Source organism: Mustela erminea, chromosome 18, assembly GCF_009829155.1.
Source record: "Mustela erminea isolate mMusErm1 chromosome 18, mMusErm1.Pri, whole genome shotgun sequence".
Lineage (NCBI taxonomy): Eukaryota > Metazoa > Chordata > Mammalia > Carnivora > Mustelidae > Mustela > Mustela erminea.
The window spans coordinates 47,937,287-48,181,079 of NC_045631.1; the positions used below are offsets into that span (position 1 = coordinate 47,937,287).

The 243,793-nt window shown below is 41.8% G+C and overlaps 3 protein-coding genes and 1 non-coding gene across 23 annotated transcripts; 2 read left to right on the forward strand and 2 right to left on the reverse strand.

The window, feature by feature from the left end:
- Window positions 1-31,956: 31,956 nt before the first annotated feature.
- KPNA2 (karyopherin subunit alpha 2) lies at window positions 31,957-42,245 on the reverse strand. Of its 2 annotated transcripts, XM_032321667.1 has the most exons (12): window positions 42,089-42,245; window positions 40,872-40,974; window positions 40,680-40,777; window positions 40,393-40,530; window positions 37,807-37,895; window positions 36,738-37,006; window positions 36,183-36,277; window positions 35,817-36,080; window positions 35,388-35,621; window positions 34,964-35,146; window positions 32,913-33,062; window positions 31,957-32,310 (listed from the first exon to the last, which is right to left on the reverse strand). In XM_032321667.1, the coding sequence occupies exons 2-12, from the start codon at window positions 40,909-40,911 to the stop codon at window positions 32,218-32,220; spliced, it is 1,653 nt and encodes a 550-aa protein (XP_032177558.1). In that variant the 5' UTR covers window positions 40,912-40,974; window positions 42,089-42,245; the 3' UTR covers window positions 31,957-32,217. The 2 variants fall into 2 exon arrangements, with proteins under 2 accessions (XP_032177558.1, XP_032177559.1); XM_032321668.1 differs by lacking the exon at window positions 40,872-40,974 and having other exon boundaries at window positions 42,089-42,230.
- A 4,205-nt stretch (window positions 42,246-46,450) lies between these two features.
- On the forward strand, window positions 46,451-46,523 carry TRNAR-CCG. The gene has a single exon. It is a non-coding gene; the product is annotated as a tRNA-Arg (tRNA).
- Window positions 46,524-64,047: 17,524 nt separating this feature from the next.
- C18H17orf58 (chromosome 18 C17orf58 homolog) lies at window positions 64,048-69,466 on the forward strand. 6 transcript variants are annotated; one of them, XM_032321929.1, is made up of 5 exons: window positions 64,048-64,377; window positions 64,489-64,588; window positions 66,904-67,446; window positions 67,698-67,962; window positions 68,502-68,659. In XM_032321929.1, exons 1-5 carry the CDS (start codon window positions 64,366-64,368, stop codon window positions 68,536-68,538), a joined length of 957 nt encoding a protein of 318 aa, XP_032177820.1. In that variant the 5' UTR covers window positions 64,048-64,365; the 3' UTR covers window positions 68,539-68,659. The 6 variants fall into 6 exon arrangements, with proteins under 6 accessions (XP_032177820.1, XP_032177817.1, XP_032177818.1 ...); XM_032321926.1 differs by having other exon boundaries at window positions 64,200-64,377; window positions 67,698-67,889; window positions 68,502-69,466; XM_032321927.1 differs by having other exon boundaries at window positions 64,200-64,368; window positions 67,698-67,889; window positions 68,502-69,466.
- Window positions 69,467-72,406: 2,940 nt separating this feature from the next.
- BPTF (bromodomain PHD finger transcription factor) lies at window positions 72,407-232,600 on the reverse strand. Of its 14 annotated transcripts, none has more exons than XM_032321914.1 (32): window positions 231,738-232,600; window positions 187,089-187,911; window positions 172,037-172,260; window positions 164,445-164,651; window positions 163,717-163,905; window positions 150,687-150,875; window positions 145,875-146,062; window positions 143,174-143,529; window positions 142,502-142,633; window positions 131,316-131,445; window positions 130,267-130,405; window positions 126,812-126,991; window positions 123,486-125,796; window positions 118,981-119,105; window positions 117,424-117,552; window positions 114,448-114,598; window positions 114,098-114,140; window positions 111,658-111,904; window positions 111,138-111,299; window positions 110,769-110,920; window positions 109,761-109,869; window positions 104,106-104,323; window positions 101,135-101,360; window positions 99,510-100,423; window positions 97,822-97,904; window positions 97,289-97,514; window positions 91,709-92,037; window positions 88,723-88,896; window positions 87,506-87,698; window positions 86,547-86,631; window positions 79,988-80,174; window positions 72,407-74,554 (listed from the first exon to the last, which is right to left on the reverse strand). In XM_032321914.1, exons 1-32 carry the CDS (start codon window positions 232,372-232,374, stop codon window positions 74,518-74,520), a joined length of 9,495 nt encoding a protein of 3,164 aa, XP_032177805.1. In that variant the 5' UTR covers window positions 232,375-232,600; the 3' UTR covers window positions 72,407-74,517. The 14 variants fall into 14 exon arrangements, with proteins under 14 accessions (XP_032177805.1, XP_032177803.1, XP_032177814.1 ...); XM_032321912.1 differs by having other exon boundaries at window positions 101,138-101,360; window positions 114,017-114,140; XM_032321923.1 differs by having other exon boundaries at window positions 99,936-100,423; window positions 114,017-114,140.
- Between the last annotated feature and the right edge of the window lie 11,193 nt (window positions 232,601-243,793).

Here is a 243,793-nt window from a genome sequence, read left to right on the forward strand (position 1 = left end):
TCTTTTTTTGGAGGGGGGAGGAGCAGAGGGAGAAGGAGAGAGATCATCTCAAGCCCAGCACCGAGCCTGACTCAAGGCTCAATCTCACGACCCTGAGATCATGATCTGAGCTGAAATCAAGAGTTGGACCCTTAACTGAAGGAGCCACCCAGGTACCCCTGGAAGTTTATACTTCTTAATCCCCCTCACCAATATCATCATCTTCCCACCCCCTTTGTCCTCTGGCAACCACCCCTCTGTTCTCGGAATTTATGAGTCTATTTCTGGTGGGATTTTTGTTGTTGTTGTTTACAGAAAAACTTTTCCCCCCATGCCCATCAGTAAAGAAACTTAGAAGCAGGAGTCAATATAGATGATCTTTACTGTTTTGCCTTCGGGCTCCACCAGCTACGTGTCTCCCATCTTAATCTAGTCCAGGAGGCTTTCCTTATCTTGATAAGCTACAGAATGTCGTGCTGGTCCATCACATTGGTGAGCTGTACACAGTAATCAACCCAGATAGCTCAGTAAGCCACATGCCTCTGACGGGGTAGAAGAGGAACCCCACAGATGCTCAAAGCCTGCCATACTGGGAAGGGTTTAGGATCCAACAGAACAAGTCTTCCAAAGTAAGAGACAAGTTGTTGCGCTTTGCTTTGCCCACCCCATGAAGAAAAAGGAGCAACCCCGGTGGGCTGAACTTCTGAATATTGGAGGTGGCATAAATCACATGTGGGCATACTCTCCTGGGTGACCAGCAAGGCTGCTGGTGTTGATGGGGACTGGAGGAAGAAGGGGCTCTGTGGCAGTCCAGGCCACCATCCATAATGCCCGGCCTTTGGGTGTTTTGACCCACCCCACCTAATGCCACCAGAAGTGCCTCTGGCCAACGCAGATACTGGAAGGAGTGCTGACAAGGCCCGACAAAAGAATGATATTATATGTGCTGCCAAAGCGAGCACGACCGACAAAAGAATGATACATTGGAGAAGGTCATGTACTCATTGACCAATAAATCATCCTCCATTTGAAAAGCAGGTCCTGTTTTGTTCCCGGGCCCATGTACGGGCTGACCAGCTGACCACAGCACACCAGATGACATGAACAGCAGCTTCCCAGCGTCCTGTTACAAAATGCAGTTGGTATATCTGGGTCCAGGCCTGAGATGATCCAGAAGGCACAGGCAAGCCCTACAAGCAGGTGACCAAGAGCTCCTACTGCTCCTCCCTCACTCCCTCTACCAGCACCTACAGACTCAGGGCAATTTCCTCATGACCTGTTAGCAGTGGAGGAAGAAGAACCAGTAGTCCTGGTTTCTGGCTGAGTCAGGGGAGCAGGCTGACATCAGCAGGAAGCAGAGGACCCAGCGCAGCATCCCGCCCAAGCACGGCCCTGCACCAGGGTGGAGAAAGACAACCTTCCCGGGGGGCTGAACTGCAGATCAAATACGTGGTTGTCCACTTTGTGCGGAATGGAGCATGGCGTGTGGTACAAATCCACGCTGACTCACTGGCGGTGGCTGATGGGTTGGCTGGCTGGTCAGGGGGCTTGGAAAGAACAAGACTAGAAAACTGGGGACAAGGAGATTCTGGAGGAGAGAAAGATGTGGATGGACCCTTGGAATGGGCTTCGCATGTGAAGCCATCCATGTCCCACATGTGTGCCCGTAAACGAGGTAGACAGAATGACTCATCCCATGGGATTCATTTGGGCTCTTTTCCCGAGCGTCCCAGGGCTTTCTGACTAGACCATAGCCAAAGGGCTAGAGGCCAAAGGGCTGACAAAGCTGTGGCAGCTGGGCTGGTGACCACGCATGGGCTCAACAACATCCATGTCCCCTTCCCCAACACATTGATCTGGCTACTGCCCCTGCTAAGGAAGGGCCCCTTCTGCTAGCAGAGGTCAACCCTGACCTTCCGACACAGCATCGTTTCCAGGGCGGAGGGACCAGCCAGCCACCTGACAATGTGTTAATGACATGGGCCTCGTGGACAGAGCTGTGCTTTGTCCTCACAGGAGCAGGTGCCCATTCCGGGTCCAGAGGATCTTCCCTGCTCGTGGTTCCTCTGCCAGCACCATCCTCTGTGGATCTACGAAGAGTTTATCCATCTCTACCTACAACACACAAGGGCGTCTCCAAGCAAGGCATCCTTGTAAGAGGCTCACATCCATGGAATTCACTGGCCTTAACACACGTCCCACTGCCCAGCAGCAACTGGCTTGGGGGAGGGTAGAACAGCCTGCTGAAGGCTCAGTTACAGGTCAGCTAGGAGACAACGCCTGCAGGGTTAGAGTGTTGCCTACAGGATGTGATTTTTAGCTTTAAAATCTACCAGATGACTACAGTTAACACTGCTGTCTAGTACATTTGAAAGTTGTTTAGGGGCACCTGAGTGGCTCTGTCAGTTAAGCGTCTGCCTTCGGCTCAGGTCACGATCTCATGGTCCTGGAATGGAGTTCTGCTGCACGGGGCTCCCTCCTCAGCAGGGAGTCTGCTTCTCCCTCTCTCTGTGCTGCTCCCCCTACTTGTGCTTTCGCACTTTCTCTCTCTCAAATAAACAAATTCAAAATGTTTTTGAAGTTGTTTAAAAAGTAGATCCAGGGGCACCTGGGTGTCTCAGTCAGGTGAGCACCAGACTCTTGGTTTCGGCTCAGGTCATGATCTCAGGGTCATGAGATTGAGCCCCAAGTCAGGGCTCTGTGCACAGCAGGGAGTCTGCTTGAGATTCCCTCTTACAGCTCCTCCCCTTACGTTCTCCTCTCTCTGTACAAATAAATAAATCTTAAAAAAAAAAAAAAAAAAGTAGACCCAAAGAGTTTTCATCACTAGAAAAAAAAACTTTTTTGCTTTTTTTTTTTGGTATCTATATGAGATGGTGGGTGTTAACACACTTATGGTGGTGACCAGTTCCCAATGTCTAACTAAGTCATTTTGCTGCACTCCTTCAATGCATACAGGGCAACACTAGCTCTAAGATACTTAAGCATAAATCCAACAAAATACATTGAAAAGCTCTGTGGAGGAAAAAAATCACCAACCACTATTGAAGGACATAAGAAGACCTATATCTAGAACTGGTTCAGAGATAGGAAGACTCAAAATTGTAAAGATGCCATTCCCCCCCACCCAAATTAATTTAAAATCTATAATGCAACTTCAACAAAAATCCAAATAGATTTTCTTCCTTTTTTAAAAAAGATTTTATTCATTATTTATTTTTTATTATTGTTTATTATTTATTTATTTTTTATTATTTATTGGAGAGAGAGAGAGAGCACAAGTAGGGGGAGCGGCAGGCAGAAAGAGAGGGAGAAGCAGGCGCCCCACTGAGCAGGCAGCCCGATGCAGGGCTCGATCTCAGCACCCTGGGATCATGACCTGAGCCGAAGGCAGATGTTTAACCAACTGAACCACCCAAGTGCTCCCCAAATAGGTTTTCTTATTGAATTTCATAAAGAAAAAGGGCTAAGAAATATCTGAAGAACAAAGTAGCAGCAACTGCCCTTCCAAATACTGTCATACTATTATGATAAAGACAACATGGTGTTTGTGCACAGAGAAGCAGAGATTAAGGGAACAAATGGAAGAGAGAGGCCAGGAACTGCCCATGCCATACGAAAACAATATACAGCAGAGGGGACATTACAAATACTGGACTATTCAAAAGTGGGGCTGGCAGGATCAGTTACCCACGTGGGAGAAAAGAGTTAGATCCTCCCTGCATAGTATACACAAAAATAAATTCTAGATGGATTGGAGACCTACCTGTGAAAGCAAAACTTGAAAACTTTAGAAAAAAATAGGATTATTTTTATAACATTGGGTAGAAGATTTCTCAACTAAGACACAAATAGGAGAAACTATAAAATTTAAAAAAAGAAAAAACCTTCTGTACCAAAAGAAAGAAAATAAGAAAGGAAAATAAAAGATTGTATTCACAGAGGGAAAAAAAAAAAACCCACAGACTTTAGGATTCATTTTCAGAAGATATAAAGGACTCCTATAAATGCAAGAAGAAATGACAAACAACCCGAGGAGAAAATGGGGGAAGGGATTCTTTTTTTAAAGATTTTATTTATTTATTTGACAGAGAGAGAGATCACAAGTAGGCAGAGAGGCAGGCAGAGAGAGAGAGGAGGCAGCAGGCTCCCTGCTGAGCAGAGAGCCCAATGTGGGACTCGATCCCAGGACCCTGAGATCATGACCTGAGCTGAAGGCAGCGGCTCAACCCACTGAGCCACCCAGGAGCCCGGGGGGGAAGGGATTTTAACAGGAAACCCAGAGAATGGTCAAAGACATGTGGAAAGAATCCCTAGACTCATTTACGGGGAAACGCAGATTGAAACAGCCCTGAGAGACCACTTGACATCTTTCAGGTTAGCAGGAACTTAAAAGCCTGGCGGGGAACACAGAAGTCCTCACACACTTGCCCTGAAAGGGATAAATGAGAATGCCCACTGCCACTCTGTCTTGTAAGAGCAAAAAGCTGCAAACGACTTAAATACTCATTCAGCTGTAGACTGGGTAAATAAATTGTAGTAGAAAAAACATACAAGAGCTTAAAAAAAAAGAAGAAGAAGAACTAGAGCTACATATATCACTAGGGAAAAAATTCAAAAGCATGAATTGCAAGCATGTTGAAACATAATACATATACATTGTAATTTTTTAAAAAGATTTTACTTATTTATTTGGCAGAGAAAGAAACAGCAAGAGAGAGGAAACAGAAGCAGAGAGAGTGGGAGAGGGAGAAGCAGGCTCCTTGCAGAACACGGAGCCTGACGCGAGGCTTGATCCCGGGACCCAGGGATCATGATCTGAGCCGAAGGCAGATGCCCAGTGCCCGACGACTGAGCCACCCAGGTGCCCCTACCCATTGTCATTTAAATAGAGTTAATAAATAACCTAAACATCAACTCTAGATATTATTTGCAGATGTTGTACATGTTGTAAAATTATGAGGACATCCTAAATATTCAGGAGAGTAGTTTCTCTAGAGAAAAGAACAAGACTGGTGAGGGTTATGCAACAGGAATAACAGTGGGAAACTCTCTCTGTAATGCTTCATTTCTTCAAAAATAAGCAATAACACAGAAGCAAATATGGCAAAATATTAAAAGTTGCTCAAATAGATGATGGGTGCAAAAGAGGCTATATGTATTAAATTCTCAACTTTTGCTTGATATATTCTACAATTAACAAAACGGAGGGACACCTGGGTGGCTCAGTTGGTTAAGCATCCGACTCTTGATTTTGGCTCAAGACATGATCTAAGGGTCATGGGATCGAGCCTCACATCAGGATCTGTGCTGGACAGGGAGTCTGCTTGTCCGTCTCCCTCTGCTCCTCCCCTTAATCTCTCTCTGAAATAGTTTTTTTTTTTAAATCTGTCCTCATACAAACCTGTACACAAATGCTCATAGCAGCATTATTCATAACAGTCATAAAAGCAGAGAAGGCCCAAATGCCCATCCGCTGATGAGTAGATAAACAAAATATGCTCTATCCATGGTCCCTGCTACAGCATGAATGAGCCTAGAGAGCCTTATGCGAAGTGAAAGGAGCCCAGACATGACAGACCACCTAGGACATGACCCCATTTGTATGAAACATACAGAATAGGGAAAGCCATAGACACAGAGAGCACATCGTGGGGGGCTCTCTATGGCTGGGGAGGAGGGGGAAATGGGGAGAGACTGCTGGTGGGTATGGTGTTTCTTTCTGGAGTGATGAAATGTTCTGAAATTAGACAGGGGTAGTAGCTGCCAAACTCTGAATAATACTGAATAATACAAACTCTGAATATACTAGAAGAATTGAATCATACATTTTTAAAGGGTCAATTTTATGGTGCATGAATTACACTTCAGTCAAATCCACACAAACACACACACTCGTGCACTGGTGCGCGCACACACACACGCCACACACGCAATGAAGGTGTGGCCAGCTCCACCTTAACACACACTCCCGGCCCCCACCCCAGAGGAGGTTCAGGACGGTGTACGGGAGCATGACTCGGAGACTGCTCAGATGCTTGTCTTCCCATGATGACCACGGAGCCCTGTGTCAGAAATCCAGTTCTGCCGGCTGCTGTGTGGCGTCAAGAGTGTTTACCTCTTTATCCTATAGCCAAGCAAAACACATGCTTGATTGCCGAGAACAACTGAGCTCTGGAGTGAATGGGAGGCTCCTTTATATTTGAGACCTGCATAATTGCTTCACATTGACTTAGAAGACAGCCATCATCACGGCACCATAACCGATCCTTGGGTGTGCAATCATTTCTGCTCCTTTTGCAAAGAGATATGAATACGGGTCGTATTTCAAATAACTAAAATATGTGTAAACAAAAATCGGTGACTTTTATACAGGCATTCATTTATTTACCCAACTAACAAACAGATGCACCTAACGAATGAGCCCCCACTACTTGCCAGGCACTGTTCTAGGCACTAGGGAGACAAGAAGAACAAAATAGAAAAAGCCCCTACTCTATCGGAGATTACGTTCCAGTCACAGAGACCAAAAATGAGCATAGAGCGTAGAAGGCAGATGGTGACAAATGCTGCATTGACAAGGAAAGCAGGCCCAGGGGATCAAGGGTCTGGTTCGCAGGTAGGACATTCACAGTAGGGTTCTCTGAGAAGGAGACACCGAAGCAGAGATCCAGAGCAGGGAAGGGGGAGCCAGTAACACGCTCTGCATACACCAAACAAACGTAAATATCCAGAGGTGGGAACAAGCTGGGGGTACGGGGTGGAGCCAGAGCAGAGAGAACGAAGAAGAGGTGAGTAGAACACGCGCTGGGGAAGACGCGAGATACCAGCCATGCCTAGATGTCCGCACTGGCATAAACACAAAGTGAGATGGGAGGCCCATGCAGGGTTCCAGGCGGGGAAACCAGACGTTCTGCTTTGTGTTAAGAGGCCTACTGTGCAGGGACGGGGGTACAGGGGTGCGCAGGAATGGAGAGGGAGACACAGCCTTCCGTGTATAAACACAGATGACGATCAGATGAGCCACTCTCCGTGCAGCTCCCTCCAAAGAACATGTCACTTTCAATTCTCCCTTACAGTTCGGATTATTATAACGGGGATGCATTAATTTGGAAGTTAGAATAAAGATGTTTTCAAAGGTAACCTCTCGGGGCACCTAGAGCACTTGGTTAAGTGTTCGAATTGATTTCAGCTCAGAGCATGCTCTTAGAAGGTGAGATCAAGCCCCATGTCAGGCCCTGTGCCGGTCAGGGAGCCTGTTTAAGAGTCTCCCTCTCCCTGCGCTCATGCATGCTCTCTCTCTCTCTTAAAAAAAAGGAGTGAGGGGGGCTGCCTGGGTGGCTCAGTGGGTTAAGCCTCTGCCTTCAGCTCAGGTCATGATCTCAGGGTCATAAGTAGATTGAATCTACTTAACACTAAAATGCAGTGTGTTAAAATTGTAGTGGTAGGTGGGGCACCAGGGTGGCCCAGTCAGTCAGGAGCCTGGCTCTTGCTTTCAGCTCACAGAGGGAGCTCAGATCCATCGCCCTCTTCTCCAGGAAAAAGAAAAAAAGCCTCAAAGACACCTGTCTCTGACTTACGTGTATACAGACTCCAAAGGACACATGGTCATACGTGCTGTGCACAGAGATTTTTCTCGCAGGCTCTAAGATGATATTTCTCAAAGGAAGGAGCTCGGAGCTTCCTTGTTGATGAATTTTTCTTTATTTTATTGAAGAGCCTCGGCTGTTTCCTGACGGTGCACACACCGAGCCTCGGGCCCCAGCCGGGCTGACCACGAGCCAGACCCAGAGTAAGCTTCATCCCACGCTTCCTGTTGAGTCCGGCAGCCGGAGCTTCCCGGTGACCCTTCCCTGCACCCAGCTGATTCAAAGGCCTGGCAAGACCCAGTGCCAGCCAAGAAAATCGGAGGCAGCCAGGTTTGTTATTTCAAACCTCTAACGCTGCAGACCCTGTATTTGGCCAAGAAACCCGAAAGTTGAGATGAGGATACAGGAAATGCCATGATTAGAACTCAAGGGGCAGGGCGCCTGGGTGGCTCAGTCGGTTGAGCCTCGAACTCTTGGTTTTGGCTCAAATCAGGACCTCAGGCTTGTGGGATTGAGTCCTGCGTCAGGCTCTCAGCACAGAGTCTGCTTGGGATTCTCTCCCTCTGCCTCTGCTCCCTGCCCCCCGCCCACACGCTCTTCCCCCAAAGAAATACATAAATAACTTTGAAAAAAAAGAAAAAAGAATTCAAGTGGGCAAAAATCCCCGTGTGCCCAGCTTTCCAAATGTCAGCCCAATTTCAAAGTCAACTAATCTAGTTGATACAGTAAAATCATAAAAATGATGAACATTAGGAATGTAAAATGGCACACAATTATTCTAGAAAACAACTTGGCAGTTTCTTCTACAGTTAACCATACACTTCCTACAAGACCCAGAATTGCCCTCCTGGGTATTGATCCCAGAAAAATGAAAATTCACATTTATTCAAAATTCTGGATAACAGTATTTACTGCAGATGTATTTTTAATAGTCACATATTAGGGTTCTCCAGAGAAAAGGAACCAATAGGATATATGTAGGTCTATATTGATTACAAGGAACTGACTCACGTGATCATGGAGGCCGGAAGTCCCAAAATCTGCAGTCCGTGGGCTGGAAACCAAAGAGAATCAAACGTGTAATTCCAGTCTGAGTCCAAAGTCCTGAAAGCCAGAGAGAGATGATATTTTAGTTTGAGTCTGAAGGAAGGAAAATACTGATATCCCACCTCAAGGCAGTCCAAAGAAATTCTCCCTAATTTAGGGTAGAGCCAGACTTTTTTTTTTCTTTTCTCTTAAGGCCGTCATTTGCTTGGATGAGGACCACCCTCATAGGGAGAGCAGTCTGCTCTACTCAGCCAATTTATTTATTTATTTGTTTATTAAGTAAAGAATTATTTATTTATTTGAGAGAGAGAGAAGGAGCACAAACGGGAGGGGCAGAGGGAGAGAGAGAGTCTCAAGCAGACTCCCCACTGAGTGTGGACCCAGACAAGGGGCTCGATCCCAGGACCCTGAGATCACGACCTGAGCTGAAACCAATAGTTGGGCACCCAACCAACCACACCACCCAGGCGCCCTCAATTGATTGATTTAAATGTTAACTCATGGGGCACCTGGCTGACTAGGTCGGTCAGAAAAATACGCAACTAAACCTTGGGGTCATGAGTTCGAGCCCCATGTTTGGTGGAGAGATTATTTAAAAATAAATAAATAAATAAACTCTAAACTCATCCTGAAATACCCTCAGAAAAATCCAGGATAACATTTGGCCAAGTATCTGGGCAACCTGTGGCCGAGTCAAGCTGACATACAAAATTAACCACCACAGGGTGCCTGGGTGGCTAAGTTGGTTAGGCGACTGCCTTCAGTTCAGGTCATAATCCTGGAGTCCTGGGATCGAGTCCCACATCGGTTTCCCTGCTCAGTGGGGAGTCTGCTTCTCCCTCTGACCCTCTCCCCTCTCATGCCCTCTCTCTCAAATAAATGAATCAAATCTTTTTAAAAAATAAAATAAAAAATAAAAATAAAAATAAAATTAACCACCACAAGTCAGAAACCAGAAACAAGTCAAATGTTCTTCAACAGGTAAACAGATAAAACAAACTGTGGTATATCCATACAATGAAATATTACTCAGCAATAAAGAGGAATGGGCTGTTGCTGCTTGGGACAGCTTGAGTGGATGTCAGGGCTTTCTGCTGAGTGAAAAAAGCCAATCTCAAAAGGTTACGTGGAGGTGAGGGCTATGTTCACTTGGGGTGTGCTAACTTCAGAATGTATACATGTGTCAAATCATCACCTTGTAGGCCTTAAAACATACAATTTTTAAAATGATTTTATTTATCTATCTGACAGAGGGAGAGATCACAAGTAGGCAGAGAGGCAGGCAGAGAGTGGCGGGGAAGCAGGCTCCCTGTGGAGCAGAGAGCCCAATGTGGGGCTTGATCCCAGGACCCTGAGATCATGACCTGAGTGGAAGCAGAGGCTTAACTCACTGAATCATGCAGGTGCCCCAGCAATTTTCATTTGTTTATTGTACTTCTATAAAGCTGTGGGGTGGTTAGAAATAAGATTAGACCCTGTTCAAAGCCATTTTTGCCCCTTTTTGCCTGGTATTGATACACATTTTTAAAATAGCTCCTTTTTTTTTTGCAATAATAATAGTAATATATGTTGATTGCAAAAAAAAAAAGGGGGGTTACATGCTATTTGATTTTTGAAGTGACAGAATTATAGTGTCAGACAATCAATCAGTGGTTGCCAGGGGCTCGGGTTGGGAGAGGGTGTGACTAGGAAGGGGTGAAACAAAGAGTTTATTTTTTGAAGATTTTATCTTTTTATGTATTTGTCAGAGAAAGAGAGAGAGTGCACAGCAAGGGGAGTGGCAGGCAGAGGGAGAAGCAGGCTCCCCACTGAGCAAGAAGCCGGATGCGGGACTCGATTCCAGGACCCTGGGATCATGACCTGAGCCGAAGGCAGACGCCCAACAGACTGAGCCACCCAAGCGTCCCAAACAAATGGTTTCTTAGTAGTGATGGAACAGTTTTGTATCCAAATTGTGGGATATTTACTTGACTCTGCACATGTGATAAAATTTCATAGAATTATATATCAACAAAACAAAAAACAAACAAACAAAAGAGTGTATTTAAAAAAAAAAAAGTCTGTTTGCTGAGTACCATGTTCCAAACCAAAGTCTTGGAACCTCATGTACATAATACTGGATATTGACAACAACCTTGTGATTAAAAGCCATGGCCCCCATTTGAAAGAGGAGCACACAGACACCTGAGGAGGGTAATTAGCTACACACAGTCACAGAGCAGGGAAGTGGCAAAACCAAGACTTCAACCAAATCTGACTCCAAGACTTCCGCTCCTTCCCTGCCTCGTGAACCCTCTGAATACACAAACTCCAAAGCATGGAGCCTCCGTCGCTCACACGCTAGGCCAATCTAGCCCCGATGTCACCTCACACCACAGCTGGGTGCCCTGCACTTGTCCCTCTCACACGCTCTGATTCTCTCACAGCTGTGGCGGGGTCCCGACATAAACACAGAAAAAGAGGAAACACATAAACAGAGAAGCTGTTGGAGAGAGGCAGAAAAAATTAGCAGAGAGATGAAGCCCCATTAAAAGTCAATCACAGGGGGCGCCTGGGTGGCTCAGTGGGTTAAAGCCTCTGCCTTCCACTCAGGTCGTGATCCTAGAGTCCTGGGATCAAGCCCCGTGTCGGGCTCCCTGCTCAGAGCCCGCTTCTGCGCACCCCCCCACACCTGCCTCTCTGCCTGCTTGTGATTTCTGTCTGTCAAATAAATGTCAAATAAATAAATACAATCTTTAAAAAAAAAAAAAAAGTCAACCACAGGACAAGTCCAGACCAACAGATGGCTGGGCCCAGGGTCCCAGAGTAAAGAAAGCAGCTTTTCCCTATAAACCTCCCTTGAATTTAGAGGGTGACTTCAAGGATATGTGTGCTAGGAGGCGCCACTTCAACACTCCCGCATCAACAGGATTTATCTTAGCAGGGACTTTTCCATACAGTTCTAGAATCACCAGGGAAGATGCTGTTGATCTTGGAGTCCAGGACAGAACGTGGTCTGGGTCAAGGGCTCAGTCAGTGTAGCATGAATGAATAAAGTGCAAGAATGTACCAGAATTGTGGACTCAGACGTCTTACAAGCCCAGGCAGACGATACACATGAATGGGGCTGGGGGGATGGTAATGTAGGGGAGGGCAAGGAAGAGAGTAAACGGGCGCACGTGTCCACATTTGAAAGCGGCAGCCACTCTTCAGCCCTGACCATCTGCTGCCATGTAGGAATGTTGGCCACATCTGATTTTCCAAGAGAGGCCCAAATCCAGCTCTTACGGTGAGCTCCTGATTTTTTCATGTTGTGAACTAATTTTAAACTTTTTAATTAAGTGAGGGCCAGACAAATCACATATGCTGGTTGACCGCTGCCCGGAGGACATGTTCGGAACGTTCACTCTGAACGTTCAGGCTGTTTCAGAGTTTCTAAAGCAGGGATTTTGTTGATAACTGCAAGGCACAGAGCTCAAGAGCAGGCAAAGGGAAGCCAGCGTCACCAACATCCATAAGCTAATTCCCTTCGACCGCCTCTTCTGTAAGCGACACCCGGAGAGGCCCAGAGAACAGGCAGGACCTCTGGAGGGGGGCTGCGGACACACATGACCACATGACTGCTAGCTGGTTTGGTTATAGGATTCTTGTATAACCTGAACCCTCGTGAAAAATGCATCCTTTTTGAATTATCAGACTATTTCCATCCCGGTGCTAGAGGCACAAAGACCAGACAATCTCATCTAATGGACAAAAGATGGTCTCGCCAGATCTATTTGAAGAGGAGCGCTCGTTGCTGCTTGCACAAGACAGAGGGAATTTAAGACAAGACTGGACAGAGTCCTGGGGAAGAGGCCACGGGTGGTGAATCAGCCCTGGCCTGAGGACCTCATATGGATGTAAAGTCTCCCCACCGTCCACCCTTGACTTGAACACCAGGGGCCTTTTGTCATCTCCTACACTGGCCAGTTCTTCCTCTCAAATTCAGGAAATCGGCACAAGGCTCAGAGACCAGCCCAGCTTCTAATCCTCCCTCATCGGTGACAGCGTTGGAAACTCAGTTTCCCCATTTTTAAAGGTAATCAGCACACGGTGGCATCACGCTCCCCTTCACGTGATTGAACGGAAAGGGCACTTTATCTCTTTGGTATTCCTCCCCCAAATCTATATCCCCGGTTTAGTCATGAGAAAATATCAAATGAGCTCAAATTGAGGAACATTATACAAAATAGCAGAGTATACTCTTCAAAATTATATCAAGATGGGGGGGCGCCTGGGTGGCTCAGTGGGTTAAGCCTCTGCCTTCGGCTCAGGTCATGATCCCGGAGTCCTGGGATCAAGCCCCACATCGGGCTCTCTGCTCGGCGGGGAGCCTGCTTCCCTCTCTCTCTCTCTCTGCCTGCCTCTCTATCTACTTGTGATCTCTCTCCGTCAAATAAATAAACAAAAAATCTTAAAAAAAATAAAAAGTATATCAAGATGGGTGCCTGGGTGGCTCAGTGGGTTGAGCTGCTGCCTTTGGCTCAGGTCGTGATCTCAGGGTCCTGGGATCGAGACCCGCATCGGGCTCTCTGCTCAGCAGGGAGCCTGCTTCCTCCTCTCTCTCTCTCTCTCTGCCTGCCTCTCTGCCTACTTGTGATTTCTCTCTGTCAAATAAATAAATAAAATCTTTTTTTAAAAAAAGTATATCAAGATACAGAAACACAAGGATTGACTCAGAAACTGTCACAGGTTGGAGGAGACTGGACAACTCTGTGCAAGATGGTATCCTGGATTGGATCCTGTGATGGAAAAAGGCCAGTGGTAGTCTCATATGAGAACTGAATGAAGTCTGTGTCATTTAGTTTAAAAATCATGGGACTGGGGTGCTTGGGTGGCTTAGTCATTGAGCGTCCGACTCTTGATTTCGGCTCAGGTCATGATCTCAGGGTCGTGAGATCAAGCCCCGAGTTTGGTTCCACACCGGGCATGGAGCCTGCTTTGGATTCTCTCTCTCCTTCTCCCTTTGCCCCTCCCATGCTGTTCTCTCTCTCAAATAAATAAATAAATCTTTAAAATGATGGGACTAATAGCTTTTCTTTATATCCCTTTCCCCTTCTCCTTCCTTTCTGGAACAATTCAATCCAAAACCTTAGGTGAGACAGAGCTAGGTAGGTGTCCCTCGTGGAAGGGGGTGGGGAGCCCTGGTGACCCTGAGTGGGTGCCCACACAGTGTGCAGGTGGCCTGACATTTGGATTCAGAGCCCGAGAAGGGTAGGAAGACTGTCCATGCAGGTACAGCCTGGAGTAGAGAGCCAGAGCCCACGCGGGGAGGGGAAATCCTCACTGTCCAAGAACAGGGTTCTAAATACGGAAAGGGAAGAAGACTGGGACAAAGCCTGTGGTGTTGGATGGAAATCAGACACAATGGTGTGAACTCATATTGGTGGGAAGTCTTTCAGTATATAGAGATAGAAAAGGAATTATAGAGATGGGCATTTACTAGAGTTTTTGCAAGATGAGGAGATCTGGGAAGGGATGGTGGAGAGAGTGATACAAGTGAAGGTTCTTAATGCCCTTGAAGATGGGTAAGATGGTCAACTTCATGTTCTGAGCATTTTACCGTAATGTGTTTAAATAAGTAGATGTCAATATACCTGGTTCTGATTGTCTGTATGTCATGTTGTATGTGTTCTGCTGTGTCTGGACGTGTATACACACCTACATTCCCTCATTTTCTCCCCCAAGAGGAAAAGAGAGGACTCACCCTGGTACCAATGACCACACCCAGCACTGAGATCTCAACTCCGCACTAAAATGAACCGGGTCCTTGGAGGAATGACTGGTTTCCCAGGGCTGGGACAGGAAAAGCATGAGATGAGCCTAGAACATCTTGTGCTAGAAAGCTCAGAGAATGACAGGTCTGGCAAAAGGACACAGCAATTAGCTTGAGGGCTCCTACTGGCCACACGGGGAATAATTATCAAAATCTGTAATGACAGTAACAGATTACAACCTCCCCGAATCCACGAGCACATACAGACACGACATTTCTTGGCCGAGATCAAGAGAAGGTAAGGGAGCCCTGGGGAGAAGGACACTCACTCTTATTTTCCTTTTTCCTATTTTTTTTTTTAAGTGTTGAGTGGAAAGGACATGACACATAGAGCAAACTAGAGGCCCAGAAAATTCCTAGAGAGACTGTCCAAGACATATGGACTTTTGAGATCTGTCCAGTGTCATTTCCTGTTGGTGGGGAGGGAAGAGGCAGGGGTGCCATGAGGAATGAAACGGGGCGGGGGGGTTGCAAGGAGCAGGAGGGAGGAAAGGGGGCTGGGCTATCAACCGCTGCTTCCAGTGAGCCCCCTCCCCAGATGCTGCGGGGCTGGGGGGCCGGGTGGTCAGGGGCCTCCAGGAGTGGCCTCTGCCCTGCAGAGTGGAGGTGCCCCACATCTGGTTCACATTGTCGGGTAAAAGCAAATGGGTTTCTGAGCTGGAAGGAGCCCAGCAGACTTGGCCAAGCCCTGCTGCTTGGACACCAGGGCACAGCATCACCCCTTCCACGGGTCACCGGGCCTGGCCAGCTCCCAAGGGCCTGCAGAGGGGACGTGGTTGGAAGGAGGCCATCTTCTCTGCTTAGAACCACATTATCTGGGCCCAGCTCTGCCTAATGTACAAAACAGCCGTGGGTCCAGAGGGGCTGGTTCTGGGACGTGCAGATGACTCACTTCAGGCCTGGAATGAGGCTGGAGCTCCACACACACCAGATGTAACCACCCCACCCACGCGGATTGTTTGTTCTTCTCATGGTGCCTCCCTTGGCTGGGAAGAGACAACTGATGGCTGGGGAATCTTAAGCAACTTTACTAACTTCTCTGAGACCCAATTGCCCCACCTGTAAAATGGGAACAATGATTTCTTCCTCACAAGGCCATGGTTAGCCAATGAGAGTCACTGAATGAAAAGCAGAGTCAGCTCCAGAAAGTTCTTGACCGAAGCCTGCGACTCCTGTTGGTCATTTGGATATCAGGCTCAGCTCTTCGATTGGATACTAAAAGTCTTGGGGGATGGGGGGGTCAGTTATTTTTCTTGCTGGCTTTGTACCCCCATCCCTGGCAGTATTAAGCAGGGGACTGACAGAGGACAATTCACTTTCCAGTTTCGCTATTTGGTGGCTGTGTGACTCTAGGAAGCTTCCTCAACCTCTCTGAAACTCCATTTCTTTCTCTCTAGAGGTGGAATCCTTGCCCCTGCCTCCCAGGTGTTTGAGGGAATTGAGAGAGGTAATGCATGTCAGGGGATGTTTGCGGTGTCTACGAGTTTCCTTCCCACGCTCATTTAAAAGCCTCAAAAAACAGTGTTGGCTTGAAGGGACGCACCTCAGGGAAGCAGCTTTTAAAACTGTCAGCTCCATTGGGGCTCCTGTGTGGCTCAGCGGGTTAATCTCTATGCCTTCACTCAGGTCATGATCCCGGAGTCCTGGGATTGAGCCCCAGATCGGGCTCTCTGCTCAGTGGGGAGCCTGCTTCCTCCTCTCTCTCTCTGCCTGCCTCTCTGCCCACTTGTGATCTGTCTGTCAAATAAATAAATAAAATCTTAAAAAAAAACAAATCAAGAAAACAAAAACTGTCAGTTCCAGTCCCTCCTCTGCCCAGCATTAGATCTTTCCTGGAAAAGATCTAATGGATCTGAAGAGTGCTGATTCATTCTGGGGAGAGTTCTGAGGCCCAACATCCCGGCTAGTAGCCCTCAGCTTCCCCGCCCCGCCTCCCTATTGGTGCTCTCCCACTAAAGAAAGGACATGGCTTCTTCACCGGAGGCCACCAGCTTGCTCTTCCCCACACCCTCCTGGGTGTCCACGGGGAGCCACCCAGCTCTGCTGGGCACGCTTGTCCATTGCAGAGCCCACACCAGGAGCCAGGTCTGCAGAGCCAAAGAGTCTGGGCTCTGGGACATCACCTCCCTTGGTCCTTTGGAGAAGCTGAAACCGAAGAAGCCGGCTGCCCCTTGGCGGATCACATGACCTCCTTGTGCCTTCATTTTCGCATCTGTAAAAATGGACCCCACCCACCTCATAGAGTGTGATGAGGCTTTTCTGAGAGGTTCAAGTATATAAGGGCTGTACTCGGTGCAGCAGAAATGCCGAGTGAATGTCCACCATTAGGAATATTAGCTCTCATTTGGAATCCCTCCAGCCTTAAAAACTTCCTGCTAAGCAGCTGAGAGGTTGCCAGGATTCAAGGTCAACCTTGATCTACCCAGGCTACCGGGGAAGAGAGAGGATTTCTCTCACTTCTTTCACAAGTCCACTCTGAACAACCAGCCAACCTGTAGATGGAACCATGATCCAATCAGGTAATTAAGCCTTAATTCCTCTCCTCCGATCCCCCAGAGCCCACCACGCCTAATTAGCCTTCTCCTTCTTCCCAAATGTTACCAATCACCCACTTAATCACCAGCCATGATCTAACTCTCCCCTCACCCCTACTTGGACCGTACTCAATGTGATCAACACTGAAAGGTTTCACTTTAAGGTCTTTTTCTGAAACCTTGAACAACAGCAGCGACCAAAACAAAAGCAGAAAAAGTAGCCTTCTCACCTCTGTGAAATCCTAAATTTAAAAAGATAAAATTGGGGGCACCTGGGTGGCTCAGTGGGTTAAGCCTCTGCCTTCAGCTCAGGTCATGCATGATCTCAGGGTCCTGGGATCGATTCCCGCATCGGGCTCTCTGCTCGGCGGAGAGCCTGCTTCCTCCTCTCTGCCTGCCTCTCTGCCTACTTGTGATCTCTGTCAAATAAATAAATAAAATATTTTTTAAAAAGATAAAATTGATATGTAATTTAATATATCATATTATACCATAACTATATTACATATAACAAGACAATTATATAAATTGTGTGTGTGTTTGTGTACACTCAACAAGGGCTAAGATGAATGCTTGTCACACTCAAGAGTGAAATGGAACAAATTATACATCCTTTGCCTGACAAGGAAGCTAGAAGAACATTGTGGAGGATCATGACGATTCTGAAGCCATTCTTGAGAACTGCTTCATGACCAGAAAGGGATGTGACCGTAGGTGAGGACTGGGGACAGGCTCTTTGAGTAACTATTTGGAGCTTTTGGGGTTAAAGCATTTTGCACAGCCTTAAAAATATTGCACTCTCAAAAACAAAACAAAACCAAAAAATGCCTATCTATGCATCGACCTATCTGCATTTTTTTTGCCCCCACCTTAAACTCCTGCTTTTTTTAAACTAATTGAGAGCTTACTTGTTAAGCTATTTAGCTCATTCACCCTTAAAACATCCTTCAGGTTTAGATGGTAGTTTCCTCCCATTTTGCTGAGTTGGAAAGTGAGGCACAGAGCAGTTAAGTAACTTTCAGGAGGTCACACAGCTCTTAAGTACTAGAGTCAGATTCCAAACTCCAACCTTCAGCATTCAGAGGCCACACTTTTAACCACTGAGCTCTACTGCCTCCCTGTGGTGGTTTTTCCAGCTGGGTGGAAGCCCGGGGCTTTCCACAAACACCTCCCTCTGCTGTAACGCACAGAGCTCAGCACTTCCCATGTTGTTTTAAACAGCCAGCCCCACGCCCTGTATCTACATTCAAAATATTAACCCCACCATGAGGGGGGGGAAAAAAAAACGCATGTTTTTAACCAAAAACTTCTATTTTCTCTGATTGTAGACCATTATAAGAACTGCGTTTTTTTCCCCTCACTTCCTATGTAAAACCAAAAGAATTCATTGTCAACTCATGGTGCATCTTTAGAGGTCCTGGGGGTTGAGCCCATTTGGAGGAATGTGGTGACACGTGGCGTGGTTTGGGGGTCCGGATCGCTTTCACAGCCCGATCTGGAACCCTGGGGTAGGTGACATACCGGAAGTTTGAGAAATGCCGTTGCTCCTCACCTTGGTGTTCTAGATGTTTCAGGCGGCAGGGAGGTGGGTTTATTTTTTTCCTGTTAAAACTTTCAAAGCTCAGAGCTCAAGTGTCTGGCCTCAGAGGCTGGTTTCGGGCTGTGGTGAGTGAGGTGTGGGGTGGCGGCGGGTCCTGGCAGGCGGGGGGGTTCGAGCCCTCTGATGGGATGAGGATCTGTAGCCTCTTTAATTCGAGAATTAGGACAGAGCTGATGGGGTCTGGGCGGGATTGAGGTTGAATTTGAGGCCTGATGGGGCATTCGGTTCCTCGCTCTTTACTAAGTGGTGTGGAGAGGGGACAGTGACAGAAGAGTCTGAGAAGAGGACGAAGGAGAGGGCAGGGAAGATGACCCACAGCGGGGAAACTGAGGCCCAGAATAAGTGCCAGGACAAGGGCAGGTGGGCTTGCAAAAAAGGAAAATAAAATTATTAAAAGGACAGAGACACCTGTTACCTTTTGCAAACATGTCTGCCTCGGAATCCAGGCTTTCCAGAGGCAAAAGAGGGCCCGACAAGGGTGATAATGGCCAAGCTCCCCGAGGCAGTCCCTGGGTGTCCCGCAGGCCTCCGGTCCCCTCGCCTACAGCAAGCCCTCTGCCCCTCGCAGCAGCCCCTGGGCCGGGACCACTGGCTGTGTTAACAGGTTGGCACAGAGCGTTCCAGGGAGGGTGAGTGACCCACCCAAGGTCCCAGCATGTAGGTGATCCCGCCGGGGCCCCAAGGCTGTCGCTTCCAGCCCCTGCACCCGACACCAGACGCCCTCCCGGCTGCCAGTGCTGGGAATTCGCACCCTGCAGGGCGGGCTCCCTGACCAATGCGTGCCTTCCCTTCATTACTCCCCAAAACACACACACACACACACACACACACTCTCTCTTTCTCTCTCTCTCTCTCTCTCCAACCTGCATCAGAAAGTGATATGAGCAAGAACTAATCCTTTTTGTGTTACGTCACTGAGATTTTTTTTTTTTTTTAAGATTTTATTTATCTATTTGCAGAGGGAGACACAGGGAGAGAGGGAACTCGGGCAGGGGGAGTGGAAGACGGAGAAGCAGGCTTCCCGCTGAGCAGGGAGCCGGATGCGGGGCTCGATCCCAGGACCCTGAGATCATGACCTGAGCCGAAGGCAGACACTTAACAACCGAGACACCCAGGTGCCCAAGCCAATGAGATTTTTTAATTTGGCCTATAAATAAGACTTTTCCTGGGGTGCCGGGTGGCACAGCTGGTTAAGCATCTGCCTTTGACTCAGGTCATGATCCCAGGGTCCTGGGATCAAGCCCCGGGTTGGGCTCCTTGCTCAGTGCGGAGTCTGCTTCTCCCTCTACCTGCCACTCCCCCTGCTTGTGCTCTCTCTCTTTCAAATAAATAAATACAATGTTAAAAAAAATAAAAATAAATTTTAAACAAGTCTTTTTCTAATAAGAGAAGGAGTAAATAGTATTGCAAAACAAAATGAAGAAAAGAGTGATTAGGGAAAGGGGTGATGTGATGGAAGGCCTTTGGAACAGGTAACATTTGAGGCAAAACCTAATGAATAGAAGAAATGAGCTATAGGAAGATATGAGCAGAGACTCCTGCAGGAATAGGAAACAGCATGAGCAAAGATCCTGTGGCAGCAACAAGGTTGGACAGTGTGAGGACTAGAAATGAGGCCAGTAGAGCTAGAGCAGAGTGAGCTTGGGAAAGTATGTGAGAAGAGGGAGTAGACATGCATACCAGATGGGTGCTACAGGCTGTAGTGAGTTTTATTCTAAGTGTGATAGAAAGCCATGGAAAGTATTAAACAGTGGATATGGTGCGATTTTTGCTTTAAAAAGATCCCTCTGGGGGCGCCTAGTGACTTAGTGGGTTAAGGGTCTGACCCTTGATTTCCCCATAGCTCCTTGTGATTTCCTAGGCCTCTTAGCTCAGATTACAGAATGAATGAACCACCACCTCGAGAAGGTGACCCAAGGATTTAAGGCATTCAGCTCATCTCCCTACTGCCCACTGCCCTTATGAAAGCCCGAAGGCTTGCAGTGTAGGTCGCTGTCCCCTCGAGGTGGGCAGAGGAGTGTATACCAGCCCAGTGTAATGGCCCTGCATGGGAAGTTGGCCATGACGGGTCAAGAGCCCAGGTTGTGGGTGGCAACCATTCTCCCCAGACACATCATTCCGCCTCCCAGCAAGGCCACCCTGTGCAGGGTTGGGCAGAGGGGGCAGTCTGTGCACGGGGCACTCCATCAATGCCTTACTACCAAATGGAAAACCAGGGTTCCAAGAAGTCTTCATTTTTCAGAAGCAAAACTATGTGCTTCCTGGTTGAGAATGAACAATGTTCACCTCCTAAAATTCTACATGCAGAGCGCTCAGAATAATCTGGAGAGAAGAAAAGGACCTACCTGCTGTAAAGAAAGTCAACCACAGTAGTGTTGGGCTTTTTTTTTTCAATTTTTAATCTTGAATTAATTCTAAATTTAGAAGAGTAATACAAGACCATTTTTCCACATTAGTGCAGATTATATATGTATATAATTTATATATATAATTTTATATACTACACATAACATATATAGCATATAGGCATGCTATATATGAATATATAATTTGTGATGTGGAGACCAAAGGTAAAAGGAATCCAGAAAAAATTAAATTTCTTTTGCAGCCCATTGACAAGTCCTTGAGACAAGTCCTCAAGGACCTAAGTTGCCTCATGTTAGTACATTGCTGGAGGCAAAAGACAACCTTAGCTTAACATTAACCTGACCTCCAGGATCCTATAAACATCCTTCTGGAAACCTGCTTTATCTCTTACCCCCCAAGATACGTGTTGGCAATCATCCTCCAAGCATATACATCTGAAGGGTCTCATGACTAAGGTTTTACTAGACTGTAGTAAATGACATTTTCTTAACAACACCTAGACCCTCGAGGTCCTGGAAACCTTGCTTCCAGATTCCTTAGAGACTTAGGCTATCCCTGACCCCCTCCCAACTTGAAAGCATATAATGGGCTCTTTCTGCCCAGGAGTCCTGCCCCTGTGCTTTAATCAAAACACCCAAGAATTTTTTTTTGACCATTGGCTTCCAAACCCCAACATTTTACATCAATTCACATGTTTATATTTATAATTTTTTAAAGATTTAAAAAGTAATCTCTACACTGAACATGGGGCTCAAACTCATAACCCTGAGATCAAGAGTCACGTGTTCTACCAACTAAACTAACCAGGCACCCCATATATATTCATAATTTCAACATTTTTCCTCTGAATTACTTTAGGGTGCAAGATGCACATTCCTTTATCCCTAAACACTGCCATGTTGTCTCCTAAGGGAAGAAGACTTTTCTTTCTTTTTTTTTTTTAAAGATTTTATTTATTTATTTGACAGAGATAACAAGTAGGCAGAGAGGCAGGCAGAGAAAGAGGGGCGGGGTGGCGGGGGGAGCAGGCTCCCTGGTGAGCAGAGAGCCCGATGCGGCGCTTGATCCCAGGACCAAGGATCCCAGGATCATGACCTGAGCCCAAGGCAGAGGCTTTAACCCACTGAGCCACCCAGGCACCCAAGAAGACTTTTCTATACAACAACAGTACAATTTCCAAACAAGAGATGTAACACTAATATTATCTAACATAGAGTCCATATTCAAATTTTGCTAATTGCCTCAATAATCTCTTCCCTGTCATTTTTTTTCCTCAGTCAAGAATCCAATCCCAGATCATGGACTACATTCAGTTGTTGTTACGGGTTGAATCATTTCTCCCCCAAAATGTCATGGAGGACCTCAGCACATGGCTTCATCCGGAGAGGGGGGTCTTACAAAAGCGATCAAGTTAAAATGAAGTCATTAGAGTGGGCACAGGTCCAGTCTGACCGGTTGTCATTATGGAAAGGGACAGTCGGATGCAGAGAATGCACAGAGGGAAGCCGACGTGAAGAGACACGGGGAGAAGACAGCCATCTACTGTCACCATCTCCAGGCCGGAGACGTTCTCGAGAGCGCCGGCCTCAGAAGGAGCGATCTCACCCCTGATCTCACATCTGTAGCCTCCAGAACGGAGACAACACATTTCTGTTGCTGAAGCCACTGGTTAGTGGCGACGGGTTACAGCAGCCTGAGAAACAAACACAGCTGTCAGGCCACCTTGAGGAGCCTGTTTGTCTTGATTAACCATAGCAGGTGACCCACCGGGACAGCCACCCAGGGAAAGAGCTCCTTCTCCAAGGCACCACTGGCTGCCTCGCTTTCAGAGTGAGTTTTCGGAGTCCACGGCACCCGTGAGATGAGATCTAGGTGGACTTTCTCCTTTTCAAGGTCTACCGGGGGCGTGAGGCGGGCCAGCGCCCAGAGCTGGGCACCAGGACTCGCCGGGGTGGCGGGACTCCAGTCCTGGCCACCAGGACTTGGAGGAGGAAGCCAAGGCGGGGCGGGTGGCAAGGGGAAGGGGAGGCTGCATGGGGGTGTCCAGGGGGCTCCCCAGTGAGGTTAGAGTTTCCTAGGGGTTCCCCCCAAGAAAAAACAGCTTTTAAGTTAAGGAAAGTTTGAATTGAAGTTCCTTGGTATTTTTCTATTGTCTGAGCATAGAAAAATACCAAGGAACTTCAATTCAAACTTTCCTTAACGACTGTGGCCTTGTCCTGCTGACGGCTGGACAAACGGCCACGGTCTGGGGTCTCCCCGGCAGTAGGACCGTGAGGAGGGAGGAAACAGGAAACAAACAGGTGCTCGAGGAACGGCCCTGCCGGAGGAAAGGAACGCCTCCCTCCCCTCACGGAAGGGAAAACAGGACCTCCGAGCTCGGGGACCCCCGGGGAACTCTGCAAAAAATGGTTCCTCTTTCGGAAGGACCACGCACTAGAGGCACAATGTGTCTGATTGCCAGGAAACGTTCGGAGCGGTGACAGGGGTGTCTCCAACACCCCACGGCTTAGGAGAATGTCATCACCTGCAGATGCATCTAGAACAGGGCTGAGCCGGCAACCCATGGTGCTCCCAGGAGCTTGGATCCTAATTTGAATGGGCTAAAAGGTCACCAACATAAGATTTAGGGCTGAGAGAGGGGACACAAGCCGACGCCAAATCACTCTTAAACCTGAGACCAGAGGTTTTCAATCTCAGCCCTACTGATGTTTTGGACCAGATAATTTCTTTATGGTGGGGGTCTGTTCTGCACGTTACGAGATCAAACATCCTTGACCTCTCCCCAGTAAGATGCCGGCATCATTGCTCTCCCCGAGATGTGACAATCAAGAATGTCTCACGACTGTCAAACGTTCCCTTGAGGGGCAAAATTGCCCTTGATTGAGAACTGTTCCTTTAGATTTAGAAAAACATTTAAGATCTATTTATTTGAGGGGCGCCTGGGTGGTTCAGTGGGTTAAGGCTCTGCTTTCGGCTTGGTTCGTGATCTCAGAGTCTTGGGATTGAGCCCTTCATCGGGCTCTCTGCTCAGTGGGGAACCTGCTTCCCTCTCTCTCTCTCTGCCTGCCTCTCTGCTTACTTGTGATCTCTGTCAAATAAATAAAATCTTTAAAAAATGTTTTTACTTATTTGAGACAGAGACAGAGAGAGAGAGAGAGCATGAGCAGGGGAAGAGGGAGGCAGAGGGAGAGAGAGAGAGAATCCTCAAGCAGACCCCCTCCCGCCCACTGAGTGCAGAGCCCAACACGGGGCTCCATCTCACGACCCTGAGATCAGGACTGGAGCCACTTAATCTTCTGAGCCACAACTAGACAAAAATTAAATCTTCGACTTGCTAATTTTTTTTTGCAATTACCTGGAATCTAGCTCAAAAGTCTTAATGACCCCATTGAAACCCCAGTATCTGAACCCCACTGGATGTGGCAAAAAAGCAAGTGAAAGGGCAGTTCATGACGCGGCGTCGGACTTGCTTTCTCCTTGCAGTGTCGGTGACCTCAGTCGGTCAGCTTCGCTCGCTGCCTCCGTTTGCAAACTGCTGTGTGCCTGCCGGACGGGCCTAAATGGCCGGTCCACCTCAGAGCTGGCTGTGGGTCCTAACGGCCAGGAGCCCTCTCCGGGGTCTTTCCAAGCTTCATTTAGGGCTTATTTGTAAAGTCCCTTACAAAGTTCAGGCCCAGATGCTCTGGGAAGTCCAAGTGATGAGGATTCTTGCCACCCTCTTAAAAAGAACATTCCTGAGTGGAAAGGCTGCGGCAGGAGCCAGAGCAGGACGTTCCAGGAGGGGGGGCGTGTGGGCAGGTCGCAAAGGAGTCTTCGAGAAGGGCATCGGAGACCATAAAGAAAGGGAGTTAAGACTCTCCAACTTAGCTGGGCCTCCTCCTATTCTCTAGATCAGGAAATTACGTCAAGTGTTTCCCGAACAGCTGAAGTCTGTTCGAAACCTGCTGGCATTCTCCACATTACCTCCAGGAAGCAGACGCTGAAGAATTTCTTTGCAGCAAGAAACTTCGTGACCACTGCTTGCCCGTTGTCACCTGGGCAATGGCTGCTCACTCTGGGAAGGGAAGACTGGGGCCTTCTTAGCTCATTTGGATGTCCTGTTCAGTGTCCTAAAGGATATATCCTAAAGATGGGGCACCTGGGTGGCTCAGTGGGTTAAAGCCTCTGCCTTTGGCTCAGGTCATGATCTCAGGGTCCTGGGATCGAGCCCCGTATCGGGCTCTCTGCTTAGCGGGGAGCCTGCTTCCCCCTCTCTCTCTGCCTGCCTCTCTGCCTACTTGTGATCTCTCTCTGTCAAATAAATAAATAAAGTCTTAAAAAAAAAAAAAGAAAAAGAAAAGAAAAAAGAGTGCTCTTCTGGTTGGGGGGGGGGGTGTGAGACAGAGACAGAGAAGGTGAAGAACATTCTTTGCCAAGTAATTTAGCCATGTCAGCAACAGCTTGCTAGTTACCTACTTATCCTCACTTAATCTTCAGGTGGGGTAAGGTTGAGGTCAGGCTCTTCTGTTTTAGGCACCGTTCTAGAACACGCAACCGAGGGAAAGTGAGAGCCACAGCCCACCTCAAGGGACTCACTCTCTCCAAGGTCGGAGCCCGTAAATCTCCCAGGGCGGGGGGGTCCATAGGCAACCTGCCGCAGCCGGCCAAGTGGAAGCCTCCCGAGCACGTCTGCTTTGGGATGCCAGGGGGGGTCACGGAACCACAGCCGCCTGGGAGCCGCCTGCCACTCCAGCGAGGAAATTCCCCTGGTCTCCTTCGAGAAAGGCCAAGCGCAAATAGTGCAGCAGAAATCCCAGCGGGAAATGACGGTTGTTACCTCCAGAGCCAGCAGCAAGGCCTTGAAAGGCAGCTAGCTCCCGATGACAGTGACAGCTGATGATGCTGGTGATGGCAGGGGACAGTTCCCTGCGACCCACACAGTGAGGAACCACGCCCCCTGCGGCCTCGCGGCCTGGGATCCGACACTTGGGAGGTGTGGGATTTGCCTCCCAGGGACCTGGCTTTCAGCAGGAGGGCGAGGACACCGCCCACCCTCTGGGGCCACAGGGAAGCTGGACATGAGGCCAGAGTAAAGCCCCGGCTGCCACCTTCTCTCCCTGGGGGGTGGCACCACGTTCCCAGTGCGCTTCATCAGGCTTTTGGAATGACTGTCAACCAAATGCCATTGTTTAGGGACAGCCGTTACAACTCCTGTTCAACAGAGTCCCGTCGTCAAATCACAGCCAACGCCATTGGTCTGAGGTCTTAAACTACCGCATGAACTGGGCCACTGGCTGGCTCAGTCCGTGGAGTGTGCAACCCTTGATGGCAAGGTCGTGTGTTTAAGCCCCACCCTGGGTGTAAACATTAAGGGGAGGGGTAAGCCAAACTAGTACATGAAGCAAACTCGGATGGTGACATTAGAAGAAGTGGGGGGGGCACCTGGGGTGGCTCAGTCGGTTTAGAGTCTCACGTCAGCTCAGGTCATGATCTCAGGGTCCTGGGATAGAGCCCTGGCTCAGCGGGGAGTCTGCTTCTCCCTCCCCTAAGTAAATAAACAAAATCTTAACAAACAAAAAGCCACTACAGTGTATAGGCAGTGAATTGTTAAGATCTATACCTCAAGTCTCTAGTATTTTGAAGATGGCTGCACTTCTGAGAACCTAATTTTCATCAGGCTATGAGCTCCTTTTCCCAAAAAGCTCACAAGCACCTATTGTACACAATTTTCAGGGTTCACGGGCTCCTGCAGGGGTGCCTGGGTGGCTCAGTGGGTTAAAGCCTCTGCCTTCAGCTCAGGTCATGATCCCGGGGTCCTGGGATCAAGCCCCGCATGGGTATCTCCGCTCAGCAGGGAGCCTGATTGCTCCTCTCTCTCTGCCTCTCTCTCTGCCTGCTTCTTTGTCTACTTGTGATCCCCGTCTATCAAATAAATAAATAAAATATTTTTTAAAAAGTCTGTCCTGGGGGCGCCTGGGTGGCTCAGTGGGTTAAGCCGCTGCCTTCGGCTCAGGTCATGATCTCAGGGTCATGGGATCGAGTCCTGTATCCGGCTCCCTGTTCAGCAGGGAGCCTGCTTCCCTCTCTCTCTCTCTGCCTGCCTCTCTCACTATTTGTGATTTCTCTCTGTCAAATAAATAAATAAAATCTTTAAAAAAAAAAAAGTCTGTCCTGCATTTCAGGCTACTCAGCTTAAGGATTCCTATTCATGAAAAAACGTACAAGGAAATGTTGAGATTTTAATCTACCTGGTATCCTGTATTTGTAAATTTTTCAAAATTAGTTATTACTTCTGTAACCAGGAAACATTATTTTACAAAGTTACCAAAAAGAAAGAAAAGGAGAAAACTTCATATTCACTAAATCTTTTCCCCGGAGGGACAGACACAATTGGTTAGGAGGATGGGCAGGAAAGGCGCCAGGTCACTAGTCACCTTAAACTTTGATCTAAATCTGATTAAATCTGATTAGTTTGATTCTACAGGTTTCCTGGTTTCTACATGTTTCCTCACATTTCTCCTGTATTCCAACAGTTGTGCCCCCCAATTTTTTTTCTTTTGTAGCTACCATCAGGAATTACTGTCTATACACCAGAGCTTGACTTCTCATTCAGTTTGAGTTCAAAGTTTTCTTCTCCATCCAACCCTTCCTCGTCTTCCCTTGTTTTTATGGTAAGTTTCCAGTTTTTCTGCCTGAACCAATTCAAGTTCTAAACATCAAGACTTGTTCAGAGAAGAAAATACAGTTTTGTTTTGCTGCCTCAGTGCGTTCAAGGAGCTTCCCATCCCTGGGAAAGGCCCATCTGTTGTTTGTAGGGACAAGTTGCCAAGCTGGACTTGGGTGCCTCAGGTGGCTGTTCTCACAGCCAGTGAGAAGTTCCACGAGGAGGTGCTCCCAACTCTGCGAAACGGTGGGGGCAGGAAGAGAACGTGGAGCTCTCCCTGGGGAGGCTACACAGGCTCCCCTCGTGTGGGAGACACCATTGGCAAAGCTAAAACCAGCCTTGAAAGGCCTGAGGGCTCACGAAACATCCAATTTTTGGACTGAATCCTACTGTTGAGTATAGAAATATATGCATGGGGCGTCTCATGTTGGTGTACAGCTGTGAACGATGAGAGAAACAAAACAGAAGGGCTGCCGGCTGGCTCAGTCTGTAGAGCACGTGACTCTTGATCTCGGGGTTGTTAAGTTCGAGCCCCAGCTGAGTACAGAGATTACCTAAAAATAAAATCTTAGGGGCAGCTAGGTGGCTCAGCCCATTGGGCGTCTGCCTTTGGCTCAGGTCAGGATCCCAGGGTCCTGGGATCGAGCCCCACACTGGGCTCCTTGCTCGGCAGGGAGCCTGCTTCTCCCTCTTCCTCTGCCTGCTGCTCGCCCTGCTTGGGCTCTCTCTCTGTCAAATAAATAAAATCTTAAAAAAGTAAAATAAAATCTTAAAAAAGAGGAATACTAAACTTAGCCTAGAAGGTTAAATTTGTTCTGTGGCTAGAATATTACCTGACATGTCAATATTAATATAGTATTTACTATCTGCAGAGAACTTATTTTGTTCTAGGGATTGTGCTATTTTGATAGCCAAGGGTCACGCATTCGGAAGAGGCAGCATTTGAACTCAGGCAGAGCTGACTCCTAATGGCTGGGCCTTTCGACTGTCCATCCCGGAACTAGGATGGGGAAGGACATTCCCGGTTGTGAAAAGCCTGGGAGGAGCGCATGACTGATCTGCATGACTGATCGATAGGAGAGGGTTTGACGCATTCAACTCCTACACAGTGTTAGGAAACTGTCCCAAATATTTAGGAGGAGCTGGGCCTTTTAAAACACCAGAATAATGCTTTCAAGCTATGCCAGCAACGGGCCATTTAACATACGAATGCTCAAAATTAAATTGCTCTTCTGCCCTCGGGGGAAAAAAAACCCCCAAACCCTATTTGATAGCGTGAGTGTCTTTTATCATCTTTATTAGCTGGGGTTATGAGACTTAGGCTCATAACCTTAGGGTTATGAGATTTTGCAAAACACTTTTGCACGACACGTTCCCTTGGGCGGGTGGGGGCGCGGCAGGATTTGGCCAGGTTTTGTTCATCACAAATTAGGTCAACAGCCTGATCTCAAAAGAAAGCACCATTAATGACATGTTTCAAGGGCTTTCCAAATTCAGCCAGCTCGGTTTTGGCAAGCTCCAGCAGGGTGGAGGGACACAAGAGTAGCCAGCTTCACTTTTCCTGATGGCCTTCTGAACTTGGGGTTCTGTAATCTCACAAGGGGTCCGACAGCCCAACAAACTGAAGATTTTGCTCCTAGAACTATTGGTAGGATAAAAAGGAACAGACCGCTTTGGTTTTAACTGACCTGGTTCTTGGAAGCTCAAAAAAAAAAAAAAAAAAAAGCAATTTGAGGCCAAATGCTTAAGTAAAATCCTACTTAACACCAAAGATCTGCTGTAACAAAAAATTACCCAGTTTTTATTTTTTCAGTAGTGACGCAGCCACAGAAAGATCAAGGGTGAGGAAATTATCCGACGACCTTAAGAAATGGAATGGGACATTTAAATCCCGCTTTGTTTCAAAAACAGTAGCTTGATAGGAGTTAAAGCTGATGCAAGGTAGGAAGGTAAGGAATCAACACTCGGTACAGTGTTTTAACACTGACATTCAACCTTCAACCGTAGCTTAACTCTTAAGCATTTTTGCAACAAGCAAAATTAAGTGCTACATTTTCCCTTGATACTTGTCTCATGAAAATTTAAGTGTTATCTTCCCACCCCTACTTACCTACTACAGACTAATCCAAAATTGAATTGGGCAAAGGGGATTGATTAAAGTTTTTTTTTGATTTATTAAAGTTTTAAATGGGATTTAAAACTGATAGGAGCTACAACATGTGGTGCATTAATAAAAGCTGTTTAGACAACACTTTGTGAAAGAGGAAAAGGTTGGCGGCTGTAGAGCATTTTAACGGATTTTCAAAAATCAAGCTGAATGTGAAACTCGTTCTCAGAAAATTTTATCCAGCTAAGTTCAATAAAAACATACACATGCCTCCGTGGATTTGAACTCCAAGGAAACCAGCGTGCTAAAAATGCTATCTAAGATAGGAAAATGTATTTCTGGTGAGCAGCTGTCTCCTGTTACTTCACTACTGGGTCACACATTCCCTCTGAAAACGACAGACCTTAACGCTTCTTACCAGCATGTGTTCCACTGGTCCCTCGGCCCACTAAGCTCTACATCTTACAATAAAAACCTCCGGTCTACCTCGCTTACAACAAAAACATCCAATCTCCAGGTTCACTTCCATGTTCTTTTTTTCTCACATTCACGATTTTGGGGTCCAGCATCTAAGGGACTTACCTGGGAGCAAGGGTAGGAGAAAAGGACCGTGGAGCCAGTAGGTGGGACAGGGAAGGCGCCTGTGGAGTTCTCCGACTCCTCTTCTGCCTCCCCTTTATGGAAGCCCTTGTATACAAAGAGCCGAGATGACCAGGGCTCCCAGGAGCGCTGAGCTCGGGAGGACCAGGTGTAACATGGCTTGGTGCTCCAAATTTAAAAACTGGGCGGCAGGAGGTTTCAAATAAGCATTAGCCAAGTTACTATTTCTCCACCTAAGCAAGCATTCAATGTGTGTATTTTGCAGCGGCCACTTTAAAAGCCGGTTACCTGCAAAAGGCAAAACGTGCTCAGGCGCAGGTTGAACTGAAGGGGCTGAGAATATCCTTACTTTCCTTCGTGCTGAGACAAAGTAAGCGGAAATCTGTTGCATTATACTACCACTGACTTGCAAAACTAGCTTATTTTACTGAATACAGTAGCCCTTCGAATTCTCGTCTTCAATCCTAATGCCCACCCCCACCCCCTAGCTCTGGAGCTTCTCTGGGAGAACAAGCCGGCGGAGCTGGCCGGTTTCAGCTGCGGAGCCCGGGTCCCCGCTTTCCGGCTAGCAGCGGAGGGACAGACAGGAGTGCTTTCAGGGTGCATTTCATTTGTCCTGATCTCTGGGGCACTTCGGCTAACCCTCCCTCTACCCCGAATCCATTTCCTACACTAATAGCATAACCATTCTTTAGATTAGTGGCTTAACACCTGGACGGAACAGAAAGGGCAGATGGGAAATAAACTTAAAGAGAGAAGCCACTTGGACCCCACCCCTTAAACAGACTCGAGGTAAACCAACGTACCCCTCTGAAAACACGTTCAGCCTTGAAGTTTGGGAGAAATGAATGCTACCTGTAGCTCGAGGAAACGTGCAATTAAATTTAATATACATATATAGTAGCACCTGGGTGGCTCAGTGGGTTAAGCCTCTGCCTTTGGCTCGGGTCATGATCTCAGGGTCCCGGGATCGAGTCCCGCATCGGGCGAGATCTCTGTTCAGCAGAGAACCAGATTCCCCACACCCCCTGCCTACTTGTGATCTCTGTCAAATAAATAGCTAATATCTTTAAAAATATATATATATATACATATACATTTTTTTTAAATCCCATCTCTCTGGCCAGCGAGATTTGAGACGACCCTGGCTGAGGGTTTCTAGGAATTTTTATTCATTTTTCTATGAAAATTTCTGAAAAATTCTACTCTGACTAGTGTGTACAGAATAGGACACCTGGAAGCGCCCACAGCCATTATTTACAAAGAATGGAAGAAGCCTAGAGCAAAGCCAGAACTCGGAAGTGGGCAGGAAAAAAAGTCATCACCCTGGTATCCTTGACAGCCTCACAAAACTGACGTCAAACAAGATCTGCAACCAGAACCACACCTCTGCTTACTCCTAAGGGTTTGGGTCCGGAACCCTTCACCTGCAATCTTCACTCCAAATCAGGGACTCCTGGGTGGCTCAGTGGGTTAAGCCTCTGCCTTCGGCTCAGATCATGATCTCATGGGTCCTGGGATCGAGCCCCGTATCGGGATCCCTGCTCAGCGGGGAGCCTGCTTCCCCCCACCCTCTACCTGCCTCTCTGCCTACTTGTGATCCCTCTCTCTCTGTCAAATAAATAAATAAAATCTTAAAATAAAGTCTTAAAAAAAAAAAAAACTCCAAGTCAGAAAAAGCAGGACATAGGAACGGTGAAGTAAAGAAAAGGGTGGAATTTAATCTTTATTTACAGGACACTGCAAGAGAGGAGAGTCCACATAGAAATAAGAAACCCACTGGCAGGAGGAGCTTCATACAGTTTTTACAGTTTGGAACTGGTCAAGTAGAGTTTTGTTGTAAAAAGTGCTACAATAACAAAACACATTTAAAAAGAGTTCTTAGTAGAGAAACAATAAGACAAACTTCTACCAAACAAAGCACACCACAAACAACTTTCTGCATCGGCTGTACAAGCTAAAAGTTAAAGGTCCCAGCAGTGCCATCCTGAACCTGGAACGTATAGCCTTCAGAGGTAGTTTCTGGCACAACATTCTGATCTTCCTCTTCCTGGAAATATTAAAAAACAAAACCAAACGATATAATTCTGCAAACATAGCACATTTCTAGGCAGTAGTCTGCCGAGAAGTCTGTATTTACTCTGAAGGTCTTCATCTGCTATCACACCTTTGATGCTGAACCACATTTCAGTATTTGGAATAGGGGAGGGAGGGTTGCTAAAACTTGCCAATTCTGGGGCAACTGGGAAAGGAAGATTCTGAATGGGCAAAGGAACACTAGCACAACAGACATTTTCTTACCCACCCGTCACTTTTCAGTAGAAATGGAAGATGGCCTATGCATGGGGTTGGCCCACTTCTCCATCAGCTCCTACACAAACTTACTCTGGAGATATTAAGTCTCTAATAACACTATTCATTCGAAGCAGAGTGGGGATTTTTTAAAATCTTTAAAATTTCTAGTTAAAGATTATATGACCATCAAGCCAAACATTTAAGGAGCAACTATGTACACCATGTCTTACTCACACTGATATTTTGCCATATTTAACAAGGGCACAGGACTCATTTGAAAAATATAATGAAAAAAAATCTTAGGGGCTTGACTTTGTGTACTTCCCCAAATCTCGTTAACGTTACCATGTCACTCACCTCTACAGAGAAATACTTCTCAATCAAGTTTAATGAAGCTTTGTACACAGACTCATTTTCATGGTTTTGTAGAGCCTCGATTTTGTCCAAACCTCCACATTCTTCAATCATTATACTAAGTTTCTCGGTTTCACCTAGTTTCTCAGCAGCCTAAAAAAAGTCCAAGTTTACTGGAATTTACTGAAGGTTCTATTTTAATAAAAACAATGTTCATGTTTGCATATTGATACATCAGAAAACCACTTGAAAGTTCCTTTGACAATCCTATGAGATGGTTTTATCTCCAGTTTGCATTTTCTAAAAATTCAAGGAGATGAGATCTGTACTCGCTCAGCCAGATCTTAGTTCTCTCATTTCTGTGCATTAAAATCACCTGGGCAACTTTAAAAACACCACCATGTCCAGGTTCAGTGGGTCTGTGATGGGAACAAAAATTCCTCTTTTATAAAAGCGCCTCAGGGGCACCTGGGTGGCTCAGCTGGTTAAGCTCTGACTCTTGGTTTCAGCTCATCATCTCAGGGGTCCTGGGACTGTACCCCACGGTGCGCTCAGCACTTGGTCCGCTGAGATTCTCTCTCCCTCTCCCTCCCCCACAGGCTCTGTCTCATAAATGAACAAATGAGTGAACTAATACAGAAACAGAATCCTTTTTATTTATTTATTTTTAAAAGATTTTTTTTTATTTATTTGACAGACAGAGATCTCAAGTAGGCAAGGAAGACAGGCGGCAGAGAGAGAGGAGGAAGCAGGCTCCCTGATGAGCAGGGAGCCTGATGCGGGACTCGATCCCAGGACCCTGGAATCATGACCAGAGCCGAAGGCAGAGGCTTAACCCACTGAGCCACCCAGGTGCCCCAAAAGAATCCTTTTTAAAAAGCACCTCAGGGCGCCTGGGTGGCTCAGTGGGTTAAGCCGCTGCCTTCGGCTCAGGTCATGATCTCAGGGTCCTGGGATCGAGTCCCACATCGGGCTCTCTGCTCAGCAGGGGGCCTGCTTCCCTTCCTCTCTCTCTGCCTGCCTCTCTGCCTACTTGTGATCTCTCTCTGTCAAATAAATAAATAAAATATTAAAAAAAAAAAAAAAAAAAAAAAAAAGCACCTCAGATAACACTAAAGTGTAGTCAAGGCAGAGAACCATTGTCTAAGGGCAAATATGGCCTAAGGCGTATAAAAATAAATTATCCTGATTGGATTACTTGCTGATATCAAGAATGTATTAAGTATAAAAATGGTATTGTGGGTAGCCTTATTTATTTATTTATTTTTAAAGATTTTATTTATTTGACAGGAAGACACCAAGAGAGAGAACACAAGCAGGGAGAGCGGGAGAGGGAGAAGCAGACTCCCCACTGAGCAGGGAGCCTGATGTGGGAGGGATCATGACCTGAGCTGAAGGCAGACGCTTAACGACTGAGCCACCCAGGTGCCCCACCTTTTTTAAAGTCCTCAAACTTTAAGGTACATAAATATTTATATATGAAATAATTTATTTGCTTCAAAATAATTTAGAGGGTTTAAATAAGGGGGAGTAGGAAAATAGGCCAAATGCTGACAAATTATTTATGCTGGGTAATGGATACACCAAGCATCATTATTCTAGACTCGACTTGACTCTTCTAGGTAAAATTTCCATAATCAGGAATTTAAAGCCATTAGGTAGAACCTACTTAACTCCAACCACTGTGACAAAGTGCCACATGCTAGCATACTCGGGTTAAAAGGAAGAAGACCAGAAGAAAAATAAAATTAGATAACTAAGTCATCAAAATTTAATTGCACCAAAATTCAGTAGGACATTAGAAAATTAAAGATTTTTGGCAAAACAGATAGGAATGAATCGTGTCCACATATAGACTTGATTTCAATTCAGGTCACCCACTTGTCATCTCCTTTAAATCTCTTATAATCCCTTGTCACGTCTTACCAAGAGTGTGCCCCACATTAACAGCCTTTCTAATTCTGTGGCTACTAAGTAAACTTAGCTGCCCTCCCCGAGTCTGGTTATCATCCATTACCATCAAACCCCAATTCAAACGCTACCTTATGACTTACCTGAAAGATGTTGGAAATGGCATCCAGAATGACCAGAATAATTTTGGTATCCTTCGCAGTTAAGAGGTTCATCAATGGTTCTATTATGCCACAATGGACGAGGTATACAATCTGTTCAACTGTCCCACCACTTGTATAGTTGGTCACAGCCCAGACAGCTTCCTTTTGTGTCTTAAAGTCTGCCTAATAAACATAAGGAAACATAAAAATTGTAAAAATAAGATCCCAAAAGTGCGGTTATAGAAAAACAAGGACTAAAACTACTGGTTCCTTCTAACCTTAAGTGAAAGGGGTTACTGGCCACTATTTAACAAAGGACTTAGAACCCAACACTAGTTCATTAAGAATCTTACCAAGTACAGCTCTACCAAATGTCCATCCAGAAGTACTAACAACCTTTGACCAAGCACTAAGACCTCATTACCTTAGAGAGAACACCAACGAGGAACGGGACTAATCCATGATTCACAACTTGCTGTATCTGGTCCTGGCGGCCAGCTGTGATGTTTGACATTGTCCACGTGGCTTCCTTCTGAATATTAGTTTTGGGGTTTGTTAGCAGGCTGGGAAAGATAGCAAGCGCTCCTGCGTCTATTACAACCTGAGTCTGTTCATCTGTCCCAGTGACAATATTTCCTATGGCTCTTAGCGCAGGAGTCTGAAAAGGAAAAAAAAAATGTTGATGCCAACGGTTTTCTTTTATTTCTTCCAGCACTACTCAAAAATTCTACACCCTAAAGGTTTTGACAAGTCAGAGGCTCCTCGTGGCCTAAAACAGACAATGTGTCAACACTAGTATCAACTGACCATGCTTCCTACGGGCCTGTATTCTTGTTAAAAAGTTACAACTTACCACAATGGGCAATTCAGTAGCTCCTAGAAGCTTCACAAGCTGCGGCACAACTCCTGTTTTCACGACCATTTCAATCCGTTCGTTTGGACCATCCGTCAGGTAGGAGATGGCCCAGCAGGTATCTGCCAAGACCTCTGGATCATCGTGATGCAGGAGACGAACTAAGGTAGGAAGAATCTGCTCAACGGCATCTAGCGGGGGTGCAGGGTTCTTGTTGCGACAAAGGTTTGAAAGTGTCCAAGTAAGGTTACGCAAGTAGCCACACTAAGGGGAAAGAGAAATGCAATGAGAGGCCCCTCTGTGCTTTGACAGGGTGCAAAATATTAGAATCGAGAAGTGAGTCACCCGACTTTAGTCGTAACTTACTGCTAATGATGACATATCAGGAACCGCGAGGAGAGCCAGAAGCGGATCAACCGCACCGTACTTGATAACCAAGTCTCGAAAAACAGAACCATCCCCTAAAACAAAGAGGCAAGGTTCATCAGAATCTACTTGTCTAGCACTACCCATGTTCAGTGACGGAGCGCACCAGCGTCCTCACACAAAGACAACACTCCTGGAAACTCCTTCATCTACTTATGAGATGCCACTGGCACCCCGCACAAGCACGAGAAGCAAGCAAGCTTAAATCCTAACACACAGGTCCCTATTCCTTATGACAACCTCAGTGTGATTAGAGACAGAAGAATTTCATTTATTTATTTATTTATTTTGAAATGTTTGACTTTTTCAGAACAGTTTATTTAGGGACAAATCAGTATTGGCTCACAATTATTTAATAAACATGTAACGTATTTTTATCCTCAGGGGTACAAGTCTGTGAATCGCCAGGTTTACACATTTCACTCACTCATCATAGCACATACCCTCCCCAATGTCCATATCCCCAAGAGACAGAAGAATTTTAAGCCCAAGTACCTGCAATGTTTCCTAGAGCCCACACAGCCTGTTCGCTGATGTGGGCGTGGGAAGATGCCAACAGGGAAATGAACGCTGGGATCGCGCCTCCATCGACCACAGCCTTGGTCTGTTCTGAGGTCCCGGAAGCAATGTTGGTGAGAGCCCAAGCGGATTCAAACTGAATGGGACTACAATCAGTTCTGCCCAAGAAGGACACAAATTTTGGAATCAAACCAGCCCGGATTATGTTGTCTATGGGGGGCTGCTTTTCCCGAGAAAGCAGTTTCCTAAGGGAAACAAAAGTTGAAGATGATTAACAAGAGAAGTCTGTTAACTTTAAAAATCAATTTAAAATGCAATTCAAGGCTTTAGAACTTGAGACAGCCTCTTAGTAACGTACTAAATGTTGAGATCTCCTGGGATTTGAGCGGAGATGAACAGACTGGTTACACGGTGCTGCCACACATGGTGTCCTGAACTATCTTCTTTCCAGAATTGAAATCTTACCAATCATGTAAATTAGCCTCCTCTGTGCATCCCCATAAACTTTAGATCTGGCCACTTTAAAACTCTGACGTAATTACACTACCATTGTTAATTTGTGTTTCCCCAACTACCAGTGAGATGAAGTATCTTTTCCTTTACCACTTGTTACTTGGATTTGTTTTTCAGCACACTGTCTCTATACAAATTATTAATTCTTTGTTATGGATGTCACAAATATTTGTATGTGACAGAAGGTAAGAGTAAATGCACCATTTTAAATGAACGTGCCAATCCCACGTACTGAATAATTCTTCCATTCTCCGATGCCAAGTGGAAATGCCACCTCGACAAAAACTTTGTAATCTACTTAAAAGGTTAACAAAAGGGTAACAGCGATTATCACTGCGGATGAGCAGGACTTCTGGCAACTGTCATTTATGCAAAATCACAGTTTCACCTAAGGGAAGAGTCTAATGAAAACAGACCTACGGGCGACTTAACCTTTACTTTTCCCATGCTCTCTGTCTGTCTCTTTCCCACCAAAAAAAATCCAAAAGGGCTGCTATCTTAGGTTACCCGTGCTTTGGCAGGAAAGACTTACCTAGCAGCTTGAGTAGCCTGGAGCTGGCTTTCCAAATTGTTGCTATTTATGCCCTTGACAATGTCATCAACTGACCAATTTACAGTGCCCTGCGAGGAGACAGTGGTATTAATTTCACAAATCATTTTTATCATTTTTAAGATTAAATACAAACAATAAGCTCCCTACTTGCCATTGTGAAGACATTTTTAGGTTTATAATCAGTTACTAAGAAGTTTAGCCTTACATTTACTTTGGCTATTAAATATTTGTTCTTTCATATACGGAACAGGACTCAAGCTTGGTATACGACTCCCTGGAATCTCCAGTTAAGGAGAACCACCCTAGCATTCTGTCACTAAGAGAGGAGACAGTGAACAATTTAGTAAATGAAATTAGGGCAGTATGAAGGTTGGTCCTACATTAGCCTCAAGCACTTGCTTTCAGACACGCTGTTAGGGAGAAAGGGATGGAGTTATGTGGGCAACGTGCTGGGGATTTTCATATCTCAGCTTACAATCTACGCATTTCCACAGTGCAGTGCTACAAAAATGTTTCATGTTGTAATCGCAGTAGAAGAGTTTGAGAATCGGTGCTATAGTTGACTCAAAAAGACAGCATCCTCTTTTCCATAGGAAAGGTTGTTATAACTTAACGAGGAAAATGCGAAAAAACAGATAACCATAAAACAAATGGTGACTATTCATGTTCCGTTAGCATTTACTCTCCATCTTTAGTGCACAGCTGGGATGCTTTGGGAATTTTGAAAAGGGAACATTTTTCCTGCTAGGTTGACCAAGGAGTGCTCTAAGAAGATAGGATCTGAATATAGTACTCTAGAAATAGCACTTAGGTACTATTCACTGGGGGAAAAAAAAATTGAGGCACTAAAGGTTCCCAGTATCTTTGAAAGATTAAAAAAGATAAACTGAAAATCTAAGATTGATCTAATTTACAAGAAAAATTTTTTCAAACGATGTGGTTTTTTAAAGGATTTTATTTATTTATTTGACAGAGAGAGATCACAAGTAGACAGAGAGGCAGGCGGGGGGCAGGGGGAGGGGTGGGGAAGCAGGCTCCCTGCTGAGCAGAGAGAGATCACAAGTAGGCAGAGAGGCAGGCAGAGAGAGAGGAGGAAGCAGGCTCCCCACGGAGCAGAGAGCCCGATGCGGGGCTCAATCCCAGGACCCTGGGATCATGACCTGAGTGGAAGGCAAAGGCTTTAATCCACTGAGCCACCCAGGCGCCCAAGAATATGGATTTAAGACTACCAAAGTTTTTACGGAGCACCTGGGTGGCTCAATGGGTTAAAGCCTCTGCCTTCCGCTCAGGTCATGATCTCAGGGTCCTGGGAAGGAGCCCAGCATTGGGCTCTCTGCTCAGCAGGGAGCCTGCTTCCCCCGCCACCCCCCGCCCGCCCCTGCCACGCCACCCTCGCCTGACTCTGACTCTGCCTACTTGTGATCTCTCTCTCTCTGTCAAATAAATAAATAAAATCTTAAAAATAAAAAAATAGTAATAAAAAATAAAATAAAACTACCAAAATTTTTAAGCAAAAAAGAGGTCTAAAGCAGTATTTTATTTTATTTAAGATTTTATTTATTTATCTGACAGACAGAGATAACAAATAGGCAGAGAGGCAGGCAGAGAGAGAGGAGGAAGCAGGCTCCCTACAGAGCAGAGAACCCGATGTGGGGCTCGATCCCAGGACCCTGAGATCATGACCTGAGCCAGAGGCAGAGGCTTTAACTCACTGAGCCACCCAAGTGCCTATAAAGCAGTATTTTAAGACTATGTTTAGGTTAAATAGTATGTAGCACAGAATGAAAGGAAAAGATAAATTAGAAGACCACTGAAAATATTTCAGGAGGGAAAAGATTTGAACAGAGCTGGTTGACAAGCACAAAAAATAGGGTACACCAAGGGGTGCCTAGGTGGCTCTGTAGGTTAAGCCTCTGCTTTCAGCTCAGGTCACAGTCTCGGGGTCCTGGGATCGAGCCCCGCATTCGGCTCTCTGCTTCGCGGGGAGCCTGCTTCCCCCTCTCCCTCTGCCTACTTGTGATTTCTCTCTCTGCCAAATAAATAAATAAAATCTTTGGGAGAAAAAAAAAAATAGGGTACACCAAAAAAGGCCAGAAAGTGATTGGTTCCAGACACACTAACTTTCAGTTAACACTGGAATGGCCACTTGTGGACTCAAGTGGTGGCTAGAAATGCAGGGAAACCTGAAGGGAGTTTAGAGCTAAAGGAGATCTTGGAATCAGCTTCAGCAGATTACGGAGAGTGGGCAGGAAAGAAGACAACGTAACAGAATTATTGACTGGGAACATAAAAAAAAGCTCTACACAGAGTCCATAGTTAAAACCATTAGGCTAGGAATGTTATTTAAATTTCTTTCTTTCTTTTAGTAGGCTCCCTACCCAGTGTGGAGCCCAGTGCGGGGCTCTGGGCTCACAAGCCTGAGATCAAGACCTGAGCTGAGATAGAGAGTCAGATTCTTAAGCGGCTGGGCCAGCCAGGCGCCCCTTATTATTTAAATTTCTAAGAAAAGCACCATATTGATTTTGTGGGTTTGCCGTTAATTCATTATCTAAAGTATGTATTTACCTGGTTGTTGCGGTTTTCCTGCAGTGGAGAGGTAGCATCATCGGGAAACGAGCTTACGTTTCTCCTTTTCAGCATCTGGTCATCCTTCTTTGCTTTCCTCAGCTCCACATTAACTTCTATTCGACGCCGCCTCATTTCCTTGGAGAAAGATAAACCACTTCACCTACTCTATCAGTTTTTGCTGCTAAGTGAGGACATTTATTTCAAATTTCCTCAAAGCTCTGATCCCTTCCCAAATAGCTTTTGCCTTTAAAAAATACCATAGGAAAGCAACAGAAGGTACTCACTGTACTGTCTTTCCCCTTGTTCTTGAATCTGTTAAGGCGGGCAGCTGGTGAATTAGCATTCTCGTTGGTGGACATGGTTATGAGACAAAGGGAGAAAGCTGTAAGATGGAGAGAAAAAAAAAATTTCCCTTTTATCATTCTGCTTTGTCGATAAAAGCATTCACAGAATTATCGAGCATATACTGGACGCACACTTGTCTATTACAGGAGCAACTTCCTTTTTCAGCACCATGAAATAGTGAACTGGCCACACAGTATTAGTCCCCTCCCTTCGGAAGGACTTCCTGGAGCAGCGCTGTCCATCAGAAACAGAAAGCACACTGTATAAATTTAAAATTTCCTAGTAAGCACATTTTTCAAAAAAGCAAAAATTAACTAGTGAAATTAATTTTAATCTATTTTATTTAACCCAACACATCCAATAATGTTCTCATTTCGACATGTTACATAGTATTTGGAGTTGCTGAGATATTTTACACTTTTTTTCATACAAATTCTCCGAAATCTTGTGTGTACTTTAGGCTTACAGCATATCCCGGTCCGGACTACCATACTGGACAGTGCAACTGGACTATTTCAATTAAGTAGTGAATTTTAGGAAAAGTGGGGGAACTCAGCTCACAGTTAAAACCCATGTCCTAGCAGCAATAAATCCATATCCCGGAGCCTCTCCCTATTGTCTTTAAATGGCCAAAATAGGTAGACTCTCCACGGCTGAAAATGAAACACTTGACTCATCATCACATCACGGAGTCTCCCCCAACATGTTGTGTCACCACTGAAAACTCGAGACACAGTTCTGCATCCGCAGCATCTCGCCAACATTTTCATCTGCAGGAATTTCGAGTGAATGCCTGTAATCAGACTGCGATCAACTGTCCTCCCTTCAGACTGAGATCTTTAAGAGCGATCGCCAAATGGGGACAAAGTACAAGTCCTCCTTTTACTTCGTTATCTTTCATTCTTGTGATGTTCTTTTCCGACGCTGTGTCACAGCCAGCCCTGGGCCTACGTGTTGAGACACAGTTCTTCCAACCGCCACCCCCATCTCCAGGCCCTGCCCCTGCCCCCCACCCGGGAAGATGCAACGGGGAAACGGCGGAGGACCGGCCAGAGGCGCCGGGCCGTCTCCCGGGACTCTCGCCCTCGGGCCGCACGGATTTTCCCGGCCGCGACGCGCCAGAGGTCTCGCCGCGGTTCGCAGAGCCTCGGCGCCCTAAAACCCAAGCACTCGCACCGCGGAACACCCGCCTCGTCAACGAACGACGCCCCCGGGGCCTCGCCAACCAGGGAGGCCGGGAGCCAGGTCGGGCGTGAGCTCCCGGCCTCCCCTCCCGCCACCCGCAAGCGGAGGGCGGCCTGCACGTCTGCCGTTATCACTCGGGCCGGGCTCCGGCCTCAATTCCTACCTACACGGCCGGCTCAGGCTTCCACGGGAGGCGGTCCGGGACGCGCAGGCTGCAGGTCAGCTGCCCTCAAAACGTCCACCACGAATCACTCCAAAGACGGTGTGGCTCGTGCAGCCGGCCGGCGCGATTTAAATTTCCCGGTGTCCCCGCATTCGGATTGGCCAGTTCGAGCCTACGCTGCGTGCCCATTGGCGAATTTAAAAAACACGTTAAGTTGGGGGGGGTGTCACAGGGCCAAGAAGTAGAAATGATAGCATCGCGAGATATGGGAGCGGCCGGGCAATCCCAGAAGGCTTTGCAGTTGGATGAAGAAAGACTCCAGATCCCGGCATGCAGCGGGTCAGTTCTCAGCACCTGGGGCCTAGGCAGAAGGCTTATGCTAGGGACGTCGCTTGTAGGTTCTTTGCCCGGGTAGCTGCTTTAACCACAGTACACATCTGACTTGCAAAATAATTTTCTTAAAAATCTTGATAAAGAGGAGGTGGGTTATTAAAAAAAAATCTTGATATGGAAACATAGTGCTAAGAGTTTTCTCCCTGATAGGACACAGTAGGAACTTGATAGGGGTTTCTGGCCATTATGGAAGGAAAAGTTAAGGCAGGTTTGTGCTGCATTTTTTAGTTCTTTTATTTTTTTAGCTTGTGTCATAAAAGACTGCATAGAAGCCACAAATCTGGTAATAAAAGTTTTCTTATGCCTGTTTCTCCAGTATTTTTAAATACTTTCAAATACAGAAGAGCTGCAAATCTTTACCCAGATTTGCCAAATGTTAACATTTTGCCACATTTTCCATTTCTCATGTATACACACACATACATACACACAAGCGTGGGTGTGTAAAAGTAATATGTAAAAGACATATGTATATACATTTGAACCAACCAAGTATAACTTTCAGAAATTCTGTACCTTAACCACTTGTATACTTCAGTGTGTATCTTCTGATGACATTCTCTTATATGACCAACCACAATCATCAAATTCAGGACAAATGTACTTTTTTTTGTTTTGTTTAAGGATATTTTTAAGGTTTATTTATTTACTTGAGAGAGAAAGCACGTGCACAGAGGGAGAAGCAGACCCCAGCTGAGCAGGGAGCTTGTTGCAGAACTCGATACCAGGACCCTGGGATCAAGACCTGAGCTGAAAGCAAACCCTTAACCAACTGAGCCAACCAGGTGCCCCTTTAAGGATTTTTTTTTTAAAGATTTTTTGTTTTTCTGTGTGTGTGTGTGTCTCTGTGTGTGTGTGTGTGTGTGTGTGTGTTTTAGTAATCTCTACACCCATCCTGAGGCTCAAACTCGTGACCCTGAGATCAAGAGTTACATGCTCTACTCACTAAGCCCGCCAGGGACCCTAAGACAACTGAATTTTGATGCTATTATTTATTATATAGTCTGTATTCAAGTTTTGCCAATTGCTCTGGTATGTTCTATGCTGTATTTTACACTTTTCTGAAAATGTTTGCAGTTTCTTGCATCACAAATGGTTATCAGAGCATCAGACTTAAAGATCTGTTTTCTTTCTGCAATTTTGCTGTATTCTAAAAATGGTATTTTTAGAAATGTTGTATTGGTTGTATTTATTACTATAAATAAATTCAAACATTGAACTTTGTCCATTATTGTAGGCATTTTTGCGAACCTCACTCATTGTGTAGCAGCCGTGGGGCTCACTGGGAGTTGATTTGGCTCCCACATACTCAGTATGATCCTATCCCCCTAACTGCAAAAATGTGGAAAGAATTCACCCCTAAACCAGTCCTTGCTAGGGATTCTCTTGGCTACTATGAATGGTTTAGGGAAGCATATGACCTAAATTCATTCAGTTGGGAAGCCTATGTCTTTTGTTTAATGACTTGAGATAGGAAAGCAGGCTCTGTTCTTCTGGTCTGGGGGATGTGAGTCCTAGAAATTTGAATAGGACAATTGTAGAGAAACCATGAAAGCTCTGATCAACAGCCTGCCCTACCTCTGAAGGTTGTAATTATGTAACTTTGCAATTATGTCACCCGACAAACTTTGTTTTTAAGCTAGTTATATTGAGTTTTCTTTTGCTTGAAAATATGGAGTACTATTTGCCCAGAAGTGTTCTGTGTTTTATGTATATTAATGTATCTAATATTCACAACTCTATGTTGCAGTATTATTAGTACCTGTACCATTTCACAGAAGAGAAGACCGAATTAGGAGTGGTTAACTCATTTGTCCAGGTTCACACAGCCGGTAAATGGCAGACAGCAGTCGGACCCATGCTGCCATGCTCTTACCCACTATTCCATACCCTCACCTGAAAACATCTGAAACAGAAATAAGACGTCCAAACTGAAAGTTGCCTTTGAAAGACACAATGTTGTCCTGGGGGTACCATCCACGCTCTACTCTTAGCTATTATAGTTTGGAGGGAGATTCAGGAGAGGGCTTAGGCCAATCCGTACATTCCATTCCCAAACCCAGGGATTGGTTTGGTGATGAAGATGTAACACAACAAAATAAAATGTTTACTGAGACCTTTGGGTGTGAGATATCCTCTCTCTTCCACAGGACTGTGTGTGCTGGTGGCATGAGCCTGATACTTTGCTGCTTTCAGAGAAGAAAATCCAAGTGTGTCTATGGCTAAATAATCATAGTTTGTCTCTCAGTCATTCTTTCCAGTAAAAACCATTTTCCACGGAAAAAGCAGTTCCTTTAGCTTGCAACTCAACATCATGCAATTTCTTTCCCTCAAAGACTGCCCATTGTGGGGTGCCTCCCTGGATCAGTCTCTGGAGCTTGCAAATCTTGATTTCAGGGTCCTGAGTTCCAGTCCCACCATGGAGTAGAGATTACCTAAAAATGAAATGTCTTTTCTAAAAAGGGGGGGGGGGGCATGGTCCTGGGATCCAGCGCGCATCGGGCTCTCTGCTCAGCAGGGAGCCTGCCTCACCCTCTCTCTCTCTGCCGGCCTCTGCCTGCTTGTGATCTCTCTCTCTCTCTCTGTGTCAAATAAATAAAATCTTTAAAAGAAAAAAAAAGTGGTGGGAGAGACAACGATTGTATTTTGGTATGTGATAGAAATGATTCATGTATACTTCCCATTTTGTCATACAAAAATATTAAAAAGATACGTCCTCAATTGTTAATACAACTGACATTTCTTACAGCATCATCAAGGCCGTTCTGAAGCGAACCTGCTACCTCCACCCCCTTCGCCAGCGTGCGAACATGAAGGATGACTATTACTGGTTTGGTTCCACTACCTTGAGTCACTGAGGTGTCAATTTTACCCACTGTCATTTCTGTACCACCAGTGCTAAATGATTAGTGAATTGTTATTTACTAATAACGTCCTAATTTTCATTAAAAGCATTTCCTTAATGACTCAGGGTTTACAAGTACGAAAACATGTGACATACGACACACAGGTATCGAAGATTTGAAAGATACACACCTCAATGTTAACAGTGGAAAGCTCCACGTGGTAGAATTCTGGTTAATTTCAATTTTCATCGTTTGGCTCACCCATGCTTTATGCAATTCTGCAATGAATAGGCGTTCGGTGTCTAAGGAGAAAACGAAATTGTGCATTTTTAAAAATCACGAATACAGCATCTTCACATGCTGTGGAACCCAAAAGTCTCTGAATCTTTATCCAAGATCCAGGTTAAAATAAAAACAAACAAAATCCCTATTGTTTTGTATTGACGGACCCTTTAAACCGGAGATAAAGAGGAGATAGGGGAGAAAAGTGGACGTTAAACGAGTGAAGGAGAAGGGCAGATTTGGGGGAGAAAAAACAAAAACAAACAAACAAAAAACTTGTTCCCCTGGGATCTCCCAACAGTCCCCAGCATATAATAGTTGGTGACAACGCTGCACGCTGAGTTAACTGCGGGAAAGGAAAGGAGGGGCAGTAAGGGACGGGAAGGTAAGTGAGGTGTGTAGGTGCGGGAGGAGCTCAGGCTCTGCGAGAAGGGGCAGCAGGCGGTCCCAGGGAATTTTGCAAAACGCAGACGCCCGGGCTCAGGTAAACAGAATAAGAACAGAGGTGAGACAGAAATTGGAATTTCGTCCAAGTTCTCCCAAGTGCGCCTAAAGCACAGCCAGGCCAGAGAACCTTCCGAGAAGAACCCCGCAGGCAGAGAGCTGCACAAAAGTTTCCCCGCGCCGGCCACACAGCCGGCCACGCGCAGGCGCACGGGGACGCGGGCGACGGGCGACGGGACGGGCGGAGGGAGCAGAGGGGCGCAGGCGCGCGCTGCAGCCGCTGGGGGCGGCTCCCAAATCGCTCGGCGCCCGACTCGAGGCCGCGGAGCGCGGGGCGGGGCGGGGCGCGATGATGGCATCGCGTAAGGAGACGATGTGAGAACCCGGATCCTGTGGTGACCCAGTGGCCTAATGGATAAGGCATCAGCCTCCGGAGCTGGGGATTGTGGGTTCGAGTCCCATCTGGGTCGCACGGAGATTAGTTTTGGCGGAGGGAGAGGCGATAATGGGCACTGACGGCAGAGAAGTAGATTTTGAATCGTGGTTCTTTCGCGTCTCTAACAGCGATTTCGAGAACAACTGTATTTACAAATTAGGAAATGCATGTACGCGATTTAAAAATACTGCGATTGAGACTTCGCAAGTGAAGGCGGAGATTTGGCTCAAAACACAAGAGCATAACTCTTGCTTAACTTACACTTTTTTTTTTTTTAAAGTAAAAAAATCCTTAGGAAGCATTTTGTTTACCTTTTCAAGCTTAGCTTCCCGGTGGGCAGCCACACCTGCAAAACTTTCTCCCCATCCTTGTCTTTAGGGCTGGCTCCGAACATCTATTTTCAGTACTAAGGAGAGTTTATAGGAAAACAACCAGGCTGTTGCAACGGACATATATAATAAACTTATGTCTTGGTTTCTACCCTAAAGCCTGGTGAACAACACTCTGTAGTTAGGATATATGGTTTGGGGGTATGTGTAGGTGCGCCTGTGTTTGACTTGGAAATTAACGTAATAAAAGAAATACAGACTTGAAGCTTTTCAGGCCAGTTCAGTTGACCATCTTGAAAAGTTTAAACTCTTCTTGCAAAACTCGTGCAAGAGGACCAGCCCTGAGTGAATTCCTGCTCTTTAAAAACAACTAAATACAAAACACAATATGCTATCCTGGATTTGAACCTGAAAGAGAAAAAGGACGTCAGGAGGAAAAACAGTGTGGAGCTTAGTTACTTAATTACTTAGTTATACGCCCATGTTGATTCCTTCCTTCTGTGAAATATACATGGCGGTGTAAGATGTTAACATCAGAGGACACTGGCTGAAGGATACACGGGAGCCTTCCATTCTGTCTTTGCAACTTCTCTGTAAATCTGACATTATTCCTAAATTAAAATTTTATTTTTTAATTAAAATAAAAAGTATTTATTTATTTGAGAGAGAGCGAGCACCTGTGAGCACAAATGAGAGGGGCAGAGGGAGGGGAGAGAGCATCTCAAGCAGACTCCATGCTGAGCGTAGAGCCCAGTGGGGGCTCGATTTCATGACCCTGAGATCAGGACCTGAGCTGAAACCGAGAGTCGGACCCTTAACCCAATGTGCCACCCAGATGCCCCCCAAATTAAAATTTTATTAAAAACTTAACAATCAGTGGAGAAAGGTAACTGATACCCTTACGCCCTTTCTAAGATTAAGAATGTAGTGCTGCATTTTAACTTTTTATTATTTTTTTAAGTTTGACTTGTTCATCTGAGAGAGAGATACACACATAGAGAGGGCGAGCAGGGGAAGGGACAGAGGGAGAGGGAGACAGGAGGTGGACTCCCCGACAGGGCCCAATCCCGAGATCTGAGATCATGACCTGAGTCAAAGTCAGACCCTTAACGGATGGAGCCACCCAGGAGCCCCCCTAATACTGAAAGAACACATTCAGAAATAAAGAAGATCAGGGAATAACTCAGCATCTGGGGACATTGAACAGCGACAATACCCCCCCTGGTTCCCAGAGGCAAGATCACTCTCCTAACAGAGCACCCATGCCCAAGGACTGGGCAGGACAAATGTCTCACTGGTTCTCTGCCCTTTGGACTTTTGACTGGCCTGCTTAGGCCTCCGGTGTGCTCCCCTGATTCTCTCACCCCATTCCTCTCCTCCAATCTCCTCAGCCTCGCTCCTTCTCTAAGGTAGATGTTTTGGGGCTCGCTCACCAGGGCTCATTCAGCTCAGGTCATGATCCCAGGGTCCTGGGATCGAGCCCCGTGTCAGGCTCCCTGCTCAGTGGGAGGCCTGCTTCTCCCTCTCCCACTCCCTCTGCTTGTGTTCCCTCTCTCGCTGTGTGTCTCTCTCTCTCAGATAAATAAATAGACTGTTTAAAAATAAATAAATAAATAAACTTTCACTTCACTTCAACCCTTTAAAAAACAACAACAAAAGCAAATTCGCTTCTGTCAGCTCCCCCATTCCTGTGTCAGATGCAGAGTTGTCCCTCCTCCAGTCACAACCCAATCCTTTCTCTGACTTGGCTCTGAACCCACCCCCGTCTCTCCTCAGGAAACTGGTCTGGCACTTGCAGACATTCAAAAGATCTAAGCCCATTAATTGCCTTCTCCCCTGTGCCTTTAGCTTGTTGTATTACCTCCACTGAGCCCAGAAACACTCTACAGTTTCTCCATTCCTTAAAAGCTCACCCTTGGGGGCACCTGCATGGCTCAGCGGGTTGAAGCCTCTGCTTCGGCTCAGGTCATGGTCCCAGGGTCCTGGGATCGAGCCCTGCATCGGGCTCTCTGCTCAACAGGGAGCCTGCTTCCTCCTCTCTCTCTGTCTGCTTCTCTGACTACTTGTGATTTCTGTCTGTCAAATGAATAAATAAAATCTTTAAAAAAACAAAAATAAAAACTCACCCTTGGTCCTCGGCATCTCGTGTGAGTCCTGGGCATCCTCCCCCCCTATAGCCACTCTGGAAGCAGAGTGGTCTCCGCGTGTCCAGGGTCTCCGTTTACCCCACCTGCCATACTCTCCTCACTCTCCTCCTGCTGATAGGCAAACTTCTTCTCAAAGGTGACCTCTTAACTGGCACCTTTTCCATTTTTTTATTTTTTCTTAAACCTTTTTTTTTTTTAAGCCCCAACACGGGGCTCAATCTCATGACCCCAAGATCATGACCTGAGCCGCAATCAAGAGTTGGATGCTCAACCCCCAGGTGCCCCATTTACTGGCAAATTTAAGAAACACCTTTCCAGTCCTTATCTTGCTTAACTTTACCCCAAAGACTGAAGTTCCTGACCAGTCTTTCCTTTTTTTTCTTTTTTTTTTTTAATATGAGTAATTTTTTTTTCTTGTTACATAAACTATTTGCTCAACATGGGGCTTGAACTCACAATCTTGGCATGCTCTACGACTGAGCCAGCCACGTGCCCCTATCCAATCAGTCCTTCCTTGTTGAAACACACTCTTTGCCCAGGCTTCCAGAAAATCCCATTTCCTCTGTTCTCCAAACAACTTCTTTTCAATCTCCTTTGCTAGTTCCCTCTAAGTGCCAACAATGGAAACAAACCAGCCAACCGAGGCAAAACAAATGATAATTCATTGGAAAGACATGGGGAAGGGTGCCACTCACTAATTAGTAGGGCAAAGCTGGACAGCCAGGCTCAGGGATTGGCAAGAGTCAAGGATGCACCAATGGCCCCCCAAAAGCGAGGAACTGAGAACACAGCGACTCTGAGAACCAGAAACCTCTGGTCAGGAGGCCACCACTGCTGTCATCACGGGCACTTGTCACACAGCTAGAGCCTCTGACAGTTCTCTTCGTCCACTTGCCCCAGGATCAAGGTTCCGGCCAAGTGTTTACAACTGCCCAGCTTTGATCAAGGACCTTTCTCCTGTTGACCATGGGGCCACAGAGGAATTAACACTCCCACCAATTTTTCCCTTAATGCGAAAGGTAATTCCTTAAAAGGAAGAGAGACATGGGTGCTACATAGTCATTGAAACACCAACACCTCTCCTCACCAAGAATTTGGTGAGTTCCTAGTGATCCTTATTAATTGGTCTACCAATACTGTTGATTTTAGGTGATGAGACCAGGATGGTTTTTTTTTTCCCCCTCATTGAACTTTGTTAAATGGATCTCAAAATCCTGTGACAGATTTTTTAGGTCAAGTTGTTTCCAATAAAAATTACTGATTTTCATGGTACCTGGGTGATTCAGTGGGTTAAGGGGCTGGCTCTTGATTTCAGCTCAGGTCATGATCTCAGAGTCATGAGATTGAGCCCTGCAACAGTAAAAAAAAAAAAAAAAAAAAAAAAAAAAAAAGCTCATTTTGTTTTATTTTAAAGATTTTATTTATTATTTTGAGAGGGTGCGGGAGGAGCACAGGGAAAGGGAAAAGCTTCAGTTATACTTATTGTAGCACTGACTGGAGCAAAGGGAACCCATAGCCCTAGTTTTGTAGATGTCCCGAGGGGGGCAGACACAAGAGCTTGTCAGTTGCATGAGCTGGTGACAGGATGCAGTCCGGAGCGTCAAGCATCATGGTTCCACTGCCCTTGTCTTTTTACAGGTGATTTTCCATCCCTCGAACCAAAGCGTGTTAGCACTTGACTCCAGCGTGCTGTCACCATTCTAACCAGAAACTGGCACAAATGCCACTGTGTTAGGGTTGTGACCAATTTCCTTAATGTAGATGTAGCTTTCCTTAACGTCTTCCTCATATCTCTTCTGGCTGTCGGGAGGCTCCAATAGAATCCACTTTGTTGGGGCATCTGGGTGGCTCAGTGGGTTAAAGCCTCTGCCTTCGGCTCAGGTCATGATCTCAGGGTCCTGGGATCGAGCCCCGCAATGGGCTCTCTGCTCAGAAACCTGCTTCCTCCTCTCTCCCTCTGCCTGCCTCTCTGCCTACTTGTGATCTCGCTCTGACAAATAAATAAATAAAAAGCTTGAAAAAAAAGAAATAAAATCTCATGCACTGCAGAAGCCCTCCCTTGACCCTTGATCCTTTCCAATCACTACCTCCTCTGGGGTAACCAGTACTTTTATTTCTAACAGTGTTGGTAGGTTTTGCCCCTCTTTATACTGGATTACTTTGGAATTTTAATTTTTTAAAAGATTTTATCTATTCATTTATTTGTCAGAGAGAGTATACACAAGCAGGCAGAGCGGCAAGCAGAGGGAGAGGGAAAAGCAGGCTCCCTGCCAAGCAAGGAGCCCGATGGGAGACTCGATCCCAGAACCCCTGGATCATGACCCTAGTTGAAGGCAGAGGCTCAACCAACTGAGCCACCCAGGTGTCCCTGGAATTTTAATTTTTAAAGGTTTGACTAAATACAGACATTTATTAGTATTGCATCAGTCCAGATTTTCAAAATTCATTTAAGAATGTCAGAATACATGCCAGAATGAACATTAAAATGCAATCTGATAATATCAACATCCAGAATTGTCATACTTTGAAACTTACCAGATTCCAGTATTAAAACTACAGTAAAGTTGACATTTCTCTCTACTCTTCTTGGAAATCCCACAAAAGCAACAAGAGTAATGAGAAGCAGAACCACAAACAACATCATCAATGACACTAGGAGGAGACATCTGAAACTCTTCAAATAAAAGGAGCAAGGGCTACCGAAAGCAGGGCGGAACTAACCGGCACATTAGATGCTTGTGGCCGCAGATGTTAGGAAAGGCCAGCAGAGGGCGCGTCTCCAAGGGGAGGGTCACAACTCCGGGGCAAAACAATAACCCCTTGTTTGCAATGACAACACCGGGGTGTGTGGACAGCGTCTTGTCCTCACAGGGACCCGTGTTCTGGGTATGGATTTGTCTTCCTCGCCTGGAGGGCTTCTACCAACACTACCGTTTCCAGATTTAGACACTGCCCGGATTTCCAGGTCCAGGAACCAAGGAGAGATGGTAATGGTCCTTCCCACTATCACCCCTCAAAACTCACCGGAAGAACTTTTTGCTTTCCTTGCCAGTCACCTGGGACTCAGTGGATCCAGAGGTCCCCGTACCCAAGGGAGAAATGTTTAGACAAGGAAACCCCATCCTGGATCCCTTCATTTGGAGGCTGAGAGTGCCTCTTGGCTATTTGGGATTCCTCATGCTGCTGAAGACAAAGCAGCCACTGTTGTGGGCTGAGTGTTCATGTCACTCCAAAATCTATATATTGAAGCTCTAACCCACAATGTTATGGTATTAGGAGGGGGCCTTTGAGAAGTAACTAGATTTAGATGATGTCATAAAGATGGATTCTCTCTCTCTCTCGCCCTCTCTCTCTCTCTCAGATACAGCATGAGGTTTCTGCAAGCCAGAAAGAGAGCTCTCATCAGAACCCCAAAATGCTGGCACACTGATATCAGACTTTCAGGCCCCAGAACTGCAGAACTCTGAGAAATAAATGTCTATTGCTTAAGCCACCCAGTCTACGGTAGTCTGTTGGAGCAGCCCCAGCTGTGACTGTCCCTCAGTTAGCCTGTGCGATCCATGCGATTACCAAGTGGAAAATGGCCCCAACCAGACAATGTCTGGAGCCCAAGAACTTACCAGGGGCACTTCTCAGTGTGCCCTTGTCCCAGCTGGTTAATGGGAAAGTACAGCAACCTGTTAAAGACAGGGCTGCCGAGAACTCAGGTCCTACAGGAAGAAAGTTTGGGGTCTCCCTACCAGGCATAGGGCTCTCTCCAGCTGTGGGTAAGGGGAACATGGATAAGGAATGGAGAGGCAGCTATTACGGCCACTTGTAGAGGAGGCCTCTAGCACCAGGTGTTAATTTGCTCTTTTTCCTTTTTTTTTTTTTTTTTAATTTTACCTTATATAAAGAGCACTAGAAGTGGCTAAAGGTTTTGATATCATTTGAGTACTAGCTGACTAACCTCGGGCAAGCTGTTAGCCTTTCTGTGTCTTAGTTACTGATCTGTAAAACTGGGGTAATAAGATCATCAACTCCTAGGTTGATGTAAAGATGTAATACTTGGAATACTGCTCAGTAGGTACCAGCTATTATTATAACTATCATTATTATTAACAACAGATGTTCTTTTTTATATCCTTGTAACATTAGACAGGAAAATAGTCCCCAAATCAAGAAAGGAAAATTTCCCCAATTTTATAATCATTAATTTAAAAGACTATTTATTGAAGTTCAAGTACTTGTTTATACTGGATATTCCAAAATTTGGAATTAGAATTTTTTTAAAAACCTTCAAAATCAATTCATGAGACTTTTTTTTTTTTTAACAATAGTAGTTGCTATAGTAATAGAAAACGTCCAAGGGAATGATAGAAATCCCAAGTCCAGCATAAAAATTATCTCTAGGAAGGGAACAAAATTGGATTTGGGAGGACACAAGAGGCTTTAGCTGTGTAGTAGTTGTCTATTCCTGCAAGAAAAATTACCCCCAAATTTGGCAGCTTAAAATACTAAACGTTATTAATGACACATTCTGTGGCCCAGGAATCTGGGAGTGCTTTAGCTGGGTGATTCTGCTCAGGTCTCCCAAAGGTTTCTTTCAGGCAGTCGGTGGGTTGGGGCTGCGGTCTCATCTGAAGACTCAAGTGGAAAGGGTCTGCTTTCAAGCCCACTTTTTGGCTGATGACTGAAGCCCTCAGTTCCTTGTCACATGAGCTCTTGTAGACTGTCTGAGTGTCTTCCCAGCTTAGCAGTTGACTTGCCCCAGAGTAAATGAGAAGAGAAATAGAGAATTAGAGAAATAGAGAATGCACACCTGAGATAAGAGTTCAGACTTTGTAACCTTTGATGACTCAGACCAGTCCTGCTACAATGTGAGAGGGGACCACACCGAGTATAAATACCAGGAAGTGGGGGTCATTGGGGGCCAGCCATCTTGGAGACTGACTACTGCCAACTACATGTATAATTTTTTTTAAAAGATTTTATTTATTTATTTGTCAGAGAGAGAAGAGCGAGAGTGAGCACAGGCAGACAGAGTGACAAGCAGAGGCAGAGGGAGAAGCAGGCTCCCTGCCAAGCAAGGAGCCCAATGTGGGGCTCGATCCCAGGATGCTGGGATTATGACCTGAGCCAAAGGCAGCTGCCTAACCAACTGAGCCACCCAGGCATCCCTACAGGTATAATTTTTAAAATTAAATGTTTACTCTGAAATTATGGCATCTTAATTATATTGACTAACCAGTAATTTCTTTTTTTTTTTTTTTGAAGTATTTTATGTATTTATTTGACAGAGAGAGAGAGCACAAGCAGGGGGAGTAGCAGGCAGAGGGAGAGGGAGAAGCAGACTTTCCCCTGAACAGGGAGGCCAATGCAGGGCTTGATCCAGAGACCCTGGGATCATGACCTGATCCAAAGGTAGACATTTAGCTGACTGAGCCACCCAGGTGCCCTAGTAGTTTCTTTTTTAATTAGATCCTGTTTTGACAGTAACATTTTTGGAATAATGGAAAAGGACAGTAATTTTTTAATACCAAGAAAACATGAAGCAAATATAGAAAAAATGTTAAGGTTTTACAAAATTGGGTCAGGCTTATCCAAGTATTAACTCTATTATTCTCAATAAATCTGTAAATGCTTGTAATATTCATAATAAAAAATATCTTCCCTTAAAAATGTTCAGAGGAAGAGCACACCCCAAATAATGATGACAAAGAATCCTGAAGTGAATTTCAAGAAACCGTTAGCCATTCTCAGATAAATATGAGAAGACGTGGTCCTTGCAATCAGGAAGTTGTAAGAAGGGAGTAGGTTGATGTGGAAGAACAGCAGGATGAACCCCAAAAGAAGCCAGCTATGAATTCCTTAGCCTTAAAATCCTGTTGGAAGGAGCCAAAGGCAGAGTAGACAGTACTGAGCATGAAATCAGTGACATGAAGTACAGAGTCAAGAAAGTCTCCTAGAATGAAAAGGAGAAAGGAGTGCTTGGCTGGTTCAGTCAGAGGAGTGTGCAACTCTTGATCTTGGACTTACGGGTTTGAGCACCACGTTGAGTGTAGAGATTACTTTACAAAAATAAAACTAGGGGCGCCTGGGTGGCTCAGTGCGTTAAGCCTCTGCCTTCGGCTCCAGTCATGATCCCAGGGTCTTGGGATCAAGCTCCACATTGTGCTCTCTGCTCCGCTGGGAGCCTGCTTCCCTTCCTCTCTCTCTGCCTGCCTCTCTGCCTACTTGTGATCTCTGTCTGTCAAATAAATAAATAAAATCTTAAAAAAAAAAATTGTGTGGGGCACTTGGGTGGCTCAGTTGGTTAAGCATCTGCCTTCAGTTCAAGTCATGATCCCATTGTCCTGCGGTCAAGCCCCACGCTGGGCTCCCTGCTCATCCGAAGGCTGCTTCTCCCTCTCCCTCTGCCGCTCCCCCTGCTTGTGGTCACTTGCTTCCTTTCTTTCTATCAAATAAATAAAATCTTTTAAAAATAAATAAATAAGTAAGTAAGTAAATTGTGGGGTGCCTGGGTGGCTGGTTCAGTTAGTTAAACATCTACCTTCAGCTCAGGTCATGATCCCAGGGTCTTGGGGTCAAGAACCTTGTAGGGCTCCCTGCTCAATAGGGAGTCAGCTTCTCCCTTCCCCTGCTCTTTTGTGCATGCTCTCTTTCTCTCAAATAAATAAATAAAATTTTTTTAAATGAAACATTTGAGGTATTCTCTATACATGAGGAAATATTAGTAAAACAAAGGTGATGACTGATTGATATTATTCAACAAGGTTTGGAAAGTTCTCGTCAATGCAATAAAAAAGTTAAAGGTTTGGGAAGAGGAGGCAAAATATTTTTTAGATTACACAGTTTCCTTTGGGAAAAACCCGTTGAAATATAGTTTGAGGTGTGCCTGGCTGGCTCAGGGAAGAGCGTGTGGCTCTTGTTCTCAGGGTCATGAGTTCAAGCCCCATGTGGGGTGTAGAGATAACTTAAAATAAATGAATAAATAAAAACTTAAAAAAAAGATAGTTTGGAATATTTTGAGAAATATACAGATTGGGATATACAAAATGAATGGATATACAAATTAGTAGCTTTTCTATACACCTACCAAAAGCAGTTAGAAAATATAAAAGACAAAAAGATCTTTTCTACATTACATCAAAAATACAAAATACCAGGCACACCTGGGTGGCTCAGTGGGTTTAGCCTCTGCCTTTGGGTCAGGTCATGATCCCAGGGTCTTGGGATCGAGCCCTGCATCAGGCTCTCTGCTCAGCGGGGACCCTGCTTCCTCCTTTCTCTCTGCCTACTTGTGATCTCTGTCTGTCAAATAAATAAATAAATAATCTTTTTTAAAAAAAAAACCGGAAATAAATTTAACATAAAGATGTGTTTAGGGGCGCCTGGGTGGCTCAGTGGGTTAAGCCGCTGCCTTCGGCTCAGGTCATGATCTCAGGGTCCTGGGATCGAGTCCCGCATTGGGCTCTCTGCTCGGCAGGGAGCCTGCTTCCCTCTCTCTCTCTCTCTCTCTGCCTGCCTCTCCATCTACTTGTGATTTCTCTCTGTCAAATAAATAAATAAAATCTTAAAAAAAAAAAAAAGATGTGTTTAGAGCTTAGATCAAGAAAATGATATCCTAATGCGGGAAAGAAGACTCAAAGAAATATAGAGATACGCCATTTTCATGGACAGAAAGAAAATATGGGACAACTGTCAATTCCTTTACAAATAAACCTATCCATTTAATGTAAATTCAAAACATCCAACAGAATTTCTAAAATTTAGCAGAGTATGCTAGGGAAAACAAAACACTGCGATAGGCAATTTTAAAAAAGAAAGGTGTGTTATAATTACTCTAATTATAACAACATCTGAATATAAACATGGAGTAGACAGAGGGAGTAAAAGAAAATCTAGAAATAGACCTAAATTTTTTAGAAGTTAATACTGTTTATGTCAAAGGTAACATCTCAAATTTAGGAAAGGATGGATTTATTTGGCAAATGGGTTAGACAACTTTCTAGCTATTTTAGAAAAAAATAAATTAGATTCTTACCTCATACTACGTATCCAAATAAATTCCAGATGGAATCAAGTTGTAACTACAAGCACTAGAAAAATAGAGGCTGATATATATTCAAAATTATATACATAATTTTGAGTTGGAGAATGTCTAAGCATGACACAAAGACACTGGGGACGTTGTTAAACAAAAGATTGATGGATTTTACTATACAAAATTTAAAAATTTGATAGCCAATAAATCACTAACAGGTTAAAAATCAACAAAATTTTGTGAGGAAATATCTGCAATATATATAATGGACAAAGAGTTAAGATTCTAAGACAAAGACTAAGACAAATCTAAGAACAGGCACTTAGCCAAAGAAGGAATCCAAATGGCCAAGAAATCCATGAGAAAATCTACAATGTCACCAACAATTAAGGAAATGCAAATTAAAACATTTCTTTCTTATTTTTTTTAAAAGATTTTTATTTTTAAGTTATCTTTATGCCCAGTGTAGGGCTCAAAGTCACAACCTCAAAGATCAAGAGTCAAATATGCTCCTCTGACTGAGCCAGCCAGGCACTCCAGAAACCCTTTAAAAAAGAAATAAAACTTTTCCGAACAACAAGGATATCAAATAATGATAATTTGATATCCCAATGTAGAGAAGTATTATTATTATTATTATTATTACATACCTACATCGATTGCTGGTCAGTGTGAACTGGTACAATGTATTTGGGGGACAAATTAGCAATATGTAGCAAAAACATTGAAATTACCATATATTTGGCCCAACAATACAATGTCTAGGAATTCAGTCATTAAAAATGACCATGGGAGTCATTTCCAGTCATTAAAAATGACCTGGCTGGCTCAGTCAGAAGAGCATGGGATTCTTGATCTTGGGATCACGAGTTCAAACTCCACATTGGGTATAGAGACTACGTAAAAATAAAAAAATCTTTAAAAAATATTCTAAATACAAATGTACATATGTACATATGATGGAATCATGTACTGAATGAAACAGGAAAATGTTAACATATAATTAACATATTTTTAAAGATTTTGTTTATTTGTTTGACAGAGAGAGATCACAAGTAGGCAGAGAGGCAGGCAGAGAGAGAGGGAGAAGCAGGCTCCCCGCTGAGCAGAGAGCCTGATGTGAGGTTGATCCCAGGACCCTGGGATCATGACCCCAGCAGAAGGCAGAGGCTTAACCCACTGAGCTACCCAAGCGCCCTATTATTAACATTTTTTTTTTAGATTTTATTTACTTAATTGACAGACAGAAATCACAAGCATGTAGAGAGGCAGGCAGAGAGAGGGGAGGAAGCAGGCTCCCTGCCAAGCAGAGAGCCCGATGTTGGGCTCGATCCCAGGACCCCGGGATCATGACCCGAGCCGAAGGCAGAGGCTTAACCCACTGAGCCACCCAGACGCCCCTTAAAAACCATCTTAAAAGTATCTATATACCTGCTCCCACTTTTATATAAAGAAACTATGTGGGGTGCCTGGGTGGCTCAGTGGGTTAAGCCTCTGCCTTCAGCTCAGGTCATGATCCCAGGGTCCTGGGATCAACCTCACATCAGGCTCTCTCCTCAGGAGGGAGCCTGCTTCTCCCTCTCTCTCTGCCTGCCTCTCTGCCTACTTGTGATCTCTCTCTCTCTCTGTCAAATGAATAAATAAAAAATCTTAAAAAAAAAAAAAAGAAACTGTAACATATTTACACACACATATATGTGTAGAAAAAAGTCAGGAAACTGATACACCAAAATATCCATAGTAGTTATTTCTAGATAATAAGATTGTTGTTGATTTTTCTTTTTCTTTTGTATTATCTATTCTGCAAAGAATATGTATTATTTATACACATTTTAAAGGATTTTATAAAGGGATGGAAAATATCACAAAAAAGCAGCCAACAGATTTGACTAATATAAACTAGTAACATTTCTTATGCAAGATATCAAAAATTATTAGGTCAAACAATAGAACACTCCAACACCTCAGAAACCACCACCTAGCCCCTGCCACACTCTTTCCAGTAGTAACTCCCAAAAATATCCTGACCTTTTGCATCCTGAATTAGTTTTGTCTATTTATGAACCTACAGAAATGCAATTACAGAGTATATGGTGTTTTGTGTCAGACTTTTTTTTACTTGAGATCATTTTTATGAGACTGATCTATATTTTGCTTTTGTAATTGCAACTCATTTATCTTCCTTGGTTTATGGCAACAAATGTGGTTCACAATTTTGTCCCCAGGAGACATTTGGCATTGCTGGAAGACAGTTGGAGGTAGAAGGCACTACTGGTACCCAGTGGCTAAGGTGGGGGAAAGGTGGAAACTGGTCACAATCCTGCAGTGCACAACAAAGAATCATCTCAGCGTCAATGTTAGTAGTGCTGAGGCCAAGAAACCCCGCTCTGGGGGCATCTGGCTGGCTCATTGGGAAAGCATGCAACTCCTGATCTCCAGGTTGTAAGTTCAAGCCCCCTTGTGGGTGTAGAGATCACATAAAAATAAAATCTTGGGTGCCTGGGTGGCTCAGTGGGTTAGGCCTCTGCCTTTGCCTTGGGTCGTGATCTCAGGGTCCTGGGATCAAGTCCTGTGTCAGGCTCTCTGCTTGGCGGGAGCCTGCTTCCTCCTCTCTCTCTCTGCCTACTCGTGATCTCGCTCCGTCAAATAAATAAATAAAATCTTTAAAAATAATAAAATAAAATAAAATAAAATCTTAGAAAAACAAAAACAAACCCAAACCCTGCTCTGTAGTATTCCAGTATGTCACAATTTATCCATTCCTCAAATGATGGGGACACAGAAAGCTTTACACTAGTTACGATCGTGAACTGCCTGAAATGTTCATAACTTAGGGTTTGTCCCCATGACAACGTATTATGCAGTTAGGAGATTTCACATTTACAAAGAAGTTTTTTGGTTTTTTTTTTTTTTAAGATTTTATTATTTACTTATTTGACAGAAAGAGTTCACAAGCAAGCAGAGAGAGTGAGGGGGAAGCAGACTCCCCACTGAGCAAAGAGCCCGGCATGGGGCTCGATCCTAGGACTCGGGATCATGACCTGAGCTAAAGGCAGAGGCTTAACCCACTGAGTCACCCAGGTGCCCCACAAAGAGTTTTTAATAGTATTTTGAACAGTTTTCATTGAATAAGAGCTGGATCCAGAAACTGTATGCACAAAACATAAATGGGGAAGCCTTTTTGTCATGGTGTCATGCAAACAACACAGGATCTGAAGCAGTGTAGACACTGCCCACCCCCATGTAACAACGATAGCCAAAAAGGAAAAAAAATATATGGAGATGTTGTAAGGTTGGAGGGGTGTAGTGGTAGTGAAGCGAGGCCTATATTCTATAGTTCTCGTGTCTACCCTTTTATTTTCCAAAATGTTCCATTACAATAATGTAGAGTGATAGGAAAATACAGCAAAGAGTTAAAAAACCAAACACAAAAACCCAGCTACTCACTTCTCCTGGACTCACCGTTGTCTGAGGGAGAGTTTGCCCATAGGGAACTGAGGCTTTCCAGCACTTTCTGCCATGGGGTGGGGGTGGGCTTCCCTTGGGTGCCATCATGCTTCTGGGGCCTGGGTGGACTCAGGATCGCTCATACCTCCCCAGCCGCATGTGCTGCTGTCGGCCTACAGCGCCCATCCTCCTTGGTTGAGACTGTGAACCGCAGTCATTTTTCAAACCAGAGTTTACGTGGCTTCTCCAGCCACCCTCACGTGGTCTCCCCTTTCTCTCTAACAGGTACAGCTTCTTAATAATTGCGCTCAATGCTGTAATTGAATGTTATTTTCCACAGTAGGGGAGGATCAATGTCCTAACATCCCAGGATCAGTCCGGTCCCTGTGGGAGTAAACATCGGGGTTGTCTTTGAAAGTCTGAAGAATCTGGGGAGACCCTGCTCACCATCAAGATGGTCCTGAAATCGTGACCACGATCTACCGCATGGGAAACAAAGCAAATATTGTACTCTTGTCAAAGGATGAGGGAGACTGAGATTTCTGGCTCCTAAAACAGTGCCTGGAATATAGTATTTTGATGCCAGCTGGCGGACTAGAGTTCAATTCTGGCCATAACCACCCAGAGTTAGTGCAGACCCCACTGTTTAAAGGGGGCGCCCCACAGCAATACCGCTCCTATTTCCTACCGCCTGGCTGCAGACCGGGGGGGTTCTCTTGATTCCCTCAGGTGTGCTAATTTTCTGTAACCAAGCACAGAACTCAGGAAAGCATTACACTTAATGATCACAATTTTATGATACAGGAGACAAATCAGGACCAGCTACACGAAGAAATATATAGGATGAGATCTGAAAGGTCCCAAATGCATAGCTTCTGTGTGCTCTTTCCACGGATTAGGGAACATCACTCCCTTAGCACATCACCAGCCAGGAAGCCCACTGAGTTTTCATTGGGATTTCCTTCTGTAGGCCAGATGGATTAAATCATTGGCCATACAACTGAACCTAATCTACAGCCTCTTTTCCCTCCTTGGAGGTCAGGTGGGCTCGAAGTTCTGCCTCTCTAATTGCATGGTTGGTCCTTCTGGTGACCAGCTTCCTTCCTGAAGCTACCAAGGAGACCTCCAAGGGTCACCTCGCTAGCAAAACTCAAGTGTCATCCGGAAATCTCATGAGTAACTATGACACTTCTATCACCTGGGAAATATCAAGGCTTTTAGGAGCTCCATGCCAGGAACCTGGCACAAATTCTTTATTCTACAACACATAGTAGACACTCAATAAATATTTGCTAAGCGGAAAGAGACACTAAAAATGCCAGAAATTGGCAGGGGAGAGGAAAGCAGTTACGCTCTTAGATTCTTCCACGTGACAAGTGTATGTGCCTATTATGAAGACAGACACATTAGGTTACAAAAAACCAATACCGTCAAACATTCCAATCCTATGACAGATTCCTTTTGCTCTGGTTTACATTACCAAGCACCCTGATGATAATTTGACTTCCCATGTGATTTGTGTACAGAAAGACAAGGCTAGACGGGCAGACATAAGCATGTCCGTCTGCCTGAGTCAGTTTCTTGTTGCAAATTAATAAAGTGGCATTCTGGCTCACGTGGATCTGTCTCTTTGAGCTCTCTGTGCCTTCCACCTCTAGTGTCGTTGCTGAGCCAGACGCTGCCCAAGACCCAACCCGGACTCTGGCAAGTTCGTCCAGGCTGGTGCCACCCGGGAAATCTCTAAGCGCCCGTGGGAGCCATCCGGCCGGCTCTCTGCCTCTACATTTCAGGGTGTGGGCTTCGGGGCATTCACAACATTCCTGCAACAGAAGAGTTTCGGGAACACCCCACATTGGATCTGGGTGACTTGAATATAATCTCAAGCAAGCAGGTATGTCTGAGATGTGGTTGTAAATGAGAAAGCTTAAGCCTAATTAATTTTATTCCACTTGACTTAAAGAGCATGTGAAAGAAGGGGATCTGAGGACATCTGTACACTGGGCCTCGAGAACACAAGCCTCCAGACGCTGGCGACACTGACTCTGGCGTACACAGGCTTTGCAGAGACTGGAGAGGTTTACTCTTTAGAAGGAAATAGAGAACTCACTCCTCTAAAACCCGAATGAGGAAGATTAGCCCACCATGAGCTGCAATTCAATTTAGTGCTCAACAAGCAAACTTCTGGTTAATAATCAGATTGCTGAATCATCTTTGCTATAGCCCCTCCATTGCAAATTAATAAGTAATGGTCTGGTTTATACATCTTCTTCTTATGAGTTTGTTTAATATGAGTCAGTCCCACAAAACTGATGCATGGACAGAAGTGAGTTTCAAGCTCAAGAAAGCTGAGGACCAGACTACAGAGGATAGTGACTCCCTCCAGTATAAAATTAGCCTGTGGCTAGTCAGCCTCCTCTCTGGATGAATATATTTGCTTCACTGTATCTCTCAAACCACAGCACACCTAATTCAGGAAACTCTTCTTCAGTACTTTTAATTAAAAGTTTATTTATTTTTAGTCATCTCTACACCCCACATGGGGCTCGAACTAACACCCAGAGATCAAGAGTTGCGTGCGCTTCCAACTGAGCCAGCCAGGCACTCCGCCCTATGGTGAATGATGGACATTCTCTTTGGATCCCCACTCTGGCTCCAGTTTTCCCAAAGAAGGATACCTTCCTTCAAAGCAGCCTGCTTTCTTGGAGATCTCGGCTGCTAGAATATCTTTTCTTAAATTGGAATTAAACATGTCACCTTATAACTTATAACTGGTTCTTTCACAAAATATCTGCTTAGCCTCAGTTCCTGTGAAGGAAGTCGGTGATGGAGCCAAGCCTTCTCACTCCCCTATTGTTCTCCAAGCTTTCCAGTGTCTTTCTTGAAAACATGATCCCCCCTGAATCTGGTCAGTCCACTAGCATTATTATTTTTGAGACATAAGATATTGCTGCAGCAGAAGTTTGTTATTTCTTTTAGCAGCTGCATCTCACTCTGGGCTCATATATTTCAGATAAAATGCCTTCACCTCAGTGCATTTCCCCTTCCTTTTGGGTTTGAGGCTGCTGAAATGAGATACACGTTGGTAAGGCTGTGGTGAGCTGATTTCCCCCCCTGGGTGAATGCTATTTCTGTTCAATCTCAAGAAAAGGGTCCTTCGCTCAGGACTCATATAGAGAGTCATTTCAAGAATTCACACCTAAGCAGTGAATGAGTTTATTTTTCTTAGAAAGAGAGAGAAAGAAAAACAAAAGACCCACCTTTCTCTAGGACAGGAGCCATCCCGAGAGAGCTGGGGAGGTGTTTTTCTCATTTTTCATCTCCCAGCACCTGGTTGGGTAGAAGGCACTCAGCATGGGCTTGATGAATCTAGCCAACGAGATACTAATTTCATTTGAGAGAGGAAAGAAAAAAGAAGGAAAGAAAGAAAGGAAGGAAGGAGAAAGAAAGAAGAAAGAAAAAAATGGGAAGGAGAAGAGAGACTACTTTGCTCAAGGCTGTTTTTCCTTCTGGTTCTAGAATATAAAAGTGGCATATATAGTACAATAGCTTAACCATACCTAGGCTTGGTTTCTCTCAGACCCCCTGACACATTCCCGGAGGAATTTTCCTGTCATCTTGAATCCCTTCCACAAGCCCAAGTTGTCTTCAGCACGAACCCGCCTATTTGTTGTTGACTTAATCTGGAAAAAACTTCCTATCACTCCTTCTCCCCCACCCTGTCCCTCGGCCCCTCATCACCCCTACTCTCTCCACTTGCCCCACCCTCCCCTCCCCCCGCCCCACTCCGGTCCGCAAACCCACACGGGTTTCAAGTTTAGGATTTGATGTTGTTACTGCCCACAGACGTTCGCTGGGACAACTCGGAGAGGCCATGTGCTTGTCCCCCTTAGGAAGTGGGAGAAATCCCTGCAGCTCGGTTTTGTTCCAATGGTCTGTTCAGTGAGTGATTCCCGTTTCCCCAAAGGCTGCCCCTCATTAGCATGAACGGGGGTGGGGGTGTGGAGAAGGGGTGGGGGGAGAGAAAGAGCAAAAGCCCAGGCTCCGTTTTAGAGCCTGGGAACCGTGTCTACGAAAATGACAGCTAGAGCTTTCTGGCTCCTCTGTTTGATCGTTGGATCATCTCCCGAAGCCCCAGTGGCGGAGAGAAAAGGTAAGATCGGGGAAACTCTGAGTCCTGGGAGAGAAGCAGGGGTGGGGTGGGGTGGTGGGGGGACCGGGGAGAAGGCGCGCTGAAGGGCGGGACGAGAAAGGGGTCAGAGTGTGCAGGAGAGGGGACTCCGGGTCCGTGTTCGTGTTCGGAAGGAGCAAACTGTGTCCCCAAGATTTTGTGTGTCCTGGCAGCCTTTTCGGAAAGGAGCCAGTTCAGCTACTGAAATGATCTCGAGCGAGCCGGGCAGGCTGGGGAAAACTTTGCATGTTAAGTAGTTGCTCCATCACAGAGGAGGGAAAGTGTCAAAAGGGGTCGCGGCATGCCTTTCGGGCGCCGTGCGGGCCGGGCTCGCAGGACGCGGCGGGCGGCGGGCGCCGGGAGGAGCGCGGGGTCCGCCCTGCGCCGGGGCCGGGGTCCCGCGGGCGATCCGAAGCGCTGGGTGCGCCCGCCGCGGCTGAGGGCGAAGGGGAGCCCAAATCGGACATCTCTCCCCTCTAGCTGCAAGCCCCAGCGAATGGCCCGTGGGGGCGGGGGGGAGGCGTACCTGAGTCTTTAAAACACGCACACACTGAGTTTCGTGCATGAGATGAAAATAAGTTACTGAGGGAATGAAATAATGAAATAAGGGATTCTCTGCGGGGAGAGGTTTTTGTTTTGCTTTTCTTTGGATGTTCTTCTGATTCCCTATCTCTGGGAAAAACAGCTTCCGCACCTCACAGGGCAATTTACTTTGGGTTATTTTTCCACATGGAAACTGAATGACTTCAGTGGCATTTAACCCAAATATCAGACAATCTTTCCCATGACAACAGATGGTGATATCAATGGGGAAGCAGTTGTGAGGTCAACACACAACAACAGTTGTCAGGAATTGGATATCTACCAGAACTTTATTCAGCTGTGAATGGGACAACGTTGGACATAGAGTCAGAATCAACCTTTCTGTAAAAACACGAACTAGAACCAGCTATTACTGCTGGGGGAAAGCTGATTTTAAAGGAGATTGTCAATTGGGCAAGATAAATCCCTTTAAATGAAGTGTTGCAAGAGCTGCACGTGGGCAGACCCAGCTCTTCCATGCAAGGAAAGAGAAATGTGGAAAACCAGCCGTGGAGACCACAGAAAAAGAAAAAGAAAGACAGGTTCTTGTGCCTCTTTGGAGGGCACTGGGACCCAGGCAAACGGGGAGGTGATATTGTGTAACTGGGCATGGAAAATTGCCCAGCTTCCAAGCTGGCTGAAGTTTGCTCACCAACCTGTCTGCAGAGCTGGGGAAAATCATTAATAATTAAAAAAAAATTGTTTTCATGCCATATCACTTAGATTTTTTGCCACCAGGGAAGGGGAAATGTAAGTGGTGCGCGTGTGCTTTTATACTCAACCAGGGGCCTCGGCCTCCCATCCATGCTTTAAAAATCTTCCTTAGCTGTAGTTTACGAGTAAGCGGTGTCCAAGAAGCCGGATAAAAATCCACTCACAGAGACCAAGATGACAGTGTAAACACGGATGGGAAAACCAAATAGTTCTGTTGTCAGGGGCGCTTAAACAATTAGGAGAACCTGTAATATGAGACCTTTCCCCCTGGGGTTTGCTCTTGGTACTTTCTCAACAAACTGTACAGAGCAAAAAGGCGGATGTTTATACATATATTAAAGAAACGGCAAAAAAGAGTTTGTTACTTAACCACAGTTGACCGTTGTGTTTAGCCCTAGAACAAACAGGTTGTGGCAATTTTAAAAAGCTATCGATTTTAAGAGGTTCCTTAACAAAATGAGATGTTCCCATGCGGTGAGAAAATTTTTCGTAGTTGGCCTCGATTTTAGAGGGCAAGACCCTCGTCTCGGTCTTCCCCCGGGGCCTAGGAAACCTGGGCTCTCCTCGGACCTGACGCTGAGGCTTCCCTCCGCTTACCACGGGGGCGCCTTCCTCTCGCCCCTCCCGTTCCCGGGCCTTCACTTCCAAGTCCCGCCCCCCCCCCCCCCCCCCCCCCGGCCATCGCTCCTCTCGCAGGTGCTCGCTAAGTTTACAATGTCCGCATCTCCTCTCCCCTCCCAGGGCCTTTTCTTCTCCCGCCCCTCACCCCCACCCCGCCCGCCCACCGGCCTCTCAGACCCTCCGCCCGCCTTCCCACCCCTCTCAACCTCTCCCCCTTCTCGTCTCCTCCCCACTCGGCCTCCCCTGCCCTCTCCACAGGGTCTCCCCTCCCCTCTTCAAGCCTCCCCTCCCCCGCGCCGCTGCCCTCCCACTCGGCTTCTCCCCTCCGCGCCCCTCCTTCCCTGACGGCCTCCCCGGCCTCTCCTCTTTTTTCCCTACAGCGTCGCCGCCCCACAACAGGAAGCCCGACCCCGGCGGCGGCCCGAGTGCGGAGGGGACGCCGGGGCCCCGGGCGCCGCCGGTCCCTGAGGAGCCGCGGCGGCCGCGCGCGGCCGAGGCCTCTCCCCGCGCTTGGCCCGACCCGCGACGCCGGAAGCCCCCGCCGCCCGCCGAGAACCGGGCCGGCTTCCGGGAGGCCGCGCGCGAGCCCGCCGGCCCGCCGAGCCCCCGCCTCGCGCAGGCCGAGAACCGCGCCTCGCCGCGCCGCGTGCCCGCGCTGGAGGACTCCCCGCGGCGCTCACGCGCCCGGGCCCTACGCTTCCCGGCCGCGCGGTCGCTCGCGCGCGCCGCCGAGGCTGCCGCCGGCCCCGCCCACCCCAACCGGCCGCGCGCCGCCGCGCCGCCCCCGGGGCCCGAGCCGGCGCCTGCACCGCCCCCGCGCCTCAGCCCGCCGCGGAGGGACGCGGATCCCGGCGCCGAGCCCTGCGCGCGCGCCTGCAGGGTGGACCTGGACGAGCGCGAGTCCTACTGCGCGAGCGAATTCGGTGAGCCCTGCCCCGCAGCACCTCCCGGGCCCGGGCCGCAGAGCCCAGGCCGCGAGGCGAGCCTTTCCGAGCCCAGGCGCGGGCTGTGCTCGCAGACTGCCCTAGGGGAGACCCTAGAGAAACCCACTCACTCAGTTCTGCGGTCCCCAGACCCATGTGGACTATTTCATGATGTGTGCAAAACTCACTGGGGAAAGAGAGGAAATGAGCGTTCTGCATTTCTCCAAACTCTTTTGTTTTTTTGAAAGCAGCAGTGAATGGAATCGTGCACGACGTGGACGTGCTCGGCACAGGGATCCGGCTGGTGACTCTGCTGGTGGACCGGGATGGGCTGTACAAGATGAACCGCCTGTACATCACTCCGGACGGGTTTTTCTTCCGAGTCCACATACTAGTCCTAGACTCCTCCAGCTGCAATAAGCCATGCCCAGAGTTTAAACCTGGTATTGAAACTGATCTGAACACTTCATATACGGATTTTTGTGCCACCACTTGTAACTTGGATGCCACAGTCTGGTCTGTTCGTTACCCCAATACCGTTTGGGCGGGGGGAGTAGCATTCTAAAATGAATAGAATTTAGACGACAGGTATTTCTGCCACTCCGATCGTGCCTCTGGTTAAAGGTGGGAACAGCATGGGTTGACACAAAGTGGGCACTCAGATATTTGTTGATAAATGGAGTGACGAAACAACGTTGCTAGAGGGGCACAGAAGACGCTTTTAGAAAGTTTAGAATGTCTTTTTTTGGAGGGGGTGGAATACCCACTCCCACATCTTTCTAGAAGTGTGCTCTGGAAAATCCTCCTGATTACATTGTGGTTAGGACCTTTGTACTGGGATGTTGGTGGGTAATAATAGGCAGATAAACTGATTATCTTCTAAAGGTCCCTAGACTGTGTCCACCTGTTGTTGGAGGGTGAAGCGTCTGAGATTCAACAGGTGCAGCAAGATAACAGATTGAAGCTTAGGCGTTCCTTGACGGCCTTGCATGTTCTTACTGTTTCTTGGCATTTAAAAGACACCACGAATTTACATTTTGGGTACTTTTTTTCAGGAAGCAGGTATATTGTGATGGGCCACATCTACCATAAGAGACGCCAGCTCCCTACAGCTCTGCTCCAGGTCCTGAGAGGACGGCTCCGTCCAGGAGATGGATTGCTCAGGAGTGGCAACAGCTACGTGAAGAGATTTAACCGAAAAAGGAATGGGCAAGTTCAAAGTGCCGTTCACACGCAGTGCGTTTGAAATGTACTTTCCTCGCACTGCTGGATTATAAGAGACGTGTCGCATTCAGCAACAAGACAGGAGCGGTCTGTCTTCACGGAATGGGGAATTCCTGTGGAGGAGGGCACACAGCTCCTTCTGGAACGATTGTGTAGTTCCAACTCTAATCTCGAAGTCGCCCCTTTCTTACTTGCAAAATGGCTCTTCAGTGGTATGCTTCTGAGGTCCCTGGCAAAGTTACTGGAGTCTAGTGGCATTTATTCACACAGCTCAGATAACTGACCTGTCCAGTTAGCAGATCACTGCTTCATGTGGTTTATTTTTAATTATTTTAATTTAAATACATTCTTCAGTAGAAAGAGTTCACAAAAAAAGCATTTCCTTGATTTTAAATATACAACTTTGAATAGGTTATATCACATTATCAAACCAAGTTTCATACTAAAACCATCACATTTTAAATTCTGTACATAACAGCGCACTAGTCAAAAGACATGTATGAAATGTCATTTAGATCAAAACACTAGGGTCAGAACTCAAGACAAGTATTCAAGTTTTATACTTAAAGAGTACTAACGGGCTTAATTCAAGCAAAATATTATTCAAACAAGTGTTCCTGATGTACCAAAATGTAAGAAATATTCTCTTCCCTCCCTGCTCCTAAAAACAATTTGTGCCAAACTGGCAACTGTCCCAATGCTAAACATATTCTGGGTGTATCTGATGTCATTTTTCTATTAAGACCGAGTATCGTGTTTGTGTTTGTAAAGTAGTAAATCTTGCCTTGAAATCAGATCTTGGATGCACCTGGTTTTTTTAGCCTCATGGAGCTCTACAGGTTTAGGAAAAAGCCTTTCTCAAACTTACTCCAAAAACCCTGGAATGGATATTCAATGACAGCTTGTAAGTATGTGAATTTTAAACATTTTTCCAGTTGGTTTGGAAAAGGTTTAATCACTAGCTGAATTTAAGATTGATTTTATACTTGAGTCCACAAGACATTTTAACAGTTTTTTTTTTTTCAGAAGACCAAACTGTACATCAGTTAATTTGAAACACGTGAATAGAGACACGGATAATCCACAGCTGAAGATGACAGCCTAAGGAAAGATAAACAGGAACTGCACCAAAGAGAAAAAACAAACCCACAGCCTATCCTGGTCTCAGAGGAGAGGTGCTCAGGGAGCTCATGATGTGTCTTTAGACAGTCTTTAATGGCCACATAGAACAGAAGCACAATACATCCTAAAAGATGTTTAGGACAGTAGAGCATCCACAAGGAAACAAGAGTGTAAGACATGACGTCTGCCTGTGATGGGAGATACTCTTACTTTATTTGTTCCAAACAGAGGGCAAAGAGATAAAATAACATGTGAGAGCTCCTGACTCTTCTGTGGTTAAGTATCACTGAGGAAGTTTTGGAGAATTTTCCAAAAACGAGTTTTGCCCAAACTTACTAAAAATCATTCTAGGATTGCTTCTTGGGAATGAATCAACTGCATTAATTATAACGTGACCTACTGGCAATAGAGTAAGCTGAGATTGAAGAGCTTCTGGCCTGTGTGTGTGTGTTTAGGATAAACATTAACTGAGACATAAATAGCACCAGTCATAAAAACCAAAGACGAATTTTTAAATGTGAAAAGGCTAAGCTGCGGTCTTGAATAACACGGTGATAAAAATTGCAAAATGGCCAAATAGATAAATTACTGGTTGGATGGTCGTGAGTTAGAATGTGAAGAGTTAAATCACTTTTACATAAGCCTGAGGGTTAGGGTTTGATTAGACCACTTTGATGATACTAGTTTCTGAAGAGTTATGGGAGCACACCCGATGCCAGAATCATGTAATCTGTGTGATAGATAGAGGTCATACAGTTAGTGTGTACACACGGGGAGGGAAAACAAACCGGCCAGCTTTATAGAAACTGCCCAGATCTATGGCCGTAGTTCAAGACCAGGTCTCGGGGCGCCTGGGTGGCTCAGTGGGTTAAAGCCTCTGCCTTCAGCTCCGGTCATGATCTCAGGGTCCTGGGATCGAGCCCCACAGCGGGCTCTCTGCTCAGCAGGGAGCCTGCTTCCCTCTCTCTCTCTGCCTGCCTCTCTGCCTACTTGTGATCTGTCAAATAAATAAAATCTTTAAAAAAAAAAAAAAAAAAAAAAAAGACCAGGTCTCGAGAGACAGGTGAGGCTCAAACGAGGTGGGCAAGGGAGTCCGTGCACTGGAGGGAGCGACCAAACAGATCATCCTGGGTTAGGCTAAAAAGGTTACAAAGAATTGCATTTTCAGTATCAATCAGTAGCTTGGATGCAGTCTTAACTTTATGCAAAACTGTAAGCAGCAAGTTCATTGTAGTTCCTAATCCTTTTGTCCTACAGGAAGATTTTTCTTAGCACATGGATTTGTGCTCCAAAGACCATAAAAGGTTATGTGCACGTGTAAGTCCCTCATCAGTAAAATACTCCACTGCCTTCAAGAGGAACCCAGCAGCATCCCTCCTTTGAATTAAGCTCTTAGAACTCAAGAAAAAAAAGTACTTGTTTTGCTTTTAGGCCTATAAAAATATATACTCTTATTTCCAAATTGGATCAAATGGGGGTGTGATCATATAAGAAATGTCTTTTCTGGTAGCTTACTCGAAGTATCCCAAAGTATCTCAGAATATTTCATATTATTAAAAATACTCAGCTGGCTCTCTCCAACCCCCCCCCCCACCCCCGCCACCCCCCTCCTCCCCTGCCCAAGCACTCACAAGACACTGCTCTGCTCATGAGATCTCACCATTCTCTTTCAGGACAAGAAATTGGAGGCTTCCAAGAGTGGCCTTAGTCACGAAGAGTGGGAGCTACGCTAACTGTGTAGCTAGCCCTGTCTAGCTCAGCCTGTCCGTATGTGCACGTTTAAAAGGTCAGCACCAGGCTGGCTCTCTAATATCAGAAACACACACAGATGAATACAAATAAGGAAAGAACCTCAATTTACAGATTCTGGGAAAGTAGATTATGAACAACAGCAAATCTCAGGGTCTCTAAATAACACTCCAGACCATTTGAAATACAAAAAGACAATTGTTCTACTTTGGAAAAGATCTCTGGAAGTTCACAATTTTTTCTTTTTAAACCTATTGCAGGACATTAACTAAAATACAAATCCTGCAGACTCTGGATGGGAGAAAAAAGCCTTACCAATATGAAAATACTTATTAGGAAAGGTTTTCAAGGATTGTGAACTTGGCAGATGAACCATAACAAGCACCGAAAATACTTTTAGCCAAGGAAATCTACTGATGCAAATTACATGTATTTACAAGCCTAAAGACTGGGGTAGAAAATCCTAACCGCGGATCACAAATGTATAGTCTACTACTTGGATTATTCAAAGTAAAACAGCTGTGATATGTTTATCTTATTGGATAGCAGGAGCTTGTCAAAGAATACTCCTAGAAAAGCAGCTTTTGAAACTCATTATGTGTTACAAGAATGTTTTTCAAAAATTACTTCTGAAACAAGACTAAAGCTCTGTAGTTGATAAAACTATAAAATGTCTATTTATACAGCGATAGAAATTACAAAAGGCTTTATACTATTATATACACATAAGAAATTAGTATCTTCCTGGTCTGAGGATTCCCATAAAATTTATCTTTTTTGGTACAATCTGGCAATGCCAACGACTACAGAAAGTGTATCAACCAACCAAACCACTATTTCATTAGAAACTGCACCAAATCCAATGTCAAAAACATTACTTTATTTTTCTAGGATGAAATGTCCTATTACGTACAAAAGGAATTGCTGTTTAGAATTTGCCACAATCTGTTAAAAACATAGCAATCTATTGCCTACAGGTAGGAAAGTTCTTGCTGCAACAAGTTTTAAATGATTAAGCCCATATATATCTATATCTCTCTCTCTATATATGAATAAATAGTACAGAAATACTGTGACGTGACGAGATGCAGAATGATTTTATAATTCATTAAAATGTAGGATTCTTGCATCAGCACAGCGCATACAATAGGTAACATTTTTTTTTTTTTAAAGTATAAGGACAAAATAACCTGTATTTGACTACTTCCATGTTAGTTATTTTAAGCAAAACTTTGTTTCCATGTTTTCATTTGAGCAGTTAGTCTCTTTAAGTTTGTAAGCATAGGTTTGTGACATTTGTATGTACAAAAAGGAATGGGCTTCATGAGATAAAATTAACCCAGAATAACCTGCACACCTGAGTCTGTGATAAGGAAGAACTGGGAACTGGAGCAACATTGTTCGTTCTTTTAAGAAACTAAGGTCCGGGAAAGGTTTTGCATAGCAGGGTGATATTAAACAGAAGGAAAACTTTTTTTAAAAACATGATTTGACAAATTCCAGAAACTGGCAGGACAAAGCTAACATGAATTAGTGCAAAATCTAGTAAAATTTTTGCAAAGCTGCATAAACCAACTATGGCAGATCTTACAGAAGCTCTTATTACAATGCGGTAGGTAATACAACGTGTAAGGTTAGAACACCAAAAGGAAAGACATGCAAAATACACCATCCTCTGCTGTTTCCATTTTCCCCCTACTGCTTACACTACTTTTCTTATGTGGGAGAAAACCCACAAACAATTCAACCAACCAACAAAAAAATACAAAATGGATGAAGTCATTTAAAAAATGCCCCATATAAACTCTAAGTAGCTGTCCGTAACTGATAATTTGCCTGGCATTATGTAATGTACAGATGAAGGCAATGTGTATTTTGCCATATTAACTGATGCAACAGGATTAGCACCCCTGAAGATTCTTCTCTGATGTGATGACAGTGGGCTGGGAATTAGGAAATGAAGGGCCACGACTGCCCTGGGGAAACCCAGGTGCAATGAGATTCTCCAGCCTGTTATGTACCTTGCAGCCCTCCCTTTCCCCTCAAAGGCTTACAGATAATCATTAGCGCACATTCAAAGACACCATCTGTGGGAGAAAAATCATCTCCATTTATTTTGTTTCATATACATCCATAGTTGAATTTTAATACAAAAAGAAAAAAATTAGAATCTGACAAATGTTTACAAACAAGATACCTTCAAATAGATTTTACTCAGTTTAGCCTGGTGCAGAGTAAATGACAAATTGTACTGTTATATTCAAGGCAACAGAGTCTGTAGTCCAGGACCACTTAGCCCAACCTTTATGCAAGCTTAATTTTTATCTACCATGAACAATAAACTCATTGTTGATTCCCAGTTGTGTATGTGTGTGTATGTGTGTGTGCACATGTGTACATAGCAGCTCCTTTCATAGAAAGAAAAGACATCTAGAGGTCGTCTTGTACTTTTACCTACAGGAATCATGATAAGATACAGAATGGATTACATGTAACCGGGGCTGGATTTTATAAGAAAAAATAATTAGCTGACAAATGAGGGCAGCAATAAAAAAGCGTCTTTTTTGCAACAATAAATAAATACAGTCAAAAGTTTTCTGTGAGACTCTAAACCAGCTTCTTCACTGAAGAGCAGACGTGGCATTTCCATGGAGTTACACTTGACCCCATATTATCTTTTTTTTCTTGCTTTCTTTTTTCTTTTTTTTTTTTTCAATAAACAAAGTTTTCCCGCTTCTGCCACAATAGTAAAACCATTTGATCTTGACAAGATAATGGTGTCGTTGACTTTGCTTTTCCCTTGTCCGTTGGACAAAATTGGCCAAGAATATAATTGGACTGTTATGACCAATAAAAACGAAGTTTAGGTCAAGTCTTGTCAGGATAACCTGACTAAAAACATCTGGCTCCTTAATTTAAAATAGTTCAGACAACCAGATTCTTGCTGTGTTTTATGTTAGGTTAACACGCTGAACTTTAAGAAGCTGTAGACTGCAGTTTGTTGTTATGAGACCTACAGAATACAGAAAAAAGGGAACAATTAAGCACCCTTCATTTTTTAAAAACAATGATGCTTTATGTGGATGCCAAGGTCGGTTTGTCTGGGGGAAGCAGCCATGTTCTTTCATTCGCCCTTGGCAAGCAAATATATGAGAATGAGTAAGAAATTTTTAACCTAAAATAGAAATTTTCACTGTACAAAGAAACATGATAGTTCACTGGAAAAGGCCATTATTAAAATATATATATATGTGTGTGTGTGTGTGTATATATATATATATATATATTTTCATCTATTAAGATTACACATTTTTAGCCAGAGGGACAGATAGAAACGCATACAGAAGCATTACCATTATGGTAAAGATGTGTGTGTGTGTGTGTGTGTGTGTGTGTGTGGCATGCTTATTTACACTGACTTGGGGGAATATAAAGAAAAAAATATATTAAAAAAAGAGAAATAGCAGTATTAAAAATCACATTTGTCTATTAAAGTCCAGAAAGTCTCCTTTCTAGTTTCACAGTTTTATTCACAACTTTCGTTAGTAAAACCAAATTACTGTACAGTTACCAGGACTAAGTCAAAGTATGGTCTATTGCAATAGTGTATATAAATACAGTATTCCGGGAGTTTACAATTCTTAAATACATTGTTCAACATGGCTGCTAGAATAAACTGTTTACTACTATACATATATTTTTAACATTAAAAAATTATATTAACTAATATGAACTTTTAGGGGGCAATTTTGAATTAGGTAATCACGTGGTACAATAAAAGATAGAGTGACCCCAACATCCAGTTCTGATTCCAGTTAAAAATTCAGACTAAAGATATCAGAATCTGTAAGAAAAGAAAGAACATGGATGGTATAAATGATGAATTATAACAAAGTACAGTAATGAAAATAATGTGCAAACAACACTGGAGATCATAAATTAAAAATGGGGAAAATATGGCAAAGAAAAAAAACCCATAAATCAATTAAATTTCAATGAATGGATACATATGTGTCTCATTCTGCCTTAACCCTGGAAATCAACAAAAATTCCCTAAAATTTCACATTTCATAGAATTGGGCAAATTTCTCAATTTGTTCCAATATTTCTCAATGAAAATGATGTAAACTCAAATAAAATAAAAATCTCCAAGAAATAGCCCGATGGCAGGCTCTCCTAAGTGGCCCCTCTACTGTGAGAGACTCAGCCCCTGGGCCTCCTCTCCTTTCCCCAATTCCCTCGATTTGTCTCAGGCCCAGACGCTCTCCTCTCCGTCGGCAGCTGCTGCCAACCCCACTCTGAGTTCTGCCTGCAAGTCTGGCAGCAGGGGGGGGTTCAAATTCCCCAGCTTCCACCTCACAGTCACCACCAAGGGCTAAAGCTTTTCCAATTAAAAAAAAAAAAAAAAGTGATTTTAGAAATTTAATTGGAGGAAGAAACACATGAGGTACAAATAAAAACGCAGGGGAGACTTAAAATGAGTTGTGGTCCTCGACGCTAACCTTGACCCCACCTGAAGTCCAGGCTCCCTAGGACCAATTACTTTGAACTTCTTGGGTAGGTAGATTTCTTACACTGCTATTTCTTTTTTTTTTTTTTTTTTAAATCAACTTTGTATCGCTTCAGTCCTGCTGTGGCAAAGGAGAACTAAGCTCACATAATCATTTTCCCACCTCCTTTCTTGAATTTAAGTTTTACTTCTAATTTTAAATTACATCTTTCTGTGCTTTGTCTATAGGTTGGTTCTAAAAGTTGAAAATCAATGTACTGTTTACACTATGAGGACTATGTAAATATTTTTCTCCTTGTGGCACCTACTCAGTTGCTAAGAGGGCATTCTTAGCATTCCTATTCAACTCTAGTTTTTCATGGAATCTTGAACTGCCTTTCATTTTTCCTCTTATGTTCTTCAGCTAATTATCTAATGTATGAACCATTTCTCCTCCAACACACCTTCCTCTTGGGAGAGTTCCATTCTCCTGCTCTGGTCTGGATGGCCTGCTGCTTTGGCCTACTGCACAAATGAGATCCTGGGTCAGAAGAACTCATATTGTCTTCTTGAACCTCTTGTTTCTTGGATCCAAGACTTTGTTCTCTTGATTTGCTTCTTTATTTTGCTAGCACACATCTTAAAATAACTTGCTAAGAAAGGACACATGAGAAAGAGTGCCTTTCTGAGCCCATGACTGAAGATGTGCTTTTTCTGCCTCTGCACTGGACTGTTTGGCTGGACACAGAATTCTAGGCTGAAAATCATGTTTCTTCACACTTTTAGATTTATTCCGCCAAAGTCCTCTAGCATTGCATGTCGTTAGAGAAAAGGGTGACACCAGTCTGGTTCTTGTTACTTTATAGGTTCTTCCACCTTCTTTAGAAACTCTGAGGGGCTTCTTTAAACCTTGGCATCTAGGAATTTTAAGTGATTTTATGTGGGATGGACTTTTCCCCTTGTCCAGCTGGCTTATTCTGTGTATCAACTGTCCTCATCATTCTGTTCCCCACTCCATCTCCTTACCCCACAAGAATGTAAGCTCCAGAGGAATTCAGTATCGCACACACAGAGGGTCTCAAAAACCATTTGCTGAATGAATGAATGTGTTTTCCTTGGGTCTGAAGTCTTGTGCCGGTCATCAGCTCCGGGAGTTTCCCCTATTAGTCTTTTGATGGTTTCTTCTCCTCAGTCCTATTTCTTCCTTTCTGGAATTTCCAGAATTCCAGAAAGGAATTGTGAATACTGGATATGCTACAGCGTATTTTTTCCTTTCATAATTTTTCATCTACTTGTCTTTTTGTTCTTTGCATTGAGAAACTTCTTGCTTTTAACTTCCACGGCTTATAGTTTAGATTCTTATAGATTTGTTTTTCCTAGCCACTCTTTCTGATTTTTCTTTATTCCTAAAAATCCTGTGAGTCATTTTGTAGATTCAAGATCTTTTTCTTCTTTTTTTAAATAAACTTTACCCCCAGTGTGGGCCTTGACCCCAAGATCAAGAATTGCAAGCTCGGGCACCTGGGTGGCTCAGTGGGTTAAGCCGCTGCCTTCAGCTCAGGTCATGCATGATCTCAGGGTCCTGGAATCAAGTCCCACATCGGGCTCTCTGCTCGGCAGGGAGCCTGCTTCCTCCTCTCTCTCTCTGTCTGCCTCTCTGCCTACTTGTGATCTCTCTCTGTCAAATAAATAAATAAAATCTTTAAAAAAAAAAAAAAAAAGAATTGCAAGCTCTACAGACCGAGCCAGCCAGGCGCCCTTAAATTCAATTACCTTCTAAAATTTCTCTTGGGACATGACCGAGAGTCTTGCTTTGTCTTTTTCAAGTTCTCTTTTTTGTTTTCTCTGGAATTCATTCTTCTGCTATACCTTGACTTTTCTCTTTTACACTGCAAGCTTTCCTTATACCTCCGGCCATCCCTTGCTGGCTGTTCACACTTAAGACTAAGTTAAGGGCGCCTGGGTGCCTCAGTCATTATGCGTCTGCCTTCAGCTCAGGTCATGATCCCCGGGTCCTGGGATGGAGCCCCGCATTGGGCTCCCTGCTCAGTGGGAAGCCTGCTTCTCCCTCTGTCACTCCCCCTGCTTGTGTTTCTACTTTCGCTGTGTCTGTGTCGAATAAATAAAATCTTTAAAAAAAAAAAAAAAGTAAGTTAAGGGATGAGACAGGTGCCTGCAGAGCCCTATGTATGCGTGCGGGGCTGACTGGCAGGTGTTGCCTTAGATCAAGGCTACTCAGTCTCAACACTACTGACATTCAGGGGCTGCAGAGTTCTTTGCTGCGGGGGTTGTCTTGGGCACTGCGGATGTTTAGTAGCATCTCTGACCTCTACCTACTAGATGGCAGCACTACTTCCCACCTCTCAGTATGACAAAAAAAATGCCTCCATGCACTGCTAAGTATCCTGTGGGGGGTATGGTTATGGGCAAATTATCCCCATCGAGAGCCACAACTTTAGGGTGACAGGGCTGTGGACCTAAGCAACCTTTAAAAAACAAAACAAAAACCTCATCAACTAACCAGCTTTTACCGTATTCTTTTCTTATTCTGAGTTCATACTTTTTTATTTCTTTTGTTTGTTTGTTTTAAATATTTTATTTACTTATTTGTCAGAGAGAGAGAGAGAGCACACACGCAGGCAGAGGCGGAGAGAGAAGCAGGCTCCCTGCCGAGCAAGGAGCCCGATGCGGGATTCCATCCCAGGACCCTGGGATCATGACCTGAGCCAAAGGCGGCAGTTCAACTGACTGAGCCACCCAGGCATCCCGCATCCCTTTTTATTTATTATTATTTTACTAGGGGCTTCACCATATTGAGTAAATCCTCTTCCAACTTAGGTTTTACAGCTAATGGGTTAACAGAAGATGATACAAATGGGAAAGTATTACAGATTTTGTAAAATCTCTTTGTCCTTGGTCTAGAGGCTGCCTACCTACCTGGTTTCCTTCCTTCCTTGCCTACATTTTTTGATTCCTGAGCTTGTCCCTTACCTTTAGTCTATGTAAAGGGATGCTTAAACACAGCTACTGATCTACCTTGCTGCAGGACAAGGACAGAGAAAACACCCTATGGACTGTCCTGAGAGGAAAATACTGAAGCTGAGCGCCGCCTCTTACACTTTGGTATGCAGAGCCCACTAGGTAAGAGAGATGGCCAGGTCCCAAACTAGCCAAGATCTACCCAGTCTGACTATCTAGGGAGGGTCAAGCGTGCGAGCTGGTGGATGGCGGATGGGACCCGTGCGTCTCAGGGCTTCGAGGGGTAGCAGTTATCACCAGATGGAGAACGGGCTTCTGTTGGAAGGAAGGAAGTCATGGGCTTGAAAAGCAGGGACTGAAGTTCAGACACTGGAGGTTCAAAGGAAAGGTCTAGTTTTGCCCACAGAAAAAAACCATATGAGTTCAAAGATACAGCAAACATAAATTAAGAAAGTACTTAAATCCCTGTTCCAGGACTTCCCTTTACTCTACCCTCCTCAACAGTCATCTTTATCCTTTTGCAAACTCAATATGGGCAAGGGCTTGGGCTTACTACTACCTCTGTATGGGCCCCACGGCATTTCTTTAAATTAATAAATAAATTGTATTAAGTAAACTCTATGCCCAATGTGGGGCTCAAATTCGTGACCCTGAGATCCAGAGTCGCAAGCTCCACTGACCAAGCCAGCCGGGCGCTCCTGCCCCACAGCACCTCACATTCCACACGCATCTGATAAGTGTTTTATTTTTAAAAATTACTTTTAAATTTTAAGCAAATCACAAACTCAACAATTTCTCATAATGAGTTCTTCTTGTCCTTGGCGGTATATCATAATGCTAGAGTCTTGATTTTTTTTTTTCCTTCAAGATTCTTGATTACAAGGTTCAAATTTACCATAAACAGCACTACATCCCTAGACAAAACAGCACAGAATTTGAGGAACGGGATTACTTTCGAACATTAAGACACATGCTCACCTGCTAGCCTTGAACCCTTTCAATTTCTGTACAAAGAAGGACTCCAGAACTTCCGCACACTGGTAAAAAGGCGAGTCACTCGGATTGTAGTAACGACAGTTATCAAAAATTTTGGTCATATCTGCCACAAATTCCGTCAGCTTTTCATAATATCGTCTTTGTACTCTTTCTTCCATGGTGGCAAGGTCTTAAAAACACAAAACGTAAAAACATTTTCAAAGCTTTAAGGTCGATCCAATGTGAATCTTGCCCACAGTTCTGACTCACAAGAATACAGATTTCCTGCACAAACAGTCCAGGAAACGAAGCTGATTCACCAATGGAAACTACTTAATAATTCATGAAAAAAATAGGAGCACTTCTCCAATTTTGTTTTTGATTGGGGATTCTAAAATATAAATCTTGGCTACTGTTAAGAAGGTACTTTTATATTCAGTTAACTACAGAAAATAGCCCTTTATTCAGCTGGGTTGAAATAAAAGAAGCTACACCAACACCATCAACACACATCTAAGTACATTTTTACATGCGAGCAATTACGTATATACACTACATGTACAAAGAGAAAGAGGGAATCCAAAATTACAAACAAAAAATCTTTGTAGTTTTGTGGTATCTGTGTATCTGTATTCGATTTTAATAACATAATTTTTTCATTATTTATTTTTATTGTTACTGTATATTGGTAACAAGTGATACTGACTAAACACGGTGGCAAGGACGTAAAATGTCTTCTTAAAATAAAGGGAAAAATATTAGCTGGTATGAATAAAAATAGTACGTTAATAGTACAGGTAGTATGCCGAAATTACTAAAATAATTCAGGCAGCACACAGGTTAAGTGCTTTTGAATATACTGAACTAAATCTACCTGTAATAACATTACATCCTAGGAGAAAGTTGTGGTTGAAGGAAAATTCCATATACAATTTTTTTCTTTTGAAGATTTACTCATTTGAAAGAGAGATAGTGAGAGAGAGCATGAGAGGGGAGAAGGTCTGAGGGAGAAGCAGACTCCCGTAGAGCTGGAAGCCCGATGCGGGACTCAATCCCAGAACTCCAGGATCATGACCTGAGCTGAAGGCAGTTGCTTAACCCACTGAGCCACCCAGGTGCCCTCCGTATATAATTTTACATAAAAAGCTGGTGATCTCAAGTCAATCCAGGACTGACAAACTCACAGGTAAGAGTTCTAAATAAATCTCAATAATTAGGGGCACCTGGGTGGCTCAGTGGGTTAAAGCCTCTGCCTTCGGCTCAGGTCATGATTCCAGGGTCCTGGGATCGAGTCCCGCATTGCGGGGGAGGGGGTCTCTGCTCAGCAGGGAGCCTACTTCCTCCTCTCTGCCTGCCTCTCTGCCTACTTGTGATCTCTGTCTGTCAAATAAATAAATAAAATCTTAAAAAAAATCTCAATAATTATTTTGGAATTTGAGAAAATGACTTTTTTAAAGATTTTTTTGAGAGCGAGAGAAAGAGAGAAGGAGAGAGAGAGTGGGTGTCTGCCAGTTGGGGGAGGGGCAGGAGAGAGAATCTTCAAGCAGATTTGGTGCTGAGCACGCAGCCTGACACAGGGCTCAATCTCACAGCCCGGAGATCTGGACCTGAGCCGAAACCAAGAGTCAGCTGCCCAAACGACTGAGCCAAGCAAGTGTCCTGAGAAAATGATTTTCAAGTCTAAGTATATCTAAGAAACACTGAACAATAAAAGCAGCAGGATAAAATAAAATCTATCAGACATGAAACATATAAAGCTATGATAATGGACAGTGTGGCACGTGCAGGACGACACCAAGAGTAATGGAGCCGTACTCAAGCCGGGCACAGACCTAACTGCATTCAGTATAAAAACTGTATGTATATTGATGATGTCATTTCAAATAAGCAGCAGAAGAAAAAAAAATTCCTTAATAAAGTGGGTTGAGGCAACCTTCTACATATCTAAAGAAAAAATTCTACCTCACACTAATGCCAAAATAATTCTAGGTGGATCAAAATTTAAAGACAACAGTGAAAATGGTTAAAAGGCACTAAAAGGGGCACCTGGGTGACTCAATGGGTTAAAGCCTCTGCCTTCAGCTCAGGTCATGATCCCAGGGTCCTGGGATGGAGCCCCATATTGGGCTCTCTGCTCAGCGGGCAGCCTACTTCCCCCCTTTCTCTGCCTACTTGTGATTTTGCTGTCAAATAAATAAATAAAATCTTTTAAAAAAGTAAAAAATAAAAGACACAACATTGTGAATGTGATTAATCATTGAACTGTGCATATTAAACAGTTGTTATATACATATATATATAATTTTTTTTTTGAAGATTTATTTATGAGAGGGAAAGAGAGAAAGTGCAAGCAGGAGGAGGGGCAGGGGGAGATGGAGGAGGAGGAACCAGATGCCCACTGAACATGGAGCCTGACATGGGGCTCGATCTCACAACACTGAAATTATGACCCAGTATCAAGAGTTAGATGCTTAACCAACTGAGCCACCAAGGCTACCCCGGTTTTATATATATATGTATGTGTGTGTGTGTGTGTATCCCTGTTATATTATCTTTTTTTTTTTTGTCTTTTTTTTTACCTGTTATATATATCTTAACACACCCACACACCCATCTTTGATAGTTCCAGTTTATGTAGATAAGGGAAAAAACATCTGCAAACATGCTCCTAGCCTGATGAAATTTCAAGCAAGGCTTGGGCACATCTGCTGTGTGCAGTAGGTCCAGCAAGCTGTATAGGAAAGAATAAACACTTAATATAGCACTTAAGTTCTGCGTGCTTCCTGCCTGGCTAATTTTAATAATGTATGTGACTAGTGCTTGGACATTTTGTGATTCCAACTTAATGAGACAGCCATTAAAAAGAAATTACTAGAGGGGCACCTGAGTGGCAGTCTGTTAAGTGTATGAATCTTGGTTTTGGCCCAGGTCATGATCTCAGGGCTGTGGTGCAGAGCCTCCCATCAGGCTTTGGGCTCGATGCGGAGTCGGCCTGAGATGCTCTCTGCCTCTCCCTTCCCTCCCGCTTGTGCACTTGCTCTCTCTCAAAAAAAAAAAAACAAAGAAAGAATGATCTAGGAGAACATATAACTGAGTATTTATAAATCCGGGGAAGGGCAGAGGACTAAAGTATGACTCCAGAAGCAGAATTTATAATGGTGAATAGATTTAAATCCAAAAGTGTTAAAAATGATCATCTGCTGGGGTGCCTGGGTGGCTCAGCAGGTTAATGTCCAACTCCTGATTTCAGCTCACTTCATGATTTCAGGGTTATGGAACTGAGCCCAGTGTTGAGTTCTGCGCTCAGCAGAGTCTGCTTGTCCCTATCCCACTGCCCCTCCCTGGGCTAACACATTCACTCTCTCTCTCTCAAAAAAAAAAAAAAAAATCAGTATAGGACTTCATTTTGAAGTAGGTTTCACACTGATCTCATGACCCTGAGACCAAGTCTTGAGCTGAAATCAAGAATCCAATGCCCAACTGACTGAGCCACCTAAGTCAGTCCTTGTGATATAAAAGAGCCCGTTAAGGAACAGTGACAACATGAATATCTAGAGAAAAAAAACCGCAAAATACATAAATAGGAAACTCACATAAAATTCAGACAATAAGTACACATCACTAGTTATTGAAGTCATGCAAAGCCAAAGAACCACTTTCTGTATCCAAGTTAGCAGAAATTAAAAATAACACATCGGCCTATCTTCAACAATTACCTCCAAGTAAGAGTATGAGTGGTAAGACATTTTATATTTTACTGTACCTCTATAACACCTGTATACTAAACACATCGTTTTGAAATAAATATTTTCAAATAAAATATTTCCTCTCAAAAGTGTAATACTCAGTGTTTTCAAGAGTAGAGAGGGAAGGATACGTATACATGCTGTTACTGGAAACTGGTTCAATTTGCAGAAGTGATATTTGAAAATATTTATCAAAAGCCTAAAAAGTAATCAATGAAACAAGATGGAATTGGGAGGGAGACAAACCATAAGTGACTCTTAATCTCACAAAACAAACTGAGGGTTGCTGGGGGGAGGGGGGTTGGGAGAAGGGGGTGGGATTATGGACATTGGGGAGGGTGTGTGCTTTGGTGAGTGCTGTGAAATGTGTAAACCTGGCGATTCACAGACCTGTACCCCTGGGGATAAAAATATATGTTTATAAAAAATAAAAAATTAAAAAAAAAAAAAAAGCCTAAAATGTATATACATATTCCTTTGACCCAGAAATTCTAACTCTTAGAAAATCTACTTCTACGAATTTCTTCTCAGAAAACAAGTGCAGGCAAATGCATAAACAAGGATGTTTGCAGAAGTGTTGCGTATAGCAGCAAAAACTGCACACAAGTGAAAAACCCATTAATTGGAGGTGATTAAATAAATTACTTTAATGGGATATGAATAACAACGATGTAGGTCTAGACCACATATTTTCACGCGGTATGAAAAAATGTACTGAGAAGTTTATAAAGTATGTTATAAAACATGGTCTATTCATATAACCCTATTTCTCTTCAAGAAAATATATAAAAGCTGCTAATCTTGTTGGCTCCCTCATTCCCTGAAAAGAAACTACAATCTTCAACTTAGCCTCTATCTTTGTACATATCTTCTCTGCATTTCTAAATACATTTATGTGGCCTAGAAAATACAGAACTGTTTGCTGCTTGAAACCCAGGTGTTTTTCTGTGACTCTGATTCTCCTTTCACTAGTGCGTCTTGGAAATCGGTATTATCTTTGTGTAACACCTACTACATAACGGGCTGTTTACATTTTGGTGGTATTAAAAAAAAAGGAGGAGGGGAAAAAAAGGACAGAAAATAATCCAGCTCTTAAGAAAAGAATTATGAGGGCGCCTGGGTGGCTCAGTGGGTTAAGCCGCTGCCTTCGGCTCAGGTCATGATCTCAGGGTCCTGGGATCGAGCCCTGCATCGGGCTCCTTGCTCAGCAGGGAGCCTGCTTCTCTCTCTGCCTCTCCCTGCCACTTCACCTGCTTGTGCACTCTCTCTCTCTGACAAATACATAAATAAAATCTTAAAAAAAAAAAAAAAAGAATTATGGTTAAATAAGTTAAGGTAGATTCAATTCACAGATTACTGAAAGCCCTTAATGTCATGTTATTGAAGGTTAACAACACAGGAAAATGTTTGTTAAACAGATGATGACACAAATATATTTTTAAGTTTATTTATTTAAATAATCTCTATACATGGGCTCAAACTCACAACGCTGAGATCAAGAGTCCCATGCTCCCCTTACTGAACCATTGAGGTGCCCCTCAAACAAATCATATGGTTTCAATTTTAATACACACACACACACACACACACACAGAGCACACCAAAATGGGACTCAGTGAGGAAAAGATAAAGGTACATTTTATTTTTTCTTACTTCTTTTCTTTATTTCCTAGATTTTCTGTTATGTTTAGAAGCAGAATTATCTGTCTAAATAAATATCCCCAGATACTCTCTCAAAAGAGATTACACAAATCTAAAATAAGTACACAGATTAGCTTCTTCTACCTTCGACATCAGAACAGAGGTAACAGCTACTTGTTTAATTTAGTTTTAACTAAGCTTCACTTATTTCCCCTTCATGTTTTCTCCCCCTCTTTGAAGCTGCGTGAAACACAAACCCTTCTCATTTAAAAAAATTGAGATATAACAGACATATAACACTGTATCAGTTTTAGGTATACAACATAATTACTTGGTATATCAATATACTGCAAAGTGATGGATTGCCCAATAAGTTTGATTAACACCTGTTGCCAACCACATACAGTAAAAAAGTCTTTTTTTTTCTTGTGATGAGAACGTTCCAGGTAACTCTCTTAGCAACTTTCAAATACACAGTAAAATCCTTCCCATTTAAAAAATGCTTAGCTGGCTTTTGAACTACTTTCATCAGCTGGAGCTAATTGCTACTTTGGCAATTTTAGAAGCTTTTATCTACATTTTAATTTTTATAATTTCATTTGCAGATAAACTGTTTTTAGCACAAGCACCTGAAACTGTTCATCACAATACAATCTCTTGTGGCTGTTACTTACTACCATTTTTTTTTTGTCGTGGGAAATAAAGGTATAGTCTCTTGGCTCTCTACTCGGGCCCACCAAATGTGCTTTCCTTCAGGAAAAGATGAGGAAAAGGTGACAGAGAGTGATGAGAGGCTCAGACAGACCCTGATCTGTGCACGGATTTCATTCATCTTTTATCGGCTGCATAGTACTCTGCTCACGTATCATCTGATTCAGCTGTTCCTCTACAGATTTACTGATGGCCCCTGATCTCATTTCTGGTTCTTCTGGACTTAGAGTCTGCGATGAATAACATACTTGTGCACATATAAATCCTAGGAAATGAAATTGCTGGGTCCAAGGGAATGCAGATTTAAACTTTTGTACACAATCCCCACTTATCCTACAAGTTACCATGCCAATTTATTCTTCCACCGGCCTTGCTCAACATATCCTCACAATATACCAGTTTCATGGATGATAAGTAACTGCTGAGATATCTGAAAACACTCCATATTTAACTCCAGTACCTACCCATAGGTTCCTTAATAACACCGTAATAATCTGGTGCATCATTAGGATCCACGGGTTCAAGGAAAGGCCAGGCCATCTTATGGGCCTATAAGGGGGAGGGGGCAGAAAACAACATTATTGTCAGGTGGAAATATTCATTTCATTTAAGTTTCCCAATTGAGTTACTGTATCAATCAACCCCTAAACTCCAGAAGTCAGTTTAAACCTGAGAGATGAAATTATTTTATAATTATTTTATACTGGAGTTTCACTCTAGTCGTCAGTCATCTCGGGTGAGCATAGCTTGTACTAAGGGTTCTCGAAGGGTGGACTGAGGACCTCGGCTGGGGCGGGTGGAGCACTAGCATAGAAGTCAGAAGCTTGTACTCTCATCCCTACGTGATAACCTGCTACCTGTACAGCTGGAGGGAATAGGTTCCAAGTGTGGAATGGTTCCCACTGATAATGAGGTGACAGAGGCACGCTATTAAATAACTTCATCCACATACTGAGACCACTGTTCTCTTTTCAGTTCTTTTTTAAAATCTGTATTTTCCTTTAAAGATTTTATTTTTGAGTAATCTCTACACCCAAGGCAGGCTCAGACTCACGACCCCAAGATCAAGAGTCGCATGCTCTTCTGACGGAGCTCCCCGGGTGCCCCCTCCCTAGAATTTAATCAAATTGTTTTTCAATCTACAGTGGTGAGGTAAACTTGTCTTTAAAAATTAAATCTAGGTTAACAAACTGAGTCATTTTAAAACCGAGTGTTAGATCAACAACTGTGTTCCTGTGTGGAGACGGTTAACCTCATGAAATCGGCATGTGAAGGACTGAAGTCTGGAGTACTTCACTAGGCTAGCCAGGAGTCAGGAAATAATCACAGACTCTGTGACTGGAAGGTTCGAACCCTAGAAACGTCTCCAAAGTCACGCTGGTTGATTTCCTCTTCCAACGCTGCGCACAGAGCGGTTTCTCACCTGTAAAGAACGAAGCACCCTTTTTAAGCCCTCATAATCTTTCTCTGTCAGCGGTGTGAGCACTGTCATGGCATCCTCTGTTGACTGGCACTGTGGACAGACATACTCGTCAATGAGCTCTGCCTCACTCTGCAAGATGCCAACGCAGCGCCCATGGTACCAATTCTGACACCGATCACAGCCAATATAGAATCTGCAAGATCCGAAATGGAAATGTGAGTTCAAAACAGATGGGATCGCATTACACAATTTATTTTAAAGAACACTAAAACATGCACCTGAAAAGATTCTAACTCTGCGTATAAAATAGTTTTAGTATTACAACTGTTTTAATACTTTTGCAGCTTGGCATTCAACTGTGTTAATTTAGTGTTTCTGATGTTAAGAACAAGCAATAAAAGTTTATTAAGAACACTGTGTAGGGGCGCCTGGGTGGCTCAGCTGTTAAGTGTCTGCCTTCGGCTCAGGTCTTGATCCCAGGGTCCTGGGATCAGGCCTGCATCAGGCTCCCTGCCCGGCGGAAAGCATGCTTCTCCCTCTCCCACTCCCCTTCTCTCGCTGTGTCTCTCTCTCTGTCAAATAAATAAAATCTTTAAAAAAAAAAAAAAAAAAAAAAAGAAAGAAAGAAAGTTAGAAAGAAAAAAGAAAGAAAGAAAGCAAAAAAGAACACTGTAATAGTGGAGAATTAATACGAAGAAAAATGCAAAATATTTAATTGACTTTAAAGCTCAAAACAAAATAAACCAAAAATCTTTCAACTAGTACTGTATCAAATGGGAAGCTGGTACTGGCCACCCAACCGGGAGTTCAAAATCCTATAAGCTAATAACAGAGTCTCAGAAATTATACCCAAATTAGTGTTTTTTTTTTTTTACCCCTAACCTACAATAAAGCGCCATTTCAAACACTGATAAAGTCCAAACAAGTCAGGCTATTTTAATCTCATTAATTTCTATGTTACATATTGAAGAATCAAGTCGACCATTAAACGATATTTTCCCCCAATGCATCTCAAACATTCACTATGAAGCAACATAAATTTTGAAGGGGAGGTAAAGAGGGAAAAAAAGAGAAAAAAAATTGGAAAGGAATTTGTAATGTAAGTGTATAATAAATGCAGAAAAAGATCTTGCTTTTTATTTTAAAATAAATAAGTAACCAGTCAGAGCAATTTGGCTTCCTAAATTATTAAATATGATGCTCTTATCAGAACTCACTGTGACTCATCATAAGGTGTTCTGCAGATACAGTACAATTCCTCACTGCTGCCCTCTTGTGCCCGTTTACAATCATTACAGATGTACACATCCATTTTCTTAGCCTCCTTTTCTGTGATGCCAACACATTCTCCATGATACCAGTTAGTACAAAGATCACAGCCAATATAGAACCTAAAAGTATTCACAATGAAAATGACAATGTAATTGTCATTTTGAGCTGCAAGATACTTAAATCTGTCTTCCCTGTCCTGATTCACTTTCTTATAGGATTACTTTCTGCAATGAGTCAGCTAAACATCCTGCATCCGACCATTCTACCCCTGGCAAACTACAGCATCTGACACTGTATCAAGTGTAGAAACATAAAATCACTCACATCAATTTCAACAAATACACTGTTTAGTGAAATATGGGTCTTTAAAAACATACTGGAATTTGAAAAAATAAACAACACACTGATGGTAATGTCTCCCTCTTAATGAATGTGTATAAAACTGTAACAGGCACAAAAACCAAAGCCAAAGAATCAAAGACTTACATCTGTCAAACCTATGCCACAGAAGCCATTTCAAATTCAGGGCTATTTCTTAGATAGGTTTGAAAATGTATCTCACAGTTTAAATTTGAAAACAAAGCAAAGCGCAAACACCAAGAAGTTACACTACAAGGAACATGCAGGTCAGCCAGGTGTAGAAGATAAATGGTCAAAATGTGGTATGAAGAAGAAATCTAAGAAAAGTATATGTGGTATTCAATTTCTAGTAAGTTTTCTAAATTAACATGGGAATTTAATTATAACAGATTACAACAAGGGCCAGTTTTTCAATGTAATGTATGTGACAATGTGGAGAGTGACTAGGTTAATTACCTGGTAAAGAACTGCTTCAACTCAAAACGGGGGAGACACGGTGTGGAGTGTGGTATGGGAACAGGAAGCCAAGACAGCAAGTAATTGGCGAGCTGGGGTGCTACGGGTACGTAACTGAGGGTAATCACATGCAGTTAAACCTCAAGGCTTTTGTAATGTAAGATCCCAAATGACAGAATGAATGAAAAACATCTCTACGACAAACACAGAGTGTATCTCAAAGTGCTGGCAGCGCGATGTAGGAACGCCGTGTAAAAATCACAGCAAGAATTAGTGTGGACCCCTAAGGGATCTGACTGGCTTGCTGATGTGGTTCTACCCAAGTCTTTCTTGGTAAATTCACCTGGAGAAATGGAACTGGTCCTCAAACTAAAGTGCCATCTGAATGTAAAGGAGTAATGATATAGGACTGTGTAGTTCATCCTAGTCCCACTAATTCTTTTATTTTGGGAAGTGAGACTCCTGCATGATTTTCACTAGGGACTGGGCCTTCAGGGTGTTTCTGGATGTGGCCCTCACTGGATGGCAGGCAATGTATTCTGCAAGTGAGCTCACGACTTGAATTTCAAGTGTTAGTCACTCTCACTAGATTCCCAAACCAGCCTAGTTTGGTACAAGAGATTACAAAATACTCCTAAAAAACACTAACTCATCCCGACTACAACAGGGAGTGGATGAACTTGGCCTATTGAAATTTTAATAACAACAAACTGAAAAATAGGAAATACCCACGAGACGATGAGGCGATCACAGTAGAATGAGGACATGTTCATGCGTGCCTCATTTTAGGCAGCGTAAGTATGACAAAAACGTGTGTGAGATGAATCTCTGTGATCTGAATATTTTAAATAAGCCAAAGAAGTCTAATTATTTAAATGAAGTCCATAAGCAGATATTTTTGTAAAGAAAGTAAATCATGTTCTGTTTTGTTCTGTAAATCGCTGAGTATTCTTGTGCTTAAAGGGAGGCACGCTTGTTTTAGACTAAAGGCAAAATCAGTTAGCAGGGCCCCACTTTCCACATTATCTGTCATTTCCAATAAAGACAATGAAAAGGGAAGACGCCAAAACTGAGGTGCTTAATTCAACACACAGCTAAATCTAGCAATAGAAAGTGTTGATCTAGCACCTGGTTATAATTTTAAATAGCACCACCAATGCAGCTTCAAAGTTGCAACTTAAAAAACGTGATTGAAAAGATCACTAATTTATTTTATAAACTGATTAGGCATCCATTGAAGGTAGATATTAAGCATGGCTAACCCTAAATAATCATATATTTTTAGCACAAACTTCTTGGTTACTGCAAAAAGCACTAGTTAACCTTGACTTTAAAAAGCTGGCCTACATTTAAATACTCAAAATGAAAGCTAAATACTTCATTGAATGATAATGATAACAAAAAATGAAACTACATTCATGGATTAGTGTTTTTAAAATCTTGTATATATCACCAAATACAAGTCACAACAGCCAAAAACAGCTTCCAGCTGCCATGCTTTATTATCACATTTTTGAGTGTCATTCTTGAAGACTGAGTGAAAAGAACACTCCAGCGTTTGTCCCCAAGAAGAAAGTGGGAACTTTGACAAAAATACTATTGTCAGTATTACAATACCAAAAACATAGAATTGCTTAAAATTAAACAATAAAAAACCAAAACCACTCAAACTTGAAACCTTGTGCACCATTCATATCAGATAGTGGCTAAGATTTGATGTAATCATAAGGTCGTGAACAGGTTCCAGAAAGGCTGCTCTCAGCTTTGGGCAGCAGTAATAATAGACCTCCTTCTCCAGACAACATTACTAATTGATTTGGAGTTAATCCAGAGAGAAGAGGAGAAAGCAAAAGAGCAACAGAAAGCTTGTTTTTGACAGAAAAGAATACGATGAAGAACAAACATGAATCATGAACACGTAAAATACAAAAATTTTTACTTCTCTGGTGTCAAGTTTAAGAACATCAGCTACAAGACCACAGACAAAACATCATTACCCTTACTTTCAACTACTTTCATTGACATTGCTACCAATACACTCATTTTCTTCGCAACTGGAAATTTAACAGCTAAACTTTTAAGAAAATAAACTAGAGCCCGAAAAGATCTACTCACTTAGATTCATCATAAGGCGTTTTACAGATACAGTAAAGCTTTGTGTCCTTCTTAGTTTCCTTTGAGGTAGTAGAGATCATTTTCTTCTTCTTGGACTTGGAGCTTGAGTCTCTTTCTTCTTCTCGCTTCCTCTTCTGGGAAGCCACAGGCAGTGTGGCCGTGGCCGTGGCCATGGCCAGGGGGCCTGTGTGCTGCGGGGGAGGCGGAGGCGGGGGTGAAGGCGGAGGGGCTGGAGGCGCAGGCGGCGCTGCAGGCGAGGTGGCCGCCACGGCTGTGGCCTGCACCATGTCTTTCTCTTTCTTAATTTTCAAGTCTCTCTTGAGTTCTTCCTGTTGTCAATTAAAGACAATGCAAGACTGTCATTGGACTTAATGTAAATGCGCGACTTTGGTCAGTGCACGTGATCAGAGGACTTTACATGACCTTCCTTCATGCCTTACCTCCCTTGTCGGAGCAGCTCCACAGTTCAGCCTAGTGTGAGGCAGGGGAGTCACTGGAGTGTCCTAACCATAACTCTGAACCCAATTGAATCCATGAGAAATATAAAGGGAAGATTATGCAACAACTGGAAAGCTGCTATCTTCAAAGAAGATCTGACAGAAAGATGACCAATTTTCTGAAAACAATGGCCCTCCTGGCTTGCCCGTGTTGTGTCTTGATTATTTCAGCTGTTGCTCAGAATGGGATTCAAGTGTCCTCACCCACTGACTGCTTCCTTCCGGCTGCTCTCTGTCTCGTCCTTGGAGCGAGACCCACCAAGAACTGAACATGACACTCAAGATGTGATCTTTGACCAGCCCAAAAACTGAGTGAGAGACAGACTTGCCTTGTTTATTATGCTCCTACGTCTAGAACTGAAGAATGCAGGGAAAGCTATTTTAGCAATACACATTTTGACATAAATAAATATCCTTACTTCTCTTCATGTGAAATACTTTATAGACACACCTGTTACCTAGTGCTACAACTTATTCTTTGAAATGCCTATTTCCCTAGAGAAAAAAAAGCTATCGTCATTGGCATCCATGTATAAACTTGGTGTGAATAAGTCACTGCTATGACCAAGCTTTTAAACATCACACACACACAAATTTAAGTAATCTCTACATCCAATGTGGGCCCGGACTTCACCCCGAGATTAAGAGATCAACAGTCGCATACTCCAGTGACTCAGTCAGCCAGGCACCCCTGTAAACATCAGAAAATTCTAACAAATAAATCTGAATGGTCTTGGTTTAATGAATTTTTTTTCTATCTAACACCTAGATAGTCTTGTGAGAAGATAAAGCTGTATGACTATTCAGCAACCGTTCTCTCTCTCTCTTTTTAAAGATTTTGTTTGTTTATTTATTTGACAGACAGAGATCACAAGAGGGCAGAGAGGCAGGCAGAGAGAGACAGAGAAGCAGGCTCCCTGCTGAGCAGAGAGCCCAGGACCCTGGGATTATGACTTGAGCCAAAGGCAGAGGCTTAACCCACTGAGCCACCCAGGCGCTCCTGAAGTTGCTTTTTTAAAAGAAATCTTTGATAATTTTTTTTTAAATTTTAAAGGATTTTATTTATTTATTTGCAACAGAAAGATGCAGAGGGAGAGAGCACGAGCAGGGAGAGAGGCAGAGGGAGAGGGAGAGGCAGACTCCCTGCTGAGCCAGAAGCTAATGGGGCTTGGTCCCAGGACCTCAGGATCATGACCTGAGCCGAAGGCAGACGCTTAACCATCTGAGCCACCCAGGTGCCCCAACCCTTCTCTCTTTAAAAATAAAGTCTAAACTTCTTCTGAGGGAAGAAAGTAAACTGTGGATGCCATTTTCCCAGTTAATATGATGTGTTTATAACATAATGAATTAGATTTCAGAAAGATCAAGATGGTGTAGTGGGGTGGGGTGCCCAGCTGGCTCAGCTGGTAGAGCAGGTGATTCTTGACCTCACGGCTATGAGTCTGAGCCCCATGCTGGGCACAGAAGTCACATGAAGAAAAAAAAAGTTACAGGGCTTACACACTTTGATCCCCTGCTCCAGGAACATACCGATGATAGTAAAATATAAAACGGAGAAGACTGAAAAGACAGACCCATGCTTGAACGTCTCTATGCAATGGAAACACGAAACTGTGCACAGGGCTACAACTGCAGACCTGCGTGATTCCAGAACCAGAACTAGGATGTGGAAGCCCAACAACAACCCGCTTCTGCAGAGAGAAGGAAACCTGCATGCTCTGTGGGAGTGGGCCTCAAGAGCAGACTCCCGGCTTGATGGAAGGGTTGGCTGGTCTGCTGGGCCTCCAGAGAGGAAACAAAAAGAAAACTTGCACTTCAGTGCGGATGCTGTGCACCTCGGTGACTCAGCTGGTTGAGTGTCTGACCCTTGACTTTGGCTCAGGTCATGATCTAGAGCTGTGAGATGGAGCCCCACATCGGGCTCTGTGCTGGGATGAAAGCTGCTTAAGATTCTCTTTTCCTCTGCACCCCACGAACCCGCTCCCACTCTCTTGAAAAAAGAGAATAAATAACTGAATCTGAATTCATTCCAAATGCAATTTTATAGAACAATTTGACAAAAACTTTGTAATAATTGTGTCTGAGACGTTGAAAGAGCTAAATGAAGGTTTAATAAGAAATTATTTTAACTTAGTAAGAAATTATTTTATCAGGGCGCCTGGGTGGCTCAGTGGGTTAAAGCCTCTGCCTTCGGCTCAAGTCATGATCCCAGGGCCCTCGGATCGAGCCCGGCATCGGGCTCTCTGCTCAGTGGGGAGCCTGCCTTTCCCTCTCCCTGCCTGCCTCTCTGCCCACTTGTGATCTCTGTCTCTGAAATAAATAAATAAAATCTTAAAAAAATATATTTTTAAATGGCTATAAAGTATAATGAATGCAGAAAAATGTTCAGTATATGTTGTCTCCAGTGTGATTGTATTTCTGTATAAATTATGTTTATACAAGAATATATCTATTAAAAATAATATATACAAGATATATTCTAAAAATTATTTTTAAATGGTCATCTTTGGAGGGGGGCACACTGACTTAAACATTATTTTTACTTGTTGGCCAAGCTAGTTACTTTGAAAGACATCTGAATGTACATGTCCAATTTATTTACTTATATGTAAAGAATACAGACTATTAGCAGAACATGGAGTGGGAATAGCGTACGACACACGTTAGATGTTAAATAAATAGCTGCTGAGTGAACTGAATGGATAAGTCACATTATATATATGATTCTGCAACCTGATTTTTTCATTTAGGCATTTATCACTGAGAATTTCCCCAAAGAATTAAAAACAAAAAGGACTAATCCTACGCACACCCTTTTGTTAAAATGGAAGTCCACTGTGTGGACACTCCCAAATGTATTTAATCCAGTGGTTCCCAGCTGAGGGTGGTGCTGTTGCCTCACGTATGTGAGAATGTAGGTGGAGGAGACAAGGTCATTTCTTGGGTTGAAGGCGATGATACTACTAGCATTTAGTACCCAATCTTATACTTTCTTCAATATGTAAAAATCTGGCCTGTGGAAAAGGCCTGGTACTTTTGTTGAGAAATACTGATTACTAATCTCTTCTCTGTGGATTTCAGACTGATTCCAAATTTCTGTTATAATGATTGGCATTCATTATGCCCTTGCTCATGTATCTTGCCTGTTTCTTAGATGAGTTTCTAGAACTGAAATTATGGAGTATCAGAATATCTACATTTTAGAGTCTTTTGCTACACACTGAAGTAATGTTTTCCAGAAATACATGATATTTTCTCCAGAAAGTCTTTTCATTTCACTCCTTAGTATTTAGATTGATTATCCTTTTCTTAAAAAATCTCTCCCCCACCCAAGATTTTATTTGACAGAAAGAGTGCACAAGCAGAAGGAGAGGGAGAAGTAGGCCTTCCGTTGAGCAGGGAATCCAACGTGGGGCTCGATTCTAGATCACCTGAGCTGAATCCGGCACTTAACCAACTGAGCCACCCACGCATCCCTAGGTTGACTATCTTTTTATATGTTTACTGGTATTTGGCATTTTTTTTAAAAGATTTTATTTATTTATTTGACAGAGATCACAGAGAGAGAGGAAGGGAAGCAGGCTCCCTGCTGAGAGCCTGACGTGGGACTCGATCCCAGGACCCTGGGATCATGACCTGAGCCGAAGGGAGAGGCTTTAACCCGCTGAGCCACCCAGGCGCCCCGGTACTTGGCATTTTTAAATTTGAAAACTGCTTATTTGTATGTCTTACACATTCTTGTACTAGAGTATTCTTTTCTCTTTAATTGCAAGGTATTTAAAGTATACATTATATGTATATATTGTGATAGGATTCTCCCTATCTAGTTAAGTAATATTCATCGTTTTCTTACTGACCTTAAGTCGGTAAGGTCAGAAAGACCTTACTCTTTAAATTTTAGTAATACTAATTGTCATCAATGTCACAAAACTTTTTTCCTGTTTGTTACCTGTTTTTCAATATTGTTTATGGTATTTTCTTTCTTCCTATATAAAGCTTTTTCTTTTGTCATCAAATCTTTTTCCTTTGAGACATCTGAAATCTGCAATGTGCAAAAGTGGTTTTCCCCACCTTGAGATCACAAAAATGACAATTTCGTTTTCTTCTATTATTTCTGTGGTTTCCTTGTGAACATTAGAATTTTTGATCTGAAGCAGATCTAAAGGTGAGGGGTAATATTTGCTACTATGAGTTGGCTCTTTTGTTTGACACTTTTCGCAGTGCCTGTAGTCTCAACATGTCGTGTGTGACCACCTCACTGAAATCTCTAATAAAATTTTTCTTTTGGGGTTTTGATATAATAATCCTACCATATACAGTAAGAATTTTATCTCCTTTTTCTTTTCTTGACTTAATGTACTAGAAATTTTTGGAGGTGATGAATAATGATGTTGGTTTTTGACAATGTCATCTGGTTTCTGACTTTCGTGGGAAGATCCCTCATGTCTCAGAGTTGTGCAATGTTGGTTGGTGGGCTGATCAGTTTTTAAAAACATATTTCTCATCTTCTTAAAATATACAAGGTACTTCTAGGGATGCTTTAAATAGCCTACTTCTCTTCACAAAGCTGTTCAAATATATGTGAATAGATGTTCTCTTTCATTTTTCAATAAATCCCCTAAGGGAACAGAGGATTAGCAATGCCTACACGATCAGTTACATGTTAAGGAGGAAGTGCCTTATTTAATGGGCAACTCTTTATTTTCCATTCTTCCAACACTGGTTTGCAGTTCTTGGTCTACCTTTCTCATGAAACATGGCTCCTGGTAACTACTGGCGAGACTATGTCATAGAGCATAAAAGCTATCTATCCCCAAGAGGGTTCTCAAAATGTTTTTCTTTAAATCGATAGACTGACCTCTTGTAGTGGCTACATTAGAGATTACAATATACCTTCAGATATAAAACCTCTGTCCTGTTTCAAAAGACACATGTCCCACTGTTTTTATTCTCTGTACAAAAATGTTAAGTTCTAGACACAAGTTGACATTTAAAGCTTAACCAAAGTTGCAGGGGGAGAAAAGAAAAGAATAAAGTTAAATGCTACATGTTGGACACAGAAGGAAAGGAAATACCTTCTTACCTGCACTTCAATCTGTAGGTCTTTGTCCAGGAGCGCTCGCTTTTTTAGTATTTCCGCTTTGAGTTGTTCTTTGTGTTTGAAGAGCAGCGCAGACAGCTTGGTGGCATTCTGCTTGCTACGCTTCTGTTCCACGCTCTCTTCGCGCTTCCGTTTTTTTGCTGCCTGTTTTTCTTCTTTATCTATCTTATCCAAAATATACTTCATCACCTGGTTACACACAATCATTCTAGAGAGAAATAGACAATCCATGTGACGCTGGGCATTTCAGTCTGAAATGGCTTAAGAAATCATTTTTCTGTATCTCTATGGTTGATACACAAACTTTCTATGATTGGTAAGTTTCAAGGAGTGATTCAAACCAGTTATGAGCAGCTAGCAGTGCCAAGTGTTCTCATTTAACGAACTTCAGCCAAGATTAAAAAAAAAAAAAACAACAACCGTAACCTCAGACCTCCTGAGCATGTGCACGCTAAAGAGGAAAGGCTGGTATTCAACGAGTCGCTGTGTTCCTGGGTTTTAACATTTCTCCCTACCTTTGATTCTCTTCTCTTTCAGCTGGAGTCATGGTCTTTTTCTGCTTTAAATGTTCTATTACAGCATTATGCTTCATCACCACCTTCAGGACAGAACAAAATCCCAAAGTGCATATTTTATATAATGACTGCAAGTTGGTATACAGAAAACAACAGCAGAAATCTGAGCACGTGTATGTTTCCCAAAGAAACGATAAGAATTTTATATCCTAATACAAATAAGATTAGAGCTACAACAATATGGCCTGGGTGCTTACCGTGTACTGGGCACTGTGCTAAGTAAGCACTGGACATTACCTCAATGAGTCCTCCTAACAACCCTGAAGGGGATCGTTTTATAGAAGAGATTCTGAGACATGAAAAACCTAATTCACTTGTTTGAGATTAAGCACTATAAGCTGTAATTTTTACCCAGCTGTGATTCTCCAACAGCCATTTTTTTTTTAACATTACGCTCTCTTCCTTGGAATCAATTTCAGATTATTTCCCCTCCTTCCCCATCCCACTTTGCACAGAGATTCGGATAAAGATAGACATTGTGATAATTCTCAATTTACAGACTACACAATAGTAAAAGCTGGGTAATGATGCATTTGAACATATACATGACATCAAGTTATAAGAATATTACCATACACGTTTAAAATCCCTTTGTTGTTTAAAAAAGTGCTTCTAACCACACTGTATTAGAATCACCAAACGTGCTAAGAGACCAGGTCTGAACTACTCCCCCCCAAAATGGAATGATGCTCCTAGGACATGACAGAGGTGCTGACTATCGCCACAATGGCGATCATATTCCAAGTATGAGTCTATCAAATCAACATATTGTACACCTTGAATTTATACAATGCTATACATTGAACACATCCCAATAAAGAATAAAAAAAGCTTCCACATACATGACCTCATTCAATCATTACAATAATCCTGTATGGCTGGAAAGAGAGGGATTATTAATGAGGATATAGAGCTCAGAAGGGAGAGATGAGTTTCACAGACTGAATGGAAGACCCCGGAACTGAACGCAGGTCTCATTGACTTGGGAACACTTGAAATCCACACTCAAACGCCTCACATAAGGCTGTCGATGCAAAGACGGTTTTCTCCAGTGATGCTACAGGGTCTTATACGTGTGACTTCACTTTAAGTAGAATAATTCTAACTCCTCTAAATGGCCTTATTACTTAGCTAAGCCGCTACTGGAGGATGCCACTTTTTATTTAAGCTACCGAACAGAAGAACGTCAACCTTTTTACGAGGGTGTGGTTAGAAATGCAAATGAGTTCCCACTGTCTATAATTTGCTTGGCCTACATGCAAACTAAGGAGCGACAATTGCAAATAACTTCAAACAAAGGGCTATGGCGCCTAAAGTGGCTTTGAGCTCGGGCAGACCTTCAAGTTTTGTATTCAGGGGTACTGAACCTCCTAACTCCATTCTTCCCATCTTAGTTCTCCTGGAATACAGGTAGTTCTTCTAATAAGCACTGATTGTTTACATCCAACCAAGAGTTCCAAGCCACGGTAGTCTTTCGTTACTCCTCGGCAATCCAGTGCTGCTTCTAAATTGAACCATCAATGCCTTTGTCTCATCATGTCGGAAACCTAACACAGCCAACACTAGGTCTACTGCACAGCACAACCATTCAAGCTACTGAACATGCTGCTTTTACTTAATAACTTTACCTGTTTCTGAATGATTTCACTTTGATTAGAAGCTTGGAGGGTGTGTTCCCGCTTAATTTCTATCTGTTGCTGCTTCTTCTTTTGCTGCTGATCCCTGAGTTGCTGAACCCTTTGCAACTGCTCTTGCACACTGGCTGCCTGCACTGTAACCACATTCTGAATCTGGTGAGTCTGCACAGGACTGCTTTGCTGAATTTGAATAGGTAACTGGAGCTGGATTTGCTGGGGCACACCACCTTGCTGAGCCTGCATCTGAGCCACAACCTGTGACTGGATCTGAGAGAGAACCTGGACTTGCTGCAGCGGAGGCACAGCAATGACTTGGGGCTGCGGCTGCTGTATCTGGAGCTGAGGACGGGATGGGGATGAAACAGTAACTTGACTTAACGTCTGTCCTGATGAAAGAGTTTGAGTTGGAGACTGTACCTGGGGTTGTGATTGTGGCTGGCCCTGGGAAGGTATCGGAAGAGATGTATGTGGCTGAATTGGAATCGGTTGTGAGGTTGTAGTCTGAACCTGGGATTGCTGTCCAGGAGACACTTGGGATGGAGTCGATGGACGTATTCGAGTCTGTGGTGGACTTTGAACGCGAGCAGGAGACTGTCCTTGGACATGACTTTGAGGCTGACACTGTACTGCGGCCTGGGGTTTGGAGGACTGTGCTTGGGTGGGTTGTGCTTCAGGAGGGACATGGGATGCAACAGTTGTTTGGGTCTGAACTTCAGGCTGAGTCTGAACTTCAGGCTGAGCTGGGGACGGGGGCTGGGTTTGGGGCTGGGGCTGAGCTGAAGGCTGAGCAGTCTGTGGCTGGGCTTCTGGAGGACTCACACTTGAGGACTGAGCTGGCGGCAGGGTTTTGGCTTGTTGCACCTGTGTCGGGGGTGATAATTTACTCTGTTTTTGTTCACTTGTACCTGTGAAAAAGAAAGACCAAATATTTCTATTACTCTAGAACATGGGACCTTGGTCAAGAAAAATATGAAGGGGATTTTCTAAAGGTGAGAATTCTGAATTGCAGTATAGAAGACTGATGCCTTAGAAATGCGTTCCACAAACGCACCTGAGCTAGGATTCTCCTAACTGGGGAGCCAGGTCCTGCTTCAAGGCTGCCCTCCGCACATGCTGCTAACTCTCCAGAGCGCTGGGTTTTAAAGCAAGGCGCCATCTCTGGAAATCAGCCAGGACTTCTGGCACAGGCTAATGCTAAACCCTCCTTTTTCTCCTACGGCACGGTGAGGGCAGCTTGCAGGAGCAGGCTAACGAAGTGGTTCTGGACCTGCAGCTCTCAGACGGAGGCTATGAGCTGGACAGACAGACCCAGCCTCCCGGAGATTATCTGCAAGATTCAATCGGTGCCTACGAGGCTGGGAAAGAAGCAAGTATGGGCAGAGTTACCATGACAGCCACTATTTTTTTGCTCCGCACCCCAATTTTCTGTATTTTTTAGGGGGGGAATGGAGAGGATAGGGAGGAATAAGAGACTCTGTGAGGGTGACCAGTCAGTCATCTCATAAGCTCACTGGCTTGAGGCACATCCCCCCAAAGATAAGCAGTGGGTCTCCCGTCCCTCTATTAGCCCAGCCACTGGAGTAAGAACAGGCAGCATTGCTGGTAACCCCACGTTCTACCTGCTGCTGTAGTGGAGACGGTGGTGGTGGTGGTGCTGGCTGCTGTGGCTGTTGTTGCCAAAGGTGTAAAGAGGAACCGCTGAACGGTCCCATTTGGCATGGCAGCTTGCATCAGCTGTTGTCCTGGACCCGGAAGTATAGTCACCCCCTGAGGTATCAACTGCAACTGTCCAGTCGTTTGACCTTGTCCTTGAATTACTACTGTCAAACCTTGATTGCCACCCTGTGGAGAAGAACAGACAACATATAAGCAGTGTTCATGGCATCAATCTGTAAGTATACCACTTTTACGGTGGTAAAATAATGTTACAGTGGTAACACAGTGAAAACATGTATGTGGATGTGCACTGAACAGCATCAGAAGGAATTCATCTAAGCTAAAATAAGAATATTTATGTGGAAAGACTGATGTTGTATAGTGGAAAAAACATGAACTAACAACCCAGAGTTCCAGTCCAACCTCTCCAAATGGACAGCCAGGTATCTGTCCACAAGTAGTATTACTCTTCCAGACCTGAATTTCCCCAATCTATAAAATAAGGGCACTGAGGTAAATGGCTAATGCCTCCACAAAATTCTGATTATTTATATCCTATTATTATATATCATATTATTTTAAAATTTTCAAAGCATCTTTATAGATACTGTCTTGTTTGATCTTCACGATTGACTTGTGACTTTGTGGAGTAGGGAGAGAAAATATTACTATGATCTTATCATTAATCAGAAATTCAAGGTTACAAAGCTCAAGTCACTTGCCCAAAGTTAGAGACCAAGTTAAAGGAAAGATAAAATGAGGCGCCCAGGTCTCCTGGTTTCAGTTTTTCAGCATGTACCAGATGACCCATGGTGTGTGTCTGTGTCCACTTGGGGTGTAGACAGGGAATGCTAACACCAAGTCAGGAGGTTGCTAATGTCCACACTGTTGTCAAAATGGGGACCAGGAAGTAAAAACTCTGTATGTACTACCTCCCGGACACGTGTATGCACATATCCTCAACTCTGCTAGATAATGCTAGGAGTTTTCCAAATGACTAAACCAGTTTATACTACCAGAAGTTGTGCATGAAAGTTCATTTTGTTTCATGTTTTTGCCAATTCTTGATCCTGACATTTTAATTTATACCAAGCTCTTATGTAGTTTTAATATGCACTTCCCTCATTACTAATAGAGTTCAGTACTTTTTTTCATTTTGGACATTTAGATTTCCACTTTCCTCTTCAAGTTTTTGTCTTTTTTTTTTTAAACTGAACTTTCTTTTTGCCTCCTTGATTTTTAGTAATTCTTCATGTCTTTATTTGACAGTATTTGTATTTTCTCACTCTTTTCACTTTTATAATGTTTGCCGAACTGAAGTTCTTTTCTTTTTTTTTAAAGATTTTATTTATTTATTTGACAGAGAGAGATCACAAGTAGGCAGAGGCAGGCAGAGAGAGGGGGGGAAGCAGGTTCCCTGCTGAGCAGAGAGCCTGATGCAGGGCTTGATCCCAGGACCCTGAGATCATGACCTGAGCCAAAGGCAGAGGCTTTTCAGGTGCCCTGAAGTTCTTATTCTCGATGTAGATGAATTTGCAAATCTTTTCCTTTACCATTAGTGTTTTTTTTTTTTAAAGTAAGAAAGCCCTTTTTTTCCTGCCTTAGGTTATGAAGGTTTTCTTCTATCATATCTTCTGAAAGTTTTATAGCTTTACCTTTCATAGATAGGGCTTTTATCCTCCTGGAATTGAGTTTATGTGTGAGGTAGTGGCCTAGTTTCACAGCTTCCCATGTAAACTTAATTGTCCCAACACCATTTACTGAACAGTCTATCCTTTTCTCAGTGACCTGCAATGACACCTCCATCATAGAAAGAGTGTCCACATATGTATGGGTCACTTTCTGTATTCTCTGTTGGGCTACTGATGTGTCTTTGTTGTCTGTACCTTTCTTTATTAACAAGGAGGGATCATAAGAAGTTTCAGTATCAGGTTATCACATAGGGAAAAGACTCCTGTTCTTCAAAAGTGTTATAAGCTTTTCCTTCTCCTTTGCACTCTCACATAAATTTTTAAACATCAGCCTGTCAAGTTCCACAAAAAAAAAAAAAAAAAAAAAAAAACCCTCCTGGGATTTTTATAGGAACTGCATTCAACTGATTACTACTAGAAGAACCAATAATGATAACAATCTTACAAGATAGCAACTTACGTAGTCAGATTTTATTTTTCCCATGGAAACCGGTCAACTAGTAATGTTTTGGTACTTAAAAAGATTATCCATCTGGCTGTTTTAGTTTACAGTCTAAGGACTCTAGATAACTGAAATTCATTATATCTCTCCTTTGAGAAGTATTTTTGTTCGACTCTAGGAAGCAGCCATTTCTTTAAAAAGTGCATTGCAAACTTCTGGGAATAAGTACATGGCTGCTTTTGTTTTACAAATATTTGATTGGGGGGGGAGGCAGGGGGAGGGAGAGGAGGAGGAGAGAGAGAATCTCAAGCAGATTCCCCGCTGAGTGTGGAGCCCGCCCCAAGGATCAGTCCCACCGTCTCTGAGATCATGACCTGAGCCAAAACCAAGAGCTGGATGCTTAACTAACTGAGTCACAGAGATGCCCCAAGTACATGTTTATTTAAACTACTGCAAGAAAGGGGCGCCTGGGTGGCTCAGTGGGCTAAGCCGCTGCCTTCGGCTCAGGTCATGATCTCAGGGTCCTGGGATCGAGTCCCGCATCGGGCTCTCTGCTCAGCAGGGAGCCTGCTTCCCTCTCTCTCTCTCTGCCTGCCTCCCTCTCTCTCTCTCTGCCTGCCTCTCCGTCTACTTGTGATTTCTGTCTGCCAAATAAATAAATAAAAAAAAATAAAAATAAAAAAAAAAATAAACTACTGCAAGAAAAAATAAATGACCACCCTCTATAATTAAAATGAATGTTAACGAAGTGGAATTAAAAACTTAAAGAAAAAATTAAAATGAAGCTGCATTACTTACGTGGCCCTGTGTTAACTGAGTGAGCTGAGCCATGGTAAGCTTCACTTGTCCCTGCTGGGGGCGCGGGGGCTGTGAGGCCGAAGACTGCAGGTTTGTGCTGGGTGTTCCGGAGGTTAATCCCTTCTGCGCTGGCGTCGAGGAAACAGCACTCGGGGCAGAGATGGCGGTGGAGACAGGCTGCCCTCGAATGATCTGAGTCACCACCTGCTGAGGGGCACCTATGGGCACAGCAAAATGCTCTGAATGCTCAGATGCCCTGCGGCAGCATTCTGAGTTGAAATGTTGTTCAACATGTCAGATGAGTGCGTACTTTTCAATTTTCAGAAAGACCTATGTGCCGCTGTCAGCCCAAGGATGCACTCAGACATAAACCCTCACCCTGAGTCCCACCTGGCTGTCAGTGAACCTGTTTTCGCGTGGCTCACTGACAAGCGCTCCCCAGTTCTTGCTATCTGCAGTGGAGTAAAAACACAGTCAATATTCTTCCTGCAAGTCTAAAGCTAAAATGACAAATAGGGAAGACTGAAGAAAAAAATACATATTAAGAGCCATTTTATGAGGCTGCCTTTCCTTAGGAATATTTAAAATAAGAAGATAATCTAATATAGAATGAATGCATATGAATTTCATATGAATTTTAAACATAACAAACAGAACAGGACTATTCTGAACCAATTATGTTTATAAATGAGATTTTCTTATAGCTCTTCACCAGTTTGGTAGAACCATGAGGTCAAGGGTCACTTTATCTTCAGTATCAGGGCAAAATGCTCAAAGAATACTTCTAATGCTTACTGTTCAGCATCTACTGAATGAATGAATTTAAATTAGAATGGCTCTATAGCCTTCCAAAAAACTTCCACTTCTCATTTAACTTGCTGAAACTAGAAGAAAAAGCAGGTGGAACTTTTCCCTTGTGGAACAACTGCGAAGAGTAATTACTTGATAGCTAATTTTATATTTACAATGTCCTAATTCGTTATTAGTGACTACTATCACGTTTCTGAGGTTTTACATTCATTTCCTGTCTTTTTTTCCATTGTTGAATATACATTCCTGTAAATATACACAGACATTTCTTTTAATAAATGGTGCTTATGTATCACATTGCACATGTATAACATTTGAAAGTCTGACATTCAGAACACCCTCCCTTTTAATTTTTTTAAAAATAATGCTATGGTGAAATCCCTGTTTATAAATTTTTATACCCTTCTAGTTATTTCCTTAAAATAAATTCCCCCCTACATTGCTGGGTTTCTAGCAAGAAAACAGTACTGAGTTGAATTTTAGATAGATTTTACCAACACACTCTCACCATCACTGAGTTTCCATTTCACTGAACGCTTGCCAACCCTAGGTTCTATCACTAAAGTACAATATTCCAGCAACCAGAAATGGTATGACAACATCACAGTCTCTGAATTTCGTCAATTACTATAAAGGGTCAGCATTTAAACCCGTGGCAAGTCATCGTGCTTCACCTGGGACTCTCTCCACACTCTCCCCATTTCCCTTCTTTCCTACTTCTTTACAGGTGTTTTTTTATAGATTAAAGATATAAATTACAACTATGTAGTCTTCCTACTTTGCATTCTGCCTTTTATTTCTTTTTAGATCTCAAATATTTTCCCCTAATATGCATGTGTGTGTGTTTTTCTTGTTCTGGCTTTAATTTTTTAAAGTTTTCCTGCATTCTCTAATCAGATGTATCTTCCCAAGTACGTTCTCAGTCATGGTATGTGCTGGCTGAGGTCTAATGCCCCGACAAAACTAGAAACTGATTATTTCAGTATCACTTGCTGTAAGTCCAGTCTTTCCTTCCTAATGAAAATGACACCTTTGTGACACTGCAGATTCTCAGAGATAATGCCTCTTTACTGGCTCTCATTGGTCCAGTTTCCTCTGGTGTCACAGTACTAATTCTGTGACAATCAAAATCTTCTAAATTTTTCTGTTAATCTCTCACGTTTATTCTTACGATGAACCAAAACACAGTACACCATCTAAAGTCAAGTGCTTTACTTTGAGAATTTCTGGACCCCATATTATGTCCTTATACTGCAGTTCGAGGAACAACGCATGAAAAATCGCTTTAGTTGATCCCCTGGTACAGGTATGAGGCCATCATAAACACAGATGGATTAAAGGGTTGGTGCTGCTCATTCAGATGACCCCCAATATGTACATGTTAATTTGAGATTATCACCGAAATGTAAATTGAAAAATTAAAAAAAATTATCATATCCATGAAGTCTGTGGATTCCATTTTGGGAAAGGCTAGTGTGACAGTAGGAACAGGGTAAGCTGTTCTACACATAATCAGAGACACAATGCACACATCCACCTACCCTCCACCTCTCTGGCCACAACTCCTAGGATTCTTCCACATCTTCACTGGGCCCCACCAGACCCACTGGCCATCTTACTTTCTTTGACACATGAGACACACTCATATGTGAAACTACTGATTCACATACGCAAGTCAAACATGTAACTGGAGCGACATTAGGGCAATACCAAACAAAGGCTCTACATATCTTGCGATCACCAAATTTTTTCAGATTTGTAAGTATATTATTAGTTGTCATCTACAATTTTTTCTCCTTTACATCACTTTTATTGTTCCCTTTAGCTACCTGATAGCTAGTTTTAAACAGTAATAGATACTAGATAGACTCTACAAACTGCCGCTGCAGCATTAAGTGAAATAATGGATCTTACTTTCTTTTCTGGGGTAAATCCTGTTTAGACTTTAGAAAATTGCTTTTATTTAAATAAAAAACCAGTGCTTTATTTCATTTTGGAACTGTGCTAAAATTATAAAATGAATGGAAAAGATTTAATCTTTTCTTTGCCCTGTGCCCTGGAACTTTTTCTTATAAGAAAGAAATTGCTTCCTAATCATTTCAAAGAATTTTATCCATAAAACCATGAGGTCTGGAAATTTCTGTAGGAAATACTATGGCAACTTTCCAAATTTCTTGATATGAGTCATTGAGACTTGAAATTTATAAGCACAGTATATGCTTATATATTTTATATATATATGTATACATATATAAATACACTAAACTATATACATAGTATATGCCTCATTATTCAAATAGATTTAGTTCCTGAGTATGGGGAGTGAGAATTCCCCGAAGTCTTGCTACAAGGACTCCTATACACAATTCTCTTTTGAGTAAAAAAAGTTCATTCTAGGGGCACCTGGATAGCTCAGTCGGTTAAGCATCTGACTTTGGCTCAGATCATAATCTTGGGGTCCTGGGATCTAGCCCTGCATCAGGCTCCCCACTCAGCTGGGAGCCTGCCTGTCCCTCTCTCTGTCCTTCCTTCTGCTGATGTTCTCTCTCTAATACACAAAGGCTTAAAAAGAAATTCATTCCATGTTTATAGCACTTTCTCATTACTAATTCTGTAAACTAGCATTTTGTTCCCATTTCTCAAGAACAGACTTGCAAAAGAATGGTTTATTTTATTAACATTTGCCCTTTTCTCTTTTCTTTAAAGATTTTATTTTATTTTATTTATTTATTTTGTTTATTTATTTGACAGACAGAGACCACAAGTAGGCAGAGAGGCAGGCAGAGAGAGCAGGGGAGCAGGCTCCCTGCCGAGCAGAGAGCCCGATGCGGGGCTGGATCCCGGGACTCTAGGATCATGACCTGAGCCGAAGGCAGAGGCTTTAACCCACTGAGCCACCCAGGCGCCCCAAGATTTTATTTTTTTAAAGCATTTTTAAAAAAATTTTTAAACATTTTTATTTATTTGACAGAGAGAGCTCACAAGTAGGCAGAGAGGCAGGCAGAGAGAGAGAGAGAGAGAGAGAGAGAGAGAGAGAGAGAGAAGCAGGCTCCCTGCTGAGCACAGAGCCTGATGCAAGGCTTGATCCCAGGACCCTGAGATCACGATCTGAGCTGAAGGCAGAGGCCCAACCCACTGAGCCACCCAGGCACCCCTAAGATTTTATTTTTAAGTCATCTTTACACCCAACATGGGGCTTGACTCTCAACTCCCAGATGAAGAGTCACATGCTCTACTGACCAAGTAGACCAGGTACCCGCCCTTTTTAAATTATTACTTATATTTTAATTTTATTTCCTGTTTTCTTTAAGACTTGTTTTGTATATTTTTCTAACTACTGATTAATACTTAAGAATATGGGTTTTTGGTCTGCTTTATCCTCCAGTGTATTTCAACTGCCTGGAGTAGGTGCTCAAGTAGTTATTGAACATGAGCAAAATGACTTAGTTACTACTCGATAATCTGCTTGAACCTATGCATTTGATGTTCCCTTAACTCAAATGTTACTTATGAGAACATACTTTTTAAAATTTTCAAGCAAGTAAAAATTAGTAGAATAACTTAATTAACTTCTAGCTTTACTATACAGAATGTGGCCTACACACGTTCCACTTTTTGGAAGGAATTCTCCAGGTTTTACTTATGACTCATTATGTGACTGTTTGTACAGAGTCCATATGGACCTAAAACCAATGTGTACTCCTGCAGGTTTAATAGTTGACACACTCTGCTTCTGGTCTACCATGCTTCTGTTGATCCCTCCCTGATATCAAGTAGTTCTTGCTTTAAACACACTAATGAAATCTTTTTTTTAAAAGGGTATTTCTTTTAATTTTTTTTTAAAATAAAAAAAGAATTCATTTGACAGAGAGAGACACAGCGAGAGGGGAAACACAAGCAGGGGGAATGAGAGACGGAGAAGCAGGTTTCTGGCTGAGTAGGGAGCCTGACATAGGGCTTGATCCCAGAACTCTGGGATCATGACCTGAGCTGAAGGCAGACACTTAATGACTGAGCCAGCCAGGCGCCCCAAAGATTTTATTTTTAAGTAATCTCTACACATAATGTGGGGCTTGAACCTATAAGCCCAAGATCAAGAGTCACAGGCTCCACCAACTGAGCCAGTCACGTGCCCCTTAATTGGTTCTTAAAAAGATTCCAAACGGCATCTTCACTTCAACTTTTTATCTTTAAGACAATGTAAAAATCACTGACTTTGGCTCTGTTCCACATTAGCAGGAGAACTCTTGTCCTCCCCGCCCGCACCCTATCTCCCTCTTTTCTTACCTGCTATTTCTGGTCTTTATTTCATGTCCCTTTGCCCATCTTTTTATTAACCTTTTGTGGTAATTCAACTTTAGATATGGTTCTTATTAATATACAGTAGGATTTTTTCTTCTATCTTTACAATATTCAACTTATAAATATGGGAAGTTTAACCTGTTCATATTAACAAAGGGCTGATAATGCCTTTGTAATCTTTATTTAATGCTTTCTGTTTAAATCCTTCTTAGCTGTTTCCTTGATTTTGTCTGTCTTTTGCCACACGGAGTATTGCCTTCACTCATTCTCTTCACTCCAGTGATTTGAATTAATTTATCTTCTATTTATTACAGGTTTTTAGAACATTTTTATTAAGCATAGCTGGATCTATTTTTCCCTTACTCGCAATGCCAGAAATGAAATAATATGGATGTACCCCACAGTGGATTAGAAATTTAGCGTGCTTTGAAGTATTCATTCAAATTGGTATTTTTCAGTATGCAGAGTGGCCAGTAGAGAGTATTACAGATTTCCTAGACTGGTTGTACAGGTGTAAGAGGAAAATGCTGGAGGGATGAATACCTGGCTGCACCATCACAGGTGTTCGAATAATCGCCTTTCCTAGTGTGGACTGCTGGAGCGGTGTTCTAATGACCGTCATTCCAGGGCGGATCTGAGGCCCTGTGATTACCTATAAATGACACAAAGGAATGAGTTAAAATGTTTTTAAAAGGACTAAGAGCATGACGGACTTCGAACACACATCTTTAAACATTCTCTATTGATAAACAGGTTTACAGAAATGACAAAGGCTCTTGGACATTACATTTTAAGTTACATTAAGCATCAGAATAAAGATGGAATTCTGAGGGAAGAAAATTTAATTCAAATGAGATCATACGAAATTCCTTGTCACTGATACCAAGTACCTCTTTACAGGCTAGAAGGGAGGGACAAGACCCAGTGAAGCTTTGTTCTATAACCACCATGGTTACTCACAGGAAAATGTTGAGTCCTATTTTCCCTGAGGTCCAATATGTAAATGTCACCCACAGAATATAATACTATGAGTGGAAACCCAATGTTCTTTCATAGTTTTAGAGGAGAGACTACAGAGCACATTATTTTCAAGTCTATAAAACTTCAAACATTTTCCATGATACTTAGAGCCAAAGAAACGGCTACACATATCTAATACGTATGCATATCAGCTGATAACAAACTAGTTATAATGCCATGGATTCTATTTTCATTCTACTCTTAGTTGCACAGCAAGATTCCCTGGGGACTCCAATGCTGTCCATTGTTTCGTATGAAGGAATTTTCTTTACAAAATCCTAGAAAGCATTTATTATGATTCATAACATATAAAAATATGCTATTAACTAAATGTTAAAAATGAACATTTTACATATGATTTATGCTTAAGAATACAACAGGTTTTTAAAAACAATCAGTACTTTGTCACATATTGTGTAAAAGGCAAAGGAAAATTAGAAGCTGGATTAATCCTGGAAGAGGTTGTTCTAAAAACTTCAACTCAGTGTGCTTCACACTTCAAAGCAAAATAAGCCTGTAAAGAATTCTTACTTGTGACGTGCTTGTGGTTCCTCCAGAGCCTGAGGTATTGGGCCTAATTGTGACTGTTGCTGTCCTGGGCTGGAATGAAGTAAAGGTCTGCTGACTTGTACCTGGACTTGATGGAATGATACCCAGAACTTTCTGCTGTACTTGAACAACGCCTTAAAGAAAGATGGAGAAGTCATTAACAACTGCCCTTTTAATAAAAAGCATCAGGTGTTGCTGGGTTTCTGAGGAGAAACTACGTGTGGCAGGGTTTTATAGTGGGCTACATAGAATGTGAGATCCGAGGACTGAAATCAGTGAAAAGGAAATGAAAAATAATGGCGACAGTATGATCTGGCAAATGTGAATTAAAACTCTTCACATTTCCCTTACCTCCTTGCGTTGCTGGCACATTTACAGCGACAATCTTGCTGTTTGCAGGAAGTGGCAGTTTGGTAATTACTTTTCCTGCCATAGTGACTGGATTGCCTGTAATTTGGAACGTCTGACCTGTGCTGGCAATGGTTGTAGCAGATGTGGCAGCTGTGCTGGTGGCTAATGGGGTATAAGACATTTAATAAGCTTTAGATTTAAAATAACCAGCAACGTAGTGACTTTTAGGAAGGGCACCGATGCATGAAATGTGGCTCATTTTGTATTTTTAAGACAAACATTCCTCTCCACTCAAAGTAAGTGAACTATGTAAATGTTGAAAGGGAAACAATGGAAGAGAGGAGTCTCGCTAATGTACTAGTAATGAATACGAGCTGTAACAAACCAACTGTTACAGCTTGTCTGCTCAATCAGCTGCAGAAGACAGACAATTTTCTAAAGAAATGTTCCATTTCAGTAAAGGAATGAAATTTTTTTTCCCTGAATGAAAGTAGTCTTTTCTTTAATAACAGTTGTATACCTGAATTTGACTGGCCTTGCTTAACCCACGTAGCAAAGGTCTGATGGAAGTTCTTGTTTTGCTGGAATGTTACTGTAGCTGGAGATCCAACTTTAGTAGTGAGTACCATTTTAGTTCCAGTTGTAACTGAGCCACTTATGGGGGCCACCATAACTTTTTGTGCTGGAGAAATGGTACTAGTTGTACTGTTTGTTGGGGAAGTGGTGGAAGCTGCAATTACTGTAGGCTTCTGCTGTTCCAATCGTTTCTAGAAAAGCCAGGGACAGAAAACATGAACCAAATAGTTCTCAATAAAAATGAGACCATTCTGCAAGAAGTCCAGCCATAATTTCTCCAAATTTAAGAAACCGGATCAAATTTCTAAAGTATTTCTGAAAATATGTTCATATAAATTTGCCCTTAAACTTAATTTCCTGAAGAAGGCCATATTTTAAGGACTCTAAATCAGAGCCTGTACAAATGTCCAAGCTTTCAGAATGCAAATAAAAGAGACATCGATAATTTCACTGGAGAGAGAAACACCTTGTTGCTTGGCAGCAGAGCTTAGAGAACAGAGGCAAATGGTAGGAACTGTAAAAGGTTTCCGGTTTACTAGAATGTTAACTTACCCAATTAAAAAAAAAAAACATGTCGATATTTAAATGCCACTATTCAAGCTGACAAACAAGGTAGGCAAGCTGAAAATGTTAGTAAAATATCTTCTCTAAACATCTTACATTACTCACGTCACACATTCTTTTTTTTTTTTTTTTTTTTTTTTTACAGAGAGAAATCACAAGTAGACGGAGAGGCAGGCAGAGAGAGAGAGAGAGAGGGAAGCAGGCTCCCTGCCGAGCAGAGAGCCCGATGCGGGACTCGATCCCAGGACCCTGAGATCATGACCTGAGCCGAAGGCAGCGGCCTAACCCACTGAGCCACCCAGGCGCCCACGTCACACATTCTTATAGAAAAATATTTTAGACTATTTCATGCAGAGAGGTATAATCTGATCAGACTATAAGGTTTTTAAAGACGATCTGTGTATTTTTTATCATAGATTGCTAACACTTCCTGACCTTACCAACACAACGATATAAGCTTCCACAAGTAAGAACACGGGCAGCACTCATTTCAAACCTGGTTGGCATGCTTACTCATCATTATCTTATCTAATGCTCAGACCAACGCAACAGAGTTACTGGTATTTTAACTTAAAGATGACAAAACTGAGACTCAGAGAAATTATGTAACTGGCCTAGACAGAGCTGGTTAATGGTGGGGCTGAGATATGTACTAAGCTAAAGCTGTAATGCTGAACATTCTCCTGCCATTGGTAACTGCTCACCAGTGACATCACAGCCGAACTCTACAGGACTACTTTTGTAAATATCCTATATGCCTGAATGTAATGTGAGGTATTTCACATAGTATCTCATTCCTCAGAAGAAAAGGAGTTTAGTTTTGGATACTTTGGAGATGTCATCTGACTGAATCAGTTAAAAAAAAAATAAAAGGAGGCAGGGAGACAAAGAAACTGAACACCTATTTAGTAGTTATCTCCTGAGGGTATGCCTTCAAAATTGGAAATGCTGACTTTATTTGTAAATAAACATTTTAAATAAATGTTTAAAAGTAAAACATTAGATTTCACTATAGAGATGACAAAACATACCCATAAAATGAAAAACAAAACAACTAGCTATTTTTTCTCTGAATGAACAGACATGAAAAATCCAACAGTGCTTTTATCTAAATCTCTGCTGTAAGGGAAGACAATGACCTACAGTATACAGAAGTAAAAGATGCACAAAAATTTAAAGGAATGTTTTATAAAATGTAAGAGGAAAAAAGTAGCTTGAAATGAATACTTCGGTTGATATAATATGTAATTTTTAAATATATGTAACTAAGTTAGTGATATTGCAAATAGATCTTTATTGATTTCATCTATATCCTAAAAGTTTGCATATTTAAGTTGGCTAAAAACTCTAATAGTATTCTCTCAAGAGAAAATATGTGAGCCCCTGATATTCAGGCAAATATAATATATTATTTATAGTGTGGAAAAGCAAAGAAACCACTGGTAGCTTAATTATCCTCAATTACAGCAAACTCTTAAAAGTGTTTTAGTACAACTTGCTTTTTCATGGCCTACAATTAGAACTTGACAGGACAACATTATCTTTGAAAATTACCCACAAACACCTCAAGCTAATGTTAACACCGTGTGCCGACAATATGTTAATAACAAAAACTTACCCATTGAGTTCTAGTGATAATAAATAAAACCACATGAATATATTACTGTGCTTTTGGTGTGCACAAATTTGGCTAAAAATGTCAATGTGCTGCCAGGTGGGACTAGTACCAACGCCCCCACCTGCTGGACAGCCAAGCGCTGCTGTCGGGGGTGAGCCTCCATTTGGGCCTTGAGGTCGTCTGCCTTCTTCTGTTCACTAACCTTAGCCTGTTGCTCAACTGCTTGTGCCTTTTCTTTCTCCACTCTGCAGGGAAAAAAAAAAGGAGGAATTTTATCAGAAATGACACTACTAGACACCGGTATCAAATATTAAATGGAATCGGGTCGATTTTCATATTATAAAAAGGTTTGAAATTATTTCCGCTTAAAAATAAACATTAAATGTAAGATAATCAGAAACTGACAAACAGATACAACACATTAAAATTAGAAATAGGACTTTAAGAAATCATCTACAGCTAGCACTTAAAATCAAGAGGTGAAATAAAATTAACTAGGACATACTGAAGTTAAGCTTCAAATATCTGTTTACATGTGAACCAACTCCTTACCTTTCAGCAAACGCCCTGATCTCCCATAATTCCAACTCTTCCTCTGCTACCCAAGTTTCGATAATAACAGGGCCAGTTTGCTTGGGCGTTTCTGGTCTCTTTGGCCGCAATGCACTTGATCGAAGGCCTTTCCTCTGAGGTGTAGGTGTTTCTTTGGAAAAGAAATCAGAGCATTTTAAGCAAATAGAGCTTCTAAAATTACAGTACTTCTGGCATCTCCTCTTATGGCATAAGAAAGAGGAGTTGGCAAACTTTTTCTTAAAGGGCCAGATGGTAAATACTTCACACTACGTGGGCCAGATGGTCTCTGTTACAACTATCCAACTGGGCCTTTGTATCATGAAGAGTCAGAAACAATACCTAAGTGAGTATGTATGGCTGTGTTCCAATCAAACTTTATTAACAAAACCAGGTGGTGGGTCAGAGCTCATGGGCCAGGTTTATAAAGGCCTATGAGCCTTTACGTAGCCTGTTCTATCTGGCTGTGACCCATTTCTCGCCTCTGTCCCCCTCACTGGACGCCAACATGGATACACGTCCTTCAAGAAGCCTACTGTATTCCTCCCACACAGTTGGGCCGGGTGTCCTTGGCATGTGCTACTCTGGCAATGCGTATTTTCCATCACAGCACTGAGAAGGAGGATTTGAAAGTTGCCTGTGTGAAGAACGGATCTGAAACTTTAGGAGAGGTAAAATCTAATGGTAAGATTTCAAAAATAAAAAGTAGAAAGAGGCAAGCACTGAACCATCCCATTTGTTCAGGGAACAAGGAAGCAGCCGAAGAAAGCAGAAACAGCAGTAGGACCAATGTTATTCAAAGCGGAAAGAGGCAAAGAAATGTGATCCAAAGAGAATGCAGTGATTTGAAAGCTCTGGGGTCAAGAATGAAGACGTCAGAAACCACTTGTTCCATCTGTTTCTCTGCCGAGCAACGGCTGTGTTAGTTCCATGACAACACTGTTTTACTTATGCTAATTTTCATCCTCTGCTAGGACTGGTACCCCTTATTGAGGTTCTTTTTAAAAAATCTATTCTCATTTATTCTGCAAGAGGAACTTTTGAATGTAATCAGATTTCAAAATGTAAACCACATACATTTGGAGACAATTAGCTTCTGTTATTAAGTAGTACGTTTCTAAGGACAGCATTCTCTTTTTACCCATTTCATAACAGATTTTTTCCCTAAATGCTTTTTTGCACATATGAAATAAAATTACTCATTTTAATCTATCTACACCTCTTGAATCTGATCACCTCACTGAACTCTTTTTATTTTTATTTTTTTTATTATTATTATTTTTAAAGATTTTATTTATTTATTTGACAGAGAGAGATCACAAGCAGGCAGAGAGGCAGGCAGAGAGAGAGAGAGAGGAGGAAACAGGCTCCTTGCTGAGCAGAGAGCCCGATGCGGGACTCGATCCCAGGACCCTGAGATCATGACCTGAGCCAAAGGCAGCGGCTTAACCCACTGAGCCACCCAGGCGCCCTGAACTCTTTTTAGCATTAACAGTTTTGATTCTCGTGTTACAGAATTTTTTTTTTTTTAAGAATTTTATTTATTTATTTGACAGAGAGAGATCACAAGTAGGCAGAGAGGCAGGCAGAGAGAGGAAGGGAAGCAGGCCCCTGCTGAGCAGAGAGCCCGATGTGGGACTCAATTCCAGGACCCTGAGATCATGACCTGAGCCGAAGGTAGTGGCTTAACCCACTGAGCCACCCAGGCGCCCCATGTTACAGAATTTTAATAGTATCACCTTTGCTTCACTTCCGTTGAGAACAGGGGCTCAGTCCCATTCTTCCATGTTTTTGCGGTCTAGTCCTTATCATGTAGTTGCTCTGTAACTGTTATGTTATAAATGAATTGCTCTTTATGCCTCTTAGGTTATTTCTACCTGAGAACTGAAGTATTTCACAACAGCTTTAACCCTTGAATCAACAGATGTTCAGTGACCACTCGTGTGTCAGATTCTACAGCGGGTGTCAGGACAACAACAAAACAGACTCAGCAGCTGCCCTCTTAGGGCTGAAGGTCTGGTATCAGTCACTGCTCCACATCTTAATTATAAGAGGTATTATTATTATTATTATTACTTTTTAAAAGATTTTATTTATTTATTTATTTGATATATAGAGATCACAAGTAGGCAGAGAGGCAGGCAGAGAGAGAGAGAAGCAGCAGGCTCCCTGCTGAGCAGAGAGCCCGATGCAGGGCTCAATCCCATGACCCCGAGATCATGACCTGAGCCGAAGGCAGAGGCTTTAACCGACTGAGCCACCCAGGTGCCCCGTGGTATTATTAATTTTTAAGATTTACTTGAAGAGAGAAAGAGAGAGCTCTCACGCGCAAGCATGAGCATGAGCAGATAGAGGGGCAGAGGGAGAGAATCTTTCAAGGAGACTTCTTGCTGAGCTACAGCGTGACATGGAGCTCGATCCCACAACCCATGAGATCATGGGAAACCAAGTCAGACACTCAACCAAATGAGACACCCAGGTGCCCCTAGAAGAGGTATTATAGTTCTCTGCACCCTCCCTGTGCTTGGAACAATGCCTATAGATATGTTTGTCTAGTGAAATCCTGTTATGTTTATTACTTAAATACCATTTTAAAAAAATGTAATGTAAACATATGTAATGAAAAAATACCTTTTTGTAATGGTATCGTTCATGTAATGAGAAGGTATCTTTTTCATATTGGAATAAAGAGTTAAGGAAATGATTACAATCAAAAATTTTTTTAAAGATTTCATTTTATTTACTTGTCACAGAGAGAGAAGAGAGAGCACACACAAGCAGGGGTAGCGAGGAGCCGGATGCACAACTTGATCCCAGGACCCTGGGATCACGAACTGAGCCGAAGGCAGACACTTAACTGACTGAGCCATCCAAATGTCCCTATAATCAAATTTTAATTGGTAAAAGATGTGGTTAACAGGTCAATAACAAAAGAACAGAATTATTTGTATTCCTTACCTTTTGGTGCTTCTGGAACTCCAATGGGGCAAATGATTTTCCGGATACAATATTCAGATCGAATGCCATAAGGACCAACATCTCGCCTTTTAATTATCTCTGTTGTTGTGATTTCAGTTTCAGATGTTTCTATGGTGATTTAATCCACACAGTATTAATAACCACCTAAAATATTCAGAAACTAAAAAGGTACAACATCTGGTGCTTTAAAAATGAGATACACATGGAATAAACTTTTGAAAACATTTGATTAATTAATGACTTCGGGATCATTGCTAGAGTACAGTAATACTGACTTTCTACCTCACTGAAAATTTCTAAACTGAGCAAAATACTACCTGGGGGCAGCTTAGCTTCTGGCAGTAAAACAGTCAAAAGACTAAGAAGAAAGAAGCAGCAAGCATAGGATTCCGGATGTCCCAGTTTAACTGACTTATACTCTACAATAACAAAAATCTTTTTATAATAAAGATTTATATTTCAATTTTTTAGATTTTGCTGGTTTTGTCATCATGCACATCCACTCAATTTTTTAAATCATACATGTCAATTTTTAAAAATCATGTATGTTTTCCAGTTCCATTTATCAACTAAAAAAGAGGAAGAACGAACTAGGAGAAAGAGAAAAATATAAACACATAGGACTCTCTAGAAAATATACACTAAATGTCAGTGAAAGAAGGCTGCTCAGTAGTTTCACGAGGACAGGAGGGGGAGCGATAACAAAGGGCCATGAGTGGACTTTTTCTTTTTTTTTTTTTTAAGATTTATTTATTTATTTATCTGACAGAGAGAAAGAGAGAACACAAAAGCAGAGAGTGAGGGAGAAGCAGGCTCCCTGCTGAGCAGAGAGCCTGATGCGGGGGCCCAATCCTAGGATCCTGGGATCATGACCTGAGCCAAAGGCAGCCACTTAACGACTGAGCCACCCAGGCACCCCCAGGAGTCTGAAAACTTATCAGAATGTGTGTCTTATATATGTGTGCAGTTTGTTTTATGTAAATTATACCATAATAAATCTGTTAAAACTGTACTTATGAGAATACAAAGAAAATAAAGACCAGAATTTTGGGGGGGGGGGGTGGCGGGGAGATTTATATTGTGGGAGTGTGAGCGAGCACATGCATACAAGTGATCGAGTATGGGGAGTTGGGACGGCTAGGGGTTGGACGTGGAGGGAGAAACAGAATCTCAAGCAGATTCCCTGCTGAGCGTGGAGCCCAACACGGGGCTCGATCTCATGGCCCCAAGATCATGATCTGAGCTAAAATCAAGAGTCAGATGTTTTCTGACAGCCACCCAGGCACCCCAATAAAGATCTTTTAAAAAATCCAGACTGGTTCACATCTAAAAGTAACTCACCTTTTCATCTGACCCCCCCCTCTTCCCTGCCTGCCCCCAGGATCTTACAGCATGTGCTGCCCAACCTTAGCAAAGCTGTATTTTTAGACACAAGTGTTATATTTTAATAAATAACAGAAATGCTTAAAATTAAGTGAACTGTCATGTGATTTTTTTTCTCTTTTCCACTTCAAACAGAAAATAAGAAACCCTTACCTGTCCGTGTAGTCCCTCCTCCTGGAGGAGCCTTGGCGGCCATGTCATCCCATCTCAGGCTTGCCCACAGTAACCGTAACATAAGGCTCACTCCAGCTAAGGACTTCACAGTCTGAAGCCTATACCTGAAAGAAAAACCCAAGAAAAACTACGTATGTATCGTGTACGTACACGCGCAGGTGCGTGCACACACAGACACATTCTATTATTAAACCGAATGGCTGGTTTCTTGTCTTCATTATGATTTTAATAATGATGATTTTGTAAGTACTTTGGCTATTACATGTCCCTTAATAAAATAACCCTTTTGTTCCTGGGTGTAACATGCATCTAACAATTTAAAAAGGGTCTGCAGTTGCTTCAAATGCCATATAAATTTGTAAAATGAGCATGTTTCTTTTTAAGACTGACATGGCAAGAATTTATGAAGATTTTATACATTTAGCCTAATTCCAGAATATGTGCTAGAGAAATTACAAAAAACAAATACGGGGAAATAATTGTGTTACTAAAGGTAATAAAAGAGTTTTGAAAAAGGATAAAATCATAACTGATTTATTTGTGCTGAAACAAAATGAAATTGTTTAAATTTTCTCAAAACACAAAACAGGAAAAAAAAAAAAAAAAAGACCCCCTGCAAATCCAATAAGGCCTTTCCAAATGGACAGAAATTCTGTATCCAAATGGTGGTTCTGCAAAACATGAACTACTGGATGATGAACATCTGCTAATACTAATAAACACTCTAGTCACATTAGTTAATAGTTTCAGAATTCTGTAACACAATCAGTAATAAAAAAGGGTAATACGAGATTTGTTACTGAAAAGGAGACACAGGAATCTCTGTGTTCAGGTTTTTTCTAAGTTACTAAACATTCTAGATATTCTTTTAAAAATTATTAAAGATATATTTCAAAATGAGTTTACAGCTGCAATGAATATTATGTCCCAAGATGGAACTAACCATAAAATATTGTAAAGCAGCCCTAGGGTATCAATTCTCTATTAGTGTGTAATTAAATGCTACATGTACTTAAGTAAATATACTGGCTGACTGCAGTATACAGAAAAATCTATAAAACTAAAATAATTTCCTCCTCCAACAGACACAGAAGGTAAACTATAAGATAATTTGTATTTGAGAGGCAATGCTTTCTGTACTAAACATTAAGCTGGGAAAATGAACAATGAGAGAAAGGGAATGCTTCAACCAAAAAGTTGCAGCAGCTTCTTAAATTCCCATCTCCACCTGTGACACCAGGATTTCTTTCTTGTGCTTTTGCCCTGTGAATCCTCTAACGTGGAAAGAACAATTCTTTTTTTTTTTTTTTAAGATTTTATTTATTTATTTGGCAGAGAGAGAGCGACAGTGAGAGAGGGAACACAAGCAGAGGGGATAGGAGAGGGAGAAGCTGGCCTCCCGCTGAGCAAGGAGCCTGATGCAGGGCTCGATCCCAGAAGTCTGGGATCATGACCTGAGCCAAAGGCAGACGCTTATTAACAACTGAGCCACCCAGGCGCCCCTAGACAGAACAATTCTTAAATGGGAGGGGGAACGTTATGCAGTGCAGGGATGTCCTGAGAAGGGGGAAAGTATGTGTCACTTTCAGACCACACCCTACAGAAACGCCTAGGGAACTCTGGACACAGCAAATGGATATGTATTTGGGAAAAGAAATGTTTCTTATTCTCTCTCTTCTTTCTCCACTCACTCTTTACTGTCAAATAGCAACTTCAGTGCACCTCTATTTTGCAACAGAAACACCAGGAGGAGGGGAACACACCAAAAGCCTGTTCATTTACGTATTCTTTCAAAATATACTGGAGTGCCTTCTGTGTGTGTTAGACTGGCTGAAAGGGGCTGGAGACGGAAATGAATCATGATCTGTCCTTGCTTCCTCAGGAGCTTAACAGAGAGAAGTGTGAGTGGCACCTGACTCGGCTCTGGTCTGGGGATCAGAGCCTTGCCTGGGTCTCAGAGGACAAAGATGGGGAGGTGGCTACAGCAGGGCAAAGGGCACACACTCTTCTTCCCAGCAGCCACATCTGCTGGGCTCTGACTGGAGGGAAGGGGCTGGAAGCGTAGCAAGAGATGAAGCCGGCAGGAGGGCGGGCAGAGCCAGAACGCGCTGCCGTGGGAGGGGAGAAGAGCATTCAAGGTGAGCCGCTGAAGGCTTCTGAAACGTATCCGGCATCGGGCGGGTTGTAAAGGGAAGTACTTCGCACAGACGTGGTGCGCAGGTGACAAACGCTTTCCCCCTCCCAGCCCTGCGGCTGAAGTTAACACGTGGAAGGCGGCTCAGCTCCGACCGAATATTCACAGGATAGATCTGCCTTTCAGGAGAACCGTTTGTTCGGCCGGCACTGTGGGGACCACTACTGGTTCAAAGTGATCATGAAACAGAATCAGGGCCCTGGAAAAAGGAGGTGAGGGAATGGGCAGTGCGGAGGGGAAAAGAGGCCTAATGAGTTGACAAGTTTCCCTTTTCACTACTGCTCAGCCTCAACATGAATAAAGCTCAAACAAGCACCTCTTGGCATTCTTTCCATCTACTCTAAGCATCAGACATATCTTATTCAAGTGTGAGTACAAAAATGCATTTCACATCCATGGTTTTTACAGCAATACACCTTTTAAAAATGCATTAAGTCAAGAATATTTTACATATTTACCCATGCTTCTGTTAGATACAAGGGATTCTTGTATCTTCCCTCAACTTCAGCAAATTGAGCCGTTAGCACATATTTGACAGCAGTATCTGTTTAAAATGTACAGGACGGTATTTCCTTCCATTAACACATGAGAAATTAACTACACAGGTACCAACTGTGCCCACAGTGCATATTAAAATACAAGGCTCCTGAAACTCAGCCGTGCAGAAAAGAGCCCTGGGCAACATTCGATCGGAATGGGTTCAGAGAAAAGTGCTTCCCAGTTGAGCCTACCTTCCACTTCGGAAAAGAAAAGAGCAGAAAGGTCGGCCTCCACAACTGCCAGGTCATTTTAATTAAAGTATTTGTACATAGTAACTTTTCCAGTGGGAAAGAAGTTACCTGCAGGACAGTCAAGGATACATTTTGGGACCGCTCTCAATGAAGAAAGCAGAAAAGTGCAGAGTAATCCTATAAATCCATGAACTGTAATGAAGAGTTCCTTGATTCCCTGCAGGATTCTGCAAATCCTTCATTGCAGGCCCTGCAGAGAAATTGTACTTTTCAGCTGTCTCTATTGAATGTGTAATGGAGTGATGATATTTTAATTCAAATCAAAAGAGTTATAAAAACCTTGGTCAAACCAACTATGACTGGCCATGTTAGTAAGTTAATTCCTTTAGAGAGAATACTCATTTACACGTCACCTTTTTTTTTTTTTTGGGTTTTATAATACTAGTTATAATATAAAAGAAACTAAAAAAGGTATGATTTTAACTTAAAGAAACTGGAACCATAATAAAGACACACAGAAATGAAGCCTAGAGTGAAATGAAGTCTGCTCATTTGTTGAAATAACTTTGGGTTCCTACCAAAATCTAGAAGCAATCAAGATTGTTCCTGACTTCCGAGCATGCCCCATAGAACTCTTATGTTTTCAGTCTTTATGTTCCGTCCTTTCCAGTTGTGAGGATGAAAAGATAAAAAGACAAGGACATGAAAAAGGACAAAGCAAGGACAGATATGTGAAATGTGACAGAGCAGATACAGCACTGGACTGGGATTTAGGAAAACCGGGAACTATTCCTAACTCTGTCCCTCTGTGGCCAGAGGCAAATTATTACACATCTATAAAAGATAAGAATTTCTAAGATCCTTTCCCAATATAAAACTACACGATCTGATAACTGCCAACACTATGTACTTATGACTCATCCCCAAAGCTTAATGCCCAGAAAATTTTAAATTAAGACTATTTCTGGGTTTTAAAAAAATCCCTAAGAAATCTCAGAGACTACCTCTTCTCACATAAATAACAGAGAACTCCAAAATAAATGTTTATCATGCAAATAAATTACATTAGGAAGATTTCCATGTTATAATGAACTTTGTGTGATTCACAGGCATGTTTCCTATGTCTTATGTTTCTATGAATTACCTAATAGAAATAAAATACAAACATTCCAGAAAGGGGATTATCCAAGTCTGTAATTCTCTCATTCCCAAGGCAAACACATGGCAATAATTTGGAAAGTTAAAGCACAAAAACAACTATATTTGACAGGTTTCTTCTGTCTTGTGGTAAGTAAAACTGAATTTCATTTTAAAGAATTCCTTTACATTTTTTTCAGTTTTTAAAACATTTTTCCTTAAGAAACTTGAGTACCTCCTAGCTGGCCAAATTCAAGATTCTCTGTATCTTATTTCCATTACTAACTTGACCCATTAAACTTCTGCTCCCCTATCTCATCTCTTATGATCCCATTTTTTTTCCTGTAAAAAATGAGATATGCTTCCTATACAACGCTTTTTCAGACTTTCTCCCTTCCCCAAATACATTTTAAAGTACATACCTCCAAGTGATACCAAACGTTGGTCTAGGAGAAGGATATGGCCATATATCCAAGGCAGGTTTTGCATTGTAATTAAAATAGGGGACTTCTCGAATTCCTCCTTTTCTGGCCAACTTTTTTAAGTCATCATTAGGTAAAACAAATATGCTCTTCTTGCTGCTCTTGGTGATAAACTTTCTATAGGATGGCAGAGCTGTACCTGAACGAGTCTTCTTGGGTCTTGAGAATTTCATGAGTTTCACTTTGTCTCTTGTGGAATATTCTTTGCTCACTGTCATAGATGTCACCAGAGTGCCCCCTGCAGTGGTCAGTGAGTCTGTCACCGTTGTGGTGACCACAGTCTTACTCTGCTCCTTCACGGAGATGATGTCCACACTGCTGCCTGTGGAGGGTGTGGAAAGCTTTGTTACAGTTGTAGTGGTGGTTTTAACAGTGGATTTGGCACAATTTTCTGTGGAAGAGACCACAGTCTGCTTATCACCTTTTGCTACTTTGATTACGGTTTTTGATTCTGTGGCCACTGTGGATGTCATGGTGGTGACTTCTGTGATGACTGTTTTTCTCTTGGACTCTCCATTGACATTTTCATCTTTGTGGGCAGGCAGACCATTTTCATCAACAAAATCATTACTGAGGTTAGATTCCTCTCCAGAAGTAACAGGTGAGGGAGTAACTTTCTTAACTTCTGAGGTTTCAACTTCCATATCTTCTACCTGATTCCCTGAACTGCTTTCCGGACCAGACAGTGAAGGCACGGTAGCGTGTGCACTCTCACACTCTTTGGTTGATGGCAGGGTCTCTAGGCCATCTTGGTAGTCGCCTTCACCATCTGAAGATCTCCGTAAACATGATTTTGTTTCCAAGTTGTTTTTTTCATTGAAATCTTCCATGATGACATCACCATTCATGAATGGCTTTACAGCAGATTCTTTAGCAGTCAAAGGCTTAATATCATTTTCAGGAATTAATTTATTTATATTATTAAGCTTTGGTTCAATGTCACCACTTACTACTTTACTCTCAGAGATGTCTTTCAAGCATTCCCCTTTTAAATATGTTTTGGGCTTATTATCTTTTCCGTTTATTTGAAAGGTACTTGCTTTCTGTCCTTTCTTTTCAGACTCTCGATTTTCATTATTCTTTTTGTCAGTGCTACTTTTTAGATTGACTTGATCAATACATTTATTAACGGTTCTCTCCTCTAATTTCTGTTCTTGACTTGGCTTTCTACCATTTGCTTCAGTTACCTTACCCTGTGGTCTTTTATCATAGTTTCCAGGGGACTTATCTGGAACAAACTCCCGTTTCAATGTCTCCAAGCCTTCAATACCTTGTTCTTGACTTATGAACTGCTCAGAAAGACTTTCATTGCTATTCTGAACAATCATATCTTCTTCACTGCTGTCCTGAATAGACATAGTATCAGAACTATTTTCCAAAGTGCTGTTATATTCAGAGACACATCCTAGTTTTCCTTCAAAGTCCACTGCTTTTGACAGAGACGAGAGATCTTTATCATCGGTACTTTTAGGTACTGATGGAAGTGACGGGCTCTGGGAAGGAGAAACAATGGTGTCATTATCCTCCTGTATGAGTGGCTTTTTATTTTTATAGATCAAAGTACCAATTTCATCTGTGCAGGCTAGTTTGGAGTCACCAATGAGAAAGTCACTTCCTCTTGTTTTAATCTTACTAGGTTCCTGGCCTTGACTCGTAGGTTCAGAGAGACTCTCATCTATGTCATTTCCAACAGAATTTTGTTTCTGACAGTTTGTGTCTGGGCTCTGAATGGAGACATCATCTAACATTTGATCTTTTGGATAAAGTCTCTCTGTTGTATGATCAGGATCACCGATTTCAAGAACCGAGGAATCACTTTGTGAGCATCCCCGAATCACATCTTCAGATTTACCATTACTTGCATTAGGGCTTTGTTCTTGTCTAAGTGAGTCACTTTGACACCCTTCTTTTGCTTTCATTGTTACTGGTGACTCAGAAAGGCTTTTCAAAGAACTTGCAGAGGTCTTTCCTATACCCTTATTTCCACCCTCCAACTTCATTTTCTCGAGGCGCTGTTTTTCTTCCAGTGTAAACTGTTTAATTCTCCTTTCAAGAAGTCCATCTAGTTTGGATGATTTAATTTTCTTTTTATAACTAGTCCTTAAATGGAAGCCCTCACTGACATTGACCACATCTACTTGAGAACCTTCGTGACAGTTTATATGTGGCTCTGTTTTCACATCATCATCTATCTCCATTGGTTCTTCCTTAAAGGGTTTCTCATTGTCAGAATCTAAAATTTCTTGTACATCTGTGAAACAAAGACATTTATGTAAGTGTAACTTTTAGTCTCCAATGTGGAATTTGCAGTATTTTTATTTTAAAAACTAGCAGTGTTTTTTTATTTTCACTCAAGGGCTTCAATATAAATTAAAACTTTATAAAAGGTTTAAAAACATCTAGTAAATATTTAAATATTCTGATTCTTAGTATCTGAAATTGGAATGTCACAGTGGAAAATTACTTAGCATATGACAGTTACCCCATACACCATACCTTCTGAAAATTTTGTTTAGAATGTTTTGTGGTCATAAAATATCTTAGGGCTCATACATTACCTAGCTTATCTAGTTTTTAAAAAATGACTTTTCACAAAAGACAACGTAAGTTCCTCAGAAGGCTAGACCCAGTAATTCCACTACTAGGTGTTTACCCAAGAGGAATGAAAGCATATATCCATATAAGAACTTACACATAAATGTCCTTATCAGTATTTATAACATCCAAAAAGTAGAAACCCAAATGTCCACCAACTGACGACTGGATAAACAAAATGTGGCACAACCAAAAAATGGACTGTTATTTGGAAATAAAAATGACAAAATGCTGACACATGCTACAACATGGGCGAAGCTTGAAAACATTACAGCAAGTCAAAAAAACCAGTCCTAAAGGACCACATATTACATGATTTCATTTATATGAAATGTCCAAAATAGGGCAAATTCATAGAGACAGAAAGTAGACCAGTAGACTGAGGGGGATTTAGGGAGGACTGGAGACTAACTGCTAATGAGTATGAGGTTTCCTTTTGGGGTGACGAGAATGTTCTAAAGCTGATAATGGTGATAGTTGAACAGCTCTGTGAAATACTAAAAACCACTGAACTGTACATTTTAAATGGGTGAGTTATAAAGCACATGAGTTATGATTCAATAAAGCTGCTATCAAAGAAAGACAAGGCAGTACCTCTTCCGCTGTGCGAGTCTGATCCAGTGCAATTTTATCACCCCCAGGCTGCCCTCCACACCGGATACTCTCCTTACCTTGGTCCTTCTTCTCAGTAATCTTGGAAACGTCCATTTCACTTTGGTCTGCTCCTTTGGCAGTATCTGAATCTTTTACCTCGCCTTTCTCAGAATCAGGCTCTGTTTTTATTTTTTTTGGACTCCGTGGACTTTTTCTTCTATCTGATTCATCCATATTTTCATCCGCATTATTTTTGGCTAAAAAGAATTGAGTGTGTATATGTGTGTGTGTGTATATATATATATATATATATATATATATATAAATAATTATGGGTATTCTGAATATTAGCAATTTACTTTAATAAATCTAGTTTAGTGGAAATTATCAAGTAATTTCTAGTATTTATACCATTTTTTAATAAAAAAAAACCACAAAAGTTGAAAATAGTCTATATTTTCCTAATATGTTCAGCTGACTGAAAGCATAAAAGGAATGAGTGCATTTTAGAAGTTCTTTAGAATCCTTCACTATGAGACTATTTCAACCGCTCAATAACTCCACTAAGTCTACATCAGTGTTTCTAACATACTTCGTGTTAAAGAATCACATTAGAAGGATAAATACTTAAGTATTTTTCACCCAGAGTCCACGGATAGACTTCAAGGCTATCCAAGAGCCAGTAAAATTAATTATAGAAGTTTGTTTACGCACTTCCTCCCCCCCCCCACCCCTGCCGAGTAGGGAATTAGCATTTATCACAGAATAAAAGAGACTTCAGAGAAATAACCAAATGCAATGTTTGGCCTTGTCTGAAGCTAATTTATTGCCAACAGTAAAATGGTGTCTCTGGCACAATTGGAGTAATTGGAATAGGAACTGAGACTCTCAAGATGGATGTGTTAAATACTGTTAGTTCGTTGAACGGGTAATGTCATGACGGTTATGGAATGTCTACTCTAATTAGAGCTATATATGGAACTGGTAAATAGCATGATTTCTAGAATTTGCTCTAAATACATGGGGAAAAGGAACTCCAGGAAAAAAAGTAGATGATAACTAACAGGAGAGTGACAGAAGCTGAATGATGGTTGCATGGGAATTCATTTTTCTCTTCTCTTTTCACTCTCATGTAGTTTCAAATTTTCCATAAGGGAAAAAAAACAAAACACAAGCCCATGATACAGAACTATTGTCCAGATGAATTTTCTTGGGCCTCACAGGCATTTTCTACCTTTTATTTTCTTCTTTACTTGATCCCAAATATCCCAAGGACTTCTCAACATATACCTACTTCTTATTTAAATAAATGATTCCTTCCAGAAAGATTTGGCTGAGGGAAGGGAAAAGAGTGGAAAATACAAACTCAGTATCTGTCAAGACAGTAGCATACTGGTGAAAGAAGAAAAAAATCAGATAAAAGAGTGACAGGATGCATCTGGACCCCCAGGTACCACAGGACAAAAACTAAGCTGATACTCTCCCTACTCAGTGCTTCTTTAAGTAATTTCAGAATAGTTGGGCAGTATGTTTTCGATGTTTTCAAGCTGCTCAAAGAGAGCTTTATATGATGGCAACAGCCCATTTAAAAGCTTTAAGAATCCAGATACTTAGACAATTGTAAAATATTTGCAATTTCCTCTCCATTAAAGGTCTTCTTGACATACAGACTACTAATTAAGATCCTGTTAATCCCTGCACATCAATACCTTTACTGACACTTATAAACTAATATGCAAAACAAATGCATCCAGTCTGAGTTAGAATGGAGGTTAGAGATAAGGGACACACACAGTCAGCAGTCAAGTTGAACACCTAGTCTTCCGATGCTAAGTCAAGGTCCCTGAACTGCATTTCTCTCTGGTTTTCTCCAACACATCTGTGCTTCTATCATATGATCAGACTAGATTAGCCACTCTTATAGGGACTAGTAGTTCTGAGATAATAAATTGGTGGTTACTAAGGCCTTCACTGTAATTCCTACTCTGTAGTTAAATTAAGCTAACAATGTGCACTGTGCACTTCTACCATCTAGAAGATGCTGGAAGACCAATTTGGTACCTGACTGGATAAAAGCCCAGCACTTGGAAAACAGAAACTGTATGCTACGGAAAGTGGTTATAAGATAAACTTACAAAAGTGTAAATGTTTTGCTTATTGATAATCTGGATTTTACTACACGAGACAAACCAGGTCAGGCACAACTGAACAAAAATTCTCTGGAATTCTCAGTGCTATCTGGGTAACTGGAGCAACAAAATGGCAATAAAAAAGTTAACAATCTTTTAGAATTTATTATAAAGGACACTCAACTTGAATATAATCAGATCAAAACAGAATTTAATGTTGAATAGTTCTATTTGGCAAACAAATACTCATTGAGCATCTACTGTGTGCAAGATACACAACAGCCATATAAGTTCCAGTGAGCCTTATGAAATACATATTTTTTCTGTTAAAGGGTAATAATCCAAAATGGTAACTTTACCACATTAACAGTTTCAAATATCTAGCCAGTAGGATTCACCAGAAACATTCACAAGAAGTCCAATTAGTTAGCTACGTACGCATGCAGCAGTCACCATAGTACAGGTTTCATAGGAGAGAACACATCATCACACCACACACGGACAAATTATACCGCAGAGTGAGAACTGCTTTTGAAAACTGCTCAGGTAACAAAAAAGAGATGGCAATGGAGCATGCAAAGAGGACGGTGGGAGCGAGGAGACATCGATTCTGGTCAGGGCTCTGTCCTCTGTATCTATGTGAACTATATGTAACGTCACATCAGGAAATAACCTGCTCATGGAATGTGAGATTCAAAATGGTCTCTTAGTAGGGCAGGTTCCCCTCTAGACTTCTGTGATTCTGAATACCAAAGGTGTTAGTGAATAACACAAATGGAGTTAATACCTCCCTCATTTACGTGGAGGGGTCATGGAAGTCTCTATTGCTTCTTTTCTGGCTTTGTCATGTGCTGTAACATTGAGATTACCAGACAGGTGGTTCCTTAGGAAATAAGGCAATACTGAACTTAAGATTTCAGAAAAACAAGTAAGTGGCTCAGGCCTTTTCTCTTTCTCTTTTTTAAGTAAGTTCTATTCTATCATCTTTAACTGAAATCCTAGATATGAAAATCCAAAGAATAAATCCAATTTAAAGTATTTTAGGGAGCGCCTGGGTGGCTCAGTGGGTGAAACCTCTACCTTCAGCTCAGGTCATGATCTCAGCGTCCTGGGATCAAGCCCCATATCCGGCTCTCTGCTCAGCGGGAAGCCTGCTTCCCCACCTCTCTCTGCCTGCCTCTCTGCCTACTTGTGATTTCTCTCTGTCAAATAAATAAATAACATCTTTAAAAAAATATTTTAGAGTTTATTATTAATTAACTACATTGGCAGTTCCATATGTTCTATTAAAAATTCCAGAAAAAGCACTTTTATCCAAAATATGTACAATGTTCTACAAATTTATAAGAAATAGTACAAAATCAGAAACTATAACAGAGAAAAAAATAACTTCAATTACTTACTTCCTTCTAATGACTTTCTGTAATTCACATTAGTATTGCCTGGCAATTTAGGAACAAACCTATAAACATGAGTTTTACTAATCCAGCTCCAACCACCATATCCTGTTACTCTGTATTCCTCTCCTTTTTGTTTCCAAACCTGGTATAAATGAAAACATTCTGATTAAACGAGAATGAGAATGCTTATAAAGTACATTTGCTTTTATCTATTTTCACCAAACAAGATCAACAGTCAGGCAAATAAGTTTACCAATTAATTTTATTTTCAACAAAAATAAAAAATTTATGAAAAAACTGATTACAGCTGACCCCTGAACAACACGCAGTCAAAAATCCACGTATAACTTTTGATTCCCTCAAAATTTAACTACCGATAGCCTCCTGTTGACCAAAGTCTTACCAATAACATAAAGAGCTAATTAACACATATTCTGTTGTTATACGTATTACATACTAAATTCTTTACAACAGAGTAAGCTAGAGAGAAGAAAATGTCATTAAGAAAATCATAAGGCAGGGGGCACCTGTGTGGTGCAGTCTCTTACTTTTGGTTCAGGTCATGATCTCAGGGTCATGAGATCAAGCCCCGAGATGGACTCCATGCTCAGAGCGGAGTCGGCTTAAGACTCTCTCTGCCCCTCCACCCCTACCCTTTCTCTAAAATAAAATCTTTAAAAAAAGGAGAAAAATCAGAAGAAGAAAAATACACTTACAGTACCATACTGTATTTACCAGAAAAAAAAATCTGTGCGTAAGTGGTCCCATACAGTTCAAACCCGTGTTTTCCCAAAGTCAACTGTACCCCTTTCTAATATGAAAAATGTAACACACTTTTACAGTTTTCTAACAATTTCAACAGATTAGTCTAACGGCCCACCTATATTCTAATAAGATAAATTTATGCTTATAAAATTGCAAGATTTACTTCGTTCCAACTAGATTAAATAAAAGATTGTGTCAAAAGTAAAACACAATTTAGATACTCAAAGTTGTAGAATACAAGTCTCAGAAATGGCTAAACCTATTCTAAAAGTTATTAGAAAAATTACCTGATGTTTAACTGGAAATGTGTATTTTACCCATGTGGCTTGCTGCATCGTTTCTTCCTCTTCCTGTTTTTTCTCTTTTTTCTTGACTTTCTCCTTTTCTTCTCTTTCAATTGATGTCATCCTGTGTAACCTAAGAGTACATGAACGGAAAGACGAAGGGCATTTAACTTTGAAAAATAAATTAAAAAGACAAAAATATAGTACTGCAAATTAGGAAGACAGAACTGAAGGATGGTTAGCTATAGTCCCATGACCTAGACAACTCCAACTCACAAAAATAGATATATAATTCCAAAACAGGAAAAATCAAACAGTAGAAAGAAGCAAAAATATCCCAATCTTCCCACATGGGTCCTATAAGAAATACACTCACTTATGGCTTATTCCTGAAACTATTCATATATACACCAACATCATATTTACACAAAGGGAATACTACATTACAATCACAACCACACAGCTTTTAATCAATGATTAACTGCACTAGGAGATCTTTTTATACTGAAGATACAGATCATTTTAAAGAATTAAATAATATACCCCACTGCATGGACGGACTATAATTTATTGAACCAGTCCCCTGTTAAAGAATACATTATTTCCTTCCCACCAAAAAGAACAACAAATCCAAACTTTTATTTTAACAACCAATATTTCTAATTCTATCTAGCACTGGGGGTTTTAAAGCCATCACGGGGCCCACTAATACAGAATTCAGGCTTTCTACATCCATAGAGAAAAAGGGGCCCACTAGTCTCCTGCTTTTGGGTGAGGGAAAGGGCTGCAGAAGAAGGACGCACACTGATTCGTGTCCATCATTAAATACAGGGCATGGGCCACACTCATTTTTAAGGACAGAAAATGGCTGTCATTGCACCCAGCAGTAGGCAAACAGGTGGGCCTGTGGTGAGGCTCTACAATAAGATGATTCGACTGGATTCTTGTGAATGAGAGTATTTCCCATAAACAAGGAGAATGACCAAAACCGAGGAAGAGAAGAGTCTGTCTCTAGGAGCTGCAGTGGCGGGAAAACTGCTTTACCACACCCTATCCAGATGTAGCCGATCCTGCACGCACAGCTATGTGGAAGAACAAAACAAAACAAAACAAAAAAACACAAGAGACCTTTTGTCAACTTGGGGGAGGCAGTGGTGCTGGAAAGATGTGCAAGGGGATTTAATTCTTTTTATCTCTATCCTCCCACTAAAAACTCCTTATTTATCTCCATTTTCAAGAAAGCTTTGTGTATCTGTGAATATAGGACCCACCATCTAGCTTACCTCAGGCCAAGAGAGCTCCAGCCTACTGGCTGCACAGCCACTAGTAGAGCAAAGGACCTTCATTCCCTCACAACTGATGGGAGGAGGGGAAAGGAAGTGGATTCTCACCGGGGACTAACTTAATACCAACCACCACCAATTTGCCACTACTTTTGGAACCAGGGAGTGGGGCAAGCTCTGTAGGTACAGCTTGGGGGATGGCCTGACAGTCTCAGCCAGCTCGAGAAAGGAAAGAGGGACTGAGCCAGGATCAAGTAGTATTTCTGAACACAGTTTTTGTGGGCCACGCTTTAAAACCCTCTGAAAGTTCAGGTCTGACACAGCAACTGCGCCATCTTCGCTGACAGTGGCCGGGAACGGAGCACTGTGTGGGGAGACCACTGGAGCACTCTGGGAGCTCACAGCTGGGCTGGGAGCTCGCACTCAGTGTTCACTGGGAACCAGAAATATTTCCATCATCAGATACAAAGGTTTCACTTTGCTGGGATGCCAGTACTGTAGCTAATCTGTGATGTTTGCTACTCCAGAGTAAATTCTGTTGTTCTCACTGCCACCAAGATAATCCTTAGGTTTTGGCAGCAACAAAGCTCAGCTCCCATTTGCTTGGGAGGAAATCCTGGCTACTGCTGGCAGCCTCGAGGCCCCAGGAAGGAGGGCCGATCAGGCTGGTATGGTGCAGCTTCTAGCTGCCGCTCTACACTGGCAGGCACACTGGGTGGCAAGTGTTCCTTCCACACCTCCATGGTTCAACTGAGAGTGTGACCAGGAGTAGGGACCAAGCGTTAACTCCACTCCTAGTCTTCACATGGTGCCCAGGGTCTTGTGCTTGCTTTGCTGTTATAAACAAAGCTATAAGAAAAAATGTTTTGTGTCTATCTTGGTAAACTTGGAGAGCATCTCCAGTGTCCCCTAGTGGTAGGGTAGCTAGGTCCACAGGTTCTTGCACTTAAAATGCTGATAAGTAAAGCCACAAAGTTCTTCAGAATTGTACACTTCCCACTGCCATCAATTAAAAAGCCACCCTGCCTTCCCACACCTTCACTCAAGTTAGTACCAAACTTTTAAATTATTAGCCCAACTGAGAGGTAAGAAATTATAGCCCGCTGTTTTGATTTACATTTCCTTAATTATGAGAAAAGTAAACATTTCTTTTTATGTCCACTGGCCTTTCATATTTATTTTTCTGTAAAATGCCTGTTCAAATCCTTTGTCTTGTCTGTACTGGACTATTAGTCCTTTTCATTTATAAAAGATCTTTGTCAATTAAGGTAACTTCCCATTTGTGGTGCAAATATTTTTCCTCAGTTTGTCATCTGTCTTTTGAGTTTGATTATAATATTATTTTTCCACTCAGAATTTTAAATACATATATCCACTCTTTTCCTCTATGGCATCTGGGTTTTACATCTGTTTAAAAAGAAAGTATCACAACAAAAACATAATTAATCCATGGTTTCTTAGTGAAGCTTTTTAATTTTTTTTTTCTTTAAATCTTATTGATCTGAATGTTTTTGCTGAGGCAGGGATCTAGGTAATATTTTCTCCAAAGTATGTCCTCTTTCCTCCTCTTCTATGTAATGCTGTCATTGCTAGATGCTCACATGTGTTTAGGTCTATTTCTGGGTTTGTTCTTCTACACTGCTACCATAAATCTTATTTTTTATTGTAGCTTCAAAAATGTTCTAATATCTATTCCCTTTTTTTCTCATATCCATTTCCCTTTTCTTGCAATTAATTTTTCTATCTGAAATGTTAGTATCATTTTGATCAAGCCTGTCTGCCCCCCAAGGAGGGAAAATCCTACTCATAATGCAAATGAATATGAATTTTGATAGATGCAATTAAAATAATTATAATGGATGGTTTTCAAAAACGTAGTATACATATCTAAACACATGATGCATCTTTAACTTTTCTTTTTTTTTTTTAAAAGACTTTATTTATTTATTTATTTATTTATTTATTTGAGAGAGCGTAAGTGAGAGAGAGCAGAACCAGGGGGAATAGCAAAGGTACTGGGAGAAGCCAGGTGTCCCTCCTCACCCTTTCATTTACTGAGTATCCTTTCTATCTTTAGTAAAGTTTTAATGATCTCTTTACATGGTCCTAAATATTTCTTGGTAAATTTATTCCTAGTTATTTGAGAGTTTTTTGTTGTTGTGGGCATCTTTTCTTTCATTATAAATTTTTAAAAAATATATAAGATGTAACCAGGTTAAGAAAGAGAACTTTGCATCACTAACCGGATACAGCAGAAGCTAGAATGTCGCGCTCCCAGGCTGTCATTACCCTGACTTTTGGGCTATTGTCTCCACGCTTTTCTTTATAGTTTTATCACCATGTGTGTATCCCAAACGGTATAAAGTTTGGCCTTTGAGAATTCAGTAACAAGAATAAAACTGGCTGCATGAGCAAAAGAGCGATACTGTTACCATTAAAAGACGGTTCCCAGGAAAAAATAAATTCGTCACTGGGTTACATTAGCCTCTTCTGGTGGAATCTGAGGGTAAGGGTCTGAGTCAGGCCGGAGAATTTGGGCTCACCATACTCACGGCCGTCCGGCTGGACCGTGTGAAAGCAGGGACACTGCACGGATACGATCCAAAATGGACAGCGATGGACTTCCTGCTCCCATGCCTTCTACTGATTCTCTGGGGAGACGTGTGAAAATTCTCCCTTTTCCCCACTGACCTGGGCTTCGTGGGTAGGTTACTATTTGTCCACGGGTATTATTGCTTCCAGAATTTACTGCTGCTGTATTATCTGTTGTTCCCCTCTTCTCTGTGGGGTTATACTTTAAAAAAATCCCCCTGCCATAGTTTTCAGGGAGTTACGCAGGGAACAAAATTAAATGTATTTAGATGATTTGTTATTTTAACTCAGAACTCCCACAGTATATTCCACATGGTTCCTGTTACACAGAATGTATTGCTCAGGAGACGGGGTGGACTAGTTGGTTAAGCGTCTGCCTGCGGCTCTGGTCACCCTGGGACTGAGCCACACATTCAGTTCCCTGCTCAGCACAGAGTCTGCTTCTCCCTCTCTCTCTCTGCCCCCAACTCTTGCACACGTGCATGTTCTCTCTCTCAAATAAATAAATACAATCATTATTTAGTTTTCAGATTGTTTCTGGTAGTTTTTCTATTTTCTTGGGATTTCTAAGCATCTAATTAGGTCAACTGCATATAATAATTATGCCTTATCTGCCAACATGTCCATACATACACATACACACACACATGTGTGTGTTTTATTTCTCTTGACAAACTACATTAGGTATCACTTTAAAGAAAAGCTAAAAAACAGCACTGATAGTGAGCATTTTTATTTTGTTCCACTTGAATGTTAATGGGAACGTATCAAGAAAGCATGATGGTCCAATTTGGAATACATCTTTATGGGGAGAAAAAAAAAGACCATTCTCTTTCTGTATTTAATATGATTTTTTAAATTAAAATTAATTAATGGACTTAGACCTTCTAGGTATCTAATGAGATGATCAAAGTTTTTGCTCTTTGGCTTCTTAAAACACCATGATATTAATAATCTCCTAAGAGTGGACAAGTCTTCCATGTCTAGGGAAAGCCAATTTAGCCATAGTTTATAATTTTTAAAAAATTTACTCCTGAATATATCTGCTAATCTTTTAAAAGTACCTGAATGCACATCTACTTGCCATGATTAACCAACGATAAACATTAATAAAGGAGACAAGGCCATGATTTTCGAGTTCTCTTTTGTCCACTTCTATGTATCAAGTTTTAGAACAGTGTTATACTAGTGAATAACAATCTGCAAGATTTCCTTCTTTTTCCATTTTACAGAAAAGTTTGAAAAGAATTACCTATTACCTGAAATCTGAAGAACTTCCTTTATGAAGTCATCTGGTCCTGCTCACCTCCTTATGATAGGTACAGTGATATCCTTTAAACAGAACCAGAAATCCTTTTCCTGCTTGAGAAGAGAACCTGGCCTACGCCCTACGGTCCAATAACAGAGAAGAGGGTGGGGGACCCTCTCCCAATCCTTCTATGCAAAACTAGAAGCCCAATGGGCCCTTCCTCTATGGATGTAGGAAGCCTGAATACTATGTTAGCGGACCCTCTAAAGGTTTAAAATTCCCAGTGCCAGTGAGACCATTTCAGAAATACTGATTGGCACAGCCCCTTTCCTATTTTTGATGGTTATTTGTGTATTCCCCCTTATTTTTTCTTTCCTGATAATCTCATCAGAGGTTTATAAATTATAATGGGATCTAAGATATGTTCTCTATTTCATTAAATATTAAATATTCAACAGTTCTTAATATTTCCAGTCTTCAGGGTGACTTCTTGAGATGTGTGCCTAGCTAATTAATTAATCCGCACTTCTTTTCTAATGTAAGCACTGAAGACTACCAACTTCCCTCGGGTACTCTTTAGTGGCAGCCTACAAATTTCAGTATTATGTAGGAGTCTCGTGAACATTCAATTCAAAGTGTTTTCTAGTCTCCATTATGATTTTTCTATGAACATTTTTTTTTTAAAAGATTTTATTTATTTGACAGAGACACACAGTGAGATAGAGAACACAAGCAGGGGGAGTGGGAGAAGCAGGCTTCCTGCCGAGTAGGGAGCCTGATGCCGGGCTCCATCGCAGGACCCTGGGATCATGATCGGAGCCGAAGGCAGACACTTAATGACTGAGCCACCCAGACAGCCCCGAACATTTGTTATTTATTTATAAGTGTATGTCTTGGGTTTCAAGCATATAGCTATTACATTTCTTTAAACTTTTACCACAGATGTCTATCTACAAACAGTATTTTTAACATACTAGAATATATGCTTTTAAACTTAAATAAACAGACTCATATACTCCATGTATTTTTAAGAAAAGAACTGTTTTTACTCTATTGTACATTTATGAGATTCAATCTCGTTCACACTTCCTCTAGTTTCACAGCTGTGTAACAGCCCATTATAGAATCACACCATAACTTAAATGTGCCTAATTATGGACAGTTAGGGATTGTTACCAAATTTCACCATGATAAAATACTGGAAGAAACATCTTGGGGTGCCTTGGTGGCTCAGTCAGTTAAGCGGCTGACTCTTGATCTCAGCTCAGGTCTTGATCTCAGGGTTCTGAGTTCAAGCTCTGCACTGGGCTCCACAATGGGTGTGGGAACTACTTAAAAAACAAACAAACAAACAAACAAACAAACAAAAAAACCTACATGTCTTCTCATGTACACATGTAAGGTCTCTTTAAGTTACTGAGTTAGGAGCAGAACTGCATTTTCAACTTTTGTTTTTACCAAATGATTCTTTAACATGGTTGCAGCAACCGTTTCACTCCTTGTTCTATCAGCAGTGTGTCAGAATTCTCTTTCTATTATGTGACATATTTGCCTATATTTTTAAAATTTTTAACAATCCGATGGGTGTGAAATAGTAGTCCCTAGTTTTAATGTGCATTTACCTCACCTTACTGGGAAATTTTCATGTTTTCGGCTATTTGTGTCTCCTGTGTATTTTATTTGTATCTTAGGTCTTTTCTCCTACTAAACGGTTTGTTTTTTTCTTACTGAACTGTAGAAGTTCTTGAATATATTGTGAATACTAACATTCTTTTGATTAAAGTATGATAAAAAAAATCTTTAACCAGTCTATGACTTGATTTTTTAGGATGACACATTATTATAAAATTCAAACAGAAAACAATCCACCATTCACTGATCTATATGTCATAAAACTACATATTTAAAGAAAGGGTATAACAAAACACAAACTTAAAAATTAGGGTTATCTCTCAGGGAACGCAAGGTAATGTGAATGGAAAGTAGATCCAATAATGATAATGTTCTTATTTTTTAAACTGGTTGATGAACTCTCAGGTGTTATTTTACTATGACCCACTCTTGCTTCATACTACAATCTTATGTATGTATCACAATATTAAACACGAAGAAGTCAAGTCACTTGTACTAACGGCAGACACACAGACACATATATGCACACTCATTCTTATCTGATAGACAGCTTCTAAACAAAGAAATAATGCCAGACTTTGGTATGTTCTGAAACATAATGAATCAGGAAGGAAAGAAAAGAATCAAGAGTAAGAGAAAAGAACGAAGTACGGGAGGATGTTGAGGGAGAAGAAAAAAATACAGGAAGGAGAAGCCAGAGGAAAAGGGAAATGGGACCGAAAGAAGGCAGGCAGGAAGTGGAGGAAATGGGGTGGGAGGAAAGGAGGAAACTTCCTTCATTCCAAAAACATAATCTCGTATTTTCTTCCTGGGAGATCTGCTTTTCACATTTAGGAATCACTCCACCTGGAACTACTAGGTCCAATTTTTCTACTGGGTCCCCTTTTCCCCATATAGGTAACTCAAATTGTGTCATCAGGCCTGCTACTGAAGAGTTCATCCTTTTTAAAATGCTACTCTATCAACTATTACATGTCTACACATGGGCTGGTCTCTTCCTGGATGGCTTATTCTGTACCACTGGTCTATTTATCTTTGTATCTATACCACAGTATTATTACAGCTACTGAGTAAGTTTTGTTATGTAGTAGGACAAGTCTTTCTATCCTGTCCTTTTTTTTTTTTTAAGATTTTATTTGTCAGAGAGATAGAAAGAGAGAGAGATAAAGCACAAGCAAGGGGAATGGCAGGCAAAGGGAGAAGCAGACTTCCCTTCAAGCAGGAAGGCGGATCAATCCCAGGACCCTCGGATCATGACCTGAGCGGAAGGCAGACGCTTAACTGACTGAGCCACTCAGGCATCCCTCTACCCTGTTGTTTAGATGTAAACCCTACTATGGCCCTTTTTCATATAAAATTTTTTTTAATCATCTTGTCAAAATCTGCAGAAAACCCAATGATAATTACTAATGCTATGGAATTAATTTATGTAGTAACATGAGAAAAATTAACACTCTTAGGACACTGAACATTCCTATACATGAACATGAGATATATTTCTATTTACTTAGGTATTCTTCCATACCTAATGTTGTTTTTCTTTTTCTTTTTTTTTTTTTTTAAGATTTTATTTATTTATTTGACAGAGATCACAGTAGACAGGCAGGCAGAGAGAGAGAGAGGGGGGGGGGGGAAGCAGGTTCCCCGCTGAGCAGAGAGCCCAACGTGGGACTCGAGCCCAGGAACCTGAGAACACGACCTGAGCCGAAGGCAGCGGCTTAACCCACTGAGCCACCCAGGTGCACCCCTAATGTTGTTTTTCAACAAAGACTTCATAATTTTCTCAAAAAAAACTCAACTTACTACTATTTTTAAAATGTTGTGTAACCATTAGATATTTAGAAGGCTCTAAAAGCTTCACTGCTGACTATCATAATAAACTATAATTTACTGAATGAAGCAGCTGGCTGAATTTGTAAACAGTTCTTAGGGTCAAGTTTAGAAGTCTGTCACCAGGAAGTTTTTGAGCACAGTACTGATGGAAGTTAGAGCCCTATTATTCATCTCTAATTTTTCTTAATCTCAGTCTCTAATTTTTTAAAAATTCAGAGCATTCTATTTTACTTCATCATATTAAAAGAGACTTCTTTAATCTATATCACCAGACATGTCATACTAATACAATTCATGATACAATTTTATAATAACGAACACGTTTAGAAGTCTAGTCATAATAACAAACCAGAAATAAAAAAACCAAACTAGATTTAAAAAAGAAAAGGTGAATTATTGAGAAATGGGACGCCCGGGTGGCTCAGCTGGTTGAGCAACTGCTTTCGGCTCAGGTCATGGTCCCGGGTCCCTGCTCCATGGGGAGTCTGCTTCTCCCTCTGACCTTCTCCCCTTTCATGCTCTCTCTCACTGTCTCTCTCTCAAATAAATAAATCTTTTTTAAAAATTGAGAAATGGGGGCGCCTGGGTGGCTCAGTAGGTTAAAGCCTCTGCCTTCGGCTCAGGTCATGATCCCAGGGTCCTGGGATCGAGCCCCACATCGGGCTCTCTGCTCCGTGGAGAGCCTGCTTCCTCCCCTCTCCTTGCCTGCCTCTCTGCCTACTTGTGATCTCTCTCCCTGTGTCAAATAAATAAATAAAATCTTTATGTTTTTTTTAAAGATTTTATTTATTTATTTGACAGACAGAGATCACAAGTAGGCAGAGAGGCAGGCAGAGAGAGAGAGAGAAAGAGGGAAGCACGCTTCCTGCGGAGCAGAGAGCCCGATAAGGGGCTCGATCACAGGACCCTGAGATCATGACCCGAGCCGAAGGCAGCAGCCCAAACCACTGAGCCACCCAGGAGCCCCATAAATAAAATCTTTAAAAAGAAAAAATTGAGAAATGAATTTATAAAAGGTATGATTTAGTTACTTTTTTTTTTTTTTAAAGATTTTGTTTATTTATTTGACAGACAGATTACATGTAGGCAGAGAGGCAGGCAGAGAGAGAGGAGGAAGCAGGCTCCCTGCTGAGCAGAGAGCCCGATGCGGGGCTCGATCCCAGGACCCTGAGATCATGACCTGAGCCGAAGGCAGCGGCTTAACCCACTGAGCCACCCAGGCGCCCCTGATTTAGTTACTTTAAGTTATGTTTGAGTATTCAAGTTTATTTACCAACATTTAGCTAAGCTTCAGTTCTTGAAGTACTGATCTCTGTCACCAGAGACGTGGCTGCTTGGTCCACCACATTAGGTTCAGGATTATCACTGACATGTTTGGCATGTCTGGAGGTAAATGCAAGGAGCAACAGAAACTCAAAGAGTATTGCTTCACAATTACCTCTGACTCTCTCCTTGCTCTACACTGATAAAAGAGATCGGTAAGAAATAGAATAGAGGGGCGCCTGGGTGGCTCAGTGGGTTAAGCCGCTGCCTTCGGCTCAGGTCATGATCTCAGGGTCCTGGGATCGAGTCCCGCATCGGGCTCTCTGCTCAGCAGGGAGCCTGCTTCCTCCTCTCTCTCTCTCTGCCTGTCTCTCTGCCTACTTGTGATCTCTCTCTGTCAAATAAATAAATAAAATCTTAAAAAAAAAAAAAAAGAAAAAGAAAAAAGAAATAGAATAGAGGTATGCCAGCCATTCAGCTCTCCTCTCCTAGCATGCACTGTGCAGCACCTGAACTTAACCCTCCTTTCTTAATCCTAGGAAGAATTAAGTCCATTCCACTTATGGAAGCCTCTATTGGTAGCAGCAATTACATTCAAAACAGGAGGTAGGAAACAGAGAAAACAAAGTATCTATAAGATTTACATAAGGAGAACACATACACAAAAAACCCTGAGAGGAATCCTTAGCAAATGAAAATTTAGCAGGTGTAAATTACTTTTCTTTTAAAAAAAAATTTTCATTATAAAATAAAACACAGATATGGGAAGCAACACAAAATATATTTATATTAACAAAATAACAGTGTCATACCTTCAGAATGGGCTCCGTAGAGGGGCAGGGAAGGTAAAATGATTCTTTTCACTTTGAATAGTAATTTACAATTTTTACCATAAGCTTCTATTAGTTTTTATAGTAACAACTTTTTAAAGACTAAATAAAGTTAAACAAATCCATTAGAATCAAGAAGTAGATTCAAGTCACAAAATTTATCAATTTTTTTAACTGTCTGCTGAAGTCACACAACTCTGGGTCTCCTCAGGAGATGAATGATGTTTCGACATTCAAATCTAAGTAAATCAGATCACTACCACAGTAACCGCAACATTTTAGAATATTCAAAAAATGTGAGTACTCTTTCTATTCAAGAAAATGCCTTTTACTTTAATACGAAATTTTTATTCATGTTACATCTCGTAGAGAAGAGGAAAAAAAAAGCCAGAAGAGTTTAATTTGATATATAATATGGCCTCTTAAATACATTAACTTTCATTATTAACAGGCTAATAATATTCCAAAAGGGAGTACAGTACAGCATTTATGAGGCTCCGAACTCACCTGGTGTGTCCTAAAGATTCTCGCCATATTGGTAGCATCACAACAGGTTTGACTGCACACTCCAAAATCGCTAAAGCCAGGGCAAATTCTCTGGGTTTGCTACACATCTGAACTGCTTTGATCCAATTTGCCCTGTATTTCAGAAAGAGGGGAAAAAAAGTTACTTCACTTGTTCGTCTTAAATTAGAAGCACAAGAGCTATCGTTTCTGTCTCCATCTCATAGGGTGTACTTTTCTAGGCTAAGCAGGTCTGAATATATTGCTACTGGGTTCCTACCTCATAGAGTCAGATTTTTTCTCTTATTTATTCATCTTTTGGGGTGCAAAATGGTGCTTTTATTAAAGCACAGGGATAGGACCAATGAGTCACAGATTTTCAACACTAGAGGAATCCCAGAGATCAATTCATCTTCCAACTCCTTAAGCCTTCAACAGTGTTCTGGAACTCTGACTAGCCTCCTCCTGACTCCAGGGATGAAGACTCTGCTTTTCAAATGCTAATGTTGGCCCAGTAACTTAGAAGTATCCTCACATCCCTCATGTCCTCAGTGTTTTGCTAATTAAGGTGACTTCGTTCAATTCATCGGTAACGAGTTTCAAGTGAGCATCTGCAATAATCATTTCGTAAATATAGTATATTCGCAGCAATAAATGAACCTAAGTTTCCTTTACCTGTGTGAAGCCCAATTTGGATGAAGGAAGGATGAAGGGATATTGTTTTCTAGTTGGGTGATAGTCAGTCTCAGAGTAGATATGGTAAGAACTTTGGACCCATGGACAGAACCATTCCATTTGAACTCTCCTGCTGGAGTCAGACAAAATTTATGCGCAAGATGTCTTCTCTTATCATGATCTTCTCTGTGCTGGTGCTTATTCAAAGCAAATGAATTGGTGGAGTACTGATTGTGGTAGACCCGATACTTCCCTTCTTGACCCAACTTAAAATAATTGTTGATATTTCCTTTCATGACCACTTCCTTTTTGGTGCTCAACCGTGAAATTTCTCCTTGAGAGTTAACTACCAGGACCTGCTCAAGAAAATAAAAAGATGCATTATTCATATCAAATATGTAAACCTGATCAGCTGTCTTTCAATAATCTGTAATTTATCATTCCAAATAAAGTTCAGGTATATCTTGTGACTAAACTTTTGAAATTTGTAAGTGAAGTTAAAACTGTTTATAATTAAACAACCAAGATTTTCCCATCAAAAGAACCTCTACCAAGTGCCTATTCTACATCAGACATTATGAAGTATTTTTGTGTATCTCAAATATCGACACAAAACCACATGTGTACATCATTCACCAATCATTACTTCAAGTTTGTAATATAAAGGGAGGGAAAAAGAAGGCATGACATGTACTATTCCCCAAAAAATATATTCCTAAAAATATCTTTTTATCTGCTCTTTTTATCATTCCAGCTTTAGCATGAGAGTCCATGGACACTTTAAAAGCATGTTTTTAAACAGCTGATCCCAATCCTTTTGTAAACCATGAGATCAGCAGTGGATCTTTTTCAACTTAAAAAACAACAACAAAAACAAAATATAACATAATCAACTAGAAGAGAAAATTCTACTTGAGAAGAAGAGAAGAGAAGCAGCAGAGTGCTTCCCACATGGTAAGGCGAAATACTATTTCAGGAAACTTCCGAATGTGTGTACTGGGATGCTATGAAAAATATCATACAAAAACCAGCTTAGAAGCTACTGCTTTCAAGAAATTCCTAAGAGGGGCACCTGGATGGCTCAGTGGGTTAAAACCTCTGCCTTCGGCTCAGGTCATGATCTCAGGGTCCTGGGATCGAGCTCCGCATCTGGCTCTCTGCTCAGCAGGGAGCCTGCTTCCTCCTCTCTCTCTGCCTGCTTCTCTGCCTACTTATGATCTCTGTCAAATAAATAAATAAAATCTTAAAAAAAGAAAAAGAAAAAGAAAAATTCCTAAGATGTTTATAAAAGGACATTATACATTCTTGCGTATTTACTTTGCAAATAATTCTTAAATATGGGAGACACCATTGTGGCATTATTCTGCTACCCTGGCTAGCTGGGAAATAGAAATACTGAGTCCTAGTTGGGGTGTCTGGCTGGTTCAGTCAGTAAAGTATATGACTCTCGATCCTTGGGTTGTGAGTTCGAGTCCCACACTGGGTGTAGAGATTATGTCTTAAGAAATAAAAAATAAAAATAAAAATACTAGGGACGGCTGGGTGGCTCAGTCAGTTAAGTGTCCAACTCTTGATTTCAGCTCAGGTCATGATTTCGGGGTTGTAAGATCGAGCCCCTCATTGGGTTCCCTGCTCAGTGAGGAGTCTGCTTGAGAGGCTCTTCTCTTCCCTTCCCTCTGGTCCCCAAGTATGATACTCTGTGTCTAAAATAATAAATAAAACTTTAAAAGCGGCGGGGGGCGGGGGGGGGGGACCTGGGTGACTCAGTCAGTTAAACGTCTGCCTTCAGCTCAGGTTATGATCTCAGGGTCCAGGGATGCAGCCCTATGTCAGGCTTCCCTGCTCAGCAGGGAGTCTGCTTCTCCCTCTCCCTCTGGCCCTCTCCCCTGCTCATGCTTTCTTTCTCATAAACAAATAAAATATTTAAGAAAATTATTATAGAGGTGCCTGGGTGGCTCAGTGGGTTAAGCCTCTGCCTTCGTCTCAGGTCATGATCCCAGAGTCCTGGGATCGAGCCCCACATCGGGCTCTCTGCTCAGCGGGGAGCCTGCCTCTCCCTCCCTCTACTTGTCTCTCTGCCTACTTGTGATCTCTCTCTCTCTCTCTGTCAAATAAATAAATAAATAATCTTTAAAAAAAAATTATTATAGCTAGAACTGAGCATTAAATTACCCATAACTCTTTACTAAAGTCTACAAATAGTGTACTTTTTACCATATGTGAAAAAGAAGCCTCGATCTCTTTAGAACTATATACAATAAAACTAACCATTTAGTAAGAAAGTAAACCACCCAATTACAGCATTTCCCTGCATGAACTAAAATTTGGGTACGCAATTATACTTATTGTATAAAATATGTATCATAAACCTAACCTCTTTTAAGATTTTATTTATTTATTTGACAGAGATTACAAGCAGGCAGAGAGAGAGGAAGGGAAGCAGGCTCCCTGCTCAGCAGAGAGTCAAATGCAGGCTCATCCCAAGACCCTGGGATGAGCTGAAGGCAGAGGCTTTAACCCACTGAGCCACCCAGGCGCCCGGAAACCTAACCACTTTTAATCTGCTACCTACTACACTCTTGGAAATAGAAAAATACAATTCAAAAGTAGGCCTATAAACTTCCTGCTCCTATTTCTCAGGTCTGATAAATAAAATTATTTCACATTCCAGAGATTTTTGTTTTAAACAGAAAGAACATACCTCTTTGCCCTCCTTAAATAATTTATTTGCTTCATGGGCTGCAGCTGCCACCTGTTGGCTCTTCAGCTGGCTAAGTTTGCTGTCTGGATTCCGTAATCTGGTGATAATTCGAGTTGACCCAGATGCCCCTCTTCCAGCTCCAGAAGACTCACTTATTTCCCCATTAGATTTCTCTGATTTGAAATCACCTGTTATCAGATGAAAAGCCAAAAGTAATTGCTAACAGTAAGTTATTTATAACAACATCTTATCCAAAACGCTTATCTCATTCACATCTAAGATCCAGAAAGTAAACAAGAAGTCCTTGAAGAACCAAAGCAAATATATTAATTCTTAAAGGTTTTTACTTAAAAGAACTTTACTGTGAATCACTCATTATTTTGCAGAAAATTCAAACATGCCAGGTTATCTGTTTCAAAGCTCATCTATGAGAAAACATGAAGAGCTACTACAAATGTATAAGCAACATCATCATAACTCAAAATGCACACTAATAAAACAGTGTCTTATATATTCAATATGGATCCTGAACAAAAAGTAAAGGGTATAATTAATTTTAGAAAGATTTCCATTGAACCTGTTTAAATACCTAATGGTTTAAAGCTTATAAACATAAATGCCAAGTGAATTTTCACCTAAGGAACCTAGAATTATCTGTGTATGCAAGTAATTATATATGTGAAATCAACTAAATTAGTTTTTTAATTATAATAAAGACCTCTCATTTTCATAACAACTTAATTTTTTAAAGTGACAAACTGTACCACTGAGGGACAATTGTTGCTTTGCCATGAATCTCACTTTGGCTGAAATCTTCTCTACATTCTTAAAACTGTCATATCACTATCTAATTTCCACTGGCCAGACATTTGAACAAGATTTCTCTGTTTAATTTAAACCTCTTTAAAATGAAGAATAGTATGTCACTGTCAAACAAAAGGCCAAACATAAAATTCATTATATATTATAAAGATGGTATTTTGAGTAGGGAAAAAAAATTAGATTGAGGAAACTGGCTATTTTGAAAAATATAAAAGACAATTCAGGAAACATTTCTTAATTTTATCTGAACAACACTGTTTCTTTCCTTTGGGAAGATGCTTTTCCTCCACTATAATCATGATTCAATGAGGGCTACAGATCAAGATATCCTACCATATTGGGTGAGCAATGTGATCCAGCTTAGCCAGATAGAGCACATCACTGCGCGGCCACAGGGACTGTCCCAGATCTGGCCAAGCCATTCAGCATCCTACTCTTAATTTTTAAAATCTGGAGATGGAAAGAGGGTCTTGTTTTTTTCTTTTTAAAGTTAAGTTTATTTATTATTTATTTAAATAATCTCTACACCCAGCATGGGGCTTGAACTCACAACCCCAACACCAAGGGTTGGATGCTCTTCCAACTGAGCCAGCCAGGTGCCCTTCTGGTTTTTGTGTTAGTGAACAAAACGAGTATAAATTAGAGGCTGTCTACTTTTTATCCCACAACATAGGAAAAAACTTTTAATAATACAAGACAATAAGCTCATCATGGGGGCAAGCGGGGGTGAGGGGAGGGTATGGGTAAGAGGAAGACCTGTGATAACCTCATTTGGCACCCAGGTCTAATAATGCACCTGAAGCTGTCTGTCACTACCTCTAGACTTCCCAATCTAGAATTCCCAAATGAACCAATAAAATTCCCGTTTTTATTTTAAGGAAGTCTGATAGATTTCCGTCACTTACAACCAAAGAACTAAATAATCCATAGCATTTTAAGATTTCTAACCCAAAATATAGCACTGACTGAATCAAGATAGGTAAGGGATATCAGGGGTTTTTCCATCCCAACCTGGAAAGCTAGAAACCTTCAATTTGTGACAGAAAAGCAATTAATCAGACAATTGACAATTTTCTCTTGTGTCTCAGACCATGAGTCTACCCATGCTTAAATTTTACGCCAAGATACTGAACTATGGTGGCTACCTCACTGGACCATCTATATGGCCCTACAACAAAGACTTCTGGGACAGCATCTGACCTAAGCTGGACTTTCTAAAAGCAGAAAGGGAAGGCACAGTTTAAAAGCCCTTCAATTTAGAGCCAATCATCCAGTACAGCTGGGAGTCAATCCTTTGACACTTGATAAGGTGTTTTATTTTTAAGTTTATTTATTTATTTAAATAATCTCTACCGTCAATGTGGGGCTCGAACTCATGACCCAGAGATCAAGAGTTGCATGCTCTTTTGACTGAGCCACTCAGGCACCCTGACACTTGCTAAGTTTAGTAAAATAAGGGAAAAGCAGAAAATTCATCTTTAGAGGTAAGACCTAAAAGGGCCGGAAAGGGAACAAGGCTTATATAACACCCCCTGCCCAAAGGCCACATTCCTCCTATTATAAAGGAGTGAATTGCTGCCATGCAGTCTGGAGGCAGAGTACAGAGCTGCTTTACTCCAGCCCCTACAGCTCACTGTTTAAGGATGGCAGGAGGCAGAATTCTGCTTAAGCAGGACTTTATTCACCTGAAGGCTAGGAAACTGGGTCTGCAAAGCAGACCAAGAGAACAAGTAGAGGGGCTTAACCCCCAGAGAGCCTAAGCAGAGTTTCTGGGTATTGGGGATTAGGCTGGGCACGCAGGCAATCTATGAAGGAGACCTACAGCCAGATCCCCAGCAACCTGTCCCTGACAACAGCCAGCAGGAACTAAGCTGCTAAAGCAGAATGGCCTCCAGAAGGGGGATCTTCCCATATACTTCTCACATTTCACCCACAGCCATCCTCCCAAAAAAACAAGGGCAGCCAGACGTATCAAAGAACACCCTCCACTATCAAGATAACAAGTGTGACAGGCAGTTAAATTCATAATTTGGCTCATGGACTGTGAGATTGAGAGAAGCTATATCCAGACCTAATCAGAAATAATACACAACACACAGAAATTCTAAAGTTATAAATATCAGAGGTAATTTTGGGAAGTTTTTGAAAAAAACTCCAGTTGTAGGTGAGATCTTTGCACTGTGTTAGGCAGAAGCATTTTTGAATTTGGGTAAATATGTTTGTGCTGAGCTACCAAAGGGTGTAACTGGGGGGGTATTTGTCTCCTATCTCCGCAGCATTCCTCTCTCTTTGGAAAACCATTCCTACCCACTTCAATCATAAACTTTTGCTGGAGCCATCAATTATAATACCTTGCCTGCCCTGGCCACAGGGGTGGGAACAATATGTCCAAGATAGGCCACTCAAATTCCTTCCTCAAGGACTTTTGATTTGAAGCAGGAGTAGGGGCCTTGCCTTTGGGTCACAGACCTTGGAAAGATAGGAATACAAACCGCTGATGCCATCTTCCCTGCCACTTGGAAAAAGCCTGTCTGTATTAGGAGAGAATGAAGTTAACACACAAACATATGCACATCAAAAGGTGGAGAGAAAGAGAGGAAGACAGAAAAGCTTTGATACCTGGGGGTCCAGTTATGCCTCATGATGGTCTGGACTTCCCAATTACATGAGCTAGTTAATTCCCCTTTTCACTTAAGCTAGTTTAAGCTGGTTTGGTAACTTGCAACTGAAAACAAGTTCTAATTAAAACAGATCTCCATCTCCTACCATACACAAAATTATACAGCAAATTAAAAACAAAGTTATACAGTATTATGTGAAATTACTGTAAAACATATGTATATGCTTGGGATAGGATCTAAGTAAGACACAAAATCCAGACAAACCCTAAAGAAAAAGATTAATAAATTTAACTATATAAAAATATAAAAATTTCTGTATAACAAGGTAACAGGAAGAGTTAAAACAAGCAATGACTGTATAAGTATATACATAAAAGCAAAAGATAACAGCCATAATACATAAAGCATTCCTAAGACTCATCAAGAAAAACTATCAAAACGCAACAGGAAAAAATGAGCAAAAGATATGAATAAGCAATTCAGTGAAAGTTCAACAAACACATAAAGAGAAACTAAACCACATTAGTAAGCAGAGATATGCAAATTTTTAAATGAAATACTTTTCATCATTAGCAAAAAAGAGACTGATGTTGAATTCAGGTGAGAGTATGAAAAAATAGGTATGTAAATTATTGGTATAAATCCTTTTTAATGTAAAACTAAGCAGCAGTTGTCGCGATTTTAAAAATGTACCTACCATTTGACCCAGCAATTCCACTTACTGTTCCTACAGTGCCAGAAATACTTGCATAAGAAATACTTGCATAAGTACACAGAGTTATATGCTGAGGATGTTTTAAAAAAAAAAGAAAAGAAAGAAAGAAAAAAGGCACCACTATAAAACCTGTTAACAGCCTGTATGTACACTAACAGAGAAATGGTAATGAATTAATGTTCATCTATACTGTGGAGTACCATGCAGCAGTTTAAAAAAAAAAAAAAGAATGAATTCAATTTATATCATGAGAAGATCCCCTACATACATTACTGAGTGGAAAAAAAGCAAGATGCAGAACAATGCATGCAGAATGATTCCATTTATGTTAAAAAAAAAAAAAATAGAAAAAAAAAAACCCTTTTGGTAAACATACATACATTAATGTAACCACATGGAGAAAGACAGAAAATGTTACACACCAAACTGTTGACAGTGGTTACCTTTGGGGAGGGGGTACTAAAAAGATTTGTTTCTTCCTGTGCATTTGCATTTTTTAAAATAAAAACAATGACAAGTGCTACTTGTGTTCAAAAAAAAGAAAAAAAAAGGAAAAGAAAATCTAAGTCTTCCCACCCCATCAAACTTTTATTTAAAAAATTAAAAATCAAAAAATTTAAAAAGTTCGCTGTAATGGATGAAGTGTATTCTTACCTATCTCTTCTTGAATAGAGACAGGTGTATGAGACTCTCTTTCTCCATTTTCAGGCTCATCAGCTGCCTTAGCAGATTCACTCTGGGAAGAATTTAGTTCACTGCTGCTGTTACTGTTTTCCAGATTAGGCTGGATGGAGGTAGTGGTAGCACTAGTGTTACTGCTGTCACATGTCTTGTTAGGTTCTTCTAGAAAAATAGAATATCTGATTTTTAGATTAGAAATCACATGAAAAATAACTACTTTGTCAGAAGATATTTAACTGTTTGAGGACTGCATTACAGAGCTAGAATTTAAAAAGAAAAGCTGCTGATGTATGAAGAACACAATGTCTGAGATCTATAAGCAACACCCTGTGAGTTATTTTTGAAGTCTCTCGGTCTACCAACTCAGACTCTTATCATCTTAGTCTCTACACAAGGCAGACAATCTTTCAGAAACCCCAGAGCTGAAGAAGAATAATAAAGTGATATAATTATCCCACAAAACGTAGCAGTGGTTTTGAGACAATCCCTCAAAATCTGAAATTTATACTCTCCCTTAAAAAAGGAGTCAAACAGTATCAGAAATAGCATTCAACTGGATTATTTATCTCTAAGATTTTCTGCTTGAATCTGTGCTCCAAATTAACTAGAAGGTAATGCTGAAGTCATTGTAAATTTTAAGAACAATTTAATAGTTATCATTAAGAAAACTGAGCAATAACTAAGTAATCACTAAGAATACTTAGTGATAGCTAAGTATATCCCTAAAAGTATATAAAAATGAACACGATCATTAACTGAAAGCCTAGGCTTTTCCATGGTAGTTCAGAAATTAAGGGCCTCCTTCCTTCTGAATTTCATTTTGTCACTAAGATGTTCTTTAAATCACCTAAGTTAAAAAGTGGTTGGCGGTATATCACAAAGGCTATCCCTAATGTATAATGAGCTCCTATTATTTTTTTAAAGAAAAAAGTCTCAATAACCTGATAGAAAAATAAAAAAATCTGCAAGAAGTCACAAAGAAATGAAAATGGTCTTTAAAGATTTGGGAAAATGCTCATTAATTCAAACCAAAAGAAATGCAAAGTAGAACTATATGGAGCTTCCCAGCTATGTGGTTGGCAAAAATCCAAGACTCACAATACACTCAGGTAAAGAGGCAATTTGTTAATAGGCACTCCCACACAATACAGCAGGAGTGAAAAATGGGGCAAAGTGGATAAAAAGGAACTGACAATATATCCACACATGCACTCCCAAACCTACCAATCCCATGTCCTAAAATCTATCCCAAAATACACTGTTGAAAATACTAAATGTTTTATTTACAGAGCTATTCATCGCAGAATTATTTTTAATGGCAAAAAACCTACACAAAACGTCCATCAATGGGGGCACTCACTGAATAAAAGGTGATATACACAATGAGATATGATGCACCCTAACAAGGACTGGGGAGATCACTAGATCTACACATGAAAGATTAAATGTAAAAAGCGCAGAAGCAGTTACAGTATCCTAGCTTCTGTGTAAGAAGGGGACAGAAATAGAACTTTATAGGCAGATTTTGATTTTATTAACAAAAATTTTAAAACACTGGAAAAATAAGCAACAATTAACAAATGTGGCTACCTATGAGGGAAGGAAAGGAAATGATCACCTAGAGGGAAAGGATGGATATGAAAACTCTCTGTATACAGTTACAGTGTGATTTTGGAATCATGTAGATGTTTTTCATTTTTCTAAAAATTAAAATTAGAAACGTAATCCCTAAAAACTGAAACAAATTAACCTATTTGTACATCAAGCTGTTGGCATAACCCACAGAGAAAAAAATTAATTTAAGTGACTTTGGAACACAGTATTTTGACTGTATGTCCTTACTAGAAATATGGCACAAGGATGAATAAAGAACTATAAAAATCATTTCAAATGCTATTCAGTAGTCTTACTGTCAGCATAATATTGGTGTTACAAAATTACTATAATATATAAGATTATTTCTTATAAATGTACACCAAGATGTTAAGATATATATTAATGATATATTATTATTAACATCTGTATCAGGACAAAGCAAATGTGTAATTAAGATACTCCTCTGCTAGGGACTAAAGTTTCCAGTGTCAGGGAAGAGATACAAGTTTAAAACCAAGGGGGAAAAAAAGAGAACAAGAAAAAACAGAACACCCAAATATACAATCCTCAATCTGAATCTGAAATGTCAATATGAACAGATGATCTTTTTCTTTTCAAAAATACATATTTCCTAATACCACCTACCAAAAAAGCCTAAAGGCAAAGATGGCCTGAGGGCAGTAAATACCTCAGCCCAGACTGTGGTCTCTAAATATCGTTCCCTACTAAAAAAGAACCAGGACTTCTTGGAGGAATGACTGATTCTCGGTCTGGGGTAGGAAATATGTAAGATATGCCTCATACATCTTACTTTGTCAAAAAGCAGGGAAGCTATCTAACAGGGTCATGGAAAAAGGACTCAAAAGCCAACATGAAGGGGCTTGTGCTGGTCAATATAAGCAAAATGAATAACTACCACTGACTAAAACCAATTGAATACATAAAGACCCATGAGTTCAAACAGATATTTAAAATGAGAAAGCCACGCTCTTGTACAGAAGTCCCTAACTCATGAATCAACACTGAAAGTAACTGGACACCAACTACTGATTCTGAAAAATAATTCAGCATTTATTCCTGCTCTAACTAGATTTCAAGTATTCAAACAGTCTCAGCTAATGAGAGAAAATTCTTCACAGAATTCCAGTTAAACAAATTCAGAAAAAAGACAGAATTAAAAACCACCACATTATAATCTCCAAACAAGTAACTGATCCTGAAATGATCATCAATGAATGAGAGGTTAACAGGAAACTTTACAATGTCACTACCTGACCTCACTGATCAACTTCAGCATTTATAAAGGCAGACCATAAAAAGACATCACGAGCCTATTGATGCTTTATAATATGAAGTACCCAGCACAAAGTTATGGAATATTCTTGCCAAAAATAGTTAAAAATGATTTTAATCAAGATTTCAGAATAAACTGAAGAACACTAAGAGGAAGGGAACAGACAAATCCCAAATGTAGGATATCCCATAGCAAGATACACTATGATTCTCAACAAGTCAACAGTGTACAGAGCGAAAATGTCGGAGAAGGTGAGAATACTCTAGACGAAGAGACTCAAGAGATATAAAATCAACTGTCATGTCATAAGGGAACCTTATCTGGAGTTACTACAAATACAACAAATGTAAAAAAAAAAAATTTTTTTTTAAGAGAGCAAATTTTAAATAACAGAACAGTAGATGATATTAAGGAATTGCTATTAATTTTATTAAAATGACGATGTAATTATCTAAGAAAATGTTCATATTTTTCATATTTTTTAGAGACGTATGTAAGATTGATATAACCTGATGTCTGGGATTTGCTTTAAAATACTGCAGTAGGAAAAGAATCCAAAATCATATTAACGAGAAAGGGGAAAAAAAAAACAAACCTGTGGTACAGTTGCACAGAGGAATATTACAATGCAATTAGCAACATACAATATTATATTATTACTATAATATAAAGTGAAAAACTGAAGTTTCAAAAAGTCACACGTAACACAATACACTGAAAAATAAATATTTAACACTATACACTCATAATAAAGTTTAAAACTAAAAAGAGAAATACGTAGTTTTTAGAAAATTATGTAAATCAACTCAATGAAGCAAGAGCAAGTGAATTATATATCACTTTGACCTCCAATATCAACAGTCTTGATTCTACTGTGTTTCCCTTATAAAAACAAAAGAAGATATTAGTGAACACAGGATTCAGAGTGACAACTACTTCAGATAGGGGAGAAGGAGGCAGGGGATGAACTTGGGGAGGTGATTAAAGATGCAGGTTAGTATCAAAGCAGGACTTAGCTTTTTGTCTGGGTGACAAGTTCCTAGGTGTTTAGTTTCATTATTAAGTAATTTAAAACCTGAATGAATAAATTAAGGGATACTATGCAATGACCAGTGATGAGTACTATTAACTAAGGACTGTGATTTACCTGACAATGTACACCTAGAATCAAAGAGGAAAATATTTTTTGAGCCAAAAAAAGAAAAACAAGGAGTTAAAAAAAAATGGGTGAAGCAAATAAGACAAATCTTGGTAATTCTTTTTTACATATTAGATATACAGTAATGTGGGTGTGGTCACTATACTATTCTCTTAACTTTTATGTATGTTTGAAAATGTCTCTAGTATAAAAAATTTTTATGAAGGATTTCAAAATGCCAAACTTAACATCTGACAGCTATAAACCAGTAATAAAATCAACTAACTCAGAAAAATCTGAACAAAATAAGTCTCTCACAAATAATATCAAATTCTTCTCTAACCATTCTTTTCACAGCTGTAAGATCTGTATTTGTGAAGTGTAGTAGTCCTAATGTATAATGGTCGGTCTAAATATCATCTTCTCAATATATATAATATACATAAATATATATATAAAGATAATATATAAAAAATAATATATGAAGATATCCCCTCATGACTTCAGAGTGCACTGTCCCACAGAATAAGAAAAATTCTAGACCGGCCCACCAAAACTTTTTTAGCATATAATATACTCCAAGTATGGTAAACTAAGAAAATTCTGGGATAGGAACTTAAAGAGATTCTGACTATACACATCTTAAAATACTTTAGAGAAAGTGTTTTCTGCTATTGGGGAGATAATGGTACTTCATACAAGAACGGGCAATCAATCCCTTACCAGGTATTCTCATCTAAAAAAGCCAATAAACCACTGAAAGCAAATCGAATTCAGATTGTATCCATTTAAAGGCAATAATAAACTAAAGACTGCCAGAAATTTATAAAACATAGCTTTTTTTGTTACTTCATCCAAAGTTAATCTGTCTTAAGTGGAAAACAGCGTTTCCTCCACTTCAGTTTAGAATACTGATTTTGGTTGTTGGTTTTTGCTTTTTTTCTAAAGTAGGCTCCACGCCCAGAGTGGAGCACAAGGCACAGCTCGAACTCATGAACTTGAGATCAAAACCTGAGCTGAGATCCAAAGTCAAATGCTTAACCTACAGAACCACCCAGACACCTTGGCTGTTGTTGTTGTTTTAAATAATTGTTCTAGGGGAGCCTGGCTGGCTCAGTCAGAAGACCATGTGACTCCTGTTCTTGCGGCCATGGGATTGAGCCCCACATTGGGTATAGAAATTACTATAAATAAATAAACAAACAAACAAAAAAGCTACCTTTAAATAACTGTTCTACAACTCTTCACTTCTTTACTTCATTTGGCTATAGATTAAGGAAATCTGAAGCAGTTGTTTCAAAATACCACCAAGAAGGTATCACCTACCAAGAGGTACATTTTAAAGTCCGAATTTCTAGCCATATGGCAAATATTATGGGTTTTGGCATTTACAATACTATTTTCATTAGCCATGACAAACACTGTCAATGAATCAATTATAGGGTAAGTTTTATGGTTATCCCTCAAACCAAAATTACATGTAGATCTTGATCTTCAACTTCTAAACAGTAACACCAAAACCTAAAAAACAAAATTCTAAGCAAAAAAACTACAAAGAAAAAAGTAATTTTTCTATCTGGTTAAAAGGGGAATTTTTTTAAAGGAAAAAATTGAGGTAAAATAGCTAATCAGAATGTATACAACTAGAAATTAAAACCAAACCTAAAAAAGGATAAGAAAGAAAAGATTATTTAACTGCAGAAGCTCAAAAGCTTACGGATCAACTCAGTGAGGCTAATATACTGGTTTAGCATCTACTACCAACAGCCTCCTATCAAATGAATTTCCCTTTTAAAAAAAAAAAGGTTTTATTCATTCATTTGAGAGAGTGCATGAGCACAAGCTGGAGGGGCAGAGGGAGAAAGAGGAGCAGGCTCCCCACAGAGCAGAGCGCCCAATGCAGTCCTTGATCCCAGCACCCCGGGATCACGTTCTGGGCTGAAGGCAGATGCTTAACTGACTGAGCCACCCAGGCACCCCCACCGAATTTCCCTTGTAGTAAAATTCAAAACTAAAGCAAAGTGCCTGGGGCACCTGGGTGACTCAGTGGGTTGAGCTGCTGCCTTCGGCTCAGGTCATGATCTCGGGGTTCCGGGATCGAGTCCCGCATCGGGCTCTCTGCTCAGTGGGGAGCCTGCTTCCTCCTCTCTCTCTCTCTGCCTGCTTGTGATCTCTCTCTGTCAAATAAATAAATAAAAATCTTTAAAGCAAAGTGCCTATCTTTCAAGATGTCATTATCCCCAAAAGTTAACAGTTTAAATCAGTATGTTCCTTTAGTTTAACTTTATAGCAGTTAGAGTTTCAGAATGTCCATGGAAACATTTTCAAAACAATTATATGGAAATGAAGCTAGTTTTATCTACTGCTGATATGTTCTTTAATCCCAGGCATTAAATCTGCAGGCATCAACTTAAAACAAATGCTGTCTGCATTGTCTGAATACAAACTCTTAAGAGTGGATTTGACTTTAAGATGCTACCAAGTCATGTATCCTTTTCTCCCTTTTAAATTTGAAACTCAACATTCTGGTACAAAAAGGTTCCAATCTAAAATCCAGGACAAAAGTGTAATTCTGAAACTAAGCCTCTTGTTAATTACAAAGAAGTAATACTAAAGAGCATACTTGCTACATGGGGATGTTTTTGGCAACATAACCATTTTCATGAACTGAAGTGAAATGTCTGGAACACAGAAGCAAGGAAAAAAATCTAATAGGTATGTTAAAAGATTAGTATTTTTAAGTGATGGCTACTAACCTTCCCCAAAATATGGCCCAACTTTTCAGTTTAATCAATCTTTGCCACATAAAAATCTTTCTGATCACGGATCATACCCAAAATGAAATCACATCTGCATGTTTTTTCTCATGTTCTCACTCCCACAGATTTTTTGACCATGAATTTATAATTTTTCCCAATTACATAATATCATTTATTGTATCACATAAAAATGACAGTGCTCTCTGATAAGACTTTATGTCAAAATATAGCTTGAAATAATATACATTTACTTCTTTTCTTCTGAAGATTTCTTTAAATTTTTAAACAATCTCTACACTGAACACAGGGCTTGAACCCACAACCCCAAGATCAAGAGAAACACTTTTCACTGGGCCAGCCAGGCTCCCCAATATAAATTTACTTCTGAAAAAATCTGAAAGTAGATGTATTTTTTTTTAAGATTTTATTTATTTGACAGAGTGCATGGGTGGGGGGAGGGGTAGAGAGAAGGTAAAGTTGATTCCCCACTGAGGAGGGAGCCAAACCAGGGGCTCGATCCCAGGACTCCAAGATCACAACCCGAGCTGAAGATAGACACTAAACCAACAAGCCACCCAGGTGCCCTGAAAGATGTATTTCTAAAAAGACTCTGGATATATTTCTAAAGAAATTCTAGGGTGACTCAGAATTCAGAATGGGTGACTCACCCATTCTGGGTGGCTCAGTCAGTAAAGCATCTACTTTCAGCTCAGGTCATGATCCCAGGGTCCTGGGATGGAATTAAAAGCAAGCTGTTGTAGCTTAGAAATTTTACTAAAGATAAAGGACATTTTATCTTTGAATCTCTAAACCACACCTAGGTGGTTCAGTCAGTTGAGTGTCCAACTCTTGATTTCCCCTCAGTTCACAATCTTAAGGTTGTGAGATGGAATCCTACGTCAGGCTCCACACTCAGCAGGGAGACTGCTTGAGATTCTATTCCTCTTCCTTTGCCCCTCCCCTCACTTGCACGTGTGTTCTCTCTCTAAAATCAATAAATAAATCTTACAAAAAAATAAAGATAAATGATATTTTGCAATAATAAAGTTAATTCAACAAGCAATATAAAGACTATGTGAACCTAATTAGACAGTCTCAAAGTATATAATGCAAAAACTGAAAAAAAAAAATTAAGAGAAAAAGGAAACTCTACAGTAAACTGAAGTAATTTTAAAGTATCTTACAGAAAAAGAAGAGAAAAAAAAAAATAGCAAGGATAGAGATTTGAACAACAGAATTCAAAACCTTGATCTGACTGCCCAATATCGTACCCAACAACTAAAAATACATATTGATAATTAAGACATTTATCAATATTAACCACATACTGAACCATAAAACCTCAACAATTACTTTGACTGCAGTAGGTTAAGCTAAAAATCAATAGCAAAAAAAAAAAAAGATAACCAGAATGGGTTAAAAAGAAAACTATCTCATAATCAGAAAACATTTTAAACTGAATGGCAAAGACAATATATCAGTTTGCAGGATGCAGCTATGGCAGTACATAAAGGGAAAATCATAGCCTTGATAGACTAGAAAAAATAAATAAAAACTAAAAATTATCAAAGCATCCATCTTAAGGAGGCAGAGGAGAAATAATATTGCATCTAAATGTAAGTATCAACTAGGATACTCTTTTGGAGGAGCTCTATTTTTTTTTTAATACAACCAAAACAATGATAAAAATTAAAAATTTTAGGGGCACCTGGGTGGCTCAGTCATTAAGTGTCTACCATTGGCTCAAGTCATGATCTCAGGGTCCTGGGATCGAGCCCCACATCGGGCTCTCTACTCAGCAAGAAGCCTGCTTCCCCCACTATCTCTGCCTACTTGTGATCTGTCTGTCAAGTAAATAAATAAAATCTTAAAAAAAAAAATTAGGGATGACTTGGTGGCTCAGTCGTTAAATGTCTGCCTTTGGCTCAGGTCATGATCCCAGGGTCCTGCGATCAAGTTCCACATCGGGCTCCTTGCTCAGCAGGGAGCCTGCTTTTTCCTCTGCCTGCTGTTCTCCCTGCTTGTGCCCGTTCTCTTGTTCCCTCTCTCTCTCTCTCTCTGACAAATAAATAAATAAATTAAAAAATCAATGTAAGGGGATGCCTGGGTGGCTCAGTGGGTTAAGGCCTCTGATCCCAGAGTTCTGGGATTGAGCCCCACGTCAGGCTCTCACTCAGTGGGGAGCCTGCTTCCTCCTCTCTCTCTGCCTGCTCTCTGCCTAATTGTGATCTCCCTCTGTAAAAGAAATAAATAAAATCTTAAAATAAAAAATCAATGTTAAGTACTTCTGCTTCCAGAAGGAGCAGAGGGACTGGAATTAACCCTCTGTCATGAAAACAATCACAAATGAAAAAGACACCACAAAAGAGAAAACAAAAGAACTGACAGGTAGTTTACAAAAAAAGGTAGCCGAATGGCCTGGGTATACATATATTTAACAAATATGTGCATATATACACAACATACACACACACACACACACGCTCAACATTCTTAGTCACAAGTTCAAACCAGATATCCCTATAATGCCATCAGAATGACTAAAATAAAGGAGAAAAAACCGAATGACACTAATGATACCAAGTGTTAGCAAGGATGCAGAGGAGCGAGCACTCTCACAGACCACTGATGAAGTGTGAACCTGTATAACCACTCTAGAAAGCTACCCATTTCTATTAAGATGAGCATGTACAACCTGAATGACCCGGGAAATTCACAGCTAAGACTTATACCTCCAGAAAGGCACATATAGGAGCATAAAAAACATGTAATTTAAAAGAATATTCACTGTAGCATTATTCACAATGGTCCCCAAATGGGAAACCATTCAAATGCCTATCAACACAGAAAATGAGTAATTATAATTAATTAGTAATTGGTCACTATATATGTCTGTAATAAAATATCATACTGCAATAAAACAGAATGTCCTACTATTGTAAGTAATATCTGGATGGCTCTCATATATTGTTGAGGTAAAAAAAAACTGGACATCAAAAAGTACATACTGTTTGATACCATTTATGATCTTTTTTAAAGGCAATCCTAACTGACTTGTAGAAGTCAAGACAGTAAATGCTTTTGTGGGGATGGGCATAGTGGTGGCTAGGGGGGACATGATGTGGTTATAGAGGTATGCTTTAGGAAACTGTTTACTTAACACCTACGTACTTTACCATGTTATATTTTAATGGAAAAGTTTACCAAAACACATTTTTCCATAAAAAACAACCTTCCAATCTGACAGTCTTCTATTGGTTAAGCCTGAGTCATTAAATCAGGCGTCTGAATACATTCTGGAGGTTTGGGAAAGAAAGCCGAGATGCTTTCTATCACAGTTATTGTTTCTCATCTAACCAGAATAAGCCCCCTCTCCAGTTCTTGTAATACCACATCTCATCTACTGCCCACAGAGAGTGGTCCAGGGATACCACAAAGCACCCAGCACACTGCCAGGCACCTGGCACTCAATAAATACTTGTTGAATAAATGAGTGCATGGAGAAAGAGACAGAAACAGAAGGAAGCAGAGAGTCTTCTATGTAACTACATTACAGTCTTCCATGAGGATCAGGACTCTACCATTAGGCCCATCTACTGCCCACTAGAAAGGAGAATCCTCAAGGGCCTTGACTTTGTCTGTTTTGGTCACTGATACATTCCCACTAGTGTTGTAAATTTTAAAGTGAGGGATTTACTAAAATGTCTGTCTACTTTAAATGTACCAAACTCCTCTTTAAAAACTGGTGTGGTGTGTTTAATGTATGTCTTTAAAAATGCTTTTCACATTGTTTTGGAAACAAGTATGAGACTACCAGGTTTTTAGGTTTAGTTTAATTTTCTAGTCTAGTCAAGGAGAGAGCTGTGATTTACCCAATGGTCAGGTTTTCAATTTATAGCCTCTTCAGCTCTCTGGCACTCTGATCCTGCTAATGAACCCAATCAACTCCAATTACAGCAACTGACAATTGCTATTTGCTCCCACTTCTTGTTCAGGATCTCATCTAAATCGATTTTTTGTGACCTACACGTGAAAAAACCAACTGAACGCAAAGTTTAAATACGAAGCTTAAATACTACTGCTGAACCTTAAATGTGTAATTCAACTCACCCACTTTGTTATTTTTTACTCACTAGGCCTTCTCCCTCTTTCAAAGCTTTGACTGTATACAGCAATAACAACAATATCCAGCATTCACTGAGCATTCAACACGTCAGGTACTACCCTAACTCTTGCAGATACAGTATTTCATCTGGCATCCCTTAAAAGTATACCAAGATAAGAGTTTCTCCCTTAAACCATTCTGGTAGCAAAAGAACAAATGTCTGAGAGATATTAATAAACTGGTAATAAATAATGTAAAAGCAAATGTCTGCTAAAGTCTGTGCACAGCTGTTATTCTACTGTGTTTGGTTTAAGAACCAAACAACTAACCAGTATATAACCTACTAGTAAGAATAAGGTTTACAATAACTATCAATCTAAAAGCATAAAGAATATTTTAATAAGTATTTACTAAGGATGTAATCATAATTCCAATAAAAATGAAATTCTCTTCACAATTTTGGGGGCCTAGTACTCTGCTTCCAAATTCTGTCTCATAAAGATATTAAGTCGTAATACTGTAATATTTTAATTGGACAGGACCTAGAGGTCTAACCACAGAATTATAGATCTCTGATTCTCCAGTCCATTCAATAAAGGACTTGTGCTGAAATCATCTCTGACAGGTCAGGTGGGTATTAACATTACTTATTCCTTCATGAAATGAAATTATCTCTGATAGGTATTTAACTAAATGAATTTAGTAAAAGGGAATTTATTACTTCTATTTTCTAAACAGCTCTAATTTAAAGTGGTTAATATTTACTCATAATATTCCTATTATTTCTACTTATTTGACTTAATATCCTACATCTCAAAGAGAAGTCTAATCCCCCAGCCAACTTCTCAGTGGACAATTACATTATTTTCAATCTAGCTTGCTCTTGATACCAAGTCTATTCTTTTCTAGGCTCAAAATTTTGTTTTATTTCACCAGCTAGCACAGTTTTCAGACTTTTCTTCATCTTAATCAACAATCTCTCATTAGGATAAAATATGGTGACCTTATTATTCTGATTCTTTTGGACCCTACACATACATCTCTGCATGTAATCTAATGTTACATTTGTTACTAATTTAATGTTACTGGTGTTTTCAGCAATAGTTCACTGTTTATAAGTACTCAGTTGAAAACAGTCACACAAGAACTGTTAATCATCAAAATCCTTCAAATTACAAAACAGGGACATTGAGGCCTTGCGAGATTAAATATGACATTAACTTAATGGCAGAAGCGGATCTAGAATCAAGCCTTCCAACTGTTAACTAATGCTGTCGTTCTTCCCAACACATCAGAATCCTACCCCCAAGAGCAATGACAGTACCACAAGTTGGAAAATACATGCTATTCTTACAATATATAGAAAAAAATCATTAAGGACTTCCAGCAAGGTATTAGCTATGATTCTTAATTTGTGGTGGGATTACCAGTGTTTATTTTGTTTTGCTCACCTAAATTTTCTAGTTTGCTTTTTAAAAAATACATATAGCTCTTATAATAAAAATTATTTTTCATTAAAAAAAGGTCTAAGGAAAGGCATAATGACATTCTTTGCGTGTGATATAACTTACTTCAAGTATAATTTTAATTTTAAAAAGCTTAAAATATGGACTATTGATTAACTTAACATTTTCAATGTCAAAATTTATCTTGCAAAAAATGTTTTGTGACAATGGTTTTCTATTATAACATTATGGTTGAAATGTTTAAAAAACTACACAAGCACATGCAAACATAAATTAATTTGTTAGTACATACAGAATTGGAATGGTCAAATCATTCAACACGGAGCCATTAGTATGTAAGTACTTAAAACCAAAATATCTGCCACTATGATCTGATGATAAAATATACAAATAAGTCTATTAGTCAAAACCAGCTAAATGAACTTAAAAAAGCATGAAGATTATGATGAGTTTCAAGCACTAACTGCAAGAACACGTGTCAAACTCCAAATGTTAGGTGACAATTTAGCAATCAGGGATGGCACTTAATGTAAGCAAGCAGCATGAATGAACACATACTTTAAAATTTCAGGTGACATTCAGCTTTTACTACAAAAGGGAACGATTCCCCCCATTACAGAGGCATTGATACACTGCCCTCTGTACCTGGCACATCCTGGGGGAGCTCAGATGCCACCTTCTTCTCTGCCATGTTGCTGCTATCATGGGTTTCTGAGAGACACCCCACGGGACTCCTCCCTTCAGAGGGACTAGTCTCTTCTGAAGAAGCATTTGTTGTGTTGTCGCCAAGATTTGCTGACACAGAGTTACCTTTATCCCCAACTTCTGTTGGCTCTACAGTAAAATGCACAACAAAACTTTAAAGATATCCTTTAAAATTGCTTTAGGACAAATGGCCACATTCAATCAACTACTAAAAATGAATGATCACCAAGAAAACGTGCTTTTATTTGATGGCCATTTTGAAGCAATTAGATTCTGGGATACTTCTGCAGTAAGTAATCCAAAGAGGATTTACGAATATTTAAAATATTAAGAATGCTTAATTAATATAAAAATGAACATATCACATACAAAAGTGCATATTCTGCTATAAAAATAGGGATTTTTCACCAACAAATCTCATAAGAAAATGGCACCTTATTAGGAAGTATAAACAGAGATATGTATTATAACCAATCCACCAATATGTAAAACTCATTACAATGATTATACATGTTACAAGGGGAAATGATATCCTACATTCTTTAGAAATAGAAATTTAAATAACTATTAGTAATAAAAAGAGATTCATTTTCATTTTGAAAGTAAAACTGAAGGTTTCATATATAACACTGATTAAATATCACTTTCTAGCCAAGTAATTTTTTTACCCTCAGATTTTCCTTGCTCAGGATCATCATCCGCTGTTTTGTCGTCACTGTCTTTTTCAAGGGACTGGTCTTCAAACTCCTCTCTACTTTTCTCAACATCTTTGGAGTTAGTATTCTCCGTCTCGTTCTTGTCCTTTTCTACTTCTTCTGGGCTTTTAACAATATCAATATCTCCTTTTTTGGCTCTTATGGATTCCAAAATTTCTTCTGTAATAAAAAACAAGAAGTTTTGCTTCCATATATACCAAATATAAAAGTACTACAGATGCCACTTAAGAGTTTGAATATGTTATTAAAATTAAACATGTTAAGACATTAGAACTATGAAATAAGGATAAAGATTACCAATACGATTTCAATGCTTATAGAACCCAACCAATTTGGTTATCTTCATTTCTACAAAATACATGGTAATTACAACTACTTTCTTTTTTCAAAAAAGAAAATCAGTCTAACCTTTGAAGTTGACATGATAGAGATTACTGTCATTTCTTCTACCGTATGAGGGAAACTGTAAGCTGCACAGACCCACAGTCTAGGCAGTGTGGTACAGTGGTCAAAACCAAGGTACCCATGACCCAGTGCACATCTGACTTGAACTAGCTGTTTAGACTTACAGTCGCCAAGCTATCTAACCTTCAGACGCTACTGCAAAATGAGAAAACAAAGTCCCATTTGGAAAATACATTTCTCTCTGAAGCCCCATAACTGTTTTGACTTTCCTCTTTCAGTTTGGGTAGAATGATATTATAGCATGATGTAGACCACAAGTATATTGGCAAAGACTCTCTTTGGATTATGATCCAACACTATCATTTTCTATTTTGGTCCTCAAGTTTATTCCAGCTTTGGCCCCTGGGAGCTGAAAGTGAGGCTTGTGCTCTCTGAACACACTTCAGTCGTTCAGGTGTTCATTCGTTCATTCATGAAGCGCTCCCTTACTTTCTAGTATGACAAGACGTTCCAAGCTCACCTTGTATTTTCCCTGCCCCAACCCTAGAATCCATGATCTCTGTAAGGACTCTTGGTTCTTTTTTTATTGGAGAATGATATTCCGAAGATATGATCTGGGCTCAGGTGTAATTGTTACTATTACAGTGTCACTATTTCGATACTCAGCCAACAGCTAGGAAATGTTATGTATATGCATACTAAACAATGTATGTCATACATCTATATTTTTTCTCTATCTTTGTGCGGTGGTTTGTGTGGTCCATTCAAGCACTGCCCTGTTGCTTCTCTGTAACTTCTAACAAGAGAAACCTTGTTCTCATTATCTATAATATATCTATTTATTTGGTCAACTCTAGTATACACAGTAATTTTAGAACTGCTAAATGTACCCCCATGAGAAATAAAATTACCAACTAGAGTACAGTGTTTGTGAACAAGAAACATTTTTAATGCCATGTAACATGGTATTTTTTTTTTAATTTTTGAATTTCCTTGTTTACATTTCCTTTGTTTAAATCTTCTGTACCTGCATTTTCATCCATGCTTCTTAAATTGTAGGTATCTAGGGTGCCTGGGTGGCCCAGTGGGTTAAGCCGCTGCCTTCGGCTCAGGTCATGATCTCAGGGTCCTGGGATCGAGTCCCGCATCGGGCTCTCTGCTCAGCAGGGAGTCTGCTTCCTCCTCTCTCTCTCTCTGCCTGCCTCTCTGCCTACTTGTGATCTCTCTCTGTCAAATAAATAAATAAAATCTTAAAAAAAAAATTGTAGGTATCTAGAATGTTTCCTAGGATTAAAAAAAAAACTAAAAAGTCATCACTGGAAAACACTGATCTTTCTGGTAAAGTGATGACAGCTGAGCTGGCTGGAGTTAACTCCTCACACTCTCTATCACCTTCTCTATTCCGAATTTCTCTAAGAATTCAGAGCCAATCAATATATGACCATCTAAGATAGGTACAGGACAAGTTCATATGGAAGAAATTCCAACTGGCATGTTTTCTGTCCTCCTCATCATTCAAGTCTTCTTCCCAGGATCCTTTTGACCTATCTCTTCATATCCCTTTACCCACCACTTTCAGTTCAATTCACCACAGCCGTGGTTACGCTTGCTAATAAGTACACTAAACTTATCAATGGAAGTATCTCGTTTTTTTTTTTTTAAGAACTTTTTATTTAGAAGTCTAGTTTCTAATCACTTGCTCTTCTTTTTTTTTTTTTTTAAGATTTTATTTATTTATCGGGGGGGGGGGTAGAGCGAGCACAGGCAGACAGAATGGCAGGCAGAGGCAGAGGGAGAAGCAGGCTCCCTGCCGAGCAAAGAGCCCGATGTGGGACTCGATCCCAGGACGCTGGGATCATGACCCGAGCCGAAGGCAGCTGCTCAACCAACTGAGCCACCCAGGCGTCCCTAATCACTTGCTCTTCTTAGAGCCACATTATTTCTCTTTCAAACACAGCTCCACCCAGATTTTCAACTTCCAACTCTTCTTTTTCCTTTTTTCAAGGAATCTCTATGCCCAATGTGGGGCTTGAACTCACAACCCTGAGATCAAGAGTCACCAGCTCTACCGACTGAGCCAGCCAGGCGTCCTCAGCTGCCAGCTTTTTCACCTAACTAGTTCAAGATCCTCCCAACTTTCCTAGTGCCATTTAATGAGAATAAAACAACATTAAAAACAAGACAAAACAAAACTACTACTACCAAGGTGAGTGGGTGGCGCAGTCAGCCAGTTAAACATCTGACTCTTGATTTCAGCTCAGGTCATGATCTCAGGGTCGAGAGATTAAGCCCTATGTGGGGTTCTGTGCTGGACATGGAATCTGCTTAAGATTCTCTCTCTCCCTCTTTCTTTGCCCCTCCCACCCGCTCTTTCTCTCTCTCTCTAAAATAAAATAAAAACCATCTCTACTTAGAAAAATGTATTCCAAAAATAAACTTCCTTCAAAAACACCAAAATAAAGAATTATAAAATACAATTACCATAAAGGTATATGATAAAGCAAATATAGCAAACTATTTACAACTAAAAATATACAGTAAATTGTATAATCATGATGGACATACAGGTGCTTACTGTACCATTCTTTTGATCTTTCCATATATTTGAAAATTTTCATAAACTATTAGACAAAAACAGAAAAGGAAAACTGAACTACCAAAGTAGAATTAAACTCTCCTAAAGTATACATATAAGTATATAAAAACCAAAGGGCTTGGTGCGCCTGGGTGGCTCAGTAGGTTAAAGCCTCTGCCTTTGGCTCAGGTCATGATCCCAGGGTCCTAGGATCGAACCCCACGTCGGGCTCTCTGCTCAGTAGGGAGCCTGCTTCCTCCTCTCTCTCTCTGCCTACCTCTCTGCCTACTTGTGATCTCTGTCTGTCAAATAAATAAAATCTTTAAAAAAATAAACAATAATAAAAAAAAAATAAAAACCAAAGGGCTAAACTTGAAAGGATTTATGCTATTTTCAAGGTTAAGAATGTCAAGTCATGAGAATACACTGTGATGCTGAAACTGATGTCACGATAATGCAAATTACTCCTGGCTATTTCAGAACCTAGCAGGTTCTGCTGTTTTCCTCTCATAAAATCCCAAATTGAAGAACACCACAAGAAATTATTCTAGGTTTTTACCTGGCCCAGATGCTCCTAAAGGGACTACCATAGCTCAGATTATGGTTCCCAGTGAGAGCAAATAGACTTAACAGTGGCAGACCAGCGTTTTAATGGTGAATTCTTCCGTCTGAATGTTTAATTTATTGCCAGTACCCACACCCCTTACAAAGCTGTTGAGAGGATTAAAGGCTTGTAAAACATCTAGATGAACACCAAAGCAGGTACTCAAAAATGCCAGTTTTCAGGACTGGGTGGCTCAGCTGGTTAAACAGCTACCTTCAGCTCAGATCATGATCCCAAGGTCCTGGGATCAAGTCCCACACCAGGCTCTTGCACAGTGGGGAGCACTGATTCTCCTTCTGCCTGCCACTCCCCATGCTTGTGCTCTCTTTCTCTCTGATAAAATCTTAAAAAAAAAAGACAGTTTTCTCTCCTCTTCCTCATCAATTTTCAATTCTTTTGAGTAAGAGAACCATGTTGAATGAACCTTAGCAAAGGAGGAGAAGAGAAAAGAAAAGAAAAAAAAGTGTCACTTTCTGTCTAGATCTCCCATGAAATAAATCCAAGCCACAGTCACTCTTACTTAAATGAGCTCCACACTGTATTAAGAGAGTAACTACAGGATCAAGACAGTCCCACAGCACATAAGCACTAGTCACCTAACTGTCTTAGAATATATTCTGGCCTAATGCTCAAAGCTTTCTCTGCTGTTCCTGATTACATAAAAAAGTTTAATTTTTCAAAAAGTACATTATATGCTGGGCACCTGGGTGGCTCAGCTGGTTGAGCACCTGACTCTAGGTTTCAGCTTAAGGTCATGATCTCAGAGTTGTGGGACTGATCAAGCCCCCATCAGGCTCCACACTCAGTGGGGAGTCTGCTTGAGATTCTGTTTCTCCTCCGTCTGCCTCTCTCATCCACTAAAAATAAATAAACCGAATCTTTAAAAAACAAAAATAAAACCAAAAAATGCTCATTGTAGGAAATCTGAAAAATACAAGTAAGATACCAACTATAATCCTACTATGCTAATTGGTTATTATTATTATTTTTTTTAATAAAAGCTGGTGTATTTACCACATTGTTTATTTAGAGAAAGAGAATTTAAGTACTTCAAAGGCCCAGGTACTGTTCTGGCACGGTACCTTACGTAATTCTCCAAATCTCCAATCTTCTATCATATGATAATCCAATTCTTCTATATTGGGCACTTCTAGTTTTTCACATTCCCCTGTGTCAGACCACTAAACATTTTGATCACCAATTCCTATTTTGGTTTTGCTCTTTACTTAAGATGACACTGGGGTGCATGAGTGCCTCAGCTGGTGAGCGTCTGACTTCAGCTCAGGTCATGACCTCAGGGTCCTGGGATGGAGCCCCATGTCAGACTCTGCACATCAGGCTCTGTGCTCAGCGGGAAGTCTACTTGTCCCTCTCCCTCTGCCCTTTCCCCTGCTCAAGTGTACCTCCTGGTCTCTCTCCCATAAGTAAATAAATCTTGAAAAAAAAAAAAAAAGATGATACCACCTCTACAATTTTATACATAGGCAAGCTCACTCTAGAAAATATTTCTAATTCAACATACTTGATAAAAACATACATAATACTGCCTTTTAGGGGACTGGACATAGTTCTTTATTATTGTACTAAAAGCAGAGGATGCAAAAAAGTAAAAATGGATTTGTCAATTTTAATGCCAGGATTCATGAAAGAAAACCAAGAGGAAAGTAACCTGTCTAAAATTAATAAACTTCCCATTATCTGATCTATACCACAGAGAAAAAGAAATCAGAAGGGGATACAAACTCCCCCCAAAATTCTAACATCTACAATTATCTGATAAAAATGTTACCTATTTTTCTCAATAGATCTAATAGAAAAATACTTCCAACAACCAGACATGAAGAAACACAATCCTTGGTAATTAGTCTGCTAGTTTCTGAAGATGAAGTCATGTGTATGCAACGGTAGTTATACAGGACAGTATGACTATCGTCCTCAAAAAAACATGGGTGAATTCAAGTGAATGCTGATGTAGAGTATGTGAGAACAAGCTGGGAAACAGCTTAACTAAATATATTTATTAAGTATAGACATTCTATTTGAAGCAAAATAGAGAATGGGGAAATTTTTTCAGTAAATGGAGACTCAAGAACATTAAAATGATTTTACGTATAGCAGATAATGTATATAGAAAAGCAAAACCAGGCAGTTAAAGTGTACTTTCAGAGTCTTACCCAATCATTTTACCTAAGATTTAAAGAAAACACAGGTGATACTTATTAAACATAAAAAAGTGGGGGAAAAGTGAAACTGGAGATTACAAAGGAAGTTCACGTTTCATTCTATACCTTTTTGTACTATTTAAGCTTTCTTTAAAAAATCGTATTTATTCTGTTACACTGAAAAGAAATTAAATTTTTAAAAATCATATTTATTATCTTTTTTTATAAAGCAAAAAGTTGAGCAACAAAGTAAATCAGGTACTACTGAAATATAATCCAAAGTATAAAATAGATATCCATGAGTCCACACTGATATAAATAAATAAACGAGGAGAATAGACAATCTCCCTTGCAGAAAAGTCCCAAATAATTTGTGTAGACAGCTGCTACCCCAGAGTGGAGCCCAAACCCTCCCCACCTGAGCGCAGGCAGTGCACAGTGACTTTCTTCCGAAAAGCACAGCACAGGTGGGAGCAGTGATCTTACAGGGCAGAAACTCAACAAATGCCACCTGAACCAGATTAACAACATCAGTGACAAGTCACGTGATGGCATGTAGTACTGACAGGAGGAGAGTGGTGTGGTCTTCCTTCCAGAATCCGTATCTCAGTTCTGAGAAGAACATGAGACAAATCCATTTGAGGGCCTTCTATTAAATACCTGGCCAGTGCTCGCTTCGGCAGCACATATAATATTAAATACCTGGCCAGTACTCCTCAAAACCGTCAAAGTCATCAAAAATATAAAAAGTTGGAGAAAATGTGACAGTCTAGAGGTACCTAAACAGACATAAGTAAATACAGTGTGGGAGCCTGGATGGGATCGTGAGACAGAGAAAGGTTACCAGTAAAAATAAGAAAATCAGAATAAAGTATAGATTAAGGTATCATAATGTTATCAATATAGGTTCACTACTTATGACAAATGTGCCACACCAATGTAAGATGCTAATAATAGGGAAAACCTGGTGCAGGGAATCTGGAACCCTCCGTACTACCTCAGCAACCTTTCTGTAACTATAAAACTATTCTAAAATCGAAAGTTTTATTTTAAAAAAAAAAAAGCAAAGAGTATCTTTTAAAAGAATACTCTTTCTCATAATTAAAAGTAGGATTCGCGGGATGCCTGGGTCTACTACCTACTGAGGTAGGTTGAGCATCTGCCTTTGGCTTTGGTCATGATCCCAGAGTCCCCAGACTGAGCCCTGAGTCTGGCTCCCTGCTCAGTAGGGAGCCTGCTTCTCCCTCTCTGCTCCTCACCCCACTCGGGCTCTCTCCCTCTCTGCCTCTCTAATAAATAAATAGAATAAATAAATAAATAAATAAATAAATAAATAGAAGTAGGATTCTCAATAAGATACCCGAATTAAAGAAAAAAAAAAACCAATTTAGTAATGACCATGGTAAGATACTAAAGGCTAAAATGCATAAAATCCCTAATTTATGCTGGGATGAACAAGATTCCTTAGGAAAAAGAAAACAGAGAACTGAGGTGCCTGGGTGGCTCAGTCAGTTAAATGTCTGCCTTTGCTCAGGTCATCATCCCAGTGTCCTGGGATCGAGCCTCATGTCGGGTTCCCTGCTTAGCCGGGGGTCTGCTTCTCCCTGTCCCTCTGCTGCTCCCCTGCTTGTGCTTTCCTGCTCACTCTCTCAAATAAATAAGATATTTAAAAAGAAAAAACAGAGAATTAAAATACATATAACTTGAAATTTTAATGATTTCAAGTTTTACAGGGATTTCATAGCAAGAGTTAATCCTAAATTTAGTAACAAGCAAATTGAGAAAATTTCCCTCTCACCATTAGCTGCCGCCAGAAAGGATTTGTTACTGCCCCGAGCCTTATTGGTCAAGTCTTCAGTTATATCCATGTGCCGGTGGATTTCTTCCCGCATTTCTTCCAGAATTTTGCAAAGTTCTGCTTCCCAGTAATCTTTATCTAGACAGTCAATTAATTCTGCAAGTTGGACCTTTGTGCTGTAGTACCAAATTTTCTTCTCATTCTCATTTTCTGTATCTTCTTCTCTGTTTAAAAGAAGTACAAAAACACTCTCTGTGTTAGACATAACGGCACTGATCTGACAACTGCCATCTATGCACTGAAGGTTAAAATAATGTAACACAAAGTCTGCCCACTAAAGCTCAGTATATTTGCTCACAAGAAATCCTCTCAAGTCTCATTCAAACTCAAATTACTTTTACTTTAATTGAGCAAGCTCTAATTATTTTGATTTCCTAGCCCACAGTAGCTTAAGATAAAACAATCTGTGAGAAATAGTGGAGAGAGAGGATGGAGAGCCTGGGTCACTCGGGCGGTTGAGCGTCCAACTCTTGGTTTCATCTCAGGTCATGATCTCAGGGTCATGACATGGAGCCCCACAGTGGGTTCAGTGCTCAGTATGGAGTCTGCTTGGGATTTGGTCTCTTTCCCTCTCTCTCTCTGCCCCTCCAAGCTCGTTCTCGCAAAATAAAAACAAAAATTAAATAAAACCTTTAAAAATTAACAAAAATAGTGGAAAGAGAGGAATTAGTACAGCAGCAAAGGAAGATTATCTATGGACGCCTGGGTGGTTCAGTTGATTCGGCAGTCAATTCTTGATTTCAGCTCAGGAGATGATCTCAGGGTCCTGGGACTGAGGCCTGCGTCAGGCTCCTTGCCCACTGGGGAGTTTGATGGAAGATTCTCTCTACCCTCTCCCTCTGCTACTCCCCCCACTCACGTGCGCTCTTTCTCTAAAATAAATAAATAAATCTTGAAAAAAGAAAGAAAGAGGGGTGCCTGGGTGGCACAGTGGGTTAAGCCTCTGCCTTCGGCTCAGGTCATGGTCTCAGGGTCCTGGGATCGAGCCCCGCACTGGGCTCTCTGCTCAGCAGGGAGCCTGCTTCCCGGCCCCCACCCCCCTGTCCCGCCCTCTGCCTGCCTCTCTGCCTACTTATAATCTCTCTCTCTCTGTGTCAAATAAGTAAAATCTTAAAAGAAAGAAAGAAAAGAAAAGAAAGGTAGGTAGATAGATATCTAGAAACATACAGAAACAGGACCTCACACTTCAGAGTGTGTAAGTACTTGCTGGAAGACAGTCTTGCTTATACGTCAGCTGACTTTGAGATCATCACTGAACCACATGAATGGAATCTGAACCAGAAATACTTAAGTTATGGTCAGTGCATGGCAGGAACAGAGCAGGCTGACGTTACAATCCAGTTTAGAACATTTCCATCAACATGATATACTTGCTCTGCTAAATTCTGGTCCTTGAAGGAGTCAACTATGTGAGTAATAATGTCTCCTCTCTCTTCCTTTCTTATGGACAAAGTTCAAATTGGAGAGAAGAGCAACTTCCTGCCCTGCTTGCATCTCTCCAACGGTCCCAATCACTTGTAATGTAGCTGTAGATGTCAACTAAAAACACAAGGTAAATGCATGGCTAGGACCGGACTTTCAGAAATACGTATGACAATATTTCTTCTCACATTCAAAAGGAATTCAGGAGCATGTGTGAGTTACCTGATGAGAGAGTCTAACTTTCCTGTCTATTCAATAGCAAACTCACAGAGCTGAAAGAACTGGGCTTTAAGAAAGACCTGGTTTCAGGGCACCTGGGCGGCTCAGTCCTTAAGCGTCTGCCTTCCACTCAGGTCCCTTCGAACCCTGGGATGGAGCCCTGCAACAGGCTCGCTCAGCAAGAAGCCTGCCTCTCCCTCTCCCATTCCCCATTTGTGTTCCCTTTCTCCCGTGTCTCTCTCTGTCTAATAAATAAATAAAGTCAGAAAGAAAGAAAGAAAGAAAGAAAGAAAGAGGAAAGAAAAAAGAAAAGAAAAGAAAAAAAAAAAGAAAAACCTGGCTTTAAAATACTCAAGCATTTATAAGATATACAAATGTGGACAAGACACAACTCTCTGGGTTTCTGAGCCATTTTATTTACCTTGCTGATAAAATGGGGATAATTGTAACGCTTTCAGGGCCACTGTAAGAATTAAAGGTATTATAATAAGGCACAGATTGTAAAAGAATAAAATAAAATAAGGTATAGATCGTAGCACCGAGGCACATTGTTAGTAATCAATAAAAATAAAATATTGTTACTATTACGGTAGTAAATAAATAAAAATTGAGTAGAACTCCCGGAATGAGTCACTCCGTAATTCTGAAGAAAGGAGGGACATATTAAGTCATGGATAAATAAATGGATATCAAAATTATAAAAAATGAAAAAAAAAAAAGGATTAATGAATCTCACTTTGCTCTTTAAAAAAAAATTTTTGGGGGGCACCTGGGTGGCTCAGTGGGTTAAAGCCTCTGCCTTCGGCTCAGGTCATGATCCCAGGGTCCTGGGATAGAGCCCCACATCGGGCTCTCTGCTCAGCAGGGAGCCTGCTTCCTCCTCTCTCTCTCTGCCTGCCTCTCTGCCTACTTGTGATCTCTGTCTGTCAAATAAATAAATAAAATCTTAAAAAAAAAAAATTTTTTTTTATTTAAGTAATCTCTACCCCCAAGGTGGGGCTCAAACTCAATCTCAAGATCAAGAGTCGCATGCACTCCCAAGCTAGCCCCTCATTTTCTGCATTCAAATCAGCATCTGCTGACATATGAAATTAGCATATTGTTCTATTAGAAGCTTTCTAAAAAAACTGCCGAAAATCATTTTTTTAAAAAATCTGCTTTCAATTTCTCTCTATAATTGGTATTTCTGACTTATGACTGAGCGATGACAGCAGTCTCATTCCAATTTACAGTGTTAAAGATGTCAGAGTCCTCTAATCAAAAAGACTAATAAAATACTTTTAAAAGGCAATACTGTATCAAAAATGTAATTAAGTGATAATATCAAATCAGAAAGTACTTAAGTGAGCTTTGACTGAGTGTAAGAGTTACAGGACAGCCTGGTTACTTTCTAAAAAATTAGTTTAAAGGATTCACTTGTTATAACGATGCTGAATTCTTTCTTTTACTAATTCCTTTTTCCTTTTTATTCAGGAAAATCTACCAAATTTCAATGAAACAAGAAAAACATTCTTGGGGTAGAAAACATAACTTACAAGTGTAAGATTTCAACATGAAAATGAGATGGTATGGGAACAAACTTAATTAAATGGACATTCAATTTTCTCAAGTAACTCACTACTATTGAAAGGGTTCCTAACATAGCTGACTTAATCCATACCGTCACTTGCATAATTTCTATCTAAACAGAGAACATGGGCGCCTGGGTGGCTTAGTGGGTTAAGCCTCTGCCTTTGGCTCAGGTTGTGGTCTTGGGGTCCTGGGATCGAGGCCCGCATCAGGCTCTCTGCTCTGCGGAGAGCCTGCTTCTCCCTCTCTCTGCCTGCCTCTCTGCCTACTTGTGATCTCTGTCAAATAAATAAAATCTTTAAAAAAAATAAAGAAAGAATACTTAATTTCAAAATTTTTTTTTTTTTAAGATTTTGTTTATTTACTTGAGAGAGGGGAAGAGAGTGAGCAAGTGAGAGAACACAAGCCAGGGGGGTGAAGCAAAGGGAAAAGCAGATACCCTGCCCAGCAGGGAACCATGACCTAAGCCAAAGTCAGATGCCCAACCAAATGAGCCACCCAGGCTCCCCTTAATTTCAATTTTAATCTTAATGTTCATCTTAAAAGAGAACTCACTACTTCATATAGCAGAAAGCTCTTCCTTTTTTTTTTGGAAGGTCATGGGGTGTGAACTTCCAACCCTGAGGTCAAGACCTGAGATGAGATCCAGAGTCAGACCCTTAACCTACTGAGCTGCCCAGGCACCCCGGAAAGTTCTTCCTTTTAAAGAGATAACACAAACCTAGTGTTTCTATCAATTAGTCCTGATTCTGCCTGCTGGAGTTATGTGAAATAAACTTAACACCTCCTCCACACACAATCCTTCAAATTGTTCACAACATCTACAATTTTACTCTCTCTTTTCAGGCCAAACATGCTCAAATACTTTAGTCATTTCTTATAGCACATTTTCCAGTCTTCACAAATCTGATATTCTTCACCTCAGTGTCCCTCTGTAAGTGTGGCACCTGAAAACTATTTCTGATTCTGTTCGACGGTTATATACAACATTGACATTTTTTTTTTGAAGATTTTTATTTATTTATTTATTTATTTGACAGACAGAGATCAAAAGCAGGCAGAGAGGCAGGCAGAGAGAGAGTTGGAAGCAGGCTCCCCGCTGAGCAGAGAGCCCGATGCAGGGTTCCATCCCAGGACTCTGGGATCATGACCTGAGCCAAAGGCAGAGGCTTAACCCACTGAGCCACCCAGGTGCCCACATTGACAATTTTTTTCTTCTTAAAGCTGTAGAAGGATAAATTTGTTAAAAGCATAAAGTAACAAAACAGAGTGAACAACAACTGCTAATGTTTTCAAAGAAAAGCTGTTTTTCTTTTCTTTTCTTTTTTTTAAAGTAACATCTGTGTCCAACATGGGGTTCAAACTCATGACCCTGAGATCAAGAGTCTCATGCTCTAATGATTGAGCCAGTCAGGTACCCCATGAAAAGCTGTCCCAATCTTTATGGACTTAGGCACATTAACACAGCTTATGTAATCAAAATTATTTGTTCTAATCATAAAAGTGACAAAAGCTTTCTTATACAAATATACATTGATTTGTATATATATTTGGTTTGGGGTTAGAATGTGGTTTCTGTAGAAGCTCTGTTCCTACAGTGCCTACAATGTTCCTTCTGTACACCCAAACTGGCCTGGCTTTCAGAAAGACACTAACCAGCTCAAAGGAACTCACAGATGGCACGAGAAGACAGGTTGGAATGAAAACGTTTGCCAAAAATATAATTAACAGCAAACATAAATATTAAAGGTCTCCATTTTAAAGTTTGTTTGGCTTTTACTCATGCAAGGTAAGTAGGAAGTTAATGACTAATAGTAAGTTTCAAGTTTCATTAAAAAAAAACACAAACCATAGATCCAAAATTCATGTCCACCTAAACCTCAGAATGTGACCTTATTTGGAATAAGGGTCTTTGCAAATGTAACTAGCTAAAGATCTTAAAATGAAATCTGGTATCTTTGGGAAGCCTAGGTGGTTCAGCCAATTAAGCACTGGACTTGATTTCAGCTTGGGTCATGATCAGGGTCATGAGATCAAACACTGCTGAGTCTGCATGAGACTCTGCGCTTCTCCCTTCTTGGGCATACACACTCGCTCTAAAATAAATCCTTAAAAAACCAAACCAAAACAAAACAAAACAAAAACAGAGGGAACAACTGGGTGGCTCAGTCAGTTAGGCATTCAACTCTTAATTTTGGCTCACATCGTGATCTCAGGGTCATGAGATAGAGGCCCACGTGGGGCTCTGTACTCAACAAGGAGTCTGCTTGGGATTCTCTCTCCCTCTCCCGGTACCCCTCCTCTCTCTCTCTCTCAAATAAATAAATAAAAAATAAAAGAAAAATAAATAAATCCTGGAGTGCCCAGGTGGCTCAGTCAGTTAAACCTCTGTCTTCAGCTCCAGTCATGGTCTCAGGGTCCTGGGATCAAGCCCCACGTTGGGCTCTCTGCTTGGTGGGGAATCTGCTTCTCCTTCTCCTGCTCCGTGAGTCTGCACATATGCTCTCTCTCTCAAATAAGTAAATAAAATCTTTTTAAAAAAGAAAATCCTTTAAAAAGAAAAAGAAATCAGGTATCCTTGTAAGTGGAAGAGAGGACACAGAGAAACACACAGGAAAGGCGACGTGAAGGTGCAGGCAGAGAGTCACGTGACCCATCTGTCTACAAGCCAAGAAATGTCAAGGATAGCCAGCAACCACAAGAGCTTGGAACAGTCTCCCTGAAAGTCTCCAGAAAGAACCAATCCTGCTGACACTGAGGTTTTAAACTTCTGGCCTTCAAAACTGTGAACAAACTCCTGTTGTTTTTTAAGTGACTCCGTTTATGGTAGTTTGTTACGGCAGCCCTAGGAAACTCAGATTTGGGTGTCAGGGAAATGGGAGTGCTCTTCTAACAAGTACCTAAGAATGTGAAAGTGGCTGTAGAACCGGGTGATGGGAAGAGGCTGGAGGAATCTGGAGGTACCGGAAAGAAAAGGCTCAGACCGCCTCAAAGAGACAGAGGTAGGCAGAGACTGGAATTCTGCTGCTAAGAAGCCGAGAAACACTTGGGCCACTAGAAGCTGGAAAGACAAGAGTGGATTCTTTCCTAGAACTTCCAGAAGGAACATGGCCCCACTGATGCCTTGATTTTAGACTTCTAGCCTCCACAACTGTGAGAGAATAAGTTTCTACCACATTGTCCGTGGTCCTTTGTTACTGCAGCCACAAGAAACTAATGCAGGTATCGATTTAGCAATGAAAGCAACAGCCAGGTCGAGCAGCCCGAGTGGGTTAGAACTACATTCTGGAGTCAGAATCCCTGGGACTGAATCCTGACTCTGGGGCTTACTGCTAATTGTGTGGTGCTGAATAAATTATTTAACCTCTCTATGCCTCAGCTTCTCCATCTGAATAATGGTGTTACACTACATATATCAAAATGCTGTTGTGAGGATTAAGTAAATCCGAATACTTAAAGCACCTAAAACCGTGGCGGCACCGACACTTACGGATGCAATACACAGAGTTGCTATTATTTTCAACTTATGAAGTATGTGATAATCTACCTTAAAACAAATAATTACAGGGCACCTGGGTGGCTCAGTTGGTTAAGTGTCTGCCTTGCCTCAGGTCCTGATGCCAGGGTCCCAGAATGGACCACACATCCGTCTACTTCTCCCTCTGCCCCTCCCCCTACCTCTCTCCCTACCCTCTCCCCCATCCCCACGTGCACTCTCTCTCACTCTCGCACAAAAATAAACTCTTAAAATAATAATAATAATAATTACAAGTGGGATGGGTGTGTTTTTGTTTTTTTAAAAAAGGAGAAGTCTTAAGATTTCTTTTTTTTTTTAAGATTTTATTTTATTTATTTGATACACAGAGATTACAAGTAGTCAGAGAGGCAGGCAGAGAGAGAGAGGAGGAAGCAGGCTCCCTGCTGAGCAGAGAGCCCGATGTGGGGCTCGATCCCAGGACCCTGGGATCATGACCTGAGCCGAAGGCAGAGGCCTTAATGCACTGAGCCACCCAGGCGCCCCAAAAAAGGAGAAGTCTTTTAGGGTGCAAGAGTGAAAGAGGTTCAGAGAGAGAAAGCCCTAAGAAATGGCATACATAGGCCAGAATGTGAAGGATAAGTGAGCCAAAAAAGGTTTTGAATGTTTTAGTTTGGTTTTTACTTATTGTGTTTTGAGTGGTGGAAAGCGAGCGAATTAAATGTACATACAGAATCAGGGAACTGAACTTCCTGTTAAGAGCAAATGGAAGTGGGGCGCCTGGGTGGCTCAGTGGGTTAAAGCCTCTGCCTTCGGCTCAGGTCATGATCCCAGGGTCCTGGGATCGAGCCCCGCATCAGGCTCTCTGCTCAGCAGGGGGCCTGCTTCCTCCTCTCTCTGACTGCCTCTCTGCCTACTTGTAATCTCTGTCTGTCAAATAAATAAAATCTTTAAAAAAAAAAAAAAAAAAGCAAATGGAAGTAACTAAAAGGTTTTTCAACTTTAGGGGAAAAAAAAAAACTGATCAAAATTGCTCCTTTAAAAAAATCACCCAGAGGCGCCTGGGTGGCTCAGGCAGTTAAGCATCTGCTTTCAGCTCAAGTCACAATCCCAGGGTCGTGGGACCAAGGCCCGCAACGGGCTCTGCTCTCAGTGGGTCGTCTGCTTCTCCTTTTCAACTCCCCTACCCTGCTCATGCTTGAGCACACTCTTGCTCTCTCTCTCATAAATAAATAAAATCTTAAAAAAATAAAAACAATTTTTTTAAAAAATCATCCAGCTATGAAAAAGAGACTAGAACTGGGGAATGGGGAGTTACATATAGACCAGTTCGAAGGCTACTGAAGTAGTCTAACCAAGATCATGCTGGCTTGTATTAGAGCAAGGATAGTTGAGAATGGAGAAAATCAGATTCAATACTTAAGAGGTAATGAAAAGAGGGGGTGCCCTGGTGGCTCAGTGGGTTAAGCATCGGCCTTTGGCCCAGGTCATGATATCGGTGTCCTGGGATGGAGTTCCTAGTCAGGCTCCCTGCTCAGCAGGAAGCCTGCATCTCCCTCTCCCTCTGCAGCTCCCCCTGCTTGCGCTCTCTCACTCTCTCTAGTAAATAAGTAAATCTTTAAAATTAAAAAAAAAAAAAAAAAAAAAGAGGCAATGAAAAGGTATAACAAACAATACTGGACAAAGGCCTATCCCCGTGTTTCTTGCTTGAACAGCTGTTACAATGGTGGTCCCATTTACCATGATGGGATCCGTGGATGAAAGGTAGGTAAGGGGTGGAAGTGATGAGTTCAGTTTTGGACAAGTTGTATTTGAGGTGCCTGCTCTGTGAACATGTCCGGAGACTTGGAATATACAGAACTGGACATGGACAGAAGGCTTACAGATATAGGTTTGATGGCAACTAAGCGGGCAAGTAAATAGGTGGCTTACAGCTAGAATGGGGAGGTACAGGTGCAAAACAGCGTAAGTTTAAGAGTATAATTTAGTCTATTTGAAAAATGAAAAAAAGAATGAAAGTTTTTAAGTTTATTTACTTATTTAAATAATCTCTACCCCCAATGTGGGACTCAAATCCACGATCCTGAGATCAAGAGTCACATGTGATTTGACTGAGCCAGCCAGGTGTCCCCCTTCAAAACAGCTTTAAGTGTTGTGTTCAAGGTAATTTTATCCAGAATGAAAAGGTGCTAATCTGGCAATTCCTGTTTTACTAATTGTCTCAATTTTAGAGCAAAGGATAGGATGGATGCCTTCAACTCAGGCCATGATCTCAGAGTCCTGGGATGGAGCCCTACATCGGGCTCTCTGCTCAGCAGGGAATCTGCTTCTCTCTCTGTGCTCTCTCCCTCAAATAAATAAATACATAAAATCTTTAAAAAAAGAAAAAGGAAAGATTGGCCTTTTTATATCTATTGGATTAAAAGCGATCTCTAAGTTGATTGCTCAGCGTTTGGTTCCTTAGATAGATTCATGTAAGAACCTTTCTTTTATTATATGTTTCACTAACCTATACAAATAACATATTTTTAACTGAGTATTAAACAAATAAAAGCAGCAGCAGAAAAACTTAGTTTGTATAAACTAATAGCACTGCAACTGAAAACTGTTCACTACTGGGGCACGCGAGTAGCGTGGCTGGTTCCGCGTCCAACTCTTGATTTCAGCTCAGCTTGTGATCTCAAGGCTGGGAGATCAAGCCCTGAGCTGGGCTCCGTGCTCAGCAGAGTCTGCAGGAGTTTCTCTCTCCCTTTCCCTCTGCCCCTCCCACCATGCATGCATGTGGACAACATGCTCTACACTCTCTCAAATAAATAAATCAATCCTTATAAAAATACTGTTCACACTCCACACTTTATTTTGGATATGCCCCCCTTTGGGCAATAGGTCTGTTGACTCATCATTTTAAGCTTCCAGAGAGAGGATACACCAAATCTCCATCCAGTCAACTGAACAATTTACGTGACTTCAAGTTTCACCAGGAGTCCACATATAATCTACCACAAGAGGGCATCAAACTGAAATTGTTTTAATCTAACTTTTAAAAAAGATGTAAAATCTTTCTGATTTACTGAGATTATTGACATTAATTACCACTTACAATGATATCTCAAGTTTTGTATTTAACTTTATAAAAAGAATAGTCAAAAATCACAGCATGAAGAAAAGAAATCCTTATCTCCCTAAAATCTTCACTAAATTTTGTGTACTTTATTATGCACCAAGAAAGGCAATTTCAGGAGCACCTGGCTGCCTAACTCTTGATCTTGGGATCATGAGTTCAAGCCCATATTAGGCACAGAGTTTAATTAAAAAAAAAAATATATATATATAGTATATATTTTATATTTTTATTTGTAAATATATTTATATATATATATATATATATATATATTTTTTTTTTTTAAGGCTATTTCAGGGAATGAGTAAAGCTTCCAAAGAAAATAAATTAAGTGAATAGTTTCACGGCCAAATATAGAACTTAAAGACGTTTACTGTTCAATTTAGAAAAGCAGATTATTTCATCTCATTAATATACCAAAAATCCATCCACTCGGGACGCCTGACTCAGGTCATGATCCCAAACATGGAGCTCCTTGCTCAGCAGGGAGCCTGCTTCTGCCTCTGCCTTCTGTTTTCCCTGCTTATGTTCACTCTCTTGTTCTCTCTGACAAATAAATGAGTAGAATTGTTTAAAAAAAAAAATCCATCCACAAGTACTTCAAACATAACCTAAGTCCTTTGACTCATGTAATTATAAAGGTTCACACACATTTAACTACATTTAAAGAATCTTCTCTCCTACTTGCCTGAGTGTTTTATTTATTTATTTATTTAAGGTTTTATTTATTTATTTATTTGACAGACAGAAATCACAAGCAGGCAGAGAGGCAGGCAGAGAGAGAAGAGGAAGCAGGCTCCCCGCCGAGCAGAGAGCCCGATTCGGGGCTCGATCCCATGACCCCGGGATCATGACCTGAGCCAAAGGCAGAGGCTTTAACCCACTGAGCCACCCAGGCGTCCCCTGAGTGTTGTTTTAAATACTAATACTGATTTATCAGGGAACAGAACTTCTTTGGAATGCCACTTATATTTTCAAAAAATGCCTCTGTCTCAAATTTTTAAAGGTCTCAGAAATACCCAGCCCAGGTATAGCAAAAGTCACTGTATTATCTCCACCCACCTCCAACCACAGTCGTAAGCACTGATTTTAACAACTAAAACAATGTAAGTTGCAGGCATCTCAAGAGGATGCCTTGAAAACTACACAACAGTATACAATTAGTTAAATGAAAATATTCTAATAGGTTCTGAGAAAAAATTCCAGGTCCCACTTACTAACAGTCAGAGAGTCTTGGGCAAGCCCTAGAGCAAGTTACTTAACCTCTATGAGCTTTAGTCTCTTCATCTATAAAATGCAGACAAAAATAATACCTACATTACTAGGTTGTTGCAATTATTAATTAAAAAAACCATATATATAATGCTTAGAACACTGTGAGGCACATATTAGTACTCAATAAATGTTTCTGGCTATTCACTACTAGTTCAGCACCTACTGGTTCCACCTTTGGGTCCCTAAAACCCTGGGTCTAGACCTTACGATTATTTGTAATAAATCTTATAAATGTCAAGGCCAATCAATATTTGAACAAAGCTGCGGCATCTGGGTGGCTCAGTGGGTTAAGTCTCTGCCTTCGGCTCAGGTCATGATCTCAGGGTCCTGGGATCAAGCCCCGCACTGGGCTCTCTGCTTGGCAGGGAGCCTGCTTCCCCCTCTCTCTCTTGCCTTCCTGCTTTTGATCTCTCTCTCTCTCTGTCAAATAAATAAATAAAATCTTTAAAAAAAAATTTTTTTTTTTTTGGGTACAAAGAACCTTTCTCATGTCTCTGGCCCAAAAGGGCAGGGCAGAGCAGGAAGTGAGAAGCAGGGAGGATGAACATCCAAGAGGAAGAGGGAGGGCAGGACAGGGAAGGGAAGTATAAAGAGGGAAAACAGGACCACAGAATACATTTCACTTACTTCCTAATTTGTTCAAAGAGATTCCAAGGACTCTGGGCCTTTTGAGAGGGCATTTGAGATAGAGTTAACTACAGAATATCTATAGAAAAAGACATGCACTAGCCTCCCTAATGGGCAGTGTCACTGACTTTTCACTTAAAATGAAATACAGCATTAAACTTCAACCCAAAACATGGTTACAGTGATCTCACCATTGGTAATGACCTTGTCAACAAAAAGCTTCCCTGCTACTACCTCCACAGCAAGAGGTCAGAAAGATGGTATGACCAGGTATGTGGGCGGGGGGGGGGGGATAAAAATATATACAAATTTTAAAAAATCATTACTCCAAATTAAAAGATGCAAAATAGGGGCGCCTGGGTGGCTCAGCGGGTTAAAGCCTCTGCGCCTTCTGCTTGGGTCATGATCCCAGGTCCTGGGACCGCGCCCCGCATCGGGCTCGACTGCTTGTGATCGATCTCTCTCTCTCTCTCTCTCTCTCTGTTAAATAAATAAATAAATAAAATCTTTTTAAAAAAGATGCAAAATATACATTTTAAAACTTCATATACTCTTTCTCTTACCAGTTTCTGAATTAAGGTAATAGACTAAATCCAAACATCTCATTTTTTCCCTCTTGAAACCCTCTTAGAACTGCTAAAGAAATACTTGTTAAAACATTAAAGGCACAAGGATGGAGAAAAGAGCAGAGACAACCAACAAAATGTGGGAGCAGGAGAAAGCAAATGAATGAGTGATAACTGCCGTCAGCAGAGCCAAGAAAGCCCAAGCCCAAACCAAAAGGGTGACACTGAGAACCAATAATCACAGTCCCCAAAAGACACTGAAAATGGAAAAGGGAGCATCTACAGCAAAGAACTGCTTGAAAGCTGCTTAACGAGCAGATCCCTAGACCTTCTATACCCATCCTCTTCAGCCACTACATGCTTAGTCTCTAAAGGAGAGAACACTGAATTTCTTCGGACCAGAGCTTACAGTTCTCTGCTTAGGTGTGAACAAAAGTACTAACTGTAGAGAAAATCAAACACTGAGGGGCTATGCCAGTCAGATCCTCATGCTCCAAGTAGGACGCCAGAAAGGCCTCTCTGGGCCATCTGTCCAGTTCAAGAAGGATTAAAAACAGTGAGTGACATCAGTGATGCCCAATAAAATAAAATCACCCAGTGGTTAAGCTCAAAAATGGTAAGGCCTATCCTCTTGCTCAGAGCCTCCAATCAGCTGTATAACCCCACAATGTTAATTAGGATTAGAAAATTATGAATTAATAATCTAAGGATGGAAGAGACCAAAACAAATCCCAGCAAGAAGCAACTGAGAAGAAAGGGAGACTATGCACAGAGGGGGGAAACACACACACACTCATACACACAAAAGTATCATTAATATCCTCAGAAAAGAGAAAAAACTATTCTATCTATGAAACAAAAACAGAATTTTATTACTTTTTTAAAGGAAGAGGATTTAAAAGAGCTCGTAGAAAATAAAAATATGATAGAAAAAAAACAAAACAACCTAAATAATAGCGCTGGAAGACTAAGATAAGGAAATCTAGAAAAACTGAGCCAACACCCCCATGCACACATACACACACTCTCTCTCTCTCACCCCAAAGAACAAAGACGAAGAGGAAAACTGGAGAAAAAAGATAAGAAAATCAGAATACCAAAATAGGAAGTCCAGTGTTCAATAAAATAAAGGCACAAGCTAAATACAACAGGGAGAAGGGGAGGAGGAAGTCCTCAAGAGAAGTTCTCAACTGAAGGACTCAACTGCCACTGCCAGATTGAAAGTACCCACCAGGGGCGCCTGGGTGGCTCAGTCGTTAAGTGTCTGCCTTCAGCTCAGGTATGATGCCAGGGTCCTGGAATCAAGCCCCGCATCGGGCTCCCTGTTCAGCAGGAATGCTGCTTCTCCCTCTCCCACTGCCCCTGCTTGTGTTCCCTCTCCAGCTGTGTCTTTCTCTGTCAAGTAAGTCTTTAAAAAAAAAAAAAAGAAAGTACCCACAAAACAACCAGTGGATGAGAAAAGACTCACACAACACCGTATCACTCTAGAACTATAAAACACTACAACCAAAGAGGAGATTCCATAAGCTTCCAGACTAAGCCCAAACCAGTCACATACAATCAATGAACGGATTCAGACTGCTCAACAGCAACACTGCAAGAAGACAACTGCGAAAAACTCAGAGGATCTCTGCTTACTCTGTATCACTTTTATAATCAAAGGCTCAGCCACCTAAGATTCTTCTCTCTAGCTGGCTTGGCCTGCCCAGGTATTGATGAAGCTCCCGCTCTCTGCTCCATGCCCTGCTCTAATGTTTCATTTCATCCCACCACAGATTTTCTGACTGGACCTAATTCCGAGAGCTGAAAGAAGGCTTTGAAGATTTCAGAAGCTGAAAATACAAAGTAGTCCAATAACTCTGATATTTCTACAAGATGTCAAAACCAAGTCCACACTAGGAGCCTGCCCAACATCTGACTGAGGGACAAGCTGTGCTCTTCCAGACTGCCTCCTGACCTTCCCACTGACCTGCCTGGAAGAGCCTCTTGGAAACTGTCAGAAAAGCAGAAGCCTACGACCGTGAGTCTGTTGAGCTTATCTCCTCCTGAAAGACTACAACCAATAAGGACCTAACTGATCTTTTGTAAGACAGCTGGTTTATTCTTGTTAGCCCATTTTACCTACAGATATAGCAAAGCTAAAGAGAATCAGGAAAATCCTAACATCAAAATTAGGGTGAAGATTACTTCAGGGTAAGCTGTAGGGAACATAACCAGGGAAGGGCCTACAGTGGCATCTGCCTTGTCATATTCTAATTCCTACCCCAGGAAATTAATATAACTGGTGTGTAATTTTTCTTTTTTTTCATACATTTTTCTTTCTTTGCAATTTAAGAAACCTTTTTTTTTTTAAGATTTTATTTATTTATTTGTCAGAGACACAGAGAGAGAGCACAAGCAGGCAAAGTGGCAGGCAGAGGCAGAGAGAGAAGCAGGCTCCCTGCTGAGTGAGGAGCCCGATGTGGGACTCGATCCCAGGACCCTGGGATCAGACCCCAGCCGAAGGCAGCGACTTAACCAACTGAGCCACCCAGGTGTCCCAATTTAAGAAACTTTTAATGTACGTATTCCTTCAAGTTAGAAATTGTTTAACTAGGTAACTCATTATTAAATCACAAAGGTTTATGTGACATCAGCAGCAGAGCTCTGTTTCATCAGTCATGAAGGAAACTGGCTTAATTCTAAATACATACAGAAAGTAAGACCAGATTTACTTACATTATGAGTCTTCGGTTTAAGAACCAGTATTTCCTCCGACTCCTGTCATATCCAATAGGTTCATGTCGAATATATGGTTTGTTTTTTTGGATTTCAGCAACACAGTCAGTCACACCAGGCACCTTATGTGCTACACAGACTTCACACTGCCACTCATCCTCCGGGACCTCCTCAAGAGGTGGTTTCACACATTCCAAATGGTATACTGCCGAACATGTCTCACAGCAAAGCAAATCCCCAAGTTTGTGACACACCCGACAATGGTCATCATACTGGATCACCCCCTCAGACATCAATTCCTCACGAGCAATATTTGTGGTAAGAAACTGATCAACTAAGAACTGCAGAACTTTGATTTTGTTCTCCACTGGTCCATAGGGATAGTCCTCTGCTTCTTGGTAAGGAAGAACATGATGGTACTCCTTATCACTCTCACAGTACACCCGCAGCACCTCAGGCCACGTCATCCCATCTATGAAATACAGCGTGGAATTAACGCTATCTTTCAGATCAGCAGGTCCAAAGGTAGTATTGGAAGTGTCTTCTTCACGCAAAACCGCTTTCAAAAGCACAACGTGCATCTCCGCCATCAGTGTGCACTGCTCTTGACTCACGAGAGCTGCACAAAAGTCCTCAAAGCGAAAAGGAGATAACCTTAAAACAGTGCCAAAGTTCCGCAGTACCTCATAGATAGCAATAACATTCATTATATGCTCATTAGGCACCATTAAATCCTCAGAGGACTTGGGAAATTCAAGGGGTGGGATGTCTTTTTCTTCCAATATCGGAGAACGAGGCCGATGTACTCTTGGTTTTCGCCTACCTATTAAAAAAAGAAAATGCATAATTACATCAGTACATTGTGGTTTGTTTTTTAAAATATTTACTTATTTAAGTAATCTTTACACCCAAAGAGGGGCTCAAACTCACAACCCTGAGATCAAGCATCACACGCCCCTCCCACTGAGCTAGCCAGATATGCCACAAATACAGTACATGGTCTCTAAAAATAAGAGTTTTCTAGTTTTTCCTACCTGGACCTCAAAACATAGCTAAGCATCCTTTTGTTTTTCTAGTAACTGTCAAGTAAAAATAATACCAATGAGTAATGATTTAGTTCTAATTTTTACGTCTATAAAAAAATCTGAGGGGCGCCTGGGTGGCTCAGTGGGTTAAGCCGCTGCCTTCGGCTCAGGTCATGATCTCAGGGTCCTGGGATCGAGTCCCACATCGGGCTCCCTGCTCAGCGGGGAGCCTGCTTCCCTCTCTCTCTCTCTCTGCCTGCCTCTCTGTCTACTTGTGATCTCTCTCTGTCAAATAAATAAATAAAATATTAAAAAAAAAATCTGAATTCAAAGTTTTCCCATTACATTACAAACTACAAGTAAAAAAACTGCAATTATAATCAATTCTCAATTATCTAGAGCGGTTGACTGGTGTAAAGGTAACCATGACAAGAAATAACTGTTTATGAAAGACCTCAAAGATCATAAATGAGAAAAAACGTCCCCATGTAAGAGAAGAGACACAACAGAGCTCATACTGCGCCCACTGCGATTGACAAATGCCTCTCAACAACCAGACAGGAAGTCCTCTGCTGAAGCGCCCCTTTTCCTCCGTCAGGACTGCTTCCTGAGAGCCACGCAGCAGGGGAGATCCACGGTGAAGCACAAAGTTAGGGCGGAAACAGAAAGGAAGGAGCAAGTAGGAGAGGAGGAGAGTCCAGTGCTGGGAGAAGGAAAAAGGGAGGCTCAGGCAGGAAACGGACAACAGACTACGGACATTTTTTAGCAGTCAGTTGTAGTCCACTGTAGGTGCCTGTTCCCAATTTTTGAGATGCGATGTCCAAGAATATATACATATAAACAAATCAATATACAGCACATTTGAGAACTTAGTTTGTACCAAGCATACAGTGCTCATTTAATTCTCTGAATGAGTCTATGAGGTTTTTTTTTTTTAAGATTTTATTTATTTATTTGAGAGTGAGAGAGAGCAAGAGAGGGGAGAAGGTCGGAGGGAGAAGCAGACTCCCCATGGAGCTGGGAGCCCGAGGTGGGACTCGATCCTGGGACTCCAGGATCATGACCTGAGCCGAAGGCAGTCACCTAACCAACTGAGCCACTCAGGCGGCCCGCCATGAGGTATTTTAATAAGCCCTGCTATACAAATAAGAAAACTTGTTGAAAGAAACAAGTTTCTGGGACCCCTGGGTGGCTCAGTCAGTTGAGCATCTGCCTTAGACTCAGGTCATGGTCCTGGGGTCCCAGAATGGAGCCAAGTCAGATGGGCTCCATGCTCTGCAGAAGCCTGCTTCTCCCTCTCTTGCCTGCTTGTGCTCTCTTGCTGTCACTATCTTTCTCAAATAAATAGAGAAAATATTTTTTTTTTAAAGAAGCAAGTTTCTGCTAAATTGCTATGCCTGAATTACTATTATTATTATACTTTCCAATGATGTTTACAGAACAGGAAATTTATTATTTAAATATCAGAAATAGGGATGCCCGGGTGGCTCGTCAGTTCAGAGTCTGCCTTTGGCTCAGATTAGGGTCACGGGTCCTGGGATCAAGTCCCACATTGGGCTCCTTGCTTAACGGGGAGCCTGCTTCTCCCTCTACCTTCTTCTCCCTCTGCCTGTTGCTACCCGTGCTTGTGAGCGCTCTGACAAATAAGTAAATAAGATACTTAAGAATAAAAAATTAATAAGTATCAGAAATAATTCTAACAAAATCAATTAACATTAAATTCATTTTTGTACAATTCACTTTTATCAATCATGATTTTGGGTTACTGGTAAACTCTTAACTGCCTGCTCCCTCCCCCACTCCTGAGCCCTCACTTCTGGCTTTGTCTCATTACCTGCAAACTAAAAACATATATGTACCAGGGGAAAAAAGTATGCTAAAGAATCTAAAAAGTCAAGGTATTTTAATGTATACAATGCACACCTAATATTCATTCACTGAAAATATTTTCCAAGTAAAAATATATCCATTACTTTCTGCAGAAAAATGTCCAAGAGATCACGCTGGGCCAGACATTGCTGGTGAGCCTATATAGTGAGAAAGGAGCCTACATCTCAGCAAACTTCCCAAATGTGACACCAGGTACACAAATGCAGTTTTCACAGATTAAATTAAATCACAGAATCACCATGACGGGTAATTCAGTCCATTCTACTGTCTCCTGGAAATTATTTGGGACTGATCTACATAAATATAAATGAGAAAGTAACAAAAGGAAGACTAAACCTGGAGGAATTCCCTCAAATAAGAGAAGAAACAAAAGTCAGCAGAGGCAAAACTGCTTATAAAACACTCCCTGCATTCCTCTCAGATGTTTATGCAAAAGGCTGTCAAAGAGCATCCAAGGAAAGAATCTCAGAAGGAAAGGCTGGAAAAGCAGTTCTAGGACCAGAAGAATGTAGACGTCCTTTAAATGTCAGGGTTAGGAGTCCGTTCAGTACTTTATACTGGCAGTTATGAGGGTTGTTACAGGCTTTCTAAACAGGGCAGGGAAAAGAGTAGAATGTTCCAGAGAGACTTCTCTGGCTTCACTGCATAGAATGAGACCACAAGCAATTAACCACAAGATGAAGACTAGGATTCAGAATCTGGTGGTGAGAACAACAAAAAGATGGATACAAGTGACCTTATGAAGAAAGAAATCAACTGGTGTGGAATATACCACCATCACCTTGGGATGTAACTCCACATTTCCTGCAAAAGCTTATACTAACCTCCCCAGGCTCTTCTGAATTCCTGTAGCCTTCTTCAAACCATGTTACCTTGTATTCTATTATATTACCTTAAAATATAAGGTAACATAATGCTGGAGGGAGCAGGCAGTTTACCAGTAACCCAAAATCATGATTGATAAAAGTAAATTGTACCTGGTCACCTTTTCATGGCATCTACACCATCTGCCCAGCTAAACACCTAACTCTTATTATCAATAGAATCTGGCATATTTCTTTTATTAGTAAGTATTGCCCAGCATCATTCCCTATAGAGAATGTCCCTTCCCCCACACCATGTGACTCTGATGGGGTCCCCAATCACAGTATTCCATCTCCTCATCACTGGCATGGAGATATGACCCAGGGCAGCCCAGCAAGACTCTTTGCCTAGGATCTTATATTCAGATGATAAGTGAGAAGTGTCTGAAGCCCTTTCTTTCCATGAAGGAGGCCAGAGCTGTCCGTGGCTAACCCAACTCTACTTCCCTCATGGACGAAGGGAATAAGGATGATAGACAGAAGCAGAAGTAAGATATGAAAATTCTGGAGCCCTTAGTGGAATGTATCCTTCGATTTTCCCAGATACAGAAACCAAAATCATTTCCCTTGTGCTTAAGTGAACACATTGGTTTTCTATCACTTGCAAATAAGAGTACTCATTAAAATGTATCTGACACTGTATCCAGTAGGCTTTTTATGAGAAACACAATAATTTACTATTTAAAGTCTATCAATGAAAGTAGTTAATGTTAAAAAAAAAACTGCTGCTAGTAATCTATTTGTAAAGCAGTAACAGAAATATTGTCTAAATTAATTTAATGTCTAATTTAATTTTATTTTTTAAATTATTTTTTTAGGAGGGGGGAGAGTGGGAGAGGGAGAGAAAGAATTCTAAACAGGCTCCACACTCAGCACGGAGCCCAATGTAGGGCTTGATCTCACGACTCTGAAGTCATTACCTGAGCCAAAATCAAGAGTCCAAAAGCCACCCACATCCCTAATGTCTAAATTTAAAGCATCAGCTTTCACACATTCTGAAAGAGTTTGGATAACCTTGTACAGATGTGATCTTTAACAGTTCATTTAACTTTATATAATAAGCTAAAGTCTGTTCATTTTCTGTTGGTATTAGAGGTAAAAGGAAAAAAGCCCAAAAAGGTCCATAAATTCTACACTCTACACATGTAGCTGGAAACCACAAAATACCTTCTATTGGATATATGACCATAGTTATATACATACTGAAAGTGTGAGCACTTTTGAAAGTTAACATTAAACATAGGTCAGTTTCCTCTGAAGCATTACTGGAAAAGTATAAACTGTTTCAATTTTTTACAGCAATTTGGCAAAATCTATCTGAATGTATAACCCTTTGGCCAACAACTCAACCTCCTAGAATTTATCATACTGATACACACACACACAAACACACATTTAAGTAAGTACAAAAAAATGTAATTTTTTTTGTAAGGGTTGAAGTTCTGTGTTTTTTTTTTTTTCTTTTTAACCTAAATAGACATCAATGCTTATATGAATTATGAAAATCTACACCATGGAATCTAATCAGGCAGCTGAAAAGAATAATGTACAGTTAGTTCACATAAGCTGGAATGAAAAATCTTAAAGATACATTTTTTTTTTAAAAGATTTTATTTATTTGAGAGAGAGAGAGAGTGAGCATGAGAGGGAGAAGTTCAGAGGGAGAAGCAGACTCTCCGCAGAGCTGGGAGCCCGATATGGGACTGGATCCCGGGACTCCAGGATCATGACCTGAGCTGAAGGCAGTTGCTTAACCCACTGAGCCACCCAGGTGTCCCTTAAAGATACATTATTAAGTGAAGGAAAAAAACAGCAACGGAGAAAACAGAACAATGAACAGAATGTCCATGAGGAACACGTGGCTGGCTTAGTCTGTAGAGCATAAGGCTCTTGATCTCAGGGTCGTGGGTTCGAGCCCCACACTGGGCATAAAGCTTCCTTAATTTAAAAAAAAAAAAAAAAAAAAAAAAAAAAAAGGTATGTCACTGAGAAAAGAAATTAGAAACAAAAAGAAAAAAAAATAGAAGGGAACAAAGATAATATATTATTTATCTAAGAAGTCATTTAGGGGCACCTGTCTGGCTCAGTCAGTTAAGTACTGGACTCTGGGTTTTAGCTCAGGTTGTGTGATCTCATGGATTGTGAGATCCAGCTCTGCCACAGCCTCCGCACTCAGCGGGGAGTCTGCTTGAAGATGCTCTCCCTCTGGACCTCCCCGCTGCTCACACATGCACATGCACACACACTCTCTAAAATATATAAATCTTGGGGCACTTGGGTGGCTCAGCGGGTTAAGCCGCTGCCTTCGGCTCTGGTAATGATCCCAGGGTCCTGGGATCGAGCCCCGAGTCGGGCTCCTTGCTCAGTGGGGAGCCTGCTTCCCTTCCTCTCTCTATCTGCCTCTCTGCCTACTTGTGATCTTTCTCTGTCAAATAAATAAATAAAATCTTCAAAAAAAAATTAAAATTAAAAAATAAAATAAATAAATCTTTAAAAAATATTTTTATAAAGTAGTAGTTTCTGAGAACTGGGGGACAGAAAAAAATGATTTTTTTTCACTTTTTTGTAACTTTCAGTATCACATGCATGTAATTTTGTTTTAATAATTTAAAAAATATTGGGCAGTTATCTATGCACACATATAAAACAATATTCAAATCAATAAAATGATGCTGCTACAAATGGCTTACTGATGGTCTTATAGGTACACAAATATAACATCATTATGCCAAATTCAAAGATTTAGGTTTACAGAACTGAGCACAGGTAAGAATATATAAAAAGAAAACTCAAAATTAAACCACATAAGCCCCTCAACTATCAACCATTAGTATTAGTGAGTCATTTCAACTATTCATAAATATGTATTTATAATGTGCCACTGAAGAATACACTATCATTTTCAACACTGGTCTAATATCTAGCAGATAAATGATATCAATGTTCCTGTATTTAAAAAAAAGGATTGACATCAGCCTCACTAGTTATCAGGACAAGGCGAAGTAAAACCACAGTGAAATACTGTTTCATACTCATCAGTGCAAAAAAATTTTAAAATCCAACTAAACTTTTGGGAAAACGAAGTACAATCGAAACACCAGTATACCATTATAGCACTATACACTGGTAATACCACTTTGGAGAGTCATTTAGTAATAGGTTAAGGTTATGCATATAACCACTAGAGAGCAGTGTACATATTCTATGCTTACATCCCAAAGTAAAAAATACATTTTACATCCCAATCCAGTATACAAGATAACAAAAGTTCTACAAAATACTCTTAATGTATGCCTTTAACATCTTCTCTTTTTTTATTACTAACATATAATATATTGTTTTTTTAAGATTTTATTTATTTATTTGACAGAGAGAGACAATGAGAGAGGGTTCACAAGCAAGGTGAATGGGAGAGGGAGAAGCAGGCTTCCTGCTGAGCAGGAAGCCCGATGCAGGGCCCAATCCCAGGACCTGGGAACCATGACCCGAGCTAAAGGCAGATGCTTAACAACTGAGCCACCCAGGCGCCCCTATTAATATAGAATGTATAATTTGTTTCAGGGATACGGTTCTGTGATTCATTAGTCTTACACAATAAACAGCGCTCACCGTAACACATACCCTCCCCAATGTCTATCACCCACCCACCCCAACCCCTAACCCCTTTCCCTCCAAAAACCCTCAGTTTATTTCCTGAGATTATGGTTTATCTCCCTCTTGGGTTTCGTCTTGTTTCATTTTTTCCTCTCTTATGATCCTCTGCCTTGTTTCTTAAATTCCACATATCAGTGAAATCACATGCAATTTTTTTTTCTGACTTATTTCACTTAGCATAATACCCTCTAGTTCCATCCATGTCATTGCAAATAGCAATATTTCATTTTTTATGGCTGCTTAATGTTCCACCGTGTATCTGTGTACACACGCAATATATGTGGTATACATATATATATACATGTATGTGTGTGACTGACACACACACACACCCCACATCTTCTTTGTCCATCCATCTGTTGATGGACATCTGGGCTCTTTCCACAGTTTGGCTATGGACATTACTGCTAAGAACACTGGGGTGCAAGTGCCCCTTTGGATCACTACTTTTGTACTTCTGGGGTAAGTACCCAGTGGTGCAACTGCTGAGTCACAGGGTAGCTCTATTTTCAACTTTCTGAGGAACCTCCATGCTGTTTTCCAGAGCGGCTGCACCAGCTTGCATTCCCACCAACAGTGCAGGAGGGTTCCCCCTTCTCCACATCCTCATTTCCTGACTTGTTAATTTTAACCATTCTGACTGGTGTGAGGTGGTATCTCATTGTGGTTTCAATTTGTATTTCCCTGATGCCGAGTGATGCTGAGCACTTTTTCATGTGTCTGTTGGCCATTTGGATGTCTTCTGCCCATTTCTTTTTTTTTTTTTTTAAAGATTTTATTTATTTATTTGACAGACAGAGATCACAAGTAGGCAGAGAGGCAGGCAGAGAGAGAGAGAGAGAGAGAGAGAGAGGGAAGCAGGCTTCCCACAGAGCAGGGAGCCCGATGCGGGGCTCGATCCCAGGACCCTGAGATCATGACCCGAGCCGAAGGCAGCAGCCCAAACCACTGAGCCACCCAGGCGCCCCGCTTCTGCCCATTTCTTGATCGGATTATTTATTCCTTGGGTGTTGAGTTTGATTAAGTTCTTTATATATTTTGGACACTAGCCCTTTATCTGATATGTCATTTACAAACATCTTCTCCCATTCTGTTAGCTGTCTTCTGGTCTTGTTGCTGTGCAAAAGCTTTTTATCTTGATGAAGTCCCAATAGTTCATTTTTGCCCTCGCTTCCCTTGCCTAGGAAGAAGCTGCTGTGGCTGAGGTCACAGATTGCTGCCTATGCTCTCCTCAAGGATTCTGATAGATTCCTGTCTAAAATTGAGGTCTTTCATCCATTTTTTTAAAAAAGATTTTATTTGGGTGCCTGGGTGGTTCAGTGGGTTGATCCTCTGCCTTCGGCTCAGGTCATGATCTCAGGCACTGGGATGGAGACCCGCGTCAGGCTCTCTGCTCAGCTGGGAGCCCGCTTCCCCCCTTCTCTGCCTGCCTCTCTGCCTACTTGTGATCTCTCTCTCTCTGTCAAATAAATAGATTCAATCTTTAAAAAAAAAAAAGTTTTTTATTTATTTGACAGAGAGAAACAGTGAGAGAGGGAACACTAGCAGGCGGAGTAGGAGAGGGAGAAGCAGGCTCCTTACAGAGCAAGGAGCCCAGTGCGGGGCTCGATCCCAGGACCCTGGGATCATGACCTGAGTTGAAGGCAGATGCTTAGCAACTGAGCCACCCAGGCACCCATGAGGTCTTTCATCCATTTTGAGTCTATTTTTGTGTATGGTGTAAGGAACTGGTCCAGTTTCATCCTTCTGCATGTGACTGTCCAATTTTCCCAACACCATTTATTGAAGAGACTTTTCCCTTCTTTGTCAAAGATTAGTTGACCATAGAGTTGAGGGTCCATTTCTGAGTTCTCTATTTAGTTCTATTGATCTATGCTTCTGTTTTCGTGCCAGTACCATACTGTCTTGATGATTACAGCTTTGTAACAGAGCCTAATCTATTCTGTCAGATTTTAAAACATGTTACTTGCAGTCCACAGTTTGAAAATCACATCTCTAGAGAAACTTTACTCATGCCTATGCAGAATACTCGATATTGTTTAAAAAGCAAACGAGAAACAATCAACATGTGCATCAACGGGGGAAAATTACATTGTGGAACATTCATTTGATAGGATTCTATAGAGCAGTCTTTAGTAATTAAAGGCTTCATAGGTCAGCATGAATCAATCTTTTAAAAAAACCATGAAACAAAAAAATTGCTACAAAAGGATAAACAACTTGACACAATGCCATACAGTTTTACCTACTGCATATGGGGAGATATATAAATACACATACATACATATACCTACATGAAGTAGTATTTAACATAACCACAAGAATGTAATCTCCTTAAAGGCAGGAAGTTTTCTTTATGTTGTTTGCTACTGTGGATAGTGGCTGGCACCTAGTAAGATACCTAATATTTACTGAAAAAATTAGCAGTTTTTAAGTGCTAGCCCATACAATTATACAAGAAAACTGTGTCTCTACAATTATTTGCAGATGCTACAAATGTGCTTTTTTTTTTTTTGAAGATTTTATTTATTTATTTGACAGATATCACAATCAGGCAAAGAGGCAGGCAGAGAGAGAGAGAGAGAGAGGAGGAAGCAGGCTCCCTGCCGAGCATAGAGTTGATGCGGTACTCAACCCCAGGATCCTGAGATCATGACCTGAGCCGAAAGCAGAGGCTTAACCCGCTGAACCACTCAGGCGCCCTAGAAATGTGCTTTTAATCCTCACTAAGTAAGTAAACAGAGGACTACAATGAGAACTCCTAAAAACAAACCTTGTACAGCACAATCACCTAGAGAGTTAATTCTGATTAAAATAGTTTAATAGGTCTCAGAATATGCATTTCCCAGGTGGTGCTAACTGTGCTGGTCTGAGGCTACACTTTAAGAACCACTACCCTAGAACTTAGAAAGGCTACCCCTCTGAGATCCAGACAAGCAATAATTAATACACATCAGATGAAATTCACTAATTCCAAAAAACCACCTTCAAACCTTGCTTCTCAAAATGTGACTGACATCATCTATGATGCTTGCAAGAAATTCAGAAGCTCAGACCCCAGGCCTACTACAGAAGGATTTGCAGTTTCTCAAAATCTTCAAGTGATTCATATGTTCACTGAAGTTTGAGAAGCTGCCTGAAATAGACTGTCATAAAACTGGAGATGCAGCAAAGTCACATGTAAAAGTAGAGGGCTAGAATGCTAACCAAATTTACAGAACCCCAAGTTAAGCTCAGTAATCTCTATTTTTATCTTTATATCCAGGTAATTGCTTTGCGCAGCGAAGTTTGAAAACTACTGCTTTAAAGAAATTGGGTATTTGAAAACCACTGCTTTACAGAAATTGGATATTTCTCATATCAAACAGAGAGTAAGGCTTTTGTGGAAACTTAGGCAAGAAAATGAAGACATGACTAAAATAGGACTGATGTGAAAGAGAGCTGAAGCCTAATAATCAAAGACATTACTAAGCCTACAAAAAAGAAAATGCTAAAGGTAGAAAGTCTGTGTGAATTCTAGGGGGAGAAAAAGGGAACCAAAGAGCAAGAATTGTCCATGAATATCCAGCACAGCCAAGGGAGAGAATCTCTCTTTTTTTTTTTTTTTAAAAAGATTTTATTTATTTATTTATTTATTTGACACAAGAGAGGGATCACAAGTAGGCAGAGAGGCAGGCGGGGGCGGAGGGGGGAGCAGGCTCCCTATTGAGCAGAGAGCCTGATGCGGGACTCGATCCCAGGACCCTGAGACCATGACCTGAGCTGTTAGAAGCTTAACCCACTGAGCCACCCAGGCACCCTGGGAGAGAATCTCTTGACTGAATAACAAAGATTCTGGCCCACAGATATGTTACTACTGTAACAGAAGAATTGTGTTACTATGTATAGATACTTTAAAAAAAAAAAAAAAAACAAAAACCTGGCACTTGCAAAACTTTCCACTCTTCTGTATTGCATAATAGAAGTCTATGTTACTAGGGTCTGTAGAGATGCTCTCTTCTTCTAACTCTTCAGAAGAACTGGTCAGCAGTACTCACCAAGTGTGAACTGTTGCTAAAGGGCCCTTTTCTACATATCTAGGTTTTTAAAATATGCATGTGGGAACCATCTGCATTTGTTCGGCTAATTTCTCTCTCTTTTTAAAAAGATTTTAAGTGATCTCAGGGATGCCTGGGTGGCTCCGTTGGTTAAATGTCTGCCTTTGGCTCAGGTCATGATCTCAGGGTCCTGGGATCAAGTCCTACATCGGGCTCCTTGTTTAGAGGGAGGTCTGCTTCTCGCTCTGCGTGCTGCTCCACCTGCTTGCTCTCTAACAAATAAATAAATGAAATAAAAAAAAAAAAAAAGATTTTAAGTAATCTCCACACCCAACATGGGGCTTGAATTTACAACCCTAACCTCGAGTCATATGTTCCACTGACTAAGCCAGACAGGCCCCCCTAATCTCTTTTTAAATTAAAAACAAAAACAAGGGGCAACCTGGGTGGCTCAGTAGGTTGAGCCTCTGCCTTAGGCCCAGGTCATGATCTCAGGGTCCTGGGATCGAGCCCAGCATCTGGCTCTCTGCTCAGCTGGGAGCCTGCTTCCCTTCCCCTCTCTCTGCCTGCCTCTCTGCCTACTTGTGATCTCTGTCAAATAAATAAATAAAATCTTGAAAACACACACACACACACACACACACACACACACACACACCCTTCTCTATACATTCTAAAGAGAAAACGCCTTAATTTGCTGAAGTTGTGAGAAATCCCCGAACTTTTCCAAGGGTCTGATCAAAAGTTACCACTTCTCCTCTGTGCCTGCTGGAACTGTGCTTCTCTGGCACTCTGTAGAGCGCTTCATTACAACTGGCGCACATCTGTATTACAGGAAATCATTCATGCGCCCCCAGCTCAGGTGTTAACTTCCTTAGAGCACAAATGTACTAAAACGTATTTGTTCAACTAATGAAACCCAGAAGCCACAATACTTGCCGAAGGTGGAGGTCCAAAGGCAAAGTCATGCCAAGATTAAAACCCTAATGCCACTGTAGATTTTTCAAAACTTGGTTTATAAATTTTTATCATATTAATTCTAAGAAGAACATCTACAGAGTGTTTTCAGACTTCTAGACCTCATAACTCTATACAGTGTGTGTTTCTGGAGGAAGAAAATATATATTATTGTCTCCCTATTTCTAATCAGCAAATCTGAGAGAAAGACAGACACTCAGTATTAGTATAGGGGGTGAAGGAAGATTACTTTCATCAGAAGTTAATACTCTAGATCTAAAAAAATCTAATTATTTAATCTACAGTTACACATACATAAACTATGAATGACTTAACAAAAATCAGTCACCTATAATACATTCACTAGTCGTCTTTTAAAAATGATGAAACGTATTTGTCATAAGTAACAAGGATTCCCCCCTTTCATCTGGAATAGCGTCCCGTTCTGGTTCAGTTGGTTGAGCGTGTGACTTTCCATCTCAAGGTCCTGAGTTCAAGTCCCATACTGGGTGAATGGCTTACTTTACAAAGGGGGTGGGGCACAACTAGCTAGTTCCAGTTGGAAGAGTGTCCCAACCCAGTTTCAAGGTTATTAGGCACAAGCTCATGCTCTTCCAGTGAGTACATTCCATTTGTCTCCATCCCCTATTCTTTCGTGATGTTAGTATTATGAAAAACAGCAGCCAGCTTTCAGAGGGCTTCCAATATGGCAGGAAATCATGCTAATAAGCACATTTAAATGCATTATATCACTTTATCTTCAGATCACCTCCATGAAATAGGTACTAAAATTTATCCTTTTAAAGATGCATACAGGGAAGCCTGGGTGGCTCAGTCGGTTAAGCATCTGCCTTCGGTTCAGGTCATGGTCCCAGGGTCCTAGGATCAAATCCCACATCGGGCTCCTTGCTCAGCAGGGAGCCTGTCTCTCCCTCTGCCTGCTGTTCCCTCTGCTTGTGCTCTCTCTCTCTGACAGGTGAATAAATAAAATCTTTTAAAAAATTAAAAAATTAAGTGCACACAGAGGGGTGCCTGGCTGGCTTTTGGAGGAGCGTGTGACTCCTGGGTCTCAGGGCTGAGAGTTTGAACCCCACCTTGGGAGTAGAGATTACTTAAAAAGAAAATCTTTTTAAAAACTTAATATAAATAAAAATAATTTAAAAAATTAAAAATAAAGATGCATACAGAAAGGCTAATCACTTGTCCAAGGTAACACAACAAGTATCACTAGGAGATAAAACTAAAACAAATCTACCTCGGGGCGGCTGGTGCCTCAGTCAGTTAAGCATCTGACTTGATTTCAGCTCAGATCATGATCAGGATCGTGGGATTGAGCCCCACGTCAGGCTCCATGCTCAGGAAGAAGTTTGCTTGTCCCTCTATCTCTGCCCCTTCCCCATCCCCCCCACCCTCACATGCATGTGCACACATTCTTTCTCTCTCTCTCTCTCTCACTCTCAGGTAAATAAATAAAATCTTAAAAAAAACAAACAAATAAACCAAAAATCCACCTGCCTCCTAAGCTTGTGCTCTTTACATTGACTTTCTCTCTCTTGTTAAAAGCCACCTGAGTTGACCTCCCAGCAGAAGAGTATTTAAGAAGTCGCAGATGCTCTTTGTGCAGGTGGGAGAAACCGCAGATCAAGGAGATCACAGACAAGGTTAGGAAGCATGGGCCCTGAGAGCAGAACTTTTAACAAGAGCCAACATTTCGAGTGCTTAATAGCCGCCGGTAGGTGGTGGCTACCACACTGGACAGTACAGATAAGGAACATTTCCATCATCACAGAAAGTTCTATTGGTCAGCCTTGATCTAGAAATCCATCTAGCGACTACTGCACAATGACAAGTTCAAACAACAACCGCACCAGGTTATTAACACAAAGCTAGCATATATTTAGTACCCTCTCTCTTTATAACAATTGCAAAGTACTAAAAACACTTTCTATGGATTTCTAACAAAATAAGAATTCCAGTAAAACTGATATAAAGGGGTGCCTGGGTGGCTCAGTGGGTTAAAGCCTCTGCCTTTGGCTCAGGTCATGATCCCAGGGACCTGGGATTGAGCCACGCACAGGCTCTCTGCTCAGCAGGGAACCTGCTTCCTCCTCTCTCTCTGCCTGCCTTTCTGCCTACTTGTGATCTCTGTCTCTCAAATAAATAAATAAAATCTTTTTTAAAATAAAATAAAATAAAACTGACATAAAAATGTAACATCATAAAAAGAAAGCCATATATTTACAGAGATGTATGAATTGATGCTCGGAAGAAGCCCCCATCAAAACTGAAAGTAACCGGGTGCCTGGGTGGCTCAGTGGGTTAAGCCGCTGCCTTCAGCTCAGGTCATGATCTCAGGGTCCTGGGATCTGCCTTCAGCTCAGGTCATGATCTCAGGGTCCTGGGATCAAATCCCGCATCGGGCTCTCTACTCAGCAGGGAGCCTGCTTCCTCCTCTCTCTCTCTCTCTGCCTGCCTCTCTGCCTACTTGTGATCTCTCTCTGTCAAATAAATAAATAAAATCTTAAAAAAAAAAAACAAAAAACTGAAAGTAACCTGGGGCACCTGGGTGGCTCAGTGGGTTACAGCCTCTGCCTTCGACTCAGGTCATGATCCCAGGGTTCTGGGATAGAGCCCCGAGTCGGCTTCTGTGCTCAGCAGAGAGCCTGCTTCCCCTCCTCTTTCTGCCTACCTCTCGGCCTGCTTGTGATCTCTGTCAAATAAATAAAAATCTTTTTTTTTTTTTAAGATTTTATTTATTTGACAGAGACCACAAGTAGGCCTAGAGGCAAGCAGAGAGAGAGAGAGAGAGAGAGAGAGAGGAGGAAGCAGGCTCCCTGCTGAGCAGAGAGCCCAATGCAGGACTCAATCCCAGGACCCTGAGATCATGACCTGAGCCAAAGGCAAAGGCTTAACCCACTGAGCCACCCAGGAACCCCAAATAAATAAAAATCTTTAAAACAACAACAACAACAACAACAAAAACTGGAAGTAACCTAAATATTCATCAGTACTAAATGGATAAATATAATGAAATATCACACAGTATTCAAAAATTAACAGGGGTGCATGGCTAGCTCAGCCAGCAGAGCGTATGACTCTTGATCTCAGGATTATGAGTTCAAGCCCCATGATGGGCACAGAGATTAATTAAAAAACAAAAACAAAACAAAACAAAACAACCTAAAAAAGTGTAAAAAAATTGTTCCAAATTCCTTATTTTTAATTATTTCAATTACTTGTTTTAATTTTTTCAATATTTATACCTAACAGTCTGAATACAGAACAAGATAAAATAAGAAATATCCTAGGGGTGCCTGAGTGGTTAAGCACCCAACTCAGATCTCAGCTTGGGTCTCGATCTCAGGGTCATGAGGCCAAGCCCTGTGCTGGGCTCCACACTAGGCATAGAGCCTACTTAAAAAATATATACAATATTAACTGTAAAAACTGACAAATCTTGAAAACATCAACTGATACGTGAGCTATAAAGCACTATAACAATTCACCTATTTTACCTAGCCTTGCTGAAAACATCTGCCACCTCGGAGCACAACATCCTTCTTCAACTTCCTACTCTCACCTAAAACTCAATTTTCTTGAGCAGTTGTTCCTCTGCCATACACTGCTCTTATACGTGGGCATGGCCCAAAGTTTAGTCCTCAGCAGATTCTCTCACTTTCCCTCAATTATCAGTGGACTCACTTACCACCAAAATATCAATGACTTCTAAATGGATTTCTCTACCCAGACAGACCGCTCTTCTAAACCCAATACATTATTTCCAACTGCCTATTAGCTATGTGCAACAGGATGTCCCAGGTAAACTTCCACGATAAGAAATGAAAATGAAAATGAGTCATAAAAATTAAATTCAAATCAAAATTGAAAATGGAACAAATATTTTGTAATCATTAACAATGCAATCCATATTAGGTGCCTGGGTGGCTCAGAGAGTTAAGTGTCTGCCTCAGCTCAGGTCATGATCTCCAGGTCCTAGGATCAAGACCCACATGGGGCTCCCAGCTCAGTGGGGAGTCTGCTTCTCCCTCTCCCTCTCCCTCTCCTTTTGCCTCTCCCCCTGCTTGGGCTCTCTCTTTCTCTCTCTCATATGAATAAATAAAATCTCCCGCCACTCAAAAAAAGGATAGTCCACAGTGAAGATAGAAAAGTTATAAACCTCTTTATAAAACATAAATGTAGGACTCCTGGGTGGCTTAAGTCAGTTAGGCATCTGCCTTAGGCTCAAGACATGATCACAGGGTCCTGGGGACTGAGTCCCAAATAGGGCCCCTTGCTCAGCAGGAAGCCTGCTTCTCCCTTTGCCTGCCACTACTCCTGCTTGTGCTCGTGCTCGCTGTCTCTCTCTCTCTCTGGCAAATAAATAAATACAATCTTTTTATTTTTTTTTAAAGACTTTATTTATTTGACAGAGAGAGAGAGAGAGATCACAAGTAGGCAGAGAGGCAGGCAGAGAGACAAAGAGAGAGAGAGGAGGAAGCAGATCCCCGCTGAGCAGAGAGCCCAACACGGGGGCTCAACCCCAGGACCCTGGGATCATGACCTGAGCTGAAGGCTGAGGCTTTAACCCACTGAGCCACCCAGGCGTCCCAATAAAATATTTTTAAAAATAAATAAATGGGGCACCTGGGTGGCTCAGTCATTAATCATCTGCCGTGGGCTCAGGTCATGATCCCAGGTTCCACATCCGGCTCCCTGCTGTGCGGGAAGCCTGCTTCTCCCTCCCCTACTCCCCCTTGCATGTGTTCCCTCTCTCACTGCTTTCTCTCTGTCAGATAAATAAACAAAATCTAATAAATAAATGTGATTGTTCCAGTTCCCAACTTGAAGCCTTTCAATGACTCCCCACCATACTTGCTTTAAAATCCAAATTCCCTTGAGGCCTAAAGGCCGCGTAAGACGCGGGCCCTCCCCACTGCTGCAACCTCAGCTCCTTGCCTCCCTTCCGCCGCATCCACACCGGCCTCCCTGACCACGCCAAGCTCTCTGCCTCCCCACGGCTCCACTGCCTCCCCAAGACTGTTCTCTCTGCCCAGACTACTCTTTCACCCACTCTTTCAGATGCCGACTTGTAATTCATTCGGATCTAAAATTAAATGACATTTCCGCACAACTGAGAAAATGTACCCCTGGGGAGGGTGAGGTACAGGCTTCCAGCTATGGAATGAAAAAGCCACAGGATGAAAGGTACAGCACAGGGAATATAGTCAATGGTATTATCATAGTGTTATACGGACAGATGGTAGCTACGCTTGTGGTGAGCCCTGCAGAAAGTAGAGCTGTCCAATCACTATGCTGTATGCCTGAAACTAATGCAACATTGTATGTCAACTGGACTTCAACTTTAAAAAGGTACCTATCATAAATTTTCTTCCAAAGTACCTGTTCTTTTCCCTCATAGAATCTTATCACATTTATAATACTTATATTATCATTCAATTAACATATGCTTCCACTAGACTGCAGCTTCCACAATGGACAGAACAATTTACGTTTCACTTAGCAGGTCCTAGTACTTATTATGGTGCCTGGCACAAGGCAGATTACTGAATAAATAGTTGCTGCCACAGGGTGCCTGGCTGGTTCAGTCAGTGGAGCATGCAATTCTTGATCTTGGGGGCTGTAAGTTCGAGCCCCACACTGGGTGTAGAGATTACTTAAAATTAAAAAAAAAAAAAAAAAAGTTGCCACATGAAGCAATAAACCAAATAAACTGGCATGAAACTATATAAAGCTAAACTGTAAGAAATCCAAGAAGTAGACAGAAAAAGAAGGAGACTTAAGACATTTCTTTAAAAATAAAACCCAATTTTTTTAAAAGTGCTTCTTTATGTCCTTAACGGATCTAGTAGACTGAGTAAATAAACAGTTACATGGAATGCAGGTTGCAAATTCAAAAGTGTACAAAGAGGAAGTACAAGAAGAGTGAGCAGAGGACAGAGGCAATCCATAGTCTGTTTAAACTAGAACTAACCCAATCAAGAAAAAAGTAGGATATTATTCAGCCATAAAAAGGAATAAATCTTACCATTTGCAACAACATGGATGGATTTAGAGATTATAATGTAAGTGAAATAGGTCAGAGAAAGACAAATACCATGATTTCACTCATGTAGAATTTAAGAAACAAAACAAAAAAGGGGTACCTGGGTGGCTGACTCCTGATTTTAGCTCAGGTCATGATCTCAGGGTTGTGAAATCAAGACCCAGTCAGCTCCAAGCCCACCGTGGAGCCTGCTTAAGATTCTCTCTCTCACTGTACCTCTGCCCTCCTCTTTCTCTCTCTAATAAAAAATAATTAACTATTGAGAACAAACTGATGCTGACAAGAGGGGAGATGAGGGGTGCCTGGGTGACTCAGTGGGTGAAACCTCTGCCTTCGGTTCAGGTCATGATCTCAGGGTCCTGGGATCGAGCCTGGCATCAGGCTCTCTGCTCAGCAGGAGAGCCTGCTTCCCCCTCTCTCTCTGCCTGCCTACTTGTGATCTCTCTCTCTCCCTCTCTCTGTCAATAAATAAAATCTTTAAAAAAAAAAAAAAAGAGGGGAGGTAAGTGATGGGATGGATGAAACAAGTGATAGGAATTAAGGAGTACACTTACCAATGAGCACTGGGTGATGTATGAAGTGCTGAATCACTGTATTATACACCGGAAACTAATATAACACTGTATGTTAACTATACTGGAATTAGAATTAAAAATAAAAATAAGGGGTGCCTAGGTTAAGCCTCTGCCTTCGGTTCAGGTCATGGTCTCAGGGTCCTGGGATCAACCCCCGCATCAGGCTCTCTGCTCAGCAGGAAGCCTGCTTTCCCCTCTCTCTCTGCCTGCCTCTCTGCCTACTTGTGATCTCTCTCTCTGTCAAATAAATAAAATCTTTAAAAATAAAGAAAGAATAAAAAAAGAAAAAAGAAGGACAGAGCACAATAAATTACACTGGTGATGACAAAGAAGAACTTGCCATAGGTACAAAGGCTATTAAAAAAATGCTAATAAAGTATAAATCCTGGATGAAGGAATGTTTGTTACAAAATTACTAATCACCAAAACTAAATGAAAAAAAGAAAATGAACCAAATAATGAGAAATTACATGCCTATCTCAAAAGAAGCTAGGAAGACATTGAGAAAATACAACAGCTACAGCTACATCTGATATTAAAAAAAAAAAATCCCAGAGAGAAAGAAAAGAGAAATTGGTGAATACACGCAACACAAAGGTCTCAATCCAGCAGTCAGCATAACAATTAGAAGTAAAGTATTAGTATCAGCCCATTAAGTTTGGAAAGCACAAAGATGCCCAGCATTACAACATTGTTTTGGAGGAAGCAGACAATGCGACTTGAAAAAGAAAAAGGAAGATATAAACATAAAAGATTTCTGCACGATTCATTTCTAGAAAATCCAACTCAATCAACAAATAAGTTATTATATACAAAAAAGAATAGGTGGGTAAATGCAAAATTAATTTTTAAAGTACATGGGTCTCTAAAAGCTCCATGGGAGCAGATATTTTTATAGATAACTTTAATAGACAATTTAATTTAGATATCAAAGATTCCATAGTATAAATGAAAAGATTTACAAAACCAATTACAGATACAACAATATGTATGTTTCTATACGTGGGCAGTCACTCATATATACACACACATTCAAAGATGATCACCAAAGGTGAGTGACCAAAATATCAACGTAATCTTCTGAATTTTAAAATTTTCTCTATTTCTTTTCTAATACATGGGAAAAGCAAAATTAAAGTTCTTACTAGATTTTTGGAAGTGTTATGTTAAAATTCAAAGCTTTCTTCCTGATTATCCAAATCACAGATTAATGAATGCCAAGAGCTGAAAAAAAGGGGGTTGAAAAACCATGGCCAGTCACATCCTGTTTTTGTAAATAAAGTTTTATTCAAATACGGCCATGCTCATTTGTTTACTTTTGTGTGTGGTTGCATTTGTGCTACAATAGCAGAGTTGAGTAGTTACAACACAGTCTGGCTCACAAAACGTAAAATATTTACTATCTGACAATTTAAGAGAAAGTATAGCAATTCCCCACCCATTAGAGTACCTAGTCAAGCCAACAGCTGACAGATGAATAAACTGAGGCCCACAGGAGGATGAATTTTCCAAGGTCAAACTCAAGCTAAGAAGCAATAAAGAGGGGTGTCTGGGTGGCTCAGTCAGTTAATCATCCTACTCGATTTTGGTTCAGGTCATGATCTCAGGACGTGGCTGGCCTCCTTGCTGGGCATGGAGCCTGCTCTCTCTCCAGGGCGCCTAGGTGGTTCAGGCCAGTAAACATCTGACTTTGGATCCGGTCATTATCTCAGGCCGTGGGATCAAGCCGCACACAGGGCCCCATACTCAGTGGGGAGTCTCCTTGTCCTTCTCCCTCTCCCTCTGCCCCTTATCCTGATTGTGCTATCTTTCAAATAAATAAAATCTCTTAAAAAAAAAAAAAAAAAAGATTCTCTCTCCTATCCCCTTGCTCCTCCCCACCACCTCTTTTCTTCTCTCAAGAAAAAAAAAGGGGAAAAAAAAAACCTATGAAGAACTCCATTCTAACCTAGCCAGAAAATTCTCAAAACAAACATCGCCTCCAAGCCCCCAGTCTGAAGCTCAACCTCAACTCAAATCACATTATATTTACCAACAAAATGATGAGAAGAGGATGTGGGGCCTAATCTATATCCAACACCACCTACTAAGGGTCTGAGTAAACTCTGGTACATTCTAGAAAAAAAATTTAAAAGCCACATAAGCCTGGGGATGTAATATACAGCATGGTGACCTTATTCAATGATACTATATTATACACTTAAAAGACACTAAGAGAATAAAAGAGAATTAAAAGTTCTCATCACATGGAAAAAAACTTAACTATGTGCACTGAGAGATGTTAAACTTAATGTGGTAATCATTTTGCAATATATACATGTATCAAATAATTATGTTATATACCTCAAATCAATAAAATGTTACATCAATGATATCTTAGAAGTAAAAATAAATGACTAATTTTTAAGAACCATAAGCACAGATTAGGGAAAGTTTAAAAACAACTAGGTGATGGTAGTATAATGTAGTTCAGCCTATTAAAAATATCACCCAACAAGGGGCACCTAGATGGCTCAGTCATTAAGCATCTGCTTTCGGCTCAGGTCATAATCCCTGGGGTCTTGGGGTCCCTGCTTGGCAGGGAGCCTGTTCTCCCTCTCCTTCTGCCCACCTCTAATCTCTCTGCCAAATACATAAAATCTTAAAAAAAAAAAAACACCCAACAATCCCACTCTTGGAATCTACCCTATAGAAACACCTATAGAACACCTACTCTATAGAAAGCCTGAGTGAGTACAGATACATCTCTAGCACATTTAGATAGCACTGTCTGTAAAAGCATAAAGGGGCTACAATTTCAATAGGGCTAGTTGTTTATTTTTTCATTTCATTTTATTTATTTTATTTATTTTTAAGTAAGCTCTACTACCAATGCAGACTTGAACTCACAAGCCCAAGATCAAGAGTTGTATGCTCTACCAACTTCGCCAGCCAGGTGCCCATCAATATGGCTAACTTTTTTGCGGGATGGGGCAGGGAATGGGGGTTGACAGAGAAAGAAAGAGAGCACATACCGGTGGGGAAGGGCAGAGGGAGGGAGAGACTCCCAGGCAGGGTGTCCAGCACAGGTCTCAAGCCCATGACCCTGGGTGCATGACCCACCCAAGCATAAATCAAGTGTCTACTCAAATGACTAAGCCACCCAGGCACCCCTCAATATGGTTATTTCTTTACAACAAATAATATTAATAGCAAATGCACTGATGCTTTAATAAAGAAAAAAAAGGCTATCTCAAGTCTTATATCCTTGAATCCTGTAGGCATTTGAGGTTGTCACCCCTGCCATAAACAATCTCCACCATTAGGTTTCTTCTAAGACACAGGGAAGATTCATAATTCAAACAAGGATAAGATATCTGGAAGGAGGAAATTTTCTAAGTTTACAGAAAATCAGAAATCGAAGGCATTTCACCTGGACAATTTCAGACCAAAAAGTTCAAATACGTACCTGAAATAACAGTAAAACTGGTTTTTAAATTTTTTGTTATTTTTTAAAAGATTTTACTTATTTATTTGACAGAGATTACAAGTAGGCAGAGAGGCAGGTAGAGAGAGAAGAGGAAGCAGATTCCCTGCTGAGCAGAAAGCCCGATGTGGGGCTCCATCCCAGGACCCTGGGATCATGACCTGAGCTGAAGGCTGAGGCTTTAACCCACTGACCCACCCAGGAGCCCTGAATTTTTTATTATTTGCATAGCACTCTGAAAGCAGAATATGGTCAGGAGTTGGAGAAAGAGGTAATTTACTAAATAAGGCTTCAAAGAGTATGTGAAATTATTTCACTGTCTAGAAGAACAGTGAAAACTGCACTGATAGGAGGTGCTAAAATTTTACCAGCTATTTTAAATATTGGAATATTTCCTCAGAAAAGTCTTGATATCGCTGTGCAAGCATTAGAAGAATAAGGACAAGAAGAGAAATTCCACACAGATTAATATGTGCATTTCTGAAATACTTTTTAAGTTCCATAAATAGAATATACTATAAACAGACAGACCTCAAAAGGAGGCAGTGTTAACATACTGAAATCAAGCAGGAAGCCATGACAGGAAAATATAGAAATTGAACCACTGAACACTGACGTTTGGTATGAAGCACTTGGCTGTGCAGTCTCCCAAGTATGTGCATTCTAGAAAACATCCGTGAGTAGAGAGGTCTAGGCATTCACTTTCTTAGCAAATCTCAGGTCTCACAGTTGCAATTTAACAACGATTAAGTAACAAAAGAATTCCACTCAAAAAGGGTGGGGGGTATTTTCCTAGAAAACTATTAGTTAAATAATTTGGCCAGAGATTCCTGAGAAGAGGCTTAATAGAAGAGAACAGACACACTGGAACACACCAGTATCTCACAAGTCAGCCCATATACCAACTGTTAAACTTTTTTTAACACTGGAATACTCTTTTTTTTTTTTTTTAAGATTTATTTTATTTTATTTATTTGAGAGAGAGAGAAGAGAGAGAATGAGAGGGTGGAGATCAGAGGGAGAAGCAGACTCCCCGCTGAGCAGGGAGCCCCATGAGGGACTCGATCTTGAGACACCAGGGTCATGACCCAAGCCGAAGGCAGTCGACCAACCAACTAAGCCACCCAGGTGCCCAACACTGGAATACTCTTAAGTTACCAAATTAAATTTCCCAACCAATAGCCTCTAAAATTGTAATCCTTCTTTCCCTTCTGACCCACATCTATGACTCTTAGCTTAATTTTATCAGGACCATGGCAGAGTTTCTAAAACTACGATATTAACTGGCTGCCTCTAACAACAAGCACCTCCATGTGCGGCTACTGGAGGTGCCTGTGGCTGACTCAGTCCACACAGCATACGACTTTTGATCTCGGGGTTGTAAGTTTGAGCCCCATGTTGGGTGCAGAAATTACTTAAAAGTAAAATCTTTAAAAAAAAATTTTTAGGGGCACCTGGGTGGCTCAGTTGTTTAAGCATTTACCTTCCACTCAGGGGATAGTCAAGTCCCACATCTGGCTCCCTGCTCTTCAGGGAGGGGAACCTGCTTCTCTCTCTGTCCTTCCTCCCACTCGTTCTCTCAATCTCTCTCTCAAATATGTAAACAAAATCTTTTTTAAGAAATAAAAATAAAATAATTTTTAAATCAATCAATAAATATTACCACATGTGGCTAGTGGTTGCCATATTGGATGGCACAGAACTAAGAGTGAAAAGGATCCAGAGACTTTCTTTGACTCTTACACTCCTACCCTGTGCTGCCTACTACAAACTGGAAATTGAGCCAGGCACTAAGGAGGAGGAGATGATTGAGACCCTGCCCTAACGTTAGGGTCTCATGAGGGAAACAACTAGGTAATTAACAGCCCATTTCAGTACAATATCTTAACAAATAAAGATTTCATGATAAAGGGGTCAAATAATCTAGGGGATAAGATAATCCCTCCTAAATATTTATGTATCTAGTAACAGAGCCTCAAAATATATGAAGACTAACAAAACTCCCAGGAGAAATAGGCAAATCCATAGCAGCAGTTGTAGATTTCAACACTCCTCTGTTAATAATCAATAAAACAAGTAGATGAAAAATCAGCAAGGATACCCTGTAACCAACTTAACCTAACTTGTATTCATGGAACATTCCACCCAATAACGGAATACACCTTCTTTCCAAGTACACTTGGAAACTTCACCTAGAAAGACAGTATTTTAGAGCACAAAATAAAACCTCTAAAAATGTTTTACAAAATTAAAGTCATACAAAGTATATTTTCTGACCATAATGGAATTAAATTAAAATCAGTAACAGAAAGATCTCTAGAGGGGCACTGGGTGGGTCAGTCTGTTAAGCATCCGCTCGTGATTTTGTCTTAGGTCATGGTATCAGGGTCGTGAGATCCAGCCCTGCATGAGACTTTCTGCTCAGGCAGTAGTCTGCTTGCAATTTTCTCTCCCTCTCCCTCTGCCCCTACCTCAGCTGCCCCTCTCTCTCAAATAAATAAATAAAACCTTAAAAAAAAAAGACACTATAAATTTCCCTAACATCTGGAAACTAAACATGTAAGTGTGCAAGGTTCTGCAGAGGGAAAGGAGAGGTAAAAGAACTGAGCCCTACTTGGGGAAAAGAGATCAGTGATCAGAGAAGGTAAAGCTGGACAAGGTGCTGGCTGGGAGACTAGGGAGTTAATCATCACAGCAGTGAAGAACTATAAGGTATATGAGGAGAATACAAAGAATTCAGTATTACTTGATGATCAAATTCAAGGTAAAAAGAAGTATGTTGTGAGTAAATAGAAATAAGGGAGATTCAGAAGTCATCCTTGACCATTCTCTCCTACCCCACACCCTAACTAATCAATATCACTAAGATGGGTCATTCTAAGTTCTAAATTATATTTTTCAATTCTTTCTCTTCATTCCCACAGATACCAATCTAGTACAAGGTCTGTCAAGTGGTACTTCAACCACCGAACTCCCTTCATCCATTATCTTACCCAACTCCAATTCATTCTTCTTTCTATAGCCAGAGAAACCTCTTTAAAAGCAGTCTGATCACATTACTCCTTATAAAATCCTTCATGGTTTTCCCGCCAGTCCACTGCATGATGATGATCCTAGGGCCTACAATCCGCTCTCCTCTCTTTAATTCTGAGTTTAACTGTCATTTCATCAGGGAAGCTTTCTCTGACACCTACAGACTAGACCGTATTTACATGCCCCCCCTCAGAACACTCGTCTCTTCCTGATACACTCGCTGCCTTCCCCGCCACATGAGGGCAGGGGCCTTATCGGACTTATTCCCGGCTCCATTCCAGATAGTGCCTGGAACAGAACAGGTACTCAAGAGCTTTTTAAAAAATAGATACATAATAAATGAACAAATCAATGAAGCAACAGAAAATAAGGCTGGGCATAAATGAAAGGAAGCCAGGCAGGCAAGCTGGTTTCTTCAAGATGCCAAGTGAGGGATGAAGAGGGCCCGATTTAGGGAACAATTAGCATAGATGAACAAAATGAATAGGGCCCGGTTAACAGTCCTGCATATGCAGGGTGAGGCACAGGGAGGAGTGTCTTACTTCCTCACTTGTGAGTTGGGCAATTCAGTGGGCAGTGCCATTGTTCGCTGAGCAAGGAAATGGGAGGTTGGGAGTGGTCAGTAAAGTATGAATTTTATCTGAAACACGCTCAATACAATGTGCCTATAGGACATCTAAGTGGACGGCTTCAAGAAGTATTCCTCCATTACTAAGTTAAAATACAGGAAAGAAATCATGACTACAAATAGAGATTTGGACATCAGAGGTCATAATAAGACTAAATTTTATTAGCAAAGAAATGCAAATTCAAACAAAAGCACTTTTAACCCACTGAATGACAGATGCTTTATAAAAGTGTTGGCAAAATGGAAGCTGATGAAATATGTATTTGTATACTGCTGGTGAAAATATATTTACTATACTTTTAATACAATAGTATATCATGTTATATATAACATACATACTGTTATATATTATATATTATGCATGTTATATATTACATATGTATGTATATTAGTGTGACACGTAGTGAAGCCTTAAAAAAAAAATCAGGGATGTGAACCAAGACTGACCTAAAAGAACAGTCACTAAATGTAATCACAGCAAACAGAGTACAGCTTAACTATTTTGGTAAAGCCTTACGATGGAACCTTACATAGCTATTAAAACTCGTATTCTAGGAGCACCTGAGTAGCTCAGTCGGTTAAGCGTCTGACTCTTGGTCTTAGTTAGCTCAGGTCTTGATTTCAGGGCTGTGAGTTCAAGCCCCACATCTGGCTCCATGCTGGTAGTGAAGCCTACTTTAAAAAAAAAAAGTGCTGGGGGCGCCTGGGTGGCTCGGTGAGTTAAGCCTCTGCCTTTGGCTTAGGTCATGATCTCAGGGTCCTGGGATGGAGCCTCTCTGCTCAGCAGAAGTCTGCTTCCCCTCTCTCTCTCTGCCAAATAAATAAATAAAATTAAAAAAAAAAAAAAAAGTCCTATTCTATCAGGCTTCTCCTACTACAATAAATCCTATACACTAAAGCCAATTATTTTTTTTTAAGATTTTTAAAAAAAATTTATCTGACAGCAGGCTCCCCGCTAAGCAGAGAGCCCAATGCAGGGCTCGATCCCAGAACCCCGAGGTCATGACCTGAGCCAAAGGCAGAGGCCCAATCCACTGAGCCACGCAGGTGCCCTGCCAATTATTTTTTTAAATCAGCTTTATCGTGACATGTTCCAGTTTTAAAACATTCAATAAAACTGTCAACTAAGTACAAATTTCTCAGATGGGCATTCATTCAAATTGGTCCAAAATACAATCTCCCTTTCTCTGCAGTCTTATCTCAACACTCAAACCACAAAAACGTATCTCCTAAACACGCATCTTTCTGTCCATCATTACGATTCGCATCCTCCATTCTCTTCCTATTCAAACTCCACTTGGAGAAATCTACCCAACTTACAAAGCATATCAAAAATTCAACCTTCTTGACGCTATGTTAGAGTTATTCATGCACTATGCTATTATTCCATCTTCAAAAGAATAAAGACACTGAAAGCAGGACTATTTCTTTTTTTTTTTTTTAAGATTTATTTATTTATTTGAGAGAGAGTGTGCATATGCACAGTGTGGGGGAGGGGTGGGCAGCGAGCAGAGGGAGGGAGAGAAAATCCCGGACTCCCTGTTGAGCACAGAGCCCAACAGCCAGACTCGATCTCATGACCTGGAGATCCTGACCTGAGATGAACCTAGAGTTGGACACCTCACCGAATGCATCACCCAGGTCCCCCAGCAGGTACCATTCCTTACCCATCTCTGTATCTCTCTGAAGCTTTTTTTTTTTTTTTTTTTTTTAAGATTGATTGATTTATTTATTTTAGAGAGAGCAAGAGCACACAAGCAGACGGGGCAGGGGGAGAGAGAATCTCAGGCAAGACACCGCACTCAGCACAGAGCCCGATACTGGGCTTGATCTCATGATCCCAAGATCACCGCCCCAGCCGAAGACAAGAGTCAGAAGTGTAACAGCTATGCCACCCAGGCACCACTATCTCTTTAAAGCTTTATTTAACACAGTACCCTACACACTAAGTAAGTATTAGATAAATTATTTTTGAATTTTTTAATCAAACTGTAAATAAAGAGACTTCAGTTTAAATTTTTTTTAAAGATTTTATTTACTTATTTGAGAGAGAGAGAGGGAGAGAGCACAAGCTGGGGAGGGAGGCAAAGGAAGAGAGAGAAGCAGACTCCCCCACTGAGCAGGAAGCTGGATGTGTAAGACCCTGGGATCATGACCTGAGCCAAAGGCAAATGCTTACCTGACTGAGCCATCGAGGCACCCCGAGACTTCAGTTTTGTTTGATTTTTTTTAAAGATTGTATTTATTTATTTGAGAGAGAGAGGGCACAAGCAGGGGAAGCAGCAGAGGGAGAAGCAGGCCTCCTGCTGTGCAGGGAGCCTGATGCGGGGGCTCAATGTCAGGAACCTGGGATCATGACCCAAGCTGAAGGCAGACAACTAACTGACCAAGCCACCCAGGCACCCCAAGACTTCAGTTATATATGACAAAATCATAGCATGAATTAATATGCTTTTCCTCCTAACACCTGGAAAATTGACAGGGAAGAAACATGAAAGGCAAAAACATACTAGAACAAAGACGAAAAAAAACCACAATGAGATACCACCCTCATACCTGTAGAATGGGCATTATTAAAAAGGGAAGAAATAATAAACGTTGACAAAAGTGTGGAGAAAGGGGAGGGGCGCCTGGGTGGTTCAGTGGGTTAAAGCCTCTGCCTTCGGCTCAGGTCATGATCCCAGGGTCCTGGGATCGAGCTCCGCATTGGGCTCTCTGCTCACCGGGAAGCCTGCTTCTCCCTCTCTCTCTCTCTGCCTACTTGTGATCTCTGTCTGTCAAATAACTAAATAAAATCTTAAAAAAAAAAAAAAAGTGTGGAGAAAGGGGAAACCTTGTGCACTGTCACTAGAAATGTAAATCAGTGAAGCCACTGTGGCAAACAACATGGAGGTTCCTCAAAAAATTAAAAACAAAACTACCACATGATCCAGCAATTCCATTTCTGGGTCTTAATCTAAAGGAAAAGAAATCACTGTCTCAAAGAGATATCTACATCCCCATGTTCACTGAACATTATTTACACTAGCCAAAACATGCAAACAACCTGTGATCATCGACAAGTGAATAAAGAAAATGTAATGTTTATATGTATGTGTGCACACAGAGACGCTAAAAAAAATACAGATTACTATTAAGCCATAAAAGAGGAAATCCTGCGACAACATGGATAAACCCTGGGGACATCATGCCAAGTGGAGTAAGTCAAGGAGAGAAAGACAAATATTCTAAGATCTCACTTACATTTAGAATCTAAAAAAAAAACAAACTCAAAGACACAAAAAAACAGATGAGGGTGGGGAAAATGAGTGAAGAGAGTAAAAAAGCACAAACCTCCAGTTATAAGGTAAATAAGTTCCAGGGATATAATATATAGCATGCAACTATAGTTAATAATATTGTATATTTGGAAGTTGCTAAAAGAGTTGATCTTAGGGGCCCTTGGACGGCTCAGTCAGTTAAGCACCTGCCTTTAGCTCAGGTCATGATCCCACAGTCCTCGAACTGAGCCTGGAGTAGGGCTCCCTGCTCAACAGAGTCTGTTTCTCCCTCTCCTTCTGCCCCTCTGCCCACTCATGTGCACACACGCAGTCTCTCGCTCAATAAATAAAAATCTTTTTTAAAAAGCATATATATATTTTTTAAAGATTTTATTTATTTGTTTGACAGAGAGAGACCACAAGTAGACAGAGAGACAGGCACAGAGGGAGGAAGGGAAGCAGGCTCCCCGCTGAGCAGAGAGCCCGATGCGGGGCTCCATCCCAGGACTCCCGAGATCATGACCCGAGCCGAAGGCAGCGGCTTAACCCACCGAGCCACCCAGGCGCCCTAAAAAAGAATATCTTAAAAGTTATTATCACAAGAAAAAAAAAGCTTTAATTGTATTAAATGATGGATATTGGGGACGCCTGGGTGGCTCAGTTGGTTAAGCAGCTGCCTTCGGCTCAGGTCATGATCCCAGTGTCCTGGGATCGAGTCCCACATTGGGCTCCTTGCTCGGCAGGGAGCCTGCTTCTCCCTCTGCCTCTGCCTGTGCTTGCTCTCTCCCCCTCTCTCTCTGATAAATAAATAAAATCTTTAAAAAAAAAAATGATGGATATTAACTTACTGTAGATATCACTTTGCAATATATATCAAATCATTATGCTGTACACAATTAATATAATGTTATGTGTCAATTTTATCTCAAAAGTGGTGGGAAGAAGAGATTTAAAAAAAGAGAGAGACAGAGAGAAAGAAAGAGAAAAGGGGCACCTGGGCGGCTCAGTTGGTTAAGTGCATTCATCTAAGGTCATGATCTCCAGATCCTGGGATGAGCCCCACATCGGACTCCCTGCTCAGCCAGGAGTCTGCTTCTCTCTCTTGCACCTCCCCCGCAACCCTCCCTACTGCTTTTTCTCTCTCAAATAAATAACATCTTTAAAAAAGAGAGAGAGGAGAGGAGACATAAGCAATCAAGCAATTACAGTGACTTTGTAGAATGTGGAAACTGGGAAAAGAGGTATCTGACCTTGCAGAGAGAACTCTCCATTCTAAGAACGTTCAGAGGCAGAGGGGAAGAATAAGAAAACTAATGACCTGGAGGCCCCAGGACTCCTGCACCACCAGACTTAGAAGGCTCAGGGTTCCTGATGGGAAATTTAGTGCCGTGTGCATACTGTAAGGTGCGAGCCCTAGCTGTCTTCCTTTATTTAACTTCCTAAGATACTGAGTATACACTCTCACTCAGACCCTAAATCCCAGCCACAAGCAAAAAATTAAAGAAATCTTCCCTTAAGACATCAAACAGACTCACAGGAGAAAAATAAAAGAGAGACAAAAACAAAAATACACAAAAATAACAAATACTGATATCTGGCGTTCCACCAAAGACAAGGTTGGCTCACTGCCCAATCACCTCAAGGTGAAATCTACCAGTTGGGAAACCACAGCCACCCAATATCCAGCACCTCACTCCGTGAACAACTAAGGATCATGACGTATTTAAAAAAAAAGCCTCCTCTGTTAGTACTAAAACAGAAAAATAGAATCTGGGGAGCCTGGCTGGCTCAGTCAGTAGAGCACGCAACTCTTGATCTAAGAGTTGTGACTTCAAGCCACACACTGCGTGTGAAGCCTACTTAAAAAACAAAACTAAAAAAAAAATAAAAAAAAAAAAATAATAAAAAAAAACGAAAACCAAAAAAAGAACAGAATCTGAGGTAACAAAGAAAAGTTTTAAAAAATGAAAAAATATCCTCAGAGAAATAAAGAAAGGTATTACATCCAAGAAGAGGATGGTTTGAAAAAGGAACAAAGAAAAGAGCTCGGGGAAATTATATGACATAAATAATTACTGTAAGCTAAACTTTCCAAATTCAAGAATAAGAAAACAAACATACCCAATTAAAAACTGGGGAAAATATTTCAACAGACACTTGACCAAAGATTGGCCTCAGAGACAAGCAAATAAGCACATAAAAAGATGCTCAGCATCATTAATCATTAGGGAAACCAAAATTAAAGTAATAAGGAAATATACCATTAGGGGCACCTGGGTGACTCTGTGGGTTGAGTCTGCCTTTGGCTCCATCATCCCAGAGTTCCGGCATGGAGCCCCACACTGGGCTCCCTGCGCAGGTAGTGTCTGCTTCTCCCTCTCCCTCTGCTCCTCACTCTCTGTCTCTCTCAAATAAATAAATAAAATTTTTTAAAAATTTTTCAAAAAAAGATAAGAAACATACCACTATGCACCTATTAAAATGGCCAGAATCCTCATCCATTGCGAGTGGGAATGCAAAATGGTAAAACCACTTTGAAAAACAGTTTGGCAGTCTTTTTTTCCTATTTTTTTTTTTTAAGATTTTATTTATTTATCTGAGAGGCTGAGAGTGAGTGGGGCGGTGGGGAAAGCAAGAGAGGGGGAGAGAGAAGCAGACTCCCCACTTAGCAGGAATCCCAACTTGGGGCTCAATCCCAGGACACCAGGATCATGACCTGAGTGAGCCCAAGGCAGACGCTTAACCGACTGAGCCACTCTGGTGCCTCTGGCAGTTTCTTAGAAGGTTAAAATATACATGGCATAAAACCCACCAATTCTGCCTCTAGGTATTTTCCCAACAGAAATAAAAACTTGTCTTCACACAAAAACCTATAAGTAAATGTTTGCATCAACTTTATTTATAACCTCCAAAACCTGGAAACAATTCAAATGTTCTTGAACTGGTGAGTGGATAAGCCAACTGTGGTACGTCCATATAATGGACTATCTACGCCATGATAAAAAGCAATGAACTATTAATAAAAACAGTATTTTGAGGGTGCCTGGGTGGCTCAGTGGGTTAAGCCGCTGCCTTCGGCTCAGGTCATGATCCTAGGCTCCTGGGATTGAGTCCTGCATCGGGCTCTCTGCTCAGCAGGGAGCCTGCTTCCCTCTCTCTCTCTCTCTCTGCCTGCCTCTCCATCTACTTGTGATTTCTGTCAAATAAATAAATAAAATCTTTAAAAAAATAAACAGTATTTTGGATGAATTTCAAATTCACTATGCTAGGTAAAAGCAGCTAGACTCAAAAAGCTAAATAGTCTAACTATATGATACTCAGAAAAAGACAAAACTACAGGAACAGCAAATACATTGGTGGTGGCCTGACTAAAGGAAAACCAGTGAATTGGGGGCAGATAATGGGACTGTTCTGTACTCATGGTGGTGATGGTTACATGGCTAGGTGTGTATGCCAAAACTTAAGAGTCAAAATTCGGTGAATTTTACTGTATATGGAAGGTGCACTTCAATAATTCTTTTAATTAGCATTAATAATAAATATAAAAAGATATTACATCATTAAATAGGATGCTATGCAAAGAAACAAAGAAAGAAGCTTTTAGAAATTAAGTATCTGATAGCTGAAATAAAAACAAAAGACTTGGAAGAGAAAAAGAAAGAAATCTCCCAGAAGACAGACTAAAAGGACAAGACAACAAAAATTTAAAATGACAAAAAACTCAGTAAGATCAGTCTCTAGGACCCTACATCTAAATTCAAGAAGAGAACTGAACAAATTTGGGGAAAAATGAGCAAATAATTTTTTTAAAAATCCCCAGAACTAAAGAACACAAATATCCATATTAAAAGGGTCCACCAAGGGGCACCTGGTGGCTGGCTCAGTTGGTGGAATGTGAGACTCCTGATGTGGAGGTTGTGAGTCTGAACCCCACATGTAGCATTTTTACTTAAAAATTTTTTTTTAATTTTAGTTAGGAAAAAAGGGAGGGGGAGCCACCCAGCACCCAGCACAATGAATTAAGAAAAGGGCCACGTCAAGGGATATGATATCACTGCAAAACTTCACAATACTGGAGACCATAAAAAGAGCCTAAATGCTTCATAAAGGGAAAAAACAGGTCACACATGAAGGAAGTAATCAGAATGGCCCTAAACTTCTCAACTGCAACATTAGATGCTGGAACACGATACAAACAAATCTTTCAAATGAAAAGATTTTTAAATTTAGGATCCTATACCCAGCCAAAATATCTATCAATATTAGGGTCACAAAGAACATTTTCTTTTCTTTTTTATTAATTTGTTAAAAGATTTTTTATTTATTTGACAGAGAGCGATCACAAGTAGGCAAGCAGGCGGGGAGGGGGGGCAGGCTCCTGGCTGAGCAGAGAGCCCAATGTGGGGCTCCATCCCAGGACCCTGAGATCATGACCTGAGCCGAAGACAGATGCTTAACCCACTGAGCCACCCAGGCGCCCGTATTATTTTTATTATTAACATATAATGCATTATTTGTTTCAGGGGTACAGGCCTATAATTCATCAGCCTTACACAATACACAGTGCTTACTAGCAAAGAGCATTTCCAAGCATATTTTTTTAATGTTTTTAAATTTTTTTTAATTATTTTATTTATTTATTTGACAGAGATCACAAGCAGGCAGAGAGGCAGGCAGAGAGAAAGGGAGAAGCAGGCCCCCCGCTGAGCAGAGAGCCCAATGTGGGGCTCGATCCCAGGACCAGGATCATGACCTGAGCCGAAGGCAGAGGCTTAACCCACTGACCCACCCAGGCGCCCCCAAACATATTTTTTTTAAGTTTATTTCTCATGCACCCATTCTTAGGAAGCAACTAGAGGTTGGTTTTGCTGAAAAAGAAGAGTAGATCAGGAAAAACGTCGGACTCAAGAAAGAGAATATACATGGGTAAACAGCAAAAAGAAGTTCCAGTGTGATGACCAAGAGACCTACAGAGCAATCAGTTCAGGTGAAAGCAGAAATGGGGAGGGACGCAGAAGAAAAACCAATAAGAAAAAAAATGCAACTGTTACATTTAAGAGTTTGGAAAAGAGTAAGTGATAAGGTATTCTACAGACTTGACAGTGCACTGGGCTAGATACACAGAACATTAAGCAAGTGAAAAACTAAGGCAATTTTGGTGAGTGCTGTGAAGTGTGTAAACCTGGCGATTCACAGACCTGTACCCCTGGGGATAAAAATATATGTTTATAAAAAATAAAAACTAAATTAAAAAAAAATTAAAAAAAAAAAAACCTAAGGCAATAACTCCAGAAAAAGTATTATTTATAATAATCATATAAATAAATCATATATACAGTTATGAACATGTAACCAATCCCTCAGTATTTATCCAAAAATCATGCTGTAACTATAATGAAAGGATAAGAAAGAAAGTAATTATAAAAAGGCTAACTCTTGGGGCGCCTGGGTGGCTCAGTGGGTTAAGCCTCTGCCTTCAGCTCAGGTCATGATCCCAGTGTCCCGGGATCGAGCCCTGCATCGGACTCTCTGCTCAGCGGGGAGCCTGTTTCCTCTTCTCTCTCTCTGCCTGCCTCCCTGCCTGCTTGTGATCTCTCTCTGTGTCAAGTAAATAAATAAAATATTAAAAAAAAAAAAAGGCTAACTCTTCATCTACTATAAACAAAGTCAAAAGAATGTCTAAAACTGATAAAGCAAATATAAGCATATTATTTTAAAATACTGTGGTAAATGCCAAGGGGAGAAAGCTGGGCGCCTGGGTGGCTCAGTGGGTTAAGCCTCTGCCTTTGGCTCAGGTCATGATCAGGGTCCTGGGATCAAGCCCCACATCGGGTTCTCTGCTCAGCAGAGAGCCTGCTTCCCCCTCCCTCTCTGTCTGCCTCCTCTACTTGTGATCTCTCTCTCTGTCAAATAAATAAATAAAATCTTAAAAAAAAAAAAAAAGGAAAAATTGAAAGCCACTGCCTCTAGAGAGGTCTCGGGTAGAAACAGGTATATCAGGGAACTGCTTTTGTTCAGTATGAGCTTTAATACAATTTTAATTTGTTACCTATGTTCACGTATTATCTTCATAAAGACGGTGATAGGAGAAAATTTCGCTATATATCAAGTAAAAACAATTAGTTTATCATAATCCTAATCCTAGCTGTACCTTTAAAAAAAAAAGATTAACTTATTTCAGAGAGAGCGAGCAAGCACACATGCACAAGCAGGGAGAGGGAGAGAGAGAATCCCTAAGCGGGCTCTCTGCTGAGCACAGAGTCAGATGTGGGGCTCGATCCCAGGACCCTGAGATCATGACCTGAGCTGAAACCAAGAACCAGTCGCTCAAACAACTGAGCCAACCAGGCACACCTAGTTGTACCTTTTTCAAAATACACAGGTAAAAACATGTTATAGGAATGAAAACATCCCCAAGAGTTATCTTTGGTTGGTAAGATTACAGATTTTCATTTTCATCTTTGTATTATAAGTATTTTTCCAAAAGAGTAAATCCCCACTATTTTTATTATTTTTCATTGCAATTCTTAAAAACAACTTGAAAACAGATGAGCTTTCTGAGAAAGGAGGAAGACAGTGAGAGGGCCATGTATAGGCAGTTTTGAAAACCTGGAAAACTGGTGTTAAAGGAACAGGGAGAGAAAGACAACATGAACCACCAAGAGTTCAAAGTGTCACAAGTGCTTTCTCTACTCTAATTGACCACTGTGAACAACTGAATAAATTTATTATTTACCATAGTTCTGGAATAAGTCAGATGGTAGCTAAACTAAACCTTTTAAGTGGGTAAGTTAAATATTTAATATTTCTTTCAAAGGGGGAAAATAAAGCTCTGGGTTTTTTTTTTAAGATTTTATTTATTTGGGGCACCTGGGTGGCTCAGTGGGTTAAGCCTCTGCCTGTCAGGGTCTGAGGGTCCTGGGATCAAGCCCAGCATGGGGCGGGGAGGGGGCTCTGCTAAGCAGGGAGCCTGCTTCCTCCTCTCTCTCTGCCTGCCTCTCTGCCTATTTGTGATCTGTCAAATATAAATAAAATCTTTAAAAAAAAAAAAGATTTTACTTATTTATTTGACAGAGAGAGACATGGAGAAAGGGAATACAAGCAAGGGGGGTGGGAGAGGGAGAAGCAGGCTTCCACCTGAGCAGGGAGCCCGATGCGGGCCTGATTCCAGGACCCTGAGGCCACAACCTGAACCGAAGGCAGATGCTTAACCGACTAAGCCACCCAGGTGCCCCTAAATCTGTTTTAACACATATTTTTACTTAAATATGGTCCTTAAAATATGTTTATACCTTATAAATCAAATGACATCTTTTTTTTTTTTGAAGGCTCCACGCCCAGTGTGGAGCTCCTACACCAGTGTGGAACCCAATGTGGGGCTTGAACTCACAACTCTGAGATCAAGACCTGAGCTGAGAACAAGAGCAGAACATTTAACAACTAAGACACGCCAGCACCCCTAGATGACATTTTCTCACTGTACTCGAAGTAAGGTCCCTGTATCTTCATAGAATCTCCATCTTCAGGGGAGATTTCCCTGGGAATCCTGGGATTAAGGGTCCTGGGATCAAGTCCTGCATCGGGCTCCTTGCTCAACAGGGAGCCTGCTTCTCCCTCTCCCTTTGCCTATCACTCCCCCTGCTGTGCTCTCCCCTCTCTGTCATATAAATAAAATCTTTAAAAAAAAGAAGAATCTCCATCTTCAGGAGCAAATCAACAGGTAACAATAGCCTAATATTTGTTGAATCTTCACCATGTGCCAGGCACTGTTACAGGCATTTTGTGTATATGAACCATTTAACCCTCACATCTTGAATTGAGTACTAAGATATCTCCATTTTACAAATGAGGAAAGTGAGACACCGAGTGTTAAGCAAACAGCCCACCATCACAGAGCCCAGATTCAAACTCATGAAGTCTGGTCCAGATTCTCCACTTTATATCTCTGTGCTACATGCTCGCTCTCTAGATTCTTGACGCACACAAAAGATGTATATAGACTCCTCAGATTCTCCTACATCACGATAACCTAAAATGCTGTAGTGGGCTTACATACGCAGGTGCCTCCAATACCTGCCACAAGTCCCCACTCTGACAGTGTGGAAATCAGTGGTTGGACTCCACTTACACTAGTCCTTCTTTGACAAATCCTTCTGGAATAAATTCTCCAAACTGGCCTAAGGCAATCCAAAAATCAGCGATAATTTGGGGAGACTTATAACCCAACTCTCATTCATCCTAAGAAAACTACTGTTGTTTAAAAAAAAAAAAAAAAAGATTTTATTTATTTCAGAGAGAGAGAGACAGAGATAGTGACAGAGATAGCACAAGCGGGGAGAATAGGGAGAAACAGACGCCTCACCAAGCAGGGAGCCCCCACACAGGGCTCGATCCAGGACCCTGAGCTGAAATCAGATGCTTAATTGACTGAGCCACCCAGGAGCCCCTCAATAAAGCTATTTTTAAATGGAATTATTAAATATTACTTGAGATTGATTGTTGATTGATTTCTATTTAGTAGGCTCCCTGCTCACTGGGGAGCCGGCTTCTCCCCCTCCCTCTGCCACGCCCCCTCCTCGTGCTCCTCTTTCACTCTCTCAAATATAATCTTTTAAAAAAGAGGGGGGAGGCGCCTGGGTGGCTCAGTGGATTAAAGCCTCTGCCTTCGGCTCAGATCATGTTCCCAGGGTCCTGGGATCGAGCCCCAAATCAGGCTCTCTGCTCAGCAGGGAGCCTGCTTCCTCCTCTCTCTCTCTCTCTGCTTGCCTCTCTGCCTACTTGTGATCTCTGTATGTCAAATAAATAAATAAAATCTTTTTTAAAAATTAAAATTAAAAATTTTTTTAAAAAGGCATTGAAATAGAAAAAAGACCAAGAAGGGCGGAAGAGAGTAATCTATTCAATGCAAGGAGGGCATCTGCTAGGACTGGCTCCGATCCATGTCACCCAGATTATCAGTCTCCCACCACAACCACCAACTTTTCATCCCCTACACGCCCCCTCCAAGGATCTGCAGTCACAGGGAGGACACAGGGTAATGAAGAAGGATCTAACAGAAGAAATCAGAGTTCCTGGCCTCAACATCCCCAGTGCTGCTGTGCCTACACATTTCGACACAGAGCTCCAACCCCAAGTACACAAGGACAAGGAGTCGAACGTGAACACAGACTACTCTTCACCACACACATCAGACGTACTTCTCTACCACGCACAAAGCATTGTTGCCCAACTTCTTAATAACTCTTCGGGGCCTTCATTTTCTTTCTTCCAACTCTCATGTTTAACCTCTTCAGATACAGATACCCGAAACAGATCTCATTCATTTCCTTATAATCCTGAATTCCTATCGCCACTCAAAGCACTACCATTCCTACGGAAGCACATGGGATGCATTCTTCTCTCCATCTACACTCCTGATACTGTCGAGGCCTGGGGAACCTGAAGTACCTCCTGAATTGATCTGCCACTCAGTGCTTCAAAACCCATCCAGGGGAGCCTGGGTGGCTCAGTCGTTAAGCATCTGCCTTCGGCTTGGGTCATGATCCCAGGGTCCTGGGAACGAGCCCCTCATCGGGCTCCCTGCTCAGCAGGAAGCACCTGCTTCTCCCTCTCCCACTCCCCTTGCTTGTGTTCCCCCTCTCACTGTGTCGCTCTCTGTCAAATAAATAAACCTTAAAAAAAAAACAAAACCCATCCAGATACCCACTAGCTATCTCATCTTCCAATCCATCCTCAGAACAGAAGCTATGCTAAACTCGCTAACATCCCAGTGAAATCGTATTCCACTTGTTCCCCAATCTTCCAACTCATCATCAATACCCACAAATGAAATAGATTTGAAACAGATTGGGTGGGGGGAGGGGGCTTGAGAAACCACCTCCTCCTGCTCCTCCAGTAATCCTCTCAATCTGGGGGGGGACAAGCGGTCTGCAATAGTGGCCTAACTGTATCTCCATGAGTTGATTTGGTTTTGTTTCCCTCCCCCTCGGTGCTGAAGACTGAAAAATGAGGATCACTGACCTAGTGCAGTATTTACCCTCAGACGAGAGGCAGAAAGTTATAGCTTGGTTCTCTAGATACAGCCCAACAAACAGACCTTTACAGCTTATTTCTTACTCACATACTCAGGTTCTTGCTAAACCAGGACACTCAAGACTGCCCACACTTTAAAATCAGTACTTTAGGGGCATGTGACTCTTGATCTCAGGGTCTGGGGTTCAAGTCCCATACTGGGTGTAGAGATTATGTAAAAAATAAAACCTTAAAAATATATATATATATATATATCAGGGCTTCTGTTCATGCTGCTCCCTCCCTTGAACTACCCATCCTCATCCTGCACATGCTCATCCAAGAAAGATACAGCCACACCAACTCCCCCAAACAGGGTATAAACTTGTCCTTCTCTAAATCTCTACTGCACTTTGTCCTTCACTTGTAGCAATCCAGAATTACACAAATACCAAAAAGACATTTGGTTGACACTGGTGGCAATAAATACTGCCAAACCAGTAACAAATTCTGCTTCAGATAAATCTACAGTTCATGGCATCTATGCCACTGTTCTCCTCTGTCATAATCCTTAGAGGACATAAATCACGAACAGGAAAACATCAGGGCTTTGGCTTTCTGAAGCCATCATCAGAGGTTCCAAATTTCAAAATTCCAGCTAAGTATAATACACCAGAAGTCCCACACAAGTTAAAAGCAAAAACTATCCAGTTTCTGGGGCACCTGGGTGGCTCAGTAATTAAGCGTCTGCCTTTGGCTCAGATGATCCCTGGGTCCTGGGATCAAGGCCCACAACGGGCTCCCTGCTCAGCAAGACTGCTTCTCCCTCTCCCTCTGCCTGCTGTTTCCCCTTCTGTTCTTTCTGTCAAATTAATTAATTAATTAATTAAATCTTTACAAGATTAAAAAAAAACTATCCAGTTTCAGGTATGATTTGTTTTTATTTAGCAAATGCTTGATTTCAAGGTGCTGTAAGAACACCAAACACCTATTCAAAACAGATTTTCTGTACGATCTCTCTCAATGCATCGACAATACAAGTCATAAAACTGGGGCGCCTGGGTGGCTCATTCGGCTAAGTGCCCAACTCTTGGTTTCGGCTCTGGGCATGATCTCAGGGTCCTGGGATCCAGCCCTGTGTCAGGCTCCAAGCTCAATGTGGAATCTGCTTGAGATTCTCTCCCTCTCCCTCTGCCCCTTCCCCAGTTCACACATGCATGTGCACTCTCTCCCTCAAATAAATAAATTAATAAATCTAAAAAATATGTCATAAAGGGGTGTGTGGGTATCTCAGTCAGTTAAGCATCTGCCTTTGGCTCAGGTCATAATTTCAGGGTCCTGGGATCAAGACCTAGTCAGGCTCTCTGGTCAGCAGGGAGTCTGCTTTTCCCTCTCCCTCTATGCTCCTGTTCTCAGTCTCCCAAATAAATAGAATCTTTTTAAAAAAAATATGCCATAGGACGCCTGGGTGGCTCAATCGGTTGAGCGACTGCCTTTGGCTCAGGTCATGATCCCAGGTCCTGGGATCGAGTCCTGCATTGGGCTCCTTGCTCAGTGGAAAGCCTGCTTCTCCCTCTGCCTGTTCTACCGGCTATGCCTGCCTGCTTGGGTTTTCTCTCTGATAAATAAACAATCTTGAAAATATACATATATATGTCATAAAACCTATGGGCTGAAATAACTCTAAATAATAAAAATAAATAAAACCCTTTTTCAACCAAATGCCTCTAGCTGAAGCAAAACTAGATGATTTCAATTTTTGAATTAATAAACTGTCAATTCTATTGTATTATTTGTAATGTGAATGTCTTATGCACCCATTTAAAATTTTTCTCCTTAAAAGGAAAACTTTTACTCTCCAATGAAAATACTTTTTAAAATCTATGATTTTAGGGGTGCCCGGCTGGCTCAGTCGGAGGAGTGTGTGACTCTTGATCTTGGGGTCATGACTTTGAGCCCCATAATGGGTGTAAAGCTTACTACAAAAACAGGGGCGCCTAGGTGGCTCAGTGGCTCCAATCATGATCCCAGGGTACTGGGATCAAGTCCCATATCGGGCTCACTGCTCAGCAGGAAGCATGCTTCTCTCTCTTTCTCTGCTGCTGCTCCCCCTGCTTATGCTTACTGTCTCTCTCAAGTTAATAAATAAAAATCTTTAAAAAAATTAGTAAAAAAATAAAATTTTTTAAAAAAACTATGATCTTAAAAAAAAAAAAAAAAAAAACTATGATCTTAGAAAAGCTCATATCAACCAACATCTCTGCATCGTCAACAGTCATATTACCTACAAACCACTCAACAGCTGAATAGAAGAACGAATAATTTTTTATGGTAGGAAATAATATGTTAGTACTTAAGCCAACAGTAGTACTGCCTACAAAAATTAATCAAATTATTCTAAATTCCCAATAAAGCATAATCCTTTTTTTAGCCTTGAAAGTACAGGATTCAAATCCACCAATCATATTTCTTTCTGTGCTCTTGGGTTACCAGTCCCAGAGTATTTTTTTTCTCCCCAAGCATACTCATTTACCTGACAGCCTTCTCCCTAGCCTTTACTGTCTGGAAATACAGATAATAAAACCAATGACACTGGTGCTTAGCCTCAACAGCTCACTGTCATGCACTGTTACTCATTCTAGCCAAGTGGACATATTCTCAAGGTTCAGAACATAAAATGCATGATTCCTTTTACCATAATCTTGAGAGATAATGTGTTTCAAAAAGTAAAACATCCGACAAGTTAACACCACATCCAACAAAGAAAGGCAAATGCCTGGCAAGTAATAGGAAAGAGTAGCTTAAAACACACTAACTTTACTCCTAAAACCACTCACTGGTCAAACCACCAAAATCTAATTAAATCAATTTTTAGTTTCCCAAATCCAAAATATTTAGGAGCTAGGGCAACCACTGCAGAATTATCAAAACTTCATCTATTACAAGCTCTCACCTAACTAACAATCATTTATCCAAACAATCTTTGATGAGCAGCTGCTATGTGCAAGGCACTGTACTAGGAACTGCAGGAGACAGAAGATTAACATAAGGATATAGAATCCTTAACTTCATATAAAGAGAGGACAAGTATCCTCAAGGTAGTCTACAAGTATCATTAATAAAAACAAAATGTCATGAAAGTACATAAATATGCAAGTATTTTTTTTAAAGAGAAACCTAAGCACAAATTTGTAATTTAACTCAGCATATACACAGCTATCAATCCTAAGTGCTATTGGCTAGTCCCTCAAAGAGGTTTAAGTTAGCTGAACGGCCCTGCCAAAATGCCTCAGCTCTGTCTAGCCCCAAAAAACTTCCTCAGATAGTGTGTATCAGTCTCTGTGGGTCTTTCAGTTGCGGGCAGAAAGAACCACGTATGATTTCTTAACATAAAAACTATTACAATAAAAGATACTAAATCTTTTATTTAAGAAATGAAAGAAATGAAACCTTCTGCACCCAAGACATAAATACTTGACCCTTGATTCATCCCCTTCCCTCTCGGGCCCCCATCCTCTCCCCACCCTCCCCACTCCCACTGGGCAAAGGCAGACAGATATTGTCAAGCAAAAGAAAATTACCTTTTGCATTTGTTAGGAATGAGCCTGCATTTGGTTTAATACTCAAACTCCTCCATAAATAGGTAAGCATTTATAAAAAATGGAAACATCTAAATTTAACCCCTTCTTCAACACTAGCCACTATCAAAAACAAGTGACACATCTTAATCCTATTTCCTCATAAACTTCACTTTGTAAATGCTCTTAAAATTGGAATCTAGGGGTGCCTGAATAGCGTCAGTGGGTTAAGCCTCTGCCTTTGGCTCAGGTCAAGATCTCAGGGTCCTGGGATTGAGCCCCACATCCGGCTCCCTGCTGAGCAGGGAGCCTGCTACCCCCTCTCTCTGGGCCTGCCTCTCTACCCACTTGTGATCTCTCTGTCAAATAAATAAATAAAATCCTAAAAAAAAAACAAAAAACACCTGGAATCTAATTTAGTTAATCCAGATTAACAAAAACATAAAGGAAAAATCTTGTAGGTTATTGCTACAAGTTACTTTTTTTGCCCACAATTTAGTAATCTGCAACTACGTATTTAATAAAAAGCAGCAACTGTGTGTTAAAAAAAAAAAAAATGCATCTCAGCACCAGCCTAGAGAAACTTTCCGTGAGAAAATAGGAGAAAAGTCACCCTAGAGAAATTCATTACAGATCCAGAGAAGACTTTCATCCTTAGAATCAAGAAAAAAAGTCATTTTGTAATAAATCCCCATGTACTTCTGCCATGTGACTAAGAAGCTGGTCCAAAAGTTCACCTTCAGCAATCCTGTCTGCATGATCAACTACACATCTTCTGCAACAGGTGACACGAAACTGCATTTCTCAGGCGAAGCAAAGGGATCGAATTAGTTAAGACGCAGGTTGCTGCAGTTTCTTGCCCCCCCCCTTTGGATTTTACCAAAATGATCTGGAATCGAATGAATTGCCAAATTTGTTTTGGTTTTGTTTGATTTTCTACTTTGGTTTTTAATCAGCCATTTACCAGCAACTGTCGCACAAGCCCATTAGCACTCAAGAGTAAAAACAAACACACGGGACCAGATAAGGCTCTCCGACTAACCCAACTGATCCATTTCCTTAACACAATTTTTAAAAACCACACTGCTAGGGGTATGAAGAGAAGGATGTTTTTGCGTGTGTTTGTGTGCCACAATCTGTCTAAATCCTCAATTCCCTTTTAAGGAACTGATATATAATAAAAATCTAAAAGAAACCACATTAGAAATGCAAAGAGGTTTGCAAAACAAGAGGCTTCTTTCATTCCAAAAACCAAACCAAAACAAGGGGAGAAAAATGAATGCAATGGATATGCGTGTGCCAAAGTTTCAATCCTGCCCGGTGGAGACACTGCACTGGCACAAATTTTGAAGAGGAAAAAGAGGGGGTTGGGGGGAGAGAAAGAGAGAGCGAGTGTGTGGCCTGCAAACTGCAACAATGCAATCTCCATTTTGAACAATGCGCCTCTTTCCTCTGGTAAATCTAGTTTTTTGCCACTTGATGTGCCGTCGCGTTTCCCCTCCGTCTGGGGGGGAGGTGGGGGTGGGGGGAGACCAGAGAGGGAGTGAGCAAGGGGGGAGGGCAGAGGAGGTGGGGAAGGAGTCTGCAGCGACTGGGCTGGGTGGGTACCTGGAGTGCTGCTATAGGTGCTATGGCTCCTGAAGCTGCTTTCCGTGCAGTAACTGGCGTCGTCGTCGTCGTCTTCCATCTCCTCCGGATAATCGGAATCATCGTCGTCCTCCTCCATCTCATCCTCCTCGTCGTCCTCGGAATCTTGGGTCTCCTCGGCGTCGCCGTCCTCCTCCTCCTCCTCCTCCTCCTCCTCGGAGACCATGTCCTCCTCCTCCTCCTCCTCCTCCTCGCTCTCGTGGTCATCGTACACCACTTTGTTGACGGCCCTCCGGGCCGGGGTGGTCCGGGCCAGGTGGCCGCCGCCGCCCCCGCCCCCCGTCCTGCCGCCCCCGCCTCCTCGCCCCCCCCGGCCCGGGGCGCTGGTGCTGGGGGGGGCCGGCGGCGGCGGCGGCGGCGGCGGCGGCTTCCTCCGGCTACTGCTGCCCCCCCTGGGCGAGCTCAGCCGCGTCTTGGGCGCCACCTCAGCCTGGGCGGCGGCCCACCTGCCCCGGCTGCTGCCGCGGTGCCGCGAGCGGAGCCCCCCGATGGGTCCGGACGTGGGCGGAGGCGGCGGCGGCGGCGGCGGGGCCGGGGTGCAGCGCTCCGCAGCGGGAGCCGCGGGCTGCTTGGGCGGCCTGCCCCGCCGGCCCCTCATGTCGGAGCCGAGGCGGGGGGGAGAAGGGAAAGCGGAGGGGGGAGGGGCGGGCGGAGGGGTGGCGGTGGGGGGCGCCGGGGCCGGGTGGGGAGGCCCGCGGGGCCGGGCGGGAGGGGCCCGGCCGGCGGAAGCGGGTGGAGGGAGAAGGCTCAATCCGAATTGCTGGGGCCCCACTCCGGATCGCCTTCAGCCGCCATCTTGTTTCTTCCCTCTCGCTCGGTGACTGGGGGAACCGACAGCGGCCGCAGGCCCGGAGCGCGGTCACGTGAGCTGCGCCGCCGACGAGCCTGGGACGGAGCGAGGCCGCGCGGCGCCCGCTAGGGGGAGCGCGGGAGCGCCGGGTCGGGGGCGGGGAGCCCGGGGCGCCTCCGCGCGGCGCGGCTGGACCGCGGGCGCTGGCGCCGCTGGGGAGAGGGGAGCTCTGCGCGCGGAGTGCGGTGGGCCACAGGCCCGGGGAGCCAGCTGCTTCCGCAAAGCGCCGGCTAAAGCCCCGACTCGGCGGGTCCTACCTTCCGCGTCTCCTCCTCCGCGGCTTGGAGAGGAGGGCAGGAGCGGCCCCATACTTGTCCCCCTCCCTGCCCCTTGGAGGAAACTGATGCTGAAAGAGCCGAGGATGTCGCCGAGGGGACCCGCCTGCACCAGCGTGGGAGGGAAATTAACTAGGGTCGGGGAGACGAGCTCCCAGAAACGTGAAACTCCGAAGGCTTGGTTCTAGAGAGTCCTGAAATCGATCCCAAAGACAACTCTCGGGGGGCTGTGCCAGGATCTACACTCTGGGCTGCCAGACCCCGAGGGAAAGTCACTCTGAGACTCCTTGGATAAAATCCCCATACGAAAAGCCTCAGATAAACTCCAGAACGCACCTACATTCCAGTCCTCCTCCACCTTTCCCAGTGACCCAGCCAGAAACTCGACCACCCCAGCAAGAACTTTTTCCCAGTTTCTCATAAGTAGTAGAAAGATGACTCTCTAAAACCTACTTCGAAATGTTGTGTGTTCGTGTTATCTTATGGGGAAACAATTTTAATTTCTTTACCTGACAAGTCACCGGGTCTCAGTGCAGCCCAGGGAACGAATCATGATGATAAAATGTCAGTCACCGCCAGACCAAATCAGTTATTCAGCTCACAGGAGTCAAGGTCAGCTCGAGATTTGAGAAAAGTTTTATAAACGCATGAATATTTATCGAGTATGTGACAACTAAAAAGCGATTTAAAGAAAGACAGTAAGCAGGAGTCTGTACACCAAGTTGCTTATTACAAACTAGTTAGAATGAGAGAACCCGGGGCACCTGGGTGGCTCAGTGGGTTAAAGCCTCTGCCTTCCGCTGGGGTCGTGGTCCCAGGGTCCTGGGATGGAGCCCACATTGGGCTCTCCATTCAGCCGGGAGCCTGCTTCCTCCTCTCTCTCTGCCTACTTGTGATCTCTGTCTGTCAAATAAATAAATAAATCTTAAAAAAAAAAAAAAAAAAGGAGAGAACCCAAGTGAAATGAAAATACAAGTGTTAATTGCCAAGTAATCTCCGTATAATCCGATTGTATCAAAAGTGGCAAATATACATGCCTTCAAGGACCATGTCAGTAAGAAAAGTAAATAAAGTGGGCATGGCAAAGACTGAAGGGCCTGTGTTTTGCTTAGGGAGGGCAGTTGTGGGAATATGGGTGTAAAATAGCTAGATCTTCAAATTCTTCAAGAGAAGGTGGAAATGTGCATTTCACTAGAAATCTCTTGGTTTCTATATGGCAACCATGTCGATTTAAAAACAAACAAAACTTCAAATGGGCCAAAATAAATGCAGTTCAGTTACAGCCCAGATTCTACAAGTTTGCAACCTGTATCCTGCAGTATTTACAGCACGGTGTTCCAGGGCCCCTGACGGCTGGGAAAAGCCACTCCTGATCTCTGGGTTGTGAGTTCCAGCCCCATGTTGGGTGTAGAGATTGCTTAAAAATAAAATCTTTACAGAATAAATAAATAAATAAATAAAATCCTTTAAAAACATTTTTTTAAATAAAAGCACAGGGCACCTGGGTTTCTCAGTCGGTTAAGTGTCTGCCTTCGTCTGGGGTCATGATCCCAGAGTCCTGGAATGGAGCCCCACCTTGGGCTCTCTGCTCCGCGGGGAGCCTGCTTCTCCCTCTCCTCCCGGCTTGTGCTCTCTGTTGCCATCTCTGTCTCTCTCAAATAAATAAAATCTTTAAAAAATAAAATAAAAAACAGATAAGATACTGGTGACAGCCTCTGGACTTTCCAAGCTAGTAGTAGAGGAAGACATTTTAGGGAGGTTTTATAAATGCATTAATTTTATTAAAATTAAAATTTAATAAAAGCTAATAAAAATTAAAATTTTATTATTTTATTAAGAACAAAAAGAGGGGGCCTGGGTGTCTTGATCATTGGGCGTCTGCCTCCGGTTAGTCATAATCCCAGGGTCCTGCTCCGTATCCGGCTCCGTATCCGACTCTCTGCTCAGCGGAAAGCCTGCTTCTCCCTCTCCCACTCCCCGTTTGTGTTCCCCCCTCACTGTCTCTTTCTCTGTCAAATACATAAATAAAATCTTTTTAAAAAATACAATAGATGGCACAAAGAGAGGTGTTTGTTTTTTCGATGTAGGCTCTGTGCCCAATGTGGGGCTTGAACTCACAACCCTAAGATGAAGAGTCACATGGTTTACCAGCTGAGCTAGCCAGACAGCCAAGACAGGTATCTTTGTATTACTTGGAGTTTTTAGTTGCAAGCAACAGAAACTGACTCTGGCTCATTTAAACAGAAAAGGAACTCATGAGAAAGATACAGACACCTCCAGAATCGCTGGATCCAAGTATAAATGGAATCCAAGCTCTCAAGCTGTTGTCTTCCAGCTGGTCCAGTAGCTTCCATGGACTATTCTGCTACAAAGCCAGCTGCTTCCAGTTGTTGGGGTCCACAATAGGGATAGTGAATCTGATAGGACTTCCAGTTTCTTTACTCCTTTCACTGTAAAGTTAGTTCCTTAATCAGATGCTGTTATGGACCCAGTGTTTGCATACCCAGGAAATTCATATGTTGAAACCCTATGTCCTAATGTGATATCAGGAGGTGGAGTCTTTGGGAGGTAATTAGGATTAGACAAGGTCATGAGGGTGAAGCTCTCAAGGGTAGGATTAGTGCCTTATAAAGTCATGAGAGAGCGTGCTTTCCCTTTTTGCTCCCCACCATGTGAGGATATAATGAGAAGTCAAAAGCCTCCAACCCAAAAGAGGTCTCTCACTAGAACCTAATATGCTGGCACCTGATCCTAGACTTCCAGGTTCCAGAACTATGAGAAATAAATTTCTGTTGTTTAAAAGCTACCCAGGCTACGGTAATCTGTTCCAAATTGACTAAGACGGTGCCATAATGTGTGTATAAGATACTGTGATGGTGAGCGGCACCTGGGTGCCTCAGTCAGCTAAGTGTCTGGCTTGGGCTCAGGTCCCGACCTCAGGGTCCTGAGATAGAGCCCAAAGTCAGGCTCTGCACTCAGCGTGGAGTCTACATCTTCCTCTGCTTCTGCCCCTCCCCCACACTCATCCTCTCTTTCTCTGTCCCTCAAATAAATAAATAAAATCTTTAAAAAAGAAGATACTGTGATGTCAAATAAGGTCTTCATTAATGCCACGTAGGAGGATGGTGATGGTAAAAACATCCCTGTTGGGAAAAAGAATTACAAATTTGGGCGCCTGGGTGACTCAGATGGTTGGGTGTCTACCTTTGGCTCAGGTCATGATCTCCAGGTCCTGGTATCAAATCCCACGTCTGAGCTCCTCAGCTCAGTGGGGAGTCTGCTTCTCCTTCTCCCTCTGCCTCTCCCCTTGCTTGGGATCTCTCTCTCTCTCTGTCTCTCAGATGAATGAATAAAATCTTAAAAAGAAAAAAGAAAATCCAAATTCAGTATAAACCTCTTCCCAAGAAGATTGACTCACTGTATCCACCACGGTAGATAGAATCCATTATAATGATTCCTTCCAAAATGGGCACCCAGCAATAGCCAGGTCAGCCTCTCCTTAGAGAAGCCCATGCTGAGCATATGATCCCAAATTAAACAGGCACTGACTAGGGAAGGAGCTTGACCTACATTCACAAGGTAGGGCTTCTTCTGTAACTTAAATCTTCTTTCACAGAGGCAGCATTTTGGTAAGTACTCGTATAGAACATGAATAGTCTTACTTTCTTGGTCTGCTCTGAGAGGTTCATCTATGTCCTCTCTCCCAAACCTTGTCACCAGTCAAAGTCCCTGACCACTTGGCCCATGAACTGGTAATAGAGTCTTTCTCGAGGCAAAGAGAACCCTAAGAATACAACTCAAAACTACCTACTGGGAGATTTCCTCTTGCCATTGTCCTTTCAAGATCATTTGCAAGTGCGACTATAATAGCCCCTCCCTGCTGATACCATTTGTAAACCAAGCTCAAATGTCCTCTTTAGTCACCTGGTCATGGGAGCTTTCCAGAAGGCCCGGGCTGTGAACTAAGGGAGGGATGGTAGTGAAATGCAAGGAAACATACCAGGAGTTGCGTGGCTGTGTCTTCTCCAAGAAATGCTCAGGCCTGCTCTTATATATTCCATGCCCTCTTGAGGAACCAGGCATTGACTGGGCCCTTTATGGCCAAGCAGGACAGATACTCACTGATGATAAGCCACATGAGTACCAGTGACCACATGATAAGGTCATGTGGTCACTGATACTCCACGGCCAGGCTCTCAATCTTGCCAGGGTCTGGGACAAATTTAAGAACAGTTTCGAAAAAAGAGAAGAGTTGTTCACCAAAGAGAGCAAAGCTTTGCTCCAAACCTGTAAACACAATGTGGGGATGCTCTCTTGGGGACTTGCCACGGGCTCTGTTCAGCATCCCAGCGGTGGCTGTGCACACAAGCCCCACCAGGTCCCCTGGGGCATGGGGACCATTTAGCAGAAATCCTTGCACTGGAGCCTGGACCTGCTGAGGAACCTTTGCCTGCTCTGTGTTTGTTAGCAAGCTTTCGGGTCATTTGGAAAATGCGTTAAAGCAGAATATATACAAATGTGGTATATATTTGCATATATGTAGTCTTGTAAATCTAAGAGAGCTGCCAAGGATCCGGCACTGTTGGAAGAAGCACCACACCCCACAGTCAAATTTCTCACATCCTTTATATGTTCTATGGCTACAGCCATTCACTCTTCAGAAGACTTGCCTTTCCTTCCAGGTGACACGTATCTGGTTGAATTACTTTGCCACTAGTTGCTGTGGCGTTTCCCAATCTCCACCCTCAGTATTAGATGCATTTTTCTCTGCCATCCACCTCAAAAGACTATACAGTCACAACCACCATTACCCCATTTCCCTGAGAGTCTACAGCCTTCAACCAGCCTGGTTCCGACTTCTTTAGCAGTTGGGTTCTTGGTTGTAAGCAACAGAAACCAACTTTGCCTGCTTTAAGCGCACGGAATCTTTGGGAGTGCCCCAGAATCAGCCTCTGATTCTGCAGCCAGAAAGTGCTACAAAATCAAGCTCCTAAACCCGTGAAGACAGCACGGCTGTCACTGCCTGGCACAAGGCCCAGCTTGTCCTGGTAACACACCAACGCGAGGGGCTGGGCACGGCTCCATCGCCCTGCTAGCTTCCGGTTCCAAGGCTGAGGTGTTGGAGCCTGAGTGCAGAGTCCTAGCCGCCAGGAAGGCCAGGATGGGAGGACCTGGGTTTTACTCCCATCATGTGGAGGGTTCCTCCACCCTGGGAGGGGACAGAGGTTGGGTGACAAATGACATACAGAGAAAGAAGTCAACATGAGTTGACTTGAACTTGAGTGACTCAGAGAGTGAAGGGTCACAGACCCGTAGTGAAAACTAAGAAAGCCAGCCCGGGAGCTGGGTTAGGAAGGAAGTGATTAGCTCTGTGACCTTGACCCTGATAGATCCCCAGGTTCCTTACAAATAAATGAAGGGGGCTGGGGACTGAGCTATACTTTCCACACTTTTGAAATTATAGCATCTAATGGAAACTAGAGGGTAGGGGTGTGTGGATGGCTCAGTCTGTTAACTGTATGACTTGATTTCGGCTCAGGTCATGATCTCAAAGTCGTGAGATCCAGCCATGTCAGGGTCCTTGCTGGGTGTGGAACCTGCTTAGGATTCCCTCTCTCCCTCTGACACTCCCCCTACCACTTGCACGCATGCTAATGTTTTCTCTCTCTCTCTCTCAAATAACTTTCCTGACTCTAAAATTGAAAAAAGAATATTACCATGACTTTAAAAAAAAAAAAAAGAGGAGCACCTGGGTGGGTGGCTCAGTCAGTTAAGCATCTGCCTTTGGCTCAGGTCATGATCCCAGAGTTCTGGGATCAAGTCCTCTATCAGGTTCCCTGCTGAGCAGGGAGCCTGCTTCTCCCTCTCCCTCTGCCTGTTACCCTGAGAAACCTGCTTGGATCTCATTCTCTCTCTCTCAAATAAATAAATAAGATATTTACTTGAGAGAGAGAGAGAGAGTTAGCAGGAGATAGAGCACAAGTCGGCGGTGGGGGAGGCGGGTGTGGAGGAGGGAGAAGCAGGCTCCCGCTGAGCAGGGACCCTGACTCGGGGTTCCATGCCAGGACCCTGGGATCATGACCTGAGCCAAAGGCAGCTGTTAACTGACTGAGCCACCCAGGCACCCCAGCTCTTTTTTACTGAATGAGAAACTTGAACTTGAATACCCAATTTTATATCCTCAGCTTTGTGTCTTAAATAGCTCATGCAATTCCTGATCCAGACTCTTTAGCAGCGATCTCTTTAAATGACAAGAAACTGTTTGCAGTCGTAGGTGATAAAAAAAAAAAATTTTGAAAGGACTTTTATAACCACTGGAACATTTACAACAGTAGAGATTATATTTAAGTTATATTTAAAGCTCTTCTTTTTCTTTCATTGACAAATGTGCTTAAAACATTTCTTGTGGATTTTAGATCCAATCAAACATTTTTATAGCTCGTCATTCAAAATAACGATGAGGCTCTAATTTGCAGAACACATGGGCGTGTTTAGAAGGGTCATATCAGGAGTGCCTGGGTGGCTCAGGGGTTAAGTGTCTGCCCTTGGCTCAGGCCATGGACTCAGGGTCTGAGGATTGAGCCCCGCCTGGGGCTCTCTGCTCATTGAGGAGACTGCTTCTTCCTCTTTCTCTGCCTGCGTGTGCTCTCTCTCTCTGTGTCAAATAAATTAGCTAATTTTTAAAAATTTTAAAAATACCAAAAAAAATTTTTTTAAATACAATGGTCACCTCAGTTCTTAGACATCATTTGTGGTACACCAGTCACAGACAAAATTTTCTAATATTAAATATGCAAAGACTGAGTTTCTGAGCAGCCTGCACCAGAACCCCCCCCACCCCCCAACCCCCATCCAAGCACACACACACTCACTCATCTCTCCCTCTCCACTCGATTGCTCCTCTTGTCCCTTGGCCACCTGGGACACAAGTTCCACCAGCATCTCTTCACAGGCAGTGAGGTGCCCTGGAGCTGACTGCCAAAGGCGGCCTTCCGCTCACTATCAGACCCCACTCTCATAGGGCCATCAGAGGAGGAGGCCGTAGTGGACAGACGTAAAAGGGCCAGAGTCCCCAGCCACTCTGAGGGCTGGAAGGATGACCGTCCGCACCCACCCAGATCTCATTCACTGTGCACTAGTGCATGCCTGGCTCTCTGGTTTGGCAGGTCTAGATTAAGTCACCTCTCTGGTTCCTTCCAAGGCTAATGTCTATGATTATGATCCCGCCCTGTTTCCTCTTGGGCAGGCTGAATTCGGCTTGTTGGTGGGGAAACGAAGTGGAAATGTCCAGAAGACAGTTTGAAATGTGGACAAGCTCTGGAGAAATTGATGCTAGAGGAACAATCTGAGAACCAGCCTCTTTGAGAGGAAAGTGGGTGCTACGTGGACGAATTATACTGTTGTGGAAGGAGCAGTACCCGAGTGGCGCAGTCGGTTAAGTGGCCGACTCTTGGTTCTGGCTCGAGTTATGATCTTAGGGTGCTGGGATGGAGCCCCGAGTCAGCACACAATCGGCTTCAGGATTCTCACTCTCCCTCTGCCCTCCCCCAGCTCACTTGTGCTCTCTCGCTCTCTCTCTAAAACAAGTAAATAAACCTCAAAAAAAAAAAAAAAAAAAAGGAGAAAACTGTCATGGAAGAGAGTGCAGAGAGAAAAGAGTACCTCATACGGAATTTGGGGAATCACTTCCACTTCAGGAACCGGAATAAAAGGAAGAGAAGTCTAGGGAAAGATCAGACAGTACTCACCCTGGCTCGGGGGGAAGACACAGTCAAATGGAAACCAAGGACTGATGGTGGAAACTGCGCCCCAAAGCTGGAAACCTCGAATCCTACTTTTCTTCCTCTCTCTTTAGCCACTCGCCTCATTTCTTTCGTGGACTTGTGTCCCTCTACCTATTGGCTCAGATGTCGTGATTTTCAAGCTTTTGTCCTACTTAACAAATCTCCTGGATCCTCTAGTCCCTCCTGTGACCTCAGCTGCCACCATGAGTTCATGTTCCCTAGACCAGCATTTCTTGTCCAGACCTGCACTCTGATCACTTGTTTCTCAAGCAACTTTTTTTTTTTAAGATTTTTATTTATTTATTTGACAGAGTGAGAGAGAGACCACAGGTGGGCTGATCAGCAGGCAAAGAGAGAGAGGGAAGCAGGCTCCCTGCTGAGCGTAGAGCCCGATGTGGGGCTCGATCCCAGGATCATGACCTGAGCCGAAGGCAGTGGCTTAACCCATTGAGCCACCCAGGCGCCCCTGAAGCAACCTTTTGATTAGTTGTCTCACTTCCCTGGGACCAGGGATAAAAGTCCCCTGAATTCAAGCCTGAATATTCTGCTCACCCCATTCTCTGCAATCCATCTGTCTTTATCTTGGGGGGAACAGAGCCTGGATCCTGCTGAGAAAACAAACCCCATTTGGGGACCTAAAGACTTTGCAACTTTTGAAGTCCCCTGCCCAGTGAGCTAGGGTGGCCAATCTATTCCAGTTGTAAGGACTTTCGTGTTTGGGCACTAAAAGGCTGGCACTCCAGGGAACATCTCAGGTGCAGGCAAACCAGATGGTTCGCCCCCCAGAGGAAGGTGTCCTTGTGAGGCTGGCAGGGGCAAAGGCCTGGAAAAAGAGTAGCTATGCCTACCAAGAACCTACATTTTGAATACTGCGGTGGTGGGACAAGGAGCAAATATGTTCTAGCTACTCCCTAGGGCCCCTAGGGCCTTTGCAGAGGTCTGCAGGAGCAGGTGGGGGCACTGAGGCGGAGAAATTTGAATACAAGGTGAATATAGCCTCATGTAAACCCATAGGCTGGAGAGGCCCAGGGACTTTGGGGATGTAGTTACATAGCCAAGATGACACCATATACAGCATTTTGTCCCTTATCTATGACTCTACAATACATGCTCTCAAGTTAATGGTCACAGAATGTTCCATCAAGAAGATTTTGCTCACTTCAAAATTTTTCCTGCGATCAACAGCACTTCACGAACAACTTTGTACTAAAAGGCTTTTTTAAAAGATTTTATTTATTTTTTGGAGAGAGAGAGAGAGAACATGAGCAGGAAGAGGGGCAGAGGGGCAGAGAGAAGCAGAATCCCCACTGGGCAGGGAGCCCCATATGGTCGATCCCAAGTCCCCGGGATCAAGAGCCAAGCCAAAGGCAGACGCTTAACCAACTGACCCACCTAGGTGCCCCCATGCTAAAAGCCTTTTCCCCTGTATTTAAAATGTTTATTGGGGGGACACTTGGGTCGCTCAGTGGGTTAAGCCTCTGCCTTTGGCTCGGGTCATGGTCCCCGGGGTCCTGGCATGGAGCCCCGCATCCGGCTCTCTGCTCAGCGGGGAGTCTGCTTCCTCCTCTCTCTCTGCCTGTCTCTCTGCCTACTTGTGATCTCTGTCAAATAAATAAATAAATAAATCTTTAAAAAAAAATGTTTATTGGGGCAGCTGGCTGGCTCAGTTGGTAGACCATGCAACTCTTGATCTCCGGGTCATGAGTTTGAGCTCCACTTTGGGGGTAGAGTTACATAAAAAACAAATTAAAATGTTTATCAGCAGTAATTTAAAAGTATCACTGATTAAATGGGTACATTATGAAATGTTATCTCATTTAATCCTCACAGCACTGCTCTGGACTACGTATTATTTTCCCAAGGTAGAAACGAGATCCCAGAGATTACATAATTTGCCAAGTTCACCTAGCTAGTGCATGGAGCCAGGATTTGAAAACAGCAGCACCCTATGTATTTTAAAGCATGTTGACAGTGAACTTTCATTTGCTCAAAGCCGCATACCTCTTGCCTACATTTGCTCTACTCAGCCTCCCTCAAGCCTTGCATGTGCATCTCTTTATTTTATTTTATTTTTGAGAGAGAGAGCATGAGCAGGGGGTGGGGAAGGGGACAGATGGAAAGGAGGAGAGAGAATCTTAAGCAGGCTCCATGCTCAGCATGGTGTCTGATGCAGGGCTGGATCCTCTGAGATCATTGCCTGAGCAGAAATTGAGAGTCAAGACGCTTAACTGACTGAGCCACCCAGGCGCCCTGAATCTCCTTATTTTTGATTACCATCACCATCAACTTGGTTTAAAATACATAGGGTAGGGGTGCCCGGATGGCGCAGTCATTGGGCGTCTGCCTTCGGCTCAGGTCATGATCCCAGGGTCCTGAGATCGGGCCCCACATCGGGCTTCCTGCTCGGTGGGAAGCCAGCTTCTCCCTCTCCCACTCGCCCTGCTTGTGTTTCCTCTCTCACTGTGTCTCTCTCTGCCAAATAAATAAATAAAATCTTTTTAAAAATAATAATAAAATAAAATACATAGCGTGCTGCTGGTTTCAAATCCTGGCTCCATGCACATTATGTAACCTCTGGGATCTCGTTTCTACCTTGGGAAAATACTACCTAGTCCAAAGCAGCGCTTCTGTTCTGCAGTTTTCCCACTGTGTTGTATTTGCTTGTTCACACATCTGTTCTGCCTCCAAGTAGAGAAAGCTCCTTGAGGGTAGAACTGCATGTCACTGGTCCCCTTCCAGCACTTCTAGCATGATGGAGGAGAGAGACTAAGGGAGACTTGTTGTGGAATGTGCACAAGGAGACATCAGCTGGTCGCTTGGGAGTGAAGGGAAGGACTATTTCAGGGTTGAAGGGCCTGGAACCGCTTGATGCGTGAGGGCTGCCAGTTTTGTACGTGCTCAGAGAAGGAGGTACCATTGGGGGGAAGGACTTGCTATGCAGGCAAGCTATCCTGGCCTCTGGGAATGGGGGAAGCAAACTCATGGGGCTGGGAATATCCTTGGGGTGCCTTCACTTATTCAGTGGATATTTATTAAGCACCTACTGTATACAGGTAATACCTACAACGCTACTTTGGATAGGGTGAGGAGGGAAGACTTCTGTGAAGA

Coding starts and splice junctions, on each gene's coding strand:
- BPTF (XM_032321911.1), bottom strand. CDS start 232,374: ATGAGGGGCCGGCGGGGCAGGCCGCCCAAGCAGCCCGCGGCTCCCGCT. Junction 119,106..123,485: donor ACGTTTGGTATCACTTGGAG/GTATGTACTTTA, acceptor TTTTTCTTTCAG/GTATAGGCTTCAGACTGTGA. Junction 92,038..97,288: donor ACCTACAGATTGAAGTGCAG/GTAAGAAGGTAT, acceptor AATTGACAACAG/GAAGAACTCAAGAGAGACTT.
- KPNA2 (XM_032321667.1), bottom strand. CDS start 40,911: ATGGTGCTGAAAAAGGAAGTTGCTCCTGTAATAGACAAGT. Junction 37,896..40,392: donor AGGAAAACCGCAACAACCAG/GTAAATACATAC, acceptor GTCTCCTCGCAG/GGCACTGTAAATTGGTCAGT. Junction 37,007..37,806: donor CAGGCTACTCAAGCTGCTAG/GTAAGTCTTTCC, acceptor TGTTTCCCTTAG/GAAACTGCTTTCTCGGGAAA.
- C18H17orf58 (XM_032321926.1), top strand. Junction 67,447..67,697: donor CTACTGCGCGAGCGAATTCG/GTGAGCCCTGCC, acceptor TTTTGAAAGCAG/CAGTGAATGGAATCGTGCAC. Junction 67,890..68,501: donor ATGCCCAGAGTTTAAACCTG/GTATTGAAACTG, acceptor ACTTTTTTTCAG/GAAGCAGGTATATTGTGATG.